This window comes from Triturus cristatus, chromosome 9 (genome assembly GCF_964204655.1).
Source record: "Triturus cristatus chromosome 9, aTriCri1.1, whole genome shotgun sequence".
In the NCBI taxonomy this organism is placed as follows: Eukaryota; Metazoa; Chordata; class Amphibia; order Caudata; family Salamandridae; genus Triturus; species Triturus cristatus.
Window position 1 is genome coordinate 90,403,000 of NC_140592.1, and position 288,358 is coordinate 90,691,357.

Here is a 288,358-nt window from a genome sequence, read left to right on the forward strand (position 1 = left end):
AGATTGTACCCCCTTCCAGGTGGACAAGTAGATCCAAGAAAGGTACTTCTGATTCAGAGATGGTATGGGTGAATCTCAAATAGGGATTAAGGGTGTTGATCCACGTACAGAATTCTGTGCAATTCGTGTAGTTACCCTTCCACAGAACCAGGATGTCATCGATGAACCTTTTCCAGAGCAGTACATTCGCTGAGTAGGGGTTGGAGGGATGATGTATCACCCTACTCTCGAAAGCTGACATGTACATGCATGCCAGACTCGGCGCGAATGTACTGCCCATGGAAGTGCCCTGGGTTTGATGGTACAATTGTGTGTTGTACTCGAAAAAATTCTGTGTCAAAGCCAGGCTAGCACATTCCATGATGAATGATACTGGTGTGTTGGAGCTAATCTCACTGCTGCTTAATGCATCCTCGATAACTTGGAGGGTTGCTTGTTGGGGTATGTTGGTATACAACGCCTCGACATCTAGTGTCAGCAAGAGATTGATTTCCTGTGGGTATTGGAACCCTTCCAGAAGACGAAGAATATCAGAGGTATCCTGGATGTAGGAGGGGGTTGCTTTAACCAGGGGCTGGATAAAGTGATCAACAAATTGTGATAATGGTTCCAAAATAGAACCTATACCGGAAACAATCGGACGTCCTGGAACAGGGGATATTCCCTTATGAATTTTAGGCAGACAGTAAAAGAAGGGGATCACTGGTTCTTTAGCTATAAGAAAATTGGCTTCTTTTTTAGTAATCCACCCTTCTAACTCAGCCGTAGAGACCATAGAGCCTATGGTACGAGTAAGGCGCGGAGTGGGGTCTTCTTGGATGGGTGTGTAATATCTAGTATTGGTAAGTTGCCTACGGCATTCAATGTCGTAGTCAACTGCAGACATGATAACCGTCGCCCCACCCTTGTCAACTTGTTTTATGACGATGGTGTTATCGTTCGCCAGGTCTCTTATGGCTGCCTTCTCACTCGTGGCTAAGTTCTGAAAAGGAATGGGACCAGTATCTGTATTGAGATCCTTCAAGACTGCCTTTTCAAAGGTCAGTACTTCTGGTGGGACCATGCTCCTTGTGGGCGTGAAGGTAGAAGGCCTATGAAGGCCAGAATCTTCGTGATTGGGTGGTGGATGATCTTGAAAGAATGCCTTTAACCTGATTTTGCGGAAAAGGTTCTGGATCTCACACGTGTCACGGAATCTATCTGTTTTGGGTGTGGGGACAAACCCTAACCCTTTCTGGAGCACACTTACTTCCACTGGGTTGAGTGGTCTAGAGGACAGATTAAGCATCAGTCTCTCTTGTCCCTGGTCTGGCTCCTGGTTTCCACTGTCCTCGGCGGTTGTTCCTGCCATTGGACTCTTTTTTGTTGTCGCCTATAAGATTCTGCTGTTTGCCTCGACAAAGTCCTTTTAATACATGCTCACTTTCGACGCATGCCACGGTTTCTGGTTTGACATAATACGTTGCTTTAACTGAATCAGATGCCTCGAACTGATGTACAATAACAATGTTTTTTAATAATTGTGTGTTTTTCTTCACAGGTTGTGTGTTCTAGATTTACACGGCACCACACGTTTTTAGGGTGCTGTACGTGTGGCTACCATTGACACCTCTTAGAGGTTGTGGCCACCACCAAAAAGGTGCAGGTAGCCGTATACATTGGTCCTGAAGAATTGCCATTTAATTAATATCCAGGCAAGAAACATGTTGACCTTTTTTATTATTGTTGTAGCACATATCACTCATACACCTAATGGTGAGAGATGTGCAGATTGTTTTTAATCAGGGTGGTGACCATACTTTATTAAATTAGTTTGAAGTGGATCACCTACCCTGTTTTAGTACACTTACCTTTCACTCCACTTGCACCTACACTAGTTATATCAACTAACCGTTTTCCCCACACACCTCACTCACCGGCGTTTGGAAATAAAGATCTCCGATAGGAAGGCCCCCTTGGGGTGCCTGATCGGGCATTGCACCGCCGGCCCGATAAGGAGCAAAGACCCGGTGATGAAGCAAGACACCCGCTTGTTGGGTGTGTGAGGGTCTTCATTTCCAGTAGGAGTACCTTCTACTCCGCTTAACTAGACCGTGTTCACACCATCACCTTGGGACCTAGTGATTCTAACACACACTACGTTATTATTAGGAACTGCATACCCTTTTGTTAAGGACTGGGCTAGTTCTCCCTTCATCCTCACTACTTTCTGTATCCTCACCACTTTCCTCCTCTGTAGTATGATTCTCATCTAAGGGATGGCTATTGGAAAGGGGTACTTCAGTAGCATCTTCAGAAGGGGGGCCTCCTGTTCCTGTCCCTAAGGGGCCTAACTGGGAGGCTTTCCTGAGAGCTTTCTGATCTTCATCAGCCTGCAAAAGCTCTCTGAGTTCAGCAGAAGTAGGATTCTTGGGCTGTTTAAGGCCCCTGATATTTGCCAACTGCCTGAGCTCATTTTGATTAAGGGTAGCAAAGATGGATGGTGCCCTCTGGGGGTCACTCTCAACAGAGATGGGTACAGTGGACCCCTCTGCCCCAGCCATTGCTCTTAAGTGTGGGTGGATGTGTTGCAATCTACCTACACTTGGGTTTACCTACTAAACCTATCTAGTAGTTGTAGTCAGGGTGTGCTACTCCCTTTGCTCTACAACAACTAAGTTCAGTAGAACTTAAGTATATCTAATCTTGTTTTATATGTACCTACAGGTACCTATGTGATCTTTCAATTGGTAACCAAGAGATTACAATGGTAAAACACAGCAATCTCAAATCCCACCGCTGCCACCAATGTGAGAAGTTGGCCTGGTATATGATGTTCACTAGTTAAAGTGACCACCTTGTACCATGCCAAGCAACCCTTATGGTGTGGTTGTAAGTCAACCTTTTCGAACTAGCTGCCCTAGTGGTAGCGTAGGCTAAGCAGTCTTTGAGGCTAAACTCGTGAAGCGTGTTAAGCCAGCTGTTTTACCAAATGTAACCCCCTTTTATACCAATGAAAGGACACCACACAGATATATATTCAAAATATATATGTATTTATTTCTCAAAGTAACCCCTAGTCTCTTTATGAGCACAGGAGCACAAATCGTCAAACAAGATTACAGTAGAATACACAGAAGTTGCACTTTATATGGATAGGCCCTGGTGGCCGCTCAAACCATATACTAAAATAGTGGTATAAGTACCACGAACAGAAAAGTGAAAAGGCCTAGGGCCTCTAGAATCGCTGGGCCTACAAGGAGCTAACTTCAGTTAGTGACCAGGAGGTCCACGGGTTGCGTGTGCAGAGCAAATAGTCACACGCGTGCTCCCATAGGTTTTCAATGGGTGCGTAAAAAGTACAAAGTTACTGCAAAAAGGATCTTCCGGTTGGACTATGAACTCAAGATTTGAAACACAGGCACTAGAGATGTAATACTACACTTGGGCACAGGAGTGCCAGCTTTACCTCACCCACAGGAAGCGGGTGCATAGGCCTCGAAGTGCGTCGGGTTTCTTCTATCTGTTCAGTGGAGCCTGAAGACAAAGATGCTGCAGGCGGTCGGTTCGGAAGAGATGAGGTGGATCCAAGGGTGGATCGGAGTTGTAGAAGACCTGTAAGCAGAGGGGACAGTGTTCACAGTCACTAGCCAGTGACCAGCGTGGCACCAGGTGGGTACCAGGCGATGTCGGGTGCAAACAGGAAGAAAGGTGCAGCTTGTCTCTGCAGCCACGTGGTCCCTGAAGGTCGACGACGTCCAGGAGTCGGTTCACGAGCTGTCCCACGCAGGCTCTCGCTGTCGGTGGTGTCGGCGACTTGGTCGAAGCAAACAAGCCTTCGCAAAAGCAATTGTTGTGGAAAACAAAATAAGCTGATGGTTCTGACCAGCAAGGTCAGAGGGATTGCTCCTTTGGAGGGGAGCAAGGGCCAGTCTGGAGCAACCAGACCAGCGGTGTATTTCTTGAAGTTCGTCGCCAAGATGGCCACTAGCCAGCGGGCCAGCAACCGGTTAGGCGCGTCGAGTGGCAAAATGCAGAAGGGCCCCACGCAGATCGTGGAGATGCTGGAGGGCTCACCTTTGGTGCAGATGCTGCTCGAGGGTTGGGCTTCTCAGATCCCAAAGCACAACTTGGAGGGAGCCTCGGTTGTTGCGCTTGCAGCTTGTCGTGTTCGTTTCAAGATGGCTGGCTCCACGTGTCTCGGTGCCTCCACGGGTCTCCTCTTTTCAGGGACTGTGGATCGGGCGGTGAGAGGTCTGGAGGTCCAGGTCTTGTCAGTCTCTGGGCTCGGGCTCCGGCGGGAGGCGGCAGCAAAGCAGACGTTGATTCGCTGGATGGTGCTTGCGTTAGCAAGGTGGTCACTCCCTGACCACAGGGGAGATTTCCTTCAGTCTTCTGTGCAGCAGAATGTCGAAGTTCCCGTCTTCTTCTTAGTTTCAAGTTGATTCCAGGATGTCTGAAGTCTTAGGACACAGCTCCTACCTTTAAGCGGATTCTAGGGGCCGGACTACCTGCTAGGTCCCTCCCTAAGGGTGGGACCAGGAAGGGGGGTGGCTACACCCCCAATCCTTTGTCCAGCTCGCCCCAGGCCCGGGACTGGTGTGCCCCAGGACCGGATTGAACTGGCATATGCACCGAGGCTCCTTGTGAGCCTCAGGCATGTCTGGTTTCTTTCAAGCCCTACCTGACCAATACACAAAATCCTGTCTGGGGTGGTGCACGCACCTCCCCTGGCAGGAAACCCTTTGTCCACACCTCCCAAGCTGGAAGGACTCCCAGCAGCAGGAGGGCAGACTTGTGTCTGTGGTGGCAGCATCCATCTTGTGGAGCTGAGGCTATGTCTGATTTTACCCGGGTTTCAGGTACTGTACATGTCGTGTCCCTCTAGAAGGGTGGAATGCTAACCCCGTCGCTAGATTTGGCGAGGGGTTAGTATTCCAATTCGTATGACACCTTACTCGACATGTTTTGATAAAGCCAAACCAAAGATAGCATTTAACCGCGAGGTTCATAATGCACTTAAGAGTATATGGTATGACGATATCTGGAAACAGTAGAAGGAAGTGGTTCCGACCACTGCAGACAGGCTCAGCTCATGCCAGAGCACCATCTCACATGGAACCAAGCATTCTGCCTTCAGGATTGTTAAGGCCTGCCATAGGAGTGACTTATAGGTTAACATGTGTCCCATTTAAGGTTAGGTATAGGTAATCTACACCTAAGTAAGAGGTGGTTACACCAACTTACCCCAGCTGAGTGATCAGCCAGTTGTGTCAAATTTGTTAGGCCAGGCCTGGGGTGGCATAATACATGCTTCAGCCCCTGGTAGGCCTTGGAGACACCAATGCCCTGCATACCTAGTGTACACTGGTACAGGGGCTCACAGGGTGATCCACTTCCAATTGGTTATGCACCTAGGGTGCATAGTGTAAATTTAGTAGCGAGAACAGCAGGCTGGGGGTCTGATTGGCAGGCCCACAGCCTCAATATGTCAAAAACCAGTGAAGCAAAAAGCAAAAAATTGGGGTGACCATAGGATAGCAGACCCTACTCTCCTACAATATCCCATGTCTGTTCACGTTTTCCAGGATCAGCACACGATGCCTACATCATGAGGCGTAGCAGGGTGCCCGAAATGATGCTGCAGCTGCGCAACGAACGTGCATGTCTTGTTGGTGGGTATGATCTGTTAGTCCTGTATTTAGCCGTTTCTTCATGTCTTACTGCTTCTCCTGACCCACTTCTGTCCATGATGTTTCCATGTAGGGGACGCTGGCTATCCCAACATGCCATGGCTGATGACGCCTCTCCGCCACCCCAGAACAGCCGCAGAACACCGGTACAACGACACCCATGGGCAGACGAGGCGCGTGATTGAGAGGACGTTTGGACTCCTGAAGAGCAGATTCAGGTGCCTCCACAAGACCGGCGGCGCCCTCACATATGCCCCGGTGAAGGTCTGCAAAATCTTCCTTGTGTGCTGCATGCTGTACAACATGGCAGTGGAGAAGGCCGTGCCACTCATCCTGGATCCTGATGAGCAAGATCATCCACCCGTGGAGGATGAAGGGCTTGGGCACGGGGCAAGTGAGGATGAGGATGAGGATGAGGATGAGGACATCCGGAGTCAGCTGATCCGCAACTTCTTCTCATAATGGTGAGTTCCAGTGTCTGAGTGTGCACTCCTACTGCCTTGTGTGGCATGTGTTGCAATGTGTGTGTCGAGCTGACTGTGTGCCAAGTTACTTGGAGGTGTGTTCTGATGTGTCATACAAGTGCAAATGTCATTCCCCATATTTGTGCAGGTACACAAAAATCATTATTCCCATGGTGACAACATCAATCCTGTAGGGTGCATGTACATGTGTGCGGATTACTAGCTCCTCGCTGACTTGTTGTGTGTCTGTCCTCCCCAGGTTCCCGCGGCTGTCGTCTGCTCATGTCATCATTGCACACCTGCTATTCCTCATGATTTTTCCAACATGTGCTGGATCAGAGTTACATGCACAGAGATGGTGAGAAGTCTTTTTTAGTAAGGAGTGCAACAAGGCCTTTTGTGGGTGGTACGAGTTTGTGATATGTGGGTACTGCTCCTGTGCATGTTGTGTTACCATGCATACATGTCGACTCACCATGGGCCACGTGACGTGTTGCATGGCCCCCATTAATTGATAGTCAACCTTCCTGACAGTCATCTGTCATGAATTGTGGATTCTGATGACGGCATCAATGTGTGTCTAACGTCCCTCAGGAACATACGGGATGGTCATGCTGGACATGGTGTGGGACATCCCCATATGAGGCTCAATGTGGAATTGTAGACTCGCCGTGTGCAGCAAGGGGTGTGAGGTCAACCCCTTCACTTGTGTGCCAGCTCATTAGGATTTACCACATCTGTGTGTTGCAGGGGGTGTCCAGTGTGGGTCACACATGTTCAGCCGAATGACCTGTGATTCTGTTCCAATGGATGCAACTCCATTAGTGTGAGGCTGAGTAATAAAGGTATTCGTCATACTCTAAGGTGCCTCGTCTCTGTCAATGCTGGTCTTTGCCACTTGGCATGCGGCATCTCTGGCATACTTGCTGTAGATAATGCATAGGAGTCCTTGTGTAGTTTAGCGACATGCATGCAGTTGCTCATGGATTTGGCTCCCTATTGGGCATGTAGTACATGGTCGTGTATGTTTTTTAGCGAGGTCAACCACACAATGGGCCATCACCAGTTGCTGAGGGTGTGTCTCCAGTGCGCAGGTCGACCTTCAGTTTCCTGATCCTGTGTAATGGTTCTTTGGGGATTGGGCATGCATTGTCTCTGGGTGTGCCATGTGACACTGGACACTCCTCACTTTACACACGCGCCTGTTGCAGTTGCCCTTCTGACATCCTAGTGTTTGTGTGCAAGATGGGCCATTTGGCAGGGGGATGGCGCCTGCTGCTGCAGGCCCTGCACAGGCACACAGTGGCCACACTCACAAGATGTTGTGCATCATGTTTTGCTCGCTCACATTTGCCATGCTAGTCCACAGCATCTGTACCCCATGCTGCAACGCACTCTGCATCATGCACATGATCCACAGATAGATCCACTCCAAGTTACGACAGGCCATCCCCCAGGTCCATGACGACATCCATCTCATATACTGCCCTGCCCTCTACGGAGCAAGTACATCCACACTCCAAGGACACTGGTCCACTTCCAGGGGGCATCTGCACACCTCAGCTTCTACGCCCTGCGCCCCAGCCACCTCACCGTCCACCATAGCTGGCTGCAATGGATCACTGTCTGCTGCAGGATGTCCTCCGCACACCCCACCCACACTCAGGAGGCAGTCCACAAACCCGACCCCACACCAACCTTGTACGTCTATCATCCTAGATCCCGTTGGTCCATCTCCGTGCATCCAACCTTTCCCTGGCCCCCGTTCTTCTCATCCACCGTACTCCAGCATACAGGACATAGTTCTCCCACCTGGCCACAAATCCCTGGGACTCCCTCCCCGGGTACCTCCACATGGGCCATGGCCTCTATGCCTTGATGATGATCTCCCAAATAGGTCTGTCCGCACAGTTTAGCAAGCCCCCCCTCAGCAGCCAGAGGCCATCACAGGTGAGTGTTGTGCTCCATGCCTACATTGACTGATACTTGTGACCCATGTGTGTCCTGTACCAGACTCTGTTCCCAGGGGATGGATGGCTGGAGTTGGTTCAACACTCACGCATAGTTAGACATTTCCACACACATATGTCGTAGAATAATGCAAAATGACAGCAACATCTCATGTGCAGAACAATGTGACTTTATTTTTGGTGGGGTGCGTCTTTTGGTAGATGTGCTAAGGTGCACTACCGGGGGAATAGAATCCAAAGTTCACTGGGGGAGATGGCATCCTTGGCATTGGAAGTCATCAGAGTCCAGACCACAGTGTTGGTCATCATTGGTCAGACTGGGACCAGCAAGTCCATGTGGCAGAGAATGTCATTGGGTGAGGTGCTGCTGTTGCGCCCGAGGGCCAGGTGCCAGGCCAGGTGACCTGGGAGATGGGGATGGTCCGCTGACTCTCACGGTCTCTTACGTGGATGACCCACTTTCCTCCAGGGACCCTCAGATGCAGGCCTTGACGATGCTAGGGACGCTCCGTCAGATGAATCCTCCTCCTCCTCCCTCCCTGTGGCTGGTGCTGGTCTACGCCTGGTGGCTCAGGGAGGGTTTGCCAGACTTTGGGCGATCTGACGGAGTGATTGGCTCACGTCCCTGTGCACCGCCAGGAGCTCAGCCAGTCTTGCCTCCATCCGTCCTTGTTGTTGTTGGTGACTGGCATGATGCTCGACCTGCAGGTTCTTGATCTCATCGAGGGTCCCCTGCATCCCGGAAAGTATGACCACGACCTGGTCGATGCCTCTGGTGTCACGCCGGTATGAGTCCAGGATGTTGCGTAGGTGGGCCATACCGGGGTCCTGAGCTGGCTGGTCAGGTTCGCGCCTCCGCCTGCCTCCACTCCCACCACCCCTGCCCACACGTGCCTGGCCTGCCGTTGTGGGCACATCGGGTCTACGGGACCCCTGAGGGATGGCATCGGCAGGGTTGTCTGCCTCCTCCTGGGTATCCGCAGAACCTTGTCCCTCCCGGTCAGACTGGCTGTGTTGTTCAGTGCGAGCAGGGATCCTGGGTGTATCCTGGGATGTGGCGGGAATGGGGGTGGTGGTTGGCACAGATGTACCTGACGCAGGTGCTGCAGGAGCTTGTACACCAGAGGGGCCAGGTTGGTCGGGATCATCCACGGAGTGGTGAGAGTCGTCGCTGCCGTTGGGATCGTCGTCACGCGGTGCCTGGGACTGTGAATCTTCCCCCCCAGTGTTGGGGGGAGATCGTCGACGTCGCCCTGTGTGTGAGAGAGGGACAATGTTAATGCTGTTTCATGACACATCCATATTTCATACCTATTCAAGTTGACACAGTTCCCCCTGGTATTTGGATGTCCCTGGCATTCCTCTCAGTGTCCACTTGGGGATGGGTATGTTGCGGGGGACAGATTGGGATGTTCTCCTGAGTGTGTGGCCTGTAGATAGTTGGCTCTGATCAGGCACGAAACACCCATTGGGCTAACAGGGCTTGTGCCCCCCCCTCCCGTCATGTGTGTCAGCCCGGCTGAGACAGCCTCGCGGGCTGGCGTCCGTCTAATTGCATCCGGACCCGAGAACTTCACAGGTGTATGGTAGACCATTTACTCGAAAATTCGGCTTTTGTTGTGTTTTCACCCATTCTTACAGCCACTCTGCCTAGGGCTGGTTGATTTCCCCCCCCCCAATCTTTTACTGCCCCCCCCCGGAAGTTGGCTGTAGTTGCCCGCCTGGCTCTGATGCTTACTTGGCTCCGGATTGGTCTTGTTGTGTCACATGTCCATTGTGGGAGTGGGTGTATCCGTTGCCTGCCCCGGGGGTGTGTGCTTGTGGGTGGGGGGGGGTGACCTGTCATGCTGTGGTGTGTTGTGTGAGTCGTCATTGGGTCTCCCAGGTGATGTGTGTGTCCCCTCATGGTGTATGCTGGCATGACAGTGTGTGTGAGTTCCTGTGCTAGATGCCTGTGCTTGTGGAGTTGGTGTTTGAGTGTAGAGTGGTCCCAGTAGGGCGTTGTGCTGCATACAGCAGGGCCCAGTGTCAGCGACCTTGTTAGTAGTTTGCCAGTCCCTGTGCATTGTGCATGGGTATGTCCCTATGCCAAATGGGCTGGGACATTGGTGTCTGCGTCTCATTTTCACGATGTGTTGTGTGGGGCCCACCCTCCCAGCCTCCCGGACATCCTGTCTTGTGTTTGTGGTTGTTGTGGCCTTGGACATGGCCTTGCCTTGATTTGTGAAGGGTGAATGGTGACGTTCGTGGCATGGCCATGGTTATTGAGTGTGGTTGTGTGCGGTGAGTGCTTGGGGGTGGGTGCGTGCATTTGTTGTGGTTGGCAGGCGTGCAACTCCCATTGGACTCACAGGGCTTCAGCCCCACCCCCGTCGTGTGTGGCAGCTCGGGATGAGACAGCTTCCCGGTGCACTCACAGCCGCACCCGAACACTTCACAGGTCTTTCAGAGGCCATTTGCGTGTTAATGAGGCCTCGCGGTTGTTTCACCCCTTTGACAGCCCCTGCAGCTCCATTCTGCCTATGGCTTACAAGATTCATCCCCCCATGGCAATTTTTCTTAGCCTCCCCCGAAATTTTGCTATAGTTGCGCCTCTGGTGGTTGGGGTGTGGATGCCATTCCCCCAAGTTACATGAGTTGTTTGTGTACTCACCAGGCTCTGCGACTCCGTCCACTCCGTGTACTCCCACCGTCGGTAGAATGGCCATCACCTTCTCCTCCCAGGGATGGTACTGTACGCGTCTGCGGGGCGGCCCACCTCCAGTGATGTTGGCCTGGGCATGTTCTTCATTCATCTTCCTCTTGACCGCCCTGCGCAGATCGTACCACCTGGCTTGCCATTCATGCCTGGTCCTTCGAACGGGCTCAACAGCATTCACCTTGTCGACGATCCTCTGCCACATGGCAGGTTTTTCAGATATGCTGGTCTGTCTGACCATTGTTCCAAACAGCTGTGGCTCGACTCTGATGACTTCGTCGACGAGAAGCTCCAGCTCCGCCGTAGTGAACTTTGGATACTTGTCTGTGGGCATGGTGTGGGGTGTGGGCGGTTGTGGGTGTGTGGGTGTGAATGTGTGTGTGTGTGACTGTGAAGAGGGGGATGTTTGTGGGGGAGGTTGTGTGAAGGTGTGTGAGTGGCGGGGTAGCAAAGGTATGAGTTCTGTGGGGTGGTTTATGTGTGAGCTCTGTCCGCAGTAGGTCTGTTGCAAGGGCTCATGGTTTGTGTGTGTGGGCCCTTTTTATTGGTCCATTGTTGGGTGTGGCTGTGTTTGAATTTTGGTGGGTGTGTTATACGAGGTGGTTGTGTTTGGGGCCTCTGTTGGCCAGTTTGGATGTGGCAGGTCAGTCATTGAGTTGTGTTTTTTAGTGTGAACGTGTTTTGTGTGTTTGTGCGAGTCGCTTTGGACCTCCTTGTGCTGTTTTCCACTGTCCTGGTTCTGTATGTGTGATTTTTGCGTAGGTAGGCGCCGTACATTCGCGATGGTGTGTGAGGGTGCTGGGGTTCGGTGTTGGTGTACGGCAAGTTAATGCGGTGGGGGGGCTGGGGGTACAGTGCGGACAGGGTGGTGTACGGTGCAGACGTATTGTGGGGGGGCTGTGCGGCTCGTACACGGGCATGGATTTACCCGTGTACTTGTGTGCTTCAGCGTTGGCTCCGTACGGGCCTTTTTCCGTGCGATTGGGTTTTCGGACTGGCGGTCGGGATCGTACTTGCGCGCTCGGACTTGTGTTTTACGATTTGTAAGTGGAACTGTCCGGATCACTTTCGTACACTTTTCCAGACGATATTCAGACGTGGTCACTTTCCGACGCACGCTCGTAGACTTTTCCCAACACTATTCGTAGTTATTTTTCACGTCCCAATCGTACTTGCCAGTTTGTACGGTACTTGTGCGACTCGTACGTAAAAAAATACGGATGCGAGTCGTACGGTATTTTTTTTTACCGGATCGGAATCGACACCTGAATGTTAAAACCAACTTCCTTAAAAGATACATTTTATCATTCTGAGTTCAGGCATACTAAACTTGAATTTCTACCTAGTTCCCTGAGTCAGTTAGGATTATATGATGTAATAATCAAACTGCCCATTCTGGCCTATGGGGAACAGGTAGCCTTGCAATAGTGAAAAACAAAAATGGCTGTAATTCACTTTTAGAACATAACACATACATCAGGGCTTGTCCTACCTTTTACCTACAATGCACCCTGCCCATGGGCCTATCATAGGGGTGACTAATATGCAGAAAAGGGAAGGTTTAGGGACTGGCAAGTGGGTGCACTTGCCCAGTCAACATGGCAGTACCAGACTGCACACAGGCTCTGCAATGGCAGGCCTGAGACACACTTTTACAGGTTGCTTCTGTGGGTGGCACAACCAGTGCTGCAAGCCTACCAGCAGCATTTGATTTACAAGCCCTGGGCACACTCAGAGCACTGTACTAGGGTCTGACAAGTAAACCAAATCAGCCAATCATGGAATCACTAATCCTTACATCAATTTACCATAGGGAGAGCATATGCACTTTAGCACTGATCAGCAGTGGTAAAGTGCCCAGAGTCATAAAATCAACAAAAACAGGTCAGAAAAAATACAGGAGGAAGGCAAAATGTTCAGGGTTGTCCCTGCAAAAATGGACAAGTCCAACAGTTGTCAATGATAAGGACTACCAGGTTCTAGAAATTTTTGTCAGGAGGTGCTCCTTACGCCTAAAAAATGTTGATGGCTGGTCTTGGCATCAAAAAGTTTGAAGGCCACTGCTCTAGATACATGGATCCCTGTGTGAATTTCTTGCACCTGTCATGTGACTGCGCCGACATTAACTGGTGCTGGAGCACTGTCTTTGATGCAATAGATGAAATGCTGGATATGAGATTGGAGCGTTCTCCCTTGACTGCACTGCTGGGATATGTGGGGAATGTCCCGTTAGACAACAGGAAATTAATCACGCTGCTCCTGCTTCTTGGTAAACGTCAAGTAGTGATGTGTTGGTGCCGCCGCTCGATCCCTCGTGTCGAGGATTGGCTTAGGGACGCAGCGTTTTGTCAGGGTCTGCTGGCAGCCTACTGGGATCTAATGCCTGTCCAGGCGCGAGCCAGAGATATCTGGGGCCTTTTGCAGACCTATCTGTGATTGCGAGCACAAGAGGAGACGCAGTCCCCCCTCCCATCTTTCCTCATGTGTGCCGACTGGATGCCAATAGTGTGTGATGATGGACATTGCTGTCGCTCTGGGTACAGAAGTAAGCTGAGGAGGTCAGCCCTCTCCCTTGCCCTCCCTCTTTTTTTACTTCTCATTCGCTTTCTTTGTGCCCCTCTAATTTCTTAGTTTTGAGGTTATGGAATCAAGATTTGCCTTATATATGTATTACGTAATGGCATAGTGTTCTTGTTCTAGATGACTCTGTGTAAGAACTGTATGGAGCTCAGTTTCTTCAAACAATACTAGGATGATGCTGTCTTACTGCATTCTTCAGACTGTACTGACCTATACCTTCAATAAACTGAAATTTAAAAAAAAACATTGCAAAAGAAGTTATATTAGCAAAGGGGACCTCAAAATGAGCAGAGGGCTGGGGATTAAAAATAGTACATGCAGAAGACACACCTTCTTTATGTATATTTAAGAAATAATTATTCAATTAATGGCTCCAGTCACTTCCTAATATAATGTATACTTCGTATTATTACCAATAAGACAATTTAATCTTCATTTTTCTCGTTTATTCAAAATAGAAAGTTTGGTTGACAAACATCGCATATTTTTATTTCTACTCTATCATGAGGCCAGCATCTAACATTTGTATTAGGAAACAATCCTACATTTTCCGAATTTAGAAATAGAACTTCATGCTATGAGGCACTTTTACAAATATTGCAGATAAGAAAGTTGCCTACTGTAGAACTCAAATAGAAGGAGGTCATAAACGGGTAAACAGGGACTAGTCGTGACCCCTGAGCCTTCCTTGAGTTAGAATGCAGCTCTGTTTGAGACAAATACAGTGTGTGCTTCTTACTTCATACAAAATCTTCTTGGCACATTGTTACTTGAAGAAAAATGCTTCATAAATTGCATTAATACACATTACAGTAAAAAAGAATGATGAGCATTGCAGAATGTCACCAGGCACTCGCAGGCATGCAGCGATACACTCTGTGGTGGGGCAGAGTAAGTAAGGGGCATATCAGCAACAACCGGTGATAATTATCCCTAAGCGCACTTAGCACTAGGATAATTATCGCCGGCTAGGGTGGATTTTTATCGCTGAAATAGCGTGCTATTAGCAACGCTTATCTCAAAAGCGATAAAAATCCTAGCGGTAACTGCCTAACGTGAGATTATAGCTGGATACCCAGCTATAATTTTACGCAATGTGGCGTTAGCTTGATGATAGGGACTCACAAACTTAGCCATGATATCCACCTAAGTCAGTCCTGAAGCAGGCGTAAGGAAAGTAGCGATAACAGGGGTTATCGCTACTTTTCTTGCCGCTATGCTTCATAGCGTGGGGCTTGATGAAAGGAGAAATGTCGCTTAGCGACATTTCTTCTGTTATGTCAGGTCAGGAACGCCCACTTTACATCTCATTAGAGATGCAAAGCTGGGCGTTCAGAATTCTGGCGCTAAAGCAAGGTTTCACGCGTTAGAGTGAGCTTGCTAATTAGGTGATAAAATTATCGCCACTTTTTGGCCCTAAACGGCCGCAAAAGCGGCGATAATTCTATCGCCTCGCCTTGCTAATATGCCCCTTAGTAAGTTAACATGAAGTTGGACATCCTGATTATTATAACACTTTGTTTAATACTGGTGTCGCAAGTCATGTCAGTGTTGCTTACTTCAAGTACCCATCAAAGGGTTTCAAGGAGAGTAAACAGTCATTTTTATTACAAATCTATCTTCTGTTTTTTCTTCCTCTGTGTCATGATTTTATTTTGGGCTCAGTACTCCTTAGATTTAGGTCATCACAATGGGTCCGATTCACAAAGGTAACTTATGCTTTTGAGTACTTTGATTTTTTAGTGCAAAAATACTCATAGGAAATATGGTTAAATTAAACTAAATTTTTTAAAATTGTTAAAAATATAAGTAAATATAAAGAAATGTTAAAGATATATACAAAACGGTACATATTTTGTATTTAATTATAAAATGCCTGTGTGCTTTCTATACTATTATTCCTTTGTGCATGTGAGTTGGTGAGTGAGATACCTTACCAGAGTGCAACATAGACAACAGTTCTTATAGATTCTGCCCTATTCGCAAACCAATGCAGAAGAGATGTTTTTTTTTTAGTTAAGTAGTTTTTATTGAAGATAAAAGCACACAAGATAAGCAATACAAATTAAGCCAGTAGGAGTAAGTAAATTGTAAAACATGTCAGCAAATATAGAGGATGCCTATACAATAAGCTAATACTACGGAGGGAGGAAACAGAGTTTAAGCAATATAAACAGAGAAAAACTTAACAGTTGGCTAAGAACAGTCAATAATAGGTAAAGCATAATATATCACCAAGAGGTATAAAACTCCTAAAAATGTAATAGTGCAGATATACAATTTAAGTAGACGAGTGAACATTTTTATGAAAAAGGGGAGAAGGGAAGAGAAAAAGAAAAAGGATAGGAGGAGAGAGATAAGAGTAGTACAGGAAAGAGAGAGGACAGAAAGAAAAGAGAGAAGAACAAGATGTTAAGAATAGATAGAGACTATGATGATGATGATAAGAAGGATGTAAAGGGTAGCCATAGTAGGTCGGACTTAATTTGTACGTGAATGGAGGACTGAGGGATAGAGGCAATTCTATGTTCATCACAAATATAATTCCACCAATGAAGAAAGGATAATTTAGAATTATCTTTCCAGCAAGTGAGTATGACTTTAAGGCCACAGCAAGGAATAAGTCTAACAACGGAGAGGAAGGAGTGGCTAGATCAAAATCTGGTGAAACAGTGCCCAAAAATACATTTTGAATATTAAGTTGTACATTATTAGAAAAGATCCAAGGACATTTTGACCAAATCTCCTTCCAAAAGGCATAAACTTTAGGACAGTAAAACAATAAATGTACTAAGGAGCCTTCAGCATTAGAGCAAGACCAACAAGATGGTGTGACAGAGTGATTGAATTTATGTAGCAAAAGAGGAGTAATGATGACTCTATTAAAAATAAAAAAGAGGGACTGTGTGAGATTTGCAGCTTTGGAGGTTTTGAATAGTTTCTACCAAAACTTATCCCAATGTGATACTGATAGAGTCAAGGAAAGGTCATGTTCCCACTCTAGTTCCACCTTAGATTTAACCCGTGTGCAGATAGGAGTAGATAGAGATTTATAGATATAAGAGGCACTAGGAGTAGTATCGGAAGAAGTGTGAAATAATGAAGAGTCAGAAGGAGAGGAAGAAGGAGCTGGAGGAGAAGAGAATTTCTGTAGACACTCCTACAGAATTGGGGCTAGCGTATCATATTGCAGAATACAGGAATCAGGAAGATTGAAGGTAACTTGTAACTGATGGAAAGAGAGAATTACATTGTTGACAATTAGTTGATGTACAAAAAGAAGGCCCTTTTCTTTCCATTGTTTGTAATAGAATGACTTGTGGCGAAATTTAATGTACTTATTAAACCAAAGAGATGACGCTAGAAAAGATTCTTAGTTATTCATGTTCTTAAAGAAAAGAGTGTGCAACAACATATGGGAATGTTTCAAAATAGGATATTTGGAAATAAAAGTACAGTTAGACATGTGTACAACATCTCGTATTGAAAATTCATTAAGCAAGGAGCATTCAACATTAACCCACGCGGGTTTAGGCAAGTCTTGATAATCCCTAGACAAGGCAAAAAATTGACGAATCAAGAATGCATTATGATACAAATTAAAATCAGGGAATCTTACACCTCCTTCATTTTTAGGACGAATCAATTTAGCCAGAGCAATACGTGCATGCTTGTTATTCCATAGGAACTTTGTGCATAGCGAATTAATCTGGGAAAAATAATATTTAGGAATTTTGAAGGGTAACATAGATAATATAAACAAAATCTGAGGAACAATCATCATTTTGATTGTATCAAGTCTGCCCCACCAAGAAAGGAACAATGGAGACCATAAATTCAACAAATTAGTAATTTTAAATTTTAAGGCAGAGAAATTCTGTACAAGTGTATCACGAATGGTGGGGGTAAACCATGTACCAAGGTATTTTATTTTCTGGGGACACCATGTGAAATTAGACGATTCAAACATATATCTGTAACATGAAGGATTTAAAGGTAAAATCTCAGTTTTAGAGAAGTTCAATTTGTAACCTGAAACCTTAGCGAACGATGCAATTTCCTTCAAAAAGGGGGGCAGGGAGGATACAGGGTTAGACATATAAATAAGCACATCATCAGCATATGCGGACAGTTTAATTTGTTGAGATTTAAGATTGAAACCAGTAATGAGAGAATTACTTCTGATACGCTCCAGAAATGGTTCTAGACATAACAGGAAAAGTAATGGAGAAAGCGGGCAGCCCTGGCGAGTACCTCTTTGAAGGGAAAAATAAGGGGAGAAAAGACCATTAACAAAAATACAAGCTTTGGGGTTGGTGTATAATAACTTAACATAAGAAATAAACTTTGGACCAAAGCCAAACCATCGTAAGGTGTGAAGCAGAAATTCCCAATTAACACGATCAAAGGCTTTTTCAGCGTCCAGGGATAAAGCCGCTAATGGGGAGGGATATTTTGTACTAAGAGCAAGGATATTGGAAAACATTCTGGCATTGTCAGAGGCCAAGCGACCTTTAACTAAACCAACTTGGTCAGGATTAATGAGATGGGGAATAATTTTCTCTAAACGAGAAGCCAATATTTTTGCAAAGATTTTACAATCATAATTAATTAATGAAATAGGACGAACATTTTTACAATAGGAGGGATCTTTATCTGGTTTGGGGATTACAATGATAAGAGCTTCCAAAAAAGAACCACAGGCTTGGGAATTGGAGATAAAAGAATTAAAAAGTTCTAATAATTTGGGTGCAAAAATTGAGGAGAAAGCAGAAAGTAATTCAATTGAAAAACCATCCGGGCCAGGAGCTTTTGCTTTCTTCATAGATTTAAGTGCATCAGATAATTCTTGTAAGGACACTTCATCTTCAAGGAGTTGAAAATTATCTTGGGAAATTTGAGGCTTAGGGATATCCCTGAAAAAAGTAGCAAAATCATCTTCAGAGGGATTGGTGGTTTCAGTGTAAAGGAGCCTATAATACGATTGAAATGTGTCAATAATATCTGAATCAGATGAGAGGAGAGAGTCGTCAAATTCTGAATGGATTGGGCCAATGGCTTTTCGTTCTGATTTAATTCTTAGATAGTTTGCCAACATTTTCCCGGCTTTATTTTGGCCTCCGTGATATTTCGACTTAACCTTGAGGAGAATATTACAGGCCTCCGTTATGGCAATCTTATTCAGGGTGGATTTGGCTTTGATTAACTCTTGTAGAGATGATGAGGATTTGGAAGAGTAATACTTATGCTCTAACGCTTTTATGTGGGTTAAAGTTTCTTTATATTTAGCATGCAGCAATTTTTTCGTCTTTGAGGAATAGGCAATAGTAAAGGCTCTGCAAGATGCTTTAAAAGCATCCCAATTGTTGTGTAGGGAGGTATCAAAGGATTTATTAAAAGAAAAAAATTCCTTAATAAAAGCGGTCGCTTCTGAAATAAAAGTGCGATCTGATAAAAGAAAGTTATTAAAACGCCATCTACCTTGTTTGCAAGTGGTGAGGGATAAGTCAATATGGGTGGAGACAGGAGCATGGTCAGAAATAAAAATAGATCCAATCTCAGATGACTGGAGACAAGGTAGCAGTGATTTGGAAACAAGAATATAATCAATACGAGATCTAGTATGATGTACAGGTGAAAAGAAAGTAAATTCTGAGGTATCAGGGTTACAAGTTTTCCAAGTATCGAATAGCGGGCGAGAGGAAATGGCTGTTTGAAAGGATTTGTGGGATTTGTCAGGTTTGAACTTGCATTTGGATTGCCTATCAGTGAACGGGTCTAACCAATTATTAAAATCACCACCAATCACAATATTAGAATTAGGAAGTGACAATAATTTCAATTTTACAGAATTCCAAAATTCAATGTCTGGTTTAACAGGTCAGTAAATATTGAAAAAAGTCAATTGTCGTTTATTAATGATAACCTCAGCCAATACCCAACGGCCATTCGGATCACACTCAGATGATATGATTTGTGCATTAATGGATTTATGAAATAAGATAGCGACACCACCGTGTCGGTCACTAGCAGGAGAGAAAACGATCTGATTGACCCATTGACGTTTAAGTTTAAGTGATTCTTTATCATTGCAATGAGTTTCCTGTAAAAAAGCAACCTGGGTGTTAAGTTTAGCTAGATGAGACAATACCTTTTGACGCTTGACGGGGTGACCCAGACCACGAACATTCCACGACACGACATTAACCATATTTCCGGGACCAGGGGAAGGTACGAACATAGGACCATAAAACTGCAGGGATGACAAGAGGAAAAAAGGGAAGACATGTTACAATCAGTAAAACATGAAGACAAATCTTATGAAATAAGCCAGACCTAGAAAACAAGAGTAAAAATGAGGGAGAACGAAGAAAAGAAAAATAGAAAGGAGGGAGAGGAAGAGGAAGGAGATGAGAAAGGGGGAAGAAGAGAAAAGTAAACAGACCAAGGACGAACATCCAGATCTGAAAAAAGAAAGAAGATCTAAGAGCAGGGAAACGTGGTGACACCGAAGGACGCGGACCACAATGAAAGCAGGGGCAGAGGACAAAAATAAGAAATGGGCTATAAGCCTCACAAGAATAAAGAAGGACAGGAAATCAACATAAGAAAACAGGCAAGTCAAAGAAAACAATTAAAGCAGGAACAATCCGATAATGTAAATGAAGTCAGGAGCCAGTATCCATGCCATGCGAAGAAAAGTTCTGCAGAAAAAGTCTGAGTTTATCCGGATCCTCAAAGGAGCGAGAGCGACCCTCATGAGTGATTTTGCAGAGGCAGGGATGAAGAATTCCATATTGAATGTTGAGTTGTCGCATTTGAGTCCGAAGAGCAAGGAATTCTTTGCGTCTGGCGTTAGTAGCATTAGATATATCTTGAGAAATGAAAATGTTATGACCAGACCAAGTAAGGCGACGTTTAAATCTGACAGCCTTCAAAACTTGCATGAGTTCGGTGAATTCCAAGAACAACATTATAATACCACGAGGTTTATTAGCAGATGGCTGAAGCCGACCCAAGCGGTACGCTCTTTGTATGTTGAGAGGATTAGACAATGACTGAAGGTCCAAAAGCTCTGGAAGAAATTTCTGTAGAAATGAAACCAAGTCAGACCCTTCAACATTTTCTGGCAGGCCAAAAAGGCGTAAGTTGTTTCTGCGATTGCGATTTTCAAGATCCTCAGTGTGGAGTTTTAGTTTCGCAATTTCTTGTTCAAGATGAGGAACCTTAGCAGAGATATCTTGAATGTCACTAACTCGTTGTTCAAGATCAAGAACTTTACTTTCCATAACAATCCATCTTTCCTCGATTTGCCTAAGCTTGTCATTGGTGGCAGTCATGAATGGCTGAAGGCCACGAACCTCATCCAAAATAGTATCCAGGATCGGATTTTGCGATGACAAAATTGGTGAAGGTGGATCATTTTTGTGCCTTTTCGGTTTTGTGCCAGAGACCGATGGTCTGGACAAGTGGGATTCGCTAGCCATCATCAAAAACAACAGCAAGTCAAACCAAAAAAGAAAAACGAGAAAGTAAAACCAAAGCAGCAAAATTTTGACGGAACTGCAATGTAGGGAGGTAAGTACGCCACTCACACAGGTGCACTGAATCAACTCAGGGAATGACGACTGGAAATGGACTTGAGCTTAGGCTTGAACAGGACCGAGGTACCCCAAGGACAGTGCACTGATGTATGAAATAAAAAACAATGTACCCAAGACTGAATGCAAAAAGTCCATCAATTATAGACAGAGAGCACCTGGTAAAGGCAGCAGCGGTTGAGACACTGCATATTGAAGTAGGAGGCGGGCCAGAGCATTGCAGTATCAGGCAGAGGTGAAAAGAAAGAAAAATGGCTAAAAATATCAATAATACATCCAGAGGTGGGCTTCAGGCATCACAAAGGAACTGGTTGGAGGCAACACAGCCTCAATAGAGCAGTCGACAAAGACTGAAGAGGAAAGAGCGAGCGCTGCAAAAACGGGACAAAATGGCGGCCGCTCGCATCTCTGATGAGGAGAAACCGCCGATGCGAGTAAAAGTCTCAAAATGCGTTGAAAATTAGAGCGGAAGCGGTTGAAAGACTCACCGCGATGTCCTCATCACTCCGCCGTCCCTCAAAGCAGCCCTACTGCCAGAAAGACGATAATAACTGGTTCCGAGTCCCGCGACGACGCGGAGCTCAAGCCGGGTCCGCCATCTTCCCTCGGCGTTCAAGCCACGCCCCCAATGCAGAAGAGATGTAAAAACATAAATCGTAATGTAACTGAAAAGCTAATCACAACTCTGGCAAAGTCGCGTGCGGGGTAGACAACTGAAAACATTTCTGGGCAGATTTATCAAGGTTTTGCACCAATGAAAAGTCACAAACAATGACGCGAACTGGCGGAAAGGCTTCATAATCTGTTTACTTTCCAGAACAAAACTTTTTGTGCGCTAGAAAGTTGCAGATAGCAATGCAAATAGAGCTTCATGCTGCTTTGTGTCACTTTGAGTCAAGGGGCATTTCATGGCTGGCGCGTGGGTGCTCCCTTGGAGCCACCCAGTGGTTTTGAACTTTTGACTAAAGGTTCTATCTACTAACAATGGTAGAAAGGGCTCTGCAAGAAAAAAATCTATATTAAAAAGTAGAAATGGTGTCTTTTCTCCTATGTTTTCCAACATTACATGTGCCATGTACTGTACAAAACATATCTAATGTGATAAAAGAGTAAGGGGCATATTCACAAGCCCCTATCGCCACCACAACGCCACTTTTAGTAACGTTGTGATGGCGATAGGGGCCTCGCCTTATTCACAAGGCAATGTTAAGCCATTTGATGTGGCTTAACACTGCCTTGTGAATAAGGCACCCTTTCACACTGTACTTAGCGCGAAAGGGGAGGATAATGGGTGTCGCGGTGGGAGTTCTACTGCAACATCCATTGATTTTGACGCTGCCCCCTATTCACAAGGGCAGCGTAAATAGGAGGCAGCTCCAAAATTAAGACCAGGAAATTCCAGGTCTTAAACAGGCGAAATGAGGAGAAATGCTTTATTTCTCCTCGTTTTTGCTGTTTCCGTGTGTGCTGCCTTGTACATGGAAAAAGCCAATTGCCATGGTTTGTTTATGTACACGAAGGTGTCACTTTCATGTGTGCATAAAGCAGCACACATGAAAGTGAGATAATTGCATTTAGGATTGTTTATGTGCAGGAAGAGACACCTTCCTACACATAAACAATCCTCCCCTGCACACAGACACCTTTGCACTCTGGTGCAAGGGTGCCTGTGTTGGCGCTAAGTTGTGAAATGTAGCGCCATCGCAGGAGGAAACGCAAGGCTGCACCATATCCTTGTGAATATGGCGCAGCCTTGCGTTTCCGAAATGGCGAAGAGAGGCGTTAGCCTTCTTGGCCACTTCCTTGTGAATATCCCCCTAAGTGTGTGGCACAAGGTCGACTCAAAGAGCTCCAGGGCAAGGGGTGAGAAATACAACAGCATATCGTAGGCGAAATTGTGCTAGTCCACTCTCTCCCTCTCACACAATGCAGCGCAGCACCTTTGGTTACTGAACTGCGCTGTATGATATATTTACAAATCCGTCCCATCAAATTATATTTCAGATGCCAAACAACTGCAACCCCTGTTGACCAATAAACAGTAGTTTTTTTAATGGCTTGTTGGTGCCATTCTGTTGTTTCATAAAGTTTACAATTACTCAATAGTGGTCGAATTGTTAACTTAGGAGCAAGTTGCGCTGCTCTTGCTGGGGCTACAACCCAGTGACTTCAAGTTACACATAGATCTCAGCAGAAAGCCCTTAACTCATTGAGCATGTCAAACTAAACTGCTGATTTGCCAGTCATACTTCCAGTTGCCAAGTAGAATTCCTGATCAATTACATTTAGCTAAGTTTAGCATCAGATAGTTTGGATTCCGACATTCCATTAAACCTACACATGTGGCTTTTGGCACATGCTTTTATAATTACCTTTCTCAAAAACAAATATGTAAATTTGGTATTCAGTAAAGGGTAATTCTGAAAACACATCACTTTCATTTACAAAATGCAAATTATAGGTTTAACTTGCGACTGGGCATGCACAGTCTGTCATCCTTCTGAGGCCAACAGCATAGGTGCCCTTGGATTAGTTACTAGCACTGGATGAAATGGAAGGGGTCTATTTAGAAAGATGTTCTCAGTGTGTTTTAATTTTACAAAAACAGTCCTATACTCTATGTTAAAAAAAAGAATGAATGGTTAATGCCAACCTTGAGGTTCCTCTTTCTAACAGGGAAAGTTGATGGTCTTCTGTACTCTAAAGCCAAGGTAGAGGCAGACAAGCAAAGAGGAAGAAGGCCTGCTCTCTGGGGTGCCTGCTGCCTGAAGGAAACTCAAATGTATGTATGTGGTTAATCACTATATCTAAAGGCTGCTTGGGGGCTGTATAGGTTTTTAATCTTTTGAGTCATTTGAAGCTTCATGTGACAAAGATAAAGGGGCATATTTACAAGGCGGCGATAGAAAATTATTGCCGCTTTTGCGGCCGTTGTCGACCGAAAAGCGGCGATAATTGTATCGCCTAATTTGCAAGGTCACGCTAACGCGTGAAACCTTACATTAGCGCACCTATTCTTAACGCCCAGCTTGGTATCTCTAATGAGATGCAAAGTGGGCGTTCCTGACTTAACATGAGAGGAGAAATGTCTCTAAGCGACATTTCTCCTATCATCAAGCCCCACGCTATGAAGCATAGCGGCAAGAAGAGTAGCGATAACCCCTGTTATCGCTACTTTCCTTACGCCTGCTTCAGGACTGACTTAGCCATGATATCCTATGGAAGGTGGATATCATGGCTACGTTTGTGAGTCCCTATCAGCAAGCTAACGCCACACTACGTGAGATTATTGCTGGGTTTCCAGCGATAATCTCACGTTAGGCAGTTAGCGTGAGGATTTGTATCGCTTTGCGTTGCTAATAGCACGCTATCTCAGCGATAAAAATCCACGCTAGCCTGCGATAATTATCCTAGCGCTAAGTGCGCTTAGCGATAATTATCGCCGGTTGTTGCTGATATGCCCCTTATTCTTTTTGAGAGGTAAGATAGGGTGTTTCCAACTGAGCTCCTCAGTGCACCCTTCTAATGGAAACTTGTCAGAAAGGTAAGCCCTAAGTAAGCCCGATTTCGTGTTAGTAAAAATATATATTTTGAAAGCACTTATTTTATATGAAACAACAAGGGCTGTATCATGATTTCTTTTTCTGCACTACACCGTCCTAAAAGACATCTGTGAATTCATGTGTTGGTGTCTTTGGCGCATACGTTAATTTGAAAAATCTCTGAGCTAGTATATGTTTTGCTGACCTCAAAGCTCAGAAACACAGTGCAGAAATTGCCTCCTTGTGTTTCTGAACTCTGCTGTCAACAAAACATGCTTTAACTCAGAGATATTTCAAGTTAATGTCTTTGCTCAAGATGACAAAAAGATAGACACAGATCCCTTCTGCAGTGGCACAGCGAATAAACGGGAATTGTAATAGGGCCATCACCCTGTTTGCATGTTTTGAGGCTGCCTCTCTCTTGTACTCAGTGTAACCAGTGGTCGAAGTGGGGGGAAAAAAGTAGGGGAACTGTGGGCGGAGAATTAGAGGGCGGGAATAACCCGAGCATTGGATATGTGGACAGAGTCAGAGGTGTGGCCATAATGAGGAAAACATCACAATTTTTAGTATATGTTTGGCGTTTCACTGACCCGTTTCAGCTTATTATGTTATTTCATTCAACCAATGCATACACATGACTATTGAAGGTTTAATATTTATTTTATTTATTTGCGTGTTTGTACCGCGCTAGAATCGACTCCCTAAGGAGTATCTCCGCGCCCTTTAGCACCAACAACCTCAGGACCAAATAAAAGCTATAAATAATGTAGCCAGAAAATGTCCTAAACTTGAAAGAGGAAAGTTTTCAGACATTTCCTAAAAGGAAAATGTTCTCTAAGCAGTCTGATCTCTATGGGGAGGCTGTTCCATAGCATGGGACCCGCCACGGATAGAGCTCTGAACCCTTGTCTTGTTTTTCTGGCTCTGGGGACACATAACAGAGCTCCCACCCCGGATCTGAGGGAGCGTGTAGGGACATATGGGATGAATTTATTGGCCAGATAGACCGGGCCAATTCCCATCAGGCACTTATGTATTATGCAGCATATTTTAAACTTAACCCTCTGTTTCACTGGTAGCCAGTGAAGTTTGGTCAACAAAGGTTTAGAGGCTGTCCGAGTGGGTGCATTTAGTACAAGACGAGCAGCAGTGTTCTGGACAACCTGCAACCTGGAGATAGCTCCTTCGTTGGCAGATAGTAGCAGGCCGTTACAATAATCAACTCTGCTCAACACTAACGCTTGCACCAGGGTCTTTCGTGTGTCATCTGGCAGTAAAGGAAACACCTTCCTGAGCAACCCAATGATGTGGAAGCATGTGCCCACTACTTGGTTACAGTGTTGTTTCAATGAAAGCTCCTGGTCCAACTTAACCCCCAGGTCCTTCACCACCGATTTGGGCTCAGGAACTAGCCCAAGATCTTGAGGCCACCAGTCTGGTGTCCACAGGCGTTTCGCCTCCCCAAATAGCATCACCTCTGTTTTAGCCACATTACATTGTAGATAGTTCGAGGTCATCCAATGAGCCACTGCCTTCATGCCCTAGGCAAAAGAGTTCCTGATCTCTGTCGTGAGAGTTTTAAAGGGAAAGAGGAGTTGAGTATCATCGGCGTAGGACACCGGAATAAACCCATGGGATCTCATGATGTTAGCCAAGGGGGCCACGTAGATGTTAAAGAGCGTAGGGCTCAAACAAGAGCCCTGTGGCACCCCTTTTGAGATCTTTAGCTCCTCTGATCGAAATGTACCCAAGGTGACTCTTTGGGTACGATCTGTAAGGAAACTCCTCAGCCAGGCCAGCGCCTTGCCTCCCAGGCCACTGTCAGCTAGCCTGGAGGTCAGAATGTTATGTGACACAGTGTCGAATGCCGCAGACAGATCCAACAGCACCAGTATAACGGAATAACCCCTGTCCTGGAGCATGTGTAGATCGTCTGCGACAGACAGCAAGGTGGTCTCTGTGCTGTGTCTAGGCCTAAACCCTGACTGGGAGGGATCCAGAGTCCCAGTTCTTTCGATATAAGTCGAAAGATGGCTGTTCACGAACTTCTCAGTTAACTTTGCCAAAAAGGGAAGAAGAGAGATGGGTCTCAAGTTGGATAGTTCTGTCCAGGGTATGGCATTGTTTTTCCTTAAAGGTCTTACCAACGCCCGTTTCCATTCTAGGGGAACTTCCCCTGTACTCAGGGACAAATTGACTAATTCCAGGATTCTCGGGCCTAATTCATTAGATAGTATGGGCATAATGCGTGCCGGAATGGTATCCAGAGGACTACCGCTCTTTATTTCCGTGATAAGTCTGGTTACCTCAGCTATCGATATAGAAGGAAATTCAGTAAGGTGCGGTCTAGAGTGAGACTGGGCATCAACAACCAAAGAAATGGTGTTATCAGCTAATACGGTTTTATTGGAGTGTATTATTTTATCATAGATCGCATCTATTTTTTGTGTGAAGAATCGCGAGATCTCATTACAGAGTTCTTGCGATGTTAGTTCTGTCGTCTCACAGGCTGCAGGCTTTGTAAAAGTTTGTAAAATTTGATATAGTACTTTTGAGTTTTTACCAGCTACAGACAGTTGTGCTGCAATGTGGTTTTTACGTGCGGTCCGAATTGCCTTATGATATATCTTGAAAGCCATCCTGTGACGTTCCTTATCTTCAGTCCCCCGTGAGGATCTCCATGTTTTCTCAAGTTTCCTAGTCTTTGACTTAAGAGATCTTAGTTCTTCAGAGAACCAAACTTCCTGCTTGTGAGCTGCACGTGGTTTATATACTCTTAAAGGGATAACGGCATTTATCCCCTTAGTGACCGTTTCCTCAAACATTTTTAATGCAGATGAAATATCTCCTATTGGGCTATGAATTGCGGGTTCCTTATAATGCTCCCTGAAATTCTCCAAGGTAAGTTTGTGCCAGGGTCTCCTAGTATTGGCCAACGTATTCTGTGCAGCCTGAAACTTATAGTTAGTAGCGGTGTAGAATTTAAGAATAAAGTGGTCCGTCCAGTCCACTTGAGTCGGGGGCATACACTTAATCAGAGGTGAATTGGACATGATTAGATCCAGCGTATGGCCCGCTTGATGGGTTGGGCCATGGTTGTACTTTTTCAATCCCAGAAGGTCTAGGTCCGCAAACAGGGTAGTCGCCTCTGGACAACCGCCCAGCTCACTATGGACGTTAAAGTCTCCTACAAGGAGAAAATTAGATTTCTCTTGTACGTGAGGGGCTAAAGCCTCAATGAGATGAACAGAGAAATTCTCATATGGGCCAGGGGGGCGGTACACCACAGCTCCCTTCCTACTTTCCTTAGATGTTACATTGATTTTAAAAATCATTAGCTCAATCTGAGGTGTACAAAGTTCATCAATGATAGTGACATTCAACTCTTGTTTGAATACAATAGCTACCCCCCCCCCTGTTTTAATCGGGCGGTCCAACCTGGATATTTTATATCCTGTTGGTATGCCCAGGGTGATGGCCGGTACTGAATGAGGTTTAAGCCAAGTTTCGGTAAGAAAACATAGGTCTGGTTCCTCTGATGATATAAGGTCCCATACCTCCGAGGAATGTTTTGCTAGTGAGCGGATGTTACATAGTAAGTGCTTGCTACCCCGTGATGAGTCAGTCATAGAGTTGTTTAACACTGACGCGTATTGTACTTGACCCATCAATTCCGGGGGGCATGCCCAATAATATCTGGCTTCAGAGGGGTTGCATAATAGCTCACGACACCCATGACTAGCAAGCGGCTCCTCCAGAATGGTTCCCATCTCATATGTACACACTTTAGGTAAATGTGAGCCAATCTCCATCATTACCTGAGAGGTGTATGTAATCCTGTTACCGCCATAAATATCTGTGCAGGCAGGATTTTCCTCCATAGCTCCCCGCCCCTCGTCCCGATCCGTCGCGGACGGGCGCAGACGGGCTGGTCTTCGGCTCGTCTTAGGCGCAGGAGTAGGCGCCATGCTGCGCGCAAACGCTGCGCGCTAGGGGTGACGAGGGGCTAAATAGCCCCCAAGTGAGTGAAAGCTAGAGCGCTAACCGCTCGCCTGCCTGTGTGGGCCTGTCACTGGCCCGCCCTCCGCCCCCGTGATTGGTTACTGGGTCGGACCGGGCGTGTAGGTACTGATCGAGCTCTAAAGTGCTACCTAATCCCTTCGTGAGTGCGGGAATGCAGTTTAAAACAGCGTGAAGCTAAAAATCTAGCATCAAGAGGTCCCTGCAACAGCTAGAATAACAAGGTAAAAAATATATTAAAAGCTTTTCTGCTTGACAAGTTCTGTCACACAACATACAACAGTAAAATGAACCATCAGTAATATTGGCGCCAAGCGGAATCGGGACTAGCTGCCACCGTCGTCCCTACCGCAATGGCTGGAGCCTCCTTGCTGCCTAAATAGCCCCCAAGTGAGTGAAAGCTAGAGCGCTAACCGCTCGCCTTCCTGTGTGGGCCTGTCACTGGCCCGCCCTCCGCCCCCGTGATTGGTTACTGGGTCGGACCGGGCGTGTAGGTACTGATCGAGCTCTAAAGTGCTACCTAATCCCTTCGTGAGTGCGGGAATGCAGTTTAAAACAGCGTGAAGCTAAAAATCTAGCATCAAGAGGTCCCTGCAACAGCTAGAATAACAAGGTAAAAAATATATTAAAAGCTTTTCTGCTTGACAAGTTCTGTCACACAACATACAACAGTAAAATGAACCATCAGTAATATTGGCGCCAAGCGGAATCGGGACTAGCTGCCACCGTCGTCCCTACCGCAATGGCTGGAGCCTCCTTGCTGCCTAAATAGCCCCCAAGTGAGTGAAAGCTAGAGCGCTAACCGCTCGCCTTCCTGTGTGGGCCTGTCACTGGCCCGCCCTCCGCCCCCGTGATTTGTTACTGGGTCGGACCGGGCGTGTAGGTACTGATCGAGCTCTAAAGTGCTACCTAATCCCTTCGTGAGTGCGGGAATGCAGTTTAAAACAGCGTGAAGCTAAAAATCTAGCATCAAGAGGTCCCTGCAACAGCTAGAATAACAAGGTAAAAAATATATTAAAAGCTTTTCTGCTTGACAAGTTCTGTCACACAACATACAACAGTAAAATGAACCATCAGTAATATTGGCGCCAAGCGGAATCGGGACTAGCTGCCACCGTCGTCCCTACCGCAATGGCTGGAGCCTCCTTGCTGCCTAAATAGCCCCCAAGTGAGTGAAAGCTAGAGCGCTAACCGCTCGCCTTCCTGTGTGGGCCTGTCACTGGCCCGCCCTCCGCCCCCGTGATTGGTTACTGGGTCGGACCGGGCGTGTAGGTACTGATCGAGCTCTAAAGTGCTACCTAATCCCTTCGTGAGTGCGGGAATGCAGTTTAAAACAGCGTGAAGCTAAAAATCTAGCATCAAGAGGTCCCTGCAACAGCTAGAATAACAAGGTAAAAAATATATTAAAAGCTTTTCTGCTTGACAAGTTCTGTCACACAACATACAACAGTAAAATGAACCATCAGTAATATTGGCGCCAAGCGGAATCGGGACTAGCTGCCACCGTCGTCCCTACCGCAATGGCTGGAGCCTCCTTGCTGCCTAAATAGCCCCCAAGTGAGTGAAAGCTAGAGCGCTAACCGCTCGCCTTCCTGTGTGGGCCTGTCACTGGCCCGCCCTCCGCCCCCGTGATTGGTTACTGGGTCGGACCGGGCGTGTAGGTACTGATCGAGCTCTAAAGTGCTACCTAAGCCCTTCGTGAGTGCGGGAATGCAGTTTAAAACAGCGTGAAGCTAAAAATCTAGCATCAAGAGGTCCCTGCAACAGCTAGAATAACAAGGTAAAAAATATATTAAAAGCTTTTCTGCTTGACAAGTTCTGTCACACAACATACAACAGTAAAATGAACCATCAGTAATATTGGCGCCAAGCGGAATCGGGACTAGCTGCCACCGTCGTCCCTACGACGGTTGACATTGAAATACATCCAGAAAGTGGGATATGTCTCCAATCACAGTGTCCCAAATACGCTTAAAAGTGGAAACATAAGCTCTGACAAGTTGTAGTCGAGATATTGTTGGGGACACTTCCTCTGGTTAAGTCCACAGGTTGGGTATGCCAATTCTGGCACAGGTTTCTTTGATGGGCTTAAACCAAGGCAATTTTCCCACCCCCAGTAGACTCAAGACCCCCTTGAGTTCAATTCGATAGGATGCTAGTTCAGGAGTTGCCCACAGTCTGTACCAGAAGGTCAGTGGTCTTAGACCAATCTCTTCTGCAATTGGTTTGACTCCTAAATCCAAACGCAAAGGGATGAGGGGAGTGCTAGGCGGTAAGCCCAAGAGCTTTCTCATAAATTGGTTTTCTATTTTGGCCAATCCGCCAGAGGGGCGGTGGCCCCATAGATCTGCCTCATACATTGCAGCACTCCTTAATTGCACTTTATAAATTTCGACAACAGGGCCTGGCAGTTTGTATAAGGAGTTCCTATAAGATTTAGTGATTCCCCCCGCCAACTGCGCTAACCTCAAACCTGCCTTATCTAGTTGTGGGCCCCATCCAAATGTTTCGGACAGCATAACACCAAGGTAATCGAAGACAGTCACCCTCTCTAAGAGGGTACCATTTGGGGAGGGGTTTGGGCGAGATGTTTTGGCTGGATTAAAAACCATAAATTTGGTTTTAGTAGTATTAATCTCTAGCCCTCGATTTTTACAAAATAGAGAGAAACTGTCTAGAATCCTTTGAATGCCCATGGGAGACAACAAAGTGTCATCTGCAAACATCATTGATGGGACCCTGCCTTGCACCAGCTTATGGGTATCATTATCAGCTACCTCGTTTAATTGAGCCACCAGGGCGTTGATAAAAAGGCAAAACAGAGTTGGGGCCAGCACACACCCCTGTCTCACTCCTCTGTTTACTGAAAAGCAGGGGGTCAATTCTCTGGCTTTCCCATACCTAACTTGGGCTAAGTTACCAGTATGTAATCGCATAAACAGTGACAACAGGTAGGGCGGAATACCCAGCTGCTCCAGAACCTCCCACAATTTAGCTCGGGGGACCAGATCGAAGGCCGATTTGAGGTCGACGAATATCAAATAGAGACTGCCACCCTCTATTGGCACCGTCTTCCAGTATAAAAGTTGGAGCCTAAAGAGCTGATCAATGGTGGAGGTATTTTTCCCAAACCCAGCCTGATACGTACTCAGCACTTCATGCTATTCCATCCAGAGATGGAGTCACTCAAGGAGGATCCTGATGAACAGTTTCTGGGTGACGTCAATGAAGCTTATCGGCCTGTAACTGGAGGGCAAGAGGGGTAAGCCTTTCTTGAACACTGGGAAAATTTCGGCCCCTAGCCGCGTATCCGGGATCTTCATACCCAGCAAGATGGCGTTAAATATTGCCCAGAGCTAGGGTCCCCAGATGCTGGGTTCCTCCCTGAATAAGTCCCCAGGGATATTGTCTAGACCGGGGGCCTTCCCTAAGGGGAGCTTCCCAATTGCGTTTGTGACTTCTTTTAAAGTAATCCATTGGTGGTCTTCATTGGGATTCCCTGGAATTGCTAAGATCGTTACATTTTTGGGCTCTGTGGGTTCCTCTGTTGTATAGAGAGCTTGGAAATGCTGTTTCCACGCTGCTGCAGCGATGTTTGGCTCAATCGCTGAGTTCTCCACGTTACTGTCAGCGCTCACTAAAAACCAAAAATTCTTCATGTCCCTGTTGTATAGAGCTGTCTTGATGTCTTCCCACCTTTCAAACTCCCAGTTCTTCTTGGCCAACTTGATACAATCTCTATACTGGGCCCTGCTTAGTTTGGTTAAGGATCTATCCTTGAGCTTAATAGCATCTATGAGGGCGCCCTTTGCCTTACGTTTATAGGGCACACAAACTAGTCGATTTGCAGGAGAACACCAAACTCGGGCATTTAACGGCTGAATTTTTTAACATAAAAACCGAGTATCTCTTTGAGTCTTTTTTGGATGACATTCAGCCTCCCATGGCAGGGAAACTGTATGTCCAGTTCAGAACAGGGACCCTCCCGGCCAATGCTTTCATGAATACATGGTCAAACGATCCCTCTGCTGGTTGTCCTGCCTGTAACAGCTCTGACGAGACCGATATTCATGTTCTTTTTTTCTGCCCTGGTTATAAATCTGCTGGACGGCGTTGGCTCATACCATTATGCAGAAACATGGGATGCACACAGTGCTTGGAGGTGTATAGAATGTTAAGATCTGATACGTACCCCCCTATAGTCTTTGCCGTGTTTCAGTTTCTTAATTCTATGTGGCACAGGCTAAGGGCCTTTTTTTAACACATTTCAGCAACTGTAAAAAAAACTTTTTCGCACTTTTGCCATTTTTAGCATTAAAATTTTAACAGTTTTTATCCGGTTTTAATCATTCTTGTTTTTAATGGTTTAAAGACATTGGACATACTAAAATGTTCTTTTGGGATATATTATGTAATATACAATCAATGAATTGTCAAAATCTGTTTATCAATGCTGTACTTGTATATGAATTTCTACTTGTTTTGGTCTTTTATGTTCAAAAAAAAGTTTGTTGAAATGGAAATGGAAAGCACTTCTCCTCTTTTTTCCACAAGAGCAGTTCAAACATGAATGGCAAAATATCCTACTTTGCAAATGTTTTCTATATAATTATGGCTCTGCCATATTTGCCATATAATACAACATCTGATTCATAATCTGACAATTTTAACTAATAAATTGTTTGCATGTCAAATGGATCAAAAGTTACTAAAAAATGTGACTTAGGTTGCTGCGAAGTGGACGGCTCTTTGCAAATGTTGACTGATCAACTTTCTCACTGCTGCATTTGTATGTTACACCGGTACTAATAAGGCAAAATATTTCCAGAGACTGTTAGCCTGTGTAAAAATGTCAAAATAATAAAGTATCAGAAAATATACTGCATTACTCTGCAGCCTTTTTTTGGCATAATTTAGTCAATTCTGCAGCATAATTTTGTTATCCTTTGCTGCATAATTCCAGTGCCACTATAGCAGGCAGCACATGTTGAAAGGGTTTGTGCATAAAGCAGAGAGACTGTGAAGTTTGCGAACTATGGGGGTCATTAGGATGGCGGGCGGTGTGAAAATCCGTCTGCCGCTTTGATACCGGTATCAATCCGCCCGCTGGCCTGGCGGGCAGAGCTGGACTGCTAAAATGGTGTCGGTGCCTAGCTTTTTGCACCATCCGGATTAAGATGCATGCGTAAAGCCAGCTTTCCGCTGCGGTCCCTCCGCTATGGAAAGGCTGGTGGGGATTGTGTTTGGGAGTCTGTTGCGGGCCCCCCTCATGTTGGAGGGGGTGTGAGTGCCCATGGTACCCCCTACATTTCACTGCACCAAGTGGCACGTAGTGCAGTGAAATGCACAACATGCTTGTTTTCACAACGCAGTGGTGCTGCTGACTGCACTGCCCGCCACAATGTTAAAGTTGCGGAATCCGACCGCTGCGGTGGTGGCCCCATCATAATACAATGGGCAGGACAGTGGAAGCATGGCGGACGGACCCAATCACCGCCATGCGCGCAGCGGTCACATCATAATACCAAGGGCGGGACCGATGCACGCATGGCGGTCGGACTCAATCTCCACTACGGTGGCGGCCAGAAAAATCCAACCCCCATCATAATGACCCCCTAAGTTTGGTGCGCGGTCAAATCCTGCATTGCTGATACCTGGTGAGTTGCAGCTACTACTGATGAAATAAGGCCAATAAAGGTACCAATGGGAGAGGCGCACTGGCCTCAAGGGCGGGACCGACTTTAGCGCTGGTGGCGCCCTGTGCAACAATGTTTGTTGGTGCGCCCCCAATGACCACCTCTGCCATGGATTCTCTCATTACCATCCTTTAACAGTGCCCCTCTAGTCTCCATAACCACACTCTCCCTCAGATGCATTTAATTTGATTTACAGCGCCACTCATACCAGTCTAGGCTGTCAGAGCACTTTATACTACACACATTACCCAGAGACAATCAATTATACGTGTGTAAATCCCTGTATAGGAAATGTTACATAACACAAAGGACTACAAGGAGTCGGAGTCACGTGAAAACCATACTAGTAGGCAGTATAGTTTTATAGTGATTGGTCTGGAGAAACACAAACTTAGAATTTAAAACCTAATACCATGGTTGAGAGGGATTCTCTTTAATAATCAGAATTGATTTCTATCCAAATGGACAATTTTTGCAACATTAGGATAATCAAAGACTGGGGGGAAAAACATAGTGCTCTGATTTATACCTTGCAGTTTCCATGCAGCTCTTTGATGACAGTTAATTTCTCACTGTTCTATATTAGAATTTTAACTTATAAACTGCAAGTAACAAATGACCTTGCTGACAAAAGCAGTATCCCACTGACCTATTAACATTTTGTGCACTTTGTGATCTGCATGATACATGTCTTTGTAGCAGGTACATTAACCCTCTGCGCTACCTTTCCATGAGTCAAAACTTCCACTAGACAAAACTTGGATGTCTCTCTAGGAAGATCATTAATCACCAGAATTATCATGCCATTTTTCTTGTTGCCAAAAATTGCTGGAGGCCAGGAAGGAGGCAGCAAGTGCTTTTAAACGATAATATACTTGCAAACACGATGCCCCCACCCAAAGTCAGCACCCGGTGGGGTCGCACCGCCCTAGACCTGACCCTTCTCAAGGGTCTTGAGACCTCAGTTATAGAGTCACTGTCACTCTAGGGTGTGCTGCATCATAGGCCTGCCTGCAAGACTGGAGGTGAACTTCAGTGTGGATTGTGGTGGACAAGCCTTTAAGTTCAACCCACATTTGCCACCGCTAGATTCCACCTGCTGGTGCTAAGACATCAGGGCTTCTAAGGTCTAGCGGGCCTTCTAAGGTCTAGTGTGGGAATGTGCTCCCTCAGGAGAGTGGTCTGGTGGACTGGTCATGAAGGCTGAACCTCGTTCCCCAGTTTCAAATTTGGCAGCTCTGCTCATAGTGCCACATCTTTTCCCCCACTGAAAACCCTACTGACCCACTGAGAGAAACTCGCACTGCCTTCAACTACAACCCAATTGTGCCCCGCTATAAACACACAGATGTGACTCGATTCAAATTGCGCACTAGACAAGAGCAATATGCTGCCAAAAAAACAAGTACCAACATGCTGGAAAAAGCAAACACTCATAGGTAATGCAAGATTAAGTAAAGCATGTGAAATGTAAGCAGAACATGGTTGGTTTCCTTAACGCTTTTACACTAACTGTTCAGAAATCAGTGAGCGCTTTTGCCTGAACAGCTAGGGACATGACTACAGGGCCCGAAAGAGACCCATTTCAAAGTCCATTGCTTATATCCTTACAAAATGTAAGCAGTATGGTTTAAAAAGACCACATCCGTGAACACAGAGCTGCGGTACACATTTTGTTTTCCAATCCACCCATCAATCAGGCCTTGCAGTACCTCCAAGATTGGTGCACTTATCCACCTGGGGAAAACAATGCTGTTCAAAGAAAGGCAAAAAACACAGAAGTAGCGCTTAACTGGCAAACTCTGTAAAGTGACGCTAATGTATTTGGGTTCAAATAAAATCAACCTGGCCAATTTACGACCACTCTGTCTTGCTTTATTTAGCTATTTATTTTTCTTTTTTTTTAACCTTTTATTCTGAGGCTGCACTTTGGAATAGAAAAATGTCAGAAAAAGACAACATTTCAAGGAAAGGTGTTTTTCTTTTTTTGGATCCATCTCACAGGGGAACAAATAAACGAAAGAAGGAAAGAGAGGGTGAGAACCGTTTCAGAAAGTGAGGAGCTAGACAGAAAGAGACAGAATAGGAGGAAGAAAAAGGGGGGGTAGCTGCCAGCGGCAGAGCAGAAATGGACTCTGTCCTTGTCTTCTCTGGGCAACAAGGAAAAGACAGGGTCCTTTTCCTTCTCTGCCCATCCGCCCGCCCCCGAACCAGGGCCGGACTGGCCGTAGCGGGCACCGGGCAATCCCCCGGTGCGCCGCACGGGTGGGGGCCGGCTTTGGGCCCCTGGGGGGCGTTTTCGTTACAGGGACGTTTTTTTGCAAAATCGGCCCTGTAACAAAATCGGCCGAAAACCGGCCCTGGCAAAAAGCTCGGGGGGAAGAGGGGGGCCGGCCGAGCACTTTGCCAGGGCCGGTTGTGGTTCCCAGTCCGGCCCTGCCTCGAACGACCACGAACGCCGAGCATTATCTTTAGGCCATGGCTGTTTCTGGCGTCCTGTCGAAAATAAGAAAGTAGGGGAATGGAATCTATTTAATAAAAGAAGTGGGGGCACGCCGTGCCCTGTCGATACCGCCCACTTTGATTACTGAGTGTAACAAAATTTTAGGATAACGACTTGCATATTCACAGTGCTTTCAGTCGCAGGCTGAGACCTTGTAGCCTCATAAATGCACATGGTGCTTTTCCCCACTGTCCCGAGACAGTTTTGTGACTGGTTGCACACACAGACATCTGCGGTGATCACATTAACCACAGAGGTCGAAGTGGGAACAGAGGACAACGCTCCCAAGCTTTTTTAATTTAATCAAAACAGTTCCCATACTTTTTATTAAAAAACACAGCCGGGTATGAATGGTCGAGTTGCCGCAGGTTGAAAGAGGAGAAAGGCCTCCTGTGCTGTGATGTGAAAGAAGGGAAAGGCAGTTAGAGAAGAAACAAGTCCTCTCTCCAGGCAGAGAAGTTTTAAGGCAGGGGCAAAGTGGGCTCTGGCCCAGGGCCCCACCCAGCCACAGGCCGTATGGGGCGTGTTAGCGGGCGGTGACATGGGGCGAGGGAGGGGCAGGGGGGTAGGGGTAGTAAAATGCGGCATACGGCCGATTTCAGGTAAGTTACGAAAACAATAAATAAAACGAATTTTGTTGCGCGCGCTGCATCGCATTTGGCGATGAGGCGCGCACAACGAAATTCGTTGTAATTATTTTTCTCGTTACTTACCTGAAATCGGCCGTATGCCGCATTTTACAACCCCCCACCCTCCCCCTCCCCCGCCCCACGTCACCGCCCTGCTAACATGCCCTATATGGGCCGTGGCTGACCCCAACCTTTCAGTGGGCCCCATAATACAGCCAACTCTATTCTGCAGAGATTCTTGCCCTGATGACCTTCACTAATTCTTAAAAATGTCTCTTCAAGTATCGTTTTCCTTTACTTTATTTTTAAAGTGGGTGATGTGTGAGAGTCTATAACAGACATTTTGCAGAGAAATGTTGTGTTTATGTTTCATGCAACATCCATAAAAAGATTTCTTTCAGATCAAAACAGGATCCAACATATTCATAGGTCACAAGATTATTTGCAGTAATATTTGTGAGCTGCTGCTGCATTACAATATTGAAAACACAGGTCACTATCCCTAAATATTAGATGTAAACACATTAAGAATTTGGACGAGTGTGCCTGTGCACTGCCAGTGACCTGGCCAAAGAGGGCATGGAAGAGCCGACACTGGATATTAAATTCAAAGCTGTTCCAAGGAGGGGCCCTAAAATACCTTTGGCACAGGGCCCCCAGAATCCTTAAGATGTCCCTGTCTCGCGGGTCCTTGCGCCTGAAAGAGATGTAAATGTGTCCAATTGGTTAATCAGCAAAAACGAGGTGCTTGGGAGCCGATAGAGGCTTTAATTGATAGAATCTGGAATGTGTCCTTCTAGTGCATGGGTACTCCCAAACATTTGCTCAGGGGCCACAAAGTATGGTCTGTGAAGTGACGAGGGCCGCACTGATGCCAGCAGGGAGGTGGTAGGGGGTCTTGGGTGGGCAGGCATTGTGTAAGGACGTCTAAAAAAAAAATTAAATAAATGGTCAAGCATTTATTTGCAGGTTATTAAATGCTTGTCTGTTTATTTACAAAAAAATATGAATATGAGGGTTCAGCAACTAAACAGCAGCTCATGCTGCTGTTTGTAGTGATCAGGTCCACTCAGTTCAGATGATTTTAGGAGGTTTATTTGAAGATGGTACAAGATCACAAAAAGATTAGAATTGTATGTTAGGGTATGAATGGACTAACTTTCACCCTACCACGTCCTTTTGTATCTGCTGTATGGATGTATCTACTGCTAAAAGGAATTGTGGCTGCTTGGATGTGAGTTACGGACTAACTCAGTGAAAGAAATTCAAAGGTGCCACACAGGGGCAGTGTGGTTCTTCAGAGATCGGTGTTTTGTTGGCACATAGTGAACACTGCGGAAGTAATGTGCCTGGAGATCATTTCACATCCTAGAAATTTTCCATGACCCCGTGAAATCCACAAGTGCAGTGAGAGATAGTGTCATCTAGTGGTCTGCGCAGTGTTTGACTAATGGCACATGAACAGAGATCTTGTCTTCCACACAAACAGACCCGTGAAAATCACTAGTACTGGGACAGATCTAACCATTAAGGGGTCTGCACGATATTTGTTTAATTCTTCACATGAGTATAAGAGCAGAGGTGCAGATCAAAATTTCCATGGTTTAGAGCATTGGGACTTGGATTTTTCTGTGGGTGGGGCTGAATGGTGCCAGTATGTTATATATACTCAGCTGTAGATACAGAAGTTGCTTCACCTTGAGAAAAGGTCCCTGGGTACTCCACACTTGAAAATGAAGGACTTGACAGGTAATCACGCAGGTTCTTAGAGTCAACTCATCGCCATAAAAATGTAGTAACTGACTCCACGCAGGTAGATGTAGTTGAAGAGGTTTATTTGTAGTTAGTTACAGGATATGTGGATCAGTCCAGATCTATCCGAACCAGGAGCAGCTAGCATGCTGCTCAACCCATCTCAACTGTGGATTTACTTGACGGAGTACAAACATTCCTTAATACATCATCATAGTAACATTCCACTGGGTGAGCATGTGGTGGAAGAAGGTCTACATAGACAAAGACAGGGAACCAGGATACTACACTGTTCCACAGGAGGGCCGCACGTACAGGTCAAGAGTGCCGCAAGCAGCCCCTGGGCCGTACTTTGGGTATCACTGTTCTAGTGGAAACCTATAAAAAGGTTTGCACCAGCTCCATTCAGAGTATTACTAAAATCCAGTAGCGGTCCGTGGAGGTAGTTCCGTGGGGCGGTGAGGCGGGGCGGGGAAATGTAAACACCGGAATATGGATGAACGGAGGTAAGTACACATTTAAATAAATAAAACGAGTTTCGTTGCGCATGCTGCATCGCATTTTGCGATGCAGGGCGCGCAAAGGAATTTGTTTTATTAATTTAAGTGTGTACTTACCTCCGTTCATCCATTTTCCGGTGTTTACATTTCCCCACCCTGCCCCTCCCCCGCCCCGCCTCACCGCCCCACGGAACTCCCTCCACGGACCGCTACTGCTAAAATCACAACATTTGACAGCACTGTAAATATATAAACATATTATTTTCAGAAGTGGACCGTGCAGGTAAGAGTGGTGAGGTGGGTTGGGGGCAGCAGCGGTCCGTGGAGGGAGTTCCGTGGGGCGGAAAGGCGGGCGGGGGAGGGGCAGGGTGGGGGGTACTAAACACCGGAACATAGATAATTGGAGGTAAGTAAACAATTAAATGAATAAAACGAATTTCGTAGCGCGCCCTGTATCACAAAATGCGGTGGAGCGCGCGCTACGAAATTTGTTTTATTTATTTAATTGTTTACTTACCTCCAATTATCCATATTCTGGTGTTTAGTACCCCCCGCCCTGTCTTTCCGCCCCACGGAACTCCCTCCACGGACCCGCTGCTGGTTGGGGGGAAGGTCGACAGACAACGAGGAGGGAAAATAAAATTTAAAAAAGAAAAACACTCACCTTGCAACTGCGATGCGAGGAGTCCAAGGGAAGTTGTTTTCTTTTTTTTTAAATTGTGTTTTCCCTCATCATCGTCTGTCAACTCCCACCACCCCACTCACCCACCCCTCTGACCTGCACGGGCCGCTCCTGATTATTTGTACGTGTACAGTCTACTTATAATGCGTTAAATGCATTTTTTTTTTAATGACATGAGTTACATATTCACTGTGCTTTCTGTCATAGGCTTGGGCCTCTAAGCACTATAAATAAGCGTCACTATTTGCTCAATGCACAGACCAGGATTCAGATCAATCACTGCCTTGTTAAACCCACAGACATCTGAAGTGAATGCATTAACCAACTCACATTTCCTACTAGAAAAATGTCGTTTTTTTTAAGTTGCATTTATTTTTTATTTAATGTGTGTGAGTTATATTTTATATGTATTTACCCTGAAGTTGAAAACGCCGACCAAATAGTGTCAGCATGTTCTGTTCTTCTTAGTTACGTCACTGCCCCTACACTCCCTGATCCCTCCCCCTTGGCACTCTGGAATACAGTCTGCATACTGTTTTTTAATACAGTTAAACATATGTAATGCGCCATGGTCAGAGGCATTGGATCAGTGGGGGCGCCAGGATTAAAAGTTGAAGTATTGTGTAGTCGCGCGTCAAAGCCTTGATTTAAATATTGAAGGCCACGCCCCACTGCAGTACACCAGCAGCATCGACTCCCTCCGTGGAATCTCTGACCGCGAGCGCACCTGGATTCCATGCCTGGGATATTCAGGAAGGAATATCCTTTGGCGCCATCTAGCGGGCGGCGACAATCAGTTCATTGCTGGTACAGAAGCTGCTGTGTCTGTGGTCGCTGGGAGGATATGCCCCGGGCTGCTTCCAGGCATTAATCCCTCCGTGGCTTCAGAGCCCAGGGTTGCCTGCCTGCATGACTCCATCCCGGCTCCACCCACGGCGTATTTCTACCGAGGGGAGTGCGTGCGTAGAGGAACTGCCCTGACTCTCTCCGAAGGAGGCTGGGGGTGGGGGACAGGCTCACACTTGTAAAGTCTGAATGGCTAGGGCTGACGGCGAAGACAGACATCATTAGACCTAGGCAGGAGCAGAGAGCACAAGGAGGCGCCTTCATCGCACCACTGGGTGGAGCTGGAAAGTAAGGAAAAGTATTTCGGGATTGGATTGCTTGAATGGATCTCTGAGACAGGTAAGATGCGCCCGTACCATGGGCACCTGCGCAAGCACGTGTATGTGTCTCTATTAGTGGGCAACTCGTCTGAAAAGTTGCGTTAATCTAGGGTGACCAGGCGTCCCGGATTTGCCCGGACAGTCCCTGTCCCGACAGATTTCATGAAATTAAGCTCATGTCCCGGTTTTCAGAGAGGGTCAGGTGAAAACGGTGGGAGGTGTGTTTTTTATGTTTTGCAAAGCAGGGATAGTTAACAACTGTTATAAAAAAAAGCACTTTGATTAACAGGCATGCTACTGGCTTTATAAATGGCATTTTATGTACGTTCTTACTGCCTCCTCAGTAAATCTCTGCTAAGGACCACTGTCATTTTGTGCGCTGGGTTGAAGGAAAATTGTAGTCCTTCTATTTTTGGGAAATGTCCCGGCTTTTGGCTTTAAAATTCTGGTCACCCTACGTTAATCGTTATTCCAACCAGCGGTCTTGAGGGAAAATATTCAATTGGTCTGGTATATTTAAATGTTTCATTCTCGCTCATGACTTGCACGTCATAAGATTCCCCTCTACTGAGACCCTACAGCTTCCCTCTCTTAGCGCCGAGAAGCGGCATCAACTCTAAACGCAACTCCTGAAACTCCATTGCCCCTAAAAATCCCAATAATTAATTTGTATACCTTTCTATGGGTTGGGGGCTCATGTCCTGCCACTCCCCCAGACAGACGTATATGCGCCATCAGGTTCTCTTAATCTCTTCCTGGACTCTATCGACCCACTACTCCCCACCGTGTTACGGAGACACGTATTTTATGGAGGGCACAAGGAGCTAGTCAGCCCCTGTGTAGACAATTAACGCAAAAATATAATTGTCGCCTACTGGTCCTTGGGAAGGAGAGGTCGCCTAGCGGCTAAAAGGCGCCTCCGGATAAAAGCATCACTGTATATCCCACCATTTCTCCTTTGACTGCATCGTGTGATCTTGGTCAATCGAACCATTTCACCGTGAATACTTTTGATCAGTATCGGTGGGTCTTAGCAAATCAATAGGTTAAGTAGCTATGATGTAAAACTGAACATTGACAACATATGCCCTTTGAATTGAATTCTAACCCCTTGTGAATTTTCCTCCTCACTTTTTAAGGAGGGCGGTGGGTTGGGCGCCGGTATTTTCACGCGGGAGCCTCACACTGCCTAAACTTTGGGAAATAGCGATTTACAAGGTGCTGGCTTGGTGAGGTTGCGGGGTGGGGTGGGAGTACAGATTCTTGACAGCGGGGTGCCCTAAAGTCCTCTGAAATGCACGCGCAGGACAGCTTGAGCAGTCTAGTCGAAAAGAACATTGTTGCTCCAGAACCGCTCATTGCGCCTAGTTGTGTTATTCTTCCAAAAAGGTTTTCATTCATTGGAATAAAAGAAAGGCACCTTTTATTTTCGACACATGTGAACAGGGACCCCTCCACCCCCGCTCCCCCACCCCATCCAAACGACCCTGCAAGCAGTACGTTTAAGGGGCATGTAGAAGTGCTGGTCAGGGTGCCTGTTTGCTCCCAGAAGTGCGCACTCTCTAATTAAATGTATCGCACCAGTGCTGAGAAGTGCAGACACTTTTCCTTTCAAATTAAAGAAGTGCGGGTACGCAGTACCGGACAGTACCTGCCTATTTAAAGCACTGCCTACACGTATGCCACCAACAGTGTTTAAAATGGAACTATAGAAGCGCCGAGAGTTCGGTCAGACGGTGTCTGTTCTCTGGAGAGACGGGCAGAATCTCGATGTCTGACACCACCTGCAGTCTAACGAGGAGTGCAGGCGCACACGGACAGCGCATGGGGGACTTGTGAATAGTGCACTCACTCACCATCTAAGGTGTCTGCTCTCTGGGGAGACGTGCAGGAACTCGATGTCTGAAATCACTTGTAGTCTGACATCTGCTCTCTGGTGAGAAGTGCAGGATCCCGATGTCTGACGCTGTCTGTAGTCTGACAAGAAGTGCGGAAACACACTGACAGTGCATCGGGTCTGGTGAAGAGAAGACACTCGCTATCTAACGGTGTCTGCTCTCTGGTGAGAAGTGCAGGGACTTGTTTTCTGAACCCACCTGTATTCTGCTAAGAAGTGAGGGAACGCCTTGACAGTGCTTGAGTTTCGGTGAATAGCAGGCACTCATTGTCGTTGCACGGTGTCTGTTGACAAGTGCAGGGATTCCGTGCCTGAGGACATGTGTAATCCGACGAGGAGTGCGGGATCACACCAACTGTAAATGTGGCCTGGTGAATAGTGAAGACTGCAGGTACTCACTATTCAACGGTGTCTGTTGGCTGCAGGAGCTCGATGTCTGACACCCCCTGTAGTCTGCTAAGAATTGCAGAAACTCACACTGACAGTGCATGCAGTCTGGTGAATGGTGCAGGGGCTCACTTTCTAAAGGTGTCTGTTCTCTGGAGAGAGGTGTAAGATCTTGATGTCTGACACCACCTGTAGGCTAATGAGGAGTGCAGGAACACACTGACATCGCATGGGGGTCTGGTGAATGCTCCAGGCACCCACTATCTAACGATGTCTGTTCTCTGGAGAGACGTGCAGGAACTCGATGTCTGACATCTGCTCTCTGGAGATACGGGCAGGGTCTCGATGTCTGACACCACCTGTAGTCTAATGAGGAGTGCAGGCGCACACTGACAGCGCATAGGGATCTGGTGAATAGTGCAGGGACCCACTAACGGTGTCCGTTCTCTGGAGATACGGGCAGGGTCTCGATGTCTGACACCACCTGCAGTCTAATGAGGAGTGCAGGCGCACACTGACAGCGCGTGGGGGACTTGTGAATAGTGCAGGCACCCACTATCTAACGGTGTCCGTTCTCCGGAGAGACGTGCAGGAACTCGATGTCTGACACCCCCTGTAGTCTGCTAAGAAGTGAGGGAACACACTGACAGTGCATGCAGTCGGGTGATAGGTGCAGGCGCTCACTATCTAACAGGGTCCGTTCTCTGGAGAGACGCAGGATTTCGATGTCTGACACCACCTGTAGTCCAGCGAGGAGTGCAGCAACACACTGACAGTGCATGAGGATCGGTAAACAGAGCAGACACTCACCCTGACAATGCACGGTCTTTGGTAACAAGTGCAGGAACTCCGAGTCTGGCCCCATCTGCAGTCAGATAACTATCTGACGGTGCCAGTGACCTGATGAGAAGAGCAGTCACAGGGCGCTCGTTCTCTGGTGAGAACTGCTGTTCTATCTGGCAATGTCTGTAGCCTGGTGAGAAGTGCAGGGGCTAGGAGAAGGGCCTGACACTGCATATAATCTCAGGGTAAGTGCTGGTACTTAGTGACAGTGCCTGTAGTCTGGTGGGAAGCCACCTGTTGTCTGATGAGACGTGCGTGTGTTCTGGTGAAAAGTGCAGGGACTCTGATGGTGTGTGTTCTCTGGTGAGAGCATGTGCTCAATCCGACAGGATCTGTGTCATGGTGAGAAGTGCAAGGGGCTCACTGCCTGATACCACATATAGTTTGATGAGAAGTGCAGGTACATAGTGCCTTAAAGTGCCTGTAATCCAGAGTGAACTGTAGAATTAGATGGATGTAAACTGAAACGCAGGTGGTCTGGTGACCAATGCAAGCCTCTCTGTCTGACAGTGCCTGTTTTCTGGTGAGAACTGTTGCATGTGGAGAAGTGCAGGTACTCGCTATCTGTTAGTGCCAGCATTCGTGTAGAAAGTGCTAATTTACAGCCTGGCAGCGGCTGTAGGCTTGTTATGGTGCTATCTGCCAGCTCCTAGAACTGCAGAATCCAACTGATGCACAGTTCATGCAGGCTGGAGAACCCTGCAGGCACTCAAGCTCTGAGAGTGACAGCAGTGTGCTCGCCACTGACAGCTCACGTAGTCACAAGTGACAGCCCCGTAGCCTCGCGAGAAGGGCCTGTTACTGTTAGCTCTTCACTGTACTGCATGCACTTGCTGTCTGATGAAATGAACAGATAACCGACACCTGTGAGTGCCTGTCCTCGAACGAGAAGTGCTGGTGCCGTCTGTCAAAAAGTGCCTGCAGTCTGATGAGAAGTGCAGGTACTCAATGTTTGTAGTGTGCTCCATGTTGCAGTGTGAAGTACAGTGTGAAGTGCAGTGTGAAGTGCATATGCTCGTTGTCTGAAAGTGGTATCACCAGTCTGATGAGGAGTGCAGGTAACCGCTGCCCGAAAGTGCCCACACTCTTATGAGAACAGGTACCCACTTCCCAAAGCGCCTGCATTCTAGTAAGAAGCGCAGGTACTCAATGCTATAGTGTTCATAGTCTGCTGAGAAGGTACCCGCTGTCTGAAAGTGCCCGCACTCTGATGAGAACAGGTACTCAATGACCGAGAGTGCATCCAGTCACGAGAAGTGCCGATATTGATGGTTATAGAGTTTTCTGTTTGATAAGAAGTGCAGGTGCTCGCTATCCGAAAGTGTCCGCACACTGGTGAGAAAAACAGGTACTCACACCCTCAAAGCGCCTGCAGCCTTGTGAGTATAGCCGGTGTGGTGTAATGACAAGTGCAGGTACTTAATGTTATAGCCTTTGTGGGGTAATGAGAAGTGCAGATATTCGCTATCTGAAAGTGGCAGCACTATGGTGAGAAGAACTGGTACTCACCGCCTGAGGGCGCCTGCAGTCTAATGATAAGGGCAGGTACTCAACATTATAGTGTTTGTAGTGTGCTGAGAAGTGCAGGTATTAGGTATCTGTAAGGACCCACACGCTAGCGAAAAGAAGGGAGTGACTGCCGTCTAGTGAAAAGCACAGTCACTGAATTTTAGGAAGTGTATTTAGCTTAGTGAGAAGTGCAGGTACGGAATATTAGAAAGTGTATGCAGTCTGCTGAGAAGTACAGGAGTGTATGCAGCCTGGTGAGATGTGCAGGTACTGAATGGTAGAAAGTGTCTGCAGTCCGTTGAGAAGTGCAGGTACTGAATGCTACAGAGTACATGTGGCATGGTGAGAAGTGCAGGTACTCGCTTTGTGAAGGGAAGTGCTAGCCACACTTTCTGAAGGCGGTTACCTTCTAGCGCCGACCCTCGCTTGCGGTGCCGACAAACCCTAACACCTCCTTGGAAAGAAGCGCGGGTCTCCGAGGGCACGGATACCTGTGGACTGAGTGACCCCAGGCAGACACGACTAGGAGGACAACTGGCCGCGCTCTCTGGCCATTGTGCTCTAAGGAGGCAGATGGCTGACGCGCTGCTCCAGAATTAAACAAACATTGGCAAAGCCAACAGATCTCGTCTATGCAAGATCTATTGGCTTTCTCAATGTGCTTTTTAGCCATGTTGTAAGCGTGGTTTCGTTGAAAGTCAATAAGTTGAAAGTAAATAAGATTTTCCTGTGCTGTAGATAACCACTCTATGGGCGGATGCATGACTGAATTCAAAAGTAAATGCATTTACTTCGCTCATTGAGTCGTATCCCAGAATGCTTTACACTAGGAACAAACGCATAGGGAAGCCATATCCTAAGTCAGTACATCTAAGAACAAGCATTGGCAAAAACAGTAGCTCTCCACTACAAGAGCCACGGGCTTTTTTAATGCTTTTAGCTACGTTGAACAGCAGCCAGGCTGACGTGGACAGTGTATAGTATCTCGACAGTACTGTCCGTGTGAAAGTGCAGTTTTTCTTATAGTGGTTGGGGGTAAAAAGCAACACAAACAACAGGCGGGTGGGGGAGACAAAACAGCACCAAGGCTGGGTGGGTGGAAGTTAAACCAATACAAAGAAAGGGCAATGGGAGCCATAAAGCAAACACAAACAGCGGGTTGGTAGAAGTTAGAAAGAACAACACGGACACCGCAAATAGTAATAGAATCACAGCACAAGCAGCGGAAGTACTCTAATCAAACTAAATCAATGAGTGTTTGATCCATGCTCCAAACGAAAGAACAGGAAGTGACATCGGCACACTCTGGCCAATTAGAAGGTTGCGAGTGACAATGAAGCCAATGAACCGTAAGCAAAGGGCGGTATCCAAGGTCCTTATAGTAAACAATAGCACTCAAAGGGACAGCACATGTGGGATCAGCAGGGGAGACCAAAAATGTGGATGTCATTCCAATCTCGCAAGATATCAGTGCAGCTGAATTATTACAATGAGTTCATGATGCACTCATGGAGACATCTGCCTTATGCCACAATATTAAAAATTAATAAAAATCCGGCCTCCTGTTCAGTCATCAGTAGAGAAAAGGACTTCGCCACCCCCCATTCGTTGTCCAGAAGTACAAATGCAATCGGTGCCGTTTACCTGGGAATTTCATTCCACAATTAAAGCACATGCAGGACAAAGAGTGGACCCCAGCCTCCTGGGATTGTAACAAGTAATTTTCCCATTGGGCCATAGCAGGAATCCTACATTGCCTACTTTACTTAAAAACAGAATTATCACTATCTTATGTGTAGGGGTTTGATCCCAGCTACCGCAGAAGAAGACAGCACAACGCAAGCCCTCGGAACTAGTACAAGGTCAGGACACTTTAAACAAGTGTTCTTCAAACCTTTTAATGCCACCTCCAACCTTTGTACAAAAAAATAATCAGACCCCCCCAAAATAACAAAAAAATTTTCTCACATGAATTCTATAAAACCAACAGCTATCAACATACCTGACAATTCTAACATTGAAGCTATGTTTAGTTATCCATTTAAAAATGCCACCAAGTACATGATTGCCAACAGGCTATTGGTAGCCCAGTCACCCTAAAAGTGTAACAGTATCCACCGGATGAGAGACCTTTAGGGTGATTTGGAACCAGCCCCCACCCCCACTTTGACAACTACAGGATATAAGTGGCAACAATATTACTCATGGTCAGTACTGAGAGGCCACTCTTGTTTCTTTCACGAAAAACACAGCACTGGTTCCAGCATTACACTTGTCCCGGGTCCCCAGGGACATAGTAAATGCTTTCCTTGACCAGAGCATGCTGCCCCATGTGAGATCAGTCCATCTCCAACCCAAGTTTGAAGTCCTCTACTTTGAACTCACCATTCCCAGCCAAAGAAAGCCAACCTGCCACAACAGTCTACAGGGACCAGTGTCTGTTCGAGAGGGTATAGGGGTGACCGTGTCCAGCCCAGGGAGCTTTGGCCAAGAAGTTCACTCCTGTTAGATTTGGGGTCAGTATCATGAAAAGTCTGGGTTGTTCCACAGAGGTGGGAGGAGGGACATCCCTAAAAAGGCTCGTGTTATCATCTCCAATCCCAGCACCCGAGGGAGCTGCATCTTGATTGCCCAAATTTGGCAAGGAATGTAATTGGCTCAGCTTTAACCTCTTATTTTTGCTTTTAGGTGGAAAGATCTGAGTCAGTTCTTCAAGAATTTCAAATAATTTCCTGTGGCCATCCCTTCACCCCAAACACCCCACCGCTTGTCAACGGAGCGCAATAGAAGGCGGTGCGTACACTTAAGGCAGTTCACTTGAGCCAAAGAGGAACAGAAGACAAAAGGTGAACAAACTGAGAGGACAATGACAGGGATGGGAGCAAAACTAGTGAGTAGCCAATCACTGAACACAGGATGAACAAAACTGTGGCTGGGCAGTAAACTCAGGAATGTCAGCAGGAGAATCAGAATAAAAGGATACAAATAGATATTTAAAAGAGAAGAATGTCAACCATCATCATTCCAAAGGGGAGGTAACACCCCAGCATTTGGGCCACTCAATTACAGCATCATCCTCTCCCACCCAGAGCTGCTGGCAGACATGGAGGGCTTATGTCTGAAGGAGAACGACTGCTGGGCTCTTTTGGCCAACAGCTCTCTGGATAACTCTACCTTGGAGAACAGGACGTATGCGGGGAACAAAACCAGGGACCCCGTGAAAAGGAACGAGCACATGGCCCGTGTGGAGGTGAGCGTGCTGGCCCTCATCCTCTTCCTGGCTCTGGTGGGTAACGTGTGCGTGCTGCTGGCAATCCACATTAATCGGACCAAGCACTCACGCATGTACTTCTTCATGAAGCACCTCAGCATTGCAGACCTGGTGGTGGCCGTCTTCCAGGTCCTCCCACAGCTCATCTGGGACATCACCTTCAGGTTCTACGGGCCGGACTTCCTCTGTCGGGCAGTCAAGTACCTGCAGGTGGTGGGGATGTTCGCGTCCACCTACATGCTGCTGCTGATGTCAATGGACCGGTGCCTGGCCATCTGCCAGCCTCTTCGGTCTCTTCACAGACGTTCGGATCGGGTGTATGTCATCCTAACCTGGATCCTGAGCTTTTTGGTAAGCATTCCTCAGATTCACATCTTCTCCTTGAAGGAGGTGGACAATGGGGTTCATGATTGTTGGGCAGACTTCATCCAGCCCTGGGGTGTGAAGGCTTATGTGACTTGGATCACCGTGATGGTGTACATCATCCCCGTACTGATCCTCAGCATCTGCTATGGTCTCATCAGCTTCAAGATCTGGCAGAACTTTCGCCTGAAGACAGTCTGTGAGACCAATGTGGCGCTGACCTCTACCTCTACCTCCACACGCAGGAACAACCTGTCGAGGGTCAGCAGCGTGAAGCTGATCTCCAAAGCCAAGATCAGGACTGTCAAGATGACCTTCATCATCGTCTTGGCCTATATAGTCTGCTGGACGCCCTTCTTCTTCGTCCAGATGTGGTCTGTCTGGGACAGTGAAGCACCCAGAGAAGGTAATGGCCCTTTATGTATGTTGCAATAATTGTGTGTCATGTATTCAGAGACACTCAACAATATTTTATGGCATCAGTATTTGTACAAAGTAGCATTATCTATCACTCGCATGGGACCAAAGCACTTTCTTAAACTGAGTGCCCTTATCCAAAGGATCTGGGATTTCAATCTATTGGTTGTGTTTGACATTGTATAGTTAGCAGTGCTTTGTCAAATATTTAGTTTAGAAATGGTTTGTGCCAATACTTGTTGAATTAGCCAGTCAATCATTTATTTTTAGGTCAGGCCTACTAGACAGCGCAAGCTGTCAGGCTTCAAAATGGCAATTGTGGGATAGCGAAGAACTTACAGTGGCTTACAGCCCGCCCATTGCTTACCACTAATTGACTTTATTGTCACTCTCATTTGCTTGCTTTTCATTAAATGGCTTTCATTGTCCCAGCTCATTGTGCTTGTATCTTTCTTGGAGCACAGCCTTTTTACCGTCTCTCTGATTGTCTGGCTTCTATCCTTTCATTGCTGTCTTTAAGGGATACAACTTTTTTCTTTTTCTTAAGCACTCCATGACAGTGCATGTGTTTCCCAGCTCTTTCCGAAGGGTGCTTTCACCAGTCCCCACCCCATGCCGTGGAGAGCGTTTCATATTTTCTGTCATCATTGTTGTGCTCTTCAGAGAGCACAAAATCTCACAAAACATTAAATATATATGTGGCAATTGCACATTCCTGTTTCGCAAATGTGGCCACTTTGTCCTGAACGGATACTATTTCCTACAACTTCCCTGAAATGGAAAGTATATCAGATAGCAGGAAAGCTTTTTTTTGGGGGGGATCAGATAAAAAAATTATCCTTGTGTAATAATAAAAAATTAACTTGTTTTTCTAAACAGCACTTTACACTGTATTTTAACCATTTATCAGTGCTCTATATAGCAGCCCTTGCAAAAGTAAACAATTTACCGACCTCAGAAAGATGATAGCCAGAGTTAGTCCTGCCAGGATTTGAATTTGTGGTGTACAATTCACAGCAGATATCAGCAGTGATTGTATAATTCACTGCGCTATCTTGCCAGCGTAGTCACATTTTTGTCAATACTTTCCCAAGATAGTAAAATTGTTTCCTGTTGAGCACTGCTCGGCAGGATCTCAGCCAGTTTTGATGAACGAATTCCTCTTCCAAACCATCCTTGATTTCCTGCTGCCTGGATACATGTTGGATTCCTTTTAGGAAACTTTGATCAGTTTCCAAGTGATTGGAACTCAACATCAAAGGCAGAAACATTACTGGTTGGCACGTGGGCATCACAGCATTCTGGGACACTCAGGCTGGCTCGTGACTGCCCCACCTTTCCTTACCTCTTCCTTTTCTTGGAACACAGCTCAGATGCGAGCGTCAGATTCAGCATTACCTTGCGCCCCAGGATCAATACATTCTGAAAGTTACATGGGGGGGTGGTGCATTTGATTCCCTGAGCTTTGAGGGGTTTGTGCACAGATCAGAATTCAGAGTAATGCTCTGTTTATTCATGCACACATCCGTCAATATCTTCAGGCACGGTTTGGCAAACCTCAACACTCCAGGGCCCCCACTAATCCTTCAGGTGGCCCCCAGTCAGCCCATGACCAAGGAATATCTGTGAGATATATTAGACTCACATTCTGCAGGGGACCCCGTTATTCTGGATTAAGCCCCAGGGTGAAATGTGCAGTAAATTCCAATGTATGAGGACTTTATTGCAGGAAATGCAGAGTCCGCATAATTTTCCAGAAGACAGCTGGAATCTGAGGGGCATATTATCAAGTACGGCGTTCAAATTATCGCTGGTTTAGCGTCAAAACTGACGCCAAAGCGGCGATAATGGGCTTGATAATATGCCGCAGAGAATTCCAATAGAAGCCCATGTTGACACCAGAACATGGGCTTCTATTGGAATTCTCTGCGGCATATTATCAAGCCCAATATCGCCAATTTAGCGGCACTTTTCTGCCGCTGAACCAGCGATCATTTTTAAAGCCGTCCTTGATAATATGCCCCTGAATTCTTTAAAACAAACATCCGGTAATTACGGCAGCCTGCGGTGTTAGTATTTAACACCTGCAGTAAATACCTCACCCCTTAACCCTAACACTGTAATCACAGCCATGGTGATATAGTGTGTGCTGCATCAGGGTACATGCTTCCACACTTCTGTGCAATTACTCAAACTCGTGCATAGCCAATGAGCCTCTGCACAGATAACGATAATAGAAGGCAGTCGAGAACACATGGAGAACTAAGAGACAAGCACATGACGGAAAGAGTGCACTCTCTGGGTCTCCCCCAAACATAACACCCCTTAATGTAAAGATCTGAGGCACTGCAAGTGTCATATGGAAGACAGTCCCTAGAGGGAACGTTCTTATGTAGAACGCATATAAAACGTGTTTGTAAAATGTGTGTAACACTTACTGTCGGACACTTAAGGAAACGTGTATAACTTTAAATGTCCGTAAAAACTGCTGAAAACAGTGGCCTTCCCAAGGCCGGAAACATGTCACAGCAAAACGTTTAAATGAAGACACACTGACACCTTGTGTTCCCATGGAACCTTTGCCTTATGATAATGCACCTATTAATTTTTAATATCCTATCCGGGAACATATAATTATGAACCACATGCAAACTATGCACTCCCGTTAAACTACTTCTAATGTTATGCAACTAGGTAAAGCGCCCTGTAAACAGCATTGGCGTCATAATTACAGTGTCGGAGCTATACAGAAGTATACATAAATAAACTTTAATTAGATTTTAAAGCTAGTAAATCGGAATAGCCTTTTACATTCTTTAAAGTAAAGGCTCGTGGGCAGTTGTGAAACTCATCCCGGCTCGGAGTTTGCAGCCACATGAAAGCTTTTCCCAGGTACCAACCCATTTTCGGAGTCGGTAAAGTTTTACCAGTGGGTTTGCATCTGGGTACAGAATCGCAATTTGCAAGAGGTGGCTTCTGAGCATTTATTCCAAACGGGTTTTATTTTCAGATGTATCAATGGTTTGCAACCAGAATTCTAGTATAAAATCAGTGAAATATTCAACTTCCAAGTTGTGTGGTAACTTATTCGCATAAAGAAAATTACCTCTTCCCATATGTTAATTGGGATAAAAGTACCAGGTCAGAGGAATGTTGTTTAAATGTGATCTTTTTTGTATAGCGCACATTGGGATCTGGCGCTACTTTAGGCGCTGCATGATTTTAGTTAGTGCTTGTGAAAGATGCTAGATTCCGAGCGCTGGTTCTTCTAGCCTCCGGGGCACTACATGCTGACCCACACTGCTCACTAGCGTGCATTACAGCTAATCAGTAAGGCGGACACATATTTCTGATTTTGTACCTGTACAATGATTGGCCTCTCTGCTGGGATGACAAGAAAATACAAGTATCTGCCCATTGTGAATCAGGTCTATTTTATGCCATTTAACTGGTATTTGGTTAGTGTAAGAGAAGCTATAAGTCTGGCCTCGTGCCTCTGTGGGATGTCAGGGATGTGCGTTTCCATCCTGCTCTGGGATTTCGTGCAGGCTGGAGACTGTCTCGCCGAGGTTTGTTTTGTCTTCTGTGCTGTAAGCATATGCAGTTGTTTGTTACTGTGCGCATGCAGGGGCTTGTGGTTCGGGCTCGACTGGTCCATTGTCTGGAGTGCTTTTCAGTAAACATCTGCTTGGCTACTCGCCCATATCTGTTTGGCGTCCTCGTGCAAAGTGCATCTTTCATTACACCCCTTTTGTAGAAAATTACTCAGTTGCAGAAAACAGGTGTTACTCTTTCTGAGCACGCTACATTTCGATGACAGTCGCAAAATTAGATGACCTGTTGTGCTTTTTAAATGATGACACTCTGTAACAGTACGAGTTTTGGTCAAGAAGCCCATTTTTGTTTCCTCTGAAATGCACGTTTTCTGCAGTAATGCATGGTGTGATCTTGAGCATGTTCCTTTCCTTCCCATGTAAACCCGCTGTTGTTGTGTGACTCTGAGGACTCCACTCCATTCTTTCAGTAGTGCTTTTTGACATGGTGTGCCACTTGAGGAAAACACATTCACCTCTTCAGTTACATACTGAGTGACCTTGGGCACGTCACCTTATTTCTCCAATGACATTCTGGATGATTTTGAACAAGTCCATTTATTTGTCATGTGACATAGTTTTAACTTCAATATGTCACTAGGGGCCAAATGTACTATTTTTCACACAATACAGTACAGCAAATAAGGTTGCTGCACTGTGCTGTATTGTGTGAAACAGAGACACCAGGGGCTGTATTTCCGAAGCTCCCCGGGGGCCAACGGGCGGCTGTGCCCATTTTGCGCGCCCCAGGGGCACTTTGGTATTACAGAAGGGGCCACAAACGCTTGTGCGTCCCCTTCTGTAATACCGATACCTCTGGTGCACATAAAGTGCCACAGCTATCTTCAGAGGGCATTCCCTCATTTGCATGGGGGCGTGGTCCCATGCAAACGAGGAAATCCCTTTGCCTCTGAACCCGCGCTGTATTACAGACGTGGGCACAGAGGCAAAGAAGCTGTCAGAAGGCACACTGACAGTGCGCCCCCTGATAGCAGCCCTCTGGAGCAGGGGAAAGAGTGTCCCGTTGACCACTCACACATCCTCTTGCAGGCGGGTGCAGTCACTCACTGCACCCACCTGCAAGGGGATCTCTAATCCCCTATAAAAGTGCGGGCGGGTGAAACACGGAGCAGCTTCAAAGCAGCCGTTATGTTTTTCACATGGACGCGCTGCCCTGGGGGCAGCATGAGTGTACAGGTGCCCTGGGGGCAGCGTATTCATCCTAATATGGTCCATTTTCCTTGCTTGCGCTGTATTATAAGACGGCCCCAGGCCAGTGCCATAGCTGTTTGCTGTGATCCTGTTTGCTGGCTGAACTTTAGGCTGCATTGCACCATTCACATACACTTGCACAACAGTGCAAGGGTGTCTGCTTGAGTCTAGCATAGATTGTGTAATGGAAGAACACCCTTTCAGTGCAAAATACCCTGCCTAGACATGGGTTTAAAATGTTTTGTGTGCTATATGTCAGAGCGCACATGCAAAGTTAGGAACGTTTTGAGTAAAAAAAGTTTTCTCAGATGTCATGCCTGTCTTGACAAGGCGTACATTTTTTGCACCATGCCCTGTCTGCCTCTTTTAGTAGATAGTTCTTTACACCCAAATCTATAGGTGGTTGCATGGGAGTGTTCATGTACCCCCCATGGGAAGTCCCCTTGACCCAAAGTAGTGCAAAGTAGCTCAGAGCATTACTTTTTGGGCACTTTTTTCAGTGCATATCGAGATTTGTAGTGGAACATGAATCCGACTCAAGGCTTCACTTTTGTGACTCTGCACTGACACTACACCTAGATAAATCTAGCCCATAATTTGCCATTTCGCTGGAAAGTGCCCCTCTATTTCTTATGTGATGCTCTATGTCAGAAATTGAAAAACCCGTTCATCACTTTAGTGATACTCTGTAAAGTTGGACACGTTTCCTCTTCTCAGGAGAAACTGACTGATTTCAGACCAGCCAATCATCTGTCCAGGTTCTCTTCTTTTATACAATGCTCTACATGTGATTTTTGGGCAAGTGCCTTTATATATGTGTATTTCATGTCTTTGTTCATACTGCATACTTCAGGTCAGTGCAGGACTCAATCTGGCAGGGACCACCTCTATCCCCAGTGGTGGGTCCTCTTCTGGATCATGGGTGGGCCCTATTCTGGATCCTCTTCAATGCCTCTGTGGCCCTATTGGCCTGCCTCATGGGAGCTCACGTCCTTGAGGTCTACATTTACATGGATGGTACCCAGATCCATCTCCAACTAGAAAAGGGATCTAAGGAATGTCTAACTAGTTCCCGATAATCTTCATTACTCCTGGTCCTAATGATCTTCGTCATGTTCATCACTCATGGGGTGAGTCACTTATCCATACACAAACACAGCCAGGAACTGCTGCATCGATAGTCCCGCCCACCCACACAGTGTTGTCAGGACTGGCCTAACCAGCATTTCTCCTGTTTTACCAAGGTTCCAAAAATGAAGGGTCTAGAAAGGGAGGGTGAGGGTATGTAATGAATGTAACGAGGACCATTAGGAATGATAGTGATAAAATTACCAGTAAGTAGTTAGGCATTACTTTCACGTAATGCCTCATCACATTCATTTCTGGCCTCATCACATTCATTGCTCTTAAGTTATATCAAAACCCAGCTAATGGCCTTCATTTCTCTTATATATCTGAAATCAAAAGCCCACCACAATGATTTATTACAGGCTATCTATAGTCTTCTAAAGTCAATTTGGCATTTCACATCCCAACACCAAAGTTTTTACCTTCATTCAAAACATTTCATAACCTGCAATGTTTCACAAACATATCCAGGGCTACCAAAGGAGTTGCCCTCCACATTTCAGACAATGGCACTTTATTCATTTCTTACCCAGAGGTAGACATTCCCATGATTGATCATCCCTGTGTACCCTAAAGCAATGGATCTGATGCTAAAGAATAAGCTGATGCCATTGTAGACTTAATCCATCTACAGGCTGATACAGCAAAAGCTTTTCTTCCTTTACTTGAAGTCTCAAACATGAGAAATAGTCTCTTTGATTGCCCAAAAGTAGCAGATCCCTCCAGGGAGATTGATAAACACCTCTAAATATCTAGCAAATGCCAATCAGCTTCCAAAGGTGGAGGGAATTCAGGCTAAATGACTGGCAGAACCACTTCCTGTTCCGTGTGAAAAGCTGACATTTATGTATAAATGAAGAATCTGTTCTTAGAACCAGACTATCATTATCTATCCTGTCTTGCCAAAGGGATAGCCACAAAATACCAATTTCAAGGTGAGAAGGTTCATAGCAACCAGCAGTGCTTAATTTGAGTCGGTGGTTTCTGGTGCCCAGCACCTGTGCTTAATTGGTAACAATGGCACTGATGACAGCCTCCCACATGGTGGCGCTATTAGACTAATTTACGGATGATCACAAGTACAGATGTTTATTAATTCAATAAACATTAAAAAATAATTATTATCTGCAGCTCAAGCCATTCTTATAGATTTGATGGCCTGCTATAGTCTGCACTGTCACACTTATAGGAGTGTGATGGTTAGTAGTTGTGTATGTACTGTCACTGACAGCGCTGGAAGGGACAATTGGTGGTGCAAGCTGCAGTGGCTTCCTGACGAGGGCCCTGGCACTTACTTTATTACAAATTAAGCACTGGCAAACAGTGAAAGATGTTTAAAAGGGTGACCAATCAAGAATCTTAATACTAAAGGCAAATCCTATAAGGGCTATGATTGTCTGAATACCAGGCTTGACAAAAAAGTATTTTAGGCAACCCAGAAAATAAATCGTTTTCATCTTTCAAATTTGCCCAAAGGCCTCTGAATGCTCTAATAGCTGCCCACTGAGCTTTCAGATTAGACACTGCAAATTTCCATTTGGATTCGCCCCAGAGAAATTGAAAAACTGTCTGTAAACAACTACTCAGCTGAAATAAAGAATGCTTTTTGCACCCTTTATGGAAGATTTCCCATTGTCTTGTTTGTAACTTTAATATTGAAAGCCGGCCGGACTCCTGGATTGCCTTGTGATTCATTTATTTTGCAACCTTGAGGGGCACAGCTGCGGCAGCAGAAGAACCCTCCATGACTCCAGAGGCAAAGGGGATGGAGGAAGAATCCAACCAAGATTTATCTCTAATGATGTCTGAATTGAAAACCTTGGAATTTTAGAAGAAACTGAACTACAAAAATGAGTTCCTCGTCATCCCTCGGCATTCTTGCTAACAACTTGTGAATTCATGGAAAAGTGGGAAAGGCACACAAGAGTTTGTTGGGCCATGGAGCTGAGAAGGCGTCCACTGTCAAAGCGGTTTTCGCCACATTCCTGGAACAAAACCTGGGAACCTGAGTATGGAAAGAAGCGGTGTGGAGAACCAGGTAATGTCCCCCAAACCTCCTGTGTAACTGTTGAAATGTCCCTCTGGATAATGGCATATCTTGTGGTGACGAGAATATTCTAGTCAAATGGCCTACGTGGAAATTGTTCTTTTCCCTTATATGGACTAATATAAGGGCAGAAGATTTGCCTCCACCCAAACTGAGCTACTGAAATGCAGTCAAGCTCAATGGTTTCAACTTCTCCCCCCCTTGCTTGTGCACATTCGCCACTGATACCAAGTTGTCTGATCTGAATACCAAATTGTGACCTGCAATCAATTTTTGAAAAAGCAGCATTGCCCTCCACAAGCTATTAACTCTCTCCTTTAGGATAATTGACAACTCTCCAGCATCATCCACCTTGCCTGAAAAAACCTCAAGTGAAATGTCGCTCCTTATCCAAAGGAGCTGGTGTACTTTGTCAGGACTAAAGGGAGGGTGTGGCTGCAGGTGCACTCCCTTGGATAGAGCCCGAGGCCTCGACCACCAACCGAGGTCCTGTCATATGCTTTGAGACAAACTAAGTTGAACATCGAAAATCTGAAATTGTGGTCCAATACACATAGAGATGGCATGTAGACGCAGCCTCGTCCAAGGCATTGTAAAGTATGATGCTGCCATATCTTCCTGGGCTCTTAGCCACTCTTTCATTAAAGGGGGTTGATTGCGCACAAAGCGATACCAAAGGGAATAATGGACGGAGCGTTTGAGCAAATCAAACACTCACCCCCAGTCAACTTGTCTAGGTTTGATCCATCATCATTCTTTAGCTCACTCCACCAACCCAGTTCAAACATGGCCATATGCAAATCAGTCTGACCCTGTGCCTCATGGGAACAGTCCAGCCCGAACTGCCAAGCCATGTCTTCCCTGGACCAGAAACAAGCATCCTGGGACCGGTTTCGGGTTCATAACCCTCATCAGCCAGGCTATCTTGAATCCAGTGGCAAAGTGAGCAAGGGACCCACGTCTGGGCATACCCTGCCAACTTAGGGCGAACAAAGTGATACCAAAGGGGATAATGGACGGAGCGTTTGAGCAAATCAAACACTCACCCCCAGTCAACTTGTCTGGGTTTGATCCATCATCATTCTTTAGCTCACTCCACCAACCCAGTTCAAACATGGCCATATGCAAATCAGTCTGACCCTGTGCCTCATGGGAACAGTCCAGCCCGAACTGCCAAGCCATGTCTTCCCTGGACCAGAAACAAGCATCCTGGGACCGGTTTCGGGTTCATAACCCTCATCAGCCAGGCTATCTTGAATCCAGTGGCAAAGTGAGCAAGGGACCCATGTCTGGGCATACCCTGCCAACTTAGGGCGAACAAAGTGATACCAAAGGGGATAATGGACGGAGCGTTTGAGCAAATCAAACACTCACCCCCAGTCAACTTGTCTGGGTTTGATCCATCATCATTCTTTAGCTCACTCCACCAACCCAGTTCAAACATGGCCATATGCAAATCAGTCTGACCCTGTGCCTCATGGGAACAGTCCAGCCCGAACTGCCAAGCCATGTCTTCCCTGGACCAGAAACAAGCATCCTGGGACCGGTTTCGGGTTCATAACCCTCATCAGCCAGGCTATCTTGAATCCAGTGGCAAAGTGAGCAAGGGACCCACGTCTGGGCATACCCTGCCAACTTAGGGCGAACAAAGTGATACCAAAGGGGATAATGGACGGAGCGTTTGAGCAAATCAAACACTCACCCCCAGTCAACTGATCTGGGTTTGATCCATCATCATTCTTTAGCTCACTCCACCACCCCAGTTCAGACATGGCCATATGCAAATCAGTCTGACCGTGTGCCTCATGGGAACAGCCAAGCCCGAACTGCCAAGCCATGTCTTCCCTGGGCCAGAAACAAGCATCCTGGGACCGGTTTCAGGTTCATAACCCTCATCAGCCAGGCTATCTTGAATCCAGTGGCAAAGTGAGCAAGGGACCCACTTCTGGGCATACCCTGCCAACTTAGGGCGAACAAAGCGATACCAAAGGGGATAATGGACGGACCGTTTGAGCAAATCAAACACTCACCCCCAGTCAACTGATCTGGGTTTGATCCATCATCATTCTTTGGCTCACTTCACCACCCCAGTTCAGACATGGCCATATGCAAATCGGTCTGACCCTGTGCCTCATTGGAACAGTCCAGCCCGATCTGCCAAGCCATGTCTTTCCTGGACCGGAAACAAGCATCCTGGGACCGGTTTTGGGTTCATAACCCTCATCAGCCAGGCTATCTTTAATCCAGTGGCAAAGTGAGCAAGGGACCCACGTCTGGGCATACCCGGCCAACTTAGGGCGAACAAAGCGATACCAAAGGGGATAATGGACGGAGCGTTTGAGCAAATCAAACACTCACCCCCAGTCAACTGATCTGGGTTTGATCCATCATCATTCTTTAGCTCACTTCACCACCCCAGTTCAGACATGGCCATATGCAAATCAGTCTGACCCTGTGCCTCATGGGAACAGTCCAGCCCAAACTGCCAAGCCATGTCTTCCCTGGACCGGAAACAAGCATCCTGGGACCGGTTTCGGGTTCATAACCCTCATCAGCCAGGCTATCTTGAATCCAGTGGTAAAGTGAGCGAGGGACCCACTTCTGGGCATACCCTGCCAACTTAGGGTGAACAAAGCGAAACCAAAGGGGATAATGGACGGAGCGTTTGAGCAAATCAAACACTCACCCCCAGTCAACTGATCTGGGTTTGATCCATCATCATTCTTTAGCTCACTCCACCAACCCAGTTCAGACATGGCCATATGCAAATCAGTCTGACCCTGTGCCTCATGGGAAAAGTCCAGCCCGAACTGCCAAGCCATGTCTTCCCTGGACCGGAAACAAGCATCCTGGGACCGGTTTCGGGTTCATAACCCTCATCAGCCAGGCTATCTTGAATCCAGTGGCAAAGTGAGCAAGGGACCCACTTCTGGGCATACCCTGCCAACTTAGGGCGAACAAAGCGATACCAAAGGGAATAATGGACAGAGCGGTTGAGCAAATCAAACACTCACCCCCAGTCAACTGATCTGGGTTTGATCCATCATCATTCTTTAGCTCACTCCACCAACCCAGTTCAGACATGGCCATATGCAAATCAGTCTGACCCTGTGCCTCATGGGAACAGTCCAGCCCGAACTGCCAAGCCATATCTTCCCTGGACCGGAAACAAGCATCCTGGAACCGGTTTCGGGTTCATAATCCTCATCAGCCAGGCTATCTTGAATCCAGTGGCAAAGTGAGCAAGGGACCCACGTCTGGGCATACCCTGCCAACTTAGGGCGAACAAAGTGATACCAAAGGGGATAATGGACGGAGCGTTTGAGCAAATCAAACAATCACCCCAGTCAACTGATCTGGGTTTGATCCATCATCATTCTTTAGCTCACTCCACCACCCCAGTTCAGACATGGCCATATGCAAATCAGTCTGACCGTGTGCCTCATGGGAACAGTCCAGCCCGAACTGCCAAGCCATGTCTTCCCTGGGCCGGAAACAAGCATCCTGGGAACGGTTTTGGGTTCATAACCCTCATCAGCCAGGCTATCTTGAATCCAGTGGCAAAGTGAGCAAGGGACCCATGTCTGGGCATACCCAGCCAACTTAGGGCGAACATAGCGATACCAAAGGGGATAATGGACGGAGCGTTTGAGCAAATCAAACACTCACCCCCAGTCAACTGACCTGGGTTTGATCCATCATCATTCTTTAGCTCACTCCACCACCCCAGTTCAGACATGGCCATATGCAAATCAGTCTGACCGTGTGCCTCATGGGAACAGTCCAGCCCGAACTGCCAAGCCATGTCTTCCCTGGGCCGGAAACAAGCATCCTGTGGCCGGTTTCGTGTTCATAACCCTCATCAGCCAGGCTATCTTGAATCCAGTGGCAAAGTGAGCAAGGGACCCACGTCTGGGCATACCCTGCCAACTTAGGGCGAACAAAGCGATACCAAAGGGGATAATGGACGGAGCGTTTAAGCAAATCAAACACTCATCCCCAGTCAACCGATCTGGGTTTGATCCTTCATCATTCTTTAGCTCACTCCACCACCCCAGTTCCGACATGGCCATATGCAAATCAGTCTGACCCTGTGCCTCATGGGAACAGTCCAGCCCGAACTGCCAAGCCATGTCTTCCCTGGACGGGAAGCAAGCATCCTGGGACCGGTTTCAGGTTCATGACCCTCATCAGCCAGGCTATCTTGAATCCAGTGGCAAAGTGAGCAAGGGACCCACGTCTGGGCATACCCTGCCAACTTAGGGCGAACAAAGCGATACCAAAGGGGATAATGGACGGAGCGTTTGAGCAAATCAAACACTCACTCCCAGTCAACTGATCTCCTTCAACTGTTGTTTTTGCATTTGTCACCCCGAGTGGGACGGGTATGCTCAAACGTGAGTCCCGTGCTCTCCATGCCACTGGAATCAAGCTATCCTGGCTGAAGAGGGGTGAATCCCCGAAACCGGTCCTAGGATGCTTGTTCCAGTCCAGGGAGGACCTGGCTTGGCAGTTCGGGCTGGACTGTTCCCATGAGGCACAGGGTCAAGACTGATTTGCATATGGCTGGGTTCAAACTGGATTGGCATGGTGAGCAAAAAAACGATGGATTTAGGCCCAGATCTCTGTACTGGGGTGAATGTATGACATTGTTGTGCATTCTGTCCATCAACTGTTGCTTTTTGCATTCTTTCAAGCCCAGTACAAGGGTATAGAATCTCAACACTTAAAATGTTAATGAAAAGTCACAGATCTGGGATTTGATGCAGGTTTATTTCCCTGTTCGCTTGAGACAGGGATCCAAACAGGAGGAATGTTGGTTAGGCCAGTTCTTATGCCACTCAGAGTGGGAGGGCGGGACTTCCTATGCATAATTTATTGACTATCGTCCTCTATGGAGAGGTGACTCCCCTCAAGCGTAATTAATGCGATGAGGACGTAGGACGTAGAAGTAATGCCAACAAATGGCTAAATCGATCTGTCATTGGTTGCAGCTGGTCTGGCTCTGCTTCAATGGTGTTTCAAGAACATGACTCTGGGCACGGCTGACACATTTTCTCTCGCAAGCATCTGGCTTCACACAGACAATGGATTTACCCTCAAAGCCAATTCAAAAGGCTTGTAGGCTGGAAGTGTTTTTTGACAAAACTTTCTCTTTAACTCAATAAGTAAAAGTAGGGGCCAATTCACAAAGGATCGCCGCACTCATGGTGAAAGCCCTGCATGGGGGCCCACACTCATGGCGGGACCTCCCCACTGTAATTACTCATTACGGTGGCCCCATGACAAATGCGGGGCACCCACCACGACTGCAGGGCCTACGCGATGAGTGCGGAGGCCATTTGTAAATTGGCCCCTCTGTTTTCAGGGATGTGTTGCGCAGTAGTGGCTGTTCTCACAACAGAGTGGTGGGGCAAGGGAGGGGTGTGAGGTGGGGGGACGGACAGACAACAAAAATAAAGAAAAAAAGGCATTTACCTTCTCCTCAAGGATCGCCGCTCTTCTCCTTTCTACTGAGGCTCCCAAACTCCCCTGTGGCCAATCCCAGCACTTCTCTAATGTAAATGTAAATGTAGTTGAGCTTATATAGCGCACAGCTACCCACAGTGGGTTTCCCGGCGCTTGCTTAGGGAACCCGTCCTGGTATTCCCCTGTGAGATAGCAGGGTATTCACAAGGTGAAAGTCAGGCATCCCGCCGCGAGGGGCCGTTGTGGAGATTAAGCAAGCTATTGCCCAGAGTCGCAGAGTGTGAACCCGTGAGTCGAGGAGGCACCGGGGCGAGAATTATCGAGTCCGTGGAATTTTTAGCCCAAGACCCGCCGAGGCGGGGAATTGAACCCTGGTCCAGGACTGATCTCAGCTTCCGGGTCTGCCACCTCTAACCCCTGAGCCACACTTCTGCATGAGAGAAGCACTCTGCATGAGAGAAGCACTTAGATTGGTCTGAGTGGGCTTGTTTTCCGGTCCAAAGGGAACTGGTAGCCTACGCCTGCTATTCTTTCCACCCAGCAATGCAGCTCGGTTTGGGGAGATAGTGCACATGACGGTTTGGCCGTCCTGAGACAGCTGGCCAAACCATAATGGGCACTGAGTGCAGTGCCACCACTCCTCATGTGACTGCCCCCATGATGGCCCCGCCTACAAGACATGGCAGGAATGGAAAAATAAAACGATAATAAACATGTTTTATTATCCTTATATTTTTAACATTTTGAGGCTGCTAGCTGGCAGGGCGACACTCTTCTGCCATAGCGGAGGAGCTGCCACTGGTGATGCGTCATTTAGGATTGCCAGTGGGCAGGGAGGGGTTCACACTTCACATCTCTGTTCTCTCATTGATAGCCTTTGTCATAGACTACTGCAATTACCTTAACCGTGGGTTCCCAAAATGGATGTTTCCAAAGAAACCTACCATCCATCTGCCTTGGCACAAAATGATTCTGGTTGCTGTATGCCATTCCAGGGCTGTATCCTTTGGGTTGCACTCATACATTTCACTTTAGTGGATTTCTTAAGGATTCTTCGCCTCTTCCGCTCAGTCTGCGACTTGTAGGGACTGCGGTTAGCTGGAGGCAGGGCCGGATTGGTCAATGAACCATTCAGCTGACAATCCAAAGGCAGCTGGCTGCGGCCAGCTGTGGACTGTGTTCTTTGTATTGTTGACTTTGGGCAGCCCCATCAGCCTGGGCCCATCAGACATGCTTGAGCCAGCCCTGGGACATGGGCCTGCACAAAGGAAAGACGTTCATGGGGGCTTGTGTGTCGCCAGTGTCGTGAAAAGAGACAATGACCGCCCCCGCCCTCCTCCTCTCCCCCAGGCTGGGCACAGCATGAAGTGTGCTTGTTCTGCTTTCATTGCACCCAGGGCCTCACTCCATAATAGAGAGGCCACATGGAGATGCTGAACAGCACAATTACTCTGCCCATGCCCTCACTAGCAAGCAGTGAGGCCAAAAACAACCTTTTCTGGCATGAGATGTGCAAGATGGCGCTGCCCAGACCAATTCACAGAGACCAGGCAGGTGGAGCGCAGGCGGGGCAGCTGAACGCTATCATTGTAAGTCTTTGCTCACGCTGCAGGGTTTTAAAACAAGTCTCTGTTGGGTCCTAGCCCCATGTCCTTAACTGTAGTGAACCAGGACTGTAAATAGCCTCAAAGGCAAGCCCTGTCAGAGAGGCAGGCCCTGTTTACATTTAACATGTTGTACTTTTTCCAATATATGCTTTTTATAGGCATTGTGTTTCTGTATTTTTTTGAGCAACACATGACTAGTAGTGCATACTGTGAACTGAGTCGCCTAGAGGTGTCTGGAGGAGTTCGCACGTGAGTCTCTGCGCGTGTGTTTGTGTTTAAGATAGGGCATGATTGTGAGCTCTAGAGTTGAGGCTAATGGCACTGCCAGTTTCTCCCAGTGACAGTCATTGGGTCATAAAAATGTTCATACTCACATCCAATCCTTGGCCTCTCTGCAGGGAACACAGAGTGGTGGTCACGTATAAATCAGTTGTGATTATGTGAAAGTACATGGAGGAGGTACACAGCTCTCGTAATAGAGCCTATAACAACAGAAAAGAAAATGCAGTGATTACAGGTCTGTGGTTGTGTTGCGTTCGTGGTGGGATGGTGAAGAGATGAAAGGAGTACGTGCATGAGAGTGAAAAGACAACTCTGAAGAGAAAAAAGAGATGATGTGAAAGATATGCACATGGAGGGAATCAAATGCAAAAACAACAGTTGATGGACAGAATTAAGAACAATGTCATACATTCACCCCAGTACAGAGATCTGGGCCTAAATCCATCTTTTTTTGCTCACCATGCCATTCCAGTTTGAACCCAGCCATATGCAAATCAGTCTTGATCCTGTGCCTCATGGGAGCAGTCCAGCCCGAACTGCCAAGCCAGGTCCTCCCTGGACTTGAAACAAGCATCCTAGAACCGGTTTCGGGGTTTCACCCCTCTTCAGCCAGGATAGCTTGATTCCAATGGGATGGAGACCACGGGACTCACGTCTGAGCATACCCGACCCACTCGGGGTGACAAATTCAAAAGCAACAGTTGATGGACAGAATGCAGATATAAAGGAGGGCCCAGAAGCAGGCCTGGCTAGATATATAAGCGGCAAATCGGGCCGGCAGTGGCCCACCCGAATGCACCCTTGGCCCACCCAAATAAGTCAAGTCAAGTCAAATAGGCTTTATTTCGACATAAAATATCTTAAAAAGCGTACATACATTAAAGGTCATTTAGAGCATTTACTAAATAGAAAACATAAAAAACCCTAGATATTCTAAAATTCAACATTTTTTCTACATTTGTCTAAAAGGAAAATTATTTAAATTAGCTAAAAGAATTAAAATCATGATTAAACAATTTGCCTAAGTCTTTTTGACCGTATTCGCCATGCCCAACCTAAATACTTCGAGGTGGCGCATGCGAAGAATGGGCGAGTGTCTGTAAGTAAAATTCGTAATGCCACGTTACAATGTCTAGTGCCCAAAGTAAGGCACATCGGTTTTAACCATTTCATTCGGGGAACCTTATAGGCGGGGCACTCGAATAACAGATGGGGGACAGATTCATAACGCTGAGGGCAAAATGGACACCATGGCGCAGTCTGGTGTGGTATTTTCCAGTGACATGTGAGTTCCATAACCGGGAGAAGACCTAATCTGAATTTGAAATACAGAGATCTATCCCATGGGGCAGTAACAATGTCCAGGTACAGTTCTCTGATAGGGACATCTTTATGCTCCACAAAATTTCTGGTGGATTTGCAGATCGTTGAGGAAGAATTCCTTTTACTTGCCACCCATGTCCAATAAATTTGTTGTAGCATGGATTTGGGCGGGGCTGACTGTTGGTGCCATGCTTCTTCCAGCCCCAGATTTATAAATAGAGCCTTGACGTCCCTTAGCCATTTTATTTTTGCCCAGCCGGGGCAATTAATTATCTCCCGTAGGCCATCCGCATAACTTGAGAGCTCTGGCACTCTCCAGATGCGGGCCCACAGTAACAGGGGGCGTAGTTTTGCTTGATCTTCAATCGCCCGGCAACCCATGTCCAATTGCAGGGGTAAAATGGGAACAGAAGGACCGAGAGACATTAGGCTTCTCTGGAAGGCATTCTCAGCTCGAGTTAGCACTTTCATATTTGACATCCCCCAGAGCTCCGCCCCGTAAAGTGCTGCACTTACTCCTCTGGCGGAGTAAATATCCATTACTGCCGCTATTGGTCTTGTAGATGCTGCTCTCTGTTCTTTCAACAGGGCCCCAGTCACTCTTTTTAAGCTCAACAACATTTTGGTCAAGTGGCAGTCCCATTTCATTGTATCCACCAAGCGAATGCCCAGATAGTCAAACGTTTTAGTTCTTTCTAGAGCAACGTGCCCCAATGTTGGAGGGGGGCCAAGCTTGTGTGGGGGATTCAAAATGAGATACTTAGTTTTGTCTGTATTAATACAAAGGCCTCGCTGCTTACAGAAGGTGTCAAATCCAGAAAGAAGCTGCTGGAGGCCCATCGGAGATTTTGACAAAAGTAAAGTATCGTCAGCAAAGAGTAAGGTAGGAATTAGGCGACCTGCCAGACGGGGTGCATCTGCTGGAGACTGAGTCAAAAAATCCACCACTCCATTTACGTATAAGGAGAACAGGGTTGGGGCATGTACGCAACCTTGTCGTACACCTCTGTTCACCTCTATTCTTGAGGTCTTTTGACCATTTGACCCCCAACGTATTTGGGCATAGTTATTTTCGTGGAATCTCATGATCAAATGAAGCAAGTAGGGTGGCATACCCAGGTCGCACAACACTTTCCACAAGTTGTTTCTAGGCACCAAATCGAAGGCCGTGCGGAGGTCGATGAAGGCCAGATATAAGGTACCCTTTCCAATTGTGACGACCTTCCAGTAGATCATAAGTAGCCTTAGCGATTGTTCTATCGTCCCTGTCCCGGATCTGAACCCAGCCTGAAAATCCGAGAGTATCTTATTCTCGTCAGCCCACTGCTGGACCCTAGATAAGAGGACCTTGCCCGCCACTTTTTGGGAACAGTCTATTAAGCTAATCGGTCTATAATTAGCTGGGTCATCTCTTGAACCTTTCTTGTGCAGGGGAACCACCTCAGCTGCCATCCAAGAAGCAGGGAGGGGGGCGCCTGCCATGTCTGCGTTCAATAGCGAGGCAATCATCATAGCCCATTCGCTTATATCCATGCGGATAAGATCGCCAGGTAGGCCATCAGGTCCAGCTGCTTTGCGAGGAACCAGGGATTTTATGGCAATTTCAGCCTCTTTCCTGGAAAATAGACTCTCCTCATAGCTGCCGGCACCTTGAAGAATCTGAGGTAAAGGGAAGACCATCGCTTCTGCAGCAGGTGCAGTATACAGCTTCGAGAAGTGTGAGTGCCACTGGTCCTCGGTTATATTGCATGTAATGACGGTGTCCAGGGGTCTATGTTTTTTCCGTAACAGGTCCCAAAAACCTTTTGCATTTTTTTCTATGCTTGCTGCGCGAAGCTCCTGCCAGAAGGTGTCTTCCCAGTCGCTCCTGGCTATATTAATTGTGGATTTGTAGGACTTACGTTTAGCAGCTATTGCTAGGGCATCACCACTCTTTACTGCCATGATTAGAGCTCTTTTTCCAGCGCGGCACGCCTGTGAGTACCAGCCTAATTTGCCCTGTCGCTTAACATGGTTTTTGTTTACCTTGGGATTTGGTTTGACCAGGAACAAGTCCCCTATCGCTGTCGAAACCTCACTGAACATGGCTGCTGTCTTATGCGGGCTAGGAGGTTGATTTTCCAGGGTTTCAGAGGCTGCGGCAATAACGGCTCTGATGCAAGATAGTTTTTCTTCATCAATGGCCACTTTGTCCCATTTTAAACGTCTGAGACAATTGGAAGGGACCACCCCCCCCAATGACCTCTGCTCGAGTGCCGCAGGAACTCCAATTAGTGAGCCACTGGCCCTCCACCAATGTATTAGGGATAATGAGAGTGCATTGTGATCACTTTCCAAGGAAGGCAAGACTATCATATCCTCCAAGTGGGCCCACAAGGAAAAGTTTAAGAGGATATAATCTATCCTAGATGAGTGACCCACCCTATTATACGTATGTGCACCCTCTGGGTCTGACCGTGTTCTCCCGTTTGCTGCTCTCAAGCCAAACTCAAGTGTAAGGGAATTCAGTTGGACGATTCTGGGTGTCCACCTTTTGACAATTGGAAGATCGAGGAGCGGAACGCCTCTCCTCGAATCTTCGTCAAACAGGTCCAAGGATTCGTCGGCCATCAAAGGCTCGAATGTGCAGTTAAGATCCCCCATCACCAAAATTAATGAGTCGCCACGACACTCCCCCAGGGCTGCTTCTAGAGCCAGGAGGGTTGGTGACGAGGCCCTCCCAGAAGCCCCTCGTGTATAAATGTTAAAAATCTCCAGCTGCTCAACTTTATTTGGACATATTACAGTGAGCCACATCAAATCTGGTGATTTTTGGGGATGGTGATACACTCGCCAACCTAATGTTATATCGACCCAGACTAAAAGACCTCCAAATGGGCGCCCTCTTCCTGATACTGGTATACCTGCCGGGACAGAGAAGGAAGCATATCCTACTCTGTGCCTTGGTTCCACGCACCACGTTTCTTGAAAGGCACAGACGGCGTGGGGCTCTGTAAGCGCCACCCAGTCCGGGGCGTCCAACTTGTTATTCAGGCCTGCCACATTCCAACTGATAGCCTTCAGGATAGGACGAATCAGTGGCCCTGCACATCCAGCAACCCTGCTCGGGGACCCCGAGTATTCTACTCCTTCCATGAGCTCAGTAGACTCAGATCGACTGCCTGAAGGAGAGGAGATGGTGGTGAAGGACGTTGGCTGGAACGTGTGGGGGGTAACTAATGACGAGGGGACACTCACTGCTGTGTACAACCCATTTGCCTTGGGTGGAGGGGCGTTTAATGCAACTTGATTATCGAGTCACCAACCCCATCCATGGGGTGGAGCCACTTGAGTCGGCGTCCTTGCCCTTACTCTGGCATCCAAGGTTGGATAGTGAGGATACCATGCACCTCTGCCCTCATCCGGCAAAGGCTTCTCAAACCCAGATAACGGAGGGGGACGATAGAAATACCCCAAGTCCCTGGTTTGTATGTCGCAAAAATTGTGTGGCGACTGCTGACTGCAGATCATACCTGCTGCTCTGGGATCACTGAAGTTAATTAGCACGCAGTCCCCGGTTAAGTCCTTGCGTCTATTTCCAATCCACCCCACACGGCGGACATGGGCTATCCTACCATCAATATGCCCTGGGAGAGGTCTATTTAATCTGAGCCAGGACAGGGTCTTGTGTTTGAGATCAGAGTACAACTCGCAAGAACCCTCTTCAAGCTCCGGGACCCCCGTGAGGATTACCACATACGGTTGGCACCCAGGTGGGAGGCTAGCATTGGGTGTGCTAATTTTTGTCCTGCCCGGTGGTAATTTAACTGGGGGTTTAGCTAGAGGTTTAGGCACAACCTGACTGCCGGAAATGGAAATAGGTACAATTATATTTCCATTCGGCACGGTTGGCGTATTTTCAGCTACCTTGGAGGTTGACGCTATATCCTCTGGGTTAGGGGCAAAATTAACTTTAACTTTGGAGGTCTTTGCTGCTTGACTGTTTGATTTTTTCCTTGGGGGGCCCAGACTAGGTATAAGATTAGAAGTTTGTGGAGCAGGACTGATACCTGTATTTGGTTGCAGTAACTGTGGGGCCTTCCCAGGTATAGGTACTGTATGGCAAGACATTGACTCCGAGGGTACTAGTGTTACTGGTGTTACTGTACCACACCTTGACCCTCCGTTGTCTTCTCCCTGCCTCTTGGAGTGGAATTTAACCAGTGATTTCACAGCATAGAAGTTATCCAACATTGATTGCTCAAGGGTGGCTAATTTCCGTGTGAGATAATCAATCTTGTCTGCAAGGGGCATCACCACAGACCTAAGTAGGCCCTCAACGTCTAGAGGTCGGAGGACAGTATCAGTGTGCGCTACCTGAGGAACTGGGGTGGTGCCAGGAGACGCTGGCGGGACAGGTGTGCCTAGCGGACAAACCAGGCCCCTGGGTAGTGAGACTCTAGTATGAGCATTAGTTGTTTTAGAGATACCCCCTTTGGTCGCGTTGTGCCTGCTTAATTTACTACGTGGTTTTAGAGGACCCCCCCTGTAAGGACTAACAGGGCGCTTTCTTTTCCTGGGTACTGCAGAACCTGAAACTGGTTTCCCAGATGGAACAGTCGCTAAAGCCGCTACTAAGGAGGTACCAACTTCGGTAGGTGCAGCTGTAAAGGGAAGGTGTAAAGCCTTGTTAGATGTAACAAGAGGGCTTTGGGCGTTATTAATCTCAGATTCAGGGTCGTCGTATTGGACCCCCAGCAAGGGATTGCATGAGTCGAGTAGGTTAAAATGTGTTGAGTCATGAGCAATGTCTGGTGCAATGGTCGTTACCGTTTCAGAGCTTACCCTAATCCGACTCACCCTCTCGACAGTGACCGGTGAGTCGACTACCACAAGTGGTGTAGGTGGTACATTTACTGGGCTAGGGGCTAGGGCGAGGGTGCCCAAAGATGAGCGCTTGTGTGTCAGGCCCATAGAGTCCCGGGATAGTCTTCGTTCAGCTAGAACTATCTCCTTTTCTACAATGGAGACTGCCCGGGATATGAATTGGTACATTGTGCCTATGACTGTGTTTCCCGCAGCTTTCCTAGATTTACTAGCTCTAGTGCCTGTGGCCATACTCCCGTTTTTCTCGTACCCACTTAGCAGAGCCAAAAGATGTGGCCCGGCCCGGCCTCTTCTGGCCACTGATGGCCAAAGATGGTCCCGCCCTTGTCCCGGGCTTCTCCCGGATACTCCCGCGTGCTCCCGCACAGCGGGGAAGGGGCGTCCCTTTATGGGGGCGTAACGCGAGGGGTGGGAGGGGCAGCAGGTCAGCAGGTGTGCCGGAAAGCATGGGCTCCTGGTTAGGTGAGTCCCTGCGGCGGCGCTGATAGTACAGGCTCAATCCCTGCTTCCTCGAGACCTTCCTGATGGCTGTGAGCAAACGTGCTCCCAACAGCAACACAAGCCCAGAACTGCGACGCGGCACCCGCGGAGCGGGTGCGGCTAGTTGTGAGCAAAAGTCCAACAGCTACAGAGAAACGCCGGTAAGCCCTCAGCGTGTGTGAATCACACCGGAGTGAGGAGCTCGAACGCTTTTCACCCTCTGAGCGAGGGGTGGGAGGGGCAGCAGGTCAGCAGGTGTGCCGGAAAGCATGGGCTCCTGGTTAGGTGAGTCCCTGCGGCGGCGCTGATAGTACAGGCTCAATCCCTGCTTCCTCGAGACCTTCCTGATGGCTGTGAGCAAACGTGCTCCCAACAGCAACACAAGCCCAGAACTGCGACGCGGCACCCGCGGAGCGGGTGCGGCTAGTTGTGAGCAAAAGTCCAACAGCTACAGAGAAACGCCGGTAAGCCCTCAGCGTGTGTGAATCACACCGGAGTGAGGAGCTCGAACGCTTTTCATCCTCTGAGCGAGGGGTGGGAGGGGCAGCAGGTCAGCAGGTGTGCCGGAAAGCATGGGCTCCTGGTTAGGTGAGTCCCTGCGGCGGCGCTGATAGTACAGGCTCAATCCCTGCTTCCTCGAGACCTTCCTGATGGCTGTGAGCAAACGTGCTCCCAACAGCAACACAAGCCCAGAACTGCGACGCGGCACCCGCGGAGCGGGTGCGGCTAGTTGTGAGCAAAAGTCCAACAGCTACAGAGAAACGCCGGTAAGCCCTCAGCGTGTGTGAATCACACCGGAGTGAGGAGCTCGAACGCTTTTCACCCTCTGAGCGAGGGGTGGGAGGGGCAGCAGGTCAGCAGGTGTGCCGGAAAGCATGGGCTCCTGGTTAGGTGAGTCCCTGCGGCGGCGCTGATAGTACAGGCTCAATCCCTGCTTCCTCGAGACCTTCCTGATGGCTGTGAGCAAACGTGCTCCCAACAGCAACACAAGCCCAGAACTGCGACGCGGCACCCGCGGAGCGGGTGCGGCTAGTTGTGAGCAAAAGTCCAACAGCTACAGAGAAACGCCGGTAAGCCCTCAGCGTGTGTGAATCACACCGGAGTGAGGAGCTCGAACGCTTTTCACCCTCTGAGCGAGGGGTGGGAGGGGCAGCAGGTCAGCAGGTGTGCCGGAAAGCATGGGCTCCTGGTTAGGTGAGTCCCTGCGGCGGCGCTGATAGTACAGGCTCAATCCCTGCTTCCTCGAGACCTTCCTGATGGCTGTGAGCAAACGTGCTCCCAACAGCAACGCAAGCCCAGAACTGCGACGCGGCACCCGCGGAGCGGGTGCGGCTAGTTGTGAGCAAAAGTCCAACAGCTACAGAGAAACGCCGGTAAGCCCTCAGCGTGTGTGAATCACCCAAATAAACATTTCTGGAGCCGGGCCTGAAGTGCGGGCTGTTTGCTACCTGCACAGTGAAACATGGAGCGGCTTTGAAGCAGCTGCTTCGTATTTAACTTGAATGCGCTGCTCCCAGGGCATCACGAGTTCGCGGCTGCCATAGGGGCAGCGCATTCACTGTAATAGGGCGCACTGTCCCTGTTTGCGCACGGTGCACCCATTTAAAGGTGCACCATAGAGCAAACAGGAAAAGTTTGCCCCCGTGTGTAATAGGGTCCCAAGAAAACATCCGGCAGCAGTCACACGGAATCGGAAATCAAGTTCTGTGCTTTCCTGTTTTCCCGTTTAGTGAAACCATAAATGAGGTACTGAGAATGAGCCCTATGGAAGCAGTATAGAGAGCCCCAACCCCATTAGAGGCAGGGGAAAGCCCCCCAAGGATTGTGCTTATGGAGACCTCCCTTGTACCCTTCCCCCGACCCTTACTTTTAAGTTCTTCCCCTCTACATAAAAATTATGAAGTGAATTGTCCTCCTTTTGGTCACCTCAAACGATCTTGGATGATTCTCATGACGTGTGAGCCTAGGTTAGCCAATGAAACTCTAGGCTGTAACGAGCCTCTTTCATCTTTTGATCCAGTAGTCTTGTGTGCGACTGTAGCAAACTCCCTTTTTCTGTCTGGTGAAACCATGTGTGACCTTGGGCGACGGTTTTATTTTTCACACATTGATGCAGCGGAGCTTCTTCTTCACACAGAGAATATCTCAAGCAAGCCAGTTGTGAGTCTCAAGTGAGTCTTTATGTGCACTCTTTAGGAACATCAGTCTCTTAGCGACACTGCGCCATTTAAGTCAAGCATCTTTGTCATTTTAAGCACAAGCTAATTACGCTGGAATAAAAGATGCATGCCTTTTATTCTGAATGCATCACCTGCATTAAAACACATCGTCAAGCCTTTTAAATTTGAGCCCGTGGTCTTCAAGCTACCGAAAGATCTGTAGGACGTTCTCAACCCGCTGGAATATCCTTCACGAAAGTTGCTCTCCTCTGACCTCAAGTACCCTCAAGGGGGAGAATGTGCTTCTGCTCTGCACATGTGCACACCACATGCCACAAGGGCTGTGGAAGGGCTGAGCACGTCTCAATGTTTTTATTTAGTTTATGGCAGTAGTAAAGGAAAATGCAGGTGGCAGTGGAAGCGTGCGTGCATACGTCAGCAATGGCCACCTCATTTTAATCGGAGAACAGAGAGTACTTCTGAGAGAGCGGGGTCGGACAGATGTGCATTTCTTGAGTATAAAATAATGCCCTCAGGACGTAAGTGCCTATGGAATGAGGCACCTGAGCCAAGGGGCAGCTGGTGAACTTTGAAAATGGAGGGATGTAAACACTTCCATCCTCCTCCGCGTGCGCCAGTCGGACTGGCCCCTGCTGTGTGTTTGGGGTTCTAACTTCAAAGGCATTTAACAAAAAAAATGAAGGCAAACTGTGCATTTTTTCTGAAGTAACTGGTTAAAGGCCAGATTGTATGCAGGCACTCATGACCTATTCCAATATTCAGGGTTTGCGCAGTGAGCCCGGCTCACCCTACGGTACTTTTGGTGAAATCTCACTAGTCCAAAACAATTTTACACAAAAAAATCTTTAGAAATAGTGAAAAAGTCAGAAGTTTCTGAGGAAATGTTAAAATCTGGGCATCTGCGTGGCACGGCCATATACTTTAAACACATGTTTTTATCGTGTTTTCATTTATATCTTCGACTTCCCTTTCTTTTACCTTTCTTCCCCTACTAGATAGGATATTAGTAAGAAATATGACTGATAGTTTAAGTGGAATGAGCAGGAAGTGACATTACAAGCTATTAGTATAGATCATGGAATTATTCCACGTGTCATGAAATAACCACAGTAGCAGTGACTGATTCCCTGCCTGGACACATCACTTTCAGTAAATGCACTTGTTTTGCTCAAAATACCAGCGTTTAATTCTTAGTCCATCAGTAGGAGTTTCAGAGGTAAACAGCCTTGGCAATGCTGTCTTTACTATGCACAATCTTTACCACACAGTTAATACCACAAAGGTGAGTATTTTATTTTAATGATATCATTTTTTAATGTTATTAAAAACAGATAATGGTATGGTACCGGTAGAGGTAAAGGGAGGTAAGGGTCATTTTAGTTTCAGTGTAGGGTAGGGTAGTGATAAAGGGAGGTAAGGCTGATTTTAGGGTTTAGGGGTTGGTTGAGGTAAAGGGAGGTATGGACATTTTTGGGGTTTAGGTGTGGGTAAAGGGAGATAAAATAAATTTTAGGATTAAAGGCAGAGTAGTGGTTAAGGGATGTATGGGTAAATTTAGTATTTAGGGGTGGGCAGAGGTAAAGGGAGGGACAAGCAAATTTAGGGTTTAAAGATGGTTAGAGGTAAAGGGAAGAGTGGGTAATTTTTGGATTTACTGGTAAGTGGAGGCTAAAGGGAGGGGAGGCAAGGTGCATTTAGGTTTAAGAGTGGTTAGCAGTAAAGGGAGGTATCAGTAATTTCAGGATTTAGGTGTGGGTGCAGGTAGAGGGAGATAAGGGTAAATTTAGCATTCTGGGGAGGGTAGAAGTAAATGGAGGTTATGGGTAAAAAATATAGTGGGGGCTTGGGGTGTTGTGCCTACCCAAAATTAAACAATGAAAAAAAAATGTATATACATATTTATATATATATATATATATGAGAAGGGCGTCTGATGAAGGCGCACCCCACGCCGAAATGCATTATGCCCTGATGGTCCAATAAAGAGCTTCTGAAGGATTCCCCTGTGTGGCCTCTGCTTCTTCTGCTTGGAGGAGGTTTGTTTGGAGATATATATATATATATATATTCAATGAAAAAACCAAAGGTTTCACACATGTTATAGTTAGCTGGACATTTCACTCGTAAAAAAACAATGAAATTCCCCCGTTATAGTTAGTTCAGCTAACTATAACTCGCGCGCCCGCAATGCACTACTGATGACGTCACATATTACATCACTCATGACATGGTCAGTGACATCACTCATGACATCACTGATGACATCTCAAATGACTTCACTGATGACATCATCCAGTGAATGTGTGTTTTTCTGAAAATTAAATATGTTTTATATATGTATATCTCAAGGTCGATGGAAGAATAAATGAGTATATAAGTGTCTAAATTGATGATTTGTTTTTGAAAAATTGATTGTATTACTGACTGATTAAGTGTATCTTTTTGAATACATGGCTAAGTGAGTAATGTTTAAATGTGTAAATACCTGTATCAGTCTCTCACTTTGTATATAAGTGGCTGCATGGGTTGGTGAGTAGCTACATGAGTGTCTATATAGGTTATTAGTTGGTTTTTTGAGTATCAGTATGAGTGTCTGAGTGTCTTCATGGTGCGGTGGGGGGTATTACGTAGTGCATAGATGCATGAATGAGTGACTCACTGTCTGTATGTGTTGAAGACAGCATGTGTGCAGGACTGTATGGGTGGATGAGTGTGTGCATGGGTGTGTTAGTGAGTGAATGACTGTCTCAATAGTGTCTTCATAAGTAACTACATATGTTTTAAACTAGTATATGTGACTATTGGTGTTTATAAGTGAGTATATGTGAGAGTGAGAGATTGGTAGACTTCCTGTATGAATAAGTATGTGTTTCTATAAGTGATTGTTTAAAAGACTAAGTATGTGTAAGTTTCTGTAAAAGTAAGTGTGGTGGTGTGTGTATAACTGTATATGCAAGTAAATGGATGTTTGATTCTTTATTAGCATGAGTGACTATGTGTGAGTAACTCTATGGATGAGTGGCATTGTGTTACAGGATGTTTAGGTGTATGAGTACATATGATGTGTGAGTACATGTATGAGTGACTGTATAGGATTGTTGGTGGATGAGTGGATGTGTATGTGGATCTTAGAATTACTGAATAGGTTGTTGTAACTGTTATTGGTATGTCCATTTTTTTGAAAATTTCAGTCTCTATTTTTGAATGTTTGTATCAAAGGTTATATTAGGGTGAGAGGAGGTCTACCACTCTGTCACAAGGATAATGTCATCAGTGATGTCATTTGAGATGTCATCAGTGATGTCATGAGTGATGTCACTGACCATGTCATGAGTGATGTAATATGTGACGTCATCAGTAGTGCATTGCGGGCGCGCGAGTTATAGTTAGCTGAACTAACTATAACGGGGGAATTTCATTGGTTTTTTACGAGTGAAATGTCCAGCTAACTATAACATGTGTGAAACCTTTGGTTTTTTCATTGAATTTCTAAGGTTTTTTAAATGCTAATTCCTAACTATAACGTGTGTGAAACCCATGGTTTTTTCAGTGAATTTCAAAGGTTTTTTAAATGCTAATTCTTAACTATAACGTGTATGAAACCCATGTTTTTTTCAGTGAATTTGCAAGGTTTTTTAAATGCTATTTTTTTTTTTTCTTCTTTTTTTTTTACATATTTTTATTTTAATTTTCTATCCTTTTTTAAAGACTATGGTTAAATTTTTAAAATTCTACAATATGTTTTTATTTTACATTTTTTATAAAATAAACAGGTAAAATTTATTAGCAATACATTTTTTCCTTTTTTTTTTTTTTAGTGCGCGTACGGTAAGCTTACGGTAAGCGTACGGTTTACGCAATGTCCGTAATTTATCTACGCTGTTTGCGTATAGTTACGCAATTTGCGTAGCCGCGCGTACTCCGCGTGGGGCGCGTACGCGTGTACGCTACACGCGCACGTTACGCGGAAGTGTTGGGGAGTGACTGTTATGCGCATGCGCGCGAGCGCGTGTCTTTTTTACGCGCATGCGTACTTTTGCCGTAAGCGCACCGTAAGCGTACGGTGGGTCATGTGATCATGAAACACAACTTTTGATTGGTTGAAACTACTTTCAGTTCTAGAACTCTCCTACACCACACCCATTCCCCTCATTTCTGCTTGTGATCCCTTAGGAGAAGGAGCTGGGTTGTCTTTGTGATACGATGGCAGAACAGCAGAGCTCTTCTGAGAGTGAGGCTAGCAGCACTACCTTGAGGCAGAGAGCGAGGAAACAAAAGACCTCTTACGTATGGGAGTATTTTACTTTTCCAGAAGGCCAGCAAAAGGTAAATGCACCCTTAGTGACTTGTAAGCTGTGTAAGCGTGTACTTTCAAGAGGGAATCCTGACAGGAAGTATTCCTTTGGGAATCACACCATGATGAGACACCTTAAGGATGTACACAGAAGGACACATGCTCGACTTACTGAAGGTAACCCTTCAGTAAATCAACCAAGCACATCCACAGCAGCTCAGCCTGGACCATCATCTGCAGGGCCGAGTCCTTCTTCTGCAGGTCAGGTGAGCCCTTCATCTGACCTTTTTCTGGTCCTCTGGAAATTAACCCTCGGTTTGCGAGGGTTGAAGTACGGTGCGCCACTTGTCATGATCTAATTACTTATAGGGAGACCAGTATTTCCCTAGTGAACTGTAAAATAGATCAGCACACTTGTCGTACCGTCTAATATTCCCAATCTTTCTTTCCTCTGTCCCTGCATGAACACAACGGCTCTTTTAAGAGCCAACCTTACCTTTCATCTATTTTTTATATATGTTTTTAAAAACTTTTTTTATTTTTTTTTTACCGTACGCGTACGGTACGCGTAATTTTTTATTTTTTTTTAAAAAACACTAAAAATCAATTATCACATTACAAGGTCCTTGAGAGACTACAATTAAAAACTGAAAATGTGATTGTAGAGAAGTGGAAAAAAGGGACCATGACATTATTGACTTACCATACCCACTCAAAAAAAGAATTATTCATTTAAAAAATTTTTTAATTGCTTTAAAAATGGTTCTAGTTTTCGAAAATTTTCTATCTCAATCTGAAAAAAAAGAAAAAAGTATTAATATTTAATAAAATATTTTATAATACAGTACACATATTTACATATTTTTCAAAAAATATTTTTGCCTTTTTTTGCTGTTTTCAGAAAATATTGCATTTCACTATAAATTGTGAAAGCAATTGCATTCAACAGCAGGCAAAAAAAAAATTAACAATCTCGAAGATTGTTTTAAAAAAGCCCACAATCTCTTTTTGCATAAACATAACTTTATAGAAATGCATAATATTCTCAAAAAATATTATCTAATATCAATACTTATTTCTTTAAAATACCGTCTGATATTTTTGTTTCAGAAGTATAATCACAATAATATATCTCAAATAACTCCACAATACATCGGGTTCCATTTCCTTTAGGCCAAATAGTAATTTGAAAATTCTTTTTTTGTTAAATTTCCAATGGTAATCCAATAAAAATCTAAAGTTTAAATTGTACAGATGTCACCGATTCTCTGTAACATTTTGGTTTCCGAAAGATTAATTAATAATTAAATAAGTCCACAATAGAATTGTTTACCTTTCCGCATGGCCAAATAGTAATTTTAAAAATCTTTTTTGAAAATATTTCCAATGGCAATCCAATAACATTCCAAAATTTAAATTGTGCAGATGTTACCGATTTTTTCTAAATTTTTGGTTTTCCAAAGTTTCCTTAAAAAATGGAAAAATTCCACATTACAATTGGTTACCTTTCCATTAGGCCAAATGATAATTTGTTAAATCTTTTTATTTGTAAATTCCAAATGGTAATCCAATAAAATGGTAAAATTGTTTTGTCCAGATGTTGCCAAATCTCTCTAAAATTTAGGTTTCAGGAAGATTAGATAGGAATTTGCTAAATCAAAAGGCAAACGTTGCTTAAAAATCAATTGGGAATCATTACACAGTGTCCAGCCTTTTTCACATTTAAGATAAACTGTGTAATGACCAGAAGTTACAGTAGGTCCATCATGGAAAATTATTGCAACTGTTACAAAAGTTTTTCCTGAAATTGATAATTGCTGTCCTGTAAACTTCTTTATTAAAGTATCCAATTTTGAACCATCAGCTCTACATCGTTGCATCATTAAAATTACATACTGTCTGTATTCCTTTAAAATTAATGTTGAAAACATGTCAGATTTACACTCACCGCATTGCATGCTATGATTAGCATCTTTAACTAATTTAGAAAAAGTGACTGTTTTACTCTCTGGCGATGTTAAATAAATAAACCTTTCAGAATCAACATTAGAGCCACATATATTATAACAGTTTTCACAACTATGTTCCCATTTATAAGAGAGACCAAATACATTTTCAATGGGAACCCCTTCTTCTTCCAGTACCTGAAGAAAATAAATCAAGAATTCCTGTGCGTCTTGCTGTACATTTTGAGAAAACTGTGTTCGTCCTGAACATACATCTAAAACTTTTCTAATTTCAGTAGCACTTTCTATTTGAGTTTTATCATTACTCAGCTTTTCAGAAAGGAGACTCAGCACAGAACAGAATCTTTTTCCCTGATTTACTATTATCTGCTCTTGCAAACTTTCCAGATAAAATGCAACATTCAGCACTACATTAGCGTAGCAGTTGACACCAGAGCTATTTTCAAAATAACATCCTACAACCTGTTCTTCATTTTCCTTATTCTTTTTGCTTGCAATTACATCACTCCTCTTTTTTTTCCTCCTCTCTACATCTTCATTACAGATATTCTCATTTCTCCTTTTACGAGAAACTACACGTTTCTCCAACACAGGATACTGACCTAAATGAGGAGCATAGCTTCTTCTTAATCTATTATACTCCTTTACACAATTTGTATCAGCACTAACTTTTGAATCATCAAAGTCTATCATGAATAAACCTGATAATGTTTTCACTCGTGACAAAGCAACATATGCCATACCTTCTTTGAACACAGTTGAACCAATGTTCACAAATGCACAATCTACAGTCAATCCTTGAGACTTGTGAATAGTTACAGCATATGCTAGCGAAAACGGAAACTGCTTCCTACGTACATATAAGTCTTTCACAAGCATGAAACGAACTGAACAACGACAAATGTCTTTAACTTCTTCTATCTGATCAAATTTTATTTTTAAACATTCAATTCCATCTTTTTTCTGATAATTAATAAAACCCACAACTCTTCCCATAGCTCCATTAACTAAACCTTTTTCAACATCCAAATTTCTCCTTAAAAATACTCTACAGTTCATGCAAACATATAGATTTTTTTCTAATCCAGCTGTTTTGGAAATGTTCTTCTCTAGTGAATCCAATTTATTTTTCAGTGTGCCTGTTAATGTGACAGTAATTCTTCCATCCTCAATTTTGTCCACTGCTTCCAATTTCCTGATATCTTCCTTTTCCAATTTCAAAAGCTCCTCATTGAATATTGAGCATTCACGTAGAGTTGGCATTAAGCAGATGACACTTTTGTTTTCTGCAATGTTCTTGTATATCTTCTCTGCAACTATTTCTTCCTTTGGAAATAAATTATGTAGCAGCCGACTCTGTAATGCTTTTTTGCCAGCTTCTGTGAGTAGTCCAATCCTGATATCTTTCAGAATACTTCCATATTCTTCATCGTTTGCTTGCCTCATATTAGTAGTAAGTTCCTTGTACTCAAAGAAGGACCAAATATTTGTATTGCCGATGCTTCCCAATGACTTCTTCGTGTCTTCATGTGTCACAGTATTAAACACTGGTTGTCCTTTAACTGGAGTAAGTTGCAAAAGATCTCCAAAAACTATGACGTGTTTTCCTCCAAATAACCCGTCATAGTCTGTTTTCAGAATTTGCTGCATTCTTAAATGCACAAAGGCAAGCATTAAGTTTGATACCATGCTCACCTCATCAATAATGAGAACTTGCATCTTCTTCAATACTCTTGAAACTTCCAAGCATGCTTCTCCAGTTAGCTTGTTGTATTGTATTTTGTTCTCATGCTCCACTGGTAACATTAGCAAACAATGTAAAGTGATTCCTTTTATGTTATATGCTGCTAACCCAGTTGGAGCAGTAACCACACAAGACAAAGTAGAATCCGTTTTTTGCTGTAGGTAGCTTCTGATGACTTTTATTAGGAAACTTTTTCCAGTTCCAGCTTGTCCGCTTACATACATCCTGATTGGATGAAATGATGTGCATGAGCACTCTTTTTTTTCATGTAGAAATCCGTGATCAATTTTTTTTCTGATCTCTTCATAAATTTGTTGCTGCTCTTCGTTCAGTTGTCTTTCCAAATTTTGTAAGTCTATAAATTCTCCTTGAGCTTGATTCATAGCCGTTTCCACTTCATTCATGGCTATTGATGCTTCATTTTCAACGATTGGTTGTCCTAGGGGATCTTGACTGAGTGTTCCTGAACTTTGGCTGTCCTGAGAACTGTCTCTAGCTATTTCTGCTGCAATTGTAGTTTCCTGTTCAATTTCTTCATTTAACATTTGCAGATAAGTTGTGAATGTATTGCATTGTATGCTGTCTTTGCAAGCATTAAAAGAATCTTCATAGCTTTGAAATTCTCCCAGTAGTTCATCCTCTGTACGCCATGGTTTAAACAGCTGTAAAAGAGCCAAGTAGTAAAATTCCTTTTTGTCAGTAGTGTCGCAACTCAGCTTCCGGTGATTTATCAAACTTCCTTTTGTTTGCTTCACCAAACATCCTTCCTCACCAATGACTTTATATTTTCCATTGTTGATGTCTTCTGCGGCTTTCCGTGAATAAATGTAGTTCTGCAGCACTTCATAGAGACACATGTTCTCCAGATGATGACTTCTCTTGGGATAATATGTGTCCAACATGTTTGATTTCAAAATATCTGTACTTTCTGGGTCATTCTCGGCCAAATATTCAATTTCTCCAACAGATTTCAGTACCCGATTTCTCATTGCTGCAAGGCCTAAACTTGCCCAAATTATTCTTCTTGATTTCGAGTAGAGACTTGCAGAAGATAACCTATCTGAACATTCGTAGGATCCAATTTCTCGATGCTTCTTACTGACAGTTTTCTCGTGAGAAATCTCTTCCCACATTTCCTTCAATTCTGTTTTTTCTGATTTCGTAATGTAAGACGTTACATATCGAGCAACAGCAATGGAATTGTCAGCTACATACTGTATATCCATGTTAGCGTTCCACATGGATAAAATCACTGGGTTGTAGTCATTTATATTTTTTGATTCTTCTTTTCTTTTAAGGTTGTAGGTATTCTTAGGTGATTTTCTTGTGATAGTATGTCTCACAGATGACATAAAACTGTTAACTCTTCCATTTGAAAGAACAGGTCTAGGAAATCCAAATTGACATTTAGTGTAGTATTTATCTTTGCTCTTGTATTTCCGTCGACAGTATTTTCCACACCGATGACTTTGGAAACGTAAAACTTGCTCCTTTAACTTTTTCTCTTCTGTGCTTTTTGGTATAGCACATGTTGCATATTCTTCAATGTAAGATAACACTGCTTCATCAGTATCTGTTCCAAACTTTGGGGCATCCTTGATCCACAACAGCATATGAATATGAGGAGCACCTCTTGCCTGGTACTCTTTTCTCCAAAAGAAATCCACTACTTCTCCTAGAGGTGGATTTTTTGTATTGCAGATGAAGGACATCATAGCCTCAAATCTATGATTGAAATATCTGCAAACATTAACCGGATCCAATGAGCACAGTTCTCCTGCTGTCTTGTATTCAATGTTTTTAATGTTTGAATTTGCCTCTCGTAGAAAATCCAGTAAATCATCCCAAGCGTACTCCGCACAGCTTAGGGTAACGAACCATGTTGGTGTTCCTAAATTCCGTAACATGCATTTTAATTCACCATGGCGTCGGTACCAATATTCATTTGTCCCACGCTGACAAGCCATCAGATTGATCAGTTGTGTTTCCAAATGATCATCTCGGTGCTGCACTTTCTCCATAAAATCCTTAGCAGACACATTTTGCAAATGTACTCCACTTTTTAAAATGTGATTTACTGCATAAGACAATGCAGACAAGTCGCTTTCAAATAAAAGATGGAACAAATAAGGAATACTTTGTCGAAATCTGGGATTTTCAGCATATAGTCTTGTAGTCCGATACTCAGAAGCTGGAATCTGTTCCGGACGTTCATCGTATCGTCCTCCTTTTCCTTTAGGAAACAGCTGGGGAAAACATCAAGCTTCCAAGCTCTCCTCCCATACACTCACGGGAGTTCCTTTTGCTTTCTTCATCTGAAATAGATCAATATTGTCTCCCATAACTTCTTTTGAATGAAGAGGATGTATGCTAAAATGTTCATAAATTTCTTCTTCCTTTGACTTGTCCACTTTTTCAATTTGTCCAGTTGGTGTTTCTGTGTCTTCTTGTAAATCTTCTTCTTCTTCTTCTTCTATATAAATTGATTCATACCATTTGTTATTCCTTTTCAAATACAAATTTGCTCTTTGTACTTTCCGTACATCTACCAGCTCCTGCCAAATCTTCTTATTCTTTGTAGGTACACCATTAACCAGAATAATTAATGGTTCAGTTTCCAAAGTATCCGCATCAATAGTTTCCATATTTTTTTTCAAATCCAAGGGCAAATACACCACTCTACCTTTTAAACCTCTCAGTAAATCTGAAGGAGGTAATTTACCAGTTTTGGGCTCCATACGTACTATGGTCTGGAACGGATGAACACATTGAATGAGTATAGACTCATATGTATTTAATTCAGAAAGTTCAGCAGGAATAGCATCCAATTCTAAATTATTATGTACAGCTCTGGTTGGCATTCTATTTTCCTCTAACTTGTTGTAACAGTATTTACAAATACGCTGAACTTCACCCAATTCAAAACAATTTTCAAGAAATATATATGTGGCAAAATCCTTCCACTTATAATTATCTTCATTTTCACTCTTTCTGTAGAGATCAACATACCTGGTTTGTTTTCTATAATGAGTTCTGCGGCAACAAATACAAGTAATATTTGGTCTTTCATTAGAGATTATTGCAAATTTTGTTATGTGATCATTAAATGTCTTACTTACAGAGGGTTCTACATTCTCTTCCACTTCTTCCTCATTTACTGTGTCCTTCTCTGCACTGTTTTGTTCAGGACCAAAGTAACAAAACTGAATTTCATCAACAACCTTCTCTACATCTGATACCGTTCCACGGAACAGAGCCCTATTCAATTCATCTAACTTTATTGCTGGACTTTTAGCAAAATACAACCGTCTCACAAACTTTCTCATTTCAGTATGATGAACAGCCAGCATCCTAAAATGATGGAAAACACTATTACACACTTTTCTAGATAGACAAGCCAGAGAATGACCCTGCAAACCAGTATTCTCTCTCACTCTGCATGGATCCAAACTTTGAAGCACCTTAATCTTCTGTTTTACACTTTTTTTACTATATTCTCTTAGAAACTCACGAAATTTATCAATAGATTCCTGACGCACAGTGCAAATACTACTACAATTCCAAGTGTACACTGGGGCTTTAGGACGTCTCCTCATAGCCTCATCCGCCATCACTTGTACCTCATCTCTTGGAACCATTATCTCCTTCTCCATTATGCAACCATTTTTCACTTCATAAGCACGACCTCTGGTGTCAACTGCATGCAGCAAACTATTACTTTGAAAATAACTCTCTTCATTAAAAAAAGGTTCACTACTTGAACTATGCATCCATTTTCCTAAAAACACTTTAGAAAAGTTTGTTCTGTTCACTACTCTTTTCCTTTTGCTATGTGATTTCAGTACATTAACCATTTTGTCTAATGTACGCATCCTATTCAAAATTAAAATGAATAGTTTCCTTTTTAATTCTAATGCCTTTGCTGCAATGGCTTCAATTTCTTTTTTTCTCTTATAAAACTTAGCCTTTTGCTTATATTTCTTCACATCCTTTATCAAATTGGACATAACTCTTCTCTGAAACATTTTTCTACGTATCTCTTTAAACGCTGTTTTTCTGTTTAAGTTAATCTTTTTAGTTGCAGAAGGTATATTTGCATTAACTAAATTCTCAATTTTTTCCTGTGCTTTTCGATTGAAATCATTCTTTCCAGTACAGACATTTTGTACATTTTTCCTTTTTTTGAATATGTTCTTTAGAAAATGTTTTGTCTGCTTACCAGAAGATTTTTTCTTCTTCCCAACATGAGCATCTTCAACTAACTTAGGTCCTCCAGTTGTCTTCAAATATAGGTTTTTTTTGTGGTCTTTTTTTACTCTGGAATTTGTAGGCATCTTAAATTTTGTTCACTGCTCTTCAGCAATACCTGAAAAAAACGAAAAAAAAATTCCTTTATTTTATTTAAATATATTACTACATTTGTTTTCACATTAGTCACAAAACGAAATTTCTTTGCCAATTTGAAAGCACACTTACTACTCTTTTTTTTGGCAAGTGATAATCACTTTTACAGACTGACACATTATGAATCCACTTTTCAGATTTTTTTAAAAGCACATGTCCAAACTGCTTTTTCAGACCAGCACCATTTGTAACCTGGGTGACTGCCTACACTCCAGCAAGGGCAACCAGCCTTAGTGATGCTGAATGTATTTGCATTACTGACTGAAACCTCAAACCCCACTCGCTTGTGAATACTGTTAATGATTCCACATGGTAAGCAGCTGGCTGTGTGCTAAGAGTCTGCTTCTGCACCAAAAAATGGCTCCCCCTTTCCATCTAATGCAACTGTGAAATCACCAGAGCAATACGCAATAAATCTCTGCCTGTAATTCCTATTTGCACACAGAGTCATGTTTTCACATTAGTCACAAAACGAAATTTCTTTGCCAATTTGAAAGCACACTTACTGCTCTTTTTTTTGGCAAGTGATAATCACTTTTACAGACTGACACATTATGAATCCACTTTTCAGATTTTTTAAAAAGCACATGTCCAAACTGCTTTTTCAGACCATCACCATTTGTAACCTGGGTGACTGCCTACACTCCAGCAAGGGCAACCAGCCTTAGTGATGCTGAATGTATTTGCATTACTGACTGAAACCTCAAACCCCACTCGCTTGTGAATACTGTGCATGATTCCACATGGTAAGCAGCTGGGTGTTTGCTAAGAGTCTGCTTCTGCACCAAAAAATGGCTCCCCCTTTCCTTCTAATGCAACTGTGAAATCACCAGAGCAATACGCAATAAATCTCTGCCTGTAATTCCAATTTGCACACAGAGTCATGTTTTCACATTAGTCACAAAACGAAATTTCTTTGCCAATTTGAAAGCACACTTACTGCTCTTTTTTTTGGCAAGTGATAAACACTTTTACAGACTGACACATTATGAATCCACTTTTCAGATTTTTTAAAAAGCACATGTCCAAACTGCTTTTTCAGACCAGCACCATTTGTAACCTGGGTGACTGCCTACACTCCAGCAAGGGCAAACAGCCTTAGTGATGCTGAATGTATTTGCATTACTGACTGAAACCTCAAACCCCACTTGCTTGTGAATACTGTCCATGATTCCACATGGTAAGCAGCTGGGTGTGTGCTAAGAGTCTGCTTCTGCACCAAAAAATGGCTCCCCCTTTCCATCTAATGCAACTGTGAAATCACCAGAGCAATACGCAATAAATCTCTGCCTGTGATTCCTATTTGCACACAGAGTCATGTTTTCACATTAGTCACAAAACGAAATTTCTTTGCCAATTTGAAAGCACACTTACTGCTCTTTTTTTTGGCAAGTGATAATCACTTTTACAGACTGACACATTATGAATCCACTTTTCAGATTTTTTAAAAAGCACATGTCCAAACTGCTTTTTCAGACCAGCACCATTTGTAACCTGGGTGAATGCCTACACTCCAGCAAGGGCAACCAGCCTTAGTGATGCTGAATGTATTTGCATTACTGACTGAAACCTCAAACCCCACTCGCTTGTGAATACTGTGCATGATTCCACATGGTAAGCAGCTGGCTGTGTGCTAAGAGTCTGCTTCTGCACCAAAAAATGGCTCCCCCTTTCCATCTAATGCAACTGTGAAATCACCAGAGCAATACGCAATAAATCTCTGCCTGTAATTCCTATTTGCACACAGAGTCATGTTTTCACATTAGGCCCTTAAACGAAATTTCTTTGCCAATTTGAAAGCACACTTACTGCTCTTTTTTTTGGCAAGTGATAAACACTTTTACAGACTGACACATTATGAATCCACTTTTCAGATTTTTTAAAAAGCACATGTCCAAACTGCTTTTTCAGACCAGCACCATTTGTAACCTGGGTGACTGCCTACACTCCAGCAAGGGCAAACAGCCTTAGTGATGCTGAATGTATTTGCATTACTGACTGAAACCTCAAACCCCACTCGCTTGTGAATACTGTCCATGATTCCACATGGTAAGCAGCTTGGTGTGTGCTAAGAGTCTGCTTCTGCACCAAAAAATGGCTCTCCTTTCCATCTAATGCAACTGTGAAATCACCAGAGCAATACGCAATAAATCTCTGCCTGTAATTCCTATTTGCACACAGAGTCATGTTTTCACATTAGTCACAAAACGAAATTTCTTTGCCAATTTGAAAGCACACTTACTGCTCTTTTTTTTGGCAAGTGATAATCACTTTTACAGACTGACACATTATGAATCCACTTTTCAGATTTTTTAAAAAGCACATGTCCAAACTGCTTTTTCAGACCAGCACCATTTGTAACCTGGGTGACTGCCTACACTCCAGCAAGGGCAACCAGCCTTAGTGATGCTGAATGTATTTGCATTACTGACTGTAACCTCAAACCCCACTCGCTTGTGAATACTGTGCATGATTCCACATGGTAAGCAGCTGGCTGTGTGCTAAGAGTCTGCTTCTGCACCAAAAAATGGCTCCCCCTTTCCATCTAATGCAACTGTGAAATCACCAGAGCAATACGCAATAAATCTCTGCCTGTAATTCCTATTTGCACACAGAGTCATGTTTTCACATTAGGCCCTTAAACGAAATTTCTTTGCCAATTTGAAAGCACACTTACTGCTCTTTTATTTGGCAAGTGATAAACACTTTTACAGACTGACACATTATGAATCCACTTTTCAGATTTTTTAAAAAGCACATGTCCAAACTGCTTTTTCAGACCAGCACCATTTGTAACCTGGGTGACTGCCTACACTCCAGCAAGGGCAACCAGCCTTAGTGATGCTGAATGTGTTTGCATTACTGACTGAAACCTCAAACCCCACTCGCTTGTGAATACTGTGCATGATTCCACATGGTAAGCAACTGGGTGTGTGCTAAGAGTCTGCTTCTGCACCAAAAAATGGCTCCCCCTTTCCATCTAATGCAACTGTGAAATCACCAGAGCAATACACAATAAATCTCTGCCTGTAATTCCTATTTGCACACAGAGTCATGTTTTCACATTAGTCACAAAACGAAATTTCTTTGCCAATTTGAAAGCACACTTACTGCTCTTTTTTTTGGCAAGTGATAAACACTTTTACAGACTGACACATTATGAATCCACTTTTCAGATTTTTTAAAAAGCACATGTCCAAACTGCTTTTTCAGACCAGCACCATTTGTAACCTGGATGACTGCCTACACTCCAGCAAGGGCAACCAGCCTTAGTGATGCTGAATGTATTTGCATTACTGACTGAAACCTCAAACCCCACTCGCTTGTGAATACTGTGCATGATTCCACATGGTAAGCAGCTGGCTGTGTGCTAAGAGTCTGCTTCTGCACCAAAAAATGGCTCCCCCTTTCCATCTAATGCAACTGTGAAATCACCAGAGCAATACGCAATAAATCTCTGCCTGTAATTCCTATTTGCACACAGAGTCATGTTTTCACATTAGTCACAAAACGAAATTTCTTTGCCAATTTGAAAGCACACTTACTGCTCTTTTTTTTGGCAAGTGATAAACACTTTTACAGACTGACACATTATGAATCCACTTTTCAGATTTTTTAAAAAGCACATATCCAAACTGCTTTTTCAGACCAGCACCATTTGTAACCTGGGTGACTGCCTACACTCCAGCAAGGGCAACCAGCCTTAGTGATGCTGAATGTATTTGCATTACTGACTGAAACCTCAAACCCCACTCGCTTGTGAATACTGTGCATGATTCCACATGGTAAGCAGCTGGGTGTGTGCTAAGAGTCTGCTTCTGCACCAAAAAATGGCTCCCCCTTTCCATCTAATGCAACTGTGAAATCACCAGAGCAATACGCAATAAATCTCTGCCTATAATTCCTCTTTGCACACAGAGTCATGTTTTCACATTAGTCACAAAACGAAATTTCTTTGCCAATTTGAAAGCACACTTACTGCTCTTTTTTTTGGCAAGTGATAAACACTTTTACAGACTGACACATTATGAATCCACTTTTCAGATTTTTTAAAAAACACATGTCCAAACTGCTTTTTCAGACCAGCACCATTTGTAACCTGGGTGACTGCCTACACTCCAGCAAGGGCAACCAGCCTTAGTGATGCTGAATGTATTTGCATTACTGAGTCCAACCTCAAACCCTTAAACTATTCTTTTTTTATACCAGTACACCTTAATTTATTGTGAAAACATAGTCCATATTATTTTACTTGTTCCTCACATTTAAATTTCTCCCAAAACAGAAAATAATAAACACAACTTCAACAAAAAGAATTGCATTTCTATTATTCATTTCTTAATTTACCATATACATCCCCTCTCAAACTCTAAACTCACCTTTAAAATTAGTTAGTTGTGAAAGAAATGTGGCACTCAAACAGCAGATTATCAGAGCCAGGATCTCTGTTCTTTACACCTCTCTCCTCTCAGCAGAACCAGATAATGGCAAACTTTCCCTCTCTTTTTCCACATATATACATGTTAATTTCAAATCTCAGTGCTTCCCCCTTTTTTTCAAATGTAATCACACATTTCTATTGGTTGAAAACCAACCCTTTTCCAAAAGTACCCTTCCCCCAACTTGACTTCTGCCTAGTACCCTTCCCCCAACTTGACTTCTGCCTGCTACCATAGCAACAGCTCATGGAACACTGCTGTGTGGAGTTAGGTCAGAAGTTCGCCAAACAATGTTTCAATTCCACAGAGCAAGAGTGCTTGACTTTTCAAACCTAACAGCAAATCCATAGTACTGTTCTTTGGTAACACATTTTTCTGTACCAATACAAAACATGCTTCTATTAATTTACACATACAGCCTAGTTTTTATTCTAGAATGGTATGAAACAGCCAATCAGTTCTTTTTTTTATGAAAAAAATATGTATGCCTCCATTTCCAAACTGTCTTTCATTTCTTTTTACCATTCTACTGAATTACACCTCCTGAGTGCATCCAGTTCTCCTTTGAAGATGTTCACAGTGTGGATTGTAGGGCACAGCTATGTCTTCTGGAGTGAAAAGTTTGCAGAGAAAACAGGTATGGTGAGAGACCTTGCTTTGCCAAATGTAGACATTAAATGGATTGGTCAGAGAGGGTTAAAGTGGCACCAATTGATGCCATTGGTGAAATCCTTCATGCAAAACCAACACCCTGACCTCATAATAGTGCACTGTGGTGGCAATGACCTAGGCACTTTGACTGGGGTAGGTCTGGAAATGCTTATGAAGGACACCTTTGCACAACTGTTTTCACTTTTCCCTAAAACTGCCTTTGGGTTTTCTAACATATGCCAAAGGCAAAAATGGAACTGGTCCAATCATTTCTGTCCGCAGATTGACAAAGCAAGAAAGCACGTCAACAAATCTGTTTCTGCTTTCCTCCGTGACTATGGTATGGGTTCCATTTACCACAACAACTTGCGTTACGACATGCAAGACATTTATAGAGGAGATGGTGTGCACTTCAATGATGAAGGGAACAGAGTCTTCCTCTTGAACCTTAGACTCTGCATCGGTAATTACTTGTAGGTACCACTTAAAAATCACTTCATAAACACAACGGCTCTTTTTAGAGCCCCCTAATATCTAAACACTTAAATCTGCATTTCATTTCTTTTTTTTTTTGTTTTTTTTACCGTACGCTTACCGTACGCGTACCCCGTGATTTTTTTTAAAATCAATAAATGTTTTCTTTGTACTTTTCTGTCCTTCTTTGACCCCCTTACAAATGTTAGGGGGTCTGTAACTCTCCTCCTTGCCCCCTTTTCTTGTTATCACTCTTTTTTTTCTGAGTGAAACACACGAAATGGCGGCCGCCGCTTCCTGGTTTCGGCCGATTCGAATGTTTACTAAGATCTAAGAGCCAATCAGAATCGTGCTCGCGCACGCCACCGTACGCGTACGGTAAGCGTACCGTAAGCGCACCGTAAGCTGGCTCAGATATATATATTGACTTAAAGGCTATTTTCTCAGAATCTACTGAACAGATTTACACCAAACCTACAAAAGGCACTTCCTTGACCTGAGGACTACCTCTCTGCCAAATTTCAAGTAACTCTGTTCAGCCGTTCGGGCTGTAGCCCTGTCTAAAGGTCCTATGGAAAAATGCATGGGAAAAACGCGTTTTGGGACCCCCCTTTTATCTCAGCCCCCGCTTGACGAATCCCCCCGAGACTTTCAGGGAAGGAGCGGAGCGTAGCGCCCCACCTATTTTGAAAAATTCGCGAGGATTCGTCGACCGGCGCCAAAGTTATTCAAAATAGAATGTTGCGGATTTCCTATGGAAACGTGGTCCTAACTATAACTACCTACTGGCGACCGCCAGTAGGTAATATATATATATATATATATATATATATATATATATATATATATTCACTGAAAAAACCATAGGTTTCACACATGTTATAGTTAGCGGAAATTTTACTGATAAAAAACCAATGAAATTCCCCCGTTATAGTTAGTGCAGGCAACTATAACTCACGCGACCGCAATCCTCTGCTGATGCTGATACTGTATTTAGACACTTATTTGCCCATGTCTTCTTCCATAAATTTTTAGCTATACATATATTACAAATATTTTTTTTTCATAAAGACACATATGTCATCAGCAGAAGATTGCGGTCGCGTGAGTTATAGTTGCCTGCACTAACTATAACGGGGGAATTTCATTGGTTTTTTATCAGTAAAATTTCCGCTAACTATAACATGTGTGAAACCTATGGTTTTTTCAGTGAATTTGCAAGGTTTTTTAAATGCTAATTCCTAACTATAACGTGTGTGAAACCTATGGTTTTTTCAGTGAATTTGTACGTTTTTTTAAATGCTAAGTTACTTCACGCCATTCGTGGCGTGCGCGCCCACTTAACGCAGTTCGTTCCGTGCGCGCACGGTGCGCTTCGCGCACCGTGCGCGCACAGTGAACACGCGGTGCGCTTCGCGCACCGCGCGCCCACTTTACGCAGTTAGTGCCGTGCACGCACGGTGGGCACGCGGTGCGCTACGTGCACCGCGTGCCCACGTTACGCTAGATGGGCCATGTACGCACGATGCGCTTCGCGCACCGTGCGCACATGGAGGACATATGATGCACTTCGTTTTGAAAGGTAATATTTTAATTTTTCACACCAGTTATAAGCCATGCACAAATGGTGCCCTTCGGGCACCATTTGCACACGGGGTGGGGAGAGTGTGGATAATTTTTTTTTTTTAATATTTTTTTACCGTACGCGTACGGTAAGCGTAATCGGCGAAATTAGCAAAAAAATTAAAATTCCGTTTTTGGCCTTGGTGGATCTTTGGGGACTCCCTCAACATGGCTAGGTGTTTTGGAGCTGTCCAAACAGCCCCTTTACATGTTTTTGTGCTTTGTATTTTAATCCACACTCTCAGTGCGAGAGAGAAAATGGCGGCCGCCGCTTCCTGGTTTCGGCCGATTCGAATGTTTACTAAGATCTAAGAGCCAATCAGAATCGTGCTCGCGCACGCCACCGTACGCGTACGGTAAGCGTACCGTAAGCGCACCGTAAGCTGGCTCAGATATATATATTGATTTAAAGGCTATTTTCTCAGAATCTACTGAACAGATTTACACCAAACCTACAAAAGGCACTTCCTTGACCTGAGGACTACCTCTCTGCCAAATTTCTAGTAATTCTGTTCAGCCGTTCGGGCTGTAGCTGTGTCTAAAGGTCCTATGGAAAAATGCATGGGAAAAACGCGTTTTGGGACCCCCCTTTTATCTCAGCCCCCGCTTGACGAATCCCCCCGAGACTTTCAGGGTAGGAGCGGAGCGTAGCGCCCCACCTATTTTGAAAAATTCGCGAGGATTCGTCGACCGGCGCTAAAGTTATTCAAAATAGAATGTTGCGGATTTCCTATGGAAACGTGGTCCTAACTATAACTACCTACTGGCGACCGCCAGTAGGTAATATATATATATATATATATGCTCCAATTGCACCCTTTACCAGGAATTCACTCGCGGACGGGTGCTCTCTATGTGGCGGTGCTGTCCACAAATTATCGTAGCTCCAAATTCTCTCAATACAAAGAGAAATAAGCACTCACGGGAGACGCTCATACGGGAATTTTATTCCGAACTAATCAAACGTGTTTCGGCGACCTGCCTTCTTCGGTGTTTGTCAACACACCGGGAGGCCGCTATACTTTATACGTACATAGCATCCGTATGTCGACATTTAAAAGGGACTATACCATGCTGTCGCAGGATGTGCCATTTTGTAATGTGCAATTTGACGATTGATCAACATTCTTTTCAACCATATTGCAATTCAAATGAGAAAAACAAACTTGCGATAATGTTTGACCCAATTATACACCTTTTCGGAATTATTATAAACATTTACATATGTAAATAACAATTCTTGAGTTACTCATCATATATTTGCAAACCACCATATTTACATGCCGTGAATCGGCTTTGGCAATGCATAGTTACCACTACTTTATATAAGTATTCAATAACTCCATGGCCCATATATGGCGATATTTCATTGTTATTTCATGATACATCTAGCCGTGGATCGGCTTAAGTCCCTTTCAACCAATGAACATACTAATACTAATTCTGGCATGTTACTTTCATTATTCTTACACTACAAGATATACCAAAATATCTTTTTTGGTATATCTTGTAGTGTAAGAATAATGAAAGATGGGGTTATTGAATACTTATATAAAGTAGTGGTAACTATGTATTGCCAAAGCCAATTCACGGCATGTAAATATGGCGGTTTGCGAATATATGATGAGTAACTCAAGAATTGTTATTTACATATGTAAATGTTTATAACAATTCCGAAAAGATGTATAATTGGGTCAAACATTATCGCAAGTTTGTTTTTCTCATTTGAATTGCAATATGGTTGAAAAGAATGTTGATCAATCGTCAAATTGCACATTACAAAATGGTGCATCCTGCGACAGCATGGTATAGTCCCTTTTCAATATGGACATATGGATGCTATGTACGTATAAAGTATGGCAGCCTCCCGGTGTGTTGACAAACACAGAGGAAGGCAGGTCGCCGAAACGCGTTTGTTTAGTTCGGAATAAAATTCCCGTATGTGCGTCTCCCGTGAGTGCTTATTTCTCTTTGTATCGAGAGAATTTGGAGCTACTATATATATATATATATATATATATATATATATATTTATATATATAGCCTACTGGTGGTTACCAGTAGGTCATTATAGTAAGGCCCTAGTTTCCAATGTAAAAGCATTTTTGAACTTTCCTATAACTTTGGCGTTGTTTGACCAATCTCATGAAATTTTCCCCAGAAAGTGTCAATGTAGGTTCTGTGTGTCATGGAAAGTTCAGGGGTGATCCATGTAGTGGGGCCCAAAAAAAAGGGGCACGAAATAATGTTATTTCCCATAGAAATGCATTGTCGAACCTACAGCCCGAACCACTGGATGGAAATATACCAAATTTGGCAGAAAGTTAGATGTTGTTACACATATTGTGCTTTTTGTTATTTGGTGCAATTAAAACCAAACAATATAGTGATATCTCTGATAGCATATATTTTGCAATGGTTTCGTGGTGATGGCAGTGAAATTGCGACGTGTTCAAGGTAAATCACGAAAGTGACCCAGCGGAAATGCTGTGATTGCTGGACACAAACAGAAAAGAAAGTTGCATCCAGCATTTTATCGATCAGGAACGGTTCCCGGGGCTGAAACTTTCCTTGAAAGGTAAAATAAGAGGTCAGGGTGAAGATAATCTGACCCCATGTCTGAGACATGGTGGTAATATTAGTGACACAAGTTGTTTGTTCAAAATGGATTTTTTTGCTCGGGTACAATATTCTTGACAATGCCACGAAAATTGATGAAATAATAAATAATATATATAAATAAATATTTGAACACACTCACGGTCACAGACATGTACTCACTCACAAACTCACTAAGACACTTATACACCAATTCACATATCTACTCACATACTTATACATCCAGTCACATTCCTACTCAGATACTCATGCACCCACTCACATATTCATTCAAGTACTCATGCACCTACTCACAGATGGACTCGAAGAGTGAGGCACCCATGTACAGACCCACTCAGAGACTCACACACCTACTTAGAGACCCACTCTTAGACTCATAGGCACAGTCTCATACCCACTTAGAGACTCTTACACCCACTCAAAGACCCGCCTGGGCAGTCATGTACCCACTGACATACTCACTCGGATACGCATGCACACACTTACAGACTCACTCGGAGAGTCACACACCCTAGTACAGACCCACTCAGAGACTCACATGCCCACTGACAGACCCACTGAGACACTTGTACACCCACTCATAGATCTACTCAGACACTGATACACCCACTCACACACCAATACAGTCACTCACACACTCTGTCACAGATTCTGTCAGAGAATTGTGCACTCAGTCACTCACTCATACACTCAGAGACTCACACACCCACCCACTCATAGACTCACTCAGATGTACATACACCCACTCACTCACCAACTCAAAGTCTTACACATCCACTCACAGGCCTACCCAGACACTAGCCCTCCCAGCTCCAGCCCCTCTCAGACACTCATGCATGTACCAGTTCACTCACTCTTATACTCTCACTCACAGACCCATTGAATCACTCATACACCCACTCACAGACTCAGTCAGACACTCATACACCAACTCACAGAGCCAGTCAAACATTTGCACACCCTACAGTCACTCATACACCCACTCAGAGACTTACGCACCCAGTCACTCATACACTTAGAGACTCAAGCGCCCACTCACAGTTGCACTCAGAGACCCACACACCCATTCACAAACCACTCAGACATTCAGATTCAGATTCCACTGAAAGAGTTATACACTGTGTTATACAGATATTAAGGGAGTTATACATGGTATTATAGAGTCTTTTAGATAGTAATGTGTTTCGTATGTTGGTTATATTCTATTTTGCAGTTATACATTTTGTATGTGGTGGTGGGTATTGAATGTCTGCTTTGGTTTTGTTGTTTCGAGACGTATTTGCGGTGATCGCAGCTACCGATATCATTGCGGCGCCCGGAATCATCGCGCAAATGGAAAATGCATTTCAGATGCACTTTTTTTGACAAATGTATACAAAAGGGAAAGTTAAATCATTTTACTAATCATAGATTCAATATGTAATTATAAAAAAAATAATACAAGGATGTTATAGTCATGAAATAAAATCTAAGAAACGTTAGAAATTCACAGAAAAAAAAAGTTTCAGGGACGTTATAGTCAAGAATCAACTTGAAAAAATCCTAAGAAATGCTCTGAAAAAACCAATCGTTACCGGTATGTTATAGCTAGGAAATAGAATTAAAAAATCCTTAGAAATTCACGGAAAAAAACAAAGTTTACAGGGACTTTATAGTAAGGCTGATATTTCACTCATACAAAACCAGAAAAATTCAGCAGTTATAGCTATCTGAGCTAACTATAACTTGCGCCCACGCAATGCACTGCTTCTGACCTCACATATTACATTACTCATGACATGGTCAGAGACATCACTCATGACATTCAAATGACATCACTGATTAGGCGAGTGTGACATCCGACTACTTGTTGGTTGGTCCCAATTGTTGGTCGGACACTCGTCCGAATGGCATCGTAAAGAGCCCTTATGTATGCAGGAAACAAAGAATCCTAAGCTATATTTCAACAAATCTATAACAAATTGTAATAGTTTTTACATTATAAAATTTATATAAATAGTTAATTACTGAAAACACTATATTAACAAACAAAATTATATTGTTATTAAAGTTTCCATCAGTTAAAAACATAAAAAACAATTAAAAACACTTCCCACTCTAATATCCTAAAATACCAGCTCCCACAAACACAAATTAAAATATCACTTAAAGAAAAATGACAATTCAAACTATTTAAAAAATAATAACACTAGGAAATTATTATACATAAAAAGTAACTCTTAATATAATTAATGAATATTGTAATTATTAAAAACAAATACATAGTTTACACAATCAATCATATAACTAACCAAACAACAATTAAAGGAACAAATTAATTGTTTTAAAATGATCTCCTAATTAATACAAAATAACGTATGTAGTCGAATTACCAAGCAAAAAAATTACATTATTAAATAATGTACTTTGATTAATAATAAATATTTAAAGACATTCCCTCTCTGTTTTCCTAGAACCTTAACAATCAGCCAATAAAAAAGTGAGCTGAAATAAAATAAAAAAAAGTCCTTTCAATATATTGCAAGATCCAAAATGGACACTAATACATGATTCTACATGCTTAACATTATAGCAACTTTTCACAAAACTAATAAAGCACTACAATATAATAAAAAATCAAAATAAAGTGCAAATATATTTAAAAAAGATATAAAATATTTAAAAACACAAAATAATATTGTTACCTTCAATATTCTGTCAAACTAAATTCTTCAAATCATAATACATTTGACACGATAGTGTCAATTAATATTTCCAGAACAATATTTTAGTGGCATACCTCTTTAGCGCATGAGGGCAGAGAGTGGATATCAAGCAGAAGCTTTATGAAAATTCAGCTCCTCTTGTGCTTTAGGGTACAAAAGGATTTTGAGCTGAACCATAACCAGTCATCTGGCCCGACCCTGGCTCAAGCTTTGAATGGATTGCCCAGCTCTGTCATTGGGTTAGTTAACAGACATATAATTTATCTGTCAATAGCACCTTTAGACCTCCTTCAATGCCAGCGCTATACATAGATATGTTATGTTTATAAGGTGCAGTCGTAGTACACATCTCATAATGTGAATTGGTTGAAACTCTTATTTCCACCAGAATTTAGATTACTAATAAATATGCTATGTGGGCTGAATTTGAAAGAAGTACCACAATGTAACACATGCTTTGAAAGAGCTCAACTAGTTCCCAGTAAAACAAAGGGAAACATTGGAAGTACTGTTATCTGTTTACAAGGCATTCTGTGGAAAAGACACAAAAAGGACCAAAAAGTGGTTCCTCACTATACTTTTGTAAATTTTTTTTTTTTTAGTTTTATATAGCGCCAACTGGACCCGCAACCGAATCGGGTATCAGAGCGCTTTACAGAGCACCAGTTACGTTACATGAGGACACACATTCATTTTTGTTAGGCACAGGGAGATTAAGTGGTTTGCCCAGAATCACAGGATGTTCCGCGTCATTACCGAGACTCGAACCGGTTCACCCTAGCCGTTAGGCCAACTCCTCTTTCAATCAGAATCTGAAGTGCAGCCACACAAGACTGATTAGTGGGTCCATAAATGGAAGGAAACAACACAGAGAGATAATTATTGAGTACTGGGTACACAGGTGTACTGCACATGAGGATGCTGCCTCCCTTAGCATCCTTCAGAAGAGCTTTGAAAACCAAGGGATTGAAGGAAGCCTTGTAGTTCAAATCAGGCACCGAAAGACCAATGCCCCGTCTCATAAGAAGTTTTAAACCAGATCCGACTACTTTTCCTAAGTACTGTCAACATCCAGAAAAAGGATTTCTTGAATGATCAAGCTTCATATGGACTTGAGGGACCAATAAGGAGGATGATCTAGTGTCACTTAGCACATGGGCGATCCCTTTTGGTGACTTGCCGGACTGTAAAAATAAAACATATGCATAAATGACTACTCTGGAGAGCCCTCCTCCCTCCTTGGCTCAATGCCATATTGGCTGGGCACACTTAAACCAATTCTGTTCTTACCAGTGTGTACTTATCATCATCGTATATGCCTATTAGATTCTGGTTGTTGATATTTTGGCCATGTTATTCGAGGTTTTTGTACTCAGTATCCAACATGCAGCATTCTGAGGGACTCTCATGCTGCCACTATAACACGTATATACGCGTTAAGCCAAAAAATACAGGTGTGGTTGAGAAAAGCTGTAAGTCAGACTAATCTGTAATGAAAGGGAGTAAAACAAATTGCAGGATTGCAGAGGAACATATCCTGGTAAGAATAATAATAAGTCAATGGTTAAATATCTAATTAAATTCTCACCTCACTGAGATAGTGAGGGACATGAAGTCCCAATACGGTCTGTGGGCTGGCGTGGTTTGTGTTCCGTAACGTTGTCTGTGGAATGCCTGCTACCCCATCTTTAATATGTCTGCTGCTTTGAATTCACAAACAATGAAGGGTGTGTTTGCTAATGTTACAGGGCACTGCCTTCTTTGAAAATGTATCTTTGTGCAGTGGCGTACTCGACCTACTCCCACCTGGGACAGTTGCTAAGTTTGCCGCCCTGTGCAGGTAAAAGGGGAAGTGGGGGGTCGGCCGATGGACGACTTGTTTGTTGCTGGCATGTCGACCGACAGACGACTTGTTCACGGGGGCGGGGTGTTGGTCTTAGTCAAAAGACACGACTTGCTCGCCCCCGCCTCCCTCAAAATGAGTGCTGCTCTCCTATGTGGCTGCCATCTTGAAAGTTGTACAGATAAAGTCTAAAAAGTGGCAATAGAATTGGAAACTATTATGAATGGAAGTTATCACATTAAGAATGGACCAGGCAATATTGATAGTCATGCTACTGCCTACAAAGGAAGACACCAGCACAGAAACACCCAAAAACTCATCTCTGACCCCCTACAGTCCTGGAAAAGGTCAGAGATTTACTCCTGTCATGGACAGGAGTGAACCACTTTTAGTTTGAGACGGTGACTGGGAACACCTCCAAATATGGTAGGGTTTTGGGGTAAGGGGCTTTTCCATGGGTAAATGTTTTCCCATGGAGAAAAGAAAGCAAGTAGCACTATTGATTTGTTAACACAAAAAATGGGCAAAGATGTTTTTGCCTGGGAAAATGGAATTCACAAATGTTTTGTGAGGAGGTCACACTGAACGCTGAATAGGTTTATCTGATTTTCTCTGTGGTTTTTCTGGATTTTTGAGCTGAGATAGGATCTGCCTTCTGGCGCTCCTATTAGGGCCTAACTGGAGATATTGTTGGCCTTGAAGCCACAGGCCTTGATAAGGATACATGCCTGCAGAGAGCCATATTGCAGATAAAAAATGTTTGCTTTTCGCTGTCTTGTGTAATCGTGGAACAGCGATGACCTCGTTATTCTAAGAAGATGCAAATCATCTTCAGCCTAATAAAGACCCCGATATAAATCACAGTGTTTAAGTCCAGTAAGTGTCACATGCCTCTGCTCAACACAGCACGGATTTATGTGCAGTCAAATGAGAAATAATGATTTGGAAAGCACTTGGATATAAAGAAAGAGAGTCATATAATTTGACGGCAGATGTGAAACACCAGGCCCTTTAATTAAGTTGGCTTTTTAATGATAACTTGTGATAAAACATAGTACTTTATTCTCCGTTTTAACATTTCCTATACCGGTAAGCATCACTATTATATAACCAAGTGACATTCATTTATTCAACCTAAGGAGAATGAAAAGCTTAGCCAGCCCTGTTCGCATTTATCCTATCACCCTTTGATTTCACAAATGTCTAAACAGCTAGTGCTGAACCCACAGAGCTATATTTTCTAATTTGCCAAATCATGATAGACCTGAATTGGTCTCAGGTCTCACCATTTATGTTTTAAAGTAACAATGTTCCCTTAGGTGTTCTCCCCCATTTGGCTGGTGTGTATACGAGCTACCTTTCTTCCATAACAGTGCATATAAGCCAAATGAAACGTTCTATGGTGCCTAACATAAACCACTCGTGATCGAACACTAATGAGCCTCAGTTGACAGTAAATTGATGTTGTTTTAAATATTTACACTATGCTATAGCTTAGATAGACCATTACTTTAACTAGATTTCGACTTCAGAGGTCAGTGAATAAGTAGTTTAAAAGTTACATTAAAAGTAAAAGCTATTTAAAAGGATCAAATTAAATACGCTGACATTTGTATTTTAAAACAGGATCGTTAAACATAATAAAAGGAATCAATTGCGAGGTTGTTGGCTAGGGTTATGTTACCTGTGTTTATTAAAAACGCTGACTAAATATAAACATTTGAATTCCAGGAATTTCAAACGTAATATTCACTTTAATTTGGGTTTAGGATTTCCTGCTTTTTTTTATTTTTATTAAATGCAAACTATTTAAGTTCAAACATGACGACATACTTAATATCGATTGGAGTCACAGCCATCTATCTTTTATTTTGGTTTTATTAAACGTAATTTAATTTAATTCAAACAATATCAGTAGGGATTTTTAATAAGATTCAGTCATTTTGTTTTTTACAAATAAATTAATTTAACTCAATAATTTGCAGCAATAAAAATAAGTATTTTACATTTTTTCGAGTTACACACACAATATGGTTACGGGTAGAGTGGTCTAATTTTTAATTTAATTTAGTTCAATAATAATATTGGTACCAATTAAACATTTGTAATAGTTAATATTTTGACTAGAGGTACTGTAGAGGTGATATGTCAAAACAAATGATATTTTAATTTCAAAAGTTTAGGGATAGGGAATCGAAATGATGGGGGGGGGGGTCAAAGAGATGTCGAGTAAATGGTTACTTTAATTCGGGCTGCGGGCTGGTGTGGTGCTGCATACACGTAATGATGTCCACGTGAGGACGTCCATTTAACCTAATCAGCTTTCAGTTTGATTATTGTTTTTGTATGTCTGCTGTATTTCCATTTCATTATCACATTTTAATTTATCTTTATTTTAGTTAAAAACAAATTGGCGATATAGTGTTGGACCAGAAAATGTAGACATCTGAAATATTTCAGAGCAAGAAACACATTAGCTAACTGACAGAAAGAAACATAAATGTAAAGGTTATACTAAAACTCAGACCAAGGGCCAGAGTTCTAGCTTTCTGTTAGAGACATGGGATGCGACCATGAACGCTGGGGCGAGGAAGTGCGAGGTTAAATAGTAAAGGAAGTCACCTGAAGTGACTGTCCAGCAGTAGAGCAGGTGAGGAATTAATTCTTTAAACTTCCACAGTTTTCCTTCTTTTTCAGCATATAACATTGACAAACACTGAGACATCAGAGTAGATAAGGTCAAAACGAAAATGACCAAAATTCAGGGTATTAAACACATGGCCAGGCACAAGCTTGGAGCTAAAAGGAAGAATAGTGCGCAGCGATGAGTCAAAACAGCGGGGTGATGCAAAACAGGAGAATGCAGAAAAAAATGCGCCCAGAAAGTTCAATTCAGTGATCCCTGGTTTTACATGGTGGTTGTAGTCTCATGAAGCGGGGATCTAGGCATACTATCTGGGGAGATCTGAACAAATACGTTCTTAGGGCTTGGGGTGTCACTGTCTGTGCTAAGCCTGGGCTGAGATGTAAATAGGAATTTACTGAGAATTGTACACAATGGGATGGTGGTTTCTAAAGGTAAAATGGCTGGGATTGGGGTCAACACTGACAACAGGGGCTAGCAGAGACAATATGGCAAAGTCAGAAAGTCATGATGAAGAATTTCATCTGATTTCCACACTGATTCTGACCGGGGACCATGCGAATGCAGGCAATTTAATGTTCTTCTCTACCAATGCTAGGTCGAGCTGGCGTAGAGAATCCGAAGCAGATATGTTCCTTGGCAGAGAGATGGAAATGTACTCTTTTATCTTATAGAAGACGAATTAATCCTTCCTCTCTTACATTTGGACCTTCAGACCTCACCAGCTCCTCAGCAAACACTTGAACCAGCTCTTATTGCAGCCCCCTACCATCAGCTTCCTACTCATTGATAACTGGTAGCTCTGTGCCCAGACATATCTACCAGTCTGAGGAATACTGAATGGTGTACCAACGTGGGATGAAGTACCCCACAAGTAGTATCCCAGGAATCTGGCCACCACAGCATGTCAGCACTGGGCAACCTCACCCTATCAGTCTAAATGTGCAACCTGTGAGTTAAGGTAAATGGGCTTCTGGAAAGGACTCGGCCATGCCACATAGAAGGAGGCAGTCAACTCTGCACTGTAACCTGGGGTGGGTGGAACTTGCGGGTTTCACTCTACAGAATTCCGCGAAGTTACCTGAAAAGCCTGTGAGATTCTGCGGAGTTCCGTGAACGGACGGAAATCAGCACGTTGCACTGCTCCCACTGATTTTGAGCGCCAAGACCTTGATCTGTTGTGAAAAATCCATGCAAACGGCAACCCATGCCATGCCAGAGGGCGCTGCTTCTTGAGATGGTTTTGCTGTCGCTCTAGTAGATGTTCTACTCGAGCGACAGCTCTCTCACCGTGAACGGTCGCAACAACTGACGTTTGGAAAATCTCGCCAGGTGCCCTCCTTGTGCCCAAAAATCATGCTAGGGTATGCCAATTGTCGCTCACCAACTAACCATTGGCGAGCTGCACGTGAGAAAAACTCGGCCACGTGGCGGTTGGAAGAATTTGTAAATTGAAACAAACGTTCTCCCTATATGAGTTGAGGCCCTAGAGGAGGGAGAGAATAATGAAAATAGAAGGTAGCAGACCTCTAAACCGGCCTATATATTTAAATGATTGATCTATTCAGATTCCGCATTGCCAGAACAACATGCCAGATGTCATTTCAGATTATACCATTGTCTTTATAAATACATTATCAGTCCTTTGTAGTTTTTAAATCAAAAAGATTTTTTTATTCATAGTTAGAGCGAACAGAAGCATTGTTTTCTTTTTTTTGAATTCACTTACAGTTTTGATGCAAACATGTTACATAATTCATGTAATTAAAAATAACATCCTAGACATCAGAGACATAAAATTCTATAGCATCCTAGACAAAGACATAAAATACCACTTACTAACCATTCATACTTGCATTCATTCAAGAATTTTTTTTTAAGTACTAGAGGAGACAATTGGGAAGGGAAAGCAAAGGACCCTTGGATTGGTCAGATTTTTTCAGATTGACAAGATGGAAGATAACAATCTTCAATATCACTGTGATGGAGACAAGATCGCGGTCAACACGCGTTTCAGTGGGAGACCACCTTCTTCAGGACCGACTGCAGTTACTTAAAAACTGAAATATATACAAAAGAAGTCTGGATGTCTGCAGGAAAGACAAAGGAAATGGCATTGGCAAGTTGAAAGGGAGTGCATTTGATTTAAAAAAGGAGATTACTTCCTTAAATTAGTTATCTCTGCTTATTAAACTATTAGGTGCCTTGAGTGCTATCAATGCTCATAAAGGTATTTCAAATAAAGCTGTGTGAAACATGCAGGAAAGGGTGATGCATAATACAGGGTCCAACTATTATAAAGCCCATTGGTGTTGTTAGGGTAGAGATTGAGGGGATGTGTCAACTGGAGATAAAAAGTGTGTGATGATAGGTTGGAACATGCACAACTAGGTAGAAATACTTAAGGCGGCTGACCTATGAGTCAAAGAACAAAATGCACATAGAACGCTGTAGAACCCTGCAATACGATACAGCGATCTCAATTTCTAAGAGAAAGGGTATTATTGTTATTAATGCTGTTCTCTTTAAAGCTCTCATAGATGAAAAAATGGTAGGAGAGCCTAAATACCTGAAAGCGGCTACAATTCAAGGATAAATTCACAAAGGGGGATTTTTATTTATATGTCCATATCTGTTTCTGAAATACCAGTCGCAAAAAACTGTGAAGGAAAATAAGAGACTTTTTAGACTTTTTAGAGAGTGAGCCAGGGTGGTAAGGTACAGTATATACCATGGACTTAATTACCTTGTCAGGGCGTGTGGTTGTTCGTAAATGGAAAAAACCAAAGCAGATGTCTGATTTTCTCTGTATTTCTAGAGTGGTTTCTTTTTATTCTTTATCGGTATGGCTATCCAGTCCCAAGTTATCTGTAAAAGATGTGAAGATATACTTATCGTAACGATAGTAGTGTCCCTGATGTCATGCACATTAAGTATGTATATGTTATATATTACAAGGTTGACGGACAATGGGGGCCTTCTAACTACACTATACTATGATGAAGGTTGCTGGAAAACGTGTGTCCGTCATCGATCTAACACTTTATGCGCTTACTATGACTTTGAAGGACCATGTGCGATTGAAGATACAGCTTATGTTACTGTTTCGTAACACTACGTTCTTAGTTGCATGTACTATCTAAATCGATATCCTATAGATTATGTAGGCAACCTATTTTGTAGAAGTGTAAAATACTCTGAGGCCACCGAATCAAAAAGAGACCTGCTAAGATTTCTATAAAAGTGAAAAGCCGTTTTTTATCTATGGATTTAGCTTAATAGGTGAAACCCAGTGAGCAAAACGACTGCCAAATAGTTAGAGCGCAAGATAGGCTAATGGTTTAAAATAACGCTGCGCAGGGGGGTTCCCTGTTTGAAAATGGGGATTCATACCTGTTTACGTGAAAATCTTGCCGGAAAACAAACAGCAGAAGCAGCCGAGAAATTGTAGTGCGAGTCAGACGCATTATATCGTGATCCTTTTCTCGCGAGATTACGGAATGGCGTGTTGTAGCTTAGGTGCGTATTCGTATATTTTAGCGCCATCTTTGAGGGGAGTTTGATCTCGTAACCATTCTAAATGGTTAGGAAAGCGGGCTCTCGTAGATTAAGGTTTTATATTTTAGAAGGATACTTATCCAATAGTCTCAAAAATAATAACGTCTTCATAATATTAAATCCATGCCAGCTATTTGAGTTTAGTTTAAGTACATATTCGTATATTTGAGCGCCATCTTTGAGGGGAGTTTAATCTCGTAACCATTCTGAATGGTTAAGGATGCGGGCTCTCATAGAATAGGGTTTAATATTTTAGAAGGATGATTGTCCTATAGTCTCTGAGATAGTAACGTATACATACAATTAAAATTAAATCCATACCAGCGCTATATTGGAATAGATGGAAATGCCTGATTTATACCATGTAAGATATAGGAGGGCGCCGATTTATGGGTGCCGTCTGGAGATAGTACTAAAGATCTTTCAAACAGACTTATCAATTTTATTCGATTGATATATACTAGGTATTCTAGAAAGTAGATGTAAGTGCTTTAGACACCAAAGCCTACTAGAAGGGCCTATGATACAGAGGTCTATCTTGTGTAGTCAGTAGGGCAGAAAAAGAAAAGTGTATACTACATATCTACAGAGAAACTCAAGATTCAGCTAATACTAAAGGACACCCTAAATGTAATGATTATCTCCTAGCCTATGAAAAAGTCAGGAGTGTAAAATATGGGGTCAAGTCCAAATAGATGTAATTATGTGATAATCCAAGTTATCTCCTCATTTAGGCCCCTGCGAACTGTGTCACAGTGGAAAATCCAGAAAGCCTCTCTGTTTTTCCGCACCTTGCTGAATTCTTGTCCTGGTCTCGAGGCTATTTTTTCAAGAATCAGCCATTTCAGATCATGTTCAACATGGTTGTGATCTAGAAAGTGTTTTACCATGGGAGCTTGTTCTTTTCGGGTTCTGATGGCCGATTTATGCTCAGAGAGCCTGATTCGAAATTCACGGCCGGTTTCGCCTATGTAGCCCAAACCACAAGGACAAAGAATAATGTAGATTACGTTGTTACTTCTACAATTTGTATGGCTTTTCAGCCTACCGCTTCCTGTGCCATATGTCCATGTTTCCGTTGTAATTGCTGTGGGGCATGCATGGCATGTGCCACACCTGTGATTTCCTAAGATCTGTGGTAGGCCATCAATGGTGTTCTTTACAGCAGAGGTGTTATTATGCTTCATTCTGCTATGGACTAGTTTGTCTCGCAGATTGGCATTTCTTCTAAAAGCCACTATGGGTTTTTCAAGAATTTTACTGCTTTCATTGGTGTTGAGGATTTTCCAGTTTTTATTTAGTATTTGCTGTAGTTTCTGATTATAGTAAGTGTGGTTAACCACGCATACTAGTCATTCCATGGGCTTTTTCTCATTACCTGAGATAAGGATGTCACGATTGTAGTATTTAGCTCTTCTCATAGACTGCTTAATGAGGCGTTTGGGATAGCCTCTAAGTATGAGTCTTTTTTTAAAATCTTCTGCATGTATGTTATAGTCATGTGTATTCGTGCAATTGCGCCTAATTCTGAGAAACTCCCCGAAAGGGATGGAGTCCTTTTGACAGGAGGGGTGGAAGCTAGCATGTTGCAGGATTGTATTCTTTGCAGTGGGTTTGCGGTAGAGGCTAACTTCGATGTTCTCATTACCACTTTTTATCCAGATATCCAGAAATTCCATCTTTTCTGGTGAATATTTTGCAGTGAATTTTAAATTATACTCACTGTGGTTAAGCCATTCAATGAACTGGTTTAGGTCATCTTCAGTACCTGTCCAAACAAAAAAGATATCATCTATGAATCTGTGCCAGGTGTTGATATTTTCATAGAAAGGAGCCATTTCGTTGTAGATGTGTTTTAGCTCAAACTCCCCCATATAAGTATTGGCCACACTCGGTGCACATGAAGCACCCATACTGGTACCTTGTATTTGTTTATACAGGTTTTCTTTGAATTCAAAATAGTTGTAGTGAAGTACTATATCTAAACATTCCAAATATAGGCCGGTTTAGAGGTCTGCTACCTTCTATTAGGTTGACAGAATTTGGCCAAAACTCCGCCAACTCCGCCAGCGAAGCAGAATTTCTTTTCCACCCCTAACTGTATCCTTTTACGATTCATTTCTGTATGCACTGTTGTCAGATGTTACACAGATGTTTAACCTTGTCTCACAATTGGGAATGGGTGTTAACATTGCATTACATGACTAGAGATGAACAAAGTGTTTATTTAAAGGGTAATCCAGAGTAGAGAAAAAAAACAGTTTTCTTTACACAGTCCTGCATCTTTTCCATTCACCAACAATAGGCATTCCAGACGTTTCATATGTTTGATGATATTTGCCTTGGTTGAGTGGCCTGTTGTTACATTATTCACTTAATGGACACTTTAGGAAAGTGAGTTTTTACATAATTCCTGATTATTATGTTTGCCTTTTTTTAATACTTTTCCTTCACTTGCACGTATACTTATGTGAGTCTCCCAGACAGAGCAAGGTGTCTGGTTGCAAAATACCTATTGTGGGCTTGCCAAGAACTTGCATGGGCCTAGGGCCTGCCCATTGCTTAAAATGTGTTGGCTATATTGTAACGCCCATGTTTTTGCTTCTTATTTAATGGTTTTCCTTGTCCATGTTGTGGTTGTCCCTCCCTATATCCTTCCACTGCTCACTTTTTTCTTTTTCAATAAGAGCGCCATGAGAGTGAATTTGTTTTCCAGCTCCCTAAATTCAAAAATGCCTGCACTCCCTAAAAAACTCAAACCCCTCCATGCGTGCTGATCTCTCATATGTGCTGCTCAATTTCCCATACTTCTCCCCTGCCCTGTCCTTCGTGATTCTCACTCTCTTGTATACTTATCTCCCCACCCCACAACCCCATGTTCACTCTCTGGTGTGCTTCTCACCCACGATCCCCAAAGGCTCCATGTTTCTTCTACTATGTATGCTTCTCTTCCCACTCCTGTGTTGGTTTTTTCCACCTACCCCACCCAATCACCCCACCCACTCCTCTGTTACCCCAACGTTTGCGGTCCTTTCTTTTATTTTTTAATTGGTGCAAATGCACTTAAAAAATAGAATTTATTTTAATTTACTGATCCAAGTGGTGTCCCTCGATCTTAGATCGGTAAATAAAAAAATAAAGCATGTGGCATGTATATCATTACGCTGGTCTGTGCCTTCTTTCTGACACATGGACACGATGTGTCATACAGTATGCGCTCTTCAGTGGAATGGTAGGACCGCTACTGGCAGTCTCATCACAGCACCTTTATTTTTTATTTATTTTTATGATGCTGTACGGCATCCCAGTGCTGTACAACATAGCGAAAGGTGGGACCTATTGGCTTTGCTAATGCTCGTTTTTGTCTCAATACTGAAACTGGTTGTATTTTTGTACTCCTGAATACTGTGAAACTTTGTTGCTCTGGTAGTTTGTTTGTGACTGCATAAGTTTCATAGTTCTTCCTCAAAAGAGACAACAACTTGCACAAAAAAATAAGAATAAATTATGCTATTGTTCAAAGTCCATTGTGAAACTTAGTGCTTAATTTGAGCAGTTGGTTTCTGGTACTCGCACCGGCACTTAATTGTCAACGAAGGCACTTATGACAGTCTAAACATAGTTTCCATTCAAGTGCTACAGTGCAAACCTTTATTTTCTTTTTTGTTACACGTACTCACAACTGAACTGCTTAGCGTGCAGCCCGGGCTGCGTGATCCGCCCTGGGTCACGCTTAACGTATTAAACAATCGGAGCATAGTAGCGGTCTTTGCATGGGCGCACAGCATTTCTTTAATTTAACACTTGTTTTCAAAATCTCCAAGAATTAATCCATGTACTCCAAAAACTTATGATGACTTCATTTATTTCCGATGGTAAATCACACGTAAGACATAATGTATTCAACTGCTTCTCATGCCGCAGATATGTTCATCCAAGCCTTTTTCTGGGCACGCCGGAAAACATAAAACATCCTCAGAAGTGACTCATCTTATACCCAATGCATTTTAAGCTTTAATTAGCTCTTCTTCAGGGGTTTCACTATAAATAAGAAAACATAAGTCTATAAAGTGTAATTCCAGACCATTGAAACGTACATTGTGCATGTTTTTAAACAATATTAAATGTTAAAATCCATGCTGTGTATTTCAACTAACCCTCAAGCCGCGTTTTCCCTCTGAAACCGTTACTGTATGTTACCCAAAAACATTGCCTAGAAGCCCTTCACACTACCGCCCCTTGAACTTTCCACATAGTTGTTAAAACCCTTATCAGTAACAACCCATATTCCTCTCCTGTAACCCAATACCAAAACTACGGTTCACATCCTCTTGGTCACATACCTTCGTGTTACTCTGCATCTGTGCTCCAAACTGCACCTTTCTTAATTACGGCACCTGCCTTCCTCATTTCCATTTCCTTTTAAATCAAGTAACGTGACCCCTCCTCTCTCATTAAACCAATAATCAACCACCCATAGGACTGCCGTCATGATAACTACATTCCCCACAATCCAGTGTTTTCAACCTAACTCTTCTACAACAACCAATCCTAGACCCTCAAATCAGGATCAAAGTGACAGTTTCCAACTACCCAGTTCCACCATGCAATAAAAATATTGCCCCGCCCTCCCCTTTGATGTTAAATAATACGCTGTACATTTGATATTACAATTCATAAATACGGGCTGAAATCTGATGTGTGTAATATACTGCAATGTCTTCCAACACAGATACAATTTATATAAGTACGACATGTACACGTCCACAATCTGAAATGAACCTTCAATTTACGACAAAGTTCCTACTCTTGCTGCAGTGTATATCTCACATGTGTGTTCATTGGTTTAATGAGAGAGGAGGGGTCACGTTACTTGATTTAAAAGGAAATGGAATTGAGGAAGTTGCAGAGTAACACGAAGGTGTGTGACCAGACCCAGGACCTGCTCACCTTCAGGAGACTCTTCAAGACCTGGCTGTTCGAGCAGTAGCAGCACCCTCTCCCTCCCCCCCCCCCCAGCGCCTTGAGACCCTCACGGGTGAGTAGTGCTCTCTACAAATGATTGATTGACCCACTCAGAGAAGCTCAGCTGAGCTAAGTTAAAAACCATTAAGCAGGATTTGGAAATGTGGCAGTACTAACATGCACCCCAAATAAAGAACATCTGGGGAAAGGAAACGTGCTGACAGAAGGAGAAACAAGAAGGAAAGAAGCTGCAGCAGACCTTCAGCAGAAGCCTTGTGGTTTTGCCGCAGCACGCTTCCCCTCTAGCCAACCATTTCAGAGGACTATTCAGATGCAAACTTCCTCTTCTCAGAGAACATCCAGCCTCTATGTATTTATTTATTCCGATTTATGCAGCACTTTTGTCAAAAACAGTACTATAAAAACATAGCTGAACAACTTGTAGATGAAAATCAGTTTGAACACCCAAGACATGGGCACCTCAGGATAAAAAGAGGAAAATAGCACACAACTGAAAATTACTTAAGGTGGAAGGGCTATAATAAGTACATAGCTTTTAAGATTTTATTTACATATCTAGAAAGAAAATGAAAGATGAGTTACAGCAGGGAACTCATCCCAAAGCTTAGGAGTGAGTAAAAGAAAAACCTAAAACCAAGAAGGACTTTACATCAAACACACAAACTGTGATGGGAGGAATGCACCCAAAAAAGTCTAACCACTTGCAATTATTCAGAGTAGCATTCCAAGCCATTATTCATTTGCCATCCTTGCCTCCTCAGTTTAGAGCCAGACATAAGCAAATCGGTCTTGACCATGCTCCAATAGGAACGTCCAATCTAAACTGCCAGGCCAGATCCTCTCTGAACACAAGAAACCCAAGACCAGTTTCACCCTGATTGTGGTTTGTCTTTTGGTTATAGCTTGATTCCAGTGGCAGAATACGCACGGGACGCACATCTGGGCAAACCCAAAGCCACTGAGCACTGTCTGTACAATATAACTCACTATAAATATTGTTCTGCCCAGCATAATAAGCTTGATCAGTGTGTTCTACGCATTAGAATACTCTGAAAAATATTAGGTAAAATCATACTTTTAAGCACGCTTAATATAATGAGCTCGGAGCATCAATCTGGCATCCAAGCACATAGGGTGTGATTCACAAATGCAATCTGAGACAAAAGTCTAACTTTACCACTTTTGGTATTCATAGAGGTCATTTACGAGTCGTATCTTTACGTCCGCAGTCGGGCCGGAATCTTTGGCTGAGGCCATACTCTCCGGCTCAGGCCGTAATCTCCGCACCCGGGCCGGAGTCTCTGGCACGGGCCGAATGAAGTGTAATCAATGGGCCACAATGCAATTTTTACAAAAAGGAACATTAGGAACGTGAGATAGATGGTAGAGGAGGTCATGAAAATTAATTTGGGCAGGGAAAAGGGTGTGCCCAGACACTGCATCACATCCCAGAAAAGTTTGCTCCTGTGCATCATGGTACATGCACTCCAAAATGTGCGCTCCCCTCAGTGGTGTCTGTAGTGTTACACCGCACTCAGTGTTGACTGTAGTATTACACTAAACCAAAAAAAAAGGCAGTCCAAAATATGAGATCAAGGATGGTTTATAAAATCATAGGAAAAGCATGCTGTCCTCTCGCATAGAAAAGAACGAGTACGGCGTTTGGCATCTGGCGTTGCCCCACAAAGAAAGAAAAAAGTATGGCGTTGCCTCTCCTTTGGGGTTTCTTCTTTTGTAGTCTTAATGATGCGTTAGTGATGTAAAATCACTCCACAAGTCAGTCCCTCGCATGATTAGTTTACGTATGAAAACACTAAATACAATTTGGTTAATTCCTGCATACTTTCCCACGCTGATCATGAGAAAGAACTGGCTTTCCGGGCCTCACAGGTTTGTCAAGAAGTGTACAGTGTATCAGTCCATGACATTGGGTTATGGTTCACATTCCCACCAGACTACTTCACAGTGAACTCTAAAAGAATGTCCTTTAAATGTAAGCTGATACATGTACAGAATAAATAAGGCAACATTTGCAGCAATGTCAAGGGACCATTGCACTGGGCTAAGGGGAAGAATGCAACATTAGAGACAAACACGTTGAACAGGCCTTAAAATGCATATGTCAGCTTTAAATGATTTAAACTTAATTAAAATCAAACACAATGTATTAATTCATCATTTCATGATAAGAGAAAAATAACAATGCTTCACCAATGTATTGCATTAAATTGATTAGCGTTAACTATGTTCTACTGCCACAATTTTCAACATCTGTACATGTCAGTTATTCTTTAAAATTATTTTACTAAAATTGTTTCTTGTTTTCTACAATCATTATGGTCTCTACTATCACATTTGTAAATTTCAGCTTCTTGACTAATTTTATCTTGTAATTGCACCACAATCTATTCATGGTGCAGTTCGATGTAAGGCAAATAGAAATGCTAACCCACACCGTTAGACTCATTAGTTTAATCAGAAAATGAATAATAAAACGTAATTTTCATAAGTAATCTTGTTATAAAAACCTTTTAATAAGCATTATAATCAGTTAGCAATAAATTTCTCTTTTTCAATACTCTCATGCCCGCTTTTACGGTGCTGTTACTTCACTTGTCTTAACTGCTGTGTCACTTCACTTAACACGTGCAATGTGCACGTTCAGATTTCTATGTCTAAAATCAGTAAATGTGTCATGAAATGTGTTTTGAAATATCAGGTGTCATCACAGTCCAGCTAGAGAGAGCATCACAATGGTCTCGTTGTCTCTCTAGAACTGTTCTCTTTGGGAATCTTATTCCTGACTCCAGAAGTCAAGAACTTCCAGCCATGTCGGATCTACATTGCTTGGTTGGTGCCTTTCATTAATTTTTTTTCCTGCACAAGAACGATTTGATTTTGTACACTCTCAATAAACAGTCTGTTCTGTGGCATGGATGTGGACTCACCCAAATGCCAGGGGTAGCAGAAGTGACATCATGCACTCCTTGGCCACCAGAAAATATTCAAAATTGAATTCCTTGGCCCTCGCTTTAGTACCTCAGCAGCCTTGAACCTGCTGATGATGGGCTGGAAATGAGCAAGGTGGATAAACTACAAAATCAACAAGCATTGGCATAGCCAATAGGTCTCGCCTTTGGGAACCTATAAGTGCTTAGCGAGAGATATTGACTTTGCCTATGTCTCTAAGCTGTGCTGTACAGAAGTCTGCAGCATGCTGAAAAGTTATAATAAAAAAGTGTCAGAAGCACTTTTGTTACCTTAGATATGACAGAGAAAGCATTATGTACAACTGAACGACCATATTAAAAAAATATTGACAATAAATAATGTCTTGAGTTTTTGTTGTCCTTTCAATGCTGGCAACTTGTATCTGCCTGTCCCAATGGTTGCTTGTTATGGTGTTTTTTGTTATCAGTGGGAATGAATAACAGGGGGGTGAAGGTCTGTCAGCCAGTGAGTCAGTTAGTGAAAGTGAGAGAGTCAGTCAGTCAGTGAGAGTGAGAGAGTCAGTCAGTAAGAGCGAGAAAGGCAGTCAGTCAGTGAGAGTGATTCAGTCAGTGAGAGTGAGTCAGTCAGTCAGTGAGAAAGAGTGAGAGAGTCAGTCAGTGAGAGAGAGTCAGTCAGTGAGTGAGAGAGAGTGAGAGAGTCAGTCAGTGAAAGTGAGAGAGTTAGTCAGTGAGCATGAGATCAGTGAGGGAGAGTGAGAGAGTCAGTCAGGGAGAGTGAAGGAGACAGACAGTCAGTTAGTGAGAATCAGTCAGTCAGTCAGTGAGAGAGAGTGAGTCAGTCAGTCAGTGAGAGTGAGAGTCAGTCAGTTAGTGAAAGTAAGAGATCCAGTCAGTCAGTCAGTCAGTGAGAGTGAGAGTCAGTCAGTCAGTGAGAGTGAGAGAGTCAGTCAGTCAATCAGTGAGAGAGAGTGAGTCAGTCAGTCAGCGAGAGTGAGAGTCAGTCAGTTAGTCAGTCAGTGAGAGTCAGTCAGTTAGTGAGAAAGTCAGTCAGTCAGTGAGAGAGAGTGAGATAGCCAGTCAGTCAGTGAGTGAGTCAGTCTGTCAGTGAGAGTGAGTCAGTCAGTCAGTGAGAGTGAGAGAGTGAGTTAGTGAGAGTGATAGAGTCAGTCAGTCAGTCAGTGAGAGAGTCAGTCAGTCAGTCTGTGAGAGTGAGAGTCAGTCAGTCAGTGAGTGTGAGTGAGAGTATTGCTGCCCCTCTCAGGCCTTTATCTCAGCATTCAGAGCCAGTTCAGTGACCCCCTAAAATAGAATTGAGCCTCATTATTATAAATTGGCAGGATTTTGTGAATCCTACTAAATGGCCATATTGTGCTACGACAAAGACTTTTACATCAGTCCTCCTGAGATTTAGTACTTCAAATAGTACCCCAGAGAATTATGTTTCAAAATCCTCAAATTGCAGTCGTGTGGCCTCTTTGGCCTTTATGTACTTGTCCTCATCATGTAATTATGCGTTAAGGGAGGCATAGCGGGTGGCAATGACGAGGCGAGTGACACTGGCTGTAGCGCCAGGACAGGGGGTCACAGATAACATGTGAAACACGTAAACGCTATTATAGCGCTTTCTGAGCAATCTATTCTGCACTGCAAAGAGAACCACAGTGCGCTTAGAGCAGAGTTCTTCAATCTGTGGGGCTAGCCCCCATGGGGGGGCGCGACAACATCTCAGGGGGGGGCACGCACTCCACTCTAAGAACTCCGGTATGGTTGGAGAGGGGAGGGAGGGGAAATCGATGGGGCACTAAGTGCCCATGCTTTTGTCTTGCTAACTCTCCCAGGAGGGGGTTAATTCATAGAGCTGAAATGCTTCAGCTGCAGTGGGAGGCAGGATGTATCCTCTGCTAAAAACGAAAGCAAACCAACAGACAGTCCTGTTCTTTCTGTTCTATATCATAGCAGAGGAGACCCCTTGCCATCCATTGCAGCTGAAGCATTTCACCTCTATGAATTAACCCCCTCCTGGGAGAGTTAGCTCTTCCAAGAAAGGAGACAAAGTTTGAAGTTTCTTTTAAAAGTACACAGGCAGGTGCGCAAAATGCCAGCCAGCCATGTGTTTAACAGCCTGCAAATTGCTTGTCTTGACACTAAATATGGTTATAAATAAAGAAGTACATATTTACTTGTAATGCGACTTTTCTGTCATTGTTCCCTTTTATTATCAGTCATGGATCATTCAAGCAGCTCTATAAAACAATTACAAGTACTTTCTATTTATATTTGCTGTTCAAAGTATGCACAGACAAGTGCTGAAAATACAGCATTAGGTGACTGCTTATTTTTATACCGTCTGTGACATCAAAATAATGAGCTGGCAACCCTAATCATAAGACTGGAAGTTTGTTGAGGGATCAGCACATTATTTCTTTCCTCCACCCTGATCCCTGGTTACTGCCATAATAGCAATAGTTTAACACATTTGAAACCCTATGCTGCCGTCAATAACATGCTGAGTTACTTCAAGTGTCTGGCATTCAGACAACTCGCTCCTCATTCTCGCCCTTCACTTTCACCCTCACCCTGCACTCACACTGATCCGATACACTCACACCATTCACCCACTTACCCTCCACTCACAGTCATCACTCTGCACTCACAATGCACTTGTGCTGTTCACCCTGTACCTCACCCTGCAGTCACACGAGCACACTACTCAACCTGCACTCATGTGATACTTCACACACCTGTCCCCCTCACTGCTCGATCTGCAATCTCACTCAAATAAGCACACCCCTAACCATGCATTCATTCATCCCACTCTGCACTAAAATGCGCACCCAAATTCATATGGTCACCTCACTCACCCCTGCACACAAGTATTGGGCATGTCGTGCCCCATCAAGGTTTTCATCCTAAATTACAAAAGGAGACATCTAAATGCACTGCAATCCAGCCTTCCGGGGGCCCCTTGATAGAGACACTTCTGTTTTTGCCCTGATGGTCTGGAATAATTCCTAAACAGATTCTTGCAAATACCATTTTGTTTAATTTCTGTTTAATTTGATTGATGTGAGGGAGTCTATCACTATTTGCAGAGAAATGTGTTTGTTTCATGCAACAACCATAAAAAAGTTAGATCCAAGCGGGTCCTCACATATGAGAAATTGGAGGATATCACAGATATTATTCACTGTAAAATTAGTGGGCTGCTGCTTTGGAACAACAGTGAAAACACATCACTATCTCTGAATATTAGATGTAAATGCTTTTAGAATTTCGACTACAGTGCCTGTGCACCGTTAGTAGCCTGGCTAAATGGGGTATGGCAGACCTGAAAGTAAATCATTTAAACTCAAAGCTGTACTGAACAGGGGCCCCCAAATTAGTTTTGGCCCAGGGCACCCAAAATCCCTAACATGTCCATGCCATCACAAAGTTTGTCAGACAACATTACTCTGAAGTAAAATAGACATCATTAATTTATTATCAGTTATTTTATTTTTAAACATAAGCCCGACGTGTCCTAAACCCCCACTGCATCAGGCAAGCAACTTATCGTACCACTAAGGAATTCTCAATTAGGTGTTTGTTCAGCGCCCTCTCTGTAGACTTTCAACTTTCTTCGGATCCATAACTGGTTGGTGGGCAATTATCCCATTATAATGCTGCCTAAAACGTTTGTTAATGATTTCTAGGGAAGATTTGTTTCTCGTGTACCAGCTCTGAACTAGGGAGTGCTTGAAAAATCTGACAACACTGTCTCCCTTACAGTCCCTGTCTTGGCTGAAAATGTCTGCAGAATATTCAGCTTTGGAAGAAACTGCTATCAAAACTCTCTTGCCTTTCAGCTCGTCATATTTATGTGAGATTGGGTACTCAGCACTTGCGGTATTAAAGACTAAGTACCGTTCAAGACTGGACGTGGAGCACAACCCGAGGATGGCAGTAGCACAAATCCATCCACAGATTGACCGTCTCTGAAAAACAGGCACACCTCTCACATTTATGTTGGTGGTATTATTATCAATCTATGTCATGTGTAAAACAAAGCATCCTAGTAAAAACTATTTGCGCACATTTTATCTTGCAAAGTGGTGTTTTGAGCTGTGCAATAAGCCTCTGTCATTTCACTACACCCACTCACAAACCTGCCATTTACTAAACACTCTTATTGTATTGAACATTATTTGCTGGATATGCCGGAATTTGTGCGTGGCGGTCGATTCCAGAAATGTCTGTCAGGTGGTGGGGGGGCCCAGCATCTAAATAAATTCAGCTGGGGCAGCTCAACCTACAAAAGTTTGAAGACCTCTGGCTTAGAGTGCAGCGCAGCACGTAAGGATGTGAGAGGCAAGGGAACAGAAACAGATCACCGAGGAAGATAAGGAATAAAAAACGTGACTGGCCCTCCATCGAGGCGCTGCTGGAAGAAGGGGCTGTCCGGAGCTAACCAATAACTCTAAAGGGCTGACCCAAAGCCGCTCTGTATGCGTTTGTTTGGGTTGTTCACGTGTTATCAGGTAAAGCTGTCTGCATCCAGGCCGAAAAATGGGTTAAGGGAGACTGCTGAAGAAAGAGCTGGTGTAGTCAAAAATACTTAAAGAATGAAAGAGAGCTGAGTGAAAAGTGGACAGTCAGAAACGCCATAATGATGCATCGTGGCTGGAGAGCGAGGGGGGGGGTCATACTAGCAATAATGACGACGAGAGGTTAACTGTTACGTAAATGAGAATGTCCAGTTTGTATGTAATGCTTAATGATGGAGAATATCCTTCTATGGCTGCTAATTAAACAAGTTGCAGAATGCAAAGGAAAAAGTAAACGGGACTAAATAAGCAATTCGTACTTCACAACGTACATCTTGTATTCTCTGCACATGGTTAAATTATTTACTGGTGCTCAGTGTTTGGATGTATTTTGTCTATTTCCATCAGAGTTCTTAAAATTCTGAGTGGACTTCCATATTTTTTCCATCTATATTTGCTGACTATCCATTAGATGGCCACAAAATGCAAATGCTGTGAAAATTAAATCACTGCTTGGCCCATGCTGACTGGCTCGAGGTATTTAACTGTGTATTACAGTGGAAAAAACACAGGGTCCAATTCACTCAAGCTACTAACCTTCACCATGCTTCAGAATGTAAAAGAGAATAGACACAAGCAGAGAGGGATTACTCCGCAAATGAGACGCCTTGGGACTGGACTGCCGTCCTTCGGGAATTGGCTATGTTATAACAGCTGGAAAGCACAGTTAACCGAGATTAAATAAACCAGTCTGGGACCAAAGACTGGAAGTGAAAAGTGAATACCGTCTCCTCTGCTAGGAGCTATTCTTCCATTGGCACCAATTTTCAAATGATTTGTTTGAGACATCGTTATAGCGCACACAAAAGTGGGGGATGAAGGCATTTGCTTTTCATGCAGAAATGTCCTCAATTGTGTCCGCACATGACCAACACATAACAGAAATAAACAAGTACTAGCCGCCCGAGCGGTTGCGAGACGCAAACTGTGGGTGGGGAGCGGGGAGAAGCGGGAGTTCTGTGCATAAGAAAACTGGTGTGAAATAGCAGCAAGGAAGGAGGCGGAGAGGAGGCTATGAGGGAGAGCGAGGTAAAGCCATATGGCTGCTTTGTGCGTGTGCATGCCTCATGCACTGTAGCTCTATGCCAGCAGAAGCACAAACAAGCATTGGCCGCGCAAGTGGCCGCAAGACGCGAACTGTGGGGGGGGGAGAAGCGGGAGTTCTGTGCATAAGAAAACTGGTGTGAAATAGCAGCAGGGAAGGGGGCGGAGAGGAGGCTATGAGGGAGAGCGACGTAAAGCCATATGGCTGCTTTGAGCGCGTGTACGCCTCGTGCACTGTAGCTCTATGCCAGCGGTAGCACTTTGAAAACTCCCTTACAAAATGTCTCGCTAGCAGCGCATGCGTGCTAGCTCAGCGAGACCTAAAAAGGACTAGTAAATCTCTGTTTACTTTCTTTTCCTACAGAAAGGAAGGGAACCCTAGGGTTAGGAGGTGCCTCCTTGGTTACCTCTCATTCACATGTTGTGAGGGAGATATGATCAAGCCAAACACATCCTTTATTGTGCTATCACTCAAAAGGATGCAAGTGGTTCAGCACCCCTCTGGGAAAGTGAAACTTCGTTAGTATAACCGGTTCTAACAATAGGGCATCACTTTTGATATTTGCTTATAACTTTATCCACCAGATGTTATTATTTGATTTTAATTAGTTTAGTTTCTTTATAGCATACTTATAATAGGCAAATACCAAAATCCATTTGCCAGTCCAAAGCCCAGCATACACATGCAAAGAGAACAATTGATGGACAGAATGCTGAACAGTGTCAAACATTCACCCCAGTATAGAGATCTGGGCCTAAATCCATCCAGGATGCTTGTTTCCGGTCCAGGGAGGACCCGGCTTGGCAGTTCGGGCTGGACTGTTCCCAGGAGTTCCATGATGGATTTAACCCAGATCTCTTGAATGGGGGTGAATATGTGATTCATCCAGCATTCTGTCCATCATTTGATGCCGCAGCACTTTTCGCCCTAAGTGCGATGGGTATGCCCAGACGTGGGCCCCGTACTCGCTCTGCCACTGGATTCAAGCTAGCCTGCCAAATGAGGGGTGTTACCCCTAAACTGGTCCCAGGCAGCTTTTTCCGGTCAAGGGAGGACCCGGCTTGGCAGATTGGGCTGGACTGTTCCCATGAGGAGCAGGTAGTGAAGAGTATATTCCTAGGCAATCAAAATTGATACAAATGTGAGCCACTAGGCTAATTGATATAGAACCAAAACATTAGAAAAACTTTTAATAAGAGCCAGTGTACCATATAGCAATAGAATTAAAAATCATCTCTTTATTGTCAGCAACTGTGTTTTATATATAAACAAACATATGACCAAAACACAATACACTTTCTAAAAAAAGACACGTTTTTTATAAAAATTATATCAAAAATTCTTAACAAAATACAGAATAAAATACAGGTACAATAACAAAAAAAGGGATTATTCAATGAACACAATATTAAATGAGAAAGATAAAACACAAATATAAACATTCAAAATGTATAAAATTGCGGCAATAGATTGTCTTCGACGCGCGTTTCGGCGCACTAGCGCCTTCGTCAGGAAAGCCACACAATTTTTCCTGAAAATAGAAGGTACATGAGGAGCAGGGTCAAGACTGATTTGCATATGAGTGGGTCCAAACTGGGGTGTCGTAGTGAGCAAAAGAACATCATTTGCTGCTGGATCACAAGGCCCAGCATACAGCAGTATGGCAGAAGACATTTTAAATGAGTAGATAATGCTCAGTTTATCTATTTGAAAGTTCAGAAGGTTAAGTTTAGAACCTGTTATTGTACTTCATTGAAAGGTTCAGCCTGTTGACTAATTAAAGCGTGTTCCAAAATGTTATAACCTCTATGAGCATTGTGCATCCTTATACTGTGCCATGACTGGTGGTAGAGAAACAGTTGATAAGATGGCTGAGTGGGTCAATGCATACGCTGCAGAGATACGTGCATAAAAGCAATTGCCTAGGCTCAGTATGGGGTGAATGCAATGGCGCTTTAAGGGTCACTCATTCAACCCAAGGAGAATGTAAATCTATGAGATGTGGGAGACTCAGGGCCCCTCACCACATTCTGCTGGGGGCCCCATCATTTTGCAATATGCCACTGAGTGAATAGAAGAAGAGGCCTTAGAAAGTGGCTCCGTCAGTCGTTTTTTTGATTGAATTTTTTTATGAGAAAGATGGTCCTCTGGGAATCACAGGGATGAGAAACATCAGATAAACAAATGTACATATAAAATGTGTACATAGGCCTACTAACAATACATTGCTACAAAACGTACATCATTACAGATCCCGGACGCGTGCACTACAGGGCACACACTAGTGCACACATCTGAGCTGAGCAGATGTGAGCAGATGTGAAGGAACCCATTTGTGGGGCTGGATGCAGAAGCAATCACTTCTCGACTGAGATTTGACATATTAATATTCAGGATTCTTCGCAGGCCTCAGCCCCTGCAGCGCTGCGCATTGTACTGCTCCCATGAAGGTCGCTTGGCTGGAAACATCTGAAACAGACAAATTAAAAACAGCTCCAACAACGGGTCAAGGGGAAGCTTTTGAAAGTCAAAAACCTTGGATGCAATTTTAAAGCAGTCGGCTACGTCACATCTGTGAGATGAGACGGGGATTGAGATGAGAGGATGTGGCGTTGCGCAGAGCTGCCGACTTTGGAACTGGGGAGCCAGGTCACTTAATGTCTCTGTGGTTAAAACAACTTTAAAAAAAAAAGAATGTGACCCTGTTTAATGTACCTGGTGCTCATGTGAAGCCCTCCAATACCTTCTAGCTGAGTTCGCTCTATAGATAACTACAAAACTAATAAATCAGAGGGAGTCTGGCATAAGCCAAGAAAGATGCCCATTTTGATTTCACAAGGTCTCCATCTCACACTTCATCTTTAATTAATTCAGGGTGACACTTCAGAGTGGAACTGATGAGATTTCATTTTTGCTATTCTTGCAGATTCCTATAGTGATAAAAGCATTCCTTTGCTCTTAGGGCAGCTCGGCCCCAAGGGTCTGGGATTTACACGCATTTTATGTATTTGTATGGCCTCATTTATATATGCGCCTACTACCCCTATGAGTAGCATGCTACCCTGTCTCAACTTGAAGTCTGTGGTTGAAACTGTGATATCTTTGTTTTGATCCTATATGGGAAGTGTTTCCATATTGTGTGTGAGGACCACCTAAGTGCTGTTATTATGTTATGGGACACCGCGCTTAGCAGTGTGATGGATGAAGAAGTGTGAGGAGCAAAGTTTATGGGTCTCAGTAAGCTGGCAGCTTTGAACTGCTCTGCCGGTCCCTTCATTGTATTTTTTGTAATTATAGTCCATGTGTCTGGTTGCTGCACTGAGACATTTTCCGAGATATTTTGTTGAAGGTTTATGGTCCTGTGCAGGCATAGGTTGGATGGAGAAATGTGGAGCGATCTGCTGGGATGAATGTTAATGCCATTCCATATCTTATTGTCATTATGAGATGTTAAAAAGTGGGAGCATTACCACTTTCCAGTTTGCACATTCGTTTCCATGGTTGTGGGATCACCCGCACTTTATTCATGTGGATGTCGGGAATATTTCTGGCCTGTAGAGTGAGAGTGGTGTTGGCTGGAGCTTAGGTCTTCCCTGCAGTTGAGTTCCATGGGAGAGGTGGGTCATTGTGAGCTGCAGTCTGGACTGTGTGAGGGTAAGGTGCTTTCAGGATTGTCTCTGTGTGGTGTATTGCAGTGGGGTGCAGTTCTTTTGACCCTAGGCCTAACTCTTATCAGTAGTGTCAGTCTGCCTGCTTAAGGTCTTGGTTAGCTCATGTTGTACAGGGTAGAACGGCACCTACTTGGTTGCTATTGGAGTGTTATTGTGCGTGTGTGTTTGTGAGCAGTTAGCCCCTTCGCAGCGCGGGGGTGGCGGCAGCGGCAGCACTGTGCTCGAGACGAGCCCAGCTCGTCATGAGGCACAGTGGAGCTGTGCTCATGATGAGCTGAGCTCGTCACGACTCCGCCCACTAATAATTCTCCCGCACAGGCGGGGAATCAATCGTGCGTGGGCAGAGCGTGACCGTTATGACGAGCCCAGCTCGTCATGAGCACAGCTCCACTGTGCCTCATGACGTGCTGGGCTCGTCATAAGCACACAACCAGTTAAGCAAGAATATGTAAAGCTTTTCAAATGAAAGCTTAGTTTTTCAGCATTCTCTGTCATTGATCTACACTTGCAGCATTTCCAGTTTTCTACTTTTATGCACTCGTGTGATATTTCTCTCTCTTGTCTTACTTGGTGAGAGTAGCTTATGGATATATTGTATGCAAGTGCCTAACATGCTTTGCGTTTTCTCGCAAATACACTCAAACAAACCCTAGCATGCTAGCATGATGTGAGCAATTTATATGTTAGTGCACAGTGTGACTACAGAGCTGTCAACTCACATGGTGCCTATGTGTGTCGCATGACCGCCGCTCCCTTGTCACAGTCACCTCGTGAGGGGCTGATCTCATATAGTAGCAGGAGAGGCGAGCTAGAGATCGCTACACAGAGTAGGTTTCCAGCTCATCTTTGAAGGCTCTGAGCAGCTGATGTCCATTAAGAGATGTGAAAACACTCATGGACATTGGCACCAGTCTCAGCAAGCTTTTGGTTGTTTTTTGGATGGGAGGAAGTTGGTGAGGGCAAGGGGCAGAAGTGCCTCTCAGGTAGTTCTCGCCATGAGAATACGCCCCCCTCCACCGCTCTGTCCCCCCTCACACAGCAAGATATTTTCAAGATGGCCGGTCTATGGTTTACATTTCATGTTGAGTGACGAAATTCAAATTATACAAAATGCTTCCAAACTTCTCAAATTTCAGACAAAACCCCAACTTGCATATTGCAACCATCACATATTTTTTGTGTTTTTGGTAGAAACTTCCAAAGTTGAAACTGTGAAACGTCTCACACCCTTATTGATAAACAGCACAGTAGCGAAGCAGAAATATCTTCCATCACTGCAGCCCCTGGAGACATCTCTCCAATAAGAGCTACAGAATTTCATTAAATTACTTACATAATTTCATTCCATGCTCAGTAATTTAACAAGGTGCCTGAGCACGACAGCATGTTAAGTCAGCGAGCTGATTTATATTTCAAGCATGTACTCAAAAAGTCTGTAATTTTTGTTGCTCAATAAGAGTATTACATTTGCTGACATGAACAGTAAGGAGCAAATATTATCATCAGAACCAAAATATAATCAGGATATCTCCAAAGCAGTATATCTCATAAAATGTTTGTTCCAATAAAAGTAGCTGCAATAGAAGTATTGATCACTGACAGAACCCAACACCCTCTTCCAAAACTCTGTCTGTATCATATTTTTAACCAGATCCCTATCTTTGATATTTGGGAAGAAATAATGTCAAGCCAATTTTTTCCCAGAGGGATTTTCCATTCCTTGCTTACTTTGTTGGCGATGATGTATCCGAATAAAGCAACTTGTACAAGGAAATTGTCTTACCAGTGGGAAAGGCATTAAATGGTTCTGATTGACTATGGACATGTGGACCCATTGCTATGACACTACAATGTCACGTCCAACTATACTGCCGGTCAACAGGTGTCCTGTTCCCATAGACAGGGGGAAAAGCCAAGGCATTATGATCATCAGCTGGTGTCAGAATCCTGGCCAGAGACTCCAATGCTACCCCTCTCCCTTCCCTTTCGGTGAAATAAGATGTGTAATGAACTTCAAAATCTGAAGGGACTGTAGAGGGGGAAAAGGAGAATGGGGATAGAGAGAGAAGCAACACATGACTCGGACGGTTGATGTCGGGAGCACGGATGGAAGTCATGCGGCAATGACCCTTGGTGTGCTATGGACTGGCTGGTATCCCTCGTAACCCTATACAACAAGGTACCATTCAACTAAGTATACTTGTGTACAACAGGATACAATGTCTTGTAATTAACAGAGCATGGAAATGGAATGGCTGTGACTAGGCCCAAGATGTCTAGGATACAGTCAAGGAACAGAATACAAAATTCAGCTTCTATTAGTAGAGTTGACTTGGAGGGTTCAAAGTTGGACCAGAAATTTCAAGCAAACAAAGCTCAGTATCTGTGAAAGGAAGGGTTAACCTGAGCTGCCCTAACCACCCAAGAAAACTGAGAGGGAGGTGCAAGGAATGCAAACCGTGCAGATTATAAGACCGGAATAGAGAATCACCCAACTGCCTGGCAGTGTAATACTGTGAGTGGTGCGTCAAATCGTCATACCTTTTACTGACCCGGAAGTGTCTGGAACTTTCTGACTCCTTCCAGAATTTTCAGCTTTTCTAGAATGTTCTGCATCTTTCCATCTTGCCCTGGCAGTACTGATATGTGCTACCCTGTGATTCCACCCACTTTTGCCTCCCTGTCTGCCACTAGGCTGTCTGTTATAATCTCCAAGTTTCTCCAGTAGCAAGCCTGTATGCTTTTCATGGCGTTCGATAAGTGTAAGCATGTCCCTGGATATGATCTCCGGAGAGCACAAACTCCAGGATTCGTGGCAACTGGTCTCATGCATGCAATGCTTTGACCCAGCTGGGGGTAAAAGAGAAGGGCTAGTTACCTTACATATCTCCACCGCTTTACAATTTGGATAAAACTATACAGGGTTTTTCAAAGACAACAAGTCTTACACTGTACACCAGCTCTAGGGAGGTAAATCCTTCAGTACTCAAGGGGCCATTAACAGATAAGTCTGCTTTGGAAAATTCAGTCCTTCAAAGTCGTTTGGCAAAAACCCAAACATCAATCATTTCAATGCAGCAAAGCAAGCCGTCCACTGCAGATACTGTGTGCCCCAAAAATGTGCAAGCCATTACTCGCCAGGGTATAAGAAGTGGCCGGTGCAATGACTTAGTGCTTCATTGTCGGAAAATTGCCCAAAAGAACAAAATACTGTGCACCATGAGCCGTGCAAGAAGGAAAAGAAGCCCCAGATGGTCCCTGTTGCATTGTGCACAAGATGGGTTCACAATCCGGGTACCAGTCTGCACAAAGATATCACGAAGACAAATAATGCTGCATGGAAGGGCATGCATTTGGTCTCAACTATTTTAGCCAGCCATTAGCTTAGTGTTGGTAGGTATTGTAGGAAGAAATGGGATTTAAGTAGTGTTCATTGTGAGGCAGTGCTTGCATGGGCTGGGCACCGACACTGAATTTATTCCACTGGAACTCAATTGAGTTGTTCGCTTGCACTTGAAACTATTGTACTGTTCTGCGCATCGAGTGGATTTGGCTTCGAACTCTGTAGTAAGTTTTATTTTTGTCACTATGTAATATAACCATTTTTTTAAAGAGCAATCATGGCGATTGTGCTGTGGAAAGAAGTTGTACAAGTCTCGAACAGGCCACTCAGCACCCACTTTCAGGAAGAGATGTTGGCCATTTTTCCATCGGTTGATTGGATCCTGGGGTGAGGATGCTCAGAAAGGTGCTTGCCATGCGCATTGACTCAACCGGGCGAGCTGGTCGGTGAGGCACTGGACTGTGACTGACTACTCCTGTGTCTATGTCTCAGACCGAGATGTAGACTGCGATCAGTGTGATGCTCTACACCATGGGTACTCGCAAGCATTTTTCCAAGGGACACAAAGATTGGTCTGTGATGTGATCGAGCGCTGCATCAATGCCAACAGGGTGGTGATTTAGGAGGGAGGACTAGGTGGGATGAGGTGCACTGTAAGGTAGGTATAGGGGCAGTGAAGCATATACATCTAGTGGCTGAATTGCACAATGTGAAACCAGAAAACCTGGGATTAATCCCAGCTTCCGCACTTTACTAAATTGTGTGATACTAGGCAACTGATTTGTTTCATTTTACCTCCTTTTTCTTCTAATATCGCATATAAGAGAACTCGAAATACATTACTTCAGGTTGTGCGCTTCACACAACCTTCTCCTGTGTTTAATTTACTAGACTATAAAGTTGTTCATGTATAATAGGAGGCCACCCTAAGAGTGCACATAACAACTGACTTACCTCTTAGTTCAGTATTGTCATTGTTGTCAGTGTGGGGGAGGAATGTATGTTTCTAAATTCATATTTGAAAACTATCACTTAAAAAAATACTTCTCAATGCACTGATATAATCTGTTATACTAAGGTAAACAGATTCTGCATGTTAATGAAATACGCTTTTTGACCTTTTGAAGAACCTAGTTGCCTCCTTTCTTTAACTTCAATTAACCTTTAAATAAAGGTCTGCCTGTATATTTAACATCATTTTAATGTTAGTGCTGAGTCAAGTGAACAGCAGCCCAGTGCTATTGTCGATCAGGGGGCCGCATGAAAAGGTCAGGAGAGCCGCATGTGGCCCCCGGGCCGTACTTTGAGTATCACTGCTCTACACCGGCATTGTCACTCTCTGGCCAACCAACCTGTCATTATCCGTCACCTGTGTCAATTCCTACACCAGTCAAGACAGGAGCTCTCAAGCCAGCCAACTAACCAGTCAGTGCTTATCTTTTAACTGTACTCCTGCACGCCATCAGCCCAAACATCCTGCATCTTATTACACACAATTCTGGTTACAGGTTGTGAAACTGTTGGTGAACTAACTGAATCTAGACCAGACAGTTCGACAGGGACTTGCAAAGCTGCAAACTAGAAACTACTCTTGCATGTAACAGCCAACCACACACTGGCATGTACACAAAGGAGTAAGGCTCTATTCAACTAAGCAAGGAGTAAGAGATGGGCATCTTCTTGCCAGGAAACTGGTAAACCTACTACCCTCAATTACAGACATAGATTATGCTATCTCCAAAAGTAGATGTCAGTAAAAGTGTTTTTCATTATATTTGAAGTGAACTAAAGAAGCAAGTGACAGTGAGTGGTTCTAGCCGTGCCAGAAGGTGGCACCAGTTTTTAATACTGAGCAGTACCAATAGTGTACAGTGACCGCTAAGAAACACTTTAAGCCCCACTGCGCATTATGTTTACAAATGTAGCACTGGCTATACGTTTCGCCTGGAAAGGTTGGTTAGGATCATGGAGCACTCTTTGCTTCTCAGATGGCCCTATGACATTTTGTATCTACTTTTATTACATTTACTATTTTTACTCCATTCTTGGCATATTGGCAAGGCAAGTGCTTCAATGCGTTTTTAAATGCATGTCAAACATTAAAGTGAAACACATGCAACGTTGACATTTTGATAGTCTATATATTTAAGATTATGTTCCCGATTCACAAAGGTAAACTGAGACTCAAGTCTAACTTTACGACTTTCGGTATTCACAAAGGGCATTTACGAGTAGTAAAGTTAGACTTTTGTCTCAGTTTAACTTACGTTTTGGTCTTAAGTTTACTGAGATCTAAAGTGGCCTCAGTTAATCTTTAAGACCAAATCTTAAGTTTAACTGAGACAAAAGTCTAACTTTACTACTCGTAAATGCCCTTTGTGAATACCAAAAGTCGTAAAGTTAGCTTTGTGAATCAGGTGCATTGATTTTTGCAGTTATTTGGTCCGCATGTCACATACACACACTCTGCTTGAGCAAACTGATTGGTAGAGTTTAGACCTGATGCAAAGATTTTCAAAGCCCTAGGCAAAATGACATCTTCAGGTGCTCCCTCCACTGTAGTTAAGATTTTAGGCCATTGTTGAAATTATTCAAGCCCCTCCCCTTGTGTCATGTGTGCACACCATCAAGATACTTACCTCCTTTTATATTTCAATTAGGTCCAAGTAGTCCTTTGCACCTATGTTCTCCTATGAAAATATTTAATATCCTGCTGCACCTTCAAAGAATAAATAAAAAACACAAACCAATGAAAATGGACAATGATAATTCCATGCTATAAACAGGTATTAATTATAGTAGTAGGTAATCCTGAAAGCTTAAAGGGACCACTTATTGTACAGAAAAATCAGTTCTCTTTATCCAGCCCTTCATCTCTCACAATCTCTAAAAATACTCGTTCTAGAATGTTTCTTTTGTTTGATGACGTCAGCACGGGTTTTGAGATCTATTGTCACCTCATTCATGGAAAAGCACCCCTAAAATGGAAATACAGAGTCAAGGGATTAGATGCTAAAATGCAGTTCCTTAGCTCCTATCTCTCTCAGAAAGTTGAAACAGTCGAACGTGCTTCAAATTTTAGGATCTTTTTGTCACTCCATCCCACTAATTTTCTGACTTGCTAATTTACTTTTCTGCAGTATCCACCTTTGCTTCATACGGAGGAATTCACTGCCAGTTATTAGTACATCATATTGCATATTGAAATATGGAATCTAGTATTTCTTTTTTCTTAGATGTTTCTAGATATTTTCAGTTTTTATCAGAAACACATTCAAAGGTTTTACGTGACCTAGCAAAATTTACTTTCCAGATCGAGCAATTTTTTTCCTAATTTAATGCTGAAACATCTATTATAGGGCCAATAGGATTAGCCAAATGAGTTTACATTATGTATCTAAGTCAGAATTGTTTTTTTTCAAAACAACAGATCAGAGCATTGAGCCACCCAAGATACCGCACCTTCTCCCTATCCCAAAATGTTAAATAATGTAATCCTGGACAATTTCTAAACGGATAATAACTTTCGGATGCAACACCATTTTTGCAATTCAGAACTGGCTGTTACCTGGTTAGAAGAGGTTTCGCCTTTGTAAGAGTCTCCATCCCCCTTTACGTGTTCAGTATTTCCGCACTGTCTTCCAGTTGACATCGATTATATGAATTAAAATAATGAAAGTGAAAGCTGTTGTCTAGGTAGAGAACCCTGAGGCAGGAAATTGACTTCCAGGAAGTGCCCAAATCGTCACTCCTGAATGTGCATCCTTTTGTCAATGTTTGTGTGAGCTTCAGAGAGTGTTATTGTAGCTTTAATACTTTCATGGAGATTTGTGTTTATCAACAACATGATGTTAGCTATCTAGTTCTCTTTTCCTTTCTCCACTTACAAGTTTGGCTCAGTATTCAAGTCTTCATCCATCCACTCGGAAAACATTTCTCCTTTTCCAAGGTCTGTTGATTTTACTTCTTCTCATTTAGAAACTGGGTATATCAGCAAGGGCCGGCGATAATTATCGCTCAGCGCTCTTAGCGTGAGGATAATTATCGCTGGGCAACTCTGAATTTTATCGCGGAGATAGCGTGCTATCAGCAACGCTTACCTCCAAAGCGATAAAATTCAGAGCGCAAGCTGCCAATTGTGATATTATCGCTGTAAATGCAGTGATAATCCCACAAGGTTTTGCGATAGCTTGCTGATAGGGATAGACATACTTAGCCATGATATCCACCTTACATAGGATATCATGGCTAAGTCAGAAAAATACCAGACGTAAAAAAGCAGCATTAACCGCGGTTAGCGCGGCTTTTTTTTTATCTCTAACAGGGTTAGCGATATCCTTGATAATAGGAGAAATGTCGCTTATTTTACTCTGGAACGCCCCCTTTGCATCTCATTAGAGATGCAAGGGGAAACGTAGAGTAAAAGGGTGATAACATGCGAATTTGCGTGTTAGCACCCTGTTGCTGATAGGGCGCTAGTTTTATCTCTGCTTTTTTGGCTTTTAAAGCCAAAAAAGCAGAGATAAAGCCCTTGTTGATATGCCCCTTTGTAATTTAGTTTCTCTTCTCACTCTATAATGACGGCAAACTCTGGTTCTTCCTTTCCTCAGCCAAGCTTCTTCTCACCGTGTCATCCTTCCTCAAAATGTAATCCATGAGTGCGTAAACGGATGACTCTTCCATACTCCTTCCACAGTTCTCTCTGAAGTAAAAATGCAGGTCACCTGCTCTTCATTTTGGAATTAACTTATTTTTACTTTGTTTTCAAGCCTACTCTCACTCTTAAGCACATCCATATATCTGTTCTCTTGGGTCTTTACGTATTCCATTTAGATCCCAATATAAAAAAAAATGTGTTTTTTAAATTGCTTTCACTATTTCTGTCTTCTAGCTCCCAAATTATGGCACAAACGTCTAACACATGCACCAATATCTTCTTCTTATGTCATTTTTAAAAAACAACGCCAAAGATGATGTTCTTGCCCCGGCTCATACATGTATTGTACATGACTGTTTGTTCTCGATCAATTTGCTTCTCATTTTGTTCTTCTGTAGGGCTCTTTAATAATGCAAATTACATGACGTGTATAGTCCTCGATTTACAAACCTATGTGTACACCTAAGGCATTCTTAGGTGTGTAAATACACTAATGTAAAGAGAGTAAAATCCAATTGTAGAGTCCCAGAATTTGGAATGATGTAATTTTACCTTCCTTATGTATTCACCAATATGGGCAAAGTTGTGTGGGAGCACATCTGCTCAAAGGACCTGACTGTGAGACTTGCAGGATGGGCACCACTGTAAAAAGTACTAATTAACCACAATCTGACACTAACTCACAGGTTTGTGGCTATTCACTAGCTTTTCAAGGTAGTTTCCTATCCTGAAATCGTAATATATTTCCACTTAGCAAGTACAGGACCCAGTCAGTGATCAGGCTGAGAAAAGGGAGGGACCACCCGACAATTGATGATGATGTAAGCAAATGGCTGCTTTTCCTGTAAAGAAACAGACAAAGTTACAAAACGGTAATGCATTTGAGCATCACATAAAGACTGTAGAAAATCACTTCTTCCCATGTGAAAATGGAAACAAGTAAATTTATGTGTGCAAGTGATTACTTCCGGGAATCTCTGACTGTCCCTGATACCTAAGAATGCTCCTGGAATTCTTTAAGAATTACTCAATACAGTCAAGATATATGCATATGCCATCTTGAGTAAATTACCGACTTTTCAAGGGGCACTTTTATTGATTGGGCCCATTGTGTTGCACTTGAATAAAAGCTCTAGTGAATATAACTACCAAAAAATTAATAAGTAACCCCTCAGGTTGACTTATTGTGTTTATATAGCCATGTATTGTGGATCGATGCATATAGTGATTTTCAAATTTCCCTTTCGTGGGGTTGAACATATCCTGTTTTCTAATGCTATTCATCAAAGGAAATACAGTTTTCTGGGAATTTTGTTATATTGTGTGGTCAGTCAAAATTTGTTCTGATTGGATTCCACCTTCGAGAAATAGGGTAAGCGAAAGATTTTATAAAGGAATATCTGGTAATGCCATTTTATTCATTGTGATCAGCAATTAACCCTGGGCGTAGTTCGCATAGTAGCGCTACGCGTAGCTACGCGAAGTGCACTTCGCACTACGCGAGATACACGTAGCATAGCATTACACGAACTGCATAGTGCACTGTTCGCGATGATTGCACAGTGCCGGATGCTTGTCCGCACTGTGCAATCATTGAAAACAGCATCTTGCATAATGCGAGCTGTCGTTTTCTGCCGCTCTAGTAGATTTTTACTCAACGTGTATTGGTAGTTTCATATCGCGAGCGGTCGCGAGCATACGCGACCACGGGCAATGATGAACCTGACCTCCCCGCGTTGTGAATTTCGACGGGAGGTTTATTTTCCACGCTCTCGATCGGTAACTTGATGTTGCTGATCGCGAATGAGGAAAAAGTCTCGCCGGGATGTAATTTTGCTCACTCGCGGTCGCCAACTTGACGTTGAGGACCGCGAGCGAGCAAAAAATGCCAACTACGCTACGCGATTTTGCACTGTGCTATGTGCAAGTCGCGTAGCGTGAAGTAGCACAAACTACGTAAACTTCGCGAGCATAGCGTAGTTGTCCGCCCAGGGTTAATCAGCATAAACCTTAACAATGTCACGTAAAAAAAAAAACATTAACATAACTATAATGCATCTAAGTAAAAACAAGATGCATAATTAATCACTGGACAATACAGTCATACACTCAGTTAAATAGTGAACAGTGAGCAGCATTAAATCCAGTACAATCAATCTGTTTCAGCAAGTGACAAACAAATTACACGTCATGTACAGCTCTTGCAATGATCTAAACATTAAAATTTTTTAAAGTGATAGAAATAATGACTTTCATAGTCCTAACTTCCCAACAATAAAAACTACAGATCATAATATCTAACATGATACCTTAAAAAATATAACTGAATAGTTTTTACTGGAATGCAATGGTTTTAATTAACTATGCACATAAACTTGACTTTGACTTTGAAAATATAGTGCAATAAGTGTATATGAAATCTCTAGAAGTTTCATCTAATAGTTGACCGGTTAAGGACAACCTGCCTTCCACGTGTTCTCAAACTTACCATTCACAACCCAGGCAGTCCACATATAGCAGCGATTGCATGCTAGATCACGGCTGGTCTGTCCTATGATACACAGTAAGGGCTTCTGCATGAGTCAGTATATTATAGGCAGCAAATCGGGGAGCGGGCCATTTCCAATTGGCGGTTGAAGTCTTAGGGCAAAATAACATGGAGTGAATATGGTTCCACTGCCTGCAGCCACACGTTCACATAATTTGTCACAAACTTTGGTGTTTTGTCATCTAGAATATCTCCTCAACCTGTGTGAGTGTAGTGGGGAGCTAAAATATCCAAGTTTTATCCGAGTCGTTTTAAGGCATGGGCAATTTGGCCAGTTTCCCAGGGCCCCACCTTCAAAGCGGCCCGCTTGGAAAGGGATCTTTCTATCTCTTTCTCCTCTATTTCTTTATTTCAACCACTCTCCCTCTCTCTGCCTACCTATACCCAGCACTCTTTCTCTCTCTACGCAGTGTCATTCTAAGGACTTTTGGGACCCTGGGTGAGACATATTAGAGCTATTTTTGGATGACCCGATTCTCTAAATGTTTAAGTTATATTCAATGCTGTTTGGCAAAATGTGGACTTTTATTAACTAAAAGCATGTAATATAATTGAAGAGTGTTATATATATCTTGCCTGGGGCCTCAGAAATACTTCAGAGGACACTGGTTTTAATATTAACCTGCGCAAATATAGACTCTATACTAATGGCTTCCATTACCCTATTAAGGTATGTTTGCGTGGATTTAGAACAGTAAATCAATACGTCATTGTATGTGATTACGTTAACAATATAGGGCCTTATTTATGAGGACCTACGCCGCTGTTGTGTCACTTTTTTTTTGTGAAGGCTGCTGCGGCATGTAGAGCGGTCGCCCTCGAAGCTGGGGAACTGGGTTTGAGTCTCGGCAACAGCGCTCAACATCCTGTGTTTATGGGCAAATAACTTAATCACCCCGTGCCTAACGAAAATTAATGTGTCCTTGTGTAACGAAACTGGTGCTCATGTAAAGCGCTCTGATACTCGATGTCTCGGGTCTAGTTCACGCTAAATAAAACCTTTAAAAAAAAAGAAGAAGAAAAAGAATGCGCCACACTGCTCCCTATTTCGAAAGTGACGCATCTTGCCATGTGCTTCATTATACCTGCATCAGGTATAATGTATGCAGGTTGGACATTCACCCGTAAAATAGCCTTATAGAAGCAGCGCAGTGAAATCTATGAGATTTCAGTGCACCACTCCTACGACTTGACTCCCTCACAATCCTTACGCCTGCTACAAGCAGGCGTAAGAAGGGACACAGGGCCTTTTGCATGGGACTCGCCCCATGTGTAATGACACAATGCTGGAGTTGCGTCAGTTTACCGACACACTCCAGTTATGCGTCAATTCCGCGCCACCAGATAAGTCAGGAGTCCTGATGCATCTGTGCAATCCTTGCGACACAGAGCACCTTAGTGTAAATACGGTGCATCCATGGTGTCGCAAGGAGGGTGCCCCTAAAAGTGTTGCATTGCTTTTTCCCCCCAGCGATGCCGCGCTTTTCATAAATGAGGTCCATAGTGTTTGTTGATGTTATGGAGTTGATATATGTGTGGGGTGATGTTATGTACCTCAATATTTGTGATGTACTACTGTAGATGCTGAGGTACCCGTAAGGCCTCATTCTGAGCGCCCTGTTAGTCTGGTTGGGCCAGTAACTGCAGTAACCGGTCAGTCTGGTGTTACAAGGAACACAGCAGTCCGCGAGTCTGTTTTTCCCAGATGCTTTGCCTGCTGAAAAGAGCACAAATGTCCAGTTGAAATCCACTTGGAGCATTGTGGATACGCAGCAGGAATCAGAGCGTAAACACCAGATCCTGCATGTTATTCCTCATTATTTCATAATTGGAAGTGATTGCAAGCTCCAGAGTTACCACAATTACTAATGTCCGCAGTATTGGTCATCCTGTTCGGAGGTGATTTCAGGCTGAATATGGGCCCACAGAAAGCTTTGAATGTGGGCACCTGAGGACCCCATATTCCAATTTGTCATTTCATGATGTCCATATTTGCATGACCCACGCCAATATTGGAACTTCAGGGCAGTGCTTAATGTGAGCCGGTGCTTTCTGGTGCTCAGCATCAGCACTTAATTGGTTTCCGGTGCTCGGCACCGGCACCTAATTGTCAACACCATACTTAGAAAAGTATAGTGGCGCGGCCCATCTAATTTAGAGATGAGTAGAACAAGGGTTGTTTAGGAATACAATATACATTAAAATTGCTAATACCTGCCTCCCCAGCCATTCCTTTAGCTTTGGGGACCTGGAAAAATCGGAACTGTCGCATTTACATGTGAGAGAGATGGTTAGTAGTTGTTTTGGCAGTGATGACAAGGGCGATGGGTGGTGCAAGCTGCAGTGGCCTCCTGGTCAGAGCCCTGGCACTTAATATTTTACAAATTAAGCACTGCTTCCGGGTGACCTGTGGTAATGTTCAAGCCCCACTGGAAGGCTGCGGAAGAAAAACCTTGCTTTGCCTGACAGAGTGGTGCTCAGACCACTGCCCTCTCAGGTTGCCAGAGTGCTCTGTGGCACTGCCACAAGTGTGTATGTGTGGGGAGGAGGGCGCTGCCGGCTGCTGTGTAGTGTGATGGTGGAGACGGTAATCCGCGACTCCTCAGCTGAGCAATACCTGAAAGCTCTTTATGCAGCGACCAACAAATTCAAATAAACAGGAACAGAGTTAAACAAACTAAGCCAGGACACACACAGAGCAGCTCTAACATTGCTCCTGGGATCCTGTCACGAGAGCCCAAAAACAACAGAATGGAGCATGCACACCATGGGGCCAGCAAACCACTTACAGATGCAGCTCGTGGCTTAAATACCCCTTTCCTTGTTCCTAGTCTTACTTTTGACTCCCGGTTTGAATCGTAGACAACAGGACGCCGAGATTGCCTTTGAGTCTAATTTTCAGGATGCACGCACACGTGTTTCCACAGGATTAATATGGAGCATTACCTTTAAGATACGTTATTGTGACATTTGGGAGGATTTTCCCTTTTGGGTTCGTACTGGCATCTAGACCGTGATCAACATTTTGCATAGATTGTTGGATAATACCGCAACTCAAACAAATACATTTTTTTACTGACAAGACTGATAGTTGAACCCTTCACCTTTCCGTACTTATTAATTGATTTATCATACCCTACCGGGTTGGAATTATCATCGGTTTTGGGACGTTACTGATCTTGGATCCAGCTATAAAGCCCTGAAGAGTCAAAGATTACTGTTTCTCTGATGAAACACGTGTCGGCTGGCTGTTTGCTTTTCATATGATGACCAATTAAAGAAATTAAAGACTTCTATGTTGGATTGTTTCCATTTCGCATTCAAGACACACTTACATTTTGTATTTTAATACTGTATGAGTGCACGGGATTATTGTCATATGTACATGTGTTAGGAGTCTCCTTCACAGATTAAGGGGTTTTAGGGTCTCCCCTTCCCTGTTAGCACCATACCAAATTGCTTCTTTTCAAATATTAACACGTGAATATAGGCTGAGCGCCATTACTTCCTGTCCACGAAAACCCTCTTCTTTGTATGCATTACTTTGGACCATGGGCTGCATAGTTTTAAGCCACACAATTCATCCTTAACTTCATTATACCCAGTCTTTTGTTTCATTAGTCCACACCAGTGCATTATGGTTGTTGTAGTAAAATAAATACATTGAACGAGGCTTCTGATGTTTTTTCACTTTTTTTGGAACGTCATAAAAAAATGTTCCGTAGCTAGTCTGAAAGCAGTTCAAATTTTAATTATTCACCAAACAGTGTGAGTACCTGTTTAGTAGCATTTTGTTTGCAAGGGATGATTCTCCACCAGTGTGCTTCCACCTTTTCTGACCTAGAAAGCCACAGCGAAAAACCCCAAATCTGGATCTCCCACTATCTGTATTGGGGCCTCACCCCTAGGCCCTAAACCTGGCTCTGTCGCGCAGCAGCTGCAATGACTTCCCATGCACACAGTGCCATGGTGTGAGCTAAAGACCCGTGTGGTCTTTGCCCATTTATTATATAGCCTCTGGCCACGCCTGGCCATAGAATGTACAGGGTGCAGTTCCAGGACATACCAACACCACAGGTGGTGCTTGGTTAATGTTACACTATCCTCTCTTACATTGGGTCCTCCCTATCCAGCCATTCTTTCAGCTCTGAAGAAAAGTCACTGTTTCTGATGTTCACTGTTGCAGGAGTGTCCTCCGTGGTCACCTGTACCCCCCAGCCATTTTCCTAGGCTCCAAAAAACAGCATTCATAGAGATGACATCACATCGTTAGTTATTCATTGGTTTCTGACTGGTGGAAATCCTCAGTGGGCCATCCAGGAGACTGTGCAACCTGCACATGCAGAAGAGGCAAGGATCTCCCGGCCACTTTGGCTTTGAACTGGGAACAGTTTTGTAAGTCACAAGGTGCAAAATGCCAGTGCACATGCATTTGCATCTTTTTTTGTTGTGTGCATGCAATGAAATATAATTACACATTTTTGCATTTGATAAAAACATAGGGGCTATTTTACATGGCCCTTGCGCCACTTTTGCGTCATTTTTAACATGGGAAAAGTGACGCAAAAGTGGCGCAAGGGTCTTGTAAATCTGCCCCATATATTATACTGATTGTTAGCTTCCTCCTGTATAGCTGGATTTGTTTGTTTGCCCTTATGGCCCTGCATGCGTCACCACTGCTAACCAGTGCAAAAGTGCCTGTGCTCACTCCTCTAAGCACGGGAACATTGGCTTACACCCAGTTGGCACATTTAAACACTTGTTTATGTTACACACCCAGTGAGTTCTGTCGGGGTGTTGCTGCAGCTCATGACTGAATTCAGTGCAGTGTCTGGCCTGCAAGTCAACAAGCAGAAAGCAGGACTGTTCCCCCTAGCTGAGCTGGCACATGGGAATTCGACTAGTCTCCCCGTGACTGAGCTTTAGATGGGAAAGGGTCCACTTCCGGTGTCTGGGGATTCAGGCGATCATCTCAATATGGGTAGAGTTCTTGAGGGCCTAGATCCGCCGGTTCACTTCTGGGCTCACCTGCCTCTGTCAGTGATGGGCAGGGTAGCCCTGTGTAGAATGGTGTTGCTGCCCCACTGTCTGTATGCCCTGCGGAACACCATGTATAGTATTCTGAAATCTACGTTTGCCAAATTGAATAGTCTCCTGGTGTCCCTCATGTGGGCTGTTAACAGAAGCAGAGTAAAACTGGACATCCTGAAAATGGACACCGACTATGGGGCCTAAGGCTGCCGGACGGCAGCTATATTATTTTGTGCACAGTGGTGCGTGGACGGTCCGAATGAGGAGAAGCCCCTTCTGAGGGAGTGGGGTGCTGGTGTAGATCTTCCGCACTGCCTCTTGCAGGGGGCAGGTATCCCGAGTGACTACCCATTTATTGTCCGACAAGGGACAGTGGCCTAGTGTTGCATCGGGCTCCTTATGCTAGGTTGCTGTCCCTCCAATGGGGATTTCCCTTCAGCTCTATTCAATCAGTGATTGATCTGTTGCAGAGGTTCAGGGATGGTACTACACCATGGCTGGCGACCTGTATCTAGTGCCACTTTCCTCACGATACGGGAGGCACAAGATCTGTTTCAGATACAGCATGACCAGTTTTTGCAATATGCCAAGGTATCCTGAATGATCCACGAGATCTGAACGGATTTTCCTGCTGAGCCTGAGGCATCCCAGACATTGCAACTTCTACTGGATCCCAGTTCCAATGGAGGTTTGATATCCCATATATACGCGGCTCTTAAAGGAGATCCTCAGAATGCCTTGACAAGGGTCCGAGACAGATGGGCTGATAACCTGCTCGAGCCACTTTCCGAGAGCGACTGGAAGAGAGCGTTTGATCATGTCGAGGAGGTGGCTAGTTTTGCACGGTTCATGCTCAACCAGTGTTACTATTTGTACTGCAACTACTCGATTCTGCAATTATTACATATAATTAATGGGCCCCGGTGTGCTGCTTGCCCTAGGTGTGGGTGGGATCTGGCGTCCTTCCTACATATGTCACGGAACTGCCATAAATTACAACTATTCTGGTGAGGGGTCTTACAAGCTCTGCAAGAGATCACACGTGTACCGGTGGAAGCCCTAGTCAAACATTGCCTACTGGGGGTGCTCCTGACCCCGAAGCAAGGGACCAAGTTGCAACATAGGTTTGCCCGCCTGGGTCTGGTGCTAGCTGAGAGATATGTAGCGACCCATTAGATGCAGCCCTGACCACCAACTGTTCAGAAATGGATAATAGACATGCACACATGGGGGCTGGAGGAGGAGACACAACTGTGTGTGGTATGTACTGATGAAAATGCTAAAAAAAGATTTGGAGCTCTGGGGGGACATGTTGGACACTTTGGAGGAGGGGGAGGTGGAGCTGCCAGTGGATGGGTCCCCTGCTTCCCCCCAGTACCTGGAGCCAGGTGCATCTTCTGTGGAGGTGTGGGAAGATGGATTCTGTGAGCGTGTTTCTATGTGGGCACCTAGTTAGTGGTGCCAGATTGCTGGGGGATACAGCGATTGCTCATTCTCCCCCTTCCCCCCATCTCTCTGCCGCCTTCTTGTCTTCTCTTATCCTCCTCGTCCTCCTCTTGGAGGTACGGGTAGGGCCGGACTGGGAACAGCAACCGGCATTAGCAAGAAGCACTGTTCCCGCTTTTGTTACAGGTTCTCATACCAGCCCCCAGTGACAAACTCTTTGCTGGAGACGTGTTGGGATGGTTGACCGCTGCTGCTGCTCATGTTTGCATTGATGTTCGGTTTCCAATTTGCTCACTGTTTAGTTTTTGCAACACATGTTTTTTCATGATGTTGGGAACCTTCACAGCTCCTGAACTTACTTTCAAGTGGGGACGGGCGCTGTTCTGTTCTACTTTGTGCATTTGTCGACCAGCGTAGGAATGGGATGATACCCAACCTCGAAAACGAAGTAAAAGAGGGTCTATTGACTTTTAAGGATACCTCCACCAAGGTCTAATGTACTAACTTATCCTGTCATGTATTTGTACCAATTTCAATCAAAATGTATTTAAAAAAGATTTGGCCCAGTTGTGCCCGAGGTTGATGTCAATCAGCGAGGGTGCGCCTTTCCCATCTCATCGCGCCGGCGGGAGTGGGATCAGCTAGGATCGCTGACCCCACCCTGGGGCAAACCGAGAAAGGGGTGGTGCTCTCACAAAGTTCTGCAGTGCCTTGGACCAGCTTCTTTCCTGGGGCTCTCACAAAGTTCTGCAGTGCCTTGGACCAGCTTCTCTCCTGGGGCTCACAGAAGCTGTCCAGTGCCTTGGGCCAGCTTCTTTCCTGGGGCTCACAGAAGCTGTCCAGTGCCTTGGACCAGCTTCATTCCTGGGGCTCACACTAAGCTGTCCAGTGCCTTGGACCAGCTTCTTTCCTGGGGCTCTCACAAAGTTCTGCAGTGCCTTGGACCAGCTTCTCTCCTGGGGCTCACAGAAGCTGTCCAGTGCCTTGGGCCAGCTTCTTTCCTGGGGCTCACAGAAGCTGTCCAGTGCCTTGGACCAGCTTCATTCCTGGGGCTCACACTAAGCTGTCCAGTGCCTTGGACCAGCTTCTTTCCTGGGGCTCTCACAAAGTTCTGCAGTGCCTTGGACCAGCTTCTCTCCTGGGGCTCACAGAAGCTGTCCAGTGCCTTGGGCCAACTGCTCTCCTGTTTTCATGATGCAGCACCCACACCTTCAAAACTACCACTGGTGCAGTAGCACTGGGGCCTAGGGGACGAAGGATGGAGGGTAACCGGTCCTACACCCGTTGCAGATATTATATGAGCCGTCCGTTCAGATATGTTTCTTCTGTGAGCGCGTGCCTGTGGCCTGGCCTTAGGTTGAGTTTACTCATTGGTCGGGGTTGACAGGCAGAGTCAAGGCAGGGTTGTCAACAAAGCGTGTGATCTTGGCACATGTACTGTCCTTGTATGCCTGGACATCAGGCGTCAACTCCTTTGCATACAGGCTGCTTGTACAGACAAAAAGCCAGACTCCTTTGATGTAGCTTGGTGGGTTGAGCGCCTGCCTCAGAGATATGCTTGAACATGCGGAGCAGAGTTACATTTTGACTGTGCTCCCTCTTTTTAAATACATCTGTTGATAATCTGCACACCACCAAGCTGCATCATCAAAGCAGTGGTTTTGTATAGAATCCCAAAATGGAATCATCCGAAGTTGCAAGAACTTGTTCGAAAATTAGGAACTGATTTTGATTAAAATTCCTTGCAGGGGTATCTGCCAGCTAAGACAAGAGTAGAACAATAATAATTATGCTGGAACACAACAAATAACTGATTTACCACTTTACCAGCTGGAATAGCGCCACAATTCAAGCCCTACTAAAACCCACCCACAGTTTCAGAATCGTCTGTGCACCTGCCCCTGCGGTCAAAATGGTGCTTTCACGTTAACATTTATTCGTTATGGCTGTGCATCACATTATGTTTTGAAGGTGACAGTGAGCAGTTAACATGTCAAAATGTATGTGACCACTCACATGGTGCAAAGTGTTCTGTAGAAGACTGTACACAATGGAAACACAATGCTGCTTTCTACATCATGAAAAGGGAACTCAGAAGAGCCCTCCCTCCCGCATCACAGGGGAAAGATTAAGGCATTCCGTTAGCACAGCTGCAACAGAACATTAGTCATTAACTCATATATCAACACTGGATTGCTACCTCATCCGAGGCTCTGGTGCTGGCATACGCTCCTTTAGATGACCCCGCAAATATGGCAGGAAGTCGCCACCCTTTAGAGAGACTCAACCGTTGGGGAAGGGACTTTCTCCCCACCTGCTTGTCCACGACCCTGCCCCTGTGGTTTCCGTTTACAGAAAAAAGGAGGAAGGGAGCGTCTTGTATGAGCTCTCATAGTCTCTGTTACTGCACCAGTTCACCTTATTCCACCTGGCATTTACCTCTGATGCACTGTATGCTGATGAGTAGCACTGTGCCATCCAGTGGCGTGACGATAATTGAGGGGACCCCCCTGCAAGGTACGTGGAGGGGCCCCCTCCGGACTCTATCAGGAGCTCCACGGCCGAAGTGCAGTGCTGAGGGGTCCCCCTGGAGCTTGGGGGCCCCCCCGCACTGCGGGGGATGCAGGGGCCTGTGTTATGCCCCTGGTGCCATCTCCAGGGCCTGACTGGGAACCCAAAGCAGCCCTGACAATTTTCTTGGACCAGCCCCTGGAAAGGCGCTACCTGCCCTAGGAGGCTAAAAACGCTTGGACCGATGAAAAACCGACCCCCAGTAACAAAACCGGTCCAACCGCTGCAAAACAGGTGCCCCCCCCCACCCCCCCCCACCCTTCCAGCCTTCTGCGAAACGCCCGATGCCCATACGGCCAGCCTGGCCCTGGACGAATCTTCAGGAAAGCAGTCTCTCTCCCGCTCTTGCTCTGCCTCTCTCTCTCTCTGCCTGCACCCCCTCTCTTTTTCGATGTCTCATTTTCTTTCTTACTTCACAATTCCCACTCTCCTGGCCTCTGATGCGTTTATCTATTTGTTGAGTCCACCTCTAACCCATTAATTACTACTCCCTCCTCTGCTTCTCTCACTCTCATGTCCTCGCTGCCTATTCTGTACTCATTACTGATCTACGCAACCTACGTCTTTTGTTTGTTTTCTGAACAGTCTCTAGATTCAGCTGTCTCTGGTCTTCACCAGGTCTCTTGTTTGGTCCCTCCTCTCTTGAACGTTTTCTATCTGTCTCTATTTCTTTCTCACTCTGTCTCTCCATCACTTTCTACCGACTCCCTCCTCATCATCGTCTGCCGGGCGTGGCTGCAGTAGTGAGAGAGCCCTTCTGCATGAAATGCGTCTGGGCCACCACAGGACAGTAGGATGCGGCCATCAGCACGTGCCACGTGCTTAATTTGTAAATAAATAAGTAGCAGGGCCATCCTCATAAGGCCACTGCAGCGTGCACCAACAATTGCCTCTGAGAGCACTTCCAATGACTGAACCAACACAACTACTAACCATCGCACTCCCACCAGGGTGACAATTCAGGCTATTCCAGGCCCCCGAAGCTATAAGAAAGGCTTGGGCTTCAAGTGTTAGTCATTTTTAATGTGTATTGAATTAGCAAACAACTGTTGTTGAGTTCATTCCTAAATTAGACTAACACTGCCACCATGTGGCAGACTGTCATAATCGCTGGTGTTGACAATTAGGTGCTGGTTCTGAACCCTGGGAAACCACAGGCTCAAATTAAGAACTATAAGCAGATGTGCTGTGCTTGCCACAGCTGTTTGTGGGAGGCACTCAGGCGGGGCTAGACTGTGGTGTAAGCAGTGACAGGTTTGTCATGCTCGCCTAGCCCAGGCTCATTTCTTCACACTCATTTCCCAGGTCTGGGCTACGCATCAGAGCTTCAGGAACGCAGTCCCCATGAGCTGGGATGGCAACCTTCAAGGATTATTTTTTTCAGGCAGACATTTTTGTCACTTATCAGCCAAAAACCTCATATTTGATGCTGATCTATGCAGTCACATGCTCATATTGTTTGTTGAAAGTAAAAAAAAAAGCACTATTAACAGTCACTCTCTTAAATAAAACACTGTCGTTAATATTCTGTTTCTTGAAATGTTTTCTCTTCTGTCACTTGTATATTGTCGCGAAGGGCTCATTGTGGAATCAGTGATGAAATTATTATTTCGGAGGGCCGTGGTAAGTTTGTTTATAGGGCGAGTGTTTTCTGTTGACTCGCTGGCTCGTAATGTCATTTGTTTGTTTAGTTAAGAGGCTTTGGGGCACTGTAAACCCCTACGGCCACATGTATCATGCATTTTACAAATTGTAAATGTTTGCGACCGGTAAAATTCATTTTGGTATGTATGAATTCCAATTTGCTATTTGGTAACATGTTACCGATTCGCAATTTGTAATTGCGCAAACATACCGATTCGGTATTAGAAAGGGGTGTGTTTAGGACGTCCCTTCCTAATACCGAATTGCAGCGGTATGTAGAAATGTTTTGAGACCGAAATGCAGTCGCAAAACATTTGCATTATACCACTTACTTTAAGTAGGTAGTAACCCTACGCAAACAGGAAGGGGTCCCCAAGGGACTCCTTCCCCTTTGTAATTGTTCGTAAAAAAAATGCAATAGCAGACAGTGGTCCCACAGACCACTGCCTGCTCATGAAAAATTAAAAGAAAACTTTTCATTTTTCTTTTTTAAAGGAAACAAGCTGCCTTTAAAAAAAAACATTATTGCTTTATTTAAAAGCTATCACAGACATGGTGGTCTGCTGATCCCAACAGGCCACCATCCCTGTGATTTTAGCAATTCCTAATGGGTCGCAAATTGCGACCTACATCATTAATATTTATGAGATAGGTTGGTTTGCGACCCATAAGGAAATGCAAAATGAAACTCATGAATCGCAATTAGGTAATCGCTATTTGAAATAATGATGCATGTGGCCCTTAGTCTTGTTACCATGTGCATGCCAACTCCCCTGTGTAATACCAAGAGTAGCAATTTACGCTCCAACTGATTTTTTTCATGATTTCATTTTTGGTATTTGTATACTGCACAATTTGCCATTTTCATTGCTGCGTTGTGTTTTCTTAGTAGCCCAGAGATAGTGGTCACGTGGCTCTGTGGTTCGCAGAGCAGCCTGCGCGTGAGTCAGTTAATGGAGATGTGTTTGTTAAACTCTCCCTCATGGCACACCCTGTGGTCTAATGTAAATCAATACACAAATAAAACTCCTGATTACTCTGTCTCCACTATCCATTATATCAGATGTTGGAATGTGCTACAATTCATCAGTATTTATTTTATCAAATGGTAAAAGGCTGAGTCCTTTCTACCATCATTCTAATATATTGTGATTTGCATATGCACACAGATTTTGAAGTGAATGCATGGACAGTTACTTTAGTAATGCCTTCAAACACCCCCTTTGGTACCTCAACTAGAAATGGCTCCAAAAACTATTGGCTTCTGATCAATTTATTTAAGAAATTGTGAGGGAAAATGCATTATTTTAACCAATTCTTAAAAATAAAATTTCCTACCCTCTGCCAGGTAAGTCCTGCTTGTGTGTTACACTCGTTCGCACAAATACGTGCTCTGGATTTACGCCTCACCACTTTTAAAGTTCACCAGTTACTCCTGCTGGACACTATACTTCAGATGAGGCCTCAACTGTTCTGTGTGCAAAGTTATACTACGCTATGTGCATCCAAACATTCACCGTGCTCTCTTATGTGGCATTACCACGATATTACTTCTTGTGTGTAATATACAGATACCCCCTGACAGTTGAAGAATTCTTCTCCACTATTTTGCACTGTTGATGCCCCCGAATTTTGTAAGATTTTGTTTTCTCACAAGGGCAATCATAACCTTCTCCCTTCAGTCCTCACCAGGAGCTGCAGGTATGTAAAGACAATAGGTCCGATTCACTAAGATTTTGCAGTAACTTACTTACTCTTGTAGTGCTCCTGGCCTTCTTCTGGAATGCAGGAGTAAGCAAGGAGTACTGCAAGATCAAATCACACCTACTCACAGCAAAATGTTTGTGTATTGGGCCCAATATATTTTACTTTGCAATCAGTTTTAATTCAAAATAAACTCTGCAATCTGTGTTAGTGACCAAAAAACAGTGAATAAGACTCCTGATACTAAAGTCAAGAAAAAGGTGAGTCGAATGCCACACCTTTCAACCATGGACGTCAATTCACCAAAATGCCTGGGGTAATGGAAGTGACATCACACGCCATTTGACCTTTACTTTGACACACATGCATGCTTATACAGACTAACACATTCACACACTCTAGCGCACATAAACACGCTTTCACCAGCAAGCATGCTTACAACATACATTTAGCAGCATTTTTTTTACTTACCTTAGCTTCCAAATAGGGTCATATTCCAGCTAATGTACCCCATTTTGTTGTTACACTAGTAGTGAATAATATTACTCGCTATTTGTATAATCAAAAATTGACAGAAACCAGGCAATTGGAGTTCCAACCAGCGTCCATTAGGAAGAGCTGCCACTGTGTTCCAGGCACTGATTTTGCCACCTCTGAGGCCAGGGGTCGCACAAGCAGTGCCAGGGGTAGCAAGGGGCAAGCCAAGGGTCACAGCTGCGACCCCATGGTAACCCCTAAATGATGTCCATGCTCTCAACCATCCCACTTTATCTGTTAGGGTGGCGTCTTTCTCTTTATTGTCAGACAGCAAAAACATTTAGGAAAATGTTGTGTATGGTATCTCAAACGGGAATAGGCATAAAAACGGAGGGAACTTCAGTGGTAGATGACGGAGTGGGTGGAACTTGTCCATGAAAAAGCATGTTTGCAACGTAACAAATCTTAAAATGAACCCCAGAGAAGTATGATACTGCTTTGCCAATTTAGGCATTTCGGCAGAGGACACCTTGCAAGAGACCCTTTGGGCCCATCGTACTGCCCCGAACCTGGTCACAGGAGCGTCCCCCTTCAGCTCACTTAAAGGGAGGGTTCCTAAAACCAGACTCTCACCTCCAGTAAAAAGACAAAACACCTATGAGGTGAACCGTGATGAGATAAGGGAACGTGTCACCAGTCATCAAGCCAAGTACAAGGTGAGATGTGACCCAACTAAACATGCAAAATCTCACAAGGTCAAAGAAAGGTATTGGGTCCGCATAGATCTTCGTATACAACGTAGGAGGGAGGCCACAAGATTCTCAGAACCCATGAAGGTAGCCAAAGCGGGAAGAAATGTAGTTGCCTTAACTAATGGGCAAACTTGGAGCATGGACAGAATTGTCCCTCACAGGGAGGCGCCAACCCCCCTTGTCAACCCTCCCGTGGGGGGGGAATGCTAACGCAACTCATAGGAGATCGTTAAGACCTACGTCTGCTCCTAGATGGGCAAGAGATTATTGTTTCACATAGCTTCTCCACTGTTAGTACTGCATTATATATGTATTGGAGTTATTGTCCCTTCTGCATTATCTCTGGTGCTTCCTTATAGCAGCCTTGTTCCTTGTTATCCTCCTCTCCTCCCCTTTCCCTTCCCTATATAAGGAGATGTGTTATAATCCACTTTAGAACGCCCCGCACCCCCTCCCCCCTTCCTCCCCACCCTTGGTACGAACCGGGCAGGAATGCATGAACATTCCACAGCTGACTCCAGCTGACTGGAACCTGTGATGGTGTTGAGATGGAATAAAGAAGACTCCTGTTAACTTACCTGTATGCTTCTTCTTTGCAACAGTTGCTTTAACTGTTGATGTGTTAGAATAATTGTTCTGGTGGTGGGGGTGCAGTGGAGGCAGTGGTAGTCTGCTCTTCCAGTGTTATAGGGCTAAATCCAAATAGTTGCACTTCTCAATATGATACCTCTAATATATATAAAAAAGGCTGACTGTTGGCATACCTGTCATTTCCTCATATAAAATAATGTTTTTATTGGTATTCACACAGAATATGGTACACCAAAATATTGTGGGACAAAATATTGAGTCAAGAAAATGGAGGACAAAAATCTTGTGAATATAAGTTTCTATAGGTAAGCAAAAGTTGTATCCACTTTACTCTTCATATGTGTACCAAGACGATATATAGCTTCAAGGTATATAGATGTGGCATTAAGAATAGCAAATATATACTTACCTATTTGCACTTACCATCTCAATATTTTGTCCTTGATATTTTTGACACAATATTCTGTCCACACAGTATTTCTGTTTCCGATATTCTGTTAGTGATCCGTTTGCATTACTATGGACTTGACTTGTTTCTTTAAACAGGCACAATACTGAGGAAATACCTCTCCGATAGTTCACATAGTGTTATCATTTGTAATCTTAGAAACCTCAGACTCTAGGCAATGGTTGGCCTTTTTCTATATTTCACACATAGCACAGGAAACTGCAGTGATCCATCTCACTTCACATTGTTGGTGCACCGGTGCCGCTAAAATGCCTACAGCTAGATTATCATTTTGACTCTCAGCTACACTCAATTCAATTTAAAGCATTTCTTAGGCACATGGCTACCGGATGGGCCTCCCAGATCTAAAAGTTCTGCCAGACTCCTAGGAAATCATGATTACACAATCAAGCATGTTTTAGGATGTTTCCTGAAACAGTAAATTTGATTCTGTCTGAGCACTGGAGGAAGGAAATTCCATAATCTGGGAGCCAAGTGTACTCAATCTCAGTATCCTATCTATACAAAGTTATTTGTTGGAAATCCATGTCACTGTCAGTGGATGCACAAGGATAGTTTGGGCTATAGTTGTGAAGTTAGCCAGTGTGTAATGTGTGTCAGTGGTTGCAGGGGGTGGACATCTGTACACATTTTAGGGAGTCCCAGACTTATCTTTCATCTTCCGACTTTGACCCAAAGCAAGAGAGATAAAGGCAGTGAAGGGAAAAAGAAGGCGCAAGCAAAAAAATAAGATAACATCAACAAATGTAGAAAGCAGGTAAAAAAGTGAACCTGGAAGTGTGAGATAGTTAGGCAGACAGTGTAGGGTGGGGTAAGTAAAAGGCATGATGTTGACTTGAATCCCTAGCATTTTGTATAGTTGTCATCATGCTTCTAAGAAAAACTGTGAATGGACACATTTTATGTACAATTTAAGCAGTGCTCCTGGAAGTATATGACCACTCATAGACTGAACATAAATAGTTCTGAGAATTTCTAGGCATTTCTTTATCCTAGGTTTTCAAAATAATATATGGGGATTATTCACAAGGGAAATTTGCTTGTAAACATAAGTATATGACTGAATTTACCTTTTTACGCTTGCCAGGAATATACAAAAGTGTTATCTACACCCGTAAATCTCAATCAAGGGGTGGGATTTTGCACATTTGTGCACTTTCCAAGGCATGGATGGCCTTGGATGTTGGTAAACAACCATGAACAACTACATTTGTGATCATTCACATTCTTCTCCTATTTCCTTCTCCAGCCTGGCAGGGATCGTATTTTTACTCCAGCCAAGGACTGGCATGAATTCCTTTCCAGAGCGTGAAGGGAAATGGATCTCCCCCAAATATAGCGGGGGCATAGGGGAAAAATATCTACATGGGGAAAAATAACAAAAAAAATATGTATTTGCATAAGGGATTCCATTTCACTTTTGCAGAATGCTCACCATCCTGTTTGTAAAAATTACTCAATTTTCCTTGGAATTTGCATAGAAAACTCTGACAGACACAACAATACATTCTGATACAAATCTGAGTTTGGAAAGTCTACAAAGTTGTCAAACCAAACTAGGATGTAGATTTAAATATCTGTGTGCACTTTTATTACTTTGGGACCTATTCACAAAGGCACATTAGAGTAATTCTTTTTTATGTAGTTTTACTCGCATTTGTGAATTGGCCCCAAAACATCTACAATGAGTATAAAATGGTATTTTTTGTGGAATATTCCAACAGAATTGGGGCAGGTCAAAAAATAAAATGTTCGAATTTTCTGCTATACTGGAAAGCAGGTTGTCATATTTCATAGCTAGCTCTTGAATCAACATCTCCATGTATCAGGAGTAACTCAAATACAGACAGTGCTCCCTGGCATAAGGCAGTCTACAGCAATCAATATTACACATGTAGTCATAAAGCACCAGCTATACTGGAACAGACACTCATTTCAGTGACACTGAGACAGTGCAGTCATTAATTCTGTCACAGTGATAAAGATAGGTCCAGTGCCAGCTTAATAGCTTTCAAACACATGAAGAGTGTTCACTCAGTAGCAGCCACCCTCATTCATCCCCCGAATGAGAAAATGTATCAGAAGATGAGAGAAGATTTGTGTGTTCTACTACTTCACGGCCTTGAAGAAGTGCTGGGCAATCGGACTAATTTATAGTTTCTTAATGACTCCTCATGGTCCAGCGTGCAATGGATGAGAACCCTCAGTATTGGTAACTCTGGGGATGACAGGTACTGCCCCATTTATCAGGTCACTTATCATATGGACCCAACTCTTCAGAGGTTTAAGAATTAGTCCTGGTAGTCTTCAACATCTACTTGGGTGAATATCCAAAGAAATTATATTGACCCACTTCTGAATCCCTAACAAATTCTGAGCCTATAACACGCCACTTTCACCATGCACAAAGATGATCATACACTAGAGTTTTATCACTAAAACTAAATCTAAAAATTAAAAAAGACACCACATTGTCCTTAGTTAAATATGCATAATTCCTCATCGTCAAATTGTACAGAGTTAAAAAAGACACTCCAATATCCTAAAGCACATATTGTATAAAAAAAGCAATGATTAACAAGAATGCTGCCACTACCATCTTCCCCCCTGTCGGATTGTGTCAGTGTGGTGGAGGAATTTTCAAGTATGGGATCATATCCTTTGCATGAATTGATGGACTATAGTGTTCTGGCTCCTATCACACTGTTAGTGGGTGCAACATCAACAGCTGAGTGCGGGCCATCAGACCCTTAATAGAATTTGTACTGGTTCGGGAAAGGTATGGTGTGACAGCACAGCACATTCTGAGCCCTATTTTTACCAGTATTTCCAAACATTCATAGAGTTGGCTTTGGCTGCACCCAGAGGATTATTTGGTGTATCAATCCGCTTTCTAGTAAGTGCTTTCATAGATGGCGTTAGGGACTATTTTACATAGAAAAGTACACTCTATCATCACACTGTGCCACATTCAATTCTTTTTCTTCCTATTTGCATTTTAAAAAGAAAACAGTCCCTTAGTGATTCTTTTCACCTAGCATTGGCAAAGCCAGTAGGTCTGATTTTAATGTGCTAAACACCAACTGTACATATGACATGCACAAAACAGCATTTGTGAATGCTTGAGTGTACACGGATTAACACTTTTGAGCCAGAAATTTTGGCACTGCGAGTGCTTGTTTCAAAAGCTGTGTGGAGTAAATGTCGGCAGGGCCGTACTGGGAACTTAAAAAAGCCCTGGCAAAAATGATAAATTCAGCCCCCATGTGATGATGATGGAGATTTATAAAACGCACTCATACTCCTAGGAGTGTCCTGACGCTAAACGTAGGCTGCTTGTGGAAGTGCTGAGTGTCAAATCATGCTTGTTGGAAGAACCATGTTTTTAATTTAAAGATGGACGTCTCTGGTGGGTCATGAAGTTCCATGGGAAGCTTATTCCAGGCCACCGGCCCAAGATAGGAAAAGGATCTGCCTCCAGTACTAGCCAAATAGCCATGGGCTGACTGTAAATTCCTGGGTGGAGCATAAGCTAAAATCCTCCTCCTCAAGTACACTGCTCCTTTGTCATGTAAGGCTTTATGAACCAGGACCAGGGTTTTTTAAAAGAATCGTCTTTTTAATTGGAATCCAGTGAAGCCTTTTCAAATGCGGGGTCACATGAGTTTGTGGAGAAAGGTTGAGAAGAATTTGTGTTCCATTCTTCACAACTTGAAGTCTCTGGAGAAGGTAATCTGGAAGACCCAGGTAAAGTGCGTTGCCATAGTCAAGTCTGGACGTTATTAGTGCTTGAATCACCATTTTCTTTGCATCAAAAGACAGGCGAGATAGGAACTTTTTCAAGGATCGTAACAGCCTGCTCAGTGAATGGATTCAACAGTGGATAGATGTGCAAACGTGCCAATGCATGCTAGAACCAGAGTAACTCTTTCAAGTTGCCACCGCAATCGCGTAATGTGTTCCACCACTCATGGAAGCCAAAACGGCCTCCAAGTGTGAAAACCGGCCTCCTGGGACTCCTGTCCAGCCATGAATGCCAGTATGGCTGAGTGTATCAGTCAGGGATTCAGTTTCTCTTTTATTTCACATGTTTTACTTAATCTAGCATTCCCCAAGAGTGTTAGCTATTCCCTCACCTTGTTCTTCTGTATTTTTTTCATGCATCTTATTGCTCTTGTACAGTGCATACTTTGAGTCGTGCTAGGTGTTTATGAGGGACTTTGATTGAGAACTCTGGCGCCGAGGCAAAAAGCAAAGGAAAGTGCCTGTCAGTGGGTTCGCCTCTCTGCAGGGCACACAGAACAATGGTCATGTGTGTTCCAGTTGTAATTGAAATTCTATGTAAATGTGTGTGATGTGGGGGTTCACAGATGTCAAAATATTTACAAGGCAAAAGTAAAAGATAATTAAGTGCAGCATATGTGTTTGGGGTGAAGTGAGGGACATTTGGGGGAGAGTGAAAAGAGGGTGCTGAAGAGGAAATAGATGATGTTACAGATGTGCAGATGGATGTGATGTGCAGAAAAAAAGGACATACATATCTAACATAAAGTACACATAACCGAAGTACAATATTCCTTTCACAGGCCACAATATTTAATTCATAGCCTCACAATTTCAGAATTGAAGCATTTCCAATTATTTTCCAATTTATAACAAATCATTGTTACTACTCATTTATCTTAAACAGCTAGCAAAGAACCATTGACAAACATCTCAAAGAGAAACCAAAATACCAGCCAGATGGCACACTATGGGAATCACAGAAATGTATTTTACATGTTCCCTTTTAGAGAGCTCCTATTTTTTTCATCCCACTTGAAGACCTTTTTGCACTATGACTGTTTGCAGCCAGCAGCTGTAGTTGCTTCCGAAGCCTGGTAAGAGCATATTCTTCCAAAGTTGATGCCACATGCAGTGCAAGACACTGGACAAGCAAAAACTTTAAAGGGACTGACGTTGTCACGCTGTACAATTTGCACATTACAGTAACTGTTGACATATTATTGCAGTAAGATATGAGGCAGATTTTAATGTGTTTAATTTTTCAAGACTATATGTTCCCAATGCTTTATAAACCTTGCTTTCTCACTAAATTCATTTGTTTTAAACTGTACTATTTGCCAAACTTAAAAAAACTAAATCCTCTGGAGAGGACCCCTCAGACCCTATGTTTGCCCATTAGGCTTGCTCGTTTTACATGCTATGTAAAAATCATACCCCACTTTTATGCCCAACCTTTTTCGAATGTCACCTGTCGCTACTGCTCTCTGCCAAGGTTTGAGCCTCTCAAAACAGGTTAAGGTCCGCGAAAAACAACCTAGGCATTTACCTATATGTAAAAAGTTGGGTTTCAGTACACGTAGGAGCACTGCTCTCTATTGTCATAATGGTATGAAATATTTATTTTAAAATGGGAGATTAATCTGTTTTTTCTCAAACCTTAGCTTTTTGGAACCCTCAACTCAAACTTAGGTCAGCTAGCCCTCTCCACTTTTGGGGAGATGGACAGGTAGCCTTCATCATAAATTAGGGTGTTTGAAATTTGCTTAATTTGCTGTCTCATAATTACATGACATGTCAGGGCAATTACGTGAAATTACTGGTAATTATACAAAATGCAGATCTGTCATTTAGTGCTATATTTTAGCATGAAATACGTTTGAGTCAATTTTTTGGCACAAGGATGCGTTTCAATAGCACAAAAACACAATTGCTGTGAACGATAGCTGCTCACATTCTAGTTGTTTGTGTTGCTCCTGCTCACCTTAATATTTTAGTGAGTGGAATTGTAATTGACATGGCATATTGTTGTAATTTCATGAATTTCGTGTACCACGCATAATGCAAAATTCCTGAAGTTATGCAAATTACGCCAACGTAATTTAACTTTTGCCCAGGCCTTAAATGGACAATACACTTGTTCTAGAGTAGCAGTTTGAAGGGCAGGTAGGGGTGGATCAGGTGACTGCAGTTCCTCAGCATTTCCATGTGTGATAGTTTGTGGCAAGTGTGCTAAGACTGGGAAAAGCTAAGAAATATAACTAATAAAAATCAAGGTTCAGGAGCAAAGTGGGTGCATACATAAGTCTGAAATCACTGGTGTACCCCCGTCATGAGATAACTATGAAAAAAGAACTATTAAATCAAAAACATTGTTGCAAAACAACTAGAGTTCTTACGCGTGCAATGGCGCAAATGGAGTAACGATTTGTGATAAATGCCCCCAAGCGATGCTAGTCCGACATCTCTTGCTCTTTTGCAAGTTATATTTCTTCTCTTTTCAGAATGGTTACAGTATTTTATATTACCCTGATGAAGGACCCCTCATGGGACTGACTGTGGCTGACTTGAAAGCCAATGGAACCTATTCAAGATAGAAAAATATGTTCCAGAAAACAGACAGGTAGGAGACATGGAACATAAAAAGCTTCTTCACAGGAGAAAACGGTAGAGGATCAGTAGCGGGGGTTGTAAGCCCTGACCTCTAGAATAAGGCTAGGTCCTCAGTCTCGGAAATAGACTTAAAAGACAAAAGCGTCGGGCAGGGAGACAGAAGAATAGCATTGAGAGAAGGAGTTGGGACAAGCACAGTGGAACGATCAGAGCAGATGGTTGATGAAGTAAGAAAAGAAGTATGAATATTAGAAGTTTTAGAAGTGAAATATAAAGCAAGATCATCAACAGAACTTGAGGAGCATTGAGAAGGATAGGGGAGCGATGGAGAGAGCAAACAATTAAAAGTCTGAAATAGTTGACTAGGATGAGTGACCTGGTCTTGTATCACCTGATGTAAGATGTATACTTTAGCATATTTGAGCTTGGAGTCAAAGGTGTTATGACAGCCAGGAAGAAAGAAAGAAGATCTTCAGCTATGAGCATGAGCCAGAGGTGTTCAAAGTGGCACACCAAGGAAGTGGCATAGGACAATTCTGAGGACAGCCAGGGATTGTTGCCGCAAGGGTTTGTGTAGGTTTTCAGTAGAGCAAAAAAGCCAACAGCTGAAGATAGTTACATCAAATGGAAGTTTAAAAGCTTGAACCAAAGTGGGAGAAGAAAATGGTTCAAGGATGGTAGAGTCCATAATAGCGAAGATAGATTACTAGAAGAGTGTTAAAAATAATTTCCTTTTTTTGGTATTTGGGCATCCACGATCAAAGAAGCTGAACCAATATTTGCTCTCCATTTGTGCATAACTGTGTACTTCCCAGGTTCTAAATCCAGGTAGTATCCATGTATACCAAGAATACATAACGTAGTTGTCCACCTTTCTGACATTACATCCCAACAGTGAACACCTCCTTTGAATGGTAGGGGCTTACCTCCAACTGCCTACTCTGACACCCCGTGCTGCTGCATTTTGAGAGCCATAAATGGCAGACAAACGCCTAAACTAGCACCCCAGTTTAACTGAGCTACTGGTGTGGCCGAACTGTTCTGGACGAATCATCCTCACCTCCTGAAACAGTTCAGTCAAGCTGGGCTGTAGCTGGACCTTCTCATGTAATGAGATTGGATTCAAGAAGAATTTATATATTCACTGGGCACAGTTTGAATAAACATCGAGTAGGCAAGCGGAGGTTAGCAAGGCACAAGGTATTTGTATTACTGTTAGGATGCAGAGAGAACCATGAGCTCTGTGGGGGATCGCCATCATCACTCAACTTTGACTCGCCCACCAGTCTGTGATCTCCTCAGGCCACTCAGACAAAAGTAAATTAAAAAAATTGGAAATTATTTTTGATTCTAAATTCTTTGATATTACTGTAGTTGTCAATCCAGTCAATTGCAACTGTCTTTACTCAAGAAATGCCAAACAGTCTTGTAAACTACCGACACACATTGTGATACTAAGAGCCCTGGTGATGACACACCTGGACTAGTGCCCTATAATCTACACAATGAAATCACCAAAAATTCAATGGAAGCCAGTAAAAACTGCAAAACAGGTGCCTAAATCATGTGAGACCAAGAATGAATACACTTTAGTAGCCCTCTGTGGGTTCCAGGATAACATATATTAGCCCACTTAGTGGAATGTTGGGGATTGGAGAGCAATATATCCTTTGCAGGTAATAAGTACTCTTACATGCCCACTTAGGAGAATTTTGTAGTTGGCAGATCCTGGTCCCTCTAGTCTACGCTGTCTCAGAGATAACCCCAGTGTACCAGTGCAGAACCCTCACCCATTGTCTCACTTTTCATATGTCATGTCATGATACACACAAATTACAATTCCTTGGTTGTGATTTGGAATTTCCAATGTAATCCTACTGATAAATATTGTGTGCTTTTCGTAATTAGTGTATGTTCAAAGTGCAGATGTCTGTAGTGAAGGGCCACTCATTTACAGGAAAACACCAGTCTGCTAAAAAAAAAACCTCAAAGAAGGTGTGACAGTAGCAGAAGAGAAACCAGACTCGAAGAACTTGGGGCCACAGCAGTACTGAGAGAGATAACAGTGTTGAAGGTAAACCCATATTCCATTGATGCAGAGTTGATGAATCCAGAACAAATGTAAGGGTCAAATATAGTAGTGAAGCAGCAATGACTCTGTTGAGAACAGACTTTGACTGCATTGCAAACATGGAAAGCCAGGCTTCCACTGCTTTCATAGGGCTTTAACTAGAAAAAGAAAGATAAAAAATTACATCTTGGATCGGTGAAACGATGTATCTAAAAAGGCAATATTGGATTGGTCTTTAAGGTTTATTTTCCTGTGGCAGAGAATGTCGATCTCCATGTTTGTGCAAAAGATGTCTGCACAGACCCAGGAATCTCACTGGAGATCAGATGTGCTCACTGAAAGTCTGGTGCGGCAATACATTGCTACATCTGGATAATATAGGCCCCAGGTATGTGGGTCCAGATGATGTGCACCCCAGACATGTATAAACCATGGCAAAGATGTTGCCATTGCCAGTGAGCACCAGGTGCATCCTGTAGCATATTGATGTTATATGTTGTAGGAACCCTCATGGTTCTGGGGCGGGCTTGGAATAGGAACCACATCAGATGCGGGTAGGTGTTAGGGTGTGGTTAATGTTGAGTATGAGATAATGCTCAGTGTGTGAGTGTATACTGAGGAAGAAAGAATTATTCAACCGCAGCTCCCATGTTGCGTATTTCATTTCCATGCTCCAGGGCTGAGAAAGATGCTACATCTGCTGACGAGTAGGGGACATGTGCCTCAAAGAAAACAAGACTGCTCTCCCTGAGAGTTAGTAACAGTACGGCAACCTGCTTGTGTGTGTCAAATGTGCCTCAAATCGCTGTAAAGCAGTCTGCGACTGTTACATGTGGAGTCAAAGCCCTGCACCTGCCCATACATGGCCAAAGAAGAAAGTGAAGGCCCTACAGAGGAGCACATTCAAAACATCTGTCAAAACCGCCAGTGACGTGGTCAACGAAAATGCTGCGCTACACCCTGATTATGGAGCAATTACTTAAACGAAGCAGAAAGATAATGGCAGCGACAACCAGGGATGAGAAACAGAGAATTTACTCACTTTCAGAAACAAGGGAAGCATGCTTCAACTGGAGATCGGGTGTGGGGACCTAATTTCAAGCACAAGGGATGTGCTTGCAGAAGTTGCAGAAGTCACCGGATACAGCGAAAGCTGTACGAACCGCACGTGCTCTCAATTGTGGAAAAAGAGATCTCGAAATACAATGCAGCCGTGTTCCAGAAGCCTCCATTGCCCTTCTACACTTCTAACAGTCAGAACATTGGTGCCAGGTGGTTAGCTTTGATCAAAACATTTAATGACTCCCTAGATGCAATTGAAGAAGATGAAAAAAAGATCATCAAATACTTGAAAAACCTTGCAGCCGATGAAGTGAAAGAAGTGCTGAAGAAAGTTTCACCAACTGATGCAAATCATACCAAAAGGTAAAAGAAGCGCCAAGTTCAACCCAATGCCCAATGTTGACTATGAAAAGTAAGTCCTCAACCAAGCATGACAACAGGTTGGTGAAACAATGGCCACATTTATTGAAAGACTTGATCCATTCAGTGATTTGAAAAAACTACAGAAGAAACTGGTGGTCAAAAAAGAACCTCTGTAAGGAACACAGAGCCTAGATCTTTACACCCAAATAGACTATCCTATCTAAGACAGTCACTCTGGAGCTGAGATGTAGGTGAAAAAGAAAGAAAAGGAATGGAAAAGAGGGAAATTTACGCAAATTGATAGGATTTCCATCAACTGCCAAGAGAGGCCAGTGTCATCACTTGGTTATCCTTCTATCTTGCTACTACTCCTCAAAACATCGAGGGAAAATACGTAGCAAAGATTGCGACTGGACAATAAAGGTAAAGCCAGAAAAGAAACCTTCATAGAAAAAAACTGACCGATATGGTCATGATTTAACACACGTAGTAAATCATCTCTTGTGTGATGAAAGTGTTAGTGCAGTGCATTTACGTGAGAATTAAGAAGGGAGTTGGGAGAGAGAAAAACAGACTTTAATACCCATCTCTCTGCCAATCCTATTAAAAACGTGTATAAGCAACTTTTAGCAAATAGGTTGCTTCACAGATTGGTCAACTAGTTTCAGCCTGAATGGACCTTGTTCCCGGCTTTCTTCAGGACCCAACAACAGCTACTGCAAAATTTGTGAAAAAGGAAAAAATAATGATAATTAAAGTGCTCTAAGAGTTGTCATAAAGTACAACCTTATGTGGTGAGATCTCTGAACAAACAGGGTACTCTTCACTCCTGTAAAATAAAAACACATATGGTCTTTTTATGTGATCAGAATAATGATTTTAAGTGTTCCTTACAATTATGTGTGTCTCAAACTAACGATATCAATCGGCTCTATTAATGCATATTGAGATACCGCACTGTCATACAAAAAATTAAAACCAGTGCACTCACCTGCTTTGTGTGAGATTCAGACCTCACCTCACCCGGTCACTAATTCAGGTTTAGGAGACCCCGCCCTATTAGAGATTGATTATATGTAGCGGATCAATAAAAGTATTAAGAATTCACATGTATTTCTTAAATCTTTTAACTAGCTCTATCTTGTTGACCTTAAAGTGTCACTCAGACGTTTCTAATATCAATTAAAAAACGGGAAACGATAGACACCCTCGTAGTAATGAAATGGCTGGCCTGTCTTAATGTAGTCTGTGTGGTGATGAGACTCACTGGTTTAATTCCGATACGAAGTAACAACGTATTTTAGTGCGAATACATTACTGTAGAGGGCTTGTTATAAACTTCTAATCACTTGTTTTAGAAATTAATTCACCTTAACTCAGCAATGACAGGAATATAATTTCTCTGTGTGTGTAAAACTCTCAGCTCGCCCAAATTGAAAAGAAGCATATATACCGATGTATGTTGCTTAGTAATTTGGCTGATGTTAGTGCGTCTAAACTCTCTAGAGACTCCAAAATGTTTCATCTTATTTAGGACAAACTGGGCCTCCTTCCGAGTCTCAAGATAGTTGTAATTTACAACCTCAAGCAAAAAATCCTCAGCTATGGCTGAGAAATCGGATGCAGAACGCTGTCAATGCTATGATAGACAACGCGACTTATGCTCGTTTGTTTACATCTTATCGCGTAAAGTAATGTCTAACTTATGAGGAACACAGTATGCTCTGTAAGTAACGTTAGCATACTGGCAAGCTAAATCAAAAACAACGACTGGCGTGTGGCTCTGCCGCTTACCTATCCGTTGGTGCCTCGGACTCTCCTGAGTATGTGGGAGGTACCGAAGCTCCGACTGGTGATGTTTTTTAAAGTCGTGCTGCGTAAATTCCGGCGCTAGTTAATGTTGTCATATTAAACTACAAAGTGACGTAATGGAAGCAGGAAGCGGTAGTTTGTTAATGCGGTGGCTTCTGTAATTTGAAACAGCTTTATCCACACCTAAAATAGGCAAACGCACATTGATGTAAGAGCGTTGGAGGGTAAATAAATTGTATATATATGAATATAGAGAAAGATTGTTTTCTCCAGACACTATAATTCACTGGTCTAGGAGTATCAAAAAAGATGTCAAAAAAGGATGTATACTCGTGGGCTAGTCTATTCTAAGCCATACCAAAGTATCAATTGTCTGGCTCCCTCATTGTATCAGTAGGTGTTTGTAAGTGTCGACTACCCATATATCGTCTGCTCATGGTTGCAATCACTTCTCATATCTGTTGACTTGCATTTATGAGAACAATTTCTTCAGAGATTTCACAGACGAAGAAGCCACGCACCTTAGAGTCATTGATTTCTGCCGCACACATTTGTTTAGAAGGTGCATATTGAGAAAAACCCACAGCTTTGAGAAAATTCTGATGGCTGCAGCAGAAGACCGACAAGCTGCTGAAATGGAAGCAGGAACAGCCCACAATGAATCGGCCTTGGCTGTGAAAACAAGCACAAGCAAAAGCAAGATGCACATAAGTGTACGTCTTCGAAGAAATCAAAGCTATGCTTCAGATGTGGATTTTCATTTCTCTGTGAAGCTGAATGTCCAGCCACTGGTCAGGTCTGCAAAGGTTGTGGAAAAAAAGAATAATTTCATAACTATGTGCCGAGCTAAATGAAAATCAAATGCTTCACAATGGAAAGAAAAGATGGATGCGAAAACGTTCCAGAAACACTCTAGCCACGCCCACAAACCGAAAAGTTACATCAGCTATGACAAGTAGAAACCAGGCAACATCAATCCTCATCAAGCTCATCGTACAATGGGTCTTCGATGTTAATGTTGCTGTTCAGCATGATATTCTCTCCCTCTCTGACCGATGCCTTCCAACACTGAGCTGAAGGAGTCGGCCTGAGGAACAAAAATGACGGGAAACTCTTCTATTTGAGGTGACGGCATGCCGTCACCAAGGTGAAGAAAACTGTGTTGCAAGACTTTCTCTTTACCAATGACTGTGCTCTGAATGCTAGTATAGAGCCAGAAATGCAAGCCAGTATGGACAAGTTTTCTTCTGCATGCAGAGACTTAGGTGTCTCCATCAACATTAAGAAGACTGAGGTCATGCACCAGCCTCCCACACACCATACACAGAACCATCCATCACTGTAAATGGAAAGAGACTGCCGGCAGTGGACCACTTCGTGTACCTGGGCAGTACCCTTTCCAGAGCAGAGTTAAACGATGCTGAAGTAAACTGCAGAATTGCAAAAGCCAGCTCAGCCTTAGCCAGATTGCACTCCAACGTTTGGGAACATCAAGGGATCAGCTTACCAATGAAGCTGAAGGTCTACCGAGCAGTGGTGCTTCCAACTCTCCTGTACGCCTACGAGAGGTGGACTGTCTACCGGAGTCATGTACGGCAGCTCACTCACATCCACATGTTCTGTCTGCACAAGCTTTCAAGAATCAGATGGCAGGGCAAAGTGTCAGATTCTGAAGTCCTTTCCAAAGCCAGTCTACGGTCAGCTCATGCACTACTGATGAAAGCTCTGACCCGATGGGCTGGGCATGTTGTCAGAATCTCAGATGAGCTCATCCCCAAACAGCACTTCTAGAAGGAACTCACTCATGGAAAGTGCTCCCATGGATGACAAAAGAAGCGGTTCAAGGACATGCTGAATGCCTCCCTGAAGTCCCTCGAGATCAACACCGCCAACTGGAAAACCACTGCACTGTCCAGCATAGCACAGCCTCATTCACAATGGCTGCCAAACCTCCAAAGTGAGGCACACTGCTGAGGCTCACAGAAAGCATGAGCTGGGTAAGTGCAGAGCTGCCCGCTCATCACCGGCAGTGTCATCACTTGTCTGCCCGCTGTGTGACAGGGCATTCCATGTCCGAATTGGACTCCTCAGTTATCTTTGAATGTACAGAGTCTGGTCAACTAATCGATTAGATGTCGAGGTTTTCATCAACAACAATGGCTGAACATCATTACTTGCAAGAGTTTTATCAAACCAGTCTCAGTTTTAATATAGTTTGTTGCAGTTGGGGATGATTCTTAGTTGCAAAAGCAGTATCAAAACTGTGTGAGTTGTTGCAGATGAAGGATTCCCATGTGGAATTGACTTGATGGATGATATGCGATCTCGCCCTCGGTCTACTCTCAGTATGACTGCCAGGAGATCTTGTGAGATTTTGCAGATGGCTAAGGAGGCAGTTCATGGTTTACAATGTAGCAGTCTATTGTTTGTTGCTATATGTAGAAAAACCATGACTGATGTTTGGTGCTGCTCCCAGGACCTTTCCAATGTTTGATACAATTTGAAGCACTCTGTTATTGATAAACGTCTCCCAAGAGTTATGCTGGCAACATCAGAGCTTCAACAGCTCTTGCATGGATCTGGCACAGACAAGCAGACGTCATGCAAGCAATCATGTAGCGCTACCAGATCCATGGACTGCACAGAGACCTTTGTGAGGGTTTCAGCGCCCCCCATATGTTGCAAGGCGGCCTAGGAGTATGACGTGCAGGCTCACTAAAGAGGCACCTCCCATATGGCAAGGGTGCATGTGAGTGTTTCTTTTATGGAGAGTCCCGATTTCAGGTACTGTAGGGTATCGCTCCAGTCAGTTCCAGGCAAGTGAGTTGTTGTGAAAGAGGGTTTATGATGAGCGTGAGTCCTGGTGAGTAGTGAGCCCTGGTGTTTTAGTGAATATATGTGCAGGTATGCAACAGGAAGTCAGCGGGGCTCCAGATGTAACGTGCGGCAAGGTGCTATGGGCTTTGTAGTGACACTCTTATCCCTGTTGGCACATAAACGATACGTTTTGGCTTTGAGGCGCCTTCAAGGAGGCAAAACCAATGTACCAATCACTAACATGTCACTAATTTGATTACAGATAATATTCTCAGAAATTGAAAGTTAAATGCCCAGTTTGAAATCTTTAGAAAATGACTTGCCCATCAAACAATTTGCTACAAAGGGGGAAGCCATCAGCAAATCTTTGGGCTTGAACCACTGCACTATTATTTGCACCATTATTTGAAAATGCAAAATATAAAACACGAGAACATTATTACGTGTCGTAGATTCAAAAGTTAAAAAAAAACATCTCTTGGGTTTTCCAGTTGACTTTTTCTTTACGCTACGGTGGATGGTCTCCCACAGACACAAATCCATTTCGTATTACCTACAATAAATTCGGGCACTATGCAGGATATTGCAGGCATAATGAAAATTCCGCAGAAGACTAGTGTTCACTGTAAATATATAAACAAACATTACCAAGCTAATAGGTACAGGTTCTGCTGACGTCAGAGTGCTTGTTCATTAATTGACAATTTTGTATGTGTATTTGTATCAATGGGTCAAAGTGAGAAAGAGTCAATGGATGTCTGCATGGATGAATGGATGAGTGCACCGATGGATGAATGTCTCTCTGACTGCATGAAAGGAAGAATGGGAGAGTGAATCACGGTATGGTTAGGGTGCATGGGTGGAGGAATGGCTGGTGCTCACATGGTCTCTCTTCCTGTTTCAAACACTCTGGGGCTGGTTATACTTTTGCACAGGTTTTCACTTTGTGATAAGTTTACTACATCCAGGATTCACAAACTTAGGGCCTGATTCACAAAAGTAAACTTAGACCAAAAGTCTAAGTTTAGACCTAAAGTCTAACTTTATTACTACTAAAGATTAGACTTTTGTTACTAAGTTTAGAACAAAAGTCAAAGTTTAGACCTAAAGTCTAACTTTATTACTACTAAACTTAGACTTTTGATCTAAGTTTAGACCAAAAAGTCTGAATTTAGACCTAAAGTCTAAGTTTATTACTGCTAAAGTTAGACTTTTGGTCTAAGTTTAGAACAAAAGTCAAAGTTTAGACCTAAAGTTTAGCTTTTTTACTACTAAAGTTAGACTTTTGGTCTAAGTTAGACTTTTGGTCTAACTTTACTTTTGTGAATCAGGCCCTCTGAGTGTAAACTTTCTACAAAAGTGTAAGTTACATGGCTTCACCCACAGAGCATTGCATTTGGCTTCTGTTGTGGGTGATGCTTCTCCCTAGCCCTCTTTTAATACTCACTAATCCCATCCCCTTAAGTAGTAAGGCTGCCCTTTTTCCCACCCACCCACTCCCTCCAATCCTTTCTACATTTACTACTAAAACGTATACTTACATGTCCGGAGACTGTGCAGTCGGGGCGGTGAACTCTGCATACATAGTGTGGACTCGTAAAACTCCACACGTAGTTTGTGAATTGCATTTTGTAGTACTTTTTTCAGTATTACAAAACGTACTTCAAAGTGCAGTTTGAGAATCAGGCCCATAGCGTGCTTTGAACCCACATTCAGTACTGCTGAGTGCACACTGAGACTCTCACCATCATTCGGAAATCTTGACTGCCTACCCAGAGTTTCCTCATGATTTGTCCTCCCGAATCTTTAGCCCACCTTTAGCTGTGCCCCATGTCTCAGCAAGCATAAGGGCAGGTTCAGATTTGTACGAGCACTTAGTCATCCTCACTGAATGCATGGCAGCATCACTGTTTGCAGTGCCATAGCCAGCAGGGAGTACCCCCACTGCACAAACATCACTGCAGAGGGAAAGACACTGGAGCACTTGCAGACTGTGCAGTAGAGCACGGACAGTGCCTGACGCTGAGTGCTTCAATGCGAGCTGTGGGTACACTCCCTGCAGCATTGGGTCTTTTATACTTCATTTATGGTCGTGCACTCATTCGTCACTAATCTGCGCTGCACTTTTTGCAGCAGAGAAACAGTAGAGCATTTCCTGCCGGCTGAGATGAGCTTGGGAGACACAGGAGCTCCGGAGGGGAGTGTGAGATCACAAGCAAGGAGTGCACCTCTCTGGGGCCCCGCTACTCGGACAACCTCCCACATAATGCCTACTACAGTAAGAGCTGGAGGGGCAGTGATGGGGCAGTGAGGAGCCAGGCAGTAGATGCCAGGCATCAGTGGCATAGCAAAGGGGGGCGGGGCACACCAAGGGACCGCCACAGGTGGCAAAAGAGCTAGCTACGCCACTGCCAGGCATGCCAGGCACTCAGCATATTAACTGAGCAGCCTGTTAAGCATCAGAGAAGCTGCCGGGAGCTCTGAATGAGTAGAAAGGAGGGCCTAGGGGGAGAGGCTGGCCCAGAAGAGAGGTTGGACTTGAGCAATCAGGCAGCAGCTGCAGGGGATGCCCTCAAGTTAAATGAACAGTTCGGTAAGCTGCTCAAAAGCCTCCACAAGGGGCATAGCTACCATTGGTGCAGCAGGCGCAGTTTACCGGGGCCCAAATCACAGAGGGCCCCATTGAACCCCAATAATGGCTCTTTTGTACTACCCCAACAGCAGTCAAAGGGCTACTTTCCTTTCTTGCACCAGGTCCCATTGCATCCGTGCAATGCTAAAGCCCCGCCCTCCCCTTCGTGTGATTGGATCAGAGGGTTAGACTGTGGCTAGGAACCTGGCATAGAGGAGGCACAAGAAATGAAAACAAAAACATAGAAACAAGTACTACTTATGGAATAATCAGTAGGCCTCTCACTGAATACAAAAGGCATCTCCTCATCTAAGATTGCTGTGTGATCATGTTTACAAGGTGGCCAACTAGCCGCGGTCCAAGCTAATTATTATTTTAATTATTTATTTAGTTTCCCCTCAGCATCGTCCCTTGGAATCCCCCCTTGCACGGCCCCACCGCTGTTACCTGCTCGGACAGTGGCTGTGGCCAACCTCAAACAGGACTCTCTCATTTAATTGCATGAGAGCACTGCAAGCCTCCAGTGACCGGATGTTCGCATATCCCCAGGTTTCCATTTCTGCACTTCCCTTTTTCCAGTAATTTCTTTCAAGTGCAATTGGCTGAAAGGAATCAAAGCAATCCTCTCCTATTCACAACTATGTATTTGTTAAATGAAATCCCAGGACTGGAAAACTAGTGTCCCGGTGACATGGAGTCATCTGGTTTCTCCATTCAACATTGATTGGTAGTGCGATTCAATTTTTATCTCTGTCTATATATGTGAGGACCTGAAACCCGTGGGTGCAAACACACCCAACAACTTACCCTGTTGCTAAGACTGGAACCAGTCCACATATACACAAACACACACATGCACACAAGCACACACGCACACACACACACACGTGCTTAATTTGACCCGGTGTTTTCCGGGACTCGGCACCGGCACTTAATTGTCGGCACTGGTATTTGTGAAAGTCCAGCATCCTGCTGGAGCTGTCTGTATATTTCTGAAATGAGCACAATATTAGTTTTATAATAATTATTTAGACAGTTAAAATGACTAATACCAGCCGCCCAAGCATTCTTATAACTTTGGGCGACATGGAATAGTCCAAATTGTCACCATTGAACAGGAATGGGCAATGGGTGTTGCAAGATGGAGTGGCCTCTTGATAAGGGCCCTGGCACTTCTTTTTTTACAAACTAAGCACACACACACACACACCTCCCCCCATATGTTTCAAAGAAGAAAACATGTTTAAAGAGCTACTTGCATTCACGAGTTTGGTGTGAGTGGGTGTGAATGTACAGGATGCTTTGTGAATCCAGCCCATGGTGGTTTAACGCAGGGTCACAGAGAACAGCATCGAGAGAGGGTGCCACCAAAAGAGCATACACTGAGTTTGCTCTGCCCTTGGCTCAGCTTCAATGACAGCTTCCAGCTTCACTGGGCTGCCCAGGACCAGCCGCAGTGGATGCGTCAAGCGAGACATGGGTCAAGAGTGAAGGTGAACTAAACAAGCCAGTAATATATGCACATGTTATTCAATCTATAAATACTGCAGAGCAGGATTTCTGAACAACTTGCACTTGAATTTCAACTTGAACAACTCAGCTCCAGGTGTATTCCTAATGACACTGCATCCTCCCGTCAAAACGAGATCCCTGGGCAAAATAGTGTGGCTCAGCCTTAGAAGCTGATCTGTCTGGAGCAGAGTTAGTAATGTCACTCAGCAGACAGCACCACAGGAAGCCAAATATGTTATCTAAGTGTTATGAGTCCCCTGCTTCCTCCTTAATAGCTCTTCCGCTTTAAATTTAAGGGGGAAGTGAAGTGGCAACAGCTCTCCCTAAGCATTATGGTAGATGCAGTTCATAATGTTTTTTTTAATTCCTCACAGTTAGATGAGTTTTTGACACCAGTACTGGCACAGCCAGTCAGTGGTGGCTGGTGACATTTGAAAGTGGTGAGGCGTAAAAGTGTGGCATGACTTTTATGTAGTGAGGGACGCGCACAGGCTTAATGGACAAACGTGAGGTCCAGGCTGGATCCTCCTCCAGAGAAAAACATTGAAAAAAGAGATTGGCAAATGGTGCATTTTAAAGCAAATTAATTTAGTGATGAAGCAAGGCTTATAAAGCAGTGGGAACATATAGTTTTGAAATATTGAACAAATAAAAAAAACTGCCCTATATCTTACTGCAGTAATATGTTCAACAGTTACTGTAATGAGCAAATTGTACAAAGCGACAACTTCAACCTTTTAAAGTGTGTACCTGCACAATGTCTTGCACTGTATAAGGCATCAACTTTGGAAGAAAATGCTCTAACCAGGCTTCAGGAAGGACCCACAGTTGCTGATTGCAATCAGTCATATAGAAATATGTGAAGACCGATCTTTAAGTGGAAGAAAAATGTGGGGACTCTCTAAAAGGGAACACGTAAAATAAATTTCTGTGATTCCCATAGTGTGCCACCCGAGCAGTACTTTGGTTTCTCTCTGAGATGTATTTGCATCCAGATATATAACACAACAACTGACCTATACCGAAAACCTGTCGGTACGATTGTCTTTGTCAATGTTTGTTAGTTGATTAACATAAATGAATAACAACAATGATTTGTTATAAATAATTAACCTATAAAATGTTTTAATTCTGAAATTTCTATAATAATGAGTCCTGTGGAAGGAATTTTGCCCTTTCGTTATGTGTGTTTTATGTTAGATATTTATGTCCTTTTTCACTGCACATCCCGTCCATCTGCACATCTTCAACCTCCTCTCTTTCCTCTTCAGCACCCTCTTTCCACTCTTCCCCAAATGCACTTCCTTGCATCTCCCTCACTTTACCACTTCCAAACATACACTGCACTCACTCACATTTAAGCAAATTATTTACTTTTGGCCTGTAACTATTTTGCCATCTGTGCACCCCTTCACAGCATCTTCACAAAATTGCAATTGCACCTGTTATATATGACCATTGTTCTGTGTTCTCTGCAGGGATTCCAACCCACTAACAGGCCCTTTCTTTTGGCTTCAGAGTTAGAGCTCTCAATCAAAGCTCCTCATAAACACATGCGCAGCTCAAAGTATGCACAGAAAAAAATACAGAAACAAACACAACATGATTAAATAGTTATGTCTTGAGGAAGGCAAGATTAAGTACTACTTGGAGTAAGAGAGGAACTAAATCGCTGACGTGCATTACATTAACATTTGTATTATTCACTGTTCATAAATCAATCCATATTTTTGGCATTAATGTTAAGGGCATGAAGATGGGGCCAGTTTTAATGTCATTCAGCAGATAACTGTCTACAGTAAACACATATCTCTTACACTTGACTCGGATATTTGGATCAACTTCACAAGGGAACAAGAACCCTGGCCTGCTTGTCTTTTGTATCAGTTTCACAGGGAAACAAATACAGCAGCTCCACTTCTAACGGGGCCAGCAACGTGAAGCCAGGGCCTGGGGTGTCACTGTGGGGGAGGTTAGCATGGTGAGGGGTCTAAGCACAGTATACATAACAGAAGAATAGCATTCTAACACTTCACATTATCGTGAACAAGGCACCAAAATACACATGCTTATATCCACTTGTAAGTGTGACAAACGGGAAAGGGTGGGATCTATGCCTGTGAATGACAGACGGCTGCTTTCATGCAGAGATGGACTCCAGCTCCCTAAACCATGATGCTTAAAGCGTCACTGGCCTATAGTGGATATTAAACACAACACAAATATGGTGTGACACCCTGGGACATGGCTCTATGTCTAGTTGGCTTGTGGCGAAAATATATAGGCTTGGTGTGACGCAATCCCTGCTGTCTAACTACAAAACATCATTATCTCTCTGTGGAAGAATTGGATGAGGATGGCTCACTCATGTAATATGACATGCTTCATCATGTGCCACCCCGTTCCACCCTGGTAAGATGATACTTGCCAGAATGGACTTGAGCTCAGGAGGGGCTGGCTTTAGAGAGTTCTTAGATATTACTTATCTTTTCTGAATAATGCTGAGATCCAGTTTTTCTCATTAAAAAAGACTTAGGATAAACCACAAAGTTTCCTTTATTAAGGTGGTATCCTAGGCTTATTAAAAATTACCAAAGGGTAAACTCAGGAGGCATTCACCAGGGCAAAGTCTATGTCTCCATGCAACACAAGGTGTTAGTGCAGGGTAACCATAGATATAAAGAGTCGAGAGGACCTACCTCTCAAATAGGATTTTTGTTAATTCACCCAGTCATATAGGGCTAATTACCTCATGTCCTGGTCTGTTCGGGGTTGGCCTCTCCTGTTGTCACACTTTCATCAAGGTAGAGAGCCCACTTTGATCCTACCGTACCCCTTGGAAACAGCCGGCTGGTACGATATAGTGTATACTGCCAATTGCAACAATTCATTATAAGGGCTTAAGAGCAGTAAGCCCTGTGTCATGCGTCACAATTCACAAAGTTTATCACTGCCTGGCTTCCATCTCCTGCTTCAGAGTGAGGCGGGGCAGGTAGCCTGGGACAGACAGCCCAGACTTAATACATTGATTTGTTTAGAGATAGGATCGTATCTCTAAATAAATCGATCTATTTAATATGTGTACAGGGATGTGAAGGAATTTCAGGGTGGTGCAGCCCCAGAGCCCTAATGGAGATTCCACCCCTGCTGCCAGTGCTGGCCAAACGTCTATGAATCCCTACTCACAACACATGATTGCTCTGTCCTGTGAGATATCAAACATTTTGGGCAGACCACTCAATTCACAATGTCCACATATATCTTACTCCTTTCTTTTATTCTATAGAAAAGCTGCAAAGCACAACAATAACAGCTCCTAAATCTTCAATCAGTAAAATCCCCCTATTTTTAAAAGTAGAGCCACCCACTCCCTCTACAGCAAGAACACTCATAGCAATACCTCAAAAATTTCCCAAACCCTACCACGTTCAATATACACACCAAACACAAAATTCCTCTCACAGAAATGCCTCCTCCACAAACAGAAAGATGCCTGAATTACAGGTAGAGCAATGACTCGATTAAAATCAGGACCAGGCAAAGATATCAAAGTTGGACTTCACCAGTAATGCGAAGATCTTTTTTTGTACTCTTCATTAACCTAGCAGACTTCATGAGGTTGGAAGAAAAATGCTAAATCCACTTTTTGGCCATGTGTCTCCTGCAAAAATATGTTCTTACGGTAAATTTCATCCGCAGGTCATGGAGATCAATTCACCAAAATGCCAGGAGTAGAGGAAGTGATATCACAAGCCATTTGACCTTTAATTCACACACTCTTGCGCACATAAGCACACTCTAACCCGCAAGCATACATACAACATACATCTAACATCATTTTTTACTGACTGTAGCTTCCAGATAGGTTAATATTCCAGCTAATGTACTCTATTTTCATTACACTAATAGTAAATAATAATATTCACTATTTGTCTAATAAAAAACTGACAGAAACCAAGCAAATGGAGCTCCAACTAGCCCCATTTAGGAAGAGCTGCCCCTGTGTTCCAGGCACTGATTTTGCCATCTATGAGGCCAGGGGTGGCAAAAGCATTGCCAGGGGTAGCATGGGGCGATCCAGGGGTCACTTTTCAATATCAAAATCCTGCCCGTACAGGACATTGGGACATTATACACAGGTGTGCCGAAGGAACTCTTTGAATATTGATTTAACATCCCTTTTCTAATCTGATACGACTATTACAGGGGGGGAGGGGGGGTGACACTGCAGTGTGGCAATGTGAGGCTAGACACAGACAGGGAGAAACACGACCTGTCCCCTGGGGTGTGTAAACACACACATTGTAAGCGCCCACCTGCTCGAATCCAGCCCCTGCTTCATTCATTGCTAACAATAAAAGTGTCTCTTCTTGAAGGCGAATGTCTCCTTGTCAGACAAACGACATTTCATGCAAACATTCCTCCGCATTATGAACGTGAGGGGACTTCAAACCCTGCGCGTTCCAACCCCACGTAAAGAGCTAAGGAATTGAATAGAAACTAAACAGCCACGAGCCAATCATTCATTCTCATGTTCATGCATTCATCCATTCACTCACAATGGTCAGCTTTGAAGCTGTCATGTAGGGCGACGTCATGATGCGTCCACCTGCTGAGGGATAAGAGCGCCGCTATTACATCCTCTCCTCTTTTTTCATTGGCTGTGGGTTAAGTATTATCTGAGCCGGAAATGATCACATTTGTAAATTCTTCTTACTTAATTTTCCACTGTGATACATCTACCTCCTGCACAGCACATCCCTGGCTAGAAGTAAGAACATCCCTCACACCGGATTGTCTAAAAGGGGAAACTCCATCATGTACATTTTTGGTCTTTGTTTGGCCCTTGATACAAAACCAGAGAAACATCCAGTAAATTATTTTTTTTAAATGTAACTTTTATTAAATGTTTCCTACTTTCTCAGTTAAAAATCACTGTTTCCTTTTCCTCTTTGTAGTTCTCAACTACATTTCAAGAGGAAAGGTGAGACGTGATTATGTTACATTGCTACTTTTTGCAGCTACAGTGGCAAGAGTTTTCCGGGGGTACTTCAATGGTCCTCCACCCCTCTGCCTTCAGGCTGATACTTTTAATGGCCATTAACGGTTTCTCAGCTTTGTCTTGATTGGAGCGCCCATCTTTAGGAATGACAGGTCCTCCCATTGGTGGATGGCACGAATCTGTCAGCTACAAATAAATGATGGTGGAGAAAGGACAAGCACTGCCCAGGATTGGATTGGTCTTTTGATGTTCTCTTCCTTGGTGGTGTATGTTGGTCGGGAATGCTGGCTGATCTCACAGATCCCCCTAGTGGTCATGTGGTGAAGTGCAGAGGGACCCCTTTGGCCCCAAGAAGGAGGCCTGTAAATATCTCCATTAAAAAAATGCAGTTTTTGACCACTGCTGCATCTTTTGGACTGCTAATCCGGTACATCCCCCTTTGCACAGTTTTTAACTTCATTACTACTGTGACCCCTGATGGGCCAGACTAGCTCTGACAGCAGGGCAGACCACAAGGCCGACAAAGAAAGGGGCATACAAATCCATAATTCACAAATTCTAGGTTAACTCTCAAACAGCATAAACTCTGCGCAGCAATAAATATGCCCTGTCATGGGGCCTCTTTCTTAACAGATTAACTGGCACATGCATCAAGAAAAGCTTTTGCGAGTCCTTAATTGCGAATATTAAGGACTCGCAATTAAGGACTCGCAAAAGCCTATGCATGTAGGAATCGCTATTAAAATAGCGATTTTTTAACATTCATTAATTGCGACTCACAAATTGCGAGTCGCAATTAATGAATGGCTTCCCATTCATTCCTATGGGCCTCCAGGCCCATAGGAATGCATTGGAGATTGCGGGAGCAATTTGCGAGTACCAGTAGGTACTCGCAAATTGCTCCCGCAATTGCTAGGGTGCAAGGGTGTCAAAATGACACCCTATTGCACCCATGTATTTGAACTCTGCACACATGTTGCATACACACATGCTCTAAGGGCATGTGTGTGCGCAACGTGAAACTTATAAAAAAAGGCAAATAAGTGCATTTTTCTAAGTTTTAGCAAATTACCATGAAGTCCAGCTTCATGGTAATTTGCTCCCGCTAGTAGCGAAATCGCTATTTTTTAAACTTTCATGCATTGCATTTAAGGAATCTCAATTAGGGATTCCTTAAATGCAATCACTATTTAAGGAATCGCTATTTTGAGATTCCTTCAATAGCGATTTTTGCATTTGGGATGATGCATCCCAAATGCAAAAATACCAGTCGCAAAGGGGCAGATTCTGAGAATCTGCCCGTTTGCGACCGGTTTTGTGGTTGATGCATGTGCCTGTATATTATTATTCTGCTTCGGAGATAAATCCCTGTGAATTACAAAATAAACAGTCAATTTACTGCATTGTGGTCTTACATTTCAAATAATTAAAGTCCTAAACGTCTAAGGGCCAGATGTAGGTGGCCAAATACCGAGCGGTAATGCAGAAATTCGCAGAATTTCTGCATTACCGACCGGTATTTGGCTCAGTGCAATGTAGGTGAGTTGAAACCTACTTGTAAAATAAGGAATCGCAAAATAGCGATTCCTTATTTTGCTCTTGCATTTAAGGAATCGGAAATACCGATTCCTTAAATGCAATGTACGTAGCACTAAAAATAGTGCACTGCAGCCTTAAGGAATCGCTAATTACCACCAACTTCAAGTTGGTGGTAAGTAGCGATTTCCTTTGAAAAAGCACTTTTTTGCTTTTTTAAATGTGCCATGTTGCACACATCCATGCCCTTACGGCATGTATGTGTGCCACATGTGCACACATGCACATTTCAGCGGTGCAACAGGATGTCCTTTGGGCACCCTGGCACCGTTGAAATAGCTCCCGCTATTAGCGATTCGTAATACCGAATCGCTAATAGTGAATATCTTCCCATTCATTCCTATGGGCCTCCTAGCCCATAGGAATGAATGTGTAGGTATTCCTTAATAACAAATCTCAATTACCGATTCGTTATTAAGGAATGTTAAGGAATCGCTAATATTTTAGCGATTCCTACCTACATTCCATTTAGCAAGTCCTTAATAGCGATTCAGTAAAAATCGCTATTAAGGACTCGCTAAATTGAAGTTACCTACATCTGGCCCTAAGTTTTTAATGTTAGTTACTAATGATTTCTTATTCAATATCCAAGTGTAATTTTTATTAAATTGTACACATTGCTACCAAATTTAAGATTTGAATTATAACTTTTAAGGTAGGACCGATTTTCTTTTATTCTGGCTTGGAATTAATGTGAGAATCGTCATCCTGTCCTTCCTCTGTTTCTTTCTCCAGTGTTGTGGTTTTGATAAGATAAGCGATACACCTACATACATTTTCTTTGAGGTTTGTCTTATCTGCATTTAGTGATAGTAGTGGAGCAGCGAAATGTTGGCTCCATCCTTACACGTCACAAATGCGTAGTATATATATGCAGATAGCACTGCACACTTGTGTGTCCTAACATTATTAATGTAAAGTATTGCAATTAAATTCAGTACTGAAGTGCATTCACCGTAGAACTAGGAATCATATATACTGTGTGCCATAACCTTATTAAAATTATATATACTCCTTAACCACTATATGAAACCATCCTCACACTATAAAAATCAATTTACTTTAGACACAAGAATGATTTATGTAAACGTGTGCACTTAAGTTTTACAATTGAATTTAGAATGTAGTTTGCAATTGCATTCATGTTCCTGTATTTCGGTTACGTTACCTTTACTTCTACTCTAACATGATTCTAATTCTGAATCTAATATACTGACTTTCTTATTCTGTTTGTAGTTGTATTTGCACATGCATGTTAAATGTGCATCATTGAGTTAACACGTTAAGTTAACGTGGGTAGGCCTGTATTTCTTTGTAGATGAAATACAGTTTTCTCATTTCTGCTTGCAAGACTTTTCCCTTGTAGGTACCTTCACATAATTTGTTAGTTTGAGAATATCTGTAACTCTGCACTAGCGCTAGAGAGCCTGAGAAGAAGACATTGACAAAGAGCATGAAGAGACAGAGCGTTAACTGACAGTCTCCATTCAGTACTGTTGCGAGACGTTGCAGGTATCCGATGATGTTGTTCTTGAGACTGGCCTGGGAGAGTCTGCTCATGTTGCAGCTCATAATGTGAGACTGGAAAGGACAATGGAGCCCTAAGGGTGTGGTCAACGGGTTTTACCCAAAGATTCTCGTGGTATTAATTAGTGTTTTTACAGGTTGACGCTGGCCTCTTTTCCTTGGACCTTGAGAGACATAGCCCTCTAGGCTTACCTATTTGACTCTTTGCTGAAGTGTGGCTTAGGCTAACACTTATTTCCCTAACCCATTGAAGTCTCTTGCCGAGCTTCTGAAATGCTGACAACTTCATAAAACTTCCTGCATTTTCTCTTTTTCTGCATACTTCTCAACCTTTTGAGATCCTTTCAAACTTAACCATCCTCATAGTTGACTTTAGATATTACTCATGTTGAAGAGAGAAGATCGAATACTCTTCTTTGAGCATCAGATTCAGCTGTTAATTCTTTATATTGCTGTGACCGAACTTCTGATTTGTCTCATACTGGTGCGCCTGAACGTCTTCAGGAGGTTTGGCTATCCAGTTGTTATTCTGTACCTTTACAGCACGGTATTGAGATTGATTTTCATTAACCTGACTGCTAGCCTGTAATAAATGTCTTGACTTAAGTTACTGATTCCCAGTCTTTATTGTGTAGCCAAATGGGGTACACTATTAATTATATGTGTTTGACCAAGTGCTGGCTCCCCTCACCTCTAAGTCACACAAAAAAGACCCATCGGATAACCAATGGTAAGAGGATGGCCCAGCGCTGGATCAGTAGTATCCACAATGCTGCAAACAGAATTTCTTTTTAAAGGGCAAGATGACATGAATGCTTCACTGTGTTTCAACGAAGTGGAGTTACAGGAAAATTTGGCATCTGTCGAAGAATGGAGTATAAGGAGTTTGTTATGTAAAAGTGTGAGGTTGAAGACATTATATGATATAATTTTCTAGCAAAGAGGCTGCAATCGATGCTTTGAAATTTATGGGCATATTTACAATGCCCCAGTGGCACTTTTATGCCACCGGAGGCGAAGTGTGCCGGCCCATATTTACAAGGCTACACAAAGCCACCCTGCATGACTTTACATGGCCTTGTAAATATGGTGTAAGGCAGTGCCTCACTCTGCATGGAGGGGGCGTTCCATGGTGATGCTATGGGTGTTCCCATGCAACATCCATGGCTTTGACACTGACCCAGAATTACAACATAGGGGCATATTTATAATAACTGACGCATCCCTGCATATCAGCAGGGATGCGCCAGTTATTTTGCGCCCCAGCTCCGCCACCATGGATGCGCCGCATTTATAATGCGGCGCACCATGGGGCAAAAACGGCACAGATGCGTCACGCATCTGTGCCGTAAAAGTGGCGCATTGCTGGAGTTGCGTCGCAAGCGTGACGCAGCTCCAGCAATGCTCTGGGGGGCCCTATCTTCACAATGCTGCGTCAATCCTTACGCCTGCTTCAAGCAGGCGCAGGGTTTTGACGAAGCATGGGCTCAGAAGTGACTGAGTGAAATCTTGTAGATTTCACTCAGCCACTTTTAGGAGGCGTTCCTGCGCCGGAACGCCCCCACCTGCCCTGGAACGCCTACATGTGGTGCAGGGCTTTACAACGTGACGCATCTCCCAGATGCGTCACGTTGTAAATACCCCGCACCATGGCGCAGGATTTGCGCCGCTGCTGCGTCAGAAAAGTGACGCAACGGCGGCGTAAATGAGGCGCAAGTCAAACATAAATCTGCCCCATAGAGCAAATCTGGGGCAGCTCCCCAATTAACACCTTCCCAAAGCATGCATAATGAGGTGAAATGTTTACATTTCTCCTCGATGCAGCACACATCGGACAAGGAAAACGCCTCCTTGATTGTTTTTGTGCAGAACGGTACTCCTTCCTGTACAAAATCAATCAATTCAACAACACAGACACCCTTAGACCATGGTGCCTGTGTTGGCGCTCAGCTGCAGTTTGTGCACCGGTGCTGGCAGAAAGGACAGGACTGCGCCATGCCTTATAGATACAGCCTATTCCTGCCCTTTTCTTTTGACATAGGGCAGCGCTGCTAGAAGGCTTGCGACCCTGCCGTACACCAAAATATTGTAAATATGCCCCTTAGTGGGGAATTCTGAAAATTCTGTCTACCAAATGATACCCTTTAATATGGAGGCCTATCACGTAAAAAGGAAGAGGGTATCTAAAATGTATGTTAATAGCCAGAAATAAAATTCAAAACCTAATTTGTTTACTCCTGCGCAGAGCCCTGGCTTCACAGTTACTTACACCGAAGTACTGGCAACAGTATTCTACGCAGGATTAAGGTTGTGGACTTGCACTCAGCATCCAGAGATAGTCACAGGAGTTTCCAGCCACTTTCTGCAGTGGTGGAATCCAAGGAAACAATCTCTCAGTCCCTGAATAAAAAGTACGAAAGTATGAAAAAGTATGAAAGAAAGGCTTTTTCCAAAGAGGGTTTCAGGGTGGAAACAGAAGTGCTGAAGAACAGTGGGGAAAAATGGGTCCTTCACAGCTCAGTGCTCTGCAGACCTGGATTTTAATTATCCTTGGCCTGAGTACTGCTGCATTCTCTCTTCTTGTGTCTCTAAGGATAGGCATCCTGTGGTTTTGTTGTAGGCAAGAGTTCTGTTGTGGGTAAACATTTCTAGTGCAGTTAAAAGGTTCAGTGGTGCATCAGAGTCCTTTTTGTGTAGGAAAAGAAAGAGTGAAGAGGATGGAAAAAATTGCAGTGTCTGTTGTTTCCTGTGCGCCCCTATTCATATGTTTTAATATCCCTTTTTGAATAGATTGCAGACCCTTGAGTGGATTGGACAATTAGCAGCTTTAGTTCAATCGGTCCTAACATATGTAGACTTCAAACTGGATGCAGTGTCTATTAAAAATGAATGTTATCTTCCATCGAAAGACCTCCCATGACACTTTTTTTTTATTTTTTACAAATGAAGCATGTCTTTCTCAAAGTGACATTAACGGGGCTGCCATCTTGTCTTTAGTCACCTTGACGGGTAACTAGTATTTTTAATGGACTTCTAAACTTTGGAGTGTCTGGTAATTCCATTTTTCATAATATAATTTCGAGATGTGCATAACTGCCTGACTTTCTTACTCCTAGAATATTTAGATTGGCCGAAAATAATATCTTGGAAATTAAAGTTACTGGCGGTCTTACAAGGTTTACAATGGGAGCCAATGACATATATTATTGGTAGGATAATATCTGATAGTTGTGTTACCTGTATTTCCATTTATATTTTTCAGGTGACCTGGATTTACACTTTGCCTTTTAGAATACATTAACTCTAGCTCCATTTTGCAGTTATCCATTAGCTTGCCTTAGATCAGTTTTGCAGACAAGCGTGCCGCAGACCCCTCCTCTATTCAATTGTAATCAATAAGGACTTCAGCTTAGAACACTACAGTGCAGGACCAAAATCTGGCATACACATTCTTTAAGGGACTATTGATTGAGTGAATATGTGACCTACAAGATTTAAGTTAGGTAGATACACGTATCCCTGGAAAATACTGTCTTTACTACACCGATTAAACTTGTGCCTATAGTTCAGTCGCGTGGTATTCTCACATAATGAATCTTGACCTGGACGGGTCTTTCAGTAGGACCTATGTACTAAAAATAAATTGTGAAGGTTCATTCACTCCTTAACTATTCTTTTCTGTTAAAATATATAGTATTTGCAATCGAGGTTTTAATGTAGCTAGGTAGCCCACAATAAATGCACCATCCAGACCCTCCGACGAGGCTGTTTTAAGGCTATAGAAATATTCTCAGACATTCCTGCACTGCACATGGCTGTTACTCATATATGTGTCACTTCCCGATTTGGGAGTAAAAGCAACAATGCCTATCTCTGAAAATGAATGGAATTTCTACGACTTCCAAAACCAATATTAGAAACGCTAGACATTTTGGTGCTTATCACTAAGTACAACTACTACATCCTTAATTGATGATATAGTATTCAGACCATGTTCCTTAAGTAAACATTTACAAGCATGCAGTGGCGGCTGGTGATCCCTGAAAATAGTGCCGCATAATACTGGCCACCTCACCTCACTGTTTTCAAAATTTGCCGTGGTTACTCTCACACATAAATGTACTTATACACACACGCTCACTGCTTCCCACTCACAATTGCACTTGCACACACTCACACTTTCACAATCACTGACCCACAACTACTGGTGTAAAGGGGCTCTGATTTGAATTCCTGGGTTTCAGGTGTTTTGCTTTTTTAATGGTGCAGTGGGTGCATTTGCACCAGGACCTCTGGGTCCTGGTGCAACCACACCTGCTGCACCATTGATAGAGGCCAGAGACCTTGTCAGGAGGCCACTGTAGCTTGCACCACCCACTGCCCGTGCCCGTGCTGCCAATGACAGTACCTGTTTGTAAGTGTGGCACTTCAGACTATTTGAGACTCCCATAACTAAAAGAATAGCTTGGGCGGGAGGTAAGAGTTATTTTCGTATTATATTGAATTAATAAATAACTGCCATTCTGCTCATCTCTAAATAACACAAACAGCACCACCAAGTGGCAGCTGCCATAAGTGGTGGTGTTGACCATTAAGTGTTGTGCCAATCACCGGAAACCACCAGCTCAAATTAAAAGATAGGACAGTGCTGGGGATCCTGCCCCTGCAACACTGTGTTGCTTTTTATTGGCCTCAGGGATGCACTAATGTGTGCCTTATCAGACCTATTTTAGCAGATATACTGTGCTGCTTGAGGTTTGGCAGTATGTTTGCTAAATACAATGAATGGATTGTAGTTGAACTATGCCCCCCACATGCCCAATCCAGACATCCATCTACAGAGCGCTATGTTTTTAACCAACACTGCTATGTTTTTAACCAACACGCTATAGCTGGATTGTCGCCCAGCCCCTTCTTCCTCTTCCTGTAATCAGGAGTCTGGTGGAGGGGCACTGCAGAGTTCTAGTGCTTGCATAAACAAAAATATTACAAATTTGGGCAGAGGCTTGGTGAAATATGTGGTGGTTCACAGGTGGCAGGGCTACGCCCTGAAGCCTCCGAACAGGAGACGCCCTGCAAACATGCAATGAGGTTCACCTTGCATGTTTTAAATCCAAGCATAACACAGCTGAACTTGTTTTCATGAGGCACAGTAACAGTGGAATTGGTTAGAAATTTTCAGTGTCAAAATTGAACACTAAGCCCTTGTGCACAGTGTGTCGGCGTTGCTTTTTGAGCAGAAGTGAATCGTTGGGGCTGACATGTTGGTGCTGAAAGTCTCATTGGAACCTCATTGGCGATTGCATTTTCTGGAACCTGCAACGTTTGTTCACCTTTAAGGTAGGCCCACAGTCAAGTAACATTTGCCAGTTGAAATAGCCAAATTGTTACCAATGTTTTGAGAACATGCAGTTGCAATGAGAGCTGTTTTAGCAACTTCTCAATACATAGCACAGCACCAGGTCCACAAAAAACTCTAGGGGTACATGAAAATGTTGGGCTTTCAGTGCAGAGGTCCAGTGATTATCGTATCATTAAACTCGTTAACACTACCACTTTTTATTTGGAGTATGTATGTTTGGATTATGAGTTAAATCGTTGGCAGATGCAGTGACTCAGCACCAGGGAATGCCAATATTGTGAGACTATTCCTGGACCCTGACATGGCATCACGTGTTAAATCTAGGCCAACCATTATCAGTATTAGGTGTGGAGCTGCTGAATCCAGTAATGTTGCATTGCACCCGGTATGACTCACAGCACATGAAAAATACATGTATAAACCGGAAACACAGCATATGCAAGGGACCGAGGTGCATATGAATGTTCAAGGAGCTCTCCAGATCCTGCAGATCTGTACAATTAGTGTTTCAATCTGCAAACTGGCATGTCTTAGGAGACAGATATTAGGAGTCAGACATCTTGTGCACCACAATACAATGACCTGCATCAGACAGTGGGCATTTCAGACATGGAGCTGCCGGGCCTGCCAGACTAGATGATCAGAGAGGATACAGTCCTGCCAGGTTTTTCAGATCTGTGGATGATGTGCTGCTCCAGTTCAGGTTTTGTCTTTGAATTCTGGGACTTGCAGTCCTGTTTATTCTAATATAGAACAAGTCTAAGAATTTGAAGAAAAAGACGTGGACTGGACCTGTTCCTCACGCTTGGATATGGAAAATTTGGCAGCTCCGAGGATCTTAGAGTAAAGGAGTACCTCATGGCCAAGAGTACAACAAAGGTATCTGTCAGAATCTGTTAGGACATGAGTCATAAAGTGAATACTGAGCCCCGCCTTTCTCACCATCATGTAAGACAGCAAAAAAGAGATTTAATGATCTTAAATTGGTCTTGTGCGGAGACAATGAGTGCAATGAGGAACCTCACCACCTTGGAGGGAAATCCTTGAGGACTCGAAGCAGTAGATACAACTGAGCCAGCAGTTGGCCTGGGCATGCACCATAAAGGCATCCTTACATGGTCAACACTGCATGATGCACAATAGAAGTCCCATGCTAACAACATAATGTGCCAATGAAGTGTAGAGATGCCTCCAAAACCCAGCATGTTATCACAAACACATCAATGTTTATAACCTAGCCAAGTGTGAATGTAAGAAAAGGTTTTAATGGCAAACATCAGCAGTATACCTTAACTATACACTTAGCAGTAGTGAACTCCATTTTGTAAGGATATCTGTCACTCAAGCAGCATAATCTGCGCAGTGGAGGTGCACTTGCAGTGGATGTTCACAGATGAAAGCAGCAAGGTGAGAAGAAGAGGAGTATGGTATTGCCAATTCCCATGAAGGGTAGTGTGGAAGGGTCTTGGAAGCCAGGAGTCCTTGGAATGTTGCAAGGATAATGCTACTATCTATGTGCAATGATGATGGCATTAATGTCTGCCTAGGCAGGCAACGTTGAACAACAGTTCACATTGTAAATTCCCCGGACAGGTGAACCACATGTGATTTCAAAATCAACGCACCCTCATTGAGGTCAATGAGTTTACAGTTGCATCTGATTGACCAGTTACTCACATTGCAGGTGATACCACGCAGAGGAAGGAGGACATGCCATCCACCAGCAATCTCCTGCCACCTACATGATGGGGAGAAGGAGACTACCCGTCCTCTTACCTGTAACTATCACTCGTGACACCATCACCATAACTCAAGTCTCTGCACCCTCCCATCACCTCTGCACACGTTCCCACTTCTTTTGCCCCTGCCCCTACAATGGAGGTAAGGCAGTGTGAAATGGCCATCACCACGGAGGAAGAAAAGATGGACCAACGTGCCCCTCCAGAATGTTGGGCGGATGTAGTGGCATGGATTCCCACCTCATATCAAGAAGAAGAGGATGCTTGTGGGTATTCTCCAATCGCTGGGCAGTCTATGGCCAGCACATCTATAGCCATCACATGAGTGGGGTGAGATCAGCAGCCACGGAGCCTGGCATGTCACCCTACTCTAAAACCAGCACAGCTATAGCCATCACGTGGGTAGGGTGAGATCGGCAGCCACGGACCCTGGACATGTCACCCTCCTCTAAAACTACATGGAGTCAAACAAAGCCATCGTCTAGGATCATTTGACTCAGCTGGTTGCAATCCAGCAGAGGATGAACTGACATTCGCACAACGCATACAGTAATAGTCTGTGCTGCTGAGTGTCATCGGGTGTTGTCAATGGAAGAGGAGTTGACTATCTCAAAATACTGCGGTGGATGACCTTCTCCACCCCTGTATTCACAAGGCATGAGGATGAGGGGCACATTGCTATTAAATCTACCAAAATAGTGACGACAACTGGAGCACTCGAACACTGAAAGATTTCCCAGCAACCACTTTCTGGCCTAAGCCTAGGACTAGAGGAGCACCACTCCCTATGGTGACCACCATACCCATGCCCATTTTCAGGCAGGTCTTCCATATCAGGCCTAGGATTACTGGTTTCAGTGCGGATGTTAGGATAGCATAGTCAGAGGATGGCTGGAGCTGATTGAGGGTGGTGCGGCACAAGATGTGTTGGCGTTAGCGTGTTAACCAGGGTATTCCAGTTAGGTGGTGGGTGTAATTAGGGCTAGGTGTGATTATAATGCCGCAATTAGGGGATATCTTTTTGGGATTTGGGGTTGAAAGGGCGTAAATAAATGAGAGTGAGAGCAAACCTTTAATGTAGTTTTTCTTGCTGAGGTATATTACTGCATTGTGACGAATCTCACTCAAGTGTAGAAATGAATAAAGTGTGGATTGGAGAACAGATGATCTCACAGGATCCATCAACCTTCAACGGGGCAAGTGTTGACCAGAAAATATGTTACTTGCATATGTATGTGATTCATATGTTATCGTGCATGTACAGGATCACATGCTTCTTTGGACTCACCCAGTGTGCTGGTGGTGTGTAGGTGTTCATGGCTGTGGTCTTCATGGCAGTGGCATAGAAGGCACATCTGTGATCCTGCACTCCAGGTTATCAATTCTGGATGCATTGATATGTCTGTGATGCAGGATTACTGGACTATTGTGATTTTGGACATAAGGGGCTGACCCTGGGAAGTGCTACTTCTGCACCATTTTATATGGGGTTGTCTATAAGGGCATTCCATTTTATATGGGTTTTCTTTAGAGAAAATATGCACAGCAACTTTACAAAAGTGATGGCTCAATTTTTTGTTTTCACTTCACTAATCACAATTTCACCATTGTTTCCCCCTGCATTGGAATCTCAACTTTCCCGGACTGTATGCTGATGTATAGGAACAACAACGTTTTTAAAGTCGCTTTTTCTCCTTTATTCTTATATTTTATTTCTTGTGTTATTTTTTTTTCGCCTTTGTCACTGTATAGTTGTATTTTTTGTGTTTTAGGTTAGTTATTATGGTTTACCACTTGCGTTGAGGCGGAGGAGATTTTGGAATAATTCACCATTTGTGGATATTTGGATTTGAATTTGTAATATGTGGGCATGAGTGTCAGAATTTTGTGGCTGATTTTACTACATGAAACCATGTGGTAATTATAGTTCTCAGTACTTGGATTCAGGTCCTTATCAATGGCAGAATTGCGGAATGAAAAAGGGATATGAAAAATAAGTTATTGATCCTGATATATGCTACTTTCTTGCAGACTCTGTGGCTGGAAATATTAGCTAACATGCACATAGATCCCTTCCTTCTCCTGCTGAGCTTGAGTGCAATCTGAAACATTTTGCCATATCATTTTGCTATAAATTTCTCAAATCAAATACCTTGTTGATCACATTCCAGATCCTGAATATGACATGGAGCCTCAACCGTGGACCTCAGCTTCTAGCCCTGGCTTGCCCTTTTGTACCTCTGGCACTGCCCTTTCTTCCCCTGGTCTAAGGGGTCATAAAGGCAGCCCCAGAAACAAGAAGCAAGCAGGACTCTTGGAATCAGGTTTACAGGACTCCAGTTGTCATCATGGGGTGAAGTGTGCCTGATCCCACTTGTGTTACACCTCTAATTTTGGCTAATCAACATTCTTGGCCCTCACCCCATCACAACACACCTGGAAGCGATGAGAGTGAGATAGATTGAGATATTGCGCTAAAGTGTCTTGTCCAACACGTACAACACAGATCAGAAAACTTCATAAAAATGGCCACCCAAATAGTTCTAGAGGTGACTCTAGCAGCAATAGAAGGACACTTGACATAGTCACCTCATCAAAATGAAAAGAGGAAAAGAAGGCAATAGAGCTACTGACACATGGTTGAACCTGAATCTTGCCTCTATTGGAAAAGAGAGCAAAACTGGGAGTGACGCAGCAGCATCCAGACACTGAGGTTGGGAAACCAATGTGGAAAATTCACAGAAGAGGAATCTACAGAACAATCAAAAGGGGTAAACGAAAATACTATACAGTCAACCAAGCTATGCATCAAATTTATTCCATGTCCCATTTGTAATCCAATAGCATTACCAGGATCTCCACACCTCAACATGCGAGACATGGCTAGCAACCCTAGGCAATCGTCATACCCTTATTTGCCTCACTAACTAATGCTTCATCTCTCTCTGCTCCTGAACTTAGGACACTGGGAGAGATGAGTAAACTGGTCAAAATAGAATAAACCTCTGATTGGCTCGCGTATCGATGCTAGACATCATGACTCAAAGAGCTCCATCCAAGACTTCTAATAATGAGGCTAACTTGGGCTGCTCCACTAATGCACCCCTACCCCTAACCACTCTATACCTTCTCCTAATCCATATACCACAGCTCAGTTGCCAAACTGAACACACAATTTCATTTCTTGTCGCTTGCCTCACTAACATCTCATGACCCCCAAATAACAATGTTCAAATAAGAACCCTACTTTGTTCTCTGGATATAAGATATTTCTCACTTAATTCGAAACACAGAACTCGAAAACCACAAAAACAAAACTCTCTTTCGCTACCCATCCCCGTTTCATCTTCTCATCCTTGTCCAAGAATGCTATGGCGTGGCCAAACAGTGATAAATTTGACATTGTAGTAAACTTCTTAAAATGATAAGTCTTGTGGGCCCTCATTTAGCATATGGCAGTCGGCCCACTGGTTGGCGAGAAAAGCACAGGGTGTAGTCCCCAGGGCTGGGCAAAGACTTGAAGATCTCTGCTAGACAGATGGAGATCTCAGTGCCTTCAACGGAGCCTCTGTGGCGGTGACCCCTCTGAAAGCCCTGAAGCTTTTCTGAACAGGTGCCATGTTTAATGTGTCTTCTCAGCAAAGTTATTTGTACTCAAAAACAAACACACCAAGTGGGAGTTGAAAAAAAACCAGAAATGTATTTAAGTGCTGGGAGTTTTTTCCCAGCATATGGTGGGTTATTTCTGGTTGGTTCCGCAAGGCTTTCCCTCGTGGTCCAAGTATGTTGAAACCTATTTAGGGCTGATGTTCTGGAGAACTTCAACTGATGACCCAATGTCAGATGAGCTGTCGGTTAATGGTTTCTGCTGGTGGTACCAGTGAATGCTATTCCGTTGAGAATATTGCACTTCTATGAACTCAAAATAGAGCAGGGAAACCACAAATTTGTCTGACAGGAGATCTGCCACATGTTTGATGGACTTTCCCGGCAGCCAAACTCTAAATCAGGCGCATGGTTAAATAACAACACAAAAGAAAGCAAATGGATGTCAATTTCTAGAAAAGGGGATTTCACACTAGGCCAGATGCACGACCATCGGCTTTTGCGACTCGCAAATTGCGAAAAATTGCGAGTCACAATTTGCGAGTAGCAAAAGCCAATGTACAACAGTGTCAGAGACACTGTTAGCAATTCCCAATGGGGTCGCAAAATGCGAGGCTCATGAATATTAATGAGCCACTCGCAATTTTCGACCCCATTGGGAGTGGCTGGGCCTCCCAGGGATTGGGGCCTGCTGGGCTGAGCAGGCCTCCATGTCTAGGACTGCTTTTCAATAAAGCAGACTTTTTTTAAAAATGCATCATGTTTTCCTTAAAGGAAAACAGGATCCATTTTTAAAAAAAAAATGAATCCTTTTCGTTTCATTTGTTAAGGGCAGGCAATGGTCCCTGGGACCACTGCCTGCCCTTAAAAAATATTTTCCGGTGCATTCCCAAAGGGAAAGGGGTCCCCTGGGGACCCCGTCCTGTTTGCGAATGCTTTACCACCTACTTGAAGTAGGTGGTAAATTGGGACTGTTTTGCGACTGCAATTGCGGTTGCAAAACAGTCCTACATAGGGCTCAGACTCGCTATTAGGAAGGGGTGCCCTTGAAACGCCCCTTCCTAATAGCGAGTCGCAAATCCTAATTAGCGAGTCGCAAATAAATTGTGACTCGCTAATTAGGGTTTGTACATGGCCCTGGTGTATTTTTACATCCGCAAATGGGTTGCACACACGTTAGCGCATGAAAAAATACGTTGTGCATCTGGCCCACTGTCTGCTAACAGCAGGGATTGTGAAGTGAATTCTCAGATGGAGTAAATTATAGCAGTCAATTAGTGAAGTAATTGTCAATTTTACAGAGAGTAGCCATGTCACAACGAAACCCTTTTGTATAGGTGCTGCATGATACTGTGCCTAATGTTATTACTAGAGACACAAACATCCAACACAGGGATATCTGCCAATCTAGGAGATGCATTGGCAATAGGTAAAGCCTTCACAACATCAGCACTCAAACACCAACATCTTAACCCCACATCACATAGAATTGGATACAGCCTGTTAGACCCGGCCCTCGTAACATAGCCAGACCCGACCCCTGCACCTCACACCAGCCCCCGAGCCCACGGCCTAGCCGATCCTTCCCACCCGAACACACACACCCGACCCGGCCTTCCCCATCCGTGGCCTTCCTCCTTTCGGCCACACCGGGCCCGCGTGCCCACTTCATGCACCAAAATGGCCGCCCGGCCCCAGCGCAACCCTGGCCTAGAGGCGCCACTCCGGCTGGAGGGCATCGCGCTCCCCTTGGGATAAGAAAGGGAGGAGCAGTTTCCATCACACCTCTGCGCTTCCCTGGGAAGGTGGGTTTTGATCGACCCGCCGGCCTCCCCGAGGGCTGGCTCCACGCCTGCTGGGTGTCTGGGACTCCTCCCGACCCGGCCCTGAAAGGATCAAAGGACAATGGCAGGAAACCCCAACAAGCGACCCCCAGGTGACAAGACCCCTGCCTGCACAGACTCCGGACATCAAGGAGGAGTCGCCCTATAACAAGGGGTGCTCTGGGATTGTCCGGCAGATTCGCCTTGGAAACACCTGAGCCCTGCTGAGTGACTCGCGGCTCCCTGAAGATCGTAAGACCTCCGAACTTGTGCTTGAGCCCTGCTGAGTGACTCGCGGCTCCCTGAAGATCGTAAGACCTCCGAACTTGTGCTTGAGCCCTGCTGAGTGACTCGCGGCTCCCTGAAGATCGTAAGACCTCCGAACTTGTACCTGAGCCCTGCTGAGTGACTCGTGGCTCCCACAGACTCTCTTGGTCCTGCCGGACCCCACGACGACAACCGTATCCCACAGCTCGAGGATTGTGAGCTGTGCGCCGGGTACGCTCCTGCATCTGATCCATATCCCCAAAGACTGTCCCACTACCTCCTACCCCCCCTCCAAGACTTTGTGAGCCCGCGCTCCACTTGTATATATTTGCCTTGCTGATCATAAAGATCCTACACTCCGATCTGATAAAGATTTATTCTTAAGAACTCTCGGTGTGGTGTCTCTTTGTCGTGTGGTGCCGAGTGTACGATCCTAGATACGAGGTTTCTCCCCTGAGGAGCCTCCCGCCAGTGCCCGGCTACGATACCTCGAGGGTGGGTCTCAGGACAGTCAGGGCCCCCTCCGGGCCCCTCTGAGGTCGCCTTCTAACATTGGTGGCAAGCGACGGGATTCGGGCCCATAATCTAGAGATCGTACCGTGAACGGCTGACGCACTACCGACAAAGATGGCAGAAGGAAACGCTGTGGTTCTCACAGAAAACGACACCAGTACCGTGTTCCAGGTGGAACAGCTGGAAGCGTACACACACAAAGAACTGAAGCAATTCTGTAAGGAACTCAAAATCGCTACCACTGGTCTCAACACCAAAGAAGATATGCAAAAGGCACTGAAAGCTTGGGTGGATTCTGGAGCCTCCCGCCCAGAAGGAGCGGGGGAGCCCCACGACGAAGCAGGACCCTCCCAAGGAGAACGCAGCAGCAACCAGGTGCGAGGCTTCGTACCAGACGGGGGCCTATCCCCGGAGGAACTCGCAGACAGAGAAAGAAGTCGCCATCACGAACTCGAATTAGCCAAACTCAAAATTGAGGGCGAGTTGAAATTAGCAGAGAAAAAACTAGCGGTGGAACAGCTGCGAGTGCAGGGAGAACTAGAAGAGAAGAAACTCCAACGGGAACACGAAGGAAGGAGACTTCAACTGGAACATGAACGCAGCTTGAAGGAAATGGAGCTGAAAGCAAAAAGCGAAGAAGCGCGGCCCCCGGGGAACCGAGAGGCGGCCTCCCCGGCGGAGCAGAAAGTCCACATCCCCAAGGATGTGGTCAAAGAATATTACAAAAACGATGACATTCAACAGTGGTTCCGGGCCTACGAGGTCGCCATGACCTCCCATCGGGTTCCGCAGAAGGATTGGGGGGCCGGGTTGTGGGGACGATTCCTGAGCGAAGGGAGAGACACCCTGCTCGACCTACCAACCTCCATGCAAACCTCCTATGAACACATGAAAGCGGCCCTCCTCACAAGGTACGGCCTCACCCCGGAGATGTACCGCCAGCGGTTCCGGGACTGCAGGAAGATCCCGGGTACCACTTGGGTGGAGTATGTGAATTTCTTCAGCCGCGCCTTCGATGGGTGGATCAAGGGCAGCAAGGTAACCACCCTGGAAGAACTAACAGACCTTATGTTGTGGGAACACCTGGCTGCGAACTGCTTTGTGGAACTGCACCAGCATCTGCTCGACAGCAAGCTCACGGATCCGAGAAAGCTGGCCGTCGAGGCGGATCGCTGGACCAACACCCGGGTCTCCCGGGGCCCTGTAGGAGAGTACCCCCGAGCCAGTCAGGGACCACCCCGCCAGAGAGGGGGGGAAACCAGGTAGGGCAGAGAGAGTCCCAGTCTAGTCCCCCGAAGTCCCAACCTCCGCCTTTCCCGGCACCCCCACCAGCTGTATCCGGCCCCCCCTGAGACGGGGGCACCGGGTGACCATCAATTGTTTCCGTTGCCAGAAGCCCGGGCATTACGCCAACGACCCTGAATGCCCCATGGCCCCACACACCACCCAGGCAGCACCCTCCGCTAGACAGATAGCTAATGTAGCACTGGGGGAGGAGGTTGAGGAGACCGAAGAGTGGGAACCCGCAGCCCTGGCCCTAGTATCCTGAGGAGATAGAGAAATGGTCCCTGGAAGCCTCCTGCCCTCCAACACAAAGAAATATGGGCAGCTCGTAACGATCAATGGCCACCAAGTAGAAGCCCTCTGTGACACCGGGGCCAGCATCACCGGTGTCCTCAGTCATTTAGTCCACGAAGACCAGGTCCTCCCCAACGTCTTTTGCCCGGTCATTTCCGCCGACAACACGGAAAGCCTATGTAAGGTAGCCCTGGTGCCTTTTGAGTGGGGAGGGGTGGTCGGTAAACTGAAAGTCGCAGTGAGAACCTCCCAGCCAGTCGACTGTCTCCTGGGGAACGACCTGGAAAGTTCCCCCTGGAAACAAGTCGAGCGCAAGACCCACCTAGGGATGATGGGCCTCCCTGAGTGGGTGTGCGCCACCACTCGATCCATGGCGGCCCGACTGACCCCTCTGAGGGAAGTCGACGACGCCCCGACCCCTGAAGATAGGATGGTCCCCTGAGGGTCCCTACATCCCCCCACCAGAAGGGTCGGTCGCCAGTGACGAACCCCCGCCTTCCGACTCTGCCCAGGTCACCGAGTTAGGCGATCTGCCCGAATTGGCCCAGTGGCGCCACGAGGGGGGCCCCTCCCGAGAGGAGTTCTGCCGAGAGCAGGCTACCTGTCCTTCCCTGGTCGGGCCCCGGCAACAGGCAGAGGCCCAGGCCGCAGGCGACCAGACTGGGACGCACCGGGTGTATTGGGAGAATGACCTGTTGTACAGCGAGCAGAAGTCGGTGGAGCTAGGGTCCGGCCGGGTGCTGGTGGTACCCCTACGCTTCCGAAACCTCCTCCTGGGCTTGGCCCACGACGTTCCCCTCGCAGGCCACTTGGGCCAGGACAAAACCTACAGTCGCCTCGTGACTCACTTCTACTGGCCCAGAATGAAAGCAGATGTAGAAGCCCACTGCAAGTCCTGTCCCACGTGCCAGGCCAGTGGGAAGAGCGGAGGAAAGCGCAAGGCTCCCCTCCAACCCTTCCCTGTCGTCAGTACCCCTTTTGAGCGGGTCGGGATCGACATCGTGGGGCCTCTGGACCCCCCAACCTCCCAAGGGCACCGTTTTATCCTTGTCATGGTGGACCATGCCACCCGGTACCCTGAAGCCATCCCCCTGCGCACCGTCACAGCCCCCGTGGTGGGCCGGGCGTTGATGGGAATCTTCTCCCGCATGGGTTTTCCCCGCGAGGTCGTGAGCGATCGCGGTACCAACTTTATCTCCCGATACATGAAGTCCTTATGGCAACAATGCGGGGTGTCCTATAAATTCACCACCCCGTACCACCCCCAAGGAAACGGCCTGGTAGAGCGGTTTAACCGGACTCTGAAGGGGATGATCGCGGGCTTGGAAGAGCCCCTCCGGCGTAAGTGGGACGTCCTGCTCCCCTGCCTCCTATTCGCCTACCGAGAAGTTCCCCAGAAATCCTTGGGGTTCAGCCCCTTTGAGTTACTCTACGGGCACCCCGTCAGGGGGCCCCTCAGCCTGGTCAAGGAAGGGTGGGAGGCGGCGCCCCGAGGCCCCCCACGAGATGTGTTCCGTTACGTCCTGATCCTCCGAAACCAGACTAGGAGGTTCCGAGAGATGGCCGAGGCCAACCTGGAGGCGAGCCAGGAGGAGATGAAGCGCTGGTGCGACCAGAACGCTACTCTGGTCGAGTTTCAGCCGGGCCAGCAGGTATGGGTCATGGCCCCCGTGAAACCCTGCGCCCTCCAGGATAAATGGACCGGGCCCTTCAAAGTGGTTGAGCGGAAGAGCCAGGTCACGTACTTGGTGGACGTCCAGACACCCCGGGACCCCCTCCGGGTCCTCCACGTGAACCGCCTCAAGCCCAACTTTGTGCGGACAGAGCTGAGCCTCCTACTGGCCACTGATGAAGGGTCCAAGGAGGAGTCGGATCCTCTCCCTGATCTCCTGTGCACCAAAGAGAAGGACGGCTCTGTAGAGGGAGTGAACCTCTCCCCATCCCTCACTCCCCAGCAACGTGAGGATTGCCGCCAGCTCCTAGGGCAGTTTTCTGACCTCTTCTCCCTGGTCCCCAAAGTCACCGACTGGTGTGTCCATGACGTGGATACCTGGGACAGCCCCCCGGTGAGACACCGAGCCTACCGAGTCCCTGATCCGGTCCGGTCCTGTATTCAAGCCGAGGTCTCGAAAATGTTGACCCTAGGAGTGATCAAACCCTCAGACAGCCCCTGGGCCAGCCCCGTGGTCCTAGTCCCAAAAGCAGCTGCCCCCGGTGTCGCCCCAGTACTCCGCTTCTGCGTGGACTACCGGGGACTCAATGAAGTTACCCGAGCCGATGACCACCCCATTCCCCGAGCCGACGAGCTCATTGACCGGCTCGGGGCTGCTCGGTTCCTCAGCACCTTCGATCTCACCTGCGGCTACTGGCAAATTGCGCTCACAGAAGGAGCCAAGGAGCGGTCCGCCTTCTCCACCCCGGATGGGCACTATCGCTTTCGCGTGATGCCCTTCGGGATGAAAAATGCCCCGGCCACCTTCCAGCAACTGGTAAATAGAGTCCTGGCCGGGCTGGAAGAATTCAGTGCGGCATATCTCGACGATATCGCAGTTTTTAGCTCTGAATGGAGTGGGCACCTCCAGCACCTCCGGAGGGTGCTGACCGCCCTGCACCAGGCAGGCCTCACCGTGAAAGCCAGCATGTGCCAGATTGGGCAAGGTTCGGTAACCTACCTGGGGCACCAGGTCGGAAGCGGGCAGGTCGCCCCTCTACAGCCCAAAATCGACGCCATCCTAGCCTGGGAGCCCCCCACTACCCAAACGGAGGTCCGAGCCTTTCTGGGCCTCACGGGCTACTACCGGAGATTCATCCGGAATTACGGCAGCCTGGTCGGTCCCCTCACGGGACTCACGTCCAAGAAACAGCCCAAGAAAGTGCAGTGGTCCCCTGCCTGCCAAGAGGCGTTCAATGCCCTGAAAGCGGCCATGTGCACTGCCCCCGTCCTCCAGGCCCCCGACTACTCCAAGGAGTTTGTGGTACAAACTGATGCCTCCGAGCACGGCATCGGGGCAGTCCTCTCCCAGGTGAATGACCAAGGCCTAGACCAGCCCGTAGCCTTCCTCAGCCGAAGGCTGTTGCCCAGGGAACAGAGATGGAGCACCATCGAGCGCGAGGCGTTCGCCGTAGTCTGGGCCCTCAAGAAGTTACGCCCTTACCTGTTCGGCACCCATTTCAAGGTCCAAACCGACCATCGCCCCTTGCGATGGCTCATGCAGATGCGAGGAGAAAACCCCAAGCTACTGCGGTGGTCAATCTCCCTCCAGGGGATGGATTTCACCGTGGAACATCGCCCTGGTACGGACCACGCCAACGCCGATGGCCTCTCCCGGTTCTTCCGCCTCAGCGAAGAGAACCCCCAAGAGGATGGGTAGTTCTCTCCGGCTTTCAGCTAGGGGGGACGCGTGTTAGACCCGGCCCTCGTAACATAGCCAGACCCGACCCCTGCACCTCACACCAGCCCCCGAGCCCACGGCCTAGCCGATCCTTCCCACCCGAACACACACACCCGACCCGGCCTTCCCCGTCCGTGGCCTTCCTCCTTTCGGCCACACCGGGCCCGCGTGCCCACTTCATGCACCAAAATGGCCGCCCGGCCCCAGCGCAACCCTGGCCTAGAGGCGCCACTCCGGCTGGAGGACATCGCGCTCCCCTTGGGATAAGAAAGGGAGGAGCAGTTTCCATCACACCTCTGCACTTCCCTGGGAAGGTGGGTTTCGATCGACCCGCCGGCCTCCCCGAGGGCTGGCTCCACGCCTGCTGGGTGTCTGGGACTCCTCCCGACCCGGCCCTGAAAGGATCAAAGGACAATGGCAGGAAACCCCAACAAGCGACCCCCAGGTGACAAGACCCCTGACTGCACAGACTCCGGACATCAAGGAGGAGTCGCCCTATAACAAGGGGTGCTCTGGGATTGTCCGGCAGATTCGCCTTGGAAACACCTGAGCCCTGCTGAGTGACTCGCGGCTCCCTGAAGATCGTGAGACCTCCGAACTTGTGCTTGAGCCCTGCTGAGTGACTCGTGGCTCCCTGAAGATCGTAAGACCTCCGAACTTGTGCTTGAGCCCTGCTGAGTGACTCGCGGCTCCCTGAAGATCTTAAGACCTCCGAACTTGTACCTGAGCCCTGCTGAGTGACTCGCGGCTCCCACAGACTCTCTTGGTCCCGCCGGACCCCACGACGACAACCGTATCCCCCAGCTCGAGGATTGTGAGCTGTGCGCCGGGTACGCTCCTGCATCTGATCCATATCCCCAAAGACTGTCCCGCTACCTCCTACCCCCCCTCCAAGACTTTGTGAGCCCGCGCTCCACTTGTATATATCTGCCTTGCTGATCATAAAGATCCTACACTCCGATCTGATAAAGATTTATTCTTAAGAACTCTCGGTGTGGTGTCTCTTTGTCGTGTGGTGCCGAGTGTATGATCCTAGATACGAGGTTTCTCCCCTGAGGAGCCTCCCGCCAGTGCCCGGCTACGATACCTCGAGGGTGGGTCTCAGGACAGTCAGGGCCCCCTGCGGGCCCCTCTGAGGTCGCCTTCTAACACAGCCAATTAACCGAGAGGCAGAACCAGAATATAAATAATATCCATATCACTTGCTAAATCACAGTATGGTTTGTGGTGGGAAAATTCAGAACCAAATACAAAATCACCTCTAGACTTCCAATAGTGGAGCAAAGCCATGCCAGTAGCACAGTGTACGCTATACAGATGCAAACATGCAACATTACTAGCATTATTAAGATTGTTTTATTATTAAACTGATTGTATGTATGGTAGAATTCATAGTGTTGACAAGGCAACAAAATGCCCTAATGCATATCGGTTGCAGACTGCCCTTTCTTTAGGGGTACATGGTTGATTGGGTGAGCTGCACTCTGGAGTATATGGGATACTTTGGGTTTGGGGCATTAGGATCAGAAACATGCTCCTGTCATAGTGCAACAAACAGTTAGCTTGTCTTAAGCATCAGGTGCTACAGGACATGTGAGAATAGGCTAGGCTGCGTATTCGGGTAACTTCCATTTTATAGGAGTGGTCTTTACTAGGGGTGGGCAGAACTTGCTGAGTTTCACTCTGTGGAATTCCGCAGAGTTAGATAAAAACTCTGCGAGATTCCATGGAGCTGCGCAAGCGAGCAGAAAATATGCACGTCACACAGCTCGCATTGCAATTTAGCGGCAGTGCTGAAACATCAGCATGAATAACACCATGCAGGTTGCAAGAGTGCACGACCATTCGAGTTCATTGTGTTGCGGCTATAGTAAAAAAATCCACTCGAGCAGAAGCAAATCTACTCAAGGTACAGCCGTCTTACCGCGACCGCTCTCCACCATCCGCGTTAGAAAATCACGCTAGGGGATGCAAAATTTTCTCGTGCATGCGACAGCTGGCATTTCTGGAGGCTTGCAGGGAAAAAGATTCCGCCCCGCAGCTATTGGTGGAATTCGCCCAGAACTTTGCGTTACAAGAGTAACGTGGAGTCACCAAATTCTGCCAATTCCGCAGGCAGAATGAAACATTTCACACACACCCCTAGTCTTTATCTAACAATTATAATTGTTTATCAACCATAGAAGAAGGAGCAACGAAGTGTACATGCGCTGTAATTCAAATCTATAACCCGATGGTCATATGCTCTGATGGGGGAAACTCTTACCCCTTAGGTCAGTTTTTAAGCCCAAATGAACACACATCTGGCTGAAGATCCAGCTGTAGTGCGTGTGGGGCACCTCTGCTGCGTAAGAAAGAGGAGTTTTGAATTGGTAAGCTCAGTCTACAGAAGCAGATAGAAGTGTTTCTGCTCTATTGATAGCAAAGGCTGGACCGGAGAACTTGGGCACTAAAAGTAGGAAATAATTTCATGTCAGTTCCATGTTGTCAAAAAGATATGTTAAAACACAATAGTCCAAATATAGTGGTAAAAAGAACTCATGAATTATTCTATTACTTGAGGGTGTGGCGTAGTACACAGGATCATTATTTCTCTCCACCTCTAAGCCATAGATGTACCTTCAAGATAACTCAGTGCTTTTCCCTCTGGATTGTGTTTTGGTTTGGATGAGCTAGGAAGATGGACTGAGGATGCCTTGGATTTCCTAGTGCTCAAAGTGGACCACTGCCCTTTAGTCTAAAAAGGCTCCTAATATTGCACTTATAGGTCCACGTTACAGGTGGCCGAGTATTGGATGTGACTTAATGCAGTTGAGGACATCTGATAAGTTTGGAATTTATCTGGTGTGATAACTATCACCTATCATGAGCTTTTCTCTCAAATTTGGGTCATAACATATGAATATTGACACTTAACGCACCAATATCCACATGTCCTGTAGGTAGGGGAATCCCCCCTCCACCCCCCTGTAGATTTTGACAGGTTTGATTTGAGGAAATCTACTTCGAGAAGATTGCAGGGCTGTGGTGGTTGCTTCAAAATTCAGCATTCCAATATGTATGTTAAAAGGAGTTTAACACACCTCTCTCAGAGGGTGTCTAGTCTTCTACTAGAGTCAAAATAAAAGAGCTATTCCATGAATCAAGGAGCCGTTAGGAGACCCAGAAAACAATATTATAAAACAATATTTCACAGTGCACGGATTGTAGTTTTGTCGTTTCCAAAATAAAGTTTCTGCTAATGCCTTAACATTGCATGTGTGATCATAAGGGGATCTGCTGCCCTAACATGGCCGGCGGTCTCCTTTTTGTAAATAACTCTACATTAATAACTACTTCTGCAATAATCTGATTATTCTGATGCTCATGGCCGAGCCTGCAAGATCTGCTCAACGTGAACCATAGCTCTTTTGAATGAGAAATGTTTATAAAGATCTGGGCAACTTGAAGATTAGTTACACAACATGAAAGGGTAACTTGAGCAATAGCTCTGCTGTGCAAGAAGTAAGTCTGCAGAAGTTGTATGCTAGAATATACCAAAAGAAATGCCGTCTGACATAAATATTGCATCCTAAGTGTTGGCTACAAAGATATCGCTTCAGTGGATGCACATTTTATATTATCAACTCCAATGGGGTAATATTTTTGTAAACAATCTTTAGGACATTATGGGGCATATTTACAATATTTTGGCGTAGGGCAGTGCTGCAAGCCTTTTAGCTGTGCTTCCTTATGTAAAAAAAAGGGCAGAAATGCACCGTATATGCTCCCTATCTGCAAGATACGCTGCATTCCTGTCCTTTCTGCCAGCGCACAAACTGCAGCCGTGCGCCAATGCAGGCACCCTTGCACCATGGTGCAAGGGTGTCTGTGTCGTTAGCATGATTGTTTTTGTGCAGGAAGCGACACCTTCCTGCACAAAAACAATACAGGAGGTGTTTCTCTCATTCTATGTGTGCTGCAGAATGCAACACACGTGGAAAGAGTAAAAAAAGTAGGGGAAGTGTAAACATTTCTCCTTGTTACGCCTGCTTTGGGAAGGCCTTAATTTTGGAGCTGCCCCAGATTTATGCTAGGTTGTAAATCTGGGGAAGTGTCAAAATCCATGGATGTTGCGTAGTAGCACCCATGATATTCTGGTACACACTGGAATGAGGGCTCTGCCGTCTGTGTCGTGAATCTGCACTATGTGCGCAACTTAAGAGATAGCCCTCTTGTGTGGCACTTGCATGTGCATAATCTGTAGAACTTGAATTACAGCTCTCTTGTATGAGGCATGAGTCTGGCTACCTTAATAATAGATCTAATGAGACAATCAGGAGTCTGCTAGATATAGGCAACCTGAGGGATAGGTCTGTGCAAGACATGAGTCTGCAAGATATGTGCAACCTAGGGGTTTAGCTCAGTTGTGCAAGACATGAGTATGCAAAGTAACCAAATTAAATTATAACTCTCCAAGACCTGCATCCAGAGCCTTTGATTCTGATCAATGTATGACATACAGCCTCTAAGAAATCGTTGTCAAAACTAGTTCATCCGAAACCTAAGGATGATTAGAGAATAAACTAGAGAGGGTGCCCGGTGGATTGGAAGTACTCCTAAAGTTCAGTGTGTGGAGTCAGGAAATCTTGAATTGGGTTCAGTAGTGCAAGGCTAAATGTAATATTGGTGTGCTTTTTGAATTTATTTACCTAAGATTTAATTGATTCTGGTGTTTTTTGTCTTGCAGCATCCTTGTTCATCATTGCAATGCTACTGGGAAGCCTAAACAGCTGCTGCAACCCCTGGATCTACATGCTCTTTACGGGACACCTCTTTCATGACCTCTTGCAGCGTTTCCTCTGCTGCTCTGCTCATTACTTCAAATCCAAGCAGCAAGGGGCTGATCTCAGCATCGCTAGCCGGAAGAGTAATTCCACCTTTGTCCTGAGTCGCAAGAGCTCCAGCCAGAAGAGCATTGCACAGCCATCCACAGCATGAGCTCATGAACAAAGACACCTAGAAGTACAATATAGTCTTCAGACTTTGGCAATTTAAGACTCTTTTGTAAGGTCATCAAGACAGAGAGTGTTTAGATCATGGACCTGTCCTACCCTGCATGTAATGACTCATCTTTATAGCCTTATAGGCTGAGATGCTATTATAGTCAAGTGAAAAGAGTCACCAACATTGTCTCATAAACCAGGACAAATGTTCTTGTGAACTGAGGCTCCTCCAGAATCACTGTGTTCTTATGAAACAAGGTACAATTTTCCCATGATTCAGGGCATGTTTTTACTGATAAACATTATGGAAGAAGATATGTTCACTTTATCAATAAAGAGACGTCTACACTCTGCTATGGGATGGGCACCTCCAGAGTTTGAAAGGAAAATCATTTACATTAACATGATTCATGCTTTGAGAAAAAGGACCAGGGTAGCACTATTTCCAAGTTATGGGACTATTTCATATCCTCCTGAATAATTACCGATGTGTACTTATTGATTATGATATTTTCAAGTGTGTTCCATGGACCAAAGTATGGACCATATTCCCTTGGACAAAGACAGAGCTTTCTTTTTTCTTTATTGAAGATATAGTTGTTTTACATAATCCTGATTTGGAAAAAAAAGTTTTATATGTATATAAAATATATATGTTTACCGTTGTACATATGTAAATAATATGTTCAATTTATGCAGAAATAAAGAAGAGAACTCATTTACAGAACTATTTGCAGTTTTGTTATTGCACTTCCTTCTCTCTATACCTGTTTGAGGAAAGACACATTGAAAAAAAATATCAGAGTTGACAGAGGAAGGCAGCATGTGTGTCTTGCTGAGGGTGACCTGACTGTCTAGGTCATCCTAGAAGATGTGTTACTTTTAAAGCTGTGTGTATTGCACAACGAGTCATCCACCGTACTCGACCACTCTTCCTTCAGCATAAACTCTGTTACTGCCGACAAAGTAGACCACTACGCATAAGGTTGGACCCACTCTTGTCTAACCCTCTCCTCAAAAAGTCCCACGTTAAACCAACTCTTGGTCATCCCTCTGTTCAAAAAGTCCCAAATTGGCAGAAGCTCTTTTTAAGTCCATTTGACCTGACTACAGTAGACTTTCTAAGACATTGAAGTCAATTTGGAATTTAGGCAACAGCTCTACAAGTATCAGTGACCATCATGATCAGCATAAAAGGCTCATGTGAAAGTGGTCAATGGCTTGAGAGTGCTGATGATGTCTCTCCCTTCTGAACATATTCATTCACAATCTGCTATATACTAACAGACTTGCATGCTTGTAGAATGAGCGCTGTCCTCCTATCTGGGTCCTTCAGCCCAAACAGTGACGGGGGAGCATAGCGACTCGTCAAGGGTTTTGATCAATAGCCGAGTTGAAGAGAGAGCCCTGTGACAGTCTGAGGTGGAGGAGTTGTAGACAGACCAATGTAACTGACCTGAAGTGTTATATACTGTTTTGAAACACCCAATTGTCATTCATCATCATCCCAATGAAATATTGATGCAGAGGGGTTCAGTGTTGTGTTGTACAAATGTATCCCCAGCCTGCTGCCTCTCCCAGCCCCTGATGGACTCTTCCACCTAACAAACTGCAGCATTATGTTTTAAACACAGCACATAACAGATGGAAATATCATCCAATTAAAAAATACTCGATTTACCAACATCACGAGGATAGAAGCCTGTAATTTGTCAGAATGTGAACATCTGACCCTACGTTTACAGCAGATGTCAACAGCAAGTGCGTAACTCACGTAGCCATCTTGCATTACCTTACTGCTGTGAGACATTTTCAGTTTAAATGGTTTTTGCCATTGTATTGCATTGCCCCATAACCCCAGATCAGGCTATTAAACACTCCTATTTACATTCAGTTTGGGGGTGTCTTTTTGGAATACAAGTTTGGGAGAGTATGAGTTGTCAATTGGTATTGGTGCTTTACGTAGTACGCGAGAATGGGAAAAACGCTCTTTTCATGTTGCATCAAATTGGTAACTGTGGATAAGCATGAGATGCAGAAAATTCTGAAAACAGATGGTGTTGCACATGGGGTACATACCGTCCATTTTGGTTATTTTATTATTTGTTTGTCTCAAAGCACTATGGGGCATATTAGCAAGACCGGCGATAAAATTATCGCCGTTTTAGCGGCAGGAAACTGCCGCTAAAACGGCGATAATGGGCTTGATAATATGCCCTTGTGAATTCCCATAGAAGCCCAGGTTAGATGTGCTAGAGGTCTTGCTAATATGCCCCTATGTGGCTATGAAGGTCCATCTTCAAGTTATCTCTAAAACTAGAGGTTATACATTTTTCTTATTCTCATAGGATTCGATATCCTGATTTTGGCCACGAGGACTGAGAAAGAGCTAGCTTCTTCCAGTTCAGTACTATTTGAAGGACTGGCTGGTCAACAGTGGAGCTAACCTAGACAGTAGTGATCTAATTTGGAGCTAGTAGGGATAGAGTTTATGCAGAAAGACAGATTCTACTGGGAATGGCTCGAGGCTTGATATACATTGCTTTAAATGATATGTCTAGCCATAAAAAAGACGGTGTAAAAATGAAAGAGCAGGGTTGATGCAAGTTGCTCCTTGAGGCAAATCTATGTAAGGGTTCAATGTGGATATTTGATGATGTGGAAAAACCCTTTTGAACCTTTATCAATTGTCCCAAAAGAAAGGCAATTGATTCTGTAATCACCCACAGATTCCTTGTATGTGTTGAAATGCTTTTCACCAAATGGTGGAGAGGTGATATATCATGCATTTCCAACATGTAAATGAGTTTTCAACGTATTTAGTTTGAGGTGCTGGTATCCATTAATCAACTACATGAATGATATTTAGCATAATTTAACAGTAGGGCATAATGAAGAAGAGGTCAGGCAGAAGATGATTTACACATTAAATAAGAGAGGGGCAGTGGTGAAGCATTAGAAGCTCACCAACTGTGGAGCGGAAGGTGCTGAGTAGAAAGGGCACACTGACATGATGATGGATCTGTTCGCAAGGAAGGAGACATCTCCGATCAGTACAGTGACCTTGATTTCTATGTTGCGAAGAAACTCTGCTAAACAGTACCAGAGCAGATGAGAGTTTCATTGACAGTAGAGCTGTGAATCCCTTTCATTCACCATTAGTTTTGATATTGTGCCATGTGCTAATCAAAGTGGCCTCCATGCTACAGCCAGGACAGAATACAGTCCTAAAGAAGACTGTTTTCTTCGACGAATGCCTATGTTTGCCTGAACGCAAATCTTTCGGTGAGTTTGTTTAAGATCAGACCTTTGCATATTTGCAAACAGGTAGAAGAAACACACTGAATCACTGCCTTATTTTTATGGAATAGGTTTGATGTAGGTCAACTTGAGTACATTATGGAATAGTTCTGACATCAAGAAGCTGAAAAGACTGTGGCTGGGATGATTAGGAGTTTTATTGCAGATGTTCCTAAATATATGTTCTCGGTATTAGCCTGCTGGAGATCTTGCTAAGCCACAAGCTTTGATAAGGTTCAAGAAATCACTCTGAGAGTCCATAGAATGGCCTATGTAGTCTATCCAAGGATAAAAGAGGCACAGCCCTCAGAACAGAAGGGCTCAAAGGAATATGGTCTAAAGAGTCAAACCAGGAGCGATATAAATGCAACCCAGAGAAGGGAAGAACTTTACAAGCACAGATGAATGAGGGCTTTGCATCAACAAGGAAACAGGCTCCATAATAAATATTTGGAGCACCCAGGAGGGTTTTATATGAGACAATCCGATACAAAAGTATTGTCTGACATAAATATCACAAATCAAATATTGTTCACAAAAATATTGACCATTTGGGAGTACAATGGCCACAACAGGATGATATTTCGGTAAGCAATATTTAAGAGCTCATATGTATGTCAGAAGATATTCTGACAATATTATTGTACCACACCCCCAGAGAATAGGTATGAAATGAGGAGTAATGAGGTGGAGAGAAGGATAGAGTTTGAAAATTGAGAAGGAGCTTTGGTTCTGGCCGTATACTATATGTTGCCATAAGAGATCCAAAGAGAGAAGATGGTGCCACAGGAAGGCACCCTAACCTCTCTGTCACTTGGTCTGGATGCCCTGGCAAATTAAATTGAACAGAAGGCTGGGTAGAAGGAGAATGGTTTTCAGGCCAATACGATTGGCCACTGAGTCATGTGACCTGTAGAGGTCTTGTTGCCTTTAACTACAGTGGTAGTTCCTGAGAAGCTAGGATCAGGTCCGCATGGGAGGAGCAAGCAAACTGGGGCTACCTGGGACAGAATAAATGCTACAATAGAGCTGGAGCACAGATAATTTGCACTTGGCAAAAGCAGGAACAGCATTACAATATTGTTACAATAAACAAGGAGATAAATCAAGCAATCAGCACTGCTTCGTGATACCATTTGTTTTATACAAATAGAGAGACATATAAAATACAATCTAAAATATAGATAAGAGATAAGAGATACTGACTCAATTCAATTCAATTCAATAATTCTTTATTCGGTGGTTAAAAACCATCATAAAAGATTACACATATATACAATTAAAATAATATTAAATCATTATACAAGAACATTGACTGAATCTATATACATAAAAGAACTCATTATTCACAATAAAGCCACCATGAGAGCTTAAGCAAGATGACAAGTGGGGGATCCTGCAGGATTCACGAGTAATTCTATCCTCTGGTTACCCTTAATCTTAGTGCAAATTTCAAGAAACTAATAACAGAACACAATGTTAACGGGTCACTAGCCCTTTGTAGATAAGTCAGTGCCTCTTTGGCTCGAGTGAACCTGGCCTTTTTTAAAACTTCCTTTAAAAATCTACGTCTTGGAATTGCATATAGAGGACATAGAAGTACAAAATGAACGGTGTCCTGCGGAGACTTGTTGTCGCAGCCGCAGGCACCCTTCTGCTCAATTGAATGGCTAAAACCAGCTGGATCAGCTAACAGGTATGGTAAAAAATTGAGCCTAAAACGTGACATTAAAAACCTTTCTTGAGCATTATACACGACACAAAGATACGGTTCCATCCCGTCAGTGGTTTCAAGCCTACTGTAAACACTCACTGAGGGTTTGACCCCTTCCACTGTGAATCTAACAAGAGATCTTTGGTCCAAAAAAATTCTCTTGAGATTAAGCTTATCCTGTGAAGTAATCCCTGAAGGGTTTAAGTACAACTCCTTGAAGCCCATATTTTCCAAACTAGTTTTAACATACATGAGCCATGGTATATTCAAGCTTTTATCTCTCCCAAGGCAATCTTTTAGGATCTGCCTACTCTTTTTTTTTTTTTTTTATTCAGCAGAGCAAGAGGTACAAGGAAAAAAGAGAAAAAACATTGCGAAGTACAATTAACATTCACATCGTAGATAATATGGCTTTGAGATGTAAAAGTACAAAGAAAAAAAAAAGTACTAGGAAAAAGTGCAATGTGCCTAGTGCAAAACAGCAAAAGTACATATACAAGATAACCATTAAAGTGCGAGTGCCAAGCGTGAATAGTTGCAATAACATTACGACAAAGAACATTCGTTGGCATATAAGGAAGCAATACAAAAAACATTGATTAAAACCATTCACCATTTCAATAATATAAAATCTAAAAGTGCAGAATAAATTCTTAATGAAAACCAATCAAGACAAAGCTACACTTCCAATCGAAAGTGCGATGTGCCATGTACAAACTGCAGAAATACAATCATCCAATCCACTAAAGTGCAAGTGCAAAACATAGCTATTTACGGAAATGTTATGATCAAAGGAATTCAATAGCATAAAAGCATCAATTGAAACCGAGTTTCAGAAATGATTCACCCCGTCCAGTATTTAAAATATAATTACTAAAAAAAGTGCTAATACATTCTTGACAGGCAATAGGAAAGTGAGATTCGCTTTCATATGGAGAAGAATATAGAAAAGACTATTTTGTAGATCACCTCCTAAATTGCATTTGCCTATTAATTCTTCTCCAGAGTTTCAAAAAACCTCCAATTTCGCTCGTATTTTTTTAAGGCTCCTACCCTCATAGCATAAGCCTCCTCAAATGTTTTAATTCTTTTCATTTTATTAATCCATTTCTGATGAGAAGGGGCTTCATTAGATCTCCAATTTTGTAAGATTAGGGAGCGTGCTACCGCACAGGCAAGAAAAATGAAAACTCTTTCTGGATTAAACAATTGTGGGCCTCCCTTACAGTATCCAAATAGGACAATCTCTGCTGCTATCGGAATTTTACTTCCGATTGCACGCTCGATGTCTAGAAAAACGGCTTCCCAAAAAGACCTCAGACCGGGGCATACGTAAAAAATATGGTGCCAACCACCTTCCCCAGATTTGGAACACCGAAAGCACTTATCTTCTACATCTGGGAATCTTTTACTAAGAGTAGAGGGTGTTAAATAGGCCAGCCACCTTGAGAGAAAGGCCATCCTCTTAAAATTGGCAGCACGCAGTGCTCTGCCACCTGAGTGGCTGATCCACTCCCATTCCCTTTCGGAAAAACTGCAGTCGGTCTCCCGATTTATTTTTTCCAGATGGTTCAGGATCAGAGGAAGATGTTTTGTTTTATGTAACAACTTGTACCAATTGCCTATTCCTCGTAATTTGGCACCAAAAAGGGCAGCTGTCAACTGGTTGGGAGATTTGGTTATATCTCCGTTGCTTCTCAACCATGAGACTAGCCGCAGATATTCAAAGAAGGCCGGTTTCCGGTAGGTCCCTGACCTGGCTAATATTTCCTGCCAGGAGATCAGTCTATTCTGGGCTATGAAGTGTCTCAGTTCGGTTAATCCCGAACTCTCCCAGGCCTTAATGTGGCTGGCTTGTATCTGGAAACTGAGACTGGCACATTCTCTAATATTGAGATATTGAAAGCCCATCAAATTCATGTCCCTGGAGATAGCCTGGAGTCTAAAAAGGGAATCCCTTAAAGTTTTATACCGAGTTTTCTTAGGAAGCTTAGCAGTTTTTAAAAACACTGGAGTGGATGAAGGATCTGCCTACTCAACGCGGCTTCAGGGTTAATCCAGATTTTCAACCAGGCCAGGATTGGTCTAAATTTAATCAGATCCTCTAAGTAAGGTCTTCCTAGTTCTCTATGGGCTATAACGGCTGGAGTGCAATTAGGGACTTTCAATATTGAGCGAAAGATTTTATTTTTCTCCCTTTGCAATAAGTCAAGATTTATAAAACCCCACACTTCTGAGCCGTACATGGCTTTGGGACAGCACCTTGAGCCATAAAGGTTCATTGATTGTTCCGGGCACCATCGACCAACTCTCCTCCCAAAGCCTGCTATAGCCCCAGTTGATGCCACCAATTTGCCACACCTTTCCTGTACCAGAGGGGCAAATTTCAAAGACTCATCAAAGAGCACGCCTAGGTACGAAAAAGATTGCACCCTTTCTAGTGTATGTGTCCCAATTCTATATCGGAAGCTAGTCCGTGGTTTGTGACCCGCTGTCATTACATAAGATTTTTTTAAGTTGACAGACAGGTCTAGCGCCTCCATGAATTTAACGAACCCATCAATTAGAGTCTGCAAACTTTTTGGGGAACGCGCCAAGAGGACCGCATCATCTGCGTACAGCAGCACCGGGATGTTACGTGGTCCGACCCTTGGGCAGTCTGTTTTTAGGTTGGTCAAGGACTGTTCTAAGTTGTTAATATATAACGAGAATAAAAAAGGGGCCAATATGCAGCCTTGCCTCACACCGCTAGTACATCTAAAAGACTCGGTCAGCCCCCCTTCCATGTTGTAACATACTCTGGCAGATGTCTCTCTATGCAATTCCCTCAGAGTATAGATTATACCTGGGTCAATTCCCAAATGATTCATCATCGCCCACAGCTTGTTCCTGTTAACATGGTCGAATGCAGCGGCCAAGTCCATAAACCCCAGGTAAATGGCTTCGTTACTGGTTTTGGTGTACTTGGCGACCAACATATAGAGGTTCAAGCATTGGTCATTAGTGGACCTGCCGGTCCTAAAACCGTACTGGACGTCCGAGATGATGTTATTATCCTCGGCCCATTCGGTCAGTCGATTCAGAATAACTCTTCCTAGAATTTTAGCTGTGACATCTATCAGGGAGATTGGGCGATAACATTGGGGGTTATCTCTGTTACTCTTTTTAAAAATCGGTACTATAATGGCCAGCGACCAAGACCGAGGCAGACCTACCAAAATGGCCGCATTTATTACTCTGGTTAAGATGGGGGCCCATAATTCCACATTACTCAAAAACAGGTCCGGTGGGGGTCCCATCTGGGCCCGGGGCTTTATTTTTAGTTAGTCCCTCGATGCCAAAGACAATTCCTTCCAGGGTGAACTCCAGTACCTGTCCTTGCATGACCACCCTCCTCTCCTCTGTTCTGTCTACCTCCCCATGGTTATAAAGGCCCTCAAAGTGGGCTGTCCACTGTTCCGGTAGGATGTTTGTGGCAACCTCTGGTGCGTTTTTATCTTGAAAACACGGAGTGTTTATTATTCTCCAAAATTCCGTTATATCCCTTTTTACGGAGGCCTCCCTCAAGGCCGCCCACGCTTCCCCCTGCAGAGCTACTTTCCTTCTTTTTAGCTCCTTCCTATAATTTAGTCTGCTCGTGTGGACTTTCGTTGGGTCCCTGGGTTTACTACTAAGGGCTTTTTTTAACTCCCTCAGGGCTCGGGTGCAGTCCCCATCAAACCATCGCGGAGAATTCGAGTTGTTTTTTTTTGGCGCATTAGTCCACAGTAGCCCTTCCACCAGGTTAGTTATTTGGCCAAATACGTGTGTTAAGCGGGCCCCTTCGACAGAGAGATCTAGACACTCATCAATGAGTGATTTACCTTTTTCCATTAGGGATCGGTAAAATCTTTCCCCGTCTAGTTTCGCCCACCTAAGTCTTCTGCCTTGGTCCGTCACTCTCTCGGAGATACCCCCGACTGGGCTAGACTTTTGTTTTGCCAGGTACAAAAACTCCACGACCAAGGGATTGTGGTCGCTAAAGGGGCTCCACTCGATTCCTACTTCAGTGATCCGATGCTTTAAACATCTAGAAGCGAGGATAAAATCTATATAAGAGGAGCACCCTCTCCCTTTAAAAGTGGGGGGGAGAGTGCCATCTAACCCCAGTGGTATCATATCAATCGTGTGTTCCAAATTGTAAGAATGAAGGAGCTTTGCCAGTTCTGTGCCACTCGGTGAGTGGCTAAAATGGGGACCTCTTTTCACTGGGCATTGTGACCAACTTGCATTAACCGGAAACAATAAGGGGCATAAGTGGCAGTTCAGATCACCCACTACTAATGCCGATGGGGAGATACTGACTCACAAATTTGGTTTGGGCTGTATGTAGGGTTTGAGCTGTCTCCTCCAGTCCCTCCTTCCGCATCATGCACTAGTCCAAGAAGTTAATAGGGAAGGTAATATGAAAATAGATCTTTACTGTAGCTGTTTCCTCAATGAAGGCCAATTGCGTAACAGAGGAGACAATTTATTTCAGTCTTTTCCTACAATAACGCTCAGCAGGGCATTGAGGAAATCAATGCATATGTGTTAAGACAATGAAAACCAATGCAGTGAATTACTCATTTTGCATTGAGGAGTTTTATGACAGCCTAAATAAGTCCTAAATTACCCCATTGGTTAGAAAAGAGTTATTAGATCCGTATATCCTTCAATATTATCTATTAGATGCCAGACCTGCCTGGTGAAGGTCACAGAGAGCACAGCCATGGCTCAGCTCCAAGTCTTTCTGCATCTGCACCAGTAGGTTGATGCGTAACAGTCAGGATTTAGACCACATCACTAACTAAGACCATACCAGTAGCGATGACTGCAGATGTATTTTGAATGGTGGATAAATGTAATATGGTCAGTGCTTGTTATGCCGGAATTGTTGGCAGCATTTGCCACAATAAGCTTTGATATGTTGTTTCAAAGGCTCAGTTCTGAGGCTGCTGTGTCAGACACAGTAATTGGATGGTTCAAATCCTTCTTGTTTGGTGGTACATAAAGTGTTCAATAGGGTCCTCCTCAGTCAATTAAAGTCAAAGTATCGTATGGGTCACCGCCAGGCTCTCCATTATACGTCTTCCTCTTGAACATACTTTTCAACCACTGTTCCCTATCACTCATGCACAAACAACATGCAGACCTATCTGTGTTTCAGTGACCTCATCAACAACTTTTCTATAGTATTGAGATGTTCGGATGACATTGTTCACCGAGAGAAAAATAGAAGGTTGAAACTCAATGAGGCTCACACCAACCCTTCTTATGGGCTCGAGTCGCAATATCTGAGTCACAACTAACATTCCTCAATTATTTGTTCTCCCCACCTCCTAATGGAATACAGCCAATACTTCAAGGGTGATGCAAACCTAACCTTTGAGATACACATATGGACAGTGGTATGCTTAGCCTTAATCTGCTTATGACAACTCAAACAAACACTACCAAATCAAAATGTTAAGTTTCACAAATCAACCTTAGTGACACCTGAAATGCAATATTGGACTTCTCCAATGCCGAGCTCAAATGCCCACAGGACAAATTGAACGATAACAATTAGTTCTAAACATGGCAGCTAGAACACTTTTGACAGACCAGGTGGACTTTTGCTCCCTTCGTTGGTTACCAGTAACTAAGCATATCACAATTAAAACTGCATGTCTGGATTTGTAATGCCTGAAAGGGAATATCTCAATCTATCTCTGAAAGTCATCTAGAGCAAGCATGGAGGTCTGGTAACCAGATGCTTCTGAAAATTCCAAGAATCAGACTCCTTTGGAAATTGATTTGCAGTTTTGCTGTTCTCAGCCCACAGATTTGGAACTCTCCACCACAAAAATGCTGAGCATAAGCTCACTCTGTTAAGTTTTTAGAAAGCAGTCACAATTGTTCTGCTCAGTTCTTAATCTCTTTTCCCTTTGGGCTCATCACTAATGACTAACTGAAATGTGCATATGTGATTGTTTATAAGGATATTGAACCAGCCAAGCAACAATTAATTTTGTAATGTGCACCATAGAAACAAGTAAATATGTCTGAGGGGTAAGAAACTGTACAGAGGCAGCAGGTCTCCATGCATCACAATTCTGTACATTCTTCGGCTAGGTTACCAAGGAGGATGTATGGATGGGTGCTGGGTAAGTTGACAGAGAGGAAGATGGAGAGCAAAAGGTATGTCAATTGAGCTTGGTAAAAAAGGGACCATTTCAGACTAGATATGAAAGTAGGGTTATTTGTGGGAGCTCGTGTTTGCAACCTCTAAAATGTGCCTGGTAGGTTTCCTTAGAAACTGAAGGTAAGGAGAGGGAATGTCAATTCTGCTAGGTTTCACTGCATAAAGAATTGTGATTTTATTAAAGACAAGAAGACTCCCATTAAGCATTAACCTTCAATAACAACTACTGAGCAGCAAAGACTTCAAAGAATCAAGAATCAGAACACTAAAAACAAAAACACACAATTAAATAGAATTCCACAGTCCTTCAAAATCCTTCTGTCCACCATTTTCTTCCTCTTTTATTGCGTTCTCCTAAAAAGATCTTGCTCCTTTTCTCAACGTCCAATGTCGTCTATTGCGTTTCTGCAATACAAAAAACAAATTAGCCTTCTTTATCCTAATAAAAAAATGCCTCCAACTCATACTTCCCAGCATTTTAAAAAACAGTAAACTATTATGCTTTGAAGTGTGTCAAAATCTCAGTAAACTTAAAGTAAACCTCCCCTAATGGAGGGATGATGCTAGACTCCCGGAGGCAGATTTACAAGCCCCTTGCGACACATTTATGCCGCCGTTGCATCACTTCTGTGACGCAGCGGCGGCATATACCATGCACCATGTTGTGCCTTATTTACAACGTGATGCATCTAGGGAGATGCGTCACGTTGTAAAGCCCTGCGCTACAATAAACCCTCGGCAGGTTTAATGTATACAGGGTGGGCGTGCCGTCGGAAAAAGCCCCGGAAAAGTGACGCAGTGAAATCTACAAGATTTCACTGAGTCACATTTCCGACGCTGCTGCGTCAAAACCCTGCGCCTGCCTGAAGCAGGCGTAAGGCGTGACGCAGCATGTTAGGTATGGGCAGCCCCTGAGTATTGCTGGAGTTGCGTTGCGCTTGCAACACGACTCCAGCAATGCGCCGCCCTTAGGCCATCAGATGCGTCACGTATCTGTTTATCCTTGCGCCACGATGCGCTGCATTGTAAATGTGGCGCATTTGTGGTGGCGCAAGGGTAAACTTGCGTGACGCATCTTACCTGGCGCATCTCTGCTGATATGCAGGGATGCGCCAGTCCTTGTAAATCTGCCCCCTTGTCTTTAATACCATCACAATTTTCTATGCAGTTAAACCTATGAGAATAGACATTTTAAGGTAAGACAGGGGGCTAGCATCATGCATGTTTAAATCCTTTCAATGCACTGCTTGAAACTTGTTCTATTAGTCTAAAATAAAACTTCCTAAACACATTTGCATTCGACCAGTCTGATGCTTTCAATATCTCCTCTAATCTTCCCCCTGCCACATTAACCTTACTAGCCATTGCACCTCTGACAGAACGTGCTGGGAATAAAGATAAATGTATACATGTCTCTTTCATAACTGACTTCATCATCTTGCTATAGTAGTGGTTAACACACCCTTAAATGTTCTCATATAAGAAATCAACAACTGCTCTACACCAGCACTCCTGTTCACCAATACTCTTGCTTCATATTCTTTGATATACCTTACTATAACCTTGGACAATTATCAAATCTTCGATAAAAAACAGAATCAGACATAGTCTTTGTCCTTCTGCAAATCTCAAACAGAACTCCATTCTGCTGAAAAATACTTCCACTAACTTCCAAAGCTCTAACATCTGATACCCTTCTAAAGGGAATGAAACAAAACAAAGTAGCCAACTTACATGATAAATCTTTGATTCCCAGAAACGTATTACCGGGCAACCTTAACTTCAAATCCACACCCCAAAGGGATTCATATCTTCCTTTAGATGGTCTATTTAAGTGAATATCTTTCATAACTCTATTTTTCAAAGGACTTTTCACAATTACTTTCCCCTGATCTAAGGAATGCTATAGCTGGTCTGCAACAATTTTCCATACTGTAAGACAAACCTTTCTTAAATAAATCTACCAAGAAATTTAAAAACATTACTTCATCAGTCTCCAAGGGATCTAGATCCATTGCAATGCACCAACGTAACTAGACACTACAAGCACGCATATCTCTTTATCGTACCTGGTGCCCAAGACTCATTGAGCAACTCTGAAGTTGTTCCAGAAAGTTCTGTAAATCTTCCCAACTTCTTAAAACTTTCCAAACTATAAGGTTGAGCAAACATGACCCAGCTTTCGGATGATCTACGCTTTCCATTCCTCTCAACAGCCCTTTGGATGCTCTCATCAAAAAGGCACCTCTATCACCATCTCCATCAATTTTGGGAAGCCATGCCTGAGTTGTTCAAAATGGGGTCACTGACACCAACTGACGATTTTGTCAACTCACCTGAATTAACACCCTCTGTATCATAGAAAAATGTGTAAACGCATAACCACTCCTCTCTCTCCAATCCTCAGTGAAAACATCCACTACTATGCCCCCTGGATTTGATTTCCTACTGATGAAATCCTTTAACTGGAAAGTCAAATGAGATGCAAGTAGATCCACTGGAAATGGTCTAATACAACTGTGAATTTTTTTAAAATACTCCATGCAACTTAAAATTGCTGAAATCTATCATATTCCTCAAATTCCAATATGCCACTACATTCTGTTTCCTGGGTTAACTAATCTCATGCTTCAAACAAAAATTCCACATCTTTATTGCTAAATCCAATATCGTCTTTGGCCTGTTTCCACCCAATTTGTTTATATAAGTCACCGCTAAAATATCCATCTTAAACAACACTGAACACCCTTGAATCTGAGACATGAAAATGCACAAGGAATAGAACCCCGCTCTCTTGTTTTTGTGATATTTTCTTTCCACCATACTCTAAACACCGCCTATCTCTATGCCTGAGCATATCACCCCATCCTAAATTGCTTACATTTCTCTCTAAAACGTGCTCTGGCTTCATCCCAAAAATTGCCCGACCATTCCATGTTTCCAAATTTTCCAACCACCATTTCAATTCCTCCCTTGCTTCCATAGAGTTTACCACTTTGTCTCCATTCCACAATCCATTGTTTCATTTAAAAAAAAAACAATTATTAGGGTTTTTAAAGAATATACAACAAAAATGAAAATTAGATCGGGTATTACATCTCCCAGTAACATGGGTATCATCCAGGTGGTCACGACATGTACATTTATCAAAGATTTTTTAAAAGATTACTAAACATTGTTAGAATAACAAGACGGTGGTAGATGCCCAAGTATAACTTCCAAGTCGAGGAGTCGGGAGCATTGGAGAACTTGAGAACAAGCCTTCCTTGTGGCTTAACTATTACCTGGCTTGATTTTGATAGTCTCATCCATATTTATTGTGGGAGTTAATAGTTGTCCCTCTAAAATTAACAGTGAAGGAAAGAAAGGAAGTTAGAAGAAATGAAACTTAACAGGGAAAACAGGGGAAGAAAAGCCATTGAAACATCACAGTGGTCAGTTACCACCTTGGGGATATCCTTCAACCGTCTCCTGACACTTTTAGCAATTTCTTTGGCAGTAAAATGGGTATTACACATGAGAAATTTCTCCATAGTTCATGGAGATTTGAAAACAAAGGGCCATATTCACAAGGAGCTATCGCCAAATTAACGGCACTTTATCACAGCCAAAGTCATGATAAATTTACCTCCCCATTCACAAACTGGTGCTAACAGCCCACAGCACCAGTTTACCCGCGATAGCAGCAGCAAAAAATATCACCACAGAGGCCCCCCACAACTATCGCTAATGAGATGTAGAGTGGGCGTTCCCGTGCCAAAAGCCGCGACTACATCACTCCTCACCATTCTCAACGACCAGACAGATCGGCGATAAAAACACAAAACAGGCGATAAGGAGCATTGGCACCAGGAAATCTACACCTGCTCTGACCTGGTGTTAAGTCGGACGGCAGCCAACACCACAAAAGGGAGCACAGCTCAGGGCCACATCGGAAGTGCAACAGATGTCAAGGAGCCACTCATCATGCGGCCCGGACACCCAAGAGGGCCACAACACCCACCAACACCACCCCAGGACCCCACCCCATACCCAGAACACCCCCCGGACAACCACAGAGGCAGCACAGACAAAACCAGCGGACCCCCAAGAGGCGTACCAGCCACACCGACCCAACCTCTGACAAAGTCCACCACAGACTAAAAGGGACAACCACCCCACACATTCTGACCATCATCGCCCAACAGGCCTACAGAACCAACACAGCGGATAACCAACACCCCACCCCGCACCAAGCTGCGGGCTTGGCTGAATCTGTTGGCCCCTGGCACCCCCAACCAACACCCGCCAGAGTCGGAGGAGTCTCACTGCCAACCACATCCAATTCCCTCTCACCTGTCCTGGACATCACCATCACCCTGGTACCACAGTCCCCATACATCCAACACAATGCACAGGTAACGCTGGAGACCAAACAAGGGTCATACGCCATAGCAGGATGCACGCACGTGTTGGGGCAATCAACAGCACACATGTCCCACCTGTGCCCCCTGGTGACACAGCACACAATCACCGCAACAGAAAACACACGTCCCACCCCAATGTGCAGGCAACAACAGAACACCGTGGAACCTCCAACAATGTTGCCTCCAAATACACAGCCAGTGTGCATGATTCCTCCATCCTCCGACAGTCCATCAGCAACCAGCGTCCCCAGGATGGCACTAAGGGAAATGCACAGCCCCTTGGCAAGTTCCAAATGAACACCCCACTCACCTCAACTCCACAACCATGCAAATCACAACTCTGGCAATGCACACGTCACAAAATCACAACCAACATGCACAACAGCATGCCCACCCACCAGACACGACAGAACAACTCACAATGGTTACCTGGCGAAGCCGTGTACATGAGCCGTCAATGGCATGGCACCTCAGCCACACAACAGCCGAATGTGGGGAGAGGTGGCAAACAGGCATGTATGAAGGATGCAGGTGAACATGATTGGGAAAGTATACAATGCCAAGAGTGGTGGAGATGTGCTGGACAGACCGCAGTATGCAGCACACACCGATATCCATGGTGACGTGCACCTCTGGTGTATGGAGTGTAGTGGACAGTGAACGCAATCATGTCACCACATCCAGTGGGGGACCTCAAGGAAATCTTGCCTGTTATGACCCCCCCAAGCGTGACTGGAGTGGGATGGCCCGCCGTATGCCACGCCAGCGTAGGGGTGTGAATAAGTAGCACATAGCCCTGGGCATGGTCCTCTTCCGGAAAGCCCAACGTCTCTGCCAGGGCGGCGCCTCTCACCCCGCCACGAGGCCGACGCCATTCTCTAGAGCGGAGTTGCCTGCGACGCTGTGTACCTGCTGGACCACGAACCTGTCAGGCCTGCCCCTGCGCAGCCAGGCCTCACTGATAACCTGCCGACACCGGCGTGTGTCAAGGAGGGCCCACCACGTTCCGGCTCAAGCTCCAGGCCCAAGTCCCACGACCATGGCAGCCTCCTCAGACTATCACGGCATCCACGACACGTGCCCCCTTGAGTCCTTTTTTGTTTATGTACTCTACTGCCACCTCAGGCCTACTCCTCAGCCCAGTAGGTCCCATGTGTGAAACTGTGTCCTGAGTCATGAATGGCAGTGACCCTAAATCTGGGCCACCGGCAACAGCACCAGACTCCCTTCGATCAGTGAGGCATAGTTCCATATGGGCTTCTTGTGACACGTGGTGCCACTAACCCTGTTCAACTCCAGCTGGCGACACATGGTGCCACTAACCCTGTTCAATGCCAGCCGGCGAAACGTGGTGCCACTAACCCTGTTCAACGCCAGCCGGCAACACGTGGATAAGGGACCAGGACTACCCTGCGGACCAGTAGGTCCAACATCCAGCACCTAGGCACAAATCACGAATGGCAGAGTCCTCACCAGTGGTCGCACTGAGAGGAGTAAGAGGAAGATGCGGCTCAGTCAGGACGAAACCCGGGTCACATACACGGAGGTGTCCCAACACGTGATGCCACTGAACCTGAACTACGCAGGCCGGTGAGGCCATCCAACCTATGCCGGCGACACTCGTTGAATGGGCCGTGCTGACCGCTGCCTCAGGCCTACACCACGGTCAGGTAGGTCACACATTTGGAACTGAACATCGGTTATTCAAAAGGCAGAATACATGTCACTGCACGCACGGAGAGGTGTAAGAGGATGACGCCTTGCAGTCTGGAGGGAACAAGATCATCGTTACAGAGGTGATTGGACACTACTGACAACGGCACTTGTGTCACTAACTCTGTGCCTCACCAGTCAACGACACATGGCTGTGGGCCACTGCTGACCGCTGCCTCCGGCCTACACTGCAGTCCAGTATGTCACAGACTCTTCATTTTGCAATGGCTGAGTTCATATAAGCGTACCGGCAGCATCGCAGACAGCATCTCTTCTCAGCCTGGGTGGCACTCAGTCTGTTTCCCGACAATCATGGACACTCTCTGGTCGAACTTTGGCGGCGTCTGAGCCTATGGACTAGGGGGCAGTTTTCATCCTCATGTAGCTGATACCTAGTTGGTGGTGGCAATGAGGCTGTCGCATTTCACTCCTCCATTTGCTGCTTCCTGGATAAAATCAAACCTTTCGGCGTCATGCCCTGGAGGACACCTTCCACTGTCCCCCGATACCCTTCGCAACATACACCTCGGACATTGATGGTGACCCACTCAGGTCGCATGGCCCATATGACTGCACCCCAAGTCACCGTTCAGTGGCTGGGTGCCTGTGCCGGCCGCTGTGCATCCGGGGCCACTAACTCTGTGCTGGTCAGGTCCGGGACCCCTTCTTCTGAGATATTGGATGGCCCCTGAAGCGTTGGCCTTTGCGTCATCAATGCCATTTCTCTGTGGCCCTGCACTGTACGCAGCCTCTGTGCCCAACAGCGTCCCACCAGGGCTCACACACAAAATCGAGTCCTGACCGGCCCGGATGTGGCATCAACGCAGAAGGCACACTCCACCACCGCAAGGACCACCTCCAACAGCCATCTGCCGGAGTTGAAACGGTGGTCCTGACAGACTTGCGGGGTTGCTCAGACCTGTCGTGGATGCCATCATCGGTCTGATACCCTGGTCAGCACTCCCGGTGCCAGTGACTCAGTGCACTGCAAGCCATTGTCCGTTACTGATTGAGTTACGAGCTGTGGAGAGCTTGCGCAGCTATGTCACCTCAAACAGTGTGGGGGCCCTGAGACGTTGATGGGGAAGATGATGCAGGTATGACACACCCCACTGCATCTGCATCAGGTGTCTGTTGAAGGGACACGATCCGAGACTTTTTCTTCACATGGGCGCACTCATCTCTAGTGTCCCATCCCCAGTGCACTGCAACTCACGGACACTTCTGTTTGCATGTTGGCTGTCCTCTGGACTTTCTTCGGCTCCCTCCATGTTGCTCAGCAGTTGACTCTTTTATGCATGTGTTTTCTGTTTCCGTTGCACTGGTGTCTAATGTTCAAGTGGTTGCCAGCACCAGACATTCCGTGCGGACTGGCTTACACTCACCCCACACACATCCAGCACAGGCATCACTGTACATGTGGCCCTGCCAATAAAGTGGCCGGGCGCATGTGCCCGTAGCCAGTTCAACATGGTATATGCGTGTGTCCCTGTGGTCTTGTTGTATGCATGAGGGCCCTGGGCCCGACGCCATTACATTGTGCTGTGTACATCGGATGCAGACGTGTCACCGCAGGCAGGGGGTTGGAGCTTGGACATGTAGCTTTGTCGTCACCCATTCAGTTCGTAAGGGCAGTGGCCAGGGCAGTCATACGTAGAGCCAACGTGGGTGTGTGACTGGAATTTGAGCGCCCCTGCCTGTGGTTCTGTACTGTGATTGTGCAACTGCATGTGTCTCTATGGCAGTGTGGGTCTCCTTAGTGGGGTGTTGGTGGCCCCTGAAGGGTGAGGGACACCTACGTATTAGTCCTGGTTTGCATTCCATTGGTTTAGCCCCCACCCACACCTGTTGGGCCACCTCCTTGTGGCGTGCAGGAACATGGCATTGGGGTGCGATGTGTGGGTGGGTTGCGTCGTGAGCCAGCTTTGCTTGCGGGTGCTTCCTGCTGTGTGGTCTGTTGCAGGCTGGGTGTTCTCCTCTGAGTAGCTTGGCTGTCCGGGTCCTGATGGGGGTTGCGTGGGATATCCATGTGCTGTTGTAGGGCGTTGGTGTCGACCTTGTGGTGGTCCTCTCAGGCATCACTGATGTGTTGTATTCTGTGCTCTGCTGAAGGTGTTGTGTGCCCCTCTGCGATGTGAAGGAGAGGTGCGTATTGACTTTACATTGACATATATGTTGGCGCATTGTGCAGGTTTGCATGCAGACTGTATGGCAATGTACATTGTGACTGTTTGGGGGTGCTGGATTCTTCTGCGGGACAGTGTAGATTTGGTCTACATGACATATGTGATGTCGTACGCGTACATTTCCATTTCACAGTTTCCGGCTCCGTCAGATGTAGTAGGCATGTTTCTGTGCATGTGCGGAGCCTGTTGTGTCCTCTGTTCTGCAGTGTCGGCTATGCGCGTTGTTCCTTTGTCGTCAATGTGGGTGTGCTGTTCGTGTGTTGTGTGTTGCAGTGTGCCAAGGGGATCGGGCCCTTGGACCTGGATGATTGTGGATGTGCAGTGTGCTACACCTCGTTGTGCATGTATGCCATTGTGCCAACTCTCCCCGTCCCCCCAGTCCCTGTTCGTTGCACTCCCTGTTGATGTTGTGTCAGGTCCTCTCGAGCTGTGTCCGTACTCCCTACTCCTTGCACCGTCTCCACACTGATGACTGTGGCATGGGTTTCTTTCAGCTCCTCTGGTGGTGCTGGACTGCCACCTCCTGTCGCCGTTGCTGCCTTCCTGTTGGCAGCGGGTTTGTGCCTGGTTTAGGTAGTCACGTCATGCCGGCACCTATTGCCCTCCTGGGCACTCCGACTGCAATCCAGGTGGTCTGCTAGTGGGTCAGTTGCTGGTAGTGTTCTGTCACCTCCGTGGCGCTGGTCTTGTTTTCCTGTGGTCTGCACCCCGTTCTCCTCTCCCTCTTCTCCGTGGCCTTCCCCGACATCGTTGTTCATTGCTAGTTGTCTGTGGGGGTTTTGGGGTTCGCGTTGGCCCCTGCGCTGTGTCAGGGTGCATCCATGTTGCTATGCACTTTGGATTGGTTTTGGTGTAGTTTTTCTGTGGTTTTTATAGTGCATAGTTCCACCAGACGCGTGGGATTTACAAGCCTGTGGCTGGTTTTCGCTACCTTTTGTACAGCGGTTGGCCTAATCGCATGTTTTTTGGCGTTTGTGTATAGCATTTATGCGGCGTGGCGTTGATTTTGGCGTGGCGCGGTATCTGGTGACTATCGCATGCTACCACCTTGTTGTGAATCCCACGTTGTCACAGGGTTATTTTCCCACGATGAGCTGCGGTAGTTATCACACGTTCTTGTGAATATACCCCAAAGAGTCTAAAGAGTTCCATAGTTTAGCATGGGGGGAGCGCCACCGGGTGATTTGAAGAGTTGAGTTGTGTGCACCTCTTAGAAAAGTTAGCCACTCCTGCCACATCTTGAATGATATGGCTTTGGAGTTCTTCCAGTTACATAAAAATAATTTTGCATTAGGTCAGCAGGTCACAATGGTTGTCATTTTGTAATTGGGGGTCTAGATGTCCTAGGAGCATGTAAGGAACTCCCTGGTTGGGTTGATGTGAAAGGTGTCTCTGATACAGTCGAAGATTTTGTCCCAGAATGATTGGAGCAAGTGGCAGTGAAAGAACATGTGAGCGAGGTCGCCTTCCTGCTTGTTACAGTTCCAGCAAAGGGGGGACTCAATAAGGTTAATCTTGTATAGCCTGCTTGGAGTCCAGAAGGTTCAATTGATAATCATAAACTTTGTTTAGGAGAGTGTGGGTGAGATTTTGTTTCTGAAGGGTGTCCTATGTATACGTTTCCAGTCAAGTTTGATCATTTTTTTACAGAGTTTTATGTAGCGCGAACTTGACCCAAATCGGGTATCGGAGCGCTTTACATAGCACCAGTTGCATTACATGAGGACACATTCATTTTGCTAGGCACGCTGGGATTAAGTGATTTGCCCAGAATCACAGGATGTTCAGCGTCATTGCCAAGGCTCGAACCCAGTTCCCCAGATTCGAGGTCGACCGCCCTAGCCGTTAGGCCAACTCCTCTCCCCACTCATGTTAGAGCTAGTCTGTGCTTCCCATTTCCTCTCATTTACGTTGTGGCATTTAGGGGGTTCGGGTAAGATTAGTTTGTACAGTTTAGAAACCATATGTCCCATCTTGTTAAACTGGGCTAACTTGGAGGATAGTGAGGGGGCTGCCAGCGTTATGGGTAATTTGGTGATCTAGACCTTAAGTGTCAAGAATTTATATAGGTCTATTGCATTCAGTTTTTTCCGTCTCTAGCTTGGAGAAGGGCTTTGGAGAGGTGTCATCGTACAAGTCCTTTATAAAGTTAATTCCCTTTCGTGATCATTCCTGCCAGTATAGTGTCTGAGCTTCTAATCTTATATTAGGATTGTACCATAATGTTGTCATGTTAAAGGACCTACATTTTTCGCTGGAGTGCTTCTATAAATTAAAGAGTGCCTGCCTTGTATTTTGTATGATGTATTTGGAGTGGGGAAGAAAGGAAGTATTCATTGTCATGAATGCGGGTAGGGGGATGCCCATAATTAGGTTATTTTCCACATCTAACGACAGAGGACGATAAGCCGGGTGTTGGATGAACCAGGCTGCTCCCTGCTTACATAGGAAAGCTGTTTGGCACACTCTAAAGTTTGGGAGACCCACCCCTCCTTTGTTTTTAGCTTGCTTGAGTTTCATTAGTGAGATTCTTGGCTTCTTCACTTGCCAAAGAAAATTGTTAAGGGTCTTGTCTATTTTCCAAAGGAAGGCTTCATACAGTCTCATCTGAAGCGTGCTGATTAAATAATTAATAAGGGGGTGATCATTATCTTAATTGTTTCTATTCTTCCCCACCAGTTTTGGTGACCATCCGTTCAGTAGTTCGGTGATTTTTTTCAGCAATATGTTCTCATTCTCTTCCAGTGTTGTAACAAGTTTGTTAGTGAAGTCTATTTGATCGTGCCTGTTTGCCACATCAGGACTGACTCCTCCATTATTATTTCTTTGTTACCTTGATTATTAAGTAGCTTAACTTCTGTTGTATCTTTGTTCAGCGTGTACCCTGAAACCTCTGAGAACTCTTGTATCGACTTCATAAGGGCCGGGATAGCTACATCCGCATTCTCTGAGACAACCAAGACATCATCTGCGTAAGCAGCTACTTTGAAGACCATGTCACCGAAATCTAGGCCCGTTATATCTTTATTTTCTCTTAAGTGTTGTAAGAATGGTTCGGTTACTAGTAAGAAGAGTGTGGTGAGAGAGGACATCCCTGGCTCGTTCCTTGTTTGAGTGAGAAGCTAGAGGAGATCGCTCACCTTTCCCTGACCTTTGCTGATGTCTCTTTGCAAAGCGCAATGATCATACCTATCAGTGTACTTCCCAAGTTGAACTTTTCGAGCATCATATGTAAGAAAACCCAGTCTACCTTATCGAACGCTTGTTCAGCATCGAGTGTGATGGCTACTGTTGGGGTGCCGGATAGGTTAGTTTTTTCAATTGCATGGCAGAATATTCTTGTATTATCGCTGGATAATCTGTTTGAGGAACCCTACCTGGGATGGGTGGATATGTTTGGCCATATGTTTCTCAATCCGCTTAGCTAGTATCATAGCGTATAGCTTACAGTCAATGTTTATTAGGGAGATTGGCCTGTAGTGTTTGGTAAGAAGAGGGTCTTTACCCTCTTTAGGTATTACAGATATGATGGCTTCTGCTGGAGTGCCTGCTCCTGTACAGTGGAAGCAAACTGATCATAGAGATTTAGCAGAGGTTGTCTTAGTAGATCTGCTAAAGTTTTGAAGAAGGTGGCATTAAATCGGTCTGGCCCTTGGGCCTTCCCTGATTTTATGCTCTTAATTGCGCTGTCAATTTCTTGTAAAGTAATTCGGCTATTAATTGAGTTCATTTCTTGTTCCGTTAAGGCATTAAGTGATATTTCCTCCAGGTATTTTTTGTTATTCATCTGATGTATATTGGAGTTAGATCCATATAGTTTTGATAGAAGTCTTTGAAAGTGTCTGCAATCTCATGCAGGTTAGTTTGAATGTTACAGCTGTCGTCCTTAATGGCGCTAATATCATATTTTTGTATCTTGAATTTGAGGTATGAGGCTAGTGATTTCCCCGCTTTATTGGAGTCACATAATCGTAGGCTTTTCTGTTCGTTGATCCATACTCCTGCTTTAGTACTGATAATTTTGTTGTATTCATATTTTTTGTTCAGCATTTTGCTTAGAGGGTCGTTGTTTAGTATATGTAATTTTTCCAGTTTAGTTATGTCCCTCTCTAAATTCAATAGTTTGGCATTAGCTTCTTTATTCATATTTGATTTGATTTTAATTACTACCCCTCTGATGGTGGATTTCAGTGCTTCCCATCTGGTTGGGTGCAAGTATCATTTTCTATTAGGAAATTTTTAATCGCTTCCTCAATTATTGCTTTCGTTTTCGGAGACTTAAGGACGTCATTATTGATTCTCCATAAAAGTTCTTTGAGCGGGGGGTCGAATCTGTAATAGTTAGAGTGATGAATGAGTGGTCAGAGATAACCCTAGGCTCTTTAGTAGCTTGATCTATTCTACTGGTAGCGTTGCCAGAAAACAGGAAGTAATCAATACGTGAGTACGAATTGTGTGAAAAGGAACAGATAGTGTAGTCCCTCTCTGTTGGGTTTTGTAGACTCCATGCGTCTGTCATGTTGTATTTACTGCATAGCTTTTTTAAGGCCTTATGAGCCTTGTTTGGTCTGAATACATTCCACAATCCATTTGAGAGTCAGAAATATTCAACAATGGCAAAGCTTTGTAATTCAGAGGTCCTGGAAACACTGCTTATATTGAAGAAGACAAAAGACCTGCTAGACATACCAACTCCCGCAACCTCACCTCCTCTCTTCTGAAAATTAGCTTTACTTTATGTCTTATTTTCCTGATCTTCTTTTCCAGTAACAACAGTACTTTTACAGTATCTAATATGTAAACTAGAAATTCCAAGCTCTGAGTCGGATGTAAAACTGGCTCCTCCTGATTGAAAATGAAGCCAGATTCCAACTACTTCTTCACCATAATCATCTGATAACTCAACATTTCCGCATTCTGATTCATAATCAGAATATCGTCTAAAAAATATCAAGCTTATCCTCCCTCTTAAGTAACTTACTACAGGTCTTAACACATTTGTAAAACACCAGGGAGCTGCCAATAAACCAAACGGAAGACACAGAAACTGGTACAACTGACCCTGCCGTCAGAACTGTAAATAACACCGACTCTCCAATGCTATTGCAATAGTAAAATAAGCATTTTCAGGACCATGTTCACCATACTATCCAACACTTGCAACACATAGCGTAACAGGTGATTCCCTTCTATTTTGGAATGCCTGTAAGTCACATAAAAATTCAAGTCCTGCAAATGTATTACTGTTCTATAACCCTTTTCCTTTCTCTCCACAACGAACAGAGTGCTCACCAACCCAATGCTATTTCCTCTGACACAATAGTCTTTTTTTAATCGAATTCTATTTGATATCCTGCCAGAGCAGCTAATACTCATGGATCTTTTTCAATCTTTCTCAATTGCTCCAGATGGAATCTCAATCTTTCTCCCACACTTCTTGGGTAAAAACAGAAGAAATCCTCACACTCACCTGATCCTGAATTGGTACACATGTTTGATGTCACAATCCTCTAGAAAACTCTGCATACCTAGTGAGGTAAAGTGAATTACATTATCAGTCAAAACATGTGTACAATAGAGTCTGAAGCAGCTGCAGCTGAAAGGCGAACACCAGGTTATAGGTAAGTCTCATTGATTACTATTTGCCTCTTTGCCTGAAGAATTTGTATAACTGTTTTGTTTGTAGAACTAATACAGTGACAGGCACACCCAAGTTTTTTGCTTCTCTTTGTCAGTCATTTGTTAGAATTATCAACACAGGGATCTTCTGTTAGCATATATGGTTCCCTAAGAAAACGGTGCATATATTTTGAAGGTCATCGTGCAGAATCTGACACAGCCTCAATTAATTTTATTTCATCAGAATGAACTTCCCATTAAGTGGGCAATGTGGAAAAAGGTATTCCAAATCTCTGTTAGGGTGTGCAGATCAAATTTGATTACAGAAAATTGTTTTGATCTTGCACACTTTGGAGGCTGAAGGACAGGAAATCTTTGCAAATTTGCCTGAATTGAACCGAGAGGATAACCAGGACCTAAACAAGTTTGAGATGAGCATAAACAAACTGTTCACAGCTTTACTATGATTTTGCATCAGGGGTGTGTCACCTTTGTAGTGCAGCCTTGATGCACAATCATTTATTGGCATTTACTAAGCTATGCAAAGTCGCTTTGCATGGCGTTGTATGGTTTAGTAAATATAAAGTAGGGCGAGGCAGCGCAAACTGAAGCCTTGCATCACTTTGCGTCGGGTAGGTGTTACATGGATGGAGCATGGGCGTTCCCATGCATCCACACATGTATTTTGTGCCAAAATGATGCGCCTACCCAGCAGAGATATAAAAAGGATAAATATATTTATTTGTCCTTGTTATTTCCTCTTTCTATATGTACTGCATTACGCAGCACACATAGAAAGATGAATATGTCACTAAAGATTCTTTGTCGGCAATACACTGAAAAAGTGAAAAAGACTCTTGCAGTCGAAACGCATGAGTGTTTGCCATATTTGGCTTTCAGTAAATAGTTTTACTTGGGGTTCCTGGAGTGTGGCGTATTCTAATATATATAAATATATATATATATATATTTTTTCTTCTTTTTTTCACACATGTATTTGGGATGAGAATTATTTTATCTTTACACTGCAATTGTCTACCCTTTATAAACTGTTACACACACAAAATAATTGTGTTCTGTACAGATAAAAATGTTGTGAGTGACAGTGTACATAGTACTGTATTTTTCTAACATATTGCAATGATGTATTTTTCTTTCAAGAATGATGAACTTGTAATGCAATAAAGAGTAACTTAACAGATAATGTTAGTACTCTTTATTGGTGGGATGATGGAAGGTCAAAATTAGATGCATGTAATGAAAATAATGACTAGAGAAATAATAAGCCAGAGCTGAGATTATTTCGCTGGCTCCATTACTTATTGTTGCATGGTTGAACCCTAGAAGGAAGTTTTTTTTATTCAGGGACATATTAGAATAGCAGTAGTACTGTATAAGGGTAGATGATGTCGATGAAGAGGCTTACCCATCCCTAGAACTCTACAATTTGTGTCAGTGCCCTCCCTGATTGCAAGGAAAAAATATCAATGCTTAACAGCTCTATCTGAAAGGAGAGACTCAGGCACAAAACTGAAAGTTTTCCCTACCCAGTCAGGTCTCCATTTTGTACAGCCTTACTCTTTGAAAAGCACCATATATTCAGGTTTTAAAGTTCTGCCACTGAGTAAAGATGCATCTACAGTTGTAATTGCTCCACTACAAAGGAAAACGAGATCCATATGTTTTCAAGGTTACCGCACTGTCTAGAGGAGCTTCTACAATTATTTATGTCTTTCATGGGTGTCATGTAATAGAAATGGGCATTATATAATGGATTATTGCACTCACCTCCAAGTATGACCTGAAAATTATAGCACTGTGTCAACTGTGTTAAAACAATTTTACCGCATATAGGAGTATGTGATAGAGAGACAATGCCCCGCGGTATATATTAGCTGCAAAAGCATGGGTCGGGAGTCACGAGCTGATACATCCAGCGTGCATGGGCTAAGAAAGATGATATAAAAGAGCGTTGAATATTCTGTTTGGCTGAGCATTCGTAGATATGTATTGGTGTGTGTTCGAACTGAGCAAGTTCATGTACATATTGAGAGCTAAGATTAAAATATTGTCTGAGGATGTCTTTGAAAGGACAGAAAGTCTAGCATTGGGCCCCCATCTATTTCCCTTCTTAGGCCCAAAACTGGGAGCAGCCTATACAGAACAATAGGACAGCACCTAGAGGATCTTTGTAATTTTGTTCATCAGCTGGTGGCTCCAATTGTAAATGTGAGATAAGGACTGTGTCGCCTGAATGAGTGTTTATGTTGCCTGATGGTCGTTGCATGTTATCCGAGTTGATTATTTTTTCATAAATGTTATTCCATGTAGCAAGTGAGATGTCGATAGCGTTGCCACTTTGTATAAGAGAGGCGAGTGTATTAATAAAAAAAACTAAGCACAACACCCATCCATTGGTGTGTGATTCTTTATGTTTGAGTACCAATGGGTCATAGTTCTATTTATCCAGTTGGAGGCATTATTATCCCACTTCAATTCCAGTCCTTGATGGTGCACCAAAGAATCTATATTCCGAGAGGTTGTCCTCTTTTCTCTTTTTGTCTGGAGTTGCCTCTTCCTCAGAGGAGATAAGGGCTTGGAGCGCTTTCTCCCAGGCACTGAAGACCTTCCCAAGATCCCCCTTCTTGGCATTGTGGCCCAGCTTCAACTTTCTTTCTTTGCATAGGGCCTTCATGTCCACCACTGGGAGAGATGTCAAGTTTGCTAAATCTAACTCCATGTTGCCTTGAATTTTACCAGGTGCAAAAAATTTATAAAAATTAACGTAAAGTAACCTCTTTGACGGCCTATATTTCTTTCTATTACTGGCAAATGCTCTCATTGAGTTTTAACACATATGCGCATCTACAGTGAAGTCCTCCAAGATACAATGTATACACACGCGAGAATATTTACTTTTTATATTTGTTTATTTTTCATTTTGTCAGTAAAAATATTTTTTGTATCAAAACAGTGATTGTGAACATTTCATTTACAGTGTTTGTAATTTTCAATAATTCTCAAATATACTGAAAAACAAATTATTACAATTGGATATTTATAGAATAACCAAAACACAGAATACTTAGCCCCTCGAAAGGCTAATTAATTCCCTACATTCAGATCTTGCATACTAATCTTGCATATAGACACTCATACCACATACAACACACTAACAAAAAAACCACAATAAGAAAGTGTACAACTGGATGATTAAATTTGTCTAAAAACAATCAGAGAATTTTCATATTTGTCTGTACATTTTATAGTGCTGAATTTACTATACTCTTATTCTTTGTTCTGAGTATGTCCAAATAGCCTTTTTTGTCCAGTTGTAGCGATGCTGGTCTACGCACGTTTCGGTGAGCAATGGTTTAGATTCACCTTCATCAGGACCAATAAGGATTGAAAAAAATTTTCTGTGCATAAACGAGGGGACAGATCTCTGCTAGAGGTGGGTTGTATATTCAAGCTATTGTAAATCTGTTGCTATCCTCAGCTACTATCTTAGTTGGTCGTGAAGATCTCTTGTAAACTTGATCATGCAGACTGCAAGTTTTCCACGAACTGTGGGTATGGCCCGGTCTATATATCTTCTATCCACATATAATTGTGCGTCATTTGGGAGAACCTTCAAAAGAAGATATAATGACAAGAGTTGTTAATAATCTTCAGTATAAACTGTCGTGACGGCCTGTGTACATGCTGATTAACAGGTCCGAATCTGTTAGTAACGATATTGTATCTTAGTTGTCAGCATCCCGCGCCATATAATCCATCGTCGTCAAAGTTCGAACTGAAGGTTCTCCCAAATGACGCACAATTATATGTGGATAGAAGATATATAGACCGGGCCATACCCGCAGTCTGCATGATCAAGTTTACAAGAGATCTTCACGACCAACTAAGATAGTAGCTGAGGATAGCAACAGATTTACAATAGCTTGAATATACAACCCACCTCTAGCAGAGATCTGTCCCCTCGTTTATGCACAGAAATTTTTTTTCAATCCTTATTGGTCCTGATGAAGGTGAATCTAAACCATTGCTCACCGAAACGTGCGTAGACCAGCATCGCTACAACTGGACAAAAAAGGCTATTTGGACATACTCAGAACAAAGAATAAGAGTATAGTAAATTCAGCACTATAAAATGTACAGACAAATATGAAAATTCTCTGATTGTTTTTAGACAAATTTAATCATCCAGTTGTACACTTTCTTATTGTGGTTTTTTTGTTAGTGTGTTGTATGTGGTATGAGTGTCTATATGCAAGATTAGTATGCAAGATCTGAATGTAGGGAATTAATTAGCCTTTCGAGGGGCTAAGTATTCTGTGTTTTGGTTATTCTATAAATATCCAATTGTAATAATTTGTTTTTCAGTATATTTGAGAATTATTGAAAATTACAAACACTGTAAATGAAATGTTCACAATCACTGTTTTGATACAAAAAATATTTTTACTGACAAAATGAAAAATAAACAAATATAAAAAGTAAATATTCTCGCGTGTGTATACATTGTATCTTGGAGGACTTCACTGTAGATGCGCATATGTGTTAAAACTCAATGAGAGCATTTGCCAGTAATAGAAAGAAATATAGGCCGTCAAAGAGGTTACTTTACGTTAATTTTTGTTCTCTTCCCCCCTCTTGAGCCTTATAATCCTGCTTTTGGGGAAAACCTTTTCTTAGACGCAAAAAATTTATAAAACACATACTTTTGTAAAAATTAAAAATTACCCAATCAAAGACATGATGCCAATTAAACATCAAAAACAATATTTGCTCTCATTTCAATTTAGGGATTTTTAGTTTCCAACTTAATAGCTGAATGGTACTGCTAAAGACTAGTTCTGGATTGCACCACTGGACACCAATGTGAGAAAGTGGATTATTTGTTTGGGTGGATGGTAGTTTTCAAACACTTAACAATAACACAATCATTGTTTGGTCTAGTAAATGTTTCAGTAATTTATGCCAGTAGGCCTAAGCAGAGTTTGCGGAGTTTCACTCTGTGAAATTCCATGGAGTTGCTGAAAAACTCAACAGAATTCCGCGGAGTTCCGCGTGTGGGTGGAGTATTGCTCCGCCACCCCTAAATTAACACAGCATGTAATTTTGGTATTTTATAGAGGCAGGGGAAAGGAAAACACATTGGCTTTTAGCGCCAAAATCACCATGCTTCCTTTGATAGCACAGAGACAGTGGCAGGAAGAGGAGATGGGGTGGGGGACATCTTTTATGATCAACCAGTCCTGTGAGTCTGCGACCCTATTCATGCGGCGAGAATGTTGGGTCAACTACTTGCGGACATGGAGGGAAGCCGATCTAAGCCCAGATGATGATAAGAGAGAGCGAGTAGGTGACCGGCAAATCTCATTATATCATCTACTTTCCCTCTGGCATTCCATCCATTTACAGAAATCGCTTGTAGAAATGTTGCACAATAAGCTTTTTACTTTATGCACAGGGAGAGAGAGGAAGCAAGTTGGAGGCTGGAGCGAGCATGATAGCCCCACACACGCAGGCACCGAGAGCAATCACATAAAAATATGCCACATAGAGATGTCCATACTTTTTAAATCAATCTTGCAGCCCCTTCCATCGGTTAATTGAGACCAGATCGCTGGAAGAGAGTGAAACCGGCAAGGTGGCAAGAGAATGTTGGGGAGAGAGACGGATGTTTCAGGTAAGACGCTCCCTATTATTTATTTGTTCTTCGATGGGAATCAATCATCAAACTAAGGGTTTCTGTGCTTTCAATGCTTGGCTTAGCTTACCTCTTTTGTGTACTTCTATTTTCCCACTTCAACCTTTGAACTCACACCCTATGAGCGTCACTACCCAAAACTTCCCATAGCAACAGTGAGTCACTTCCAGGTTCACCTGCAGTCTGTTGTAATTTGAAACTAGGGCGATCTAAAAGGGGAGCCTCCCGCACCAGTTAACTCCCCTCCGCCTGCGGTTGATGGAGTTTTTTTTGCTGAACTACGCGCTCCAAGCACAGTACGGAGTGACAAAAACTCTTTTAACTCCGCCAGCGGAGCAGAGTTTGCGGCACACTCTTACAATGCAGACAGGCTTAACGTAAGAAATGTGTAAAGCATTTAGAAGTATCAAAAAAACTAAAACGTAGACAACAAAACACAATTAAAATCTCAATTTATTCAAACAAAAAATATTTTAATTAACAAAATGATACCAAAACACTAAATATCCAATAAGGGAACCCAGATATATGATTTAGCTCAAAATAGTGGCAAAAAGGGACAAGCACCAACCACGTACAACTGGTTAGGCTAGACTGGGAGAAGGGTAAGGTTAAAGGCTGACCACGATAGAGATCAGGATCACCCCGATTGGAAATTTTACCTTTGGACAGTCTCTGAAATGGTAAAAAATCGGCCGTGAGGAAAGGCATCATGCTATGACTGAGATGGGTTTCAAGAGGCCGGAGTCCCACTGAAGCTGTTGACTATTGGTGGGAAAGCCCTGAGCATGAGAAATTCAAAATATTCTTCTGGAAAAAACCTCAGAGTTGGGCAATACTGAATCTTTGCTCCAGCGGCAACTCACTTTCATTGGATTGGATTGGATTGGCAGGTGTGTCCAAGTCCTCAGTTGGTTCTCCAGACAAAAAGTCTTGAAAAGGTTTATAAGTCCCAACTTCTAGGGTTAGGCAGCAGGAGTACACTCCGATCCTTATCTAAAGGACCCAGGACTCACACCAGTAGAAAATGGGTTTCTTGCAGCTTTGTGTCCCTGTAGCTCAACAGGAGGTCAACCAACTGACCTGTGGAGTCCACTTCTTGTGTGGGCACAATTGGGACCAGATAGGGTTCTCTTCACATGTCACAACAGCAGGTTCAGTCCTTCTTCTGCCTTTCAGCAGTGTTCTGAAGAGGGTAATGGGTTGAACACGCTAAAAGGGACATTTTCCTACATTACCTTACATTGATTATAATACTTTTTTAAAGGCAATTACAAGCTGCATATTGGTCTGTTTGGTTTTACAGTAGCTATTCAGCAAATCTCAACCACTGTATCTCTTTCATTAGCAGTGGGCTGGGAGATGGAGGGGAGCATGAGGAGTAAACTCTATAGGGCTCCATACTGGAGAAAGGAGTACACCACTGGGGCTAGTATTGGGACCCTAGGAATATCCTATGAATACTAAAGTGGGAATAAGGCAGGCTGCTTCAGGTAATCATAAAACAAACACAGAAGGTGATGGGAGCTGAGAGATTCAAGGTGCAAAGAAGAGTAGGAATAAGAGTGAAATAAGGTTTTGGGGGCAGGGTCAGTAACAAGAGGGTGAAAGGAGTGAGTTAAAGGTAAGGAGATGAAGAGAATCTGGGTTTCTAGCCCCAGGCTATTTCAGACCCTAACAGGCCCAAACAGGGTAGGTGCCACAGGAACACACCCATTACCTCAATAACCTTTCTCTGTGCATCTGCGATGGAAGCCCTGTGATTAGAATTTAAGTTGAAAGTCTTAGTCAATGTAGTGAGCAGGGAGGGTCAGAAGCTGACCAGGGACAAGGAATAAACCAAAACTCTGCCCTCATAAAAGCATGCAAGCCAGTGGACAACTAATAAGGTCTACCGATATGACTTAGAAATGAACTGTACCCGACTTGCAAAAGAAGAAAAAGAAAAACAACCTACATATTTAATGTAAAATACCATTTGAAGTACACAATTGCCTACAGAATTAAAGTACTATTTAAGCACAAACTGCTTTCAAATGTTATGGTCGCTGTTAGACCTGTCAGCCTTAGGGTGGTCTTCTCCCAAATGTTTTGCCTTCCAACTCCATTTTTGCTGCTCTTGTTTGTTCTAGCCTTAGAATTCTGCACGCTTTATCACTGCTGCCCAGTGCTAAAGTGCAGGTGCTCACTCCTTATAACATGGTGATATTTGCTTAGAGAAAGTTGAAATATTTAATTTACTTATAAGTCACTAGTGTGGTGCCACTACATGTGCCCAAGGCCGATAAATTAAATGCCACTTGTGGCAGTTCAGGCTTGACTGTTCCCCTGGGGAACAGGGGCAAGACTGATTTGCATATGGCTGAGTCTAATCTGGGGTAGCATGGTGAGCAAAAGAACGATGGATTTAACCCAGATCTCTTGACTTGGGTGAATGTTTTGATTTGTTCTGCATTCCGTCCATCACTTGTGTGTCTTTTGCTTTCTCGCCCTAAGTGCGCCCGGTATGCCTAGACGTGGGTCTCGGGCTCATTGTGGCACTGGATTTAAACTAGCCTGGCTGATGAGGGGCAAAACTTCGAAACAGGTCCTAAGGTGCTTGTTTCCAGACCAGGGAGGACCTGGCTAGGCAGTTCAGGCTTGACTATTCCCATGGGGAACATGGGCAAGACTGATTTGCATGCAGCTGGGTCTAAACTGGGGTGGCATGATAAGCAAAAGAACAATGGATTTAACCCAGATCTCTTGACAGGGGGTGATTGTTTTGATTTGTTCTGCATTCCGTCCATCACCTGTGTGTCTTTTACTAGTGGGCCTGCAGCACTGATTGTGCCACTCACTTAAGTAGACCTTTAAGCATGTCTCGGGCCTGCCATTGCAACCTGTGTGTGCAATTTTTAAACTGCCATTTTGACCTGGCAAAATAAACCTGTTGTCAGGCCCAAACCTTGTTTTTTTAATACATATAAGTCACCCCTAGGATAGGCCCTGGACAGCCCAGGAGGGCAGGCAGTGGGCAATATATTTAAAAAGTAGGACATGCAATTTTAAGTTTTACATGCAGTAGTGAAAAACACTTACATTCATTTTTCACTACTGCAAGGCCTGCCTCACCCATATGATAGCATTGAAGTTACCCTATTACATGTAATACACTGTAATTTCCAAATGGGAGCAGGTAACCAGATTATGTTTGGTGTGTTTGGAATTGTGATTAAAAATCCTAACTCATGTTGAAGTTGGATTTTAAAGTACAATTTTGAAAATGCCACTTTTTGAACTCTGCATTTTCCTGCCTTAACCATGATGTACATATAGCATGTACATGGGACACATGACTGGGTGCAGCTGACAGTTTGACTTTGTGTATTCCTCTTAGACAGCATACACATTAGGGAGTTTGGATGTGGCTGGATGGGCCATTACTGGCAGGATGGGAGGCAGGAGCTGGGCACAGCCCCACTTACACTTGAATAGGCTGTGTCCTGCCTCCACACAAAGGGCTGCATACCCCCTGTAGGTACTCTGGATCCAGGACAGGGAAGGCAGGATACCTGGTGACTTCAAAGGGACACCTCTAGAAGCTTCTCCCCCAATTCAAAGGTACAACTGGGTATAAATACTGGAGATCATACACCAACTCCTCAGTACACTCCTGTACATGTGGATACTCTGCCAGGAAGAAGGACTGCTGTGCTGCTGAAAGGACTGCCACTCTGCTGGATCACAACTCGGAAGGACTTCTGCCCTGCTGTGCTGACCTGCTGCCCTCTTGCCTGGGGAAGAAGGACTGGACTTGCATCTCTTGAACCCAGAACCCCAGAGTGACTCCAAGGGCTAGCCTTCTGAGCTAAAGCCCCAGGGACACAAGAGGTTTCCAACAACATTGCACCCTCACCTGGACTCTACCATCTGTGAGTCTACCCTGCTAGTGGTGCCACTCCAGTCCTTGAACCTTGAAAGTGGGCTTAAGGTGCTTGGCCAGTCTCTGTGCATCCAGCAGACCTGATGCACCTCCTCTGCTGCATGGTGCAACCCCGAAGAGAACCTAAGCATCGCTACTACTGTGTGGATCTGAACTGCTGCAAAGACTCGCATTGCAGCTCATCAAAACCTACGCATCGCCCTGACTGTGTAACTCATCTCCAATGCCAGACTTCGCATCACAAGACCTCATCGACGGGATCCTTGAATACAATGCAGGACCTCGTACCGCAGCCTCGCAGCATCTCCGAACTGACGCATTGCTTCGACTTTGCGACACATCTTTGATGCGTATCCTTGCAATGTTTGGCAAACCAGACTTCAAGGTACTTTGTTCAATGGATCTAACTGGGTCCCTGTAGCTGCCTTGTGCTCCATCGTGCTCAGCCTGAACTTGTGACTTTGTTCTGGTCAAGCATGACCAGATATCTGCATTTATGACCTTTGGACCTACCTTGACTAAAATCTCTAAAATTGTATATCTCCGGTTCTACTGATTAGATTGTTGTCATTTTGGTCTTGTCATCTTTATTAAAAATGACTCTATGTTTCTAACTCTATTGTGGTATCCTTTTGTGGTGTGTTTTCACTGTGTTACTGTTTGAAGTGTTGAACAAATACTTTACACATTGCCGCTGAGTTATGTCTGACTGCTCTGTGTCAAGCTACCTGAGGGTTGAGCACAGGTTAATTTAGGGTTTGCTTGTGGGTACACCCTGAAAACAAATGTGATGGCTGCTTGAGAAGGGCTTCACTTGAATCAACCAGTAGCTCAGTTTTTTGAAGAAGCAGCTAAAACTGAATTTATCCAGGAGTGCTGGTAAAAAAGACCAACAAACCCTCAGGTATCATGTTTGTCCTCAGGGCACATGGTGCTTGTAACGGTCTCCGGGGTCTAGAAGACCAGGCCCCAATATCTAGCTTCAGCCTCACTTCAAATATTGATGATGGTGATTGCTGATGAGAGATGCCCGACAAGAGGCCTTATTCTGAGTACCCTGGAGTTTGGCCTCGGTAGTCCAGCCCCCAATGTAGCCAAAAGCAGGAGCATCACTCACTCTGTGGTTGGAGCCATTGGATATTATGAGTGGGGCCCCTAAGGTCTCTTTACCAAGGCGATTGGTTATTCCAGTCTTGATTCTCATTGCTGTTCCTAATTTTCTCCTGTTACTAGCCCTATTGGAATTAGGAAGCCATTCATAATAAGGCCCTATATTAGGAGGGAGGTATAGAGTTAGATGTTGACCAAAGTAATGAGTGAAATCAGCACTCTGCCGTTGTGAAATATGGCAGGTCAGGGAAGGGGTACTAAGATCTACCAATGTAGGTCGGACCTGAAAAATGCCCAGCTATATGTGACTTACCTGATATTGTGTGTTAATTTAGCCAGTACAGATTTCCCATTTAATCTATATACTTGCTACCAGGTCATGTATTTAATTAAAAGGAGCCTCCCTTCTTTATATGGTCAAAGAACATATTATTGACCTATAATATGTTGGTTCACAAAATACAGATTCTTAGTTGGTCGCAGTTCGACCTACTTCGTCAATATTCATGAGTTAGGTCACAAATTGCGACTCACTACATTTGACAAAAATTATAGGGTGTTGGCCTGCTCAGGGGCGCAGACCACCATGTCTGTGATTGATTTTTATAAAAACAATTGTTTTTAAGAACCACTACCTATTCCTAAAAAACCTTCATTAAGGGGAAGAGGTCTGTTTGGGACCCCATACCTGTTTGCAAAAGGGTTACCACCGCCTTTGAGGTGATGGTAAATTATTAACGTTTTTTGACTGGTTTCCAGTCCTAAGACATAAATACATAGCATAAACAAATGGTATTTGGGAGGGAAGCCCTGAACACACCCCTTCCAAATACTGATTCCTCATTGTTTCCTAAAAGCAGTTAACGATTTGTAAAACCGTTCCTGAATCGTTGATTAGGTTTAGTACATTTAAAAAGTGTTTTAGCCATCGCAAACCCTCAGATTTACCAAATTTGAGGGGTTGTGACCATTAAATTACTTTGCACAAGTGGCCCTCATTTGAATCCTGGCCTTGGTTCAGCGTCATGTGTTTCTGGGCGAATACCTTAGGCCCTGATTACAAGTTGGTTGTTACATTTCAAGTGGTGCGTAAAACCCTGTTTATGCATGGGCCATAATTACGAGTTTGAAGGTCATAATTATGCAGTTTGAAGATATTTAATGCATCCAATACTTATTGACTGTGTTGAATAACTCATCCTTCATTAAATTTCGACAGGTCAAGCCTGCCAAAATTTAATGGGGAAAAAGCAGTGGCGTAGATAGACCTTTGCCCACACGTGGCGGTCCCTGCGTTTGCCGCCCCGCGGCAGTCTCAGGTAAGAGCAGGAGAAAGAGGTCGCTATCCCTATAACTCGTGCCGCCCGGGGTGGACTACCCCCACCCCCTTCCTTACTACGCTAGTGGGGAAAAAGCATACAGGGGCATATTACCAAGCTCCTATCACCACCACAGCGTCACATTTTGTGACGTTTTGGTGGCGATAGGGTCAGCGCCCTATTACCAAGGCAGCGTTAAACCACATTACATGGCTAAAAGCCACGTAAAGTGACTTAACGCTGCCTTGGTAATAGGTCCCCTTTCAAGCTCAAATTAGCGTGAAAGGGGCGTGCAGTGGGTGTTTCGGTAGGCGTTCCACCCCAACACCCATTCACATCGACGCTGCCACCTATTATCAAGAGAGGCGATAATAGGTGGCAGGGCCAAACTTAAGACCAGGAAAATCCTGGTTTTAAGGTGGCGAAACGAGGAGAAATGCTTCATTTCTCCTCCTTTCTGCTTTTTCCATAATGCCAAGGTTTGTTTATGTACAGGAAGGTGTCCCTTCCTGTACATAAACAAACCTTTTTAGGTCTCGCCTAGCTATTGTGTTTACGCAATCACTATGCGAGACTCTAGTAAGAGGGGCATTTCAAAGTGCTCCCAAAAGTGGATTGCATGGCGAGCACGCGCACGATCACGTGCATCGTGCCGCCATGCAATCCGTTTGGGGAAGCGCTTCAGCCCACTGGTGCCCTCTGCATCATACTTCAAAGGGTCCGCTCCCCCGCCTGGAATGCGCTCCCCCACCCCTGCCAAGCACGCGCACCACGCTCCGCCGCGTCTCCGTGACAAATTTGCTTTCACTTTCGCGCGGCGGGCGCTTGCTCGCGTCCGGAGCACTTTAGAAGCCGGGCTTGTTGGTTTTCTAAATGTGCTCACCCTGTACTGATCACAATATTGTTGCGACAGCAGGTTTTTGAAGAGGAATATAGCTAGCTGGAATACAATGAGGGTATGCTATTATATAGGACAACAAAGTAGCAAAAAGCTTTGCAGATGTATTGAAATATTTATTTGTGACAACCTCTCACCAGAAAATGTTGATGTGTAGGGTGATTTAGTGTTTCATTAAGCTACATTTGTTAAGGGGCTCAGAGTGGCCCTATCAACGCCTCTGTGTCTCTGAGACGGCCCGGCCAGTGCGTCTTTTCTCACGGGACTGTCATTGTTGGTGACAGCAGGTCCCGTTTACTTGGTATTTCTCGGCGTTTTGCTTTCTTTTATCCCACTGCACTTATTTGGCTTTCATTAGTCTGTGCAAACACGCACTCCAATCACCACTTGGTTCGCCCTGGCCTGACCTCGAGGCGGACAGGCCCCAGAAACGCTGTGCGAATCTGTGTCAGGCCTGTGCCGCCTGATAGTCAGTCACACCTCAGGCTCTGAGACAGACTCTCCCCGGGGTGTAGCTTCCATTGGTGCAGCTGGTGCAGTGGCACCGGCACCGTGGCACAGAGGATTGAGGGGCCCACCATACCCTAACTATTGTTGTTTTTTACCATTTAAGCAGCAACCAAAGGGCCCATTTTTACCACAGGGTTTGTTTTTGTTGCAGTTTTATATAGCGGGAACTCGACCCGAAGGTGTCAGAGCGCTATACATGAGCACCAGTTGCATTTCAGACGGATATATTCATTCATTTTTTCAAGTGATTTGCTCAGAAGCACAGGATGCTTGAGCCTCCCGCCAGACTCGAACCTCGTTCTCCAGCTTCAAAGTAGGCCGCTCTAGCCGTTAAGCCACAAGCCTACAGATAAGCGGCCAAACTGAACTTGAGTCACGCTCGGCGCAAACGCAGGCAAATAATAGCTGGTCTGTGCCCCTCTAATGGGCATAGCTATCAATAACACGCAGGTGCAGTGGCACCGGGGCGAGGGGTATGATGGTCCTGCTGTGTTCATCTAATGGTGGCTGTCTTCGCTGGGGTGGGCGAGTAATTTCCTTCCTCGGCAAACTTGCTTTTCCACTGACCCAAGGCAACCTTAATTGAGGTGTAGCGGGCCTTTTCCAACCCAAGGCTCGTAACCCAAACACCTCACTCGCCCATAGTCAGGCCGCGCAGCGATGGCGCAGGCGCAGCAGACGTTCCCACGCCCGCCATTCCCTCAGCATTCGAGGTCAGCCTGGCTCCACAATGACATCAAACATGTGTTATGACAGGGCGCAGACCATCACCCAGACAGAGCAGTCCACCTTTGATGCCAGGCCAGCGTCTCACGAGTGGGACTTATGCCGACACATCACCCAGGGCCGTGTGGAACAATAACTCAGTGGGTTAATGCACCCATTGCAGGAATAGATGTGTACCCTGAGGTCCTGATGGGTTCGTTCATTAGTCATATGTGTGGGGGTCAAATAATGTTCAGTGTTATCAAAAGTGCAAACCATGTTTCTTGGCCTTCTTGAAATGATTCTATCCACCAATCTCAGGAACAACTGGTAAAACAGAACAAAAGAGGAAACTGTCTGTCTGCTACCACATGCACCGGTGCAGCTGGATTTAAACAACAACGTTGTGAGTGTACATAACTTCTGCATTCTGTGATTTGTTTTCGAAATAGGTATTCGCTTACAAATCTAATGTGTTATAGGAAAGGAACATCCGTCCTGTCAGAGAAGTTTTTGTTTTCTTCTAAAATTATTTTTATGTTTTTTGTGAGACTACTTGGGCCTGGTATGTTGGCTCACTAGACTAATGCATCCACGTCAGTAGTTTGTGTTTAACCTCATGGTCATATATGTGACTCCCAGAGGGCCCACTAAGCATTTTTTTCCTTCAAAGGTTGATAAAATGAGTGCCAGTGAGTTGGGTTAACAATAGACATATATTTAATATTATATAGCGCCAGGATGCTTCCTCGGGAGGAAGATGCACTTTACAAATTCGCATTATATGTGTGGGCACAAGGGGTGGGCACAAGAGCAAGGAACAAAAGTAGGTAAAACTAAGTCAGTCTTGTGCCTCTGACAGAACAGCTGTGTGGTGGGCAATCCACACAGGCCTGACTGAAGGGAACACCATGTTAAACAAGCATTGACATAGCCAATAGATCTCGCTTTTGGGACCTTATAAGTGTTTAGCCATGCAACAGTTGCATAACTAAATACTTATAAGGTCCCAAAAGCGAGACCTATTGGCAATGCCAATGCTTGTTTTAAATGCCATTTTGTCACTTACATGCGTGCTGCATGTAGCAGCACACATGTAAGTTACAAAATGACATTTTAGGTTTGTTTATGTACAGGAAGGGACACCTTCCTGTACATAAACAAACCTTCCTGCTCGCAGACACCCTTGCACTATGGTGCAAGATTGCCTGCGTTGGCGTTGTCGTGAGATTTAACGCCATCGCAGGGGGAAACGCCAGGCTGCACCATGTCCTGGTAATCTGGTGCTGCCTGGCACTTCCAAAGTGGCGATGAGAGGCGTTAAACCAAGGAGGCTAACGCCTCTCACCGCCACTTCCTAGATAATATGCCCCACAGTATTTACTGCATCATTCGGATTTTCGTGCATTAAACATCACAATGGCATGCTACTCTCCACCAACTCATAATAAGTGTTATTTATTGTATCCGATAAATATCATACCCCATCGAGGGGTTATTTTCAGGTGCGATAAATAGCTCCTCCACTCGCCATGGGCCGCTCTGTTCCTGCTTCTGTTATCAGAAATCAGGGCTCTGGCGTTCTTCCATCGCACTCTGATGCCCTCAGGCCATGCTGCTCTGCATAAAACTGCAAAATACAAACACACGAAGAAAGAGCCGCTTCATCCGAGTGCCATGACACACAGTAGCTGTAAACATAACATGGCTGCCTGGCACCGTCCTTCGTTGTTCCTGGCACACACATTTTAAAGAGCGCCTTCCCTTTAATCTGCTGGAAGGGCACTAAACAAGCTCGGGCAGTCGCGCCACATTTGATGTCGTCATTCACAACCCACAATTTTCTGTGTGAAAAAATAAATAAAAATACCCTAGGATGTCTTTGACGGAAAATGTCACTGAATTGGAATTAAAATCGAAGCTGCTCGCTCCCCTTTCTTATGTCTGAGAACAGGGCCTCTTTGAAACCCATCCAGGCTGTAGGGTCTAGACTGCTAAGGACAGAGGCGCAACTAGAGCCAAATTTCGGGGGGGGCTGAGCAAAAATTTCGGGGGGGGGCTGAACTTTAAGCAATAGGCAGAGTGGAGCTGCAGGGGCTCTTAGAAGGGGTGAAACAACAGCGAGGCCTCATTAACATGCAAATGGTCTTTTAAAGACCTGTGAAGTGCTCGGGTGCGGCTGCTTTTTTGCCCGGGAAGGTGTCTCATCCCGGGCTGCCACACACGACGGGGGGGGCTGAAGCCCTGTGAGTCCAATGGGTGTTGCGCGCCTGGCTAAGGAGAAAGAATATTATCCGTAAAATGAGATAAGCCTTATCGGCTTGTCACCTGCTCACGTGCGCAGTGAGTATAAACCCGAGCTAACAGAAAGAGCTTTTAATATCCGCCGTCAAAGACTAACAGATATTTTAATCTGTCAGAAAGACATGCCAGGCTCCTTAAGGAGAGATAGTCTTGCATTGAGGTAGTTAGGGCTGGCCCGCCAAAATGAGTGTGCCTACCTGGTAGTGTGTGTGTGGACGGGGAGGGGGGGGGGGAGCTGAGGGGGAGGGGCAGACCATTAAACTACCTCAAAAGACATTTTTTACATCCGCATTGAGGGGCATATTAACAAGCCAGGCGATAAAATTATCTCCGCTTTAGCGGCAGAAAACTGCCGCTAAAACGGCGATAATGGGCTTGATAATATGCTCTATGGAATTCCAATTAAAGCCCATGTTAGACGTCCTTCACATCTAACATGGGTTTCAATTGGAATTCCATAGAGCATATTATCAAGCCCATTAGCCTGGCTTGTTAATATGCCCCTTACTGTTTCTCACCCCTATGGTCAGGACTGCTGGAAATATGCGATTCTGCGGCCGAGTCTTTTTTCGCCTAATTATGGATTTGCTGCATTTGCCACATAATCCATAACCGGCTGCATAATCTGCAGACTTTAACAAACTCAAACAGGTCAAACGTTAGTTAAAACGTGTTGACGTGTTGACACATAATGCAAGGCCGTTCACAAAGGTTAACTGGTCAACTTTCAGTTGCTTATTTCTGTATTTGGATGTTAAACTTGTACTAATTAGGTAAAATCTTTACCCAGACATTACCGCCATATGTAAAAATAAACAAGTGCCACATTATGCAGCATAATTTGCTGTTTTTATTCCTGCATGATTTAGTCAACTCTGCGATAAATTTGGTGCTCTCTAATTACAGTGGCCAAGCCTATGATGCGGTATTAAGAGACCCGGTAGAAGTTCACTTTGATGGGTGAGGTTAACCCTGCTCCGATCGGAGATGATGGACATGCAAGAAAAATAGGAGAGTAAAAAATCACTCTAGTTAGTGTCACATTGCAGGCTGACAATGATGACACGCGCCAGACTGTTCCAGCCCTACTAGACTAGGGTCCGGATGTACGATGCTCAAAATAGCGCCTCGCAAATTGCGAGTCTTTTGCGACTCACAATTTGCGAGGCGCTATTTTGCATGTACAACAGTGTGTTTAACACTGTTTGCGATTCCCAATGGGATCTCAAATTGCGAGGCTCATGAATATTAATGAGCCTTTCTCAATTTGCGAGCTGATTGGGAATGACATGCCCTCCCAGGGATGGTGGCCTGCTGGGCTCAGTAGATCACCATGTCTGGGAAACCTTTTAAATAAAGCAGCTTTTTAAAAAATGCTGCCCATTTTCCTTAAAGGAAAACGGGATGCATTTATAAAAAAAGAAAAAATAGAAACGTTTTCGTTTAATTTTTTAAGGGCAGGCAGTGGTCTCTGGGAACACTGCCTGCCCTTAAAAAATATTTTTGGAGCCAGTCAAAAAGGGGAAGGGACCCCTTCCCATTTGCGACTTCATTACCACCCTCTTGAAGAGGGCGGTAATTCGTAAAACATGGCTCTGCGGTCGCTATTAGGAATGGAATGCCCCTTCTTAATAGAGTCGCAATACACTATTTAGTGAGTCGCAAATTATTTACGACTCGCAAAATAGTGTAAGTACATGGCCCAGACTAAAATTGCATGCGCAAACGGTTCGCAAACCTGTTTGTGCATGCAATTTTATGTCGTTCATTTGGCCCCATGTGTACTGAGTTGTTCCTGACCCTTCACCAGCCCTATGCTTGATAAATTAAAAAGTTTGTGTCCTTTAGAAAATCACCACATACCATCAATTAGTCACACCTATTATTTGGGGGTGGGGTGGTTAAGACCTCCACCCACTTTACAAATTGGTATATCCGCAATCACATTTCTTTTCGTCATCAACCTACTCTTTAAGAATCTTGCAAAAAGGAAAAAAAATGACAGTAAATGGTCCAATAACTCCGAAACAATTTGAGTGTTGGAGTGCTAAAGGCTGGTAACAGGTCTAGCATAAGCAATAGAGCGGTTTGGCCTTCACCCACCACCCATAAGGCAGCACCGAGAAATGTCAATACTTCTTTTTCTTTTCCATGTCTGCAATGTAACAGTACTCCAAATAAAGAGGGGGGCATCCCTTTATGTAGAGCCATACTTGCTCCATGCTAAGTTACCCCTAGTTGCTCAAGTTTCTTGGCAACAAGTTGCAGAGTTGTGATGAGTGGAGACTGAAGTTGGCCAAATTACTGGGATGTAGTCTAGGCATTTTCAGAAATAGAATATCCATATGATCTTTACAGGGAAGTGGAATAAGACCATCGATAGAGACATGAATGTATTTATTCCTTTATTTATTTAGAGATTTCTTAAAGCACGAAAGCCAGATTTAGAGTTTGGCAAACAGGCTACTCCATCACAAATTTGACACACTCCTTGTCCACCATATTACAAGTCCCATGGGATATAATGCAATTGTACTATGGCAGATGGGATATGTGTCACATTTGTGATTGGAGTAAACTGTCATCCAAACTCTAAATGAAACCCTAAGGCCACATTACACTTCAGATAACCTGATAAAGGGTTGGAGGAGTACACTGAGACTGATGTTGCCTCAATGGAGTAAAAAAGTAATTCTCACTTCTGTTATGTGTATGAACACAATACTTCAAACAGTCAGATAGTACGCACATTGAAAGGAAGAAAGAGAGAGAGATTTCCCGCTTTCATAAGATGCACTACGCGAGACACCTGAGTACAACCAAAGAAAATCCATGTCCCATGCAGCCATAGGTTTGTGCGTGTTGCGAGTGGTGACGTCCCATTTTGAAGTTATCATGTGTTAGTTCCTCATGGTACAAAGTGCTCTTGCTGGGCAATTATAATGCATTGTTGCAGCAACCATAACCATGTTGCCAGACAACAGAAAACCTTGGGGACTGTTGTCATCCTCTTTTGGAATCAACTGAAATTTCAATTGAATACAGGTGAGCCTTCTTAGGTATGAAACCATATTTTGAGGAGATAAAAATCTATTGGTAAAGTACTGTTTAAGAGCTATACTTTTGATAGTATAAACTCATGGTTCCATGCAGATATTTTTCACCTGCAAAGACATTTGTTTCAAAGACGTGTGATATATTTTTCTTGATGCACATATTGCATAGAGGCTGTGATGTAGGTTGGGAAAGTGATTATTATCCAAATGAACTTTGTACCTCTGATTAATGTGAGATACATTCTAGACCCATTGTACTATGAGAAACACTTGCTTTATTTGTGAATCAGAGAGAGTGTTCTTCTAAAGTGGGAGGTAGTTATCTGATCAGTTAAAAAAATAAGATTTTGCCCAACATTTGTCAATATTTTCCCAGTCAATATTTGTGGTTCAGTTTTCAGGAGTTTCAGAGTATCACTGGACTTTAGAGAATCAAAAACACTGTTGTGAGAAATTGGGTTGTTGGCTGACTGGGATGTGAGCCCTGGTCAAGCAACAGCCACAATTCCTTGCATGGTGAACCACAAAAGTCTCTAAATTAACTTGTGCTTAACCCTAGGTAGTTAGGCACAAAAAGCAGTCAGGCTTAAATTAGAGGCTCTGGGTGTAAAGTATGTATGCAGCACACAAACAGTAATAAAGTGAAAATTCAACACAAGAAAAGTCCCACACCAATTTAGAAAAATAAAGTAATTTTCAATAAATTATTTGCACCAAAATGGCAAAAAGCCAATCAGTAGAACCAGAGTTATGAATCTTTACATTTTTTGTGAAAACTAGCACCTAAAATATCAAAGCCCCAACTGTGGACATCTAGTTGCACAAGATCGGGGCAAAATTGAAAAATATGGCTGACTGCAATGGAGTCCGGTTCAGATACAAGAATTGGATTGGGGCTGGTTAGCACTCACTTTTGCACTTAGAAGAAGCTTAGAGAAAAATGTTCTGAGAAAGTAAGGTTCAGCGGGCCAAGGCTGCAGGAGGTGTCCAAAGAATAAGCGTCGTTGTCAGATAGCCTTGAGTCGAAGCTGAAGTGAATATTTTTTTGTTCGGACTGGGTCTCTTTTTTGGAATTTGAAAATTGACATCAAAATGAGGCAGGGGGCTGTGGACGAAAATGGATCCATGAGGCCTGATACCCCTTTGGTAAACAACCTCTGAACAGAATATGCTGCTGCAGAGAAGAACAATTGAAAAAGAACCGGGGTTTGCCCTGGTACTCCTACCACATCTGGGCAATAAATCAAACATAGAAACAAAATAATGCAGAGGAATAAATGAAAAAACATATATTTCAATAGGGAAAAATATATTAGTCCCTTCCAATGAGTATTACATCTCTGAACCTTCTTTGGTGTTTATTACTCAAATACCAACTCCAGATGTAAGATCAAAAAATATTTTATCCTTTTTAATTATGTCAAAAAAACACAAAAAACATATACACAAGTATATGCACACATATACATTAGCGAATCCTTCCTACCCATTCTTACTTAATACGGTTGCTAATTACAAACAAAGAAAATTCATTCAGAAAGCACTCCAGAGAAAGGAGGTAGTCCAGCACACACTAGAGGGGAAGGATCAGCCCTCCACGTAATACAAGAAGTGTGTAATCAATTTTCTTATATATCAATCGTGGTCTGTGGTACACCTCCGTGCTGTAGGGTCGACGCGTTTTGGGCCATTAATTTCCCGCCTCATCAGGACATGGGCAAAAGGAACACAACGCCGCTTTTCTCGACAAGATTCAAATAAATACTATGGGAGAATTTTCCCCTATAGTGTCTCAATAGTGGCGCGTTGACCCTACAGCACAGAGGAGCTGTGTTTTTTTGACATAATTAAAAAAGATGGAGTATTTTTGATATTACATCTGGAGTTGGTATTTGAGTCACAAAAAAGTAAGAAGGTTCAGAGATTTAATACTCATTGGTAAGGACTAATTCGTTTTTACCTATAGAAATATGTGTTTTTTCATTTATACTGCTGCATTATTTTGTTTCTTTGGTAGAGAAGAACAAAGTAGAAGAAGCCGCAAAGTCAATCCGACCGGCAATGCACCTCAGGAAGAAAGGCTCCTGACCTCAGAGCAGGTTTTAGCCAAACATTTTCCAAGTCTTCGGTTTTGGGATTTGGCCATCTGGGCACTTTTAGCACCACAACCAAGGGTCCAGGACAGTTGGGGCACCACTTGGGGGTCCAGGACTCACTCAGGCTGGGTCCAGGTGTGGGTTCAAGATTATGGGAGCATGTGTCCTGTGACTCTGAACAGGTGGTGAGCAAATTAGCACTTGGAGCCACTCTGGTACACCAGGGTTCAGGTGAAGATGCAGGGCTCAAAAGCAGGGCTGGCCTCTGACGGTTAAAGGCAACCTCTAGGAAGCAAAGCAGTGCCTCCAGGTGCAGCAAAAAAGTCTTGCAGAGTGCACATCAGGTCACAGAAGCAAGCAGTCCTCTGAGAGTCCTTCCACAGGCCCAAGAGTGAATTGAACAGTTGGTGTGCGAGGTCCTATTTTTATACCCCGGTGCCCTTCTTCGTGAAGATGGAAGAAGCTTCTAGACAGTGGCTTTGATATGTTCGGAATTTCTTGTGTCCCCTGCCCTGGCTCAAAGCTGTCTACAGTGACAATGTGGAGGTGATAGATCCATTGAATGAAGACTTGTTACACCTCCCATGGAAAGGCGCAAGATTTTGGTGCATTCACAAGTTTAAAAGTTCTTGTAAGTTGTGGAATGCATCAAAATCCCTGGGAGTTGCATGGGAACAACCATCGCAATGCCATTGCAACACCTGTTCAGGGCAGAGTAGCGCTATGGAGCGATTTGCACTGCGTTGCACCACTCCAGATTTATCAAGCCATTCAGAGTCACACAAAATGGCTTTGCGTGGCTTAATAAATCTGTCTCAGAGGTTTGCTGAGAGCATGTACCACATTGTGTGGTGAAAATGTGACACAAACCTCTTAAATATGCCACCTAGTATCTGTGTTGCCTCTAACATCCATTCCTCTGTTGACCAACATATATATCTTGTATGTCTGTGGGTTCGGAGAGGCATGTAGGGATTTATGGCTCCTTTTGGATCTGAATTACAGTAGTAGTGCTCTGTGCCATATAGGTACGTGGACAGAAACATGCTTTTATGTTAAACCATGGCATTTTTATTTTTAATTAAATCAATGTTGTACATAAGAAATTATTTACATTTTAATTACAGGTCCATCTTGAGATGAAACAGTTATAATATTAGAGCTTCTTAAAATTGCACGCCATTGCTAATGACAAAATTCTGGAAAAATTAGCCACTCATTGTGGTCAAAGCATGGACATATTGCTGTATATCTGTTACGCCCTATATTTCACCATTAGAAGTGTTTGCTAGATTATAACAGCACATAACATGTTTTCATTTGGACTGATTGTGATAAATGGAACAATGACCTCAGCATGTTTGCTGAGTAGCAGGAAAGAAAATGAGCTGAAGCAGGGGTGGACAAAGGAGTCCAGCTTTGACCTAGGCCACCCCTAACACATATCAGAGGATGTCTTTTTAAGACTTTGCCAGCTTCATGAAAATAGTAGTTTTGTGGAAAAAAAAGTAGAAATAAAATCCTGTGAACAGTAAGGTTTTGTGGGATTAAAAAGTCTTCAAGAACTACTTTTACATGTGCGCTTATGTTTTTATGGTATATGATTGTCAATTGTATCTCATATTTATAAACAAAAAGTAAGTTCAAACACTGAAGAATCAACAAGCCCAAACTAATATGGTGACAAATGTGTCACCTCGATTAGATATAGACAATATTCTCAACAAAAAAAATGTCAGCCTAGATAGGAGGCAAACATGAAACCTAGGGGCATATTTACAAGGGCTTTATCTCTGCTTTTTTGGCTTACAAAGCCAAAACAGCGGAGATAAAACCAGCGCCCTATTTACAAGAGGGTGCTAACATGCATAATCGCATGTTAGCACCCTTTTTCCCAACGTCTCACTTTGCATCTCCAATGAGATGCAAAGTGGGCGTTACTGGGCGTACCCAAGATGGACTAACTTGCAAATATCGCTGATGTTTACATCGCGATATTTACATGGCAGCCCACATGATTTTAGCACACATTAGATTTTGGCTAACGTCTGCTAAAATCCTGACTTAGCCATCCCTAACATAGGGGGTGGATTATGCTGATACGACCCTGTGGGTCGTATCAGCAAGGTAATCGCCCTTTTGCAGGGAACATTGCTGGAAAACCAGCGATGTTCCCTGCAAAAGGGTGATAACCTCGCTATCTCTGGAATTTTTATCGGCCTGGAGTAACGCATTGTTAATAACGCGCTACCAGGGCGATAAATACCAGAGATAGCCTGCGATAATATAATTATCGCTAAGCACGGCCAGCGATAATTATCGCTGGCCGTTGTTAATATGCCCGTAACACTTCTGTGAGTATCTAAAACTTCACAATTCCTAATTAAAAGAGAGAAAAGAATCTGCAAACAAGCACATGATAAAAATAGGGGAGGTCTAGACAAACCTTGTCACAGAGCAGTGTTGACAACAGGCCCGCCTTGTAAAGACATCTTAACAAGTGTATATCCCACATTTATTCTGCTGACGGCGCGTTTCGGCATCACTGCCTTGACCATCTCAGTTTCAAATGCACACTGTCACCTGACCCTCATTAAGTACGAGTTCCTAGATGGATTACCAACAGTGAGAAAGGGCTGCTTGTCGAAATGGCTAGTTTTCTCACCGCCATTGCAGCGTGTTTTCCAACAATCAAATGAGTCACAGTACTCCTGTCCACAAAGTTCATTCGTACCTTTAGTAGATGTTCCACTCGCATTGAGTGCAGGACATATTATATAATGAAACATGCCAGGCACTTTTTGTAGTTCATTCCTCTGCACTTAGTGATGGTGCCATTTGCTATTGCCCTCGTTTTACTGCACTCACTTTTTGGTTGCGTTGTCGTAGGTGCCAGTCGAAGCGACGTGCACCAATCCATGTAGTAATACCCCTTATTCAAGGCGGGTTCCACTTATATATATATATATATATATATATATATATATATATATATATATATATATATATATATATATATATATATATATATATATATATATATATATATATATACACATATATATATATGTGTATATATATATATATATATATATATATATATATATATATATATATATAAATATATATATATTATCGACTGGCGTTCGCCTGTAGATAGTTATAGTTAGGACCTATTTTCCTTAGGAGAATCGCAACTTTCTATTCCCAATAACTTTGGCGCCGATTGACGAATCTTCGCGAAATTTTCAAAACTCGTGGGGCGCTCCGGTGCGCTCCTATTTTGAAAGTTTCGGGGAGATTCAGCCACGGGGGGCCGAGAAAAAAGGGGGGTCCCAAAACATGTTTTCCCCATGCAATTCCCATAGGACATTTTAGACACGGCTACAGCCGAACTGCTGAACGGAATTACACCAAATTTGGCAAAAAGGTAGCCCTTGGTTCAGAAAGAACCCTTTTTGTTAAATGGTGTAAATCCTTTCAGTAGTTGCTGAGAAATTCAAAAGTAAAAACACATATATATTTAGGGCCGCGGATCCGCACGAGCTTTATGCTAATTGGCTGTCAACACTTCAAACAAGGAAGTGTTGGCAGCCATCTTGTGCCTTGGTAGAACCGAGGCACAAGAAATCAAGAAAACAAACGCGCAAAACACGAAAAGGGGACAGGGTAGAAACACCCTGACCCCCTAGGACTGCTCAGGGGGTCCCACAAGAACCCCCAAGGCCCAAAAAGAAAAATTCTTTTTTTTAAAAAATCGCGTGATGCGCTTCGTTAGTATTTAGCCCCCGGGTGGGCCAAGTCCCGGGGGCAATATTTTTATAGTAATGGGGGGACCAGCGGAGCCCCCCAGCTCCGGGGACCGCCACCCCCGGGGCTTTTTAGAAATATGTGCGGGGGGCTCACAGCACCCCCAGCCCCGGGGGCTTCTAAAATAAATGGTTTTGGTGGGGCTCAAAGGCTCCCCAAGCCCCGGGGACCGGCACTTCCGGGGCTTTTTGAAAATATTTGCGGGGGCCCCCCAGCCCTGGGGACCGCCACCCCCCGGGGATTCTAAAATGAATGGCTGGGGGGGCTCAAAGGCCCCCCCACCCCCCGGGGATTGTGTTTTACATTTTTTTTTATAAATAACCTGCGTGGGGGAGCTCGAGCCCCCCCACACGCCCCGGGGACCGCCACCTCCCCAGGGCTCTAAATATTTAAATTAGGGGGTCCGTGATGGACCCCCAAGTCCCAGGGACCACCACCCCCCGGGGCATTGTAGATGTTGTCTCCTGCAGTGTCCCGGGGTGCGCGCCTCCGGGACACTGCTGTTTGCTATGCGGCTCCTGGAGCGTTTGCAGTTGGGGAACTAATTCCCCTTGAATACTGGGGGTCCCTGGGGGCCAACTAGCCCACCAGGAACCTCCAGTATGCGCCAGGGAGCTGTGTTGCAGAGAGGTGTTCTGAGGCCACGCCCCTTTTTACACCTCTCTGCAACGCAGCTCTGTGGCGCTTACTGGAGGTACCTAGTGGGCTTGTTGCACCCCAGGCAGTACTTATACACTCCAGCAATCACCCTGTCACTCCCCATGCACTCCTCCAGTCAGCCATCCAGCACATATACTAATCCAAACACTACGCCAAAACCCAAACACTTAGAAATCCACCAAGGCACTCTCCTTGCAGTTCTCTAATCAGTAATCATTCAGTCAGTACCAAAGTAGTCATGCAGTGACACAGGCCTTAACACATGCACTGCTACAAACCCCTGTCCACTACGCATGCAGTCCTCTAACCACCTACACACTTGTCTTTCACACCTTCAATTACTCAGGTAGTACCAGTACACTCCAGCAAACAACCTGTCACTCTCCATGCTTTCCTCCAGTCAGCCATCCAGCACCATGTACTAATCCATTCACTGCGCCAAAACCCAACCATGTATAAATTCACCCAGGCACTCTCCTTGCAGTACTCTAATCATTCAGTCAGCACCCAGGTACTCATGCAGTGACCCAGGCCTTAACACATGCACTGCTACAAACCCCTCTCCAATACGCATGCAGTCCTCTAACCACCTACACACTTGTCTTTCACACCTTCAATTACCCAGGCAGTACTTATACACTCCAGCAATCTCCCTGTCTCTCCCCATGCACTCCTCCAGTCAGCCATCCAGCACATATACTAATCCAAATACTACGCCAAAACCCAAACACTTAGAAATTCACCCAGGTACTCTCCTTGCAGTATTCTAATCATTCAGTCACTACCCAAGTACTCATGCAATGACCCAGGCCTTAACACATACACTGCTACAAACCCCTGTCTACTATGCATGCAGTCCTCTACCCACCTACACACTTGTCATTCACAACTTCAATTACCCAGGCAGTACCTATACACTTCAGCAATCACCCTGTCACTCCCCATGCACTTCTCCAATCAGCCATCCAGCACCATGTACTAATCTATTCACTGCGTCAAAACCCAAACACTTATAAATTCACCCAGGCACTCTCCTTACATTAGTCTAATCATTCAGTCACTACCCAAGTACTCACGCAATGACCCAGGCCTTAACACATGCACTGCTGCAAACCCCTGTCCACTACACATGCATTCCTCTTACCACCCACATACTTGTCTTTCACACCTTCAATTCCCCAGGCAGTACCTATACACTCCAGCAAACACCCTGCCACTTTCCCTGCACTCCTCCAGTCAGCCATCCAGCACCATGTACTAATCCAAACACTGCGCCAAACTCTAACCACTTATAAATTCATCCAGGCACTCTCCTTGCAGTAGTCTAATCATTCAGTCACTACCCAAGTACTCATGCAATGAACCAGGCCTTAACACATACATAGGCTGTGGGGTTTTAGGTTTAAACCTATAATAACTGATAAAACCCCACTGAAAGAGAAATAGCCCTCACCAGTGAAAACTTATAAACACTGAAAAAACACCTGCACAACCACAAACTAAATGCAAACTAAATGCCATTCAATGAAAGGAAAAAGAGAGTGAAAGAGTAATTTTTTTTTCTTCCTGAAGGGGTCAATACAATGTAACTTTGTTATACAAGCTAGCAGTAAGAAAGACTGGGTTACCATTATTCTGCTTAAGGTTTGTTGTTTAGGGATGCCACTAAAATATTGTTTCTTCTTCCTTTTGCTTTTTTCAGTTTTGTGGTCTTTGGTCTAAAGATGCAGAGTTTCGAAGCATGTTTTAGGTCTTGTGGAATTATTTTATAAACTGTAGAGAATCAGGAAATATCAAAATCATATTTGATATTTTGACTGTGTTTGATTCTTTCACTGATAGGTAAAATGGCTGGTTTCATAAGAATCTTTCCTAATACGTGTCATCATATTTACCCACAAAGAATGGGTAAAACCCCTTAATACATCAGCCCACAGTTTCTAGTGGGTCAGTATTGATAGTAGGTGACTTGCCAACACCTCAGGCTTTAAACATTCAATGCAAGGTATAGTGACAAGTATATGTATAAAGAGCGCTATCACCAAACATCTGGGATAGTGGTGTCACTTGAAATGCTCTGCCAAAAAAGGTTCTTTCCAAGCTCAACAAAGATTGGAGTGATATTTTTTGAATTTGAAGTGATTTCGCTATGTATATGAAAAAGCTGTGTGATGACCTGTCAAAATTGATACCCGAGCTGAAGTGATTCCCTGTAGGAGATCCTTGCCACTTCTTAGATGGTATGCTGAAGGCATCTTTACAATCTTCAATGTTAATGAGGGATGCTATTGACTTTTTAGTTCATTCTGGTGCACTGTTTTCTTATTCACAGGAACTAAAACGCAAATATTTATAATTTCATGCTTTGTGTGAAATCAAAGAAAGAGTCATCCCAACTGTGTCCCTTAGCTGATGGTTTTATTATCCATGTTGCAACAGTTTACAGAATTTGTGCTGAGTGATGATGCCACAGGCAAGAAATGTGAGGATTTTTGGTCGCATATTGATAGTGATGTGAAAAAAGTACACTCTACTGCATTCTTAGATTTTTACAGGAAAACATAACTGCTGTAGTGGACATAATAAAAAAACTAGAGTCTGAAAAAACCCTTGTCTGCCAAGAGTTCAGCATAATTGGATAGATGTGAAACATCTCCTTGAGGGTAGGCTGGGAGACACCTTTAGTGACTTTGGCACTGCAGCATGTTTCATGTTTGAGTGCTTGCCACTTGGTAAGCAAAGCAATGTTGAAGAGCAATTCAGGAACGTTTCTTTTACAATGTATGGGAAATGGCTTGCAATGATGCCTAGAAATATCCCTTCACCACCAATGGCATTTGAAGTCAATGAAACCTCACTGTTGTACTCGGTACAAGTTCTAGATCCCTTCAGTAAAGGGCCATTTCCTCTGTAGTTTCTTAAGTGCTGCTTCATTCTTGACCGCTTCAATAACTCTGAGGGCATAAGCGCCCAGCTCAATGCAAATGTTGTAGAACCTGCCCTAAGAACGGCAATCTTCAGGTGCACCAGTATTGGCATGGAAAGCTATGTCAGTGGCCAGATTTAGGAAATTGCGTGCTAGCATTTTGGCGTTGTCTGTCTCAAGTGCCAATGCTGAGAGGGCCTTTTCACAGAAGGTTACATGGGAAGGAAAGAGCAGGCACACTTGACCAAAGACTCACTGAAGAAGTATTGTATGGTGTACTACAATAAGTTTAATTTGCAAAAATCTATTTGGACCTCATATACACTATATGTACACTGTCTATATACCATGTTCTATCAGTGCAGAAAGCAGCCAATAATAAAAGCAAAATGTTCCATAAACACCGGAAAACCCCTTTTTCTGTTGTTTTTAGTGGCGCGAAAATGTGTAACCACTGATAACAACTGTTTTTAAGGTATTGAAATCACTTGAAAACACTGAAAAAACCCCACCAGAATTTACCAGAAATAGAAACTGAAGACAGGAAAGCCTACACATACACTGCTGCAAACCCCTGTCCAATACGCATGCAGTCCTCTAACCACCTACACACTTGTCTTTCACAACTTCAATTACCCAGGCAGTACCTATACACTCCAGCAAACACCCTGTCACTCCCCTTGCAGTCCTCCAGTCAGCCATCCAGCCCCATGTACTAATCCAAACACTGCGCCAAAACCCAACCACTTATAAATTCATCCAGGCACTCTCCTTGCAGTACTCTAATCATTCAGTCAGTACCCAAGTACTCATGCAGTGACCCAGGCCTTAACACATGTACTGCTACAATCCCTTGTCCACTATGCATGCAGTCCTCTAACCACCTACACACTTGTCTTTCACAACTTCAATTACCCAGGCATTACCTATACACTCCAGCAATCACCCTGTCACTCCCCATGCACTCTTCCAGTCAGCCATCCAGCAGCATGTACTAATCCAAACACTGCGCCAAAACCCAAACACTTATAAATTCACCCAGGAACTCTCCTTGCAGTACTCTAATCATTGAGTCAGTACCCAAGTAGTCATACATTGACCCAGGTCTTAGCACATAGACTGCTTCAAACCCCTATCTACTACTCACGCAGTCCTCTAACCACCTAGACACTTGTCTTTCTCACTTTCAATTCCCAGGCAGTATCTATACACTCCAGCAAACACCTTGTTACTCCCCATGCACTCCTCCAGTCAGCCATCCAGCACATATACTAATCCAAAAACTACGCCAAAACCCAAACACTTATAAATTCAGCCAGGCACTCTCCTTGCAGTTCTCCAATCATTCAGTCAGTACCCAAGTAGTCATGCAGTGACCCAGGCCTTAACACATGCACTGCTACAAACCCCTGTCCACTACGCATGCAGTCCTCTAACCACCTACACACTTGTCTTTCACACCTTCAATTCCCCAGGCAGTATCCATACACTCCAGCAAACACCCTGTCACTCCCCTTGCACTCCTACAGTGACCCAATCACCACCATGTACTAATCTATTCACTGTGCCAAAGCTCAACCACTTATAATTTCACACAGGCACTCTCCTTGCAGTACTCCAATCATTCAGTCAGTACCCAAGTACTCATGCAGTGGCCCAGGCCTTAACACATGCACTGCTGCAAACCCTTGTCCACTACGCATGCAGTCCTCTAACCACCTACACACTTGTCTTTTACACCTTCAATTACCCAGGAGGTACCTATACACTCCAGCAAACACCCTGTCACTCCCCATGCACTCCTCCAGTCAGCCACCCAGCACCATGTACTAATCCATTCACTGCGCCAAAACCCAAATACTTATAAATTCACCCAGGCACTCTCCTTGCAGTACTCTAATCATTCAGTCAGTACCCAAGTACTCATGCAGTGACCCAGGCCTTAACACATGCACTGCTACAAACCCCCGTCGATTAGGCATGCAGTCCTCTAACCACCTACACACTTGTCTTTTACACCTTCAATTCCCCAGTCAGTATCCATACACTCCAGCAAACATCCTGTCACTCCCCTTGCACTCCTCCAGTGACCCATTCAGTACCATGTACTAATCCATTCACGGCGCAAAAACCCAACCACTTATAAATTTCCCAGGCACTCTCCTTGCAGTACTCTAATCATTCAGTCAGTACCCAAGTACTCATGCAATGACCCAGGCTTTAACACATGCACTGCTACAAACCCTTGTCCACGACGCATGCAGTCCTCTAACGACCTACACACTTGTCTTTCACACCTTCAATTACCCAGGCAGTAGCTATACAGTCCAGCAAACACCCTCTCACTCCCCATGCACTCCTCCAGTCAGCCATCCAGCACCATGTACTAATCCAAACACTGCGCAAAAACCCCAAAACATAACAATTCACCCAGGCACTCTCCTTGCAGTACTCTAATCATTCTTTCAGTACTCAGGTACACATGCGATGACCCAGGCCTTAACACATGGACTGCTACAAACCCCTCTCCAATACGCATGCAGTCCTCTAACCACCTACACACTTGTCTTTCACACCTTCAATTACTCAGGTAGCACCCATACACTCCAACAAACACCCTGTCACTCCCCATGCATTGGTCCAGTCAGTCATCCAGCAACATGTACTAATCCAAACAGTGCATCAAAACCCAAACACTTATAAATTCACCCAGGCACTTTCCTTGCAGTACTCTAATCATTACGTCACTACCCAAGTACTCAGGCAATGACCCAGGCCTTAACACATGCACTGCTGCAAACCCCTGTCCACTACGCATGCAGTACTCTAACCACCTACACACTTGTCCTTCACACCTTCAATTACCCAGGCAGTACCTATACACTCCAGCAATCTCCCTGTCACTTCCCATGCACTCCTCCAATCAGCCATCCAGCACCATGTACTAATCCATTCACTGCGTCAAAACCCAAACACTTATAAATTCATCCAGGCACTCTCCTTGCAGTACTCTAATCATTGAGTCAGTACCCACGTACTCATACAATTGCCCAGGTCTTAGCACATAGACTGCTACAAACCCCTATCTACTACGGATGCAGTCCTCTAACCAGCTACACACTTGTCTTTCACACCTTCAATTCCCAGGCAGTATCTATACACTCCAGCAAACACCTTGTTACTCCCCATGCACTCCTCCAGTCAGCCATCCAGCACATATACTAATCCAAACACTACGCCAAAACCCAAACACTTATAAATTCACCCAGGCACTCTCCTTGTAGTTCTCTAATCATTCAGTCAGTACCCAAGTAGTCATGCAGTGACCCAGGCCTTAACACATACACTGCTACAAACCCCTGTCCATTACACATGCAGTCTTCTAACTACCTACCCACTTGTCTTTCACATCTTCAATTACCCAGGCAGTACATATACACTCCAGCAATCACCCTGTCACTCCCCATGAACTTCTCCAATCAGCCATCCAGCACCATGTACTAATCCATTCACTGCGTCAAAACCCAAACACTTATAAATTCACCCAGGCACTCTCCTTACAGTACTCTAATCATTCAGACAGTGCCCAAGTACTCATACAATGACCCAGGTCTTAGCACATAGACTGCTACAAACTCCTATCTACTACACATGCAGTCCTCTAACAACCTACACACTTGTCTTTCACACCTTCAATTCCCAGGCAGTATCTATACACTCCAGCAAACACCTTGTTACTCCCCTTGCACTCCTCCAGTGACCCATTCAGCACCATGTACTAATCCATTCACCGCGCCAAAACCCAAACACTTATAACTTCACCCAGGCACTCTCATTGCAGTACTCTAATCATTCAGTCACTATCCAAGTACTCATGCAATGACCCAGGCCTTAACACATACACTGCTACAAACCCCTGTCCACTACGCATGCAGTCCCCTAACCACCTACACACTTGTCTTTCACACCTTCAATTACCCAGGCAGTACCTATACACTCCAGCAATCACCCTGTCACTCCCCATGAACTTCTCCAATCAGCCATCCAGCACCATGTACTAATCCATTCACTGCGTCAAAACCCAAACACTTATAAATTCACCCAGGCACTCTCCTTACAGTACTCTAATCATTCAGACAGTGCCCAAGTACTCATACAATGACCCAGGTCTTAGCACATAGACTGCTACAAACTCCTATCTACTACACATGCAGTCCTCTAACAACCTACACATTTGTCTTTCACACTTTCAATTCCCAGGCAGTATCTTTACACTACAATAAACACCATTTTACTCCCCATGCACTTCTCCAGTCAGTCATCCAGCACATCTACTAATCCAAACATTACGCCAAAACCCAAACACTTATGAATTCACCCAGGCACTCTCCTTGCAGTTCTCTAATCATTCAGTCAGTACCCAAGTAGTCATGCAGGAACCCAGGCTTTGGCAAATAGACTGCTTCAAACCCCTATCCACTATGCATTCAGTCCTCTAATCACCTACACACTTGTCTTTCACACCTTCAATTACCCAGGCAGTACCTATACACTCCAGCAATCACCCTGTCACTCCCCATGCACTTCTTCAATCAGCCATCCAGCACCATGTACTAATCCAAACACTGCGCCAAAACCCAACCATGTATAAATTCACCCAGGCACTCTCCTTGCAGTACTCTAATCATTCAGTCAGCACCCAGGTACTCATGCAGCGACCCAGGCCTTAACACATGCACTGCTACAAACCCTTGTCCACTACGCATGCAGTCCTCTAACCACCCACACACTTGTCGTTCACAACTTCAATTACCCAGGCAGTACCCATACACTCCAGCAATCACCCTGTCACTCCCCATGCACTCCTCCAGTCAGCCATCCAGCAGCTTGTACTAATCCAAACACTGCGCCAAAACCCAAACACTTGAAATTTTTGTTGAACATAATCTGGGTACAGCCAGAATAGATATTGTGTGGGAGACAACTAAGGCTTATCTGCGAGGCAGATTAGGTGCTATTGCGGCCAGCAGAAGAAGGAAGCACCTTTTTGAAGTAGAAGGTTTGGAACTAGCAATTAGGCAGAGAGAAGTAGAAATTGTAAACAGGGAGAGAGCGCAGAAGGAGGAGATTATTCAAAAACTGGTGGAGTTGAAAGAAAAACTATCCTCTGTAGTTAACAATCGAGTAAAAGAAAAATGGGAGGCCAGCAGATTAGCACATTTTGAATATGGGGAGGGTACAAGCAAACTACTTGCTTGGAAGGCCAGGAAAGACCGGATTAAGAATACGATTAAAGAAGTGAAAACAAGCGAAGCAGGTGATTTAGCTACAGAGACTAAAGATATTGTAGAAGCTTTTTTTAGATATTTTGCAGCGGTATACAGGGAAGATTTGGTCCCGGATATGAAGCAGATAGAGGATTGGTTGAACGTTTTAAATCCTCTGACAGAGGATCTACAAAATTTGCTGGATCAAGATATTTCTCCAGGGGAATTAGATGAGGCCATCAAACAAGCTAAAATAGGCAAGGCCCCTGGTCCAGATGGCCTCCCAGTGGAGGTATATAAAACTTTATCCGGGAGTCTTTTGCCGTTATTGTTTAAGGTATTTAATGGGGTCTTTTGTGGTAATATAGAGCTCCCTGCCTCTTGGAACCAGGCCAACATAATTGTCATTCCTAAACCGGGGAAATCACCAAGTTGCATGGAATCATACAGGCCTATCTCACTTCTAAATAGTGATTATAAACTTTATGCAAAGATTTTGGCAGACAGGCTTGCTAAGGTGATCCCCGGTATAGTTCATGAAGATCAGAAAGGGTTTATTAAGAACAGATACCTTAAAGAACCAACATTTTCTTTGATAGCGAGCATTGATGTTGCTATTGATCAGAAGCTCCCCTTGGCGATTGTTGCCCTGGATGCTGCTAAAGCATTTGATCGCGTCAATTGGACTTTTCTGAAGGCCTTAATTATGCACTTACGTCTGGGGAGAAATTTTGGCCAATCTTTAATCTCTCTTTACCAGTCACCTACCTCAAGGGTTTTAGTTAATGAAGTTTTAACCAAACCTATTAAGGTCATGAGGGGCACGAGGCAGGGTTGTCCCCTTTCCCCTCTGTTGTTCGACCTTTATATCGAACCGTTGGCTTGCAAAATTATGGGGTCAGATAGTATTCCTCCTTTTAAATGTCAGCGATGGTCTAAGAAGATCAGTCTCTATGCTGATGACATAGTTATTCTAACATCAGATCTGAACCAATCACTGGCTATGATAGAAACAATTACAAACAATTTTGGTGCAGTCTCAGGATATTGTTTGAACACGGACAAAACGGAAATTATGTCTTGGAATTTGGTAACGGAGGCTATAATCCCTAAAAGGCAGATCAGATATTTAGGGGTCCAAATAACCCAAGATATTACACAAATTTCCACAACTAACCTGGTTAAAATAGGGAAGGATATTTCTAGCTTAATGAAGGGTTGGAAACATCTTCGACTAACTATTTTTGGTCGAGTTAATTTGATTAAGATGATGGTCTTGCCGAAGTTAACTTTTTTATTTGATTCTATCCCTCTAATGTTTGAAAAAAAGGGGTTGGCAAAACTGCAAAGCGAGATTGCCTCATTTATATGGTCCTCCAAGGGATCTAGGCTTTCATGGAAAAAGATTAGGAGGAAATATATAAAGGGGGGTCTGGCAGCCCCGGACTTTCAGATCTATTCTCGGGCTTTCTTGCTTAAAAATTGCAGAATGCTTTTGGGAAACCCAGGGAGCTCAGTTAATGGGGAATTATTCTCTGCTTTGTTGAACATCGAGGGGGTCAAGCAGTTTGGTTTCATGTACAAATTTTCGGATCCGAAATACTTTAAAAAAGTAAGATTGAAGACTTTGAGAGATTTGGCCATGGTTTGGTATCGAGTCAGAAGAGCCACAAATATTCCCTATTTCAGTGCGGGTGCACCAATTTGAGAAACTCCGGGCGCTCCAAGCTGGACGGCTGATGCACTGAAAGACTTTAAAATCAGAAGGACCCCAGAAGTGGGGCGATTTATTTGTTGAAGGTGTTTTATTACCATGGTCTGAATGTGAACTATGTTGGGGTACTAAGTTTTCCAAATTTAAATATCTTCAGATACAAAGCTGGGCCACAGGGAAAGGTCATCTTATTGGACGTCACAATGACTTTGAGGAAAAGTTGGCACTGGATGTCTGTATCAAAAAAGAGGTTGCGATGTGGTACTGGGCTATTGTTGAGCTGGAAGATGGCCCCTTTTTGTTGCCGGAGTCCCTTTGGAGAGAGTGCTTGCCGAGGATCGCGACAGAAGAACAATGGCAAGTAACTATGTTGATTCTATATAAGTTGTTAAAACCCGCAAATTTAAGAAGGAATCATGTTTTCACTCTCCACAGGGCATATTGGACTCCAAAGAGGCTGGCCAAATTTAAAAATGGTGGTGAAGTAAGATGCCCTAAATGCAACAGTCTAAATGAGGACGATATTCATATGTTTGTTACGTGCCCGGCAATCAAGATATTTTGGGATTCTGTAAGTAACTGCTTATCAACAATTTTAAAGCAAAGAATAAAGGTAAGCCCTGAAACTATTATTACTGGCAGATTGGATCTACAATGCAAGGATTTGGATGATAAAACGAAGTTGGTGTTTTATGCTATCAAGCTGGCCCGCAGGGAAATCTGTAGACTTTGGGTTTCCCCTGACCCCCCGACAGACTTCACTTGGATTAAAGCCATGAGATCCATTGGAAGATTAGATATGGATGTTCCTCAGAAAGAAAAGAAGTATAGATTTTGGTCTTTATTTTTTGAGCATTACGGGTGAAGGGCCGGGATATATAGTAGTTAAATTTAAAAATTTCGAGAATTATAAAGACGGTAAAGTCCGGTCCTATGATTAAGTTGCTTTTAATCTCTTGGCGGATTTTCTTGCTTTGAAACAGTCGGAGTTAAGTTCTTGCAACTTTCCTCCCTTAGGCTTTCTAAATGAGCAAGATCCTTCATATATGAGAGGATTAACACCCTAGGGTGTCACCAAGAGAGAAAGGGTGGAAAGTGACACATGAGGACAAAAAAAAACAAGAAAAAAAAAAAAAAAAAACCAAACACTTATAAATTCACCCAGGCACTCTACTCGCAGTACTCTAATCATTGAGTCAGTACCCAAGTACTCATACAATGACCCAGGTCTTAGCACATAGACTGCTACAAACCCCTATCTACTACGCATGCAGTCCTCTAACCACCTAGACACTTGTCTTTGACACTTTCAATTCCCAGGCAGTATCTATACACTCCAGCAAACACCTTGTTACTTCCCATGCACTCCTCCAGTCAGCCATCCAGCAGATATACTAATCCAAACACTATGCCAAAACCCAAACACTTATAAATTCACCCAGGCACTCTCCTTGCAGTTCTCTAATCATTCAGTCAGTACCCAAGTAGTCATGCAGTGACCCAGGCCTTAACACATGCACTGCTACAAACCCCTGTCCACTACGCATGCAGTCCTCTAACCACCCACACACTTGTCTTTCACACCTTCAATTCCCCAGGCAGTATCCATACACTCCAGCAAACACCCTGTCACTCCCCTTGCACTCCTACAGTGACCCAATCAGCACCATGTACTAATCTATTCACTGTGCCAAAGCCCAACCGCTTATCATTTCACACAGGCACTCTCCTTGCAGTACTCTAATCATTCAGTCAGTACCCAAGTACTCATGCAGTGACCCAGGCCTTAACACATACACTGCTACAAACCCTTGTCCACTACGCATGCAGTCCTCTAACCACCTACACACTTGTCTTTTTCACCTTCAGTTACCCAGGAGGTACCTATACACTCCGGCGAATACCCTGTCTCTCCCCATGCACTCCTCTAGTCAGCCATCCAGCACCATGTACTAATCCAAACATTGTGCCAAAACCCAAACACATATTGATTCACCCAGGCACCCTACTTGCAGTACTCTAATCATTCTTTCAGTACCCAAGTACTCATGCAGTGACCCAGGCCTTAACACATGCACTGCTACAAACCCCTGTCAACTATGCATGCAGTCCTCTAACCACCTACACACTTGTCTTTCACACCTTCAATTACTCAAGTAGTACCCATACACTCCAGCAAACATCCTGTCACTCCCCTTGCACTCCTCAAGTGACCCATTCAGGACCATGTACTAATCTATTCACGGCGCAACAACCCAACCACTTATAAATTTACCCAGGCACTCTCCTTGCAGTACTCTAATCAGTCAGTCAGTACCCAAGTACTCATGCAGTGACCCAGGCTTTAACACATGCACTGCTGCAAACCCTTGTCCACGACGCATGCAGTCCACTAACCACCTACACACTTGTCTTTCACACTTCAATTACCCAGGCAGTACCTATACAGTCCGGCAAACACCCTGTCACTCCCCATGCACTCCTCCAGTCAGCCATCCAGCACCATGTACTAATCCAAACACTGCACAAAAACCCCAAAACACATAAATTCACCCAGGCACTCTCCTTGCAGTACTCTAATCATTCTTTCAGTACTCATGCAGTGACCCAGGCCTTAACACATGGACTGCTATAAACCCCTCTCCAATACGCATGAAGTCCTCTAACCACCTACACACTTGTCTTTCACACCTTCAATTACTCAGGTGGTACCCATACACTCCAGCAAACACCCTGTCAGTCCCCATGCATTGCTCCGGTCAGTCATCCAGCAACATGTACTAATCCAAACACTGCACCCAAACCCAAACACTTATAAATTCACCCAGGCACTTTCCTTGCAGTACTCTAATCATTGAATCAGTACCCAAGTACTCATACAATTACCCAGGTCTTAGCACATAGACTGCTACAAACCCCTATCTACTACGGATGCAGTCCTCTAACCACCTACACACTTGTCTTTCACACCTTCAATTCCCAGGCAGTATCTATACACTCCAGCAAACACCTTGTTGCTCCCCATGCACTCCTCCAGTCAGCCATCCAGCACATATACTAATCCAAACACTACGCCAAAACCCAAACACTTATAAATTCACCCAGGCACTCTCCTTGCAGTTCTCTAATCATTCAGTCAGTACCCAAGTAGTAATGTAGTGACCCAGGCCTTAACACATGCACTGCTACAAACCCCTGTCCATTACACATGCAGTCCTCTAACCACCTACACACTTTCCTTTCACATCTTCAATTACCCAGGCAGTACCTATAGACTCCAGCAATCACCCTGTCACTCCCCTTGCACTCCTCCAGTGACCCATTCAGCACCATGTACTAATCCATTCACCGCGCCAAAACCCAGACACTTATATGTTCACCCAGGCACTCTCCTTGCAGTACTCTAATCATTCAGTCACTACCCAAGTACTCACGCATTGACCCAGGCCTTAACACATACACTGCTGCAAACCCCTGTCCACTACGCATGCAGTCCTCTAACCACCTACATACTTGTCTTTCACACCTTCAATTACCAAGGGAGTACCTATACACTCCAGCAATCACCCTGTCACTCCCCATGAACTTCTCCAATCAGTCATCCAGCACCATGTACTAATCCATTCACTGCGTCAAAACCCAAACACTTATCAATTCACCCAGGCACTTTCCTTACAGTACTCTAATCATTCAGACACTACCCAAGTACTCACTCAATAACTCAGGCCTGAACACATGCACTGCTGCAAACCCCTGTCCACTACGCATGCAGTCTCTAACCACCTACACACTTGTCTTTCACACCTTCAATTACCCAGGCAGTACCTATACACTCCAGCAATCACCCTGTCACTCCCCATGCACTCCTCCAGTCAGCCATCCAGCAGCATGTACTGATACAAACACTGCGCCAAAACCCAAACACTTATAAATTCATCCAGACACTCTCCTTGCAGTACTCTAATCATTCAGCCAGTACCCAAGTACTCATACAATGATCCAGGTCTTAGCACATAGACTGCTACAAACCCCTATGTACTACACATGCAGTCCTCTAATCACCTACACATTTGTCTTTCACACTTTCAAATCCCAGGCAGTATCTATACACTCCAATAAACACCTTTTTCCTCCCCATACACTCCTCCAGTCAGCCATCCAGCACATATACTAATCCAAACACTACGCCAAAACCCAAACACTTATGAATTCACCCAGGTACTCTCCTTGCAGTTCTCTAATCATTCAGTCAGTACCCAAGTAGTCATGCAGTAACCCAGGCTTTATCAAATAGACTGCTTCAAACCCCTATCAACTATGCATTCAGTCCTCTAACCACCTACACACTTGTCTTTCACACCTTAAATTCCCCACTCAGTATCCATATACTCCAGCAAATACCCTGTCACTCCGCTTACACTCCTCCAGTGACCCATTCAGCACCGTGTACTAATCCATTCACTGCGCCAAAACCCAACCACTTATAAATTCACCCAGGCACTCTTCTTGCAGTACTCTAATCATTCAGTCAGTACCCAAGTACTCATGCAGTGACCAAGGCCTTAAAACATGCACTGCTACAAACCGGTGCCACTACGCATTCAGTCCTCTAACCACCTACACACTTGTCTTTCACACCTTCAATTCCCCAGGCAGTAGTCATACACTCCAGCAAACACCATGTCACTCCCCTTGCACTCCTCCAGTGACCCATTCAGCACCATGTACTAATCTATTCACTGTGCCAAGACCCAACCACTTATAAGTTTACCCAGGCACTCTCCATGCTAATCATTCAGTCAGTACCCAAGTAATCATGCAATGACCCAGGCCTTAACACATGCACTGCTACAAACCCTTCTCCACTATGCATGCAGTCCTCTAACCACCTACACACTTGCCTTTCACACCTTAAATTACCCAGGCAGTACCTATACACTCTGGCAAACACCCTGTTACTCCCCATGTTCTCCTCCAGTCAGCCATCCAGCACCAGGTACTAATCCAAACACTGCCCCAAAACCCAAACACATATAAATTCCCCTAGGCACTCTCCTTGAAGTACTCTAATCATTCTTTCAGTACCCACGTACTCATGCAGAGACCCAGGCCTTAACACATGCACTACTGCAAACCCCTGTCCACTATGCATGCAGTCCTCCTACCACCTACACACTACTCTGTCACACCTTCAATTACTCAGGTAGTACCCATACACTCCAGCAAACACCCTGTCACTCCCCATGCACTCCTCCAGTCAGCCATCCAGCACCATGTACTAATCCAAACACTGCGCCAAAACCCAAACACTTAAATTCACCCAGGCACTCTCCTTGCAGTACTCTAATCATTTAGTCAGTACCCAAGTACTCACGCAATGGCCCAGGCCTTAACACATGCACTGCTACAAACCCCTGTCCACTACGCATGCAGTCCTCTAACCAGCTACATACTTGTCTTTCACATGTATAAATTCACTCAGGCACTCTCCTTTCAGTACTCACTTGCCTCTTTCTGCACTTTTCTTGCTTCTTTCTATACCTCTGTTCCTTCTTTCAGCAATTCTCTTGCCTCCTTCTGCACCTCTTAGTGAGAGGTAGTTTTAATCCTCTTGCTCTATTATGGACTAGGGCCATACAGTGGAGGTCATGCCAATCACAGGGGATCCCCAACCCATAGTGTACCCTAGTGTATGTAGGTGTAGGTTTTCACTGTCTTCTAAGTGTCTTTCAGCATAGCACTGGCCCCGGACCTGGTTAGTCATTCAGTTATCGCCAGTGCCCGTCAGCAAAAAGTTGGGGACACAGGATGACTTTGCCACAAGGTCTCTTTCTGCTCCTCTGTTGGTACTTTGTGCACATCTCTTGCTTCTTTCTATGCCTTTTTCCGTCTTTCTGGACTTCTGTTTCCTCTTTCTGCATTTCTCTTGCTTCTTTCTGCGCCTTTCTTCCTCTTTCTGCACATGTCCTACCTTTGTAGTTTGAAATTAGCATTTAAAAAACCTTTGAAATTCACTGAAAAATCCACAGGTTTCAGGAACGTTATAGTTAGAAATTAGCATTTACAAAACCTTTGAAATTCACTGTAAAAACCATAGGTTTCAGGGACGTTATCCTTAGAAATTCGGCCATTATAGTTAGTTCAGCTAACTATAACTCGCGCCCCCGCAATGCACTCCTCATGACGTCACATATTACATAATTCATGACATGGTCAGTGACATCACTAATGACATCACTGATGACATCTCAAATGACATCACTGATGGCATCACTGATGACATCATCCATGTGACAATCTGATGCACCTCCTCATACCCTAATACATGGGTACTCACAAACTTTCTCTCGGGTGCCAAATTTACAGTGTGGTTTGTGGCCGAGGACTGCACAGTGGGGGCGGGGTCATTGGGGGAGGGGGCGGGGCTAGAGCAATAAAAAAAAATTGTGACCATGAGGTGGAACACAGGCCCCTGCAGTGGACGCCTTCGTCCACTGAGCCACCGGACCCGGCATACACATCTCTCTCTCTTTTTCTCTCTCTCCCTCTCTCTCTCTCTATCTCTCTCTCCCTCTCTCCCTCTCTCTGTCTCCCTCCCTCTCTCTGTCTCCCTCCCTCTGTCTCCCTCCCTCTGTCTCCCTCCCTCTGTCTCCCTCCCTCTGTATCCCTCCCACTGTCTCCCTCTATCTGTCTCCTTCTATCTGTCTCCTTCTATCTGTCTCCTTCTATCTGTCTCCCTGTCTCTTTCTGTCTCTCTCTCTCTCTCTCTCTGTCTCGCTCTCTCTCCATCTCCCCCTCTCTCTGTCCCCCTCTCTCTCTGTCCCCCTCTCTCCCTCTGTCTGCCTCCCTCCCTCTGCCTCCCGCCCTCTGTCTGTCTCCCTCTGCCTGTCCCCCTCTCCCTCCCTCTGTCTCCCCTGACTCCCTCCCTCTGTCTCCCTCCCTCTGTCTCCCTCTGTCTGTCGCCCTCCTCTCTCTGGCTGTCGCCCTCCTCCCTCTGTCTGTCTCCCTCTGTCTCTCTCTGTCTGTCACCCTCCCGTTGCCTGTCACCCTCTGTCTCCCTCTCTGTCTCCCTCTGTCTCCCTCCCTCTGTCTCCCTCCCTGTCTCCCTCACTCTGTCTCTCCCTCTCTCTCCCTCCCTATGTCTCCCTCTGTCTGTCTCCCTCTGTCTCCCTCTGTCTGTCTCCCTCCCTCTCTGTCTCCCTCCCTCTGTCTCCCGCCCTCTGTCTCTCCTTCTGTCTCCCCCTCTGTCTCTCCCTCTTTCTCCCTCTCTCTGTCTCCCTCTGTCTCCCTCTCTCTGTCTCCCTCTGTCTTCCTCTCTCTGTCTTCCTCTCTCTGTCTCCCTCCCTCTGTCTCCCTCTCTCTCTGTCTCCCTCCCTCTCCATCTCCCTCCCTCTCCCTCCCTCTGTCTCCCTCCCTCGTCTCCCTCCCTCTGTCTCCCTCCCTCTCTGTCTCCCTCCCTCTGTCTCCCTCTCTCTCCGTCTCCCTCTCTCTCCGTCTCCCTCTCTCTCTATCCCCCTGTCTCTCTGTCTCCCTCTCTGTCTCCCTCCCTCTGTCTCCCTCTGTCACCCTCCCTCTGCCTCCCTCCCTCTGTCTTTCTCCCTCTCCCTCCCTCTGTCTCCCCCTGACTCCCTCCCTCTGTCTCTCTCTGCCTTCCTCCCTCTGTCTCCCACCCTCTGTCTCCCTCTCTCTGTCTCCCTCTCTCTGTCTCCCTCTCTCTGTCTCCCTCTGTCTTCCTCTCTCTGTCTCCCTCCCTCAGTCTCCCTCTCTCTCTGTCTCCCTCCCTCCCTCTCTGTCTCCCTCTCTCTCTGTCTCCCTCCCTCTCTGTCTCCCCCTGACTCCCTCCCTCTGTCTCCCTCTGCCTCGCCCCCTCTGTCTCTCTCCCTCTGTCTCCCTCCCTCTGTTTCCCTCTCTCTCCCTCCCTCTGTTTCCCTCTCTCTCTGTCTCCCTCCCTCCGTCTCCCTTTCCGTCTCTGTCTGTCTCTGTCTCTATCTGTCTGCACCGTCCATGTCTCTAGTCAAAAAGAAAGACCTCCCTTGGATCTATGTATATCAACCGTCATTCAAACACACAGATTTCACATTAACAGGATGAGATATGGCATCAACGAAGCAAACCAATTACTTGATAGCAAATTTATTTGAAATTAATCCAAAAAATCACAAAAAATATATAAAACGTTGTACACTTACATTAAAAAGATAAACAATTTTCCAAATATTAAAACAATTTTCCAAATGTTAAAACAAGAATTAAAGCTTTCTTGAAATTCATATACAAATAATATAATAAATCACCATCAATATACATACAAAACATAAAATTGGGAAAAAAGAATTGGGAAAAAAGAATTGGGAAAAAAGAACAGGACAAATAATCCTACTCAGAAGAAGGAAATCGTTGAATCAACGATAAATCAGTTCTGATCACAATACAGCTCAACCACAGTATATATGCCACAGAACCGTCGTCATTACAGATTTTGTACGATTTCCTTTAATTAGAGCATCGACGCGTTTCGGTAGGCCATAGTATATAGCCAGCACCTTCCTCAGGATTAATTGCAGATCCCAATTTCTATATATATTAAAATTGTTGTAACAGTATCCACGAATCGCGATCCCTCTTGTCAGGATTGAATCCACTACTCAGCGCCTAGGCTTCATCCAGGATCTCATATGTTCTTTAAATTTGTTTAGATCGTAGCCCTTCACACATACATTGTTCCGTTGGTATCCTCATGAAAATTAAGATTATACGAATGCGTTACCAAATATTAACGCTTGGTGCAGGCGAATGCTCTATATTTTTCAGCTATGTGTGTCTTAGTACAGAGAATCATCAGACACCTTCCCAGATGATCTCTTTAACCAATTCCTTTATGTACATCAAAGGCGGTAAAAGTAGAGTCGTCCCAAATCTGGGATCTAGTTGTTCCCTTACTCGGGTCCGGTAATGTCCGCAAAGTGGATTCCTTTGATTCTGCTGAACCCTCCATCTCCCTTTCCGTCTCTGTCTGTCTCTGTCTCTATCTGTCTGCACCGTCCATGTCTCTGCCTCTATCTGTTTCTGTCTGTCCCTGTCTCTGTCTGTCTCTGTCTCTATCTCTGTCTGTCTCAATCTCTGTCTGTTTCTGCCTCTATTTGTCTCTGTCTGTCTGTCCCTGCCTCTATCTAGCTCTGTCTGCCCCTGTCTCCCCCTGACTCCCTCCCTCTGTCTCCCTCCCTCTGTCTCCCTCTGTCTGTCACCCTCCTCTCTCTGCCTGTTGCCCTCCTCCCTCTGTCTGTCTCCCTCTGTCTCTCTCTGTCTGTCTCCCTCCCTTTGTCTGTCGCCCTCTGTCTCCCTCTCTGTCTCCCTCTGTCTCCCTCCTTCTGTCTCCCTCCCTGTCTCCCTCCCTCTGTCTCTCACTCTGTCTCCCTCCCTCTGTCTCCCTCTGTCTCCCTCCCTCTGTCTCCCTCTGTCTGTCTCCCTCTGTCTCCCTCTGTCTGTCTCTCTCTGTCTCCCTCTGTCTCCCTCTGTCTCCCTCCCTCTCTGCCTCCATCTTTGTCACCCTCCCTCTGTCTCTTCCTCTGTCTCTCCCTCTGTCTCCCTCTCTCTGTCTCCCTCCATCTCCCTCTCTCTGTCTCCCTCTGTCTTCCTCTCTCTGTCTCCCTCCCTCTGTCTCCCTCTCTCTGTCTCCCTCCCTCTGTCTCCCTCTCTCTCTGTCTCCCTCCCTCTCTGTCTCCCTCCCTCTGTCTCCCTCCCTCTGTCTCCCTCTCTCTCCGTCTCCCTCTCTCTCTGTCTCCCTCTCTCTCCGTCTCCCTCTCTCTCTCTCTATCCCCCCTCTCTCTCTGTCTCCCTCTCTGTCTCCCTCCCTCTGTCTGTCTCCCTCTGTCTCCCTCCCCCTGCCTCCCTCCCTCTGTCAGTCTTCCTCTCCCTCCCTCTGTCTCCCCCTGACTCCCTCCCTCTGTCTCCCTCCCTCTGTCTCCCTCTGTCTGTCTCCCTCTCTCTGTCTCCCTCCCTCTCCCTCTCTCTGTCTCCCTCTCTCTGTCTCCCTCTGTCTTCCTCTCTCTGTCTCCCTCCCTCTGTCTCCCTCTCTCTCCGTCTCCCTCTGTCACACTCCCTCTGTCTCCCTCCCTCTCTGTCTCCCTCCCTCTCTGTCTCCCTCCCTCTGTCTCCCTCCCTCTGTCTCCCTCTCTCTGTCTCCCTCTCTCTGTCTCCCTCCGTCTCCCTCTCTCTGTCTCCCTCTCTCTGTCTCAGTCTCCCTCTCTCTCTGTCTCCCTCCCTCTCTGTCTCCCTCCCTCTCTGTCTCCCTCCCTCTGTCTCCCTCTCTCTCTGTCTCCCTCCCTCTCTGTCTCCCCCTGACTCCCTCCCTCTGTCTCCCTCTGCCTCGCCCCCTCTGTCTCCTCCCCTCTGTCTCCCTCCCTCTGTCTCCCTCTCTCTTTGTCTCCCTCCCTCTGTCTCCCTTTCCGTCTCTGTCTGTCTCTGTCTCTATCTGTCTGCCCCGTCCCTGTCTCTGCCTCTATCTGTTTCTGTCTGTCCCTGTCTCTGTCTCTATCTCTGTGTGTCTCAATCTCTGTCTGTTTCTGCCTCTATTTGTCTCTGTCTGTCCCTGTCCCTGCCTCTATCTAGCTCTGTCTGCCCCTCCCTCTGTCTCCCTCTGTCTCTGTCTCCCTCCCTCTGTCACCCTCCCTCTGTCTCCCTCCCTCTGTCTCCCTCTTTCTGTCTCCCTCTCTCTGTCTCCCTTCGTCTCCCTCTCTCTCTGTCTCCCTCTCTCTGTCTCCCTCTCTCGCCTTCTCCCTCTCTCTGTCACCCTCTCTCTCTGTCTCCCTCTCTCTATATCCCCATCTCTCTCTGTCTCCCTCTCTGTCTCCCTCTGTCTGTCTTCCTCTGTCTCCCTCCCTCTGCCTCCCTCCCTCTGTCTGTCTCCCTCTCCCTCCCTCTGTCTCCCCCTGACTCCATCCATCTGTCTCCCTCCCTCTGTCCCTCCCTCTCTGTCTCCCTCCCTCTTCCTCCCTCTGTCACCCTCTGACTCACTCCCTCCCACTCCCTGTCTCCCTCTGTCTCCCTCCATCTCCCTCTCCCTCTCCGTCTCCCTCTCCATCTCTCTGTCTCTCTGTCTCTCTGTCTCTGTCTGTCTCTGCCTCTATCTGTCTGTCCCTGTCTCTGCCTCTATCTGTCTCTGTCTCTCCCTGTCTCTGTTTGTCCCTGTCTCTGTCTCCCTCCCACTATCTCCCTTTCCGTCTATGTCTGTCGCTGTCTCTATCTGTCTGCCCCGTCCCTGTCTTTGCCTCTATCTGTCTCTGCCTGTCCCTGTCTCTGTCTGTCTCTATCTCTGTTTCTGCCTCTATCTGTCTCTGTCTCTGCCTCTATCTAGCTCTGTATGCCCCTGTCTCTATCTGTCTCCTGCCCTCTGTCTCCCTTTCCGTCTCTGTCTGTCTCTGCCTCTATCTGTCTGCCCCATCCCTGTCTCTGCCTCTGTCTGTCTCTATCTCTGTCTGTCTATGCCTCTATCTGTCTCTGTCTGTCTCTGCCTCTATATGTCCCTGCCTCTATCTTTGTCTCTCTCTCTGTCTCTCTCTCTCTGTCTCTATTGCTGTCTGTCTCTGTCTGTCTCTACCTCTATCCGTCTCTGGCTCTATCTGTCTCTGTCAGTCTGTCCCTGTCTCTGCCTCTATCTAGCTCTGTCTGCCCCTGCCTTTATCTGTCTCTGTCTCTATCTGTTTCTGTCTCTATCTGTCAGTCTGTCCCTGTCTCTGTCTGTCTCTGTCTCTATCTCTATCTGTCTCTGCTTCTGTCTCTCCCTACTGCCCTCTGTCACCCTCTGTTACCTCACCCGACTCTCACACCCTGCTGTCCTATGTCATTCTTTGTCACCTCACCCCCGCTTGTGTGGCAGCTTCCCTTCCCAGGCACACACACAGCCCCACCCGAGTACTTCACAGGTCTTTAAGAGACCATTTGCATGATAAGGAGGCTTTGTTGTATTTCTCCTCTTCTTAGTGCCCCTGCAGCTCCACTCGAACTATCACTTGAATCGCCCAGCCCCCACAGAGCATAGTCTGTGTTTGCTGACACTGTTAAAGAAAAAAAAACACCTGTACGATGTCTGCAAGGTTAGCGGGCCACCAAGAAAGGCTTGCCGGGCCGCTGGCGGCCCGCGGGCCGTACTATGAGTACCCGTGCCCTAATATAACCTTTGATACACCCAGTCTAAAATACAGACTTACCATTTTCGAAACAGTACACACACCAATACCAGTTAGTGCATACCCACTCAATAATTCCAAGATCTACACACACATCCACTCATTCACCCATACAGTCACTCATACATGCAGTAATCCATCAATACAGTTGTGAAAGACAAGGAAACCCGAAGGTAATACACTAGGGATCTTGGGCGTTAACTTATTACAAAAAACAGTGGACCCTAGTAGTTGGGGAAATAAGATAAGGATAGACACAAACTAAATAGTATTTATGTCCTTTGTCCAGCAGGACAGGAATTTATTTGGCGATGCACAAAATCAGAAAGTAATGTCAAGGGGGCACAGCCCGTGACCTACAGTGAACAAGACAAAACAACAAATATAGGCAACAGCGAGCAAATCGGTCTGTATACTTATAATCAGTGAACTGACTTGATTATAATTTGAGTGACCATTGTACATAGCATTCACAAGCATATTCAGTACATATGATCCTATTGTGTCGACGACGTTTCGATGCCGAAAAACAAAATAAATGGCATCATCTTCAGGACAAATAAATAAATCATGTTTGTCTTGGAATTATAAACAATTTGCCTTTCATGCTACATACAAACGACATTTGTTGGGAAAAAATAAGCTAGAGAAGGGAAAAACACTGTAAATACGAGGCCAGGCATGTTAATTTAGAACAGAAGTGACATGGATGAAATTAGTGATACGGTTTGCACAAAACGGACCGTTCTTTTCAGGCATGCTTAGTGCTAGAACAACGATGTCATACTGTGCACTAAACAATGGTGCAGTCACTATATTTGGATAGTGAAGTGTGTTTAGGAACTGTGATCGGTGCTCGGCGTAGGCGGCGAAAAATAGATTAGGAGCTATCACCATGTTTAAAAAAAGACGGCGCAGTGCGGGAAGATATTAAAAACCAAAGTTCCATTTGGGAACAATAGGGGAACCAGGTGAATTTAAAACCAGATCGTTACATATGGTGCAGTGCGAGACAATATTTAGAATAGAGGTGAAAGGGTCAAAGTTGACCGGTGCATTAGCGAAGACTTAACGGTGCTGGGTACACAGTTGTCTATATAGTGATTAATCTGGTGTAAACGGCACATTTGCATTAGAGGAAAAAGGTATTACCAAGGCTGGTCCATAAAGCGGGGAAGGTAGTTCAGGTAGAGAAAGATTAAGACCTATGGGGAAGTTTAACAATCATAAGTATAGTGCATTCAGGGCAGATAGGGCGTGAGAGAAGGGGGCAGAGTATAATTACCATCAGTGGTGCGTCGATATCAGGATATCCCGCGTATTTATCAAGGAAACCGTCCAGATCACGGCTCACTGGGGAAAGGAAGCACGGGCATTATTCAAATTAAGTGACAGTGGGGCTGGAGCAAGGCTATGCGGGTTAGGGATTGTATACTTACAGTGGTGCCGGTTGCAGAATCGCAGGATGCGGCATCTCTGGCGGGGATCGCTGTTAGATTGTACTAAGAGAACAGGCTATAAAGCTAGCAAGGAGCATGTGGTCTGGAAAAATAAAAGAGGGACTAATGCTGACTGTGTGGGGGCCATATTGGAATGGCAGTCAGGTAACTAAGACGCAATGGCCATCTTGGAGTGGTGAGTGAGAAATAGTGAAGTGGTGGCCACATTGAAGTGGCGGTCAGATAGCTAAGACGCGGTGGCCATCTTGGAGTGGTGAATAAGAGATAGTGAAATAGTGGTGGTGGTGACGTGAATTACAGTGAAAAATGTCAAAAACTGTTTGGAATTATACATTCAAAATAACAATTCAGACATTAAGAAATGAATACAAAAAATCACATTGAGAGAATATTTTCTATACGAGGATGGAGACAAAACATTTCTTTGACACAGTAATTTGTAACCATTTTGCACATTCAGTTAGAGGAGGGACGTCCAATCCTCAAGGCGATTGAGTCTCATGCGGATACTGTTGGTCCTTAATATCCAATGGAGCTCTTCCTTGTTTAGTAGCTGTGACACATCCGCACCACGTGGTGGTGGTTTGATCTGTGTGATAATTGTCCAAGTCAAGTCTCTTTCATTGTGTGCCTTTTCCATAAAGTGTTCCACCATGGGAGCGTTTTCCGTGTTGCATCTTATTCTGCTCCTGTGCTGCCCAATGTGAAGCTTTATTTTCTGAGCGGTTTGACCTATGTATGCACGCACCACTGATGGTAATTATACTCTGCCCCCTTCTCTCACGCCCAATCTGCCCTGAATGCACTATACTTATGATTGTTAAATTTCCCCATAGGTCTTAATCTTTCTCTACCTGAACTACCTTCCCCGCTTTATGGACCAGCCTTGGTAAGCCTTTTTCCTCTAACGCAAATGCGCCGTTTACACCAGATTAATCACTATATAGACAACTGTGTACCCAGCACCGTTAAGGCTTCGCTAATGCACCGGTCAACTTTGACCCTTTCACCTCTATTCTAAATATTGTCTCGCACTGCGCTATATGTAACGATCTGGTTTTAAATTCCCCTGGTTCCCCTATTGTTCCCAAATGGAACTTTGGTTTTTAATATCTTCCCGCACTGCGCCGTCTTTTTTTAAACATGGTGATAGCTCCTATTCTATTTTTCGCCGCCTACGCCGAGCACCGATCATAGTTCCTAAACACACTTCACTATCCAAATATAATGACTGCACCATTGTTTAGTGCACAGTATGACATCGTTGTTCTAGCACTAAGCATGCCTGAAAAGAACGGTCCATTTGGTGCAAACCGTATCACTAATTTCATCCATGTCACTTCTGTTCTAAATTAACATGCCTGGCCTCGTATTTACAGTGTTTTTCCCTTCTCTAGCTTATTTTTTCCCAACAAATGTCGTTTGTATGTAGCATGAAAGGCAAATTGTTTATAATTCCAAGACAAACATGATTTATATATTTGTCCTGAAGATGATGCCATTTATTTTGTTTTTCGGCATCGAAACGTCGTCGACACAATAGGATCATATGTACTGAATATGCTTGTGAATGCTATGTACAATGGTCACTCAAATTATAATCAAGTCTGTTCACTGATTATAAGTATACAGACCGATTTGCTCGCTGTTGCCTATATTTGTTGTTTTGTCTTGTTCACTGTAGGTCACGGGCTGTGCCCCCTTGACATTACTTTCTGATTTTGTGCATCGCCAAATAAATTCCTGTCCGGCTGGACAAAGGACATCAATACTATTTAGTTTGTATCTATCCTTATCTTAATCCCCCAACTACTAGGGTCCACTGTTATTTGTAATAAGTAATCCATCAATACAGCACTATTATATGCACTCACATATCTATACAGACACTCACACACAGCCACTCATCCATAGAGTTATTCACACACCTAGTCAGTCATGCAAAGAATCAATCACACTCCCATTTACTCACCTATACAGTTATACACACCCCACCTCACTTATTCAAACATATACTAACACATACTTACACTCTTATACAATAACTAACACAAGCATGCACTCATCCATACAGCCACTCTCACAATCACTCACTCTCACATATAGTCATTTATATACTCGAACAGCCAAATATACTGCCTTAACATATGCAGTTACTCACACATGTACCACTGAGGCATCCATTCAATCACCAACACACCCATACACACACTCACCCACCTATACAGCCCTTCACAGATGCACTCTTGAACCCATACACCCAGTGAATCACTCACTCACAGATCAATGCACGGAGTCACACCTCCCACACACCCACCCACACAGACACTCAGGCACCCATACAGATACTCAGACAACCAATCAATAACCCATATATAGACCCTCATTTAGCTACTCACCAACCCATGCAACCGCTTACACACCAACTGACAAACTAAACTGTGTGAATGTCTGTATCAGTCACTAACCCATGCATTCAGTAAGACACATTTAATCACTCACTTATACAGTCAGTCACGCACCTGCTAAATCATCCATTCAGACACTTATCGACGCACTCATTCTTCAATACACCATGGCATATATATATATATATATATATATATATATATATATATATATATATATATATATATATATATATATATATATATATATATATATATATATATATATATATATATATATATATATATATATATATGTACCAAACTTCGCTCCTTCCGGAAAGCTGGACCTGAAAGAGGTGGCGCACACGCCGGCGGAGCACGCCGGCACACAAATGTTCCCACAACGATTCAAATAACATGCGCTCTCAGTGATCAGAAAACTCCAAATCCAATGATGTCAACAGGGATGTTTAATTCTCACAACGCGTTTCAGCTCGTTGCAAAGCCTTGATCACGTAAGATAGGTGCATTACACAGAAGGATTGATAAAGTTTTACAAAGGTGAACAATGAAGAAGGACAACATCGTAAGTCTCCAGTACCATTAGACCAAATGGAGCGGACATCTTGGAATGGTAACATGTAAAGGGATTAATAACAGAACAAAGAATAAATAAACGGTAAATGCACCCTAAATGTATCTGTGTATAGTACACTGACAAAGCGTATAATTATGAAATAAGAATATAGTTTTATCGTTCTGTAGGTGATTATCAGAGTTAACATGGCAAATTATTATAAAAATCACAACAGCGGCAATCATAATGTTATTGTCCAACTTTCCGCTACAATGCATTTTAAATCTGTATCACTGTATTAACGAATCCCCAAGTGGTCATCTGAAACTATTCCTCTTATAGATGTACTGAACGTGGTAAAAAAGTATAAAAATATACTGAAATACAGAACATCTCAACCACGTCACAAAACACAAGATAGCAAGTGTCACTTTCCGCTTCAATATATGATAGATCTGTTTCACTATGTTAACGGATCACCAAGTGGTCATACGTAACTATTTCTCCTACCAATGTGCTGAAAGGCGGTAAATAAGTATGCTGAAATGCTAAACATCTACACAACGTCACAGAACACATAATGGCAAGTGCCCACTAGCAGGTTCTCAGTACCCATCCCAAGATAGTATTTCCCGCAAGATACATGTGCTAGTGTGATCCTTTCATCGTCACCTACTGTACTAGAATATCATCCATGTTAAGTGAAAAGCGGGGGAAAGGGTAGTTTGCCCGTGAAAGTGCTCGCTGGTGTCTGGGCCCCTTCCTTTCCTCCTGTAAGCAAAAGAAACAAAAACCAAACTCAGTATAAAGCATATTGAGTTATCAAATATTTAAAATAATGCAACATTTCTTGATCAATGTGCACCTGATACATGGACGGAAAAAGAGGAGAGGAACACAACTGACATAATATATATATGTGATAGAAGCAACTGTGTATCAGTACACAAAACATTAGACATTAACGGTAAAACTGTCAAAAAAACTCTCGAAACCACTGTCAGGAAAGGTGTTGTATTAAGTACCCAAATGTCAGCTCAATCCCTTAGATGTACTGCCATCTCCTCATCTTGATTTAATCCCCCAGGGTGTTTCGTCTGAAAATCCACAATGTATTTGGATTCCCTTTGCCTCAGTTTTAAAACTCGGTCACCACCCCTGGGGTTATTGAGAATCTGTTCAAGGATGAAAAATCTCAAAAGTCTAGGATTGGAAAAATGTCTCTCACTGAAATGGCGGGCTACTGCATATTTCTCATCAGAGTGTGTGATGGCACGGTAGTGTTCCAATACACGTTTTTTGGCCATAAGTGTCGTGCTGCCAATATACCATAATTTGCAAGGACATTCAATCCCATAAATAACAAAAGTAGAGCTACACGTCAGGAATTGAGTAATCTCTTTGTGTATCCCATTACAATTAACTTTGTTACAAAAGTAGCTGTTCCTGCAAGCCTTATAGTGGCCACATGGAAAAAATCCCTGCAAGCCATGTTCCTGTTTCTTGGGATAAAGGGTAACATCATTGTGCAACAAAAGATCTCTGAAATTTCTCCCTTTTCTGTAGGTGATGTTAGGTTTATTGGGGATCATGTCTCCAATGATGGTGTCAGCTTTTAGAATATCCCAATTTTTGTTCAAGATACCTTGTATCTTACGGGAATCTGCACTATAGGTCATAATGATCCTAGTGTTATTGGTATCATCAATGTTCTTAGTAGGAGTTTCCGTAGAAAAAATGACATCTCTACTTACCCCATCTGCTCTGCCCTTAGCTTTGCTCAAAACCCAATTAGGATAACCTCTGGCCCTGAAACGATCCAGCATTCAAGCACTCTCTAGTTGGTATGCTGTCTCAGTGTTGCAGTTCCTTTTTGCTCTGAGCAACTCTCCATAGGGAATGCTCCATTTGAGAGTTTCAGGATGGCTGCTCAGAGCATGAAGAATGCTGTTCCCTGCTGTGGATTTTCTGAATAGGGTGGTAAACACAGTGTTTTCTTTGATGTCCAACTTGACATCCAGATATTCTGCCGAAGTGTCACTTATATTGCCAGTAAGGACAATATTATAGTTGTTAATGTTCAGTTGTTCGATGAAGTTGGTGGCTTCCGACTCGGAACCTTTCCAAATGATAAATAAATCATCGATATACCGCAGCCATATCTCTATGTGTTCTAGATATTTGGCAAGAGTGGGATCAGCAAATATCTCCTCTTCCCAGCGTCCCATAAAGAGATTCGTGAAACTAGGCGCGAAACACGAACCCATCGCGGTACCCGTAGTTTGTCTGTATAGGGTGCCATCGAAGAGGAAGATGTTTTTAGCAAGGCAGAATTCTGTCATACTCAAGATCATCTTGCTATGTTCCCTGAAACGCAGGGGTCTGTTGTTCAAAAAATGTTCGCATGCTTCAAGGCCCTGTTGGTGATTGATTATGGTGTACAAGGACTGTACATCCAGGGTGATCAAAAAGAATTTGTGATCCATATGCAGATTTTTTAATTTGTTCAAAAAATCCTTCGTATCCCTGACCTAACTGGGAAAATTGGTGACAAAATCCCTTAGAAAATGGTCTACGCATTTAGACACATGTTCCGTGACACTGCCCCTAGATGACACAATGGGTCGCCCTGGTGGTTTAATGGAGTCCTTATGTACCTTGGGCAACAGGTATAGAACGGGTAAAATAGGATGATCATTTTTTAAATAACAGTATTCTTCCCATTCTAAAATGCCCTTGTCATGCCAGGTGTTCAACATATCCCCGATGGTTGTCATACTCGTGTTGTATGTTTCCATGACAATAGGTACATAATACCTAGTGTCAGAAAGTTCTCTATGTGCCTCGCTAATGTAGTCGTCCCTATCCAAAATAACAACATTACCGCCTTTATCAGCAGGGCGTATGACGATATTAGTGTCGTTGCCTAGTGATTTCAGTAATGATCTTTGTTTGTATGACAGATTAGTCTTGTAGAACCGATCCTTTTTGTGTCTATAAGTACAAAGTGCTTTGCTGACAACATCCTGAAAGGTATCAATATTGTCATGCGGCAATATGGGAAAAAATGTCGACTTGGGTTTAAAACCCGAATGTGAAGAGGAATCAGTGATAAAATCTAATTTGTCTAGAGTTTGGGTGGTAGTCAAACTATTCTCAGTAGATACTGTATTACTTTGGTTATGATTACTGGTATCACTACTGTAACCGGTTTCTGTTTCTTGACCCAATTCAATCATGGTTATAAGAGTGTCAATATCACCAATGTTCACTTTATCTTGGTGCTTAGAAGTCATTCTGGTGAATTTGCTATGGTCACCCAATCTTTTCAGTCTATGACACTTCTTGAGTTTCAGTATTCTGGAAAATTTAAATAAATCAATTCTAGTTCCGGTATAGTCAAATTGTTTAGAGGGGCAGAACGAGAGTCCTAAGCACAGAGTACGTTTCTCAATCTCACAAAGAGGTCTCTTAGAAAGATTAATAATAGTTTTATTCACCATTTCAGGATCCATCAGTACATCTTCCTGGGGCGTGATCTTCTGTTTCCCATATTGCCCCTTGATCTGCCTCTTCTTCCATCGTTGGAGTATTCTTGCTCTTCTATTTCTCCGTTTCCGCGTCCTCTGCCTCGACCCTGTCCTCGACCCCTCTGTCTTCGTATCGTTGGCACCGGGGTGTTTTGTATAGTCCTTTGGCTTCGACGGATATGTTGATACTCCTCTAAAAAATTCACCTGGCGAGCAGTTTGATTCGTGGCAACGTTGGATTCCACCGAGACATCTGATTCCGTGTCGCTGGTCAAGGAGGCAGCCGGTGTTTGAGTCTCACAAGGATTGTTCGCAGTTGTAGATGTTGTTTCCTTGGAATTGTACAGATGGTCATATTTTCGGCTGAAAGTGAAGATCCTGCCGCTCTCATAATCACCATAATCACGGTCAAGCTTCCTCTCCTTTCGAGCCTTAATATCCTCCTCATACTTCTTGAGGCGTTCCTTTATCAAACTCATGGTTGCCTCCACTTTATCTGCTTCCATGGATTTTTTGATCTCTTCCAAGATCTCTTGTATTTGTTTCATTATGATGTCCCTATCTATCCACGCGTATTTCACCAGGATTTCGAGCAGCCTCTTGGAGCTCAACGCGGAATTCTGTGACCACTCCAATAGCATTTCTGGGTTCGGTGTTTCGTACGTCGGTGTGGTGAAAATGCGTAAACCTCCGGGTACCATGTCTTGGTCTATGTAATTTTGCAGAGAGATCGCTTCCCACCACTTTGAGATCTCTGATCTCTTTAGCTTTTCCAGCTTGCGTAACTTGTCATCTACTGGTTGTTTCATGCCTGGTTCCACTCTCATCTCACCGTTAGGTTGCCTCTTCGCGAACATCGCATGAGCCGCTGCTCTTCTTTCCTCCTCCTCATCCATGTTGCACACACCACTGGAGTAGTTGTTCAACAGAACTAGGAGTTTCTGATTCCCCCTGTATAAGATAACAGGTTCCTCTTGCCCCGTGAGCGTTGAAAAGCAGTCAAATGCCAATAAGGTAATAAGGTAGGCTGACAAACAAGTATTGTGATAAGCGTATCAAATATAACTCGCTTGATTACAGCTTACTAAATCCTGAACGAACTTCAAGCCTGGTATACGGTGTCCCGCGAACCCCTTGCTGCTTCCCGGGGAAAGGATCGGAGCCCCCGCAAAGGGAAACCCACCCTCACACAAACAGGGGCAGACAAACGGGCAACAGGGCTTACCTCCACCAAAAGCTATCGTCCGTATCTGAATATCCTACGTCTCAATGAAGGCCGGTCCAAACAATGCAATCCTCCATTAAATGTACCAAACTTCGCTCCTTCCGGAAAGCTGCACCAGAGAGAGGTGGCGCACACGCCGGCGGAGCACGCCGGCACACAAATGTTCCCACAGCGATTCAAATAACATGCGCTCTCAGTAATCAGAAAACTCCAAATCCAAATATGTCAACAGGGATGTTTAATTCTCACAACGCGTTTCAGCTCGTTGCAAAGCCTTGATCACGTAAGATAGGTGCATTACACAGAAGGATTGATAAAGTTTTACAAAGGTGAACAATGAAGAAGGACAACATCGTAAGTCTCCAGTACCATTAGACCAAATGGAGCGGACATCTTGGAATGGTAACATGTAAAGGGATTAATAACAGAACAAAGAATAAATAAACGGTAAATGCACCCTAAATGTATCTGTGTATAGTACACTGACAAAGCGTATAATCATGAAATAAGAATATAGTTTTATCGTTCTGTAGGTGATTATCAGAGTTAACATGGCAAATTATTATAAAAATCACAACAGCGACAATCATAATGTTATTGTCCAACTTTCCGCTACAATGCATTTTAAATCTATTCCTCTTATAGATGTACTGAATGTGGTAAAAAAGTATAAAAATATACTGAAATACAGAACATCTCAACCACGTCACAAAACACAAGATAGCAAGTGTCACTTTCCGCTTCAATATATGATAGATCTGTTTCACTATGTTAACGGATCACCAAGTGGTCATACGTAACTATTTCTCCTACCAATGTGCTGAAAGGCGGTAAATAAGTATGCTGAAATTCTAAACATCTACACAACGTCACAGAACACATAATGGCAAGTGCCCACTAGCAGGTTCTCAGTACCCATCCCAAGATAGTATTTCCCGCAAGATACATGTGCTAGTGTGATCCTTTCATCGTCACCTACTGTACTAGAATATCATCCATGTTAAGTGAAAAAGTGGGGGAAAGGGTAGGTTGCCCGTGAAAGTGCTCGCTGGTGTCTGGGCCCCTTCCTTTCCTCCTGTAAGCAAAAGAAACAAAAACCAAACTCAGTATAAAGCATATTGAGTTATCAAATATTTAAAATAATGCAACAATTCTTGATCAATGTGCACCTGATACATGGAGGGAAAAAGAGGAGAGGAACACAACTGACATAATATATATATGTGATAGAAGCAACTGTGTATCAGTACACAAAACATTAGACATTAACGGTAAAACTGTCGAAAAAACTCTCGAAACCACTGTCAGGGAAAGGTGTTGTATTAAGTGCCCAAATGTCAGCTCAATCCCTTAGATGTACTGCCATCTCCTCATCTTGATTTAATCCCCCAGGGTGTTTCGTCTGAAAATCCACGATGTATTTGGACTCCCTTTGCCTCAGTTTTAAAACTCGGTCACCACCCCTGGGGTTATTGAGATTCTGTTCAAGGATGAAAAATCTCAAAAGTCTAGGATTGGAAAAATGTCTCTCACTGAAATGGCGGGCTACTGCATATTTCTCATCAGAGTGTGTGATGGCACGGTCGTGTTCCAATACACGTTTTTTGGCCATAAGTGTTGTGCTGCCAATATACCATAATTTGCAAGGACATTCAATCCCATAAATAAAAAAAGTAGAGCTACACGTCAGGAATTGAGTAATCTCTTTGTGTATCCCATTACAATTAACTTTGTTACAAAAGTAGCTGTTCCTGCAAGCCTTACAGTGGCCACATGGACAAAATCCCTGCAAGCCATGTTCCTGTTTCTTGGGATAAAGGGTAACATCATTGTGCAACAAAAGATCTCTGAAATTTCTCCCTTTTCTGTAGGTGATGTTAGGTTTATTGGGGATCATGTCTCCAATGATGGTGTCAGCTTTTAGAATATCCCAATTTTTGTTCAAGATACCTTGTATCTTACGGGAATCTGCTCTATAGGTCATAATGATCCAAGTGTTATTGGTATCATCAATGTTCTTAGTAGGAGTTTCCGTAGAAAAAATGACATCTCTACTTACCCCATCTGCTCTGCCTAATTGGGTTTTGAGCAAAGTTTTACCGTTAATGTCTAATGTTTTGTGTACTGATACACAGTTGCTTCTATCACATATATATATTATGTCAGTTGTGTTCCTCTCCTCTTTTTCCGCCCATGTATCAGGTGCACATTGATCAAGAATTGTTGCATTATTTTAAATATTTGATAACTCAATATGCTTTATACTGAGTTTGTTTTTTGTTTCTTTTGCTTACAGGAGGAAAGGAAGGGGCTCAGACACCAGCGAGCACTTTCAGGGCAACCTACCCTTTCCCCCGCTTTTTCACTTAACATGGATGATATTCTAGTACAGTAGGTGACGATGAAAGGATCACACTAGCACATGTATCTTGCGGGAAATACTATCTTGGGATGGGTACTGAGAACCTGCCCTAGTGGGCACTTGCCATTATGTGTTCTGTGACGTTGTGTAGATGTTTAGCATTTCAGCATACTTATTTACCGCCTTTCAGCACATTGGTAGGAGAAATAGTTACGTATGACCACTTGGTGATCCGTTAACATAGTGAAACAGATCGATCATATATTGAAGCGGAAAGTGACACTTGCTATCTTGTGTTTTGTGACGTGGTTGAGATGTTCTGTATTTCAGTATATTTTTATACTTTTTTACCATGTTCAGTACATCTATAAGAGGAGTAGTTTCAGATGACCACTTGGGGATTCGTTAATACAGTGATACAGATTTAAAATGCATTGTAGTGGAAAGTTGGACAATAACATTATGATTGTCGCTGTTGTGATTTTTATAATAATTTGCCATGTTAACTCCGATAATCACCTACAGAACGATAAAACTATATTCTTATTTCATGATTATACGCGTTGTCAGTGTACTATACACAGATACGTTTAGGGTGCATTTACTGTTTATTTATTCTTTGTTCTGTTATTAATCCCTTTACATGTTACCATTCCAAGATGTCCGCTACATTTGGTCTAATGATACTGGAGAATTACAATGTTGTCCTTCTTCATTGTTCACCTTTGTAAAACTTTATCAATCCTTCTGTGTAATGCACCTATCTTACGTGATCAAGGCTTTGCAACGAGCTGAAACGCGTTGTGAGAATTAAACATCCCTGTTGACATCATTGGATTTGGAGTTTTCTGATTACTGAGAGCGCATGTTATTTGAATCGCTGTGGGAACATATATATATATATATATATATATTACCTACTGGCGGTCGCCAGTAGGTAGTTATAGTTAGGACCACGTTTCCATAGGAAATCCGCAACATTCTATTTTGAATAACTTTTGCGCCGGTCGACGAATCCTCGCGAATTTTTCAAAATAGGTGGGGCGCTACGCTCCGCTCCTACTCTGAAAGTCTCGGGGGGATTCGTCAAGCGGGGGCTGAGATAAAAGGGGGGTCCCAAAACGCGTTTTTCCCATGCATTTTTCCATAGGACCTTTAGACACAGCTACAGCCCGAACGGCTGAACAGAATTACTTGAAATTTGGCAGAGAGGTAGTCCTCAGGTCAAGGAAGTGCCTTTTGTAGGTTTGGTGTAAATCTGTTCAGTAGATTCTGAGAAAATAGCCTTTAAATCAATATATATATCTGAGCCAGCTTACGGTGCGCTTACGGTGCGCTTACCGTACGCGTACGGTGGCGTGCGCGAGCGCGATTCTGATTGGCCCTTAGATCTTAGTAAACATTCGAATCGGTCGAAACCAGGAAGCGGCAGCCGCCATTTTCTCTCTCGCACTCTGAGGGAGGAGCTGATAAACAAATGCCAAAAACATATAAAGGGGCTGTTTAGACAGCGCCCATGCACATAACCATGTTAGTAGAGTCTTCAAAGAACCCCCAAGCCAAAAAACGGTAATTTTTTAATTTTGCGAAAATTTCGCCGATTACGCTTACCGTACGCTTACCGTACGCGTACGGTAAAAAAATTAAAAAAAAAAAAATCCACACTCTCTCCACCCCGTGTGCAAATGGTGGCCGAAGGGCACCATTTGTGCATTGCATATAAGAGCACAGCATTTCCCCAAAAAATTTCAACAGATTACCTATCACAAGGAAGCGCATAATATGTCCTCCATGTGCGCACGGTGCGCGAAGCGCATCGTGCGTACATGGCCCATCTAGCGTAACGTGGCAACGCGGTGCGCGTAGCGCACCGCGTGCCCACCGTGCGTGCACGGCACTAACTGCGTAAAGTGGGCGCGCGGTGCGCGAAGCGCACCGCGTGCTCACTGTGCGCGCACGGTGCGCGAAGCGCACCGTGCGCGCACGGAACGAACTGCTGTAAGTGGGCGCGCACGCCACGAATGGCGCAAAGTAACTTAGCATTTAAAAAACCGTACAAATTCACTGAAAAAACCATAGGTTTCACACACGTTATAGTTAGGAATTAGCATTTAAAAAACCTTGCAAATTCACTGAAAAAACCATAGGTTTCACACATGTTATAGTTAGCTGTACATTTTACTGATAAAAAACCAATGAAATTCCCCCGTTATAGTTACTGCAGGCAACTATAACTCACGCGACCGTAATCCTCTGCTGATGACATATGTGTCTTTATGAAAAAAAAATATTTGTAATATATGTATAGCTAAAATTTAATGGAAGAAGACATGGGCAAATAAGTGTCTAAATACAGTATTAGCATCAGCAGAAGATTGCGGTCGCGTGAGTTATAGTTGCCTGCACTAACTATAACGGGGGAATTTCATTGGTTTTTTATCAGTAAAATTTCCGCTAACTATAACATGTGTGAAACCTATGGTTTTTTCAGTGAATATATATATATATATTCACTTAAAAAACCATAGGTTTCACACACGTTATAGTTAGGAATTAGCATTTAAAAAAACCTTGCAAATTCACTTAAAAAACCATAGGTTTCACACAGGTTATAGTTAGGTGGACATTTCACTCGTAAAAACCTCGTGATTTTTATTTAAAAAAAAATGTTTATTTCACCCATGGGGGTCCTTCTGTGACCCCCTGACAAAGGCTAGGGGGTCAGGAACTCTCTTCCCTGCCCCCTTTTCACGTTTTCCACCTTTTTTCCCCCTTTCCTTTTCAGTGCGAGAGACAAAATGGCGGCCGACACTTCCTGATTTCGACCGATTCGAATGTTGACTGACATCTAACAACCAATCAGAATTTCGCTTGCGCACGGCACCGTGCGGGCACTGTGCGCGCAACGTGCACGCGTATAGATATTTCTATGCTTTTAAATGCTATTTTCTCAGGAAATACTGAACAGATTGACACCAGACCTGCAAAAGGCACTTCCCTGACCTGAGGACTACCTCTCTGCCAAATTTCAAGTAATTCTGTTCAGCCGTTCGGGCTGTACCTTCGACTAAAGGTCCTATGGAAAAATGCATGGGGAAAACGCGTTTTTGGACCCCCTTTTTTCTCGGCCCCCGCTTGACGAATCACCCCGAGACTTTCAGGGTAGGAGCTGAGCGGAGCGCCCCATTAGTTTTGAAAATTTCGCGAAGATTCGTCAACCGGCGCCAAAGTTATTCAAAATAGAACTTTGAGATTTCCTATGGAAACACGGTAATGACTATATCTATCTACTGGCGACCGCCAGTAGATAATATATATATATATATATAGATATATATATATATGTATATATATATATATATATATATATATATATATATATATATATATATATGAAATCCAAATTGCTCCTTCTGTTTTGCTCGGACCCAAGGGAGTTGGCGCACACTCCGGCGGAGCACGCCGGAAATTAATGTTCCACAACAGTTCAAGTATCGTGCGCTCTCAATGCCAAAAGAATCCACGAAAAAGCGGTGAAACAGTGTTTATTCACAACGCGTTTCAACTTAACAAAGTCTTGATCACGTGAATAATGGTGCTCGTGTATAAGCTGCTTAAGTATACATGGG

At 44.2% G+C, this 288,358-nt stretch overlaps 1 protein-coding gene and 1 long non-coding RNA gene across 2 annotated transcripts; one reads left to right on the forward strand and one right to left on the reverse strand.

The window, feature by feature from the left end:
- Window positions 1-41,249: 41,249 nt before the first annotated feature.
- Window positions 41,250-200,560, forward strand: OXTR (oxytocin receptor). Its single transcript, XM_085624488.1, has 3 exons — window positions 41,250-41,497; window positions 48,803-50,154; window positions 199,586-200,560. Exons 2-3 carry the CDS (start codon window positions 49,218-49,220, stop codon window positions 199,834-199,836), a joined length of 1,188 nt encoding a protein of 395 aa, XP_085480614.1. The 5' UTR covers window positions 41,250-41,497; window positions 48,803-49,217; the 3' UTR covers window positions 199,837-200,560.
- On the reverse strand, window positions 122,101-161,521 carry LOC146797462 (uncharacterized). The gene is made up of 5 exons (XR_014968486.1): window positions 161,473-161,521; window positions 160,670-160,734; window positions 160,465-160,507; window positions 130,536-130,615; window positions 122,101-123,351 (listed from the first exon to the last, which is right to left on the reverse strand). It is a non-coding gene; the product is annotated as an uncharacterized LOC146797462 (long non-coding RNA).
- Window positions 200,561-288,358: the final 87,798 nt, after the last annotated feature.

Bases quoted from the DNA above. Each gene is read 5' to 3' on its own strand.
- OXTR (XM_085624488.1), top strand. From the start codon at position 49,218: ATGGAGGGCTTATGTCTGAAGGAGAACGACTGCTGGGCTCTTTTGGCC. The intron at 50,155-199,585 runs GTAATGGCCCTT...TTTGTCTTGCAG, and splicing joins CAGTGAAGCACCCAGAGAAG to CATCCTTGTTCATCATTGCA.